Below are 285,997 nucleotides of genomic sequence, written 5' to 3'. Positions count from 1 at the left end.
TAGGATGGTTCGGGGTCATTACATGTGGCGCATGTTCAATCTGTGCCACCTGCTGCACTCCCGACTGCACTATATGTTGCACCGCTGCCATTACCATCTACTGCAACTTGGGACACTTAGGCTTGATGTGCCCAGGTTCCCTGCAATGATAGCATACACGAACCGCAACCGTTGGACACTTAGGCTTGATGTGCCCAGGTTCCTCTAGGGACAGCTAGCCACCTTGTGGCCCATACTACCACATCCAAAACATCCAACACCACTCGGCCTCAGCATAGCTTCCCATTTCCTCTTAGTTCCCTGCATTGGCTTGCCACGCTTGCTAGAACCTCCATGATCCTGAGCCTTCCTAGGCTGAATTGTTGGATTAACCGCCACTGATTGTGCCTGAATGTCCTCCTCAATCTCTGCTGCAGTCTCAACCAGCTCTGCACGCGTAGCATAGCTCCACCCTCTACAGTGAACCCTCAAATCCTCACAAAGGGCCCTCATAAACCTCCTGATTTGTGCCTCCTCAGACTCCATCGCCTTACCCCCATACATCATAATTCGAGTGAACTCCAAGTCCAGCTCCCGCATTGACTGAGTCCCTTGAGATAGCTGAAAGAACTGCACCTCCTTGACGAAGTCAGCCCAAGACATCTCCCTCTGCACTCTCCTAGCAGCCACTGATCTCCACCAAAATTGTCCATCACCAATCAGGTTGTGGACCCCTATGTCCACCCAAAACTCCTTAGAACATCTGAGAGACTGGAAGTTATGTTCCACTCTCATCCTCCACGCATCAGCAACACTAGGATCAGTACCACCTGAAAATTGTTCGGTACCATTGTAGTTCATCTCCCTCAGCATACTAATATAACGAGAATAAACTCCTACATCCGCAGCCACTGGTTGTTGCACCTCCGTCGCCACTGCCGGTGCTACCTGTGCCTGAGTCGGTACCAGTCCTGGTATCCGCTCTAACAGTTGTGTCAACAAGCCTGCAAAATCAATGCCACCTTCAGGGGCTCCAACTGCTCGGACTCCCGCACCCGAAACCCTAGCATCACTGGCCAACCCGGCACCAACACCGCCCACACCGACTCCCTCAGCGCCTACGGTCCTATCAATACCTCCGACCACACTCATGGACCCCTCCTGGAAGCCCTGCGACTCACCAACACCCTCTGTTGTCACACTCTGATCCACGGTATCACTAACCGCTGGGGTTCTGCCCCTACCACAACCACATCCGCGTCCACAACCACATCCACGTCCACTACCAGCAACCGCACCACATCTAACCATCTGCACTACCATGAATAGAAGGCTAAGCAAGCAAACTCAATAGAACACAAAACTAAAACTCACCGTGGAATCATACTGTAGGCTCGACGGGGATGTTCTAGGACTCCATGCCACACACAATTGACAAACTCACATAATCAACCAAAGCATGCAATCCACAACATCTACAACACAAAGCCTAGTGAACCCAAACCAAGAACCGTAAGAGCTCTGATACCAAACAGAAACGGCCCGACCCGTTTTTTTATAATAATAATTAATAAATAATAGTAATCTAAACTAGTGGTCTCATACCCACTAGCCACTTAACCACAAACAACCAACAGCAGAAATAACCAAATGATACCATTAAACCAAATATCAATAAATATACAATTAGTATCCAATAATTCAATCCAACTAACAGCGACGTAAAACATTAAACCAGCAACCTAGCAATGCTTTAATAACTCATCTCTAACAACCTAACAAAAGTTAGACCACAATCAACGAGACATTAGAACATCCTCCTCTTCATCGCCTTGATTCCACGATCACACTTTTCCTTTACCTGCACCACAACACATATGAGATGCGTGGGTATTTTATAAAAACTCAGTGAGGCAATCCTCCCATTTATTGGGCTATACACACAAGAAATTGAGATATCTTTAACCAACAAACAACAATCAATAACCAAACACAAACCAGACATCAACATCGACCAACACCAATTGGGGTCGCATCGCCCGACACAAGCTTGCATCGACCGATGCAAGGTTCACTTGCATCGACCGACACTCACACTGCATCGAGCGATGCATGCTCGACATTGCACAAAAACCCTAGTTACATCGACCGACACCTCCACACGGCATCGACCGATGTTCCTAGGTCAAACCGTGTCATCCTCGCATTGCAGGGTCACCTCCTTCTCTGGTTTTGGCAGCGGCGGAGGTAGATGAGGTGCCCTTGTTCTTGTAGGTTTTGATCTTGGGAGCCATAGATGAATCCTTGAAAAAAGAAAAGAACACTAAAACTCGAGATTAATAGGGTTAGTTCCCCAAAAATCTAAGAAAACTCGACCCTTAGAAAGAAAATAGAAACTTGGAAGCTAAAGAGTTTTAGGGTTGAGAGCTGACTTATCAATTTTGTGATGCAGGAGAGGAGAGGTTTGAATTCCTTTAAATAGAGGATCTAGCTGCTAGGGTTTCTCCAAGAGTGGGATAAGAGGTTTGGGGAATTCGGACTTCACTCGCCACTCGAGCATAAACACAATTAGGCGCCTCGAGTACGTATTCAGGTTCCACCTCGGGTTCTCCAAAACATATATATATTTTTTTAATATGAGAATATACTTAAACAAATATAAATTATTTTAAATCCGAAATAAAGCCAGAAAGATATTAAAATCAAATGGTAAAAATGTCTTAAACTTAAATAAAAAGAAATTAAAAGATACCTTTGATACTTCCTCCTAAGTGAGCTTGTTTAAAGTCACTTAGCTTGACTTTTCATTCTTTTCAAGCATTGTATTTGGAATAGATAGGTTTAAGGATCCTCTCCAATGCAACAGACATGTTCAGTGATTCTTTTCCTGGTTCTACAGCGAAGACAGCTCGTGCTCGTAGCACTTGAATGGAGAAGACCTCACCATTGATAGTTAGCCTTTCTTTATTTCTGCTTTTGGTGTTAAATTTCATCTTGAAGTGCTCTCCATGTTCAATGTTTATTTGTCCCTTTTTCACATCGATTATCGCACCAACTGTTGCCAAGAATGGCCTTCCAAGGTTCAGTGGATCTTCTGGTTCCTCATCCATGTCTAGGACTACGAAATCGGTGGGGATTTCCACTCTTCCAACCCTGAGAGGTAAATTCTCCAGAACCCCATACGGGTGCCTAATAGTTCTATTAGCTAGGACAAGGTAGAGGCTACTGAGTTTAAAACTACTGAAACCCATCTTTTTGGCAACTGAAATAGGCATGACACTAACTGAAGCTCCTAAATCACACAAGCAACTGGTGAAAATTCGAAGACCTAGTGAACATGGAAGTGTGAAAGAGCCAGGGTCCTCTAGTTTCTCTTGGATCTTCAGATCTGTATCTAAACATACTCAACTCTTTAGGATTGCATTCCCAATTTCCCTAACGGCTTCCTTTGCTGCTATCTCCCACTGAGCTGTCTCTTTGAAATTTTCCTCTCTAAGAGCATGTGGCGGCAAGAACTTAGGAGCGGGGGCTTCCCGGTTAGATATACGCTCTGCAAGTGGTTCTAATTGAATGTCAAGTGCTGCTCTGAATATTTTCTCCAATTCACCTTCCTCGGTTGCAGGAGGTTGTGATCGATCTGTCATATGAATGTTTGCTCGATGGTCTATCCGATCATGATCATCAGGTAAGGCTTCGGGCTCAGCGTCGAGTGATGCGTCAGTCAGTAATTCACGAGTTGGTAGTCGATCGTCAGCTCGATCGGGGTGATCGTGTGGCTTATCGATTTGATACTCGGATAAGCAGTATTGTTGCTCATAGATCTGACTGTGATCCATATCTTCCACATCATGATCGTCACTGTCCTTGGTGAAGTAGTCAGCTACATCATGAATCCAGATGGCATGTGCGGTTGCATAGTCCTTTAGGTTCTAAACAGATTTACCTGGTAGTTGGCCAGGCTTCAGAGCTGGTTGCATGACGGTTTGGCCTTACAGATACCTCAACTTTGTATTCACAGAGTCATACTTAGCATTGAGGTCGTTATACCCATAAACTATCTTGTTGCTCATCCCTGCAAACCGTTTGGCATTGTCGATGCCTGGCCTTGGATCAAACCTTGTAGGTCAGCCTCTTGAGGCGGGTTTGGTGGTCCCTGTTGTAAGGGAAAGCCATGTGGTGCCATTGGCTGGTGATAATCACCGGAGTAGTGTTGCTTTGGAGCATAACTTTGATTGTATTGTACAAAAAGCTTCGACGGGTCTTGGTTCCCTTGAACTACAGATGGGTAACATTCGGGTTACGGTAGGAGAAATTTTGGTTCGGTTTGTAGTTGTTGTATCCCTTGTTGTAACCTCCTTGGTTGTTGATGTAGTTTACATCCTCAAGCTGAATACTCTCCCCATCCTGTTTCGGAAACTATTATTCCTCGGAAACAGAGTTGACGTGTTGTTGTTGGCTTAGAAGGAGTTTGTCCAACTTGTCATTAAGGTCTTTCATGTCCCTCTTGTACTTCGCATCGTACTCACCGGAAGAGTGGATGGTGCGATCATAGTCTTCGTTATAATGCCCGTCAAATTGGGCCAAATTCTCCACGAGTGCCCAACCTTCGTCAACATCCTTATTGACTAAGCTCCCATTGTTGGCGGTGTCCAGCAACATCTGTATCTTAAAGACTACACCGCGGTAGAGGGTGCTTAGTAAAGAAGCATTGCTGAATCCATGATGCGAGCATCGACTGACATATCCCTTGAACTTAAGAATGCAACTCATCAACCCTTCTGTTAAAATAACTAGAACTACCGGGAAGAACCGCTAATCGGAACGATTCTCCTTCCCATTCTCTAACAATCCATTAAAAGAATCAATTCCCGTAGATAAAGGCAGCTTTCCCAAACCCAAACGTACATTCTCATTCTTCTCCAAATTACCCAATCCCAATCCCATCAAGACCGGTTTATCTGCTCTCTCCACCGGAAAAGGGACACCGGCTCTCCCGACACCACCATCATCAACCCTCAGTTGTTTCCGATTCACCGAAACTTCTGATTTCCCCCCCAATCGGGCTAAACACTAAACCACGAGTAGGCTGAGAAAATTTAGAAGAGTTGGGCTTCGGCCCGTTAATCGTTGAGGCCTTATGCTTAATAGGCCTTCGATGAGCATGTCCTTCATGACCACTATCATTCTTTACTTCCAACAAAGCACCAAACACCAACGGCTTCCCTTGGGCAGCACTCTTCCCTGAGATCCCTCGATTCTGAATATTATCACTTTCCTTATTCCCTACTCAATTTTGAATATTCTCACTTTCCTTACTCCCCACTATCGAATCCCCAACTTGCCTTACCGTATCAGTTACCAAATCCACCTCCAAATTTCCCAAACTATTTGAAACCTCAATTAATGCAGGATCTCCGATCATCGAAGTATCCCGGTTAGGATTACCTCCGGTATTTCTCACTGCTCCTGCCGCCAGAAAAGAAGGTTGAGCTAAAGAGTGTACTCTTCTTCCCATGTTTCTTACCACAGTGAAACCATCCTCCAATCCTGGAGACACTCGACCTGCAGTTAGAGTAGCAACCGTAGCTAGAACATACACAAGAGGGGCCTTCTCCCTAACGACTTGCAGGCAATTATGCACTAAATTTCTATACATGCCACAAGCAGAGCAAATGTTCGTTAAACCCTCATATGCTACAAAATAATGTTGCCCGTTGATCAACATTGACCTTTTGAGCGGCAGCTGCAGATTTACCTCAACACACACTCGAGCAAAATGTGCTCTCTCGAAGTGTAACGTGGTGAAATCCACCTTAAGTGGCTTCCCCAAACCCTTTAAAATTCCCAAATCGATTTCTGATAAAGGTGCACATGGAGGTTCACGAGATGGACCCACACCGGAATCGTAACAATCTCGTGCTTCAAAGGACCAAATTCCAGGGTCCAAGCTTGGACAATGAGGTAGTTACCAAACACTCTCCATGGATCCCCTGTAAGCGCTGCCAGATACTCCTCCTCCTTCTCAAACCATACACTTAAAGAATTGATGGGGGAGATCCATAACAAACATTGCTCCACTAGGTTTACACATCTCTCAAAGTTTTCGGTTCAGAACAGGGAGTGAGATGTGCCACCCTAACACCTTGACAAACATACATTTCTTCTATAACCCATACATCGTTGTCAAAATCTTGTCACCTATCGTAATGACTGGTTCCCCATCATCCCCATTCGAAAACTCCAACCGCAACCTCTCTGACACAAACACATCATCCATGACATCTTCCGGAATTGGCATCATCGTCCATTATTACCAACTACCTTCTGCACCCACGAACGAGGCACAACAGGTGGATCACCTAGCGGTCTAACCCTCCCCCCAATGTCCACCATCGTGGCGTCATGATCTTTCCCAACCAAAACCCTAGAATCGCCTTCAATCGCTGCCATAAACATGTACACTTCACCACCTAGTCAATAAAAGGGACAAAATTGAAATTAGTAATATAGTATTGAAATATGACTAATTGCCAACTAAGAGTCCAGTTAAGGTAGCCATTAATAGAAAAAGATCTAATATGTTCATTTAAACAAAATTATATCTAAACATGTGTCTTAATAAAATTTAGTTTTCATATCCTAATAATGTAAAGATATATAACAAGTACTACTTTCTCTCTTCTTTTTTTGTTTTTTTTTTTTTTTCTGTTTTTGTAAGTTATGGTGATAAACAAAACTTATATCATAGCGACCTCAAAAGTTTTTTTCTGCTTAACATCTTCGATTTCAGCGCTTTTCACCGGAATTGTGAGAGGGTTCATAGATTTCTCTCCCTTTAAGCCTTTCAGTTTAGACCTCTAGTGGTGCTTCCTCTCTTCCTTACCAATAGTAGCTAGCTATGGCTCCAGCACTGGTAACTTCCTTAATACGTTTGATAGGCTCTGTTTTGACGATCTCTCAGCTTCGACAGGGAGACTATTTGGCTCTATCTTTGATGAGTCCACCTATGTTTCTTTCGCTGTGATTCGTCCGACTTTTTCTCCGGTTTGATTTAGCTTTGTTTCTTCATTTTTGTTTCTTTCGATTTCAAAATTTTTTTTTCCTTTTCTTTTGATCTGATATTGTAATTTATCGAGCCTCCATGTTGTATTAGAGGAGGAAAGAGAAAATTACCTACATATTAAAATTTTGAAATTTCTATAATAAATACATAGTTAACAAATTATATGTTTGAAAAACGTTTACATTCCAAAATATCTCATAAAAATAAGAACCGCAAGCTCATTATTAGTCTGCTTCTTTTCTGGACCGACTCTAGCTACTAGTCTACTACCATGACAAACTAACATATTAGTTTTGGAATTAGCTCTGGAAGAAAATAAACATGATGTAGGGAAACATTTTCCTATCTCTGAAAAGCTTAATGCATCAAAAGACAATATTGTAAAGAAAATAAATAAATTTTAGTTGACATAAAATGATAAAAATACCAAAATTTTAATATTTCAAACTGAACAAAGACATGCGAGAATCAGAATAACATGTCTTTAATTTTGTTAAATAACTAGAAAAAAAAACAGAAGGAGGATGTAGAAAATAGCCACATCATACACTGCGACAACGTAGAATTGTGTCTCGTTTTTTAAACTAAGATGTCTGATTTAATTTTGAATGTCGTGAAGAAAATAATTGTGCGAATAAATTAGAAAAACATGGATAGAAGGTTATAAAACAAGAAAACAAAAAAAAATTGCAAACAGCTTTTAACTATAAATAAAGTGATGTTACCAAAAAAAAAAAAAATATCGAATTCTTACATGAAAAAATCCGTTGGTATAATATTACATGTTTCAAGAAAAATGGTGATCGTTAAACGTTGACGAATTATAAGAACGGAATTTTTTTTAGTTATTGAAAATATTTGGTATCCACAGGAGAAGCACTCTTTTAGGAATGTATGTCCTGTCCCGAAAAATCCTGACTTCTTTCAAAAACAAATTGGGTGAGAAAGAAAAACAAATCTTTTTTTTTTTTTTTCCGTTTTGTCTCTAAAAAATGAAACAAGCAAAAATTAAGCTTACAATTTCCTTAACGTTCGCTTTCTCCTTCAACATCTTTGGAATTAATGCAAAGGCGATAGAGAGTCTCTAATGGTCGTTGTGATGGATGCAGATGAAGAAGCCACAGGAGATACAGAGAACCTTGAGGAAGAAGTTACTGCTGAAGAAGAAGAAGAAGAAGAAGAAGAAGAAGAAGAAGAAGAAGAAGAAGAAGAAGAAGAAGAAGAAGAAGAAGAAGAAGCGATCAACGATGAGGTTGTGGATGCGGTGGTAGAGATTCATGAGGAAGAAGTTAAGGATGATGATGATTGCGATGGATTGGTGAGCGAGATCCTATCGGTTATCGAGTTTTTGGATCAGATTAAGGAGTATCGAAGAACACAACAGAAAGAATGTTTTAATCTCGTTAGACGATTGAAGATTCTTGTTCCGTTTTTGGAGGAGATTCGAGGTTTTGAATCGCCAAGTTGCATGCATTTTGTAAACCGCTTGAGGAAAGTGTTTCTTGTTGCTAAGAAATTATTAGAAACTTGCAACAATGGCAGCAAAATCTTTCTGGTAAGAATCTCATTTTTGTGATAATTTATATATGATTGAGTGTATCTTACGTAACCTTTAATTGTTTTTTTTGTGGTTATAATGATTACAGGCATTGGATGGCGAATCAGTGATGACACGATTTCATTCCACTTACGAAAAGCTGAATCGTGTTCTTGTTAAAACTCCTTTTAACGAATTGGTGATTTCTCATGAAGTGAAAGAGGAGGTAAAGTATATAATTTATTCTCTTTTCAGGGGAGATACGAGTCTCGGCCCAAAATTATTATACCTTGCGTAGTTTCTGAAATGTGTCATTTTTTTTTATTTTTTTGTTTGGGTAGATTGATTCATTGTGTAAACAACTGAAAAAAGCAAAAAGAAGAACAGATACACAAGACATAGAGCTAGCAGTAGACATGATGGTGGTATTCTCAAAAACCGATCCTCGAAATTCAGATAGCGCTATTATCGAGAGGCTTGCGAAGAAGCTTGAGCTACAAACGATAGATGATTTGAAGAAAGAAACCATAGCAATACAAAGCTTAATCCAAGAGAAAGGAGTGTTAAGTGTAGAGACAAAACAGCATATCATTGAGCTTCTTAACAAGTTTAAGAAGCTTCAAGGTCTTGAAGCTACCGACATTCTCTACCAACCAGTCATCCATAAATCATTCACTAAGTCGACGTCTCTAATATTACCTCACGAGTTTCTGTGTCCTATAACACTCGAAATAATGTTAGACCCGGTTATCATCGCCACTGGACAGGTACTAATTGATATGATATTTGGATGTGAATCATGTGATTCTTGGTAACGTAAGTGCATGCTTGAAACTAACATAACAATACATGTGTTCGTAGACATATGAAAAGGAGAGTATACAGAAGTGGTTTGACGCAGGGCATAAGAATTGTCCGAAAACTAGACAGGAGCTAGATCATCTCTCTCTTGCACCAAATTTTGCCTTGAAGAACTTGATAACGCAGTGGTGTGAGAAGAACAATTTCAAGATTCCAGAGAAAGAAACATCTCCACACTCAGAAAACGAGCAGAAAGATGAGGTGTCTTTGCTGGTGGAAGCATTATCGTCAAGCCATTTGGAAGAACAAAGAAGATCCGTAAAGCAGATGCGTTTGCTGGCCAGAGAAAACCCCGAGAACAGAGTTTTAATAGCCAATGCAGGAGCGATACCTCTGCTAGTTCAACTCCTTTCTTACCCTGACTCTGGAATCCAAGAAAACGCGGTAACAACGTTACTGAATCTATCAATAGATGAGATCAACAAGAAACTTATCTCAAACGAAGGAGCCATTCCAAACATTATTGAAATCCTTGAAAACGGAAACAGAGAGGCAAGAGAGAACTCTGCTGCAGCTTTGTTTAGTTTATCGATGCTTGACGAGAACAAAGTAACCATCGGATTATCAAATGGGATCCCGCCTTTGGTTGACTTACTACAGCATGGGACAGTAAGAGGGAAGAAAGATGCTCTCACTGCACTATTTAACTTGTCTCTTAATTCAGCTAATAAAGGGAGAGCCATTGATGCTGGTATTGTTCAACCTTTGCTCAACCTTTTGAAAGATAAAAACTTAGGGATGATTGATGAAGCGCTTTCGATTCTATTGCTTCTTGCATCACATCCCGAGGGACGTCAAGCCATTGGACAACTCTCATTCATCGAAACTCTTGTGGAATTCATCAGACAAGGCACCCCGAAGAACAAAGAGTGTGCGACCTCGGTACTGCTCGAGCTAGGCTCTAACAACTCATCTTTTATTCTCGCTGCGCTTCAGTTCGGCGTCTATGAATATCTTGTAGAGATTACAACCTCCGGAACAAATAGAGCTCAGAGGAAAGCAAATGCTCTTATACAACTCATAAGCAAATCTGAACAAATTTAGACTTGTTCTAAACTTTTCTATCTTGTACTCTAAGTCTGTAATTATAGGATACGTAAATTGCTCATTTCAAAATTGTTATTTGATTTTGTATCAATCCAATGTTTGTTGTATATCTGTATATGCTCTTGATTTTAGTATTATACTATTGATTTTTCTCTGTAAATTCTAACTCTTTCTCTTCAAAGGCTCCACAAAATTCTCCAAAAAAAAAAAAAAAAAAAATTGATTGTAATTGTTGGAAAGTTGTATAAGAAAGTCAAAACACCACTCTCTGATCCTCCATATCAACCTTTCCAAGCCTGAAAGACATCACAGTCTTTGGGAGCGCTTCTTGTACCTTTTTCTAGCGCTTAAGCTTACACGTTCTTAGACATGTCGAAATTATATTATTGAAGACAATGAATATTACAATAGCCTTTATCCCCTGTCTTGAGTAACAACGTTTAGACATGAAAGATACTAACATAACTCACTACTTGTACGACAAAGCAAGAGTGTTTTAGCTAATTCTATAAGATTCTGTTCCATTTCGACACAAACACAATCAATCTATAATGATGAGTAAAACCCAATTGAAAGCAAGCTATCCAAGTAAGATAACTCAAAAAGCATTCGATGATGAGAGTACAAAAAAAAAAAAAAAAAACATCTGTAGATAATAAAGCTTATCTGAATGTATCAGTAATCCAGAAAACAAAAAAAACATCCCCCCTAAAGAAAAAAATATCATTTTGGATCTAATCGAAATCCACAAAAGAAGAAACAACAACAACAACAACAACAAACACTGAGGCTTTCAGATTCTCCTACCCCTGCGAGTAGTAGTAACGACACTCTTAATTGCACTTACAGCGACATTAACCGGAAGCGGTGGCTTCCTATTCTCCTTAGTCATACTCCTCAACGAATACCTAGGCGTAGCACTAGTCTCACCCATAGAGACCACCACATTCTTCTTCTTAGCCGAGGTTCCTCTTCTCTTATTCGTCATCGGCTCATGATTCACACCAAGATGATAAGGAGTTCCTTCAACAACAGCTTCTTCTCCTTTCTTCTTCCTCCTCAATCGCTCGTTCCTCTTAGCTGAATACTCCTCGTAAAACCTCCCTCTCTCGAATACCGGAACCGAATTCGCAGCCAAGCTCTTCAGATTCGGCTTTTTGCGTTCCTCTTCTGCTTCCACAAACTCGTCCTTAACCATCTTGGCTAAAGCATGTATCTCTTTAGAGATTGATGAGTATTCGATTTGGGGTTTAGGTTTTAGATCTACATCACTCAATCGCCTTCCCTGCTTCTGCGAACCTAGAATTCGAAGGGGAAGAAGGAGTCGAATCAGTTCTAAAGTTCTCGGAGATTGAATCGAAAAATAGACCGGAGAAATTAATTATGGAATAATACATACCTGGTGTTTGGAGAGATGAGTGGAGGAAGACTTGACGTGATCGGAGACGGATCGGAGATTTTGGAAGCGGTGGTTTCAGGAGAGATCTCATCCTCGACATCGCTAAAAAAAACAAAAAAAAACCCTACCAGAGATTTTCAAAATTCTGAATATAGAGTAGAGAGAGAGAGAGAGAGAAACAGATCTTTGACAGCTTTTTTTATGAGATTTTTTTCTTTCTCAAGGTTTATGATGAGAGGAGGAGCGGCTCGTAGCTCTAACGGTTGTATTTTTTTTTAATCTAACGGCTAAGATTGGTTTAGATTCAAATGGAAGGATTTTTTTCCATATAAAACCGTTTTTCGAACATAATTCTTTATTCAGAAAAAAAAACATTTTTTTTTATTAAATAACTTACCTTGTTCGGACAAGACAAGCTAGTGCATTCGTGGATTTTTTTATAAAGGTTAACTGAAAATAACTTTTTGTTAATTTTTAGATATAAAACTTTTTTGAATTATGATTAGTCAATAGGAAAAAAACTACCATTTAAATAATTTTATTTTTTGCCAACACAGCTCGGATTCTTCACTGAAAATATTACTTTAAAAGTAAGTCAAATTAAAATTATGTTGATTTTGGTTGACTAATAATATCTTTGTATAATTTGATCTGTTTTCTTTTAAATTGAAAAAAATTCACTTACTAAATTTTGAACTGGTCAAATTTTTTAATTGGTCACATAGTCAAATTTTGATATTAAATGTGTAATTTGATACAAATTAATGACTATAAATGATATTTTTGAGAGATTCTAAATTGGAGATACTCAACCTGATAGGCTACTTTTGTTCATGGCAAACAACCCAAAGAAAAAAATATTACATTAACTATTATGTTATTTGGTTCTTTTTCAAAATCTATTTTGACCAACCAATAGAAAAATTAGCATGTATAGAGAGTCATCGTGACACAACCATTGCGGTCAATTACCACAATCTGATCCAATATAGTGTTTTTGATAATCACCCTAGTGGTTGAACTTTCACATGAATTCTTAACCATGTAAATATTAAATTAATTATGAGAAAAAAATCTCCTTAAAACATTTGAGGGCGAGTGTAAGAGATATACAAATAAGATTAGAGCTCCCTCCATCTTGAAGAGATGTGTAAGAGATATGTAAATTAAAGATTTAATTGTTATTAAATTAAACTTAGGTTCCCTTTTTAACCTCTATATATAATAAGATATTGTAATCTTTATATCTAATAAAGTAGTCTATTCTCTTATACAAGAAAACCTCTACAAATTAATATTGTCGAGACTATGTCATTTTATTAATTTATAGTGACATTAATTTATCTGCAAATTAATATTTATTATTCTATAATATAAATTAATAATTATTATTTATAGATATATATTTTAATTTTTTAAATTATTAAAAATTATGAATTGAGATAATTTTAGCAAAATAAGATTAGAGTTTGGATGTTATAAATTTTATAATTTTAGAATTGAATTAGTAATATTTAAAAAACATTATTGACAAATAAATTATAAATACTACAAACAAATTCACTTATATATATGTCATACAAAAATTCAAATTTATGAATAATAATATCAGTTGTCGTATTTTATAACTTATAAAACTATTAAATAAAAATGATGCATATATAGATTTTTTTTTAAAATTAGCTATTTTTATGATATGTTATAGAGTATTTTATATCATCTATTGAAAATAAAACATAACAATTGTTTTATAGATATAAGCTTTATAAAAAAAATCAAAATTTTAAATCATACATTATTATATTAACATATATATATATATATGTAATTTATTTAATTATTAATATATAATATTATTACGATCATATTTTACAGGATGATTTCAATAAAAAAAAAGTATTATGTTAGTTTCGAATATTTGTTATTTTTCTTATTTAGTTATAGTATTTATTAATTTGTTATTTTTTTATTAAGTTGCTTAGATCATTTTGATGATATAGCAAAGAAAAGTAGATAAAAAAATAAAGACAAAGACGGAAGATACAAGCCCGATCTGGCCAACCTCAGACTCAAAACTCCTTTAGATCTTTTTTTCTGTTGTCATAAAACTCCTTTAGATCTACTTCTCTGTTTCTTAGTGTTTTTGTTCGATTCCACTGAAGAAGAAGATATGAGATATGACATCAAACAAACCCTACGAAGCTTCAACAAATCTTAAAGAAGAGATACGTTTCTTCCCATCTCTCTCGTCCCTTCCTCTCTCTCAAAGCAGCGGCCATGCGTCGGCGGCTAATTCATTACGCGATCTTTCTCCCACCATTGTTGTTACTCGTTTTCGGCGAAACTAATCCTTCTGACTCGTCTTATGTTACTCCCATCAACTGGGATCTCTACCACTCCAGGTGAATTTTTGAAGTATTTTCGTCTCTCGATAGAGTTAGTTTTGCCTCTTCAACTATTAGTTACTAATTAGAATGAAAAGGGTCTTTGCCCATTTGGTAAAGTGAGAACCTTTTGGCTAAAGGAGAGTTTAGGAGATGATAAGTTTTGCCTCTATGTCCGACTTGCAGTGATGATTTGATGGAGCAGATAAATTCGTTGGTACATCGACATCCAGATAAGCTCTCGGTTAGTGCCATTGTCTTCTATTTTTACTCTCTGTTGTTTTTTCAGTACATTTTTTGAGTAAATATTTTGTTTCATAGATTGAGATGATTAAATCGGGGAACAAAGGCTACAATGCAGAGGTTAACGTGGTTACTTATTGTCGTGGTGGTAGAGATAGCGATGACAGGTCAAACTTTAGGATCCTTCTTGTAAGTTGCCTTTTTGTATCCCTGTCCAAGCTATTCAGTTAAGACTGTACTGTTACTTTTATGAAGTCAGTTGTTGGTTTAACATGAAAATACTTATTATATAGGTGAAGTTTCTTCATAATTTTTGGGTAATACATGTGTGTTTTTGACAGATGATTCCTTTTCTTCCAGACTTTTGGGCAGCATGGGAGAGAGCTTATCACCTCTGAACTTGCTTTTCGTATTTTGTCAATTTTGAGCGAAGAACAGTTCTTACCAAAGAAGAACGGAGCAGCCCTTAACAGCACCCTTGACAAGCTAGTCGTAAAGGTGAGTGTGTGTTAGATGATCCGTGCAGACTCATTTTCATCTTTGTGGTATTTGAGAAATTCACTTATACACAAGATGCTACTGTTTTTTTTTTTTTTTTGGGTCAGATGGTTCCTATAGAAAACCCGAATGGTCGCAAACGTGTTGAATCTGGAGATCTTTGTGAACGCAGAAATGGTTACTATCTTTTTGTCTCTCCAATACATGGTTAGTTATTAATGCGTTTTGTTTAGCATTTCATCTTTGATCATATCCGTAAATCACAGGAAGAGGAGTTGACCTGAACAGAAATTGGGGTGTTGACTGGGGCAAGAAAGAAAAGGTACTGATTCCTTTTAGTGCACATTTTTATCTCCTTGAAGATCCTTTGTTAATTTGTAACGGTACTTGGTCCTTTTTGTTTGTTTTTGGAATTTTCCAGGATTATGATCCATCTGAAGAGAATCCAGGAACTGGTCCGTTTAGTGAGCCTGAAGCTCAAATAATGCGGAAGCTAGCTATATCTTTTGATCCTCACATATGGATAAACGTGCATTCTGGAATGGAGGTGATGTTTCTCTTCTGCAATTTAGCTATACATTCCAACTTTTTTAGCATGGGAATAAAGGTCAAAACTTCCGTTGGAATTTATGAGTGAATGATGGATTGCTTGAATTTTCACATTCCGTAAATTGTATAACAAGATAATCTTGATCTGTTCGTTATTATGTATTTGTTGAGAAGTTTGGTTCTGATTCTCATGCTTTTGTTCACATTTTGTAAATTTTATAACAACCAAATCTTGTTCTGGTCTTTGTTATGTTTTGAGGCTCTCTTTGTAGCGGTTTTGATCTGATTCCATATGTTTTCAGGCTCTCTTTATGCCTTATGACCACAAAAACATAACCCCAGAAGGATTGCCGACGCAGAAGATGAGGACCTTACTTGAAAAATTGAATAAATTTCATTGTCAAAACCGCTGCATGATTGGGTCTGGTGGTGGCTCTGTAGGGTTTGTCTCTTTCCTCAAGACTTTTTATGAAATATTTTCAGAAACTTCAATGCTACATCGTTTACTCCTGAAAGTTAAACCTTAAGCACGCTATTTAAACTGTTTTCTGGACTTTAGGTACCTGGCACATGGTACAGCTACAGATTATATCTATGATGTTGTAAAGGCACCAATGGCATTCACCTTTGAGGTTTGTGCGACGGAAGCTATCTACGCTCTGACACTCTCATGAAAACATGTGTCGCATATTTTGATAATTATTTCTTTCACTGCCAGATCTATGGGGATAACCAGACCGCTTCAAGAGATTGCTTTAAAATGTTTAACCCGGTTGATCTACCCAATTTTAAGGTACTGTTTTGAATTGTATGATTATTCTCAGTATTGATCTATAGAGATCAATTTCTCAAGAAAACTCACAACTTTGCTTGCTGTTGTTACTCAGAGAGTTCTCAATGACTGGTCTGCTGCATTCTTCACAATATTCCAACTGGGACCGCTCCACTTAGACGGAAACAGTTCCAAGGCTGCAGATAAATGGGTGTCTATAGACGAGTATTTGGACGGCTACTTGGTGGAAAGGAAGAACAGATATGGGAAAAACATGGAAGTCATCGATGTCGGAATGCAGGAGATCAAAACATACTTCAGGCTCTTCATGTTGTCCTCGGTACTTCTGATATTCATGTTCTGTTCCAGGATTGCTAAAAGCAAGTATAGTAGAAACTCCATACCTGTCAATGTCATGCCATAAAACATTTGGAGGAAGCTCTCATTTAATTAACCCTTGTAAGTTAGTAATTTTTTTGGTTGCAAAACTTGTATTCCTCAGTTAGGAATGTTGTGTCTCATGAAAGACGAACATAATTCTTTGGATTTGAGATTGATTCTTAAGTAAAGAAGCTTTGGTTTAGAATTTCCAACGTATTACTTCCTACATGATCTTTGAAGTACAGACAGTAGCCGTATCCAAATATGGTCAACAACAGTTATATATTTGTACAGGTTGAATCTTTACATAGACAGAGAAATGTGAGGATTTGTATCAAAGACTTCCTCGTGTGATATGTGTGGTCTGTGTCGTTACATCTCTGTCCTCATCTCGTGAGATATGTTCAGAAGCTCGAGATAAATTGATCACTTGAGCTCAAGATAAAACCTTAGCATTGTTCCCTTATGTTTCTATGAGGCTTTTAACGTCTGCTTCATGTATCTTAGAGCTGACCGTAACATGGATCTAGCTTTTCTATCTGGTTTGCAGCCTGACATGATCATCTCTTCGTAAACACCCGGAACCTGTAAAATCATCAAATCTTGAAATGTCAAATCCTACTTATGGGTATATTCCCCTATCAACCAAAATCAAAGATTCACACCTTCTGGAACTTATCAACACGAATGAGAGCTTTCATGAGTGTTGTGTATGTGACCACGTCCGGTTTTACCCCCTGCAATTGTTTTGTGAGAGATAGGTTGGTCAGTAAGTAGTTCATTAAGATGGGTTCAAAAGGTTTTAGCCAAGAGAAGTTAGTTACGTTTTCTTTCATGTACTGCAACACGGCAAAGGCTTCAGCATCTCTTCTATCCTCACCGAAGGCATTGATGAGGGAATTGAGAGCCAATAAACTCGGCTTTAATCCATCTGATGTCATCACTCTAAATGCATTCACAGCTAGCTCCGATAAACCCTGGCACATAAAGAAATTATTAGGTATCAAAAGATGATCCTCTTACTGGATATCTCGTGGACACGAGTCTTAATACCCTTTGTGCATAGGCATTGATGAGGGCGTTGTACATGGTTGATGATGGTTTCAGCCCAACTGACTTCATCTCTTCCAAGCACTCTATCGCATCATTAAACCTCCCCGATTTGCCATAAACGTCAACGAGTGTTGTGTGTGTCACAACGTTAGGCAGTATCCCTTGGCTCTTCATCTTTCCCAACAATCTTTTCATGTCATCCCATCTTTCTTGATCTCCATAACTATTGATCATGATGTTATAAGTCGTAGCACAAGGAAAGCACCCTCGCCTCTCCATTGACTCAAACATCTCTTCTGCTACTATGTGCCTTCCATGCTTACAATGGCAATCGATAAGCGAGTTCCAAGTCACTCTATCGGGTTCAATCCCTTCACTTAACATTCTATCAAAAGTCGTCATTGCATGATCAAGACAGTTAAACTTCCCAAAGGTATCAATAACCACGTTGTAAAACTGTCTATCGGGTTTAACACCGATGCTCTTCATCTCCTTGAGAACTTGAAATGTCTTCTGCCACTCGCCTCTATCGCGGTAACCTGCTAAGAGTCTGCTGAAAACAAAAGAGTTAGGCTGTACATCACCAGCTTCCATCTCTTTCAATACAATTCTCGCGCTTTCCCATCTACCTGCATTCACATATGCATCAATGAGGAGACTATAGGTATGTTCATCAGGCGAAACACCTCTCTTCTCCATCTCCGAAACCATCGACTCTGCATCTTTCAAAGGACCTGTCTTCACATACCCTTTAAGCAACGCATTGTAAGCTTTGGTTCTTGGTTTTATCCCGCTCTGTCTCAGCTCCTCAAACAAAGCTTCAGCCTCCAGAGTCCTTCCGGAATTCGCCAACGCCGAAATAATCGAGACAAGAGTAGCAGTTTTGGCGCTCAACCCGGTGGCTTGAGCCATACCAAGAAGCTGCAAAGCCCGAGAAGGGTCACCAGATTTAGCAAAACCCATGATAATATCATTAACAAGCTGCACATCAAGCTCAAGCTTATCTCTTTCAATCTCTTTATACAACCTCTGCAACATAACTGAATCAATCTTGTTGCTGCGCGTCAAGGACTGAATCACTAAACTATAGTTGACAAAATCGGATTGGTAACCATCTTGACGCATCCTAGAGATCAAATTAAGAGCCTTTTCGATATCATTGTTCCGAGCACAAGCACCAATCAAGGCATTGTATGTCAGAGGTGTTAAGGTTTGTTTCTGAGAAAGAAGAAACGCCTCGTAAAGCTTGTCGGAACGGCCAAGCGCGTGGATGAGAATTGAGTAGAGAAGCTCATAGGAGAAACAGAGGTTATGTTTTTGTAGCCATGAGACGACTGCGTAAGCTAAACCGAGAGATGACGTCGATAAGGATAAAGATTTAATCAACGAGTGCCAGTATGGTGCTGGTACAGCTCTGTATGACTCGGCGAGCTCGAACTCCACCGGTTCGAGCGATTCTGGCGATGTTTCTGATTTGGATTCCGAATCCAAAACTAACTCGACTGGTCCGAATCTGGATAGGAATTTTAGAAGCGGAGAGAAGTCGTAGCGACGGTGAACCTCGGAGGTGAATTCGTCATCGGATTCTTCATTTGTATCTAAACCATTCCATGAAGAGAAGTAAGAAGAAGAAGAAGAAGAAGAAGAAGAAGAAGATGATGGTGAAGAAACAGAGGCGGTTGCAGAGAAGGCTGAGATTGGCGGTTGGGAGACGCGGTGATGGTGGTGGTGGTGGTGGTGGTGAGTGAGGAAGTGGAGAGGGTGAAATCGAGATGAGACCAGTGGAGGAGGTTGCAAGAGAAGCATAGTCTTCTTCTTCTTCTTCTTCCTCTTGTTCAATGGCGTGTCGTGAGCAGTGAAGAAGTTTTTCTTTTTTTTTGTTGTTGTTGGGTTTTATCGTTTTTTGTGGTTGCGAGTAAAGTGGATGTGTTGTGTTGTGTCCTATCGTATCATCTGCTACTGTCCATGTCTTTCTCCCGTCTCTAATTTTTCTTTTCCGTCATTCTCAAAATTTTTAATTTTTTCTCTTAACTTTTTTTTAGCCCGAAACATATTTTTTTGTAACTATCAAATTTCTTTTAAGTAGAGGCTTTTTTTTAATATGCTATTAGAAAATGGTTATTTTGTTGGCAAAAAAAAAATGGTTAATTTTTAAATTCTCTTAAAAACTCTTTTTTTCGAATGATTCATTTTAATGTTAAATCATTCAAGATAATCGAGTTTCTAATCATATTCAAAAACAAATATCTATACAATTAGATTAGTTCCATTTTCAATTTCTCAATTAAAAAAACATAGTTAATTAAGTTAATCCCTAATTTTCTATCAGTAATAAATTAATATATGTATTTATATCAGTAATAAATTTATATATATCAGTAATAAATTAGTATATGTGTTTTTCTGTCAAATAAAAAAAATTAAGTATTTTTTTGGGTTTTATTTTTTTATTATTAATTTTTTTATCGAAAAGAAATTCTATTAATGAATTTTGGTAATCCAGGTACAATTGTTTGTGAAGCCAAATAGGAGCACATGAAATGTCACAGTAAAAATTACAATGAAGGCAACCATGTTTTGCAAGGAGATGTGCAACTTCGTTACCACATCTTTTAGTAAAACTAAAAACAACATTATTGAAGCGTGTAGCCCATAATCTAATGTCCTGAATAATTACGTCAATTGAGATTTCAAGGTGTTGATTGTTGAGTATTTTGGAAAGTAATTGACAATCCTTTCAAAACAAATTGATGTGAAACCTTTGATCCATGAATATTGCATAGCAGACAAAAGAGCTTTTGCTTCCGCTTCGAGAGGAGCTGTTGTTGTTCCTAGCTTTATGGATCCCTATCCTTTTGATATACCATCTCCATTTCTTATGATCCAGCCTTTGATGACTTGGTTAGTATGTTGATCAAAAGCCGGATCATAGTTACATTTATACAGAGTTATCATTGGTCTTCTCCATTTGATTTAATCCTGGACTTGGTTTGTAGGAGGTGATGTGTTTGATGTATTGTGGAAAAGCCAGTCCTGAACATCATTTTGAGCTCGTTGAACTAATATCCTTGGTTGATCAGTGATACTATCAAAAATAAACTTGTTTCTTAACTTCCATAAATGTCATAGTAACCAAAGAGGTAGAAATTGAGTTTTTGCATTGACTTCATCTGTATAATCCATATCTAAAAATGCAGTGAGTATGGATTCGCAATCGTAATTCATGTCTAACAGAATCTCCATTGGAATATTTTCAAGTTCCCATGTTTGTCTTGCATGCGTACAATAGAAGAGAATGTGTTCTATTGTTTCATCAGATTGGAAACATCGGGGACACATAGGGTCAAGGTTTTTTCCGCGTGTATTAAACCTTGTTATTGTTGGTAATGCTTTTGATAACATCCGCCAAAAGAAATGTTTTATTTTTGGAAGAATTTTTAGTTTCCAAATTCTGTTTTTGAGAGTAACAGAACCATGAGGGATTGGTGGTTGTACCAAATGCATTTCCTGATTGTGCATACTTAACCAGTAACCAGATCGCACAGTATACTCTCCTCAACTAGAGTAATGCCAAACCACTCTATCTGGTTTGGGAACTATTGGTAGGTTCTGACACCCCGGTTTCAGAGACTTGCGGAGAGGTTTAAAAGAATTGATTTGGTACCTATGTCATCAAAGTGCACTTATCTTTTCGGTCAAGGGTCCTGAGAGAACTCTAGAGTTAAGCGTGCTTGTGCTAGAGTAGTCTCATGATGGGTGACATTCCGGGAAGTGATTATCGGAACTGTGCGAGTGAGGACAAAACACATGGAAAGATCATGTGGTAATTTGTAGGGATGGTAACAAGTCTTTAAAATCTACCGGACATAGCAAACCGACCGTCGGATATAGATGGGCTCACGGACGTAGTGAGAGGACGTGAGGCCCATTAAGGAAAGTGGGCCCATGGACTGGGACTGGACATGGGCCCACTAAGAAGTGGCAGTCAGGGCGATACAAGTGGTATCAGAGCGACTGTGGAGTCGAGTGTGCTCACACCGTCGGGGGTGACAGTCTTGGTGCGCACCGAGGACATTGTGATATGTTAGTGGGGGTGAATTGTGACACCCCAGTTTCAGAGACTTGCGAAGAGGTTTAAAAGAATTGATTTGGCCACCTATGTCATCAAAGTGTACTTATCTTTTGGGTCAAGAGTCTTGAGAGAACTCTAGAGTTAAACGTGCTTGAGCTGGAGTAGTCTGAGGATGGATGACCTTCCGGGAAGTGATTGTCGGAACTATGTGAGTGAGGACAAAACACAGGGAAAGTTCATGTGGTAATTTTTAGGGACGGTAACAATTCTTTAAAATCTTCCGGACGTAGCAAACCGACCGTCTAATATAGATGGACTCATGGGCCTAGTGAGAGGACATGAGGCCCATTAAAGAAAGTGGGCCCATGGACTGGGATTGGAGATGGGATCCACTAAGAGGTGGCAGTCGGGGCGTTACATAGGTACAAAGTCTTAATACGATCATGCTAATCATGTTGGATTTAAGTTGTCAGTTTGTCATCATTCCAAAAACGATGTGCTCCTGAGGTTGATATGAGATCTTTAACCAAGAAGTTTCCATCATTGGAGTTACTATGAATAGGCTGTGGTGGAGTGGTACGTAGGAATGACATTTTCTATGTTCACACGAATGGAGGCTCCATCAGCTATAAGGTATCTTGAGCCCTGTTTTATGATTTGGAGACCTTCTATTATTGACGCCCATCCATACGATTGGTTTGATCTTGTTTTGGCATCAAGAATATGATCATCTCGGTAATATATTGCTTTCATGATTCTTACAAAAAGAGAATCTGAAAATTGTATTAGTCTCCTAGCTTGTTTTGCTAGGAGGGCATCATTAAATTTTGACAAATTTTTAAAACCTAGTCCCCCTTCTATTCTTGAACATTGGAGTCATTGCCAAGCAATCCATAGAATTCCTCTTTCACTATTGTTTTTTTCCACCAGAATTTTTGGAGTACTGAGTCTATCTCTGATACAATACCAATCAGTAGTTTAAAGCATGACATAGAGTATACATGCATTGCTAAAGTAACCGATTTTAGCATTATTTCCTTGCCGGCTTGAGACAGTCTTTTAGTGCTCCAGGAAGATGCTTGTTGTCTCACTTTGTCTACTATATAGCTGAACATATCTGATTTTTTTCGACCAAATTGTTATGGTAACCCAATATATTTCCCTCCACCGCCTTGATTTGGGATATCTAGGATTTGTTTGAGGTGAGCCTGAGTCGAACCATGTATATGTGATCCAAAAGTTATCACTGACTTGCTTTTGTTAATCTTCTGGCCAAAGTAGTATTCATAGACATCGAAAGCCTCTTTTATTGCTTTGCATTTTCTAGCATTGGCTTGGCAAAAGAAAAGTCAATCATCTGCAAACTGCAGTTGGCTAATTGCAGGAACCACATTTCCAACTTTAAAGCCTTTGATGTCTCCACATTGAACTCTAGTTCGGATTAGGTGGCTCATTATATCTGCACAAAGTATAAAGAGATAAGGGGAGAGAGGGTCTCCCTGTCTTATTCCTCTTTCTAGAATGACCATACCATGAGGTGAGCCATTAACCAAGACAGAGTAGCTAACGAATCACACATAAGCCATTCTCCATGAGATCCAATTATCATTAAATCCAAACAAGCGCAATGAGACTTCCAAGAAATTTCATTATACTCGATCATAAGCCATGGTGACATCAGTTTTGATTGCCATGTAATTTTGTGATACTCTCTTTCGAAATTTTAAAGAGTGCATAACCTAATGTGCTATCAAGACATTATTTGTTATTAAACGACATGGTATAAAGGCTGCTTGTGTGTTGGAGACAATGGAGTCTTGATGATTTTTTTAGTCTGTTTACCAAACACTTGGATATTATTTTGTACAACACATTACATAGAGTTATTGGTCTATAATCAGTGAGGCTAACATGATATGTTATCTTTGGTATCATGCAAATATTTGTATGATTCAAACCTAATTTCATGTAGGATGTTTCAAAAAACTCCTTGACCTCTGTTACAATGTCTGCTCCAATGATATTCCAATAGTGTTTATAGAATCGAGCTGTTAGTCCGTCTGGTCCTGGTGCCATGTCGTCTCCTATTGAAGATAAAGATGCATAAATTTCCTCACTGGTGAAGTCTTTTGTCAATGCAGTATTTATCTCAGGATTTACTGTGGGTGGGAAATCTCTAAAATCAATTGGTGAGACCAGAATTTGGCTAGAAGCATATATTTTGGTGAAGTATCATTGGGCATGGCTGTAACGCCCCCGAACCGCCCTAGGCCCGAACAAGGACAAGGACAGCCACAGGATGTCACAGTTGGAACTGCACCCGGGTGGTCCGGCCGAGGGATGAAACCTGCAGCTTCCCGACCAGTCCTCCCTGGACGCGACTCCACCCGAGGCCAAGGTTTCGCTTAGGCTTTGCAACCCTCGCGGCGCCTGGCGGATTGTGTTGGGCCGGACAAGGCCAAGTATCATGTACAACTTGTCATATTTCCCCGAAACCCGATTATATTACTTATAGTAATTTATTACATTGAAATAAGTTACCAAAGTAATAGACATAAATAGTCGGATACTTCCATAGAATACATAGTCAGAAAATATAGGGTCTTACAAAAACACATAAAAAATCCCTATCAGCACCCTAATGTTTGCTCCAGCTCTAGACTCAACCTAGGCTTCCTGCAAGACAAATATTTATCATGAGTAATTTAAGATTACTCAGTGAGGTGGGTACCCCTTTCTCTTAGACATGCATTCTATTTTCCCCGCCCCGACTACCCCATCAAGCTAGGAAACAAGCAAAGCATCAAAGCTACGCAAGCCGAAACATAGCGGACGCAATAAACAAGCAAGCAAGCAAAGAAGGTTAGATCAATCAAGAATTGACTCGATAAACCTAGACACTTCAACCTACGCAAAAAACAAGACGCCGACTTGTCCCATGGGTATCCGCTTGAGATAAGGCCCACGAGACACTTTCTACACTTGGAACAGAAGATCGACCACTCTATTCTAGCTACGACTGGAGAAACAAAATTCAAGAGACTAGCTAAAAATAAGTACTACAAATTCAAAGGGTTATTAAAAACGCAAAGAATTTAGTACTACATTAAGCAATTCAAGCAAGAAAATCAAGCAAGGAATTCACGCAAAAATCAACAAGCAACAAGAATAAAAATTCAAGCAACTTAGATTGTTCTACATGCATGCAACCATACTATCCGATTTTTATGCAAGAAATATATTGCAGATAAAAATCTACCAAATTAATCTTGCATGCAAGTCTACGGTCCAAATTTTAAGCAAGCCAAAATTGCTAAAAAATGCATCAAGTAAACATAATTTCATCATGTAAACATGAGGTTCATTTATCTTCAATTCTCAACATGCATGGTGATCCTAGCATAAATTCTATGTGATAACATGAATCTAGCATGAATCCTACCAATTTAAGCATGCAACACTTAACTGATTCTACCATGAATCCTAGTTTAAATGCAGCAAGCAATAGGTACGTACATGAACCCTAGAGTTCATGCAGCACCCCAAGCAAAAGTACCACAGACTCACAGTGATTCAGCATATTGAATCGGACTTCACTACACTGCGGATCAGACAGCGCTCCCTTCGCGTCTGGACAACGTCCCCTTGGTGGTCAACAACGTCTGCTCAGTGTCCAGAGCTCCGGCGTCTTCCTCTTGAGAGAGCAACACTTAGATAATTTAGTGATTTTTATTTCTCTCTTCTTTCTCTCCTTTCTCTCCCTTTCTCTCCTCTTGGTGTAAAATGTGAAGGAGTGGGCGTCTATATATAGGGAGATGGGCGAGTTTGCATGCAGTTGCATGGAAGACAAATGTCTCCTCTTCTCTCTACTTGGGCGGACAAATGCCGTGAAGGAATCTTCATGCGCCACACTTGGCGAAATTGGCAACACTTGGCTGAGGGGCGTGCAAAACTTGGCGGGCGTTTGGCACCACACTTGGCAAATGAATCTTTTTCTGTCTCCACTTTATTCTTGCATGAATTTCTATTGGACATTCCTTAAGAAAAAGAATGATTATGTCTCCCTTCACTTTTTAACACTTGGCAGTCTTCTTCCTTTAAGCTGCATGAATTTTGATTAGTTGAATCAAGAGAGAGAATCTCTCTCGCGTCCGCTCACAAACGCCCAGAATTTCCGGATCGCTGTCTGGTCGAGTCAGCGGCACTGCGTATGTACCGCATCCGTCTTGCGTCCGTACAACATATGCCCCGCGTCTTTTCTGTCCGTACCGTCTTCTTCCCGCGTACGTCCGTCTTGTCCGTACCGTCTCCATCCCGCATACGTAATTTTTGCGTGGAAATGCCGGTTTTCGATCGGAACACAAAGTCTTGATCGTACCTTGGCTTATTTTTGATTTTTGACTTGGCCATTCTTCTTCTTCTTACTTTAGGACTCTTTATTGGTTTTAGCCTCTTGGACATTGGTCATTGGCCATTATCCGACTTGTTAATTTTTCCTTCGGACTTCTTCCGGTCGTTCTTCTTATTTTTCTCTTCTCCTTCTTTCTAAGTCTTTTCCGGGTCTTTATCTGCAAAATTTTACTTTGGATTTTTACCCTTAGTGAGGGTCATTACATTCTCCCCCCTTAAAAGAACTCGTCCTCGAATTCTAAGGTCTTCTCCTTCTCTTCATCTGGTGCTGATGCTCCTTGTCATCTTCGTCTTCATCCTACTACCACCGTTATTACCATTGTTTTATTATATCCGTTTTAATGCTCCTGGAAAATTTGATCCTATTCTCTTCTTCTCCTCTCCTTGGTCTTTATGAGTCTTCTTGACTTGCTGCCAACTTCCTTATTTTCTTCACCGTTAATGATCTTTTACCATCTTCCGGAATTTTGATCTACTCCTTCATGTGTTTGGTCCTCTCGCGCCATTGGATAGCGCTTTTGGAAGGCTTCTTCATCTCCAGCATCCATTTGGTTCACCATATTTCTCATTTCTTCGGGTACTAGGATTGCTCCTTACTGTATCGCGGCTTGTATACACCGTTAACTCTTGTCTCGATCCTCCTCATCCTTTAGCTTGTTCTAGACTCCTTGGGTTTTGTTGTATAATCCAGTTCACTCCGACTTCTCTCTTTTGTACCTTCATCCCGCGATTTATTTTGCGTTCTCCGACTCTTAGTTTTGTACTCCTATAGGTTTAACTTCTCTGGCTCCTTTAACTTCGCACTCCATATGACTTTAGCTTCTCCTTCCTTGTTCGATAAATTCTACTTCGGTTTGCTTGATCTCCCTCTTCTTATATTATAACCTTTATGTCCTTGATTGGTTTAATCATTGGAATTGATCAAATGATCTTAGTTCCTGCCAAAAACTTCTTTATCTTCATCGTTTGCCTCCATCCCCGAGCTCCTTGGTCGTCCTCCAAACTTTGTCTAACTTATTCGTTTGTTTACCAGGTTCGGTTTGATAGAACCTCTCTGGTTTTTGCCACTTTGCATAGAATTGCTTTATCTCCTTCACCATTCATTATTTTCTTGCACCCTCTTTTGATTGATTCGCGCTGCACTTTCTCTTGTTTTACTGAACTGACTCGCTTCTCCTTGGTTGAATTTCCTTGAAGTTCTTCAATTTGTCTAATTGCGCTTTGTTTGTGGTGTCTTATGTGAATCCTCAATCAATCATGCTAATCTATTGCAAGCTAATTATAAAAATTAACTATGCAAACCTATAAGAAACTCAAGCAATCAACGCAAGCAATTAAACAAGAAGAGATAAGCAAGCAACACACAAATAAATAACCGCGGCTAGGACTTTAACACAAGTACTTTACAAAACGAAAATAAATGAGTAGTCCACCTAGCCATACATCTACCTTCACAGGGTTTAGATCCACCTAGACAAGATACAACTTCAAGAGGTTAAGTCTAGAGGTTAAAACAAAAAGAAAAACCTATCCGACCCTTACACATAACCCAAAAGAAATACTTCCCTTTTTCCCAAACTATCTTACTGGGTTCGGCGCTCCCTAAACTCCTTACAAGGACACACACACATCCTAGGCGGCTCATCAGGTTGCGGTTCAGCGGGAGACTCGGTTGAGGGAGGGGCAGCATACGATGAAGTTCCATCTTGGTCCATAGGGTTCCCTTCAGCTCGCACATCTTGGTCCATCAGGTTCCTTTCGGTCTGCACAACTTGGTCCGGACAACTATGAGCAAAGTGTCCAGACGTCCCACACTCGGTACATATAACATGCTCCATGGTCAATGGACGTTGCAACAGTGTCTTCCAGCAATACTTGGATCGGTGTCCCACCGTTTCACACAACTTGCAAAATGGACGGTCTCTTAGGTGAACACGACTTGGGTAGGCACTCTCTTCCGGGCTGTGGCTCTAGTTCTCAGTCGGCCTCTCGGCTGCTGAGTCATGGACTGCTCTCCTTGGTCAAAGATCCTTGGTCTCTTGGCACTTCCTTCTCCTTCTTCGAAACTTACAAACTCCCTGTTGAGTTTCTTTACGTTGGCCAGTCAATCTATCATTTTCATCATTGGGTCCCTTGGTACTTCCTCTATCTCCCTCAAGCGGTTTAGCGATGTCTCATTGCTTAGTTCCGCCTCCAATATCATCGGATCCCACCTTCCATGTCTTGGAAATTCTCCGGCATTGGTTCTTGGCTGTGGTATAAATATCTGCTCTGGTACATTCTCCTCCGACACATCTTGAACTGGACTGCGTACTGGACTAGCATTCTCCCTTGGCTCCATACTCGCTTCAGCTTCTGGTACTGGGTTTTGCGGCACATTGTTCTGGCTACTCCTCACTTCAACCACTAAGGTCGGTATACCATCCTCATCATCTGACAACACTTCGATCACCTCCACATGTTCTTCCTCCGAAATCGTTGGCTAATAGGACTTAGAGTTCTCATCGCTTGAGTGTCTTTCATTCTCGGTCTCTGGTACCACTTTGTCTCCGTCAGCTTCGTTCGGCGGTTGTATCTCATGTAGTTCAGAATCTTTTCAAATACCTCCGGATGTTCCCTCATGTAGTTCTCAGCGTTGGTACCATCGGACTGGCGCTCCACAAGGTCTAGCAACAGGTGCTGTAACTTCTCCGCGACTTGAACATCTTCTTCTCCATAGTCTCTGACTGGGACAGTTTGAAACTTGCCTTGTGCATCCATGCTGACTTGGATACGACTTGGCTCACCAATCTCTAACACAACTGACTGATCGTCCTGACTCACCTCCATCTCTTCCGACCCTTCTAAGCATTCTGATCGTTTGGTCTCAACTAACAGGTTAGCGTCATCCTCATCAAGTAATCCTTCTAGGCTCCAAGTATCTGGATAAATGGGTGTGTTACTGCTCTCTGATTCGGTCGACAAGTAACCATTGTGATGCTCGGGTTCCCCATGTCTCGGCCACCCTCCTCTGGAACCATCCTCGCAACCTGAATGTCCTGAAGACATCTAAACCCACAAGAACAGGTAAGTTGCTAGTCAATTCTAAGGTTTACACTCAAAACTAGACAAGCAAACAACCAGAATCTAATTGTGTTTTTGCAATGCATTTACTCGATAAAACATATGAAAATCCCAAGTGTCTTCGGGTACTAAACCCACTCTGATACCACTGCTTGTAATGCCTCCGAACCGTCCTAGGCCTGGACAAGGACAAGTACAGCCACGGGAAGCCACAGTGGGAACCGCACTCGGGTGGTACGACCGAGGGATGGAAGCTGCAGCTTCCTGACCATTCCTCCCTGGACGCGACTCCGCCCGCGGCCGAGGTTTCGCTTAGGCTTTGCAACCCTCGCGGGGCCTGGCGCGTTGTGTTGGCCCGTACAAGGCCAAGTATCATGTACAACTTGTCATATTTCCCCGAAAACCGATTATATTACTTATAGTAAATTATTACATTGAAAATAAGTTACCAAAGTAATATACATAGGTAGTCGGATACTTCCATAGCATACATAGTCAGAAAATATAGGGTTTTACAAAAACACATAAAAAATCCCTATCCAGCACCCTAATGTTTGCTCCAGCTCTAGACTCATCCTTGGCCTGCTACAAGACAAATATTTATCATGAGTAATCTAAGATTACTCAGTGAGCTGGGTACTCCTTTCTCCTAGACATGCATTCTACTTTCCCCGCCCTGACTACCCCAACAAGCAAGGAAACAAGCAAAGTATCAAAGCTATGCAAGCAGAAACATAGCGGAATCAATAAAAAAGCAAGCAAGCAAAGAAGGTTAGATCAATCAAGAATTGACTCGATAAACCTAGACACTTCAACCTACACGACAAACAAGACGACTAGAATAAAACGAGGTAACTCGACTACTCTAGACTCTTTCACCTATGGGCCTTCGATAATCTGTTCCGTTCCTTACCACTTCCCATGCTGAAACCACAAAGGTAACCAGCATGAGCCATCAACTTGCTACATCGTCATGCAGCGGTCGGTCCGGTAGCAAGCCAGACGCCGACTTGTCCCATGGGTATCCGCTTGAGATAAAGCCCACGAGTCACTTTTTACACTTGGAGCAGAAGATCGACCACTCTATTCTAGCTACGACTCGAGAAACAAAATTCAAAGGGTTAGTAAAAACGCTAAGAATCTAATACTACAGCAAACAATTCAAGCAAGAAAATCAAGCAAGGAAATCATACAACAATCAAAAAGCAACAAGAATAAAAATTCAAGCAAATTAGATTGTTCTACATGCATGCAACCATCCTATCCGATTTTTATGCAAAAAATATATTGCAGATAAAAATCTATCAAATTAATCATGCATGCAAGTCTACGGTCCAAATTTTAAGCAAACCAAATTGCTAAAAAATGCATCAAGTAAACATAATTTCATCATGTAAACATGAGGTTCATTTCTCTTCAATTCTCAACATGCATGGTGATCCTAGCATAAATTCTATGTGATAACATGAATCTAGCATGAATCCTACCAATTTAAGCATGCAACACTTAACTGATTCTACAATGAATTCTAGTCTAAATGCAGCAAGCAATAGGTATGTACATGAACCCTAGAGTTCATGCAGAACCCCAAGCAAAACTACCACAGACTCACAGTGACTCAGCAGATTGATGATCGGACTTCACAGCACCGCGGATCAGACAACGCTCCTTTCGCATCTCAGCAGCATCCCCTCGGCGTTCAACAGCGTCTCCTCGGCGTCCAGAGCTCCGACGTCTTCCTCTTGAGAGAGCAACACTTAGAGAATTTAGTGATTTTTCTTTCTCTCTTCTTTCTCTTCTTTCTTTCTCTTTCTCTCTTCTTGGTGGAAAATGTGAAGGAGTGGGCGTCTATATATAGGGAGATGGGCGAGTTTGCATGCAGTTGCATGGAAGTCAAATGTCTCCTCTTCTCTCTACTTGGGCGAACAAATGGCGTGAAGGAATCTTCATGCGCCACACTTGGCGAAATTGGCAACACTTGACGTTTGGCGCCACACTTGGCAAAAGAATCTTTTTCTGTCTCCACTTTATTCTTGCATGAATTCTTATTGGGCATTCCTTAAAAAAATGAATGATTATGTCTCCCTTCACTTTTTAACACTTGGCAGTTTTATTCCTTTAAGCTGCATGAATTTTGATTGGTTGAATCAAAAGAGAGAAAATCTCTCTCGCGTCCGTAGACAAACGCCCAGAATTTCCGAATCGCTGTCTGGTCGAGCTTTTCCTTCTCCCAGTATCCTCCCCTGACACGCCTCAGCGAAACCCTAAATCTTTGGTGTTTGACCAACGACTGCCCTTAGGTTTTGTTTCTTCGGGTTCACAACACAAACAATTAACGAAAAACGATACTCATTAATTGCTTTGCCACACAACTCAGGCGGTAGGACGATTGGGACATCGGTGATAACCAAATCGAGATTATGTAGAGTCTTCCGTATGTAATCACTGATTTTGGGAGACAACGGTAGTGTTTGTGAAAGAAAGACAAGATTGATTGTTTGAAATGTGAAGACCAAGGATTGGATTCCCACACACACAGACACATATATATATATATGGTTAGCCATGACGGTTTTTTTTACCGTTATCCCTCCACAAAATTGGGGATAAGAAACTGCCAACAGTTAACTGTCGCAGACAATAACCGTCAAAATCCAAACAGAAAACACTCAGATTTGTCGGAAAACACTCCAATGCAGAAAAAGGAAGATTAAGATGACGGCGGTTGAGAAACCAGAAATCACCTTCAAGATTGGCTTTAGAGAGAAAAGATGCCATTATTAATCTTGCTTTAGTTATATTTTGAGTTTTATTTTTTGGGAAGTTACTCTGTCAAAAAGAGAAAAGGTAAAAATAAAATTAAAAAAAAAGGTGAAGAAGGTCGTCGAAACAATGAATTAGGGATGGGCAAAAAAACTGAAATCCGAAAAACCGAACCGAACCAAACCGAAATAAATGGTTTGGTTTGGTTATGGTTAAGTCTAAAAATTCGGTTGGTTTTTATTTTAATTAACCATTTGGTTTAGGTTTGGTCTGGTTAAAAACCGTAAAACCGAATGGTTTTTTTGGTTTTTTATAAAATTTTAGGATAATTAGATATAATTAGTTTTTCAACTTATAAATTTATATTGTATAACAATATCAATAATTTTTTTCTTTTTTAATAGGCTTTACTTATTAAAAGTTTAAATTTCAATTAAGTATTTGGGTTTACAAAACTATATTTGGATTCTATTTTTTTGAATTATGTTTAGGCTTTACTTTTATGCTTATTTTTTAGTTATGTATCAACTATCTATTTTTTAAAGTATGGAATAACCGTTAAAAACCGGGACCAAACCGAAACCAAACCAAACCGTTATACGTATGGTTTCTATATGGTTTCATTTTTGATAAAACCAAAAAAACTATAAACCAAACCGTTACCAAACCGAATTACATATGGTTTCTATATGGTTCAATTTTTATAAAACCAAAAAAATCGTAAACCGAAAAAACCGAACCAAAACCAAACCGAAAAACCGAACGCCATGAATATTATTTGTCTACGTTATATATCGCTCTCTCCCTGTGAATTCTCTTCTTCGACCGATGTAGTTGTCAAAGCAGTGAGATTTTGATTAAGCTAGTTCTCTTCGTTCCTCGTACCTGGATCTTGTCTTCTTGTTCAAATTGTTGCTTTGAGAGTTGAATTTTTCTAAACGTTAAAACCCTAATTTCGATGGGGACTCCGCAATTTCCAGATCTGGGGAAACACTGCGCCGTCGATGTTTGCAAGCAGATCGATTTCTTGCCGTTCACATATGATCGCTGCCTCCAGGTCTCTTTCTTTTTATTTTTTCCTTCGCTTTTTATTCCCAATGCCAGTTTCTACGTTTTGTTGCATGGTTTTTCTAAGTAGAGAGGAACAATGTGATTTCTAATCAATCAATATAGCCATATAGGGAGGAATAATATTATCTGACTTTTTGAAACTCTTTTTTTGTAGGTGCTTTGTCTAGATCATCGTAGCTATATGAAACACGATTCTCCAAAAGGAAACAGAGGAGATGTCACTGTGGTTATTTGTCCGTTTTGTTCTACAGCAGTTCGGTTAAACCCTGAAGAAGTTCCAAACGTGGCTTGGGAGGAACATGTTAATTCAATTTGTGATCACTCAAACGACGAAAAAGCTGTTAAGAAGAAGAAGATATGCCCTGTTCCAAGGTGCGGAGCAGTTTTGACATTCTCTTATACTATAAAATGTCGAGACTGCGACATAGATCATTGCTTGAAACATCGGTTTGGACCTGAACATAGTTGTTATGGACCGAAGAAGCCTTCAGATTCGAGTTTATCGAGTGAAAACACAAAAGTAGCTACAAGTGCTCCAGCATCATCAACGTCATCATCTTCAAGATCGTCTAGTCTTTTGGCTTCATTGGAAGCACGTATTAGAAAGAAAAGATTGAATACGACAAGGGTACGTGGAGATTCTAGATTGAATCGGACCAGGGTAGAAAGAAGAGAGATTAGTCAGGAAGAAGCAGCAGCAGCAAATTTGAAGGTATGCCATTCTTTGTGTTTATTTAGATTCCCACAGTAACATCTTGTGTCTTGTGTTTCGGTACTCTTAATACATTTGTTTATTTCGGTATCTCAAAGCTTACCACAACGCTCTAATGAAGCAGAATGTAAAGCTCAATAATCAACAAGAATCCTTTGGTATGAAGTCAAAACGTGAAGTGGAAGATGATGATGTTGAATGAGAAGAATAAGCTCCTGTTTCAGATCATTTTAAGTTTACTATTACTTGAAGTAATTTACTTCATTTCCAATTCAGCTCTAGATAGATGATCATATGAAACAACACATTTGTTAAAATAGACCTTTTTCGGTTTTTGAAGTATAAAACCGAAATAGAGCATTTTCTTAACAATTTTATTTAATAAAAAAAACAAAAAAAAATTCTAACAAATTTAATTTGATTCTTATTGTTTATATACATTAATAGTTTCAAACTAAATTTGTTCAGCCATATTCAAGTGATATTCACTTGCTAGCTATATCTGCATGTTCAAGTGAGAAACCCTAGTGATTAATTTAAGATGATGTAAGTTGTGAACATGATTTTTAAATCACTTAGAAATGTAAGTCGAGCGATACCATTATTTAAGATAATTATTAATAAGTTATGTACTGACATATATAAAACTTTTCATGATTATTGTTAAACAAATAAATTATGGTTTCCCCCGATCACAGAATGGTAACCGAACAAGCTGGTGCGTCGTGCTAGAATCGAGTCACATCAAATTATCACTACAAGAAAACAAGGTCATAACTGACGGCACTTCTGACGGGCAACTATCTATCGGTAATTACCGACGGTATACTGACCGATTTCTGACACCATAAAAATTTGTCAGTTTTCCGTCGGAAATTTACCGACAAACATTACCCGTCAGTAATCTGTCAACATTTCCGACGGATTACCGACCAGATATTACCGTCAGTATTTTCCGTCGGAATTTCATCGGTAAATCAACATTTCCGACGGATTACCGACCAGATACTACTGTCAGTATTTTCCATCGAAATTTCGTCGGTAAATATATCCGTTGTTGTTGTCGTTTGTATATTATTCAATTACCGACAGATTTCCGACGGGTATTAATTTACAGCCGTCGGAAATCCGTCCGTAAACTTATTATAGCTGTTTAAATAAATATTCGTCGGTAAATATATCCGTTAATGTAGCCGTTGTATAGCCGTTGAAAATTTCAAAAATTACTGACGGATTACTGACAGAGTACGGACATATACAAAATTTACTTTCTCTATAAAAACGAACCACTCCTTCTCATACTCTCACTCATTTTTTTAGAAAAAAAAATTGTCTTCTTCTTCTTATTTTAGAAAAAAAAAAATGTCGTCGGTAATCTGTCGGAAACGACGGACTTTCTCGAAATTCCGTCGTTAAATCGTCAGTTTTTCCGTTGGTTCGGCGGATATTTTCCGATATTGTTCTGTCAGTAATTTCGTCGAAAATATATTTCTGACGGATGTCTGACAGCAAATTACCGACGGATTACCGACAAAAACGTCTCCAACGGCTGTCCGACAGGCTGTTACTGACAGATTTACCGACAGTTTACCATTACTATTACTGTCGGTAATCTGTCGGTAAATGCTTGTCAGAATTCCGTCGGTAATTACTGACGAATTTCTGACAGATTTATTTTTCCGACAATCTAGAACCGACGGACGCCATCTGTCAGTAATTTGTTAGTAATAGGTGTTTCCGACGGCTTACTGACAGCTATTGATGTTCATATATTTTACCATGTTTTCCCTTAATATATTCACATCTTTTGCATCTTTTGCTATCCATTTTGACCATTATTGCATAGCTTTAGGACTGTTCTTGCATTAGAGTTTAGTTGCATTGCATTTGCATCTTTTCATGCATAAACAGGTGATTTTGGAGCTTAAGGAGCATGGAAGCAATGCTGAGGAGAAGTGAAGCAATCATGAAGAGAAAGCAAGAGAGCTAAGGCTGAAGAACCAAGGTCCGGAGTCCAACTCGACTGCCCACTCGACCAGACACTCGACCGTGTGCTGAGAGGGACTCGACCGAGTGGGAGGAGCACAAGAGGAGCCAACTCGACCGGTCACTCGACCGAGCACCAGGTCGAGTTGGTCGAGCCGCCTGACTATTTTGTCTTCTAGCGTTTTTAGGGCTTCCACTACATTTTCTATATAAAGGCTTGTACCTGCAGCCACCAAAAGAGTCCAGCTTTTTAGAGAGTCTAAAACCTAGTTTTTACCTTTTTTAGAATTATTCCTTTTGCACTTTTATTTTGATAGATCTTGTACTTCTTTTAAAAGGAGAAAACAAAGAATTCTTGGATTTTGTTGGTTCCATAACTTTCAAGATATTAAGAATTCGTGTTTGATTCCTTCTTCAATATCGTAGATCTTTGCTTTATCTATCTAATCATGCAAGTTTCATCATTTTCTGGGTTTATGACTTTGGTGTTCATCATGTGTTCTTGTGAGTAGTTGCTTAGGATCTTGAGGATGGGTTAGGCTGGGCTGTGTTTGTGGTTTGTTTGATTTGGTCAAGATTGATTGTTGTAGATCTCTTCTAGGCTAGATGTTCTTAATGCTGATCCTATATCTGAGAGGGTAGGATCTGATTTCAAGCCTCTTAGCATCATACCAATGTCTAAGGAGCATAGATAAGGCTAGATCTAGAGACTATCATTAGGCTTGCTAAGAGATTAGAAGTCTTGTTTGATTTTTGACATATTGCTTAATGTCTGCTTGTGTAGATTCTTTACTTTGTGAGAACAAGTCTAGAGATGCATGAGTTTGATATTTTCTTGCCATGAGAGTGGATTAAACATGTCTTAGAAATATATGTCTAGAGATTAGCTCAAGTTGTTTGAGATTTGTTGACCAAGTTAGATGACCTCAATTATTAGTCCAGCCCATGAATCCCTCCTCAAGACCTTCCTTGTTTATTGATTTCTTAGCTTAAATCCTGTTGTTTGATTCGTTTTGGTATTGCTCTGTTTTTCTTGTGTTGCTCTGTTTTGCGTATTTGTCCAGCTCGACCCTGCACTCGATCACCACTCGATCGAGTGCTTGCTAGAGTTCCAACCCAGAACTTGTGTTTATGATTTATGTTTGTCCTGTTTCATCCTAGTTGCATTTATGTTGCATTCATTTAGTATCCTGTTCATTACTTACCGTGCATTAGTTCAATATTTGCATTTCTATAGTTTCTATTTCTGTTTGTCATAATCACTCTGTTCCATTTGCATTTAGCTCCTAGTTCTTGTAGTTTTACTTTCTGCACTTTCCATTTCATCATAGGATTGTTAGTGACAAACAACCTTTACATCTGGCTTGACTTAGACTCATATGCACATCTTGATTGTTCACAAACACTCATATTGGATTGACACCTCTTATACTACAATTGCATAAGGGGAATTGAAACACCATGACATCCATTCATTCATAAGTCATCATTCCATACATCATTCATCACCACAAAAAATAGTCAGTTTCAATTTGGCGCTGTTGTCCATTTGAGTGTTTATTTGTGCCAATTAGGGTCATTATTAGTCTAAGATTAAGTTTTATTGCTACCTTGATCACTACTAATCTCAATTCTTCTTCTACTAATCTCAATTCTTCTTCTCCTTGCTTCCTCAGTCTGTGTTGAGTTTCAACTCGAGCTAGCACTCGACCGAGTGCTGATTGAGTACCTGATCGAGTCACAACCCGAATACATTTGTCTTCTCATCTCAGTCAGCCCGACCTTCAACTCGAGCCTGTGCTCGACCGAGTACCTGTTCGAGTCAGTAATGATGTACCACAACAGTATGTTCAATTACATACCCATGCAACATCAACCAGTATACCAGGCTGAATTGTATCCCTCTCCATGGTTCCAGACCTCACAAGCTCAAGAACCTGACTTAAGAGCTATGATGCAACAACTGTTGCTTGGGCAAGCCACTAAGCAGATTGAGGAAGCAAGGCAGTTTGCTGAGCTGCACCAAACATTGAATTCTTATTCTACTGGACTGAATAACCAGTTGGAGAGACTAAGCTCTACAATCACGAACATGGAAAGTTGCATGGCTTCTAATTCCTCTCCTACACCAAACCAACTTCAACACCCAAGGGAATGCACTGCTAAGGCCATTCATCTCAATGAGGCAATTGTCACTGAGGACAGTGAAGTTAAAACTAAGGAGGATTGGTCATTTCTTGAAGCTCAAAGTGAAGATTGTGCAAAACAAGCTGAAGTTGACAAAGAACTCGACCCCCCCCCCCACTCGAACACACACACGATCGAGTGACTGATCGAGTTTTCAGTCGAGTTGATGTCCCAGAAGCTGTTAAGCCTGCTAAGTACATTCCTCCTGCTTATAAACCACCTCTACCATTCCCAGGACGTTTCAAAGCACAAAAGCTGAATGAACTCAGAGAAATTATTGAGAAAAGGGAAAAGTTGGCTTTGCAACAAGAGAAAGAGTTAGCTTTACAACAAGGGGAAGTCATTGAGAAGGAAGAAGTCATGGCTTTGAAGGAAGAGGTTGTGATTGAAAAGAAGGAAGTGAGGGCCATTCAACAGGAGGTTGTCATTGAAGAGAAGGAAGAGGAGAGAGGACCAGCTTTGGAACAATATGCCCCATATCCTCTCTACAAAGGCATGTTACTTGACATATCCAAGTAGAAAGCTCAGAATCAAAATAGGAGAGATCAAGAAGAGATTGGGACAGCTATTGTACCAAGAAAACTTGAAGATCCAGGTCCATTCAATCTACCTTGCTCCATCAGCTACCTTCACTTCAACAAATGCTTGTGTGATCTTGGAGCATCTGTTAGTGTCATGCCCTACTCTATAGCAGAAAAGCTTAGACACACTGAATTCAAGCCAAGCAATCTCTCCATAAGTCTAGCTGATGGTTCACACAAAGATGTAGTTGGTAAATTGGAGAGCCTCCTAGTCAAGATAGGCAAGGCAAGAATTCCCACTGATTTCATCATAATAAAGATGGATAAGGAGGTAGAGGATCCAATCTTGCTTGGGAGACCATTCCTTGCCACAGCAGGAGCAGTCATTGATGTTAAGGAGGGGCTGATAAGGTTGAACATATCTGAAGGTTTGACCATGAACTTTGATATTACAAATCCATCTAACCTACCAACCATTGGAGGTCAACCATTTAAGATTGAAGATAAGGCTGATTTTGGGGTTTTGAGAGAAGAAGAGACTTCAACAGCTAAGGTCACATCTCATGAGGAATCAGTTCAACATCTTAAGGGTTCAGTTCAAGAGCTGACTGATCTGGTGAAGGATCTTCATGTTCAGCTCAACAAGAGGTCTTTGAAGAAGGCAAGACCAAGACTCAAGTTTAAGAAGAAGCAAAGCTCAAATGTTAAGGAGGTAGTGATCAAGAAACAGCACCAAGGTTATCAAATAGAACCAGGGGGATTTCATCACCTCCTTGGAATCTAAACCAAGCCTGAACAGGCATCAAAAGTCAAGCTTAGTGACTCTAAACAAACTCATTAGAGAGGAAGTCCCTAAGGTATTCATGTACATATTGTTTAAGGTTTTTGGTATTTTGATTTTTGTTTTGGTATTTTCATGATCAGGGAAGCAAGAGAGACCAGATAGAAGAGGAAAAGAAGACTCGACATCCAGCTCGACCCCCCCACTCGAGCACGTACTCGACCGAGTCCCGGTCGATTCCCATCGTCGAGCTGCCCAAATCTCCACCTCCAAGTCGTCAACAAGACCCCAACTACACTTTTGACAACATGCAAGAGGATGTGGACAGTTTCTTCTCCAATCCTTGAGGTACCACTATCACCTTCCCTTGTAAATACCATTGCATTTGATGTTGTGTTTTGTGTTTGATCTTCAATCCTCTTACAAATTTCTTTCACACAGAGGACTGTGTGATTTAAGTTTGGGGGAGGGTTTGAGATAGCATTTGATGTTGTGTTTTGTTTTCTTATTTCAAATGTTTAGCATCATCATGTTAATACTTGCATAACATCTAAGGCATAGAAAAACCCTAAAAATTTGAAATTTTTTGCACAATTCTTTATAAAAAAAATAGTGTTCATGTAGTTTGCATTGCATAGTAGCATCTTGTTTAGCATGTTTCATGTAGGATTGTATAATATTTGCATTAGGGATCTATGATGAGTTTTGCCTTGTTAGCTTGTTTAATTCACTAGACTAGGATCAATGCCCAAGTTAATAGTACTTTGATGCTAGTTGAGTGGTTAGAAGCATAAGATTGAACCAAGCCTTGAATTCCTGCATTGCATTTGGTCTAAATTGAAGCATGTTGTGATTTGATGCCATTTCCTACTTATAAGAACTTAATATTGACTGTTAAATATCAATGTGTGCATTGCTTTAAACTCATGGATACCATATACATATTTGGATCATCTTTCTCCTTTTTACTACTCTTGTTGATCCAAGTAGCTGATTGAATCATTAAAATCAGTTTCCAATACCCTTAACCAACCCTTCTTTCAAGCCATGCTTATTCTTGAGTGTGTGAGGCCTTTTTGGGATTGAGCTTGGTAGATAGTGTTAGGTTTGAACTGACAAGAATAATGCCTTGTGTAGTTCTAGTTTGCAATTTCCAAACTAGATAGGACTAGGTGATTTCATTGTTGGGTTTGGGATTTGGTTGTTTGAAAAAGAAAGAAAAGAAAAAAGGAGAAGAGAAAGAAAAGGTTAGAGTCTTTAGGAGGGGAATGTTTTTAAGTAAATTTAAAGTCTAGTGAAAGAATGGGAAGTATAAGGTTGTTTAAAGATGGTTCTAGTTAAAGAAAAGAAAGAAAGAAAAGAAAAGTCTAGCAAAATGCTTATATGTCTTAAGAATAAGAAGAAAAGAGAACCATAGCAAATAAGTAAGAATCCCCCATTCCACTAGAAGGATCAAATAAGAAACCTCTCCTAAGACTTTAAAATCAAAAGAGAAAAGGGTGAAAGAGAAGAGAAGAAGTTAAAGGGTAGCACTAGGATCAATTGGGTTTAGATTGATAGGATAAACACTTTGGGTGCCTTTGGGTAGACAAGGTTTTGTTCTTGTATGTGTCTAAGTATTCTTACCTTTAGCATTCTTCTAAAGCTCAATCCATTTTTTATGAGAGAACCTTGATATTGACAAACCCCACTCTAAAGAGAGACCATCATTGTCTCTAAACCTTTTACTGCCAAGCCAAATGAGTTTAAGCATTGCATATAATTGATTCATGTTCTTGATTAATGAATGTTAAGGGAAATGGTTGATTTGAATGCATGTGGACATCTAAGGCTCAAATCAGTAAAGGTTGTGATATGCATGTCTAAAATCTTTAAGTACAGCTCATTCAACTTGCATCATAGTACTAGTAACTTGGACATTGATTCTAGATGGTCTATTTGCAAGCTTTAGGAGCTGAGATCCCACTTTCAAACCTCACCTACCTTCTTATGTCTTGTTCATTTGCTTGAGGGCAAGCAAAGACTAAGTTTGGGGTGTTGATGTTCATATATTTTACCCTGTTTTCCCTTAATATATTCACATCTTTTGCATCTTTTGCTATCCATTTTGACCATTATTGCATAGCTTTAGGACTGTTCTTGCATTAGAGTTTAGTTGCATTGCATTTGCATCTTTTCATGCATAAACAGGTGATTTTGGAGCTTAAGGAGCATGGAAGCAATGCTGAGGAGAAGTGAAGCAATCATGAAGAGAAAGCAAGAGAGCTAAGGCTGAAGAACCAAGGTCCGGAGTCCAACTCGACTGCCCACTCGACCAGACACTCGACCGTGTGCTGAGAGGGACTCGACCGAGTGGGAGGAGCACAAGAGGAGCCAACTCGACCGGTCACTCGACCGAGCACCAGGTCGAGTTGGTCGAGCCGCCTGACTATTTTGTCTTCTAGCGTTTTTAGGGCTTCCACTACATTTTCTATATAAAGGCTTGTACCTGCAGCCACCAAAAGAGTCCAGCTTTTTAGAGAGTCTAAAACCTAGTTTTTACCTTTTTTAGAATTATTCCTTTTGCACTTTTATTTTGATAGATCTTGTACTTCTTTTAAAAGGAGAAAACAAAGAATTCTTGGATTTTGTTGGTTCCATAACTTTCAAGATATTAAGAATTCGTGTTTGATTCCTTCTCCAATATCGTAGATCTTTGCTTTATCTATCTAAACATGCAAGTTTCATCATTTTCTGGGTTTATGACTTTGGTGTTCATCATGTGTTCTTGTGAGTAGTTGCTTAGGAACTTGAGGATGGGTTAGGCTGGGCTGTGTTTGTGGTTTGTTTGATTTGGTCAAGATTGATTGTTGTAGATCTCTTCTAGGCTAGATGTTCTTAATGCTGATCCTATATCTGAGAGGGTAGGATCTGATTTCAAGCCTCTTAACATCATACCAATGTCTAAAGAGCATAGATAAGGCTAGATTTAGAGACTATCATTAGGCTTGCTAAGAGATTAGAAGTCTTGTTTGATTTTTGACATATTGCTTAATGCCTGCTTGTGTAGATTCTTTACTCTGTGAGAACAAGTCTAGAGATGCATGAGTTTGATTGTTTCTTGCCATGAGAGTGGATTAAACATGTCTTAGAAATATATGTCTAGAGATTAGCTCAAGTTGTTTGAGATTTGTTGACCAAGTTAGATGACCTCAATTATTAGTCCAGCCCATGAAACCCTCCTCAAGACCTTCCTTGTTTATTGATTTCTTAGCTTAAATCCTGTTGTTTGATTCGTTTTGGTATTGCTCTGTTTTTCTTGTGTTGCTCTGTTTTGCGTATTTGTCCAGCTCGACCCTGCACTCGATCACCACTCGATCGAGTGCTTGCTAGAGTTCCAACCCAGAACTTGTGTTTATGATTTATGTTTGTCCTGTTTCATCCTAGTTGCATTTATGTTGCATTCATTTAGTATCCTGTTCATTACTTACCGTGCATTAGTTCAATATTTGCATTTCTATAGTTTCTATTTCTGTTTGTCATAATCACCCTGTTCCATTTGCATTTAGCTCCTAGTTCTTGTAGTTTTACTTTCTGCACTTTCCATTTCATCATAGAATTGTTAGTGACAAACAACCTTTACATCTGGCTTGACTTAGACTCATATGCACATCTTGATTGTTCACAAACACTCATATTGGATTGACACCTCTTATACTACAATTGCATAAGGGGAATTGAAACACCCTGACATCCATTCATTCATAAGTCATAATTCCATACATCATTCATCACCACAAAAAATAGTCAGTTTCAGTTATGCTCGTCAGTTTTAAGCTGTTTTCTTGTAGTGTATCTATGTAAACATTTTTTCTAATAATTGACTCGTTTGAGCTGATCTTGTACTTTGTTGTAAAAAAATAAATAAATAAATTATGGTCACGTTATCCATTTTTTTTTTTTTGTAGGTTAATCCAATTTTCTTCTTACTTTAAATCAACTAACCTTGGTTATAAACCATGTATTCCTGGTTTAAGAGTTTTACGCTTTCATCTGACAAAGTTTTAGAGCTTGAGTGGACAGTACTTGTAAAACTGTTACAAATATGCAAACATAACTCCAAATATATCAATATTAAACCTTGTAGCTAATCTTAGTTGATGAACAAGTAAGTCAAAATTTATGTCTTATTTTTGTTTCATCTTAGTATTTTGGTGTAATGATTTCATTATGTAACTAATAAAAATTATGTCACTCTTAATCATGAATAACTTTTACTAATTTCATCAATTTCATCAACTTTTTTTATCAAAAATAAATCAGTATAATACTTCCTCTTACTTCATACTGTTTTCTAATGGATATATAGGTACTTGAAAGATGACTATGCCCAAAATTATATTAAGCAACAGATATAAATGTGTGGGTTAGTAACATGGTCTTACCCCCTGCTCAAAAACGCGGCCGCCGAAGACGCCTAAATCCACAAAATTATTCTCATTCCATTGGAAAGCCAAACAACTAAATTAAAAAATTCAAATTCAAACTTAACAATTTCCTCCAAAAAAGATTATGCACCGATTTTGTAACATTGTAAGCTAATAAAAGACATGTTTTGATCATACATAGCTATAACATCACTGATCTATATAATGGCATTGCCAAATTTCTTGTTATATAATAAATAAATATTATTCCAAAATCTATAAAACACAATATAAGTAATTTTTAAATTTTATATTTCGTTAATTTAATGAGGTAAAAACGTAAAAATAGATCCAAAAACTGTATAAAGGTTCTTCATTTTAACTCAAACTCCATTATGTGATATATGAGTAGGTAAATAGCAGAATACACAATGATTTATATTATTAATAAAAATAATATTATAAAAAGATGTGATTTCTAAGCGAAAATTATCGAACAAATAACTATAATATGTAGATGCCACTTTATAATATATCAGTTTTTTTTGTCAACCACTAGGCCACAACAGGCTGGCCCATTAGCCTAATCGCTATATTCATAGGGAGCGGGACTTGATCCCTAATGTGATGGTGTCTTGTGAATTAAGGACTTACCTTTGACCACTGCACTAAGGTCACTTCACTATAATATATCAGTTATAAATATAAAAATATATTAACACATACTGAAAATGTCATGCCGCTTCTATTAGGCGAAGATGAAGATGATCCCTCCCTACATCCCAAACCGACATATTTTCCCCAGATCTGAATTGGAACAACATCCTTAATATTCGGTGAGTTTAGACCTATCTCGTTTCCCCACTCATAATCTATTTTCTCCATCATTGATAAAACGTTTTTTGAGCAATCCCAAAAGAATTTTTGGTGGTTTTTCCCATTTTTTTATTTACCATTGCTTAATCGAAGAGAAAATAATCGGATGAATCACAAAAAATCAGATTGAAAATAGAGAAAAGAAAGAATCGGAGAGAAAAAAGAAAAAATTAGACATTTCGATTAGAAGAAGATGATGAAAAGAGACAACTGAGAGAAAAAAAGAAATAGATGAATCTTCTTTCTTTCAGTTCATTACAATTAATTTTAAAATACATACGTTTTTAAATTAAAATATTAACAGTTAAAAAATTAACAAATATATACAATATCTATATATATACATATATTTTACAAAGAGTTACGATAAATATACGACAAATGAAATTACATCTATAAATTTGATTAAATTCTATATCACTATAATTATTTTTAAAATTTTTAGGTAGTGTATCCAATAATCTTGAATATTGAAATTCATTATATTACAAAAACTATGTATCAAAGAACAATTGATTGGTGGTTATCTAAGAATAATTACAAATATTTTGAGTTCAAACGACATGAACATTATAATGAACAAAACTGTTTATAACTATCTGTTTATGATAGTGTTATTGCAAGCTCAATTTCTCTTGCAACAGTCATCAATGCTTGGTCAAGTCGAGTTCTCCTCGGTAGCAGAAGTTTGGTTGTTTTAGAGTGGTTGTAGAGATATATTTGTCGAGGCCAGTTGAATAGCTCTATTTGGAAGCCTACATTGCTGAATCCTAACTTAGAGTCTGATCCAACAGTTTGCTTGAATCCGCTGTTAGTACCCTCTGCTCCAACTTGTCAACTACTGCCACAAGGTCGAAAACTCGGATCTGATCTCAATTCTCAGGGCCAATCCGATTACAAGCTTTGTGTGGATTTCCTTAACCTCCATGTCCAATGGCTTCATGCGAGGGAGGACCCACCTGCTCTGTTACGACTTGTCACCCATCAAATGCGATTCCCAGTTTCATCTTCTTCAAACGCCATGAGCACTTGGAAACCATCTAAACCCTTAGCCTCCTCTATGGAGCACACTTTAAAAAGCTCCTATGCGTCTATCGTACAAGCGAAGTATGACCTCTTGTTGGTCAGGGATTTTCTGAAGCTCGTCTTCAAACTTGAATCCTACAAGACATCAAAAGATCTTCCATCCTTCGCAAGCTCCTCAAGGTTGTGCATTTTCTTGGAAGACTCATGTAGTTTTTATGTTTACTTGTAACCCTTTTGCTTTTAAGTTATAAGAACACCCTTCTTTTGAGGTTTTAAATTTAATGAAAGTTTTTTTGTCCAAAAAAATAAAAATAAATATTAGGAAAAATGTGTAAAATAATACAAACAAAAGATGATTAAAAACACAACTCTAAATGAATATAGACAACCTTATAAAAAGACATAACTTGTAAGCCTACACGTTCATATGATTTTGAGAAAGTAGCATTTGATATCTAAATTAGATATATATATAAATTTTTTGTTTGGGACAAATATCTAAATTAAATATAAGAGTAATTTTAATTGGAAAAAGAGAGCAATCTGAACACCATAGCTAGTTTTTTTTCTTCTTTTCCTAGGTAAAAACATAATTCAACTATGTTAAAAAAAAATGTAATTCTACAAAATATGATGCAAATTTTTGTTGTTAATAAATTTTTAATGTCACGAAATAAATAAATAAATAAATATGTAAAAGTAAAATATTGAACTTTCTTAATAACCCTCACAACGAATTTTCTCAATTTTTGATCAAAAATAAATAAATAATAAACCGACTTAAAAGATTGATCATGGGCGGCTTGACGGTACATATATTTTCCCTTTATTGTGCTTCAAGAAAAGGGCGGGCAGCCGAAAACAAGTAATGATCCAGAAAGGTGTCAGGATGGCGAATTAGCCGAACTTAAAAGCCAAATAAAGGATGTCACGAGCAAGATGCATCGGGCTACCAGCGCGGCACCAGATGACCATATGTTGGAGCAATCCCAAAAAACGGCGTTTACAGCTCGAATTCGCCAGGTAGTCTTGCAGGCATTTACAAAATGCGTTGCTAGGCAAATATCTTAACGGCGAAATCTCGGTACAGTTGCGGCAATACAAGAGCAACACCCAGCGAGGCCGAGGTAATGCACGCGGCCGCCTAGGGCAGCAAGGTCGTCCAAATAACCGACCCATGCCCAACCCCCAGGTTGAAGGAAATAATCAGGCAGGCGAAAAGCGAATAAGCAAGCAGACGCACCACCTCCCCCAACTCGTCGAAGGATTAACGTAATTATGGGAAGCATACTGTAAAGCCCCCGAAACCGTCCTATGGCCAACCTGCCTAGAACAGCCCAGGAACGCTAATTTGAAAACAATCACATCCGACCCGACCGAGGTTCTAAAACCCATTTATCGCCTTGGCCAGTTCATCGGTGATGTTTCCACCGCGTTAGACACCCCTTAGGCCTCCCAACTCTTGTGATGTCCAAGCGTTGAGCCAACCCGGACTAGGCCATTATCAGTCATTACTCGTAACCGAATATAAAACCGAATCTTTCATTTAATAAATATATTTCACAAAGTTTAACAAAAGATTTATTAAGTTTATTGCCAGGCCTATCACCAAAAAGATTTACATATTTATCTTAGTACATAAAACATACTTTTTCTTTACACAAAGGTACAAAAAACTACTTTCCGGGCTCCTATCGTCCAACAAGCCCTCTAACTTCCCCCTATTGGTTACCTGCAGGACAAAATATTATCATAATTAATCTAAGATTACTTAGTGAGTCTCATGGGTCCCTGCAGAAGATTAGATTCCCTCCCAAACCCCAAATCACAAGGAATCAATCAAACACCACACATCAATCAATCAGAGAAGCATGTAGAAGGTAATATGCCACAAAACCAAATGCAAGCTATCAAACAAATGTAAACTTGAATAAAAAGGAAAAATATTTTAGACAAGTTTACTAGGGCCCATACATGCTGCCTCTTGCCAATCCAGCCCACAATTACCACATTACAACCACAAAGGCATGCAACTGGTATTTTTCCCTTCTTAAACTACACATTCATGTAGAGCTCCGGCCATAGTAGCTAACCAAATCTCTCCGAGCATTCAACATGCAACACATCGGTTTTGTCTGGTGCATGTTGTAAATATCCAGGGCAAAGGCCAGACACATCCTTGTCTTAGTGTGCTTATGGCTGTTGGACCTCTTGTCTCAACACCACACACTAAGACCTTCCTTTTTGTGGTACTAAAGTTTATAACCCCTATAGAACTTATAAAACACTAAGTACCACCACTTATCCTCACATGGAATAGATCAAAATACAGATCAACGATCATGCACCTGATCTACCATGGAGCACATCCCACAGTTAGCAACCAACTAAAGGTGCATGCAAAATTCAAGAAAATCTAACAAGAAAATGCAACTATATGCACATGCAAACTGACACTAGATTGAGTCGTTGACAACAATCTAGCTCAGATCAATGCTCCATGAACTCACAGAATGTCGAAGAACACCAATGAAAACCGTTGGAGTCCCTTGTAGCTTCAACTCCACTTAACAGATGCAATAACTAATCGGCAAGACTTCTCAGACTTAGCGAAAATTCTTAGAAGCTTCGCTCTCTTTCTTCTATCTCTCACTCTTAGCAGCCTTTGGGCAACTTCTTCTTTTTCTCTCCTCTCCAAAGTGAAGAGAAGAGTTGTTTATAAAGAGGCTTGGGCGAAACACACTACTCTATATGCAAAGGGGTGAGGTGTCGGCTCTACATTCTTCAAACCTGTGGTGTTGACACCTCAGGAGGTGAGGTCTCACGTCCACATTCTCCCAAGTTGCATGGCATCAAACAATATTCTCCTCCACTCACTCTATTTCGATTAAATTAACACTTAGTGGAAAGTTTCACTTAGTGCTAATTTTTGTGATTATTTTAATCACTTAGTGGAAATTCCACTAACTTTTTTTTTATCATTTAAATATTCTTCTTAGTGGGGTTCCTTCCCACACTCGCTTCCCGTCCAGGACACGACCTTGTCCGTTCGGCGTTCGCCTGATACGTCCATCCGTCCCACATACGTCTGGTACGTACGTCCGTCTATACGGTCATTTGATCTGCCTAACGTCCGTTTAGTTTTTCTTCGGACATTTCTTTGGCAATTCCGCTCTACTTTGTCTCCTCTCCCTTTTCAACTCCTTTCCAGGTCATTTCCTTAGGGAAAATTTATTCTATAGTGAGGGTCACTACATTCTCGTCCGCTTATTAGAATTCGTCCCGAATTCCAAAAGGATCTGATGGTCCCGCTTTACCTTCCTCGTCAGCAAAGAACTGCAGGTACTTTGCTCGGAACTTTCCTTCATCCTCCCAGGTTGTGACCTTTCGGTTTTGTTTTCCCCAAAACACTTGAATTTTGGGGATCTCCCGCTTATTTAATTTCCGTACTTGACGCTCGCCAACACCCATTGGTCCTTCGGGGTATGTTAGGTTCGTCTTTAACTCTTTCACCGGCTCCTCTATGATGGCATTAGGGTCTGGTACATGATTCCTAAGTTGGGACACATGAAAGACCTTATGCATACACATCACTTCTGGCATAGTGAGGCGGTATGCTACTTCTCCAACCCTTCTCTCGATCTGGTAAGGCCCTATAAACCTTACCGCAAGTTTTCCAGCTTTCCCAAAGCGATCCTTTCCTTTTTGGACCGTGATCTTTAAATAAACCTAATATCCAACTTCAAACTCCATTTCTCGCCTTTTTCGATCGGCATACTTTTTCTGACGGTCTTGAGCCTTCTTCATATTCTCGCGAATATACTTAATTTTCTCCGTCGTTTCATCTATCAACTCATGGTTGAAACTCGTCCTCTCTCCCATCTCCGTCAAGAAAAAGGGCGTTCGACATGGTCTTCCATACATAGTCTCGAACGAAGACATGCCGATGCTCGAGTGATAACTGTTATTGTGAGAGAATTCAATCAATGGTAGATTACCTTCCCAATCCGTAGAACAATCCAGTGCGCATAATCGAATCAAGTCTTTGATAGTTTGGATAGTTCTTTCCGTCTGACCGTCCGTCTCTGGATGGAAAGAAGTGTTCATAAAGACGTCTGTCCCTAGTGCACGTTGTAGCTCTTGCCAAAATATTGATGCGAATCTTGGGTCGCGATCAGATACTATGTTGGCTGGCACTCCACGAAGTCGCAAAATCTCGTCAATGTATCTTTCCGCAAGATCAGCAGCTTGATCTGTGCACTTCACCGAAACCAAATGAGCAACTCTAGTTAATCGGTCCATCACTACCCAAACTGCATCATTAGCCCTTCTCGGCCTTTTGGGTAGCCCTGTGATGAAATCCATGGAAATTGACTTCCACTTCCATGTTGGTATTGGCAAATTGCGTAGTAACCCTGTGGGTACTTGATGCTCCACCGTAACTCTTTGGCATGAATCACATTGAATAACCCATTTCGCTACTGCTCTTTTCATTCCAGGCCAATGATAGTACCTTCGCACATCACGGTACATCTTGGTGCTCCCTGGGTGAATACTCAGGTCAGAAGTGTGTGCCGCTCTGAGAATCTCCTGGCGTAGTCCCCCTCTGTCGGGTACTGTAATCCTCCCATTAAGAAACAAGGTACCATCGTCCACCAAATGATAACCACTAGCATTTGGTCCATCCGATCCTCTCAACTCTTCCGCAATTTTCTTCAGGTTCTTATCCATTGGTTGCTCTTCTCGAATTCGTCGTAGTAGACTGGCTTGAGTAACGGCCTGTAGTCCTAGCGGCTCGCTAGACTCTCCTTCTAAGGCTAGTAACCGTATTTTTTTAAACTCTTCAGATAATGCTTCCACATCTTTCTCAAGGTCTAATTCGACCTTCCGACGGCTTAAGGCGTCTGCTACTAAATTAGCCTTCCACAGATGATATTGAATCTTCAAATCATAGTCCGCAATAAATTCCATCCACCTCTTTTGTCGCAAATTGAGGTCTGGTTGCGTGAACAAGTATTAAAGACTTTGGTGGTCGGTAAACACCTGAACCCCGTCCCCATACAGGTAGGATCTCCATATCATCAATGCAAACACACCAACAACCATTTCCAAATCGTGCGTAGGGTAGTTCTTCTCGTGCTTCTTAAGCGGTCTCGAGGCATACACAATCACTCTGTCTCCTTGCATCAAAACTCCTCCCACGCCAACTCTTGAGGCGTCTGTGTAGACCGAATAAGGTTAGTTTGGCTTTGGCAGGGCCAACACTGGTGCTGTGGTTAAAGCTTCCTTCAACTTCTCAAATGCTTCTTGCACCTCCTCATTCCAAATTAATTTAACTCCCTTACCCGTAAGTCGTGTCAAGGGCTTAGCTATCGATGAAAACCCCTTAACGAACTTCCGGTAATATCCTGCGAGTCCTAAGAAACTCCTTACTTCCATCACCGTTGTAGGTTTTGGCCATTCGTGAATTGTAGCAAACCTTTCTGGATCTGCTGATACCCCTTTCTCTGAAACTTGGTGAAATGATCCAACCCTTTTTTTTTAACAATAAAAATATATAAGTAATAATAATAAATAAACTACAACTAGTGGTCCCATACCCACTAGCCACCTAACCACAATCACAACCAATAGCGGAAATAAACAATACCAATAATAACCAATATTATTACATAATGCATATCCAATAACCAATCATCAGAAAACATGAAACCAGCAACCTAGAAATGTTTCTAATGACCCAACTCTAGCAACCTAGCAATGTCAGACAACATCCAGTCGAGTCCCTAGAACATCCTCCTCTTCATTGCCTTGATTCCACGATCACATTTTGCCTTTACCTACACCACAAACACAAATTGCAATGCATGAGTATTTTATAAACACTCAGTAAGGCAATCCTCCCATCTACTGGGCTATACACACAAGCAATAGAGACATCTCCAACCATCAACCAACAATCAACAAACCACAAATAACAAACCAGGACTCTGCATCGACCGACACAAACATGCATCGACCGACACCACATGGGGATGCATCGACCAACACAAGGAATGCATCGAACGATGCAAGTTACACATGTATCGACCGACACTCACACTGCATCGACCGACGCATGCTTGACATAACACGAAAACCCTAGGTTTTACGCGCCGTCCTCGCACTTGCATCGAACGATGCACAAAGTGCATCGACCGATGCAACATGCCGAGCATCGTGTTCCCCGAAACTTCTTGCCGGATCTTTGTTCCTATAACCACAAAACTCGATCTCAGGCCACAAGAAAGCTTCCTAACGTCCCAAATAACCATCTAACAAGCCTAACAACACACAAACAAGCATATCAGAGAAGCTTTAGCTTAGATAAGCCATGGTCATTCCCTTAACTTTGCCAAGACGAATCTGAACCTAAAACCAACAAGAAAACACTTCCTGGAAGCTCCTACAACAACCCCATCTACAGATCTCCAGAAATCACCAAGAACACTTAGGGAACTTTTCTCTCTTTCTTTTTCTCTCAAAAGCGGCCAAAACCCGACTAATGAAACAAAACTCGTGTTAAGGGTTTTCCCTAACTCGTCTGCAGAAAAATAAACCTGCATAGACCAATGCACTATATGCATCTACTGATGCAATCCCCTAAACCGGGATTCCGGTTCGCGGATGTTACAATTCTCCCCCACCAACATAGATTCGTCTTAGAATCTCAAACAACCATCAGCCAAGGACTCCTGTGCAACCGTCTCCACGGCCCGCACTCCTCCGACCGATCTACAAAAGGTCACCTCTAGGCGATAGACTCACGCTCCAGGCATTATTTGCTCTCGAATTTTGGACTTTCCTTTACTCAGAGGCCTAGACCTTGATTTTTTATTGGCTCGTCATCAGACCTAAGTCTGCATGCCATAATGTTGGCTCCTCATCGGGCCTAAGCCCGCATGCCATAATATATCAGGAAAAATCTAATACTCGTCTCTCGGGTTGCCTACAGCGCGCCCCCGAATCGTCATCCGAAGTCGATATACCAACCATACTCCCAAGCCACAAAGTATCAGAATATGGCAGTACTAGGAGAACCTAAGTTCCCCAAGAGTCGCGAGCAAACAATTCTGAACACGTCTGAGTCCTATCCCTATACATGTTTCCTTCCTCGCGTAAGATATCTCAATGTCCTACCAACTACATATCCCCTCATTGGGATACCTGATGACCACACATGGATCATCTCACTGTCACAAAGGCCGCCACAAAAGCCAAACAAATGTCCTAAACAGGACCGCACCAAGGCCAACCAAATGTCCTAAACAGGACCGCCACCAAGGCCAAACAAATGTCCTAAACATGACCGTCACAAAGGCCATTTGTCCCGAAGGACCGTCACAAAGACCATCTGTCCCGAAGGACCGTCACAAAGACCATCTGTCCTGAAGGACCGTCACAAAGACCATCTGTCCCGAAGGACCGTCACAAAGACCATCTGTCCCGAAGGACCGCCTAAACAGGCACTCTGGCTAAACAGCCCGCCACAAAGGCCACACATCTGGCTAAACAGCCCGCTACAAAGGCTACACAATTGGCTAAACAGCCCGCCACAAAAGCCACACACGGCTAAATAGCTGGCCACAAAGGCCACACAATGTCTCAAAAGACCGCCACACACGGGCACAATGACTCAAAAGTCCGCCACTAAGGCCACACAAGCCCCTCCAAGTCTCACAACCACTAAAATGGACAAATTCTAACTCACATAAAACTTTCCATTTTTAGCACTTTCCACTTTTCCACTTACGTCAGGCGAATTCCGATTCCTGAACCGTGTTGCAATGACACACCATCGACGTGTAAATACCAATTTTCGTGTGTAGAGGTAGGAGAAACGAAATGTTGTGGTAGTTCGACGATGAAGTCTGCCAGCACCTGAGATTTCATGCATGTTCGGCGAGGTATTCGATGTCGTCCTCACTAAGCTCGACCGCCCATTTTGCCATGCGGCCTAACTGACCTGGACTGTGAAGGATCTGCCTTAGAGGTTGATTTGTAAGGATCGCGACTGTATGCGACTGAAAATAGGGTGTGAGTTTACGAGCTGAGATGACCACGACATAAGCTATCTTTTCCAATGTTGGGTACTGTAGCTCGGCTCGGTCCAAAGTTTTGCTGACGTAAAAAATGGGATTTTGCTCTCCTCTATCGTACCTGACTAGTACTCCACTAACTGCCGACCCAGAGGCGGCAATGTATAGGTAAGTCTTGAGCTCAACAAAGGCCTGCTCGCACTCGGTCGTCCATTCGTATTCTTTATTTGTCGACCGCAACAATTGATAGAAGGTCAGGCTTTTATCAGGCGATCGCGAAATGAACCGGTTGAGGGCTGCAATTCAGCCGGTCAAGCACTGTCGAGGATAGCTTTAATTTTCTTTGGATTGGCCTCTATGCCTCTTTTGGTGACGATGTACCCCAGGAATTCGCCGGACGTCACGCCAAACGAACACTTGGCTGGATTTAACTTCATGTTATACTCGTTCAGAGTTTGGAAGCATTTTTGCAAATGTTCGACGTGGTCACTTGCGTTTGTGGACTTAACCAGCATGTCGTCAATATATACTTCCGTGGTTCTTCCTAGCGAACATTTTATTGACGAGGCGGTGGTAGGTGGCTCCGGCGTTTTTTAGACCAAATGGCATGAGCTTATAACAATAAGTACCCTGGTCGGTGATACAAGCAGTTTTCTCATGATCGTCGGTATGCATTAAAATTTGATTATATCCAGAGAAAGCGTCCTTGAAAGAGAGTAATGCATTTCCAGTCGTGGCTTCGACAAGTCTTTCAATGTGTGGCAGCGGATAACTATCTTTGGGGCAGACCTTACGGTGAAGTCGATGCATACTCTATTCTTCCCGTTTTTCTTTTTTACCACCACGAGGTTAGCTAGACATTCGGTGTATTTGACTTCCATGATTGACCCGACCGCAAGTAATGTCTTGACCTTGTCGTTTGCTGCTTTAGACCGTTCAGGAGCGAGCTTCCGCCGCTTCTGCTTCACTGGTTTGTAGGTTGGGTCGACATTAAGCTCATGGCTGGTGACGTCCATACTGATTCCAACCATGTCATTGAAGGACCAAGCAAAGGTGGAAGCATTATCTTTCAAGAACTGGATCAATCTAATCCTTATTTTCGGGTCGAGGTCCGTAGTGCTGCTGACACACCGTGTTGGATCGCTTTCGTCGATATTAATTTGGTCGATCAGATAGTGCCTTGGGATCTCCTCTCAGCTGGGGGTTGGTGCTTCCTCCAACACTTTCTGTGATTGCTATAAATCGACGGCCTTCCTCAATTTGAATTCGATGACGAACCAGCTTCCGGCATCTGCCTGGTTTCCCTTGATCGTATGTACTTGGCCGGATAGAGGGAATTTGACGCACAAATGATATGTCAACGGGACGGCCTGCATGTCATGGATCCAGGGGAACCCATAATAATGTTGTAGACTGCCGGCTTATTGACACCGACAAATTTGTGCTAGGATGCTGCGCCGGATATGTAAATTGGTAGCTTTATTCTGCCGGATGACATCATGTAGTTTCAATCAAAACCCGTCAATGACCTGATCGACGGCTTAATTTATCTGTTACTGACTTCCATTTTATCGAGGACATCACGAAAAATGACATTCGCCCATTTGTTCTGCCTTGGGATCTGTTGTAGACTGCCGGAACTTCCGGTAGCGACAGCCTCCCGCAGTAAGGTAGGAGGAGGAGTAAGGTAGGAGGACGACCATGATCTTCGTCACTTCGCTTTCACCAATGTGAAGTTCGATAACGAGTGGGTCATTATGTGGGAATTTGACCCCTATCAGATCTTCTGAAGTGAACGTGATTGGCAGAACAAATGGGCGATGTGGCACCGTTCTCATTCGAATTAGGCAAAATTCTAACCTCATGCCCAACAATTGGTGCCAAATCACTCGTTCAACAGCAACGCAATGGCCGCCTCGTCACCATATTGATATGATCATGGTCGGCTTGATGGCCTGCAGAGATTCCGTAAGTTGCATCCGTGATTACGTCAAGGATGACACGGCTGCGATATGGCCGGTTAAGATACCACCATTCGTTCCGCCCACAAGTGGTCGTTGATCAATTCTAACCTCTCTTCCATCTAGATTATGTCACTGGTTCTCCTTCTAAAGGTTACACTTGTCACGATTTTTATTAGTTACCCTATTTTACTAATAAAAATTATGTCACTCTTAATCATGAATAACTTTTACTAATTTCATCAATTTTTTTTATCAAAAATAAATCAGTATAATACTTCCTCGTAGTTCATAATATTTTCTAATGGATATATAGGTACTTCAAAAATGACTATGCCCAAAATTATATTAAGCAACAAATATAAATGTGTGGGTTAGTAACATGGTCTTACCCCTGCTCAAAAACGCAGCCGCCAAAGCCGCCTAAATCCACAAAATTATTCTCATTCCATTGGAAAAGCCAAATAACTATATTAAAATGGAACAAAAAGTATTAATTTTTGAAAAATAAATTCAAATTCAAACTTAACATTTCTCTCCAAAAAAGATTATGTACTGATTTTGTAACATTGTAAGCTAATAAAAGACATGTTTTGATCATACATACTATATCACCAATCTATATAATGGCATTGCCAAATTTCTTGTTATATAATAAATAAATATTATTCCTAGATTTATAAAACATAATATAAATAACTTTTAAATTTTATATTTCGTTAATTTAATGAATATGATCTGTAAACACCTGCACCTTTGCACCATAAAGATAAGATCTTCAAATCTTTAGGGCAAAAACTACAGCACCCATCTCCAAATCATGAGTAGGATAGTTGCCCTCATGCTACCGCAACTGCCGCGAAGCATAGGCAATCACCTTCCCATGCTGCATCAACACACACCCCAAACCAACTCTGGATGCATCTGCATAAACCACATAGGTTTCTCCCTGCTCAGGCAAAGCCAACACTGGCGAAGTAGTCAACATCTCCCCCTCCTCGCACTCCTGTGACCAAACAAAAGGAACATCCTTCCTTGTCAACTTAGTCATAGGACGTGCTCTGCTCGCAAATCCCTGCACAAATCTCCGGTAGTAACCTGCCAAACCCAGAAAAATCTCTGTGGCATTCTGTAGTGTAGGCCAATCTCTGATAGCCTGAATCTTCTCCGGATCCACAGAAACTCCATCTGCATACACGATATGACCCAGAAAACCCATCTCACGCTGCCAAAAACTGCACATGCTCAACTTAGCAAACAACTTCTGCTCCCGTAGCTTCTCCAAAACTGCCCTCAAATGCACTGCATGCTCCTCAGGACTCTTAGAATAAACCAGGATATCGTCGATGAAAATGATGACACATACATCCAGGAACTCCTGAAACACACTGTTCATCGATCTCATAAACGTTGCTGGTGCGTTAGTCAACCCGAAAGGCATTACCACAAACTCATAATGCCCATACCTCGTCCTGAATGCAGTCTTCCTCACATCTGCCTCATCTATCGGTATATGATGATAACCCGACGCCAGATCTACCTTGGAGAACCAAGTAGCACCCCTCAACTGATCCAACAACTCATCGATCCTTGGAAGAGGTACTTGTTCTTCACAGTGACCCGGTTCAAACCCCTGTAATCAATACACAACCAGAAACTCCCATCTTTGTTCTTGACAAACAACACCGGTGCTCCCCACGGTGATACACTAGGACAGATGAATCCCTTACTCAACAAATCCTCTAGCTGCTTCTACAGCTCTGCCATCTCTGCTGGAGCCATTCTGTAAGGAGCCTTGGATAACGGCATCGTCCCTGGTTCCAGTTCAATCGTAAAAGGATCATAACGAGATGGTGCTAATCCCTGTAATGACTGGAACACATCCTCAAACTCCTCTACAACCGGAATACCGCTAACCGTAGACTTCCCCACTGACTCTGGCATATATATGGTAACCAAATAAGCCTCACGTCACTTCTCGATCATCTTCCTAGCCTGAATGGCCGAGATCACGAGACTCCCCGAAGTCGATCTAATACCCTGAAAAACCAACTTCCCTCCTGGACGCTGAAACTCCACTCTACCCCAATAGCAATCCAAATGCACCATATATTGATGCAACCAATCCATACCGAGAATAACATCATACAACTCCACTGGACTGATAAGCAAATCCGCTGGCCACGACTCTCCTGCGATCTGAATATCAATTCCTCTGCCTCGTCCAATGACCATGAGGAACTTGCCTCCTACAACTCTGACAACTCCTGAACGCTCCCCGGGATCCCCTCTGATTCCCGCGCTCTCTACACACTCTGGAGTAATGAAGCTATGAGAAGCTTCAAAATCAAACATAATGTGGGACTTAAATCCTCCCACCAACAAGGTCCCTAGACAAACCTCATGTGTTGAGAACCTAACATTTTATCACAGACAAAAATAAAATCTGAACTTACTAAGAATTCACAAAGTTAAAGTACCAGAAATTATACCTGTGATCGCCCCGGCACTGGTTCCACCAGTCTCTGCAATCGTGTAAACCCGTGCTTCCCTCCTGGCTGCACCTGCTGCAACGCTGCCATTGCCACCGGCTGCAACTTGGGACACAAGGGCCTGATATACCCTGGCTCCCTACAATGATAGCATACACGAGCCGCTGTCGTCGGAGCACTCCTCTTGGGACATCTAGCAATCTTGTCATCCTTGCTTCCACACCGGAAGCAACTCGCACCACTCGACGTCTGCATAGCCTCCCGCCTTCTCTTGGTTCCCTGCGCAGGCTTACCGCCCCTGCTAGAACCACCCTGCTGCTTAGCCCTACTAGGCTGAACTGCTGGACTAACCACCACTGACTGTGCCCGGATATCCTCCTCAATCCCTGCTGCAGTCTCAACCATCTCTGCACGCGTAGCATAACTCCGCCCTCTACAGTGAACCCTCAAATCATCACGTAGGGCCCTCAAAAACCTCCTGATCTGAGCCTCCTCATACTCCATAGCCCGACCCCCATAACATAGAAGTCGACTGAACTCCAAGTCCAGCTCTCGCACTGACCGCGTCCCCTGAGACAACTGAAGGAACTGCACCTCCAACCGGTCCAATGCCTCTCGGAAAGTACTTGCGGTTATCCCCCACGAAGTCAACCCAAGTCATCTCCCGCTGCACTCTCCTAGCAGCCACTGATCTCCACCAGAACTCAGCATCACCAATCAAATGGTGGACCCCTATGTCCACCCAGAACTCCTCAGGACATCTCAGAGTATGGAAGTTACGTTCCACACTCGTCCTCCACGCATCTGCAGCAGTAGGATCTGTACCACCCGAAAACTGCGCAGTCACGGGACCCTTCATCTCCTTGAGCATGGACAAATAACGTCCATGTGCTCCTACATCTGCAGCCACTGGCTCCCGCTCCTCCGCCACCACTGGTGGCACAACTTGAGCCTGAGCCGATACCACAGCTGGCAACCGCTCCAACAACTGTGCTAGCAAAGCCGTAAAGTCAGCACCAGGGACTCCACCCGCTGGGACTCCCACACCCGGGACCCTAGCATCAACACTCCCCTCTCCGGCCACACTCATGGAATCCTCCTGGACACCCTGCGACTCGCCAACACCCTCAGCTGTCACACTCTGGTCCTCGATCTCACTAACCACTGGGACTCTGCCCCTACCACGACCACGTCCGCGACCACGACCACATCCGTGTCCACGACCACGACCACGACCAGAAACAGCATCACCTCTAGCCATTTGCACTACCATGAACAGAAGACTAAGTACACAATTATCATAACACAAAAACATAAACTCACTGTGGAATCACACTGTAGGCTCAAAGAAGATGTTCTAGGAATCCATGCCACACACAATTGACTAACTCACATAAGCAATCAAGACATGCAATCCCAAACATCATAACAGAAACCTAGTGAACCCAAAGCAATAATGAAATGAAACAGGAACAGGAATTATAGTAAACAAGGAATGAAATAGGAAGATGCAAAACATAAAACAAGAACTCTGGAAGGAGCTCGAGCAAGCACTCGATCGGATGCTCGATCGAGTGGATGGTCGAGTTGATGAGCGAATGCCAGAAACAGAGCAAATATTGAAACAGAGTAAACAACAATCAATTAACAATACTTAAAAAGGAAATCAATAAACAAAGAAGGTCCTAAGGATGGATTAATGGGCTGGATTCAAGCTATGATTATCTAAAACTGGTCAACAAACCTCAATCAGACATGAGCCATCTCTAGACAATGATCTCCTAATACAAGTTAATCCAATCTCTTGGCAATAACAATCAAGCTAAGATATTTGATGTTCATATATTTTACCTTGTTTTCCCTTAGTTTATCCACAACTTTTGCATCTTTTGCTATCTATTTAGGCCATTATTGTGTAGCTTTAGGACTAATCATGCATTAGAGTATAGTTGCATTGCATTTGCATCTTTTCATGCATAAACAGGTGATTTTGGAGCTTAAGGAGCATGGAAGCAATGCTGAGGAGAAGTGAAGCAATCCTGAGGAGAAAACAAGAGAGTTAAGGCTGAAGAATCAAGGTCCGGAGTCCAACTCGACCGCACACTCGACCAGACACTCGACCGTGTGCGGAGAAGGACTCGGCCGAGTGGAGAATGCACGAGAGAAGCCAGCTCGACCAGCCACTCGACCGAGCACTGGTCGAGTTGACCGAGCCGTTGACTGCTTTGACTTTTTGTATTTTTAGGGCTTCCACCTCACCTCCTATATAATGCCCTTGTACTTGCAGCCACCAAAGAGTCCAGCTTTTTAGAGAGTCTAAAACCTAGTTTTTACCTTTTTTAGATTTTATTCCTTTTGCACTTTCTTTTATTTTTTAGATTTTGTACTTGTTTAAGAAAGAAAGACTAGATTCTTGTATTTTGTTGGTTTAATAACTTTCAAGATATTAAGATTTCGAGTTTTATTTCTTCATCAATATTGTAGATCTCTGTTTCATCTTTCTAATGATGCAAGTTTCAATATTTTCTGGGTTTTTGACTTATTTCACCATGTGTTCTTGTGAGTAGTTTGCTTAGGACCTTGAGGATGGGTTAGGCTGGGTTGATCTTGTGGTTTATTTGATTTGGTCAAGCTTGATTGTTGTAGATCTCTTCTAGGCTAGATGTTCTTAATGCTGATCCTATATCTGAGAAGGTAGGGTTTGATTTCAAACATCTTAGCATCACACCAATGTTTAAGGAGCATAGATAAGGCTAGATCTAGAGCTTACCATTAGGCTTGCTAAGAGATTAGAAGTCTTGTTTGGTTTGAGATGTATTGCTTAATGCCTGCTTGTGTAGATTCTTTACTTTGTGAGAACAAGTCTAGAAATGCATAGGTTTGATTGTTTCTTGCCATGAGAGTGGATTAAACATGTCTTAGAATAGTATGTCTAGAGATCAGCTCAAAGTTTGCTTGAGATTTGTTGACCAAGTTAGATAACCACAATGATTAGCTCAGCCCATGAATCCCTCCTCAAGGCCTTTTTTGTTTATTAATATCTTAGTCTAAATATCATTGCTTGATTAGTTTTTGCATTGCTCTGTTTTTCTTGTGTTGCTCTGTTTTCACGTTTAGTCTAGCTCGACCCTGTACTCGACCTACACTCGGTCGAGTGCTGCTCGAGTTCGTCTCCAGAATTTGTGTTCATGCTTTGTAGTTGTCCTGTCTTATCTCTTGTTTCATTCCTGTTTCATTTCTATTGCATTCACTTAGTTTTCTGTTCATTACTTGTCTTGCATTAGTTCATTAGCATAGTGTCTATTTCTGTTCTTGCTATTATAATCATTCTGTTTCATTTGCATTTAGTATCTTGTTCTAGTTGTTTTTACTTTCTGCATTTCATATCTCATTATAGGATTGTTAGTGACAAACAATCTTTACATTTGGCTTGACTTAGACTCATATGCATATCTTGATTGTTCACAAACACTCAGATAGGATTGACACCTCTTATACTGCAACTGCATAAGGGGAATTGAAACACCCTGACATCCATTCATTCATAAATCATCATTCCGTACATCATTCATTCACCACACCACACAAATAGTCAGTTTCAATTTGGCGCTGTTGCCCATTTGAGTTTGTTTTGTGACATTTAGGATCATTATTAGTCTAAGATTAAGTTCGTTTAAACACTTGTGAAGTTACTGAACTCGAATCTTCCTTTGCTTGGCTGTTTTGAGTTTCAGGTACCCACTCGACCACCTACTCGACCACCACTCGACCGAGCTGGGATCGAGCACTTGATCGAGCCATAAGCCGGATCCAAATAGCCATTACTTCCCAGTCGACTCGACCACCCACTCGAGCTTGCGCTCGACCGTGTACCTGTTCGAGTCTGTAGTAGAGTTTGTTGATGCACACAAGGTCAAAAGGCAAAGACAGTCTTCAACAGCCTATTGACAACATCCACAAGCTACAAAAGGGTTTGAGACATAAGCAAGGGAGAGTAGTTCAACAACAACAAGGTCAAGACATCATGGAGCAACCCGCTATCCATGAGCAGAGACCAAGGCACATTGGTGCAGGAGATGCACCCAATACCCACAACCAAAGGGCTGGAATTGTGCCACCTTCAGTAGCAAACAATAACTTTGAAATCAAGAGTGGATTGATCTCAATGATACAAGCCAACAAATTTCATGGGTTGCCAATGGAGGATCCACTAGATCACCTTGATGAGTTTGACAGAATATGTGGACTCACAAAGATCAATGGAGTGAGTGAAGATGGATTCAAATTAAGGCTCTTCCCATTTTCTCTTGGAGACAAAGCTCACCTTTGGGAAAAGACTCTTCCTACTGGAGCTATCACCACATGGGATGCATGCAAGAAAGCTTTTCTGGCCAAGTTCTTCTCCAATGCAAGGACTGCTAGGTTGAGGAATGAAATTTCAGGGTTTGCTCAAAGGAATAATGAGAGCTTTTGTGAAGCTTGGGAGAGGTTTAAAGGATTCCAGACTCAGTGTCCTCACCATGGCTTCAGCAATGAGTCACTTCTAAGCTCTTTGTATAGAGGAGTACTTCCCAAGATCAGGATGCTTCTTGATAGAACCTCTAATGGAAACTTCCTCAACAAGAATGTGGAAGAAGGATGGGAATTAGTTGAGAATCTTGCTCAATCTGATGGCAATTATAATGAGGATTATGATAGGACCATAAGGGGCTCTTCAACTGATCAAGATGACAAGTATAAGAAGGATTTGAAGATGGTCAATGAGAAGCTTGACAAGATACTCCTAAGCCAGTCCAAGTCCATTCACTTCATTGGTGAAGAAGAAGCTCCAGTTCAAGAGGGGGAGCCTGAATTTGTTGAGTTGTGCTACATGCAAAACCAGGGAGGATTCAAAGGCTACAACCAAGGAGGTTTCAAAAACAACAATCTCTCTTATAGGAGCACCAATGTGGCCAACCCTCAAGACCAAGTCTATCCACCTCCCCAGCCTCAACAACAGCAACAAAACTACATCCCCAAGCAACAACATCAGATGTTCCAGCCCCAATTGTGTCCCCCACCAAGGTTTCAGACTAACCAAGGCCAGGAACAGGACTTAAGAGCAATGATGCAACAGTTGTTGATTGGACAAACACAAGGCAAGATTGAGGAAGCCAAACAGTTTGCTGAATTGAATCAAAGGCTCACATCAAAGTACAATGATCTGAACATGAAGTTTGAAGGTCTCAACACCAGAGTAAAGTATATGGAGAGTAACATTGCCTCTACTTCAGCTCCTAAACCCAACCAACTCCCTGGAAAAGTTGTTCAAAATCCAAGGGAGTTCACTGCAAAAGTCATTCATATCTCTGATGAGGAAGTCACTGAGGACAGTGAAGTCCAAGTTTGGGGGAATTCATTAGTTACTGAAGCCCCAAGTGGCGTTTGTGCAAAGCAACTAGAGTCCGCCATTGCACTCGACCAGGTACTCGAACAGCCACTCGACCGAGTGCATGCTCGAGTGGTCGATCGAGTTGCAGAATCAGAAGCTGCCAAGCCTGCTAAGTATATTCCTCCTGCTTACAAGCCACCTCTTCCATTCCCAGGACGTTTCAAAGCACAAAAGATTAATGAGCTTAGGGAAATCATTGAGAGAAAGGAGATGATGGCTAAGCAACAAGAGGAAGAGAAGGCTTTGAAGGAAGTGGTTATGATTGAGAAAGAAGAAGAAGTGATGGCCATACAAGAGATCACCATTGCTTACCAAGAAGAAGAGAGAGGACCTGCCTTGGAACAGTATGATCCATATCCTCTCTACAAAGATTTTTTGCTTGATTTGTCAAAGAAGAAGGCTGAAGCTCAAGATGAGAAGGATCTTGAGGACCTTGGAGGAGTTATCATTCCAATCAAGCTTAAGGATCCAGGTCCATTCTATCTGCCTTGCACACTTAGTTATCTTCACTACAACCAATGCCTTTGTGATTTGGGAGCTTCAACAAGTGTGATGCCATACTCCATAGCACAAAAGCTTGGGAGAACTGATTTCAAATCCACCAACCTTCATATATGTCTAGCTGATGGGTCAAATAAGGAGATAGTTGGAAGGTTAGAGAATGTCCCAGTCAAGATAGGGAAGGCAAGGGTTCACACTGATTTTGTGGTGTTGGAGATGGACAAGGAACCTGAAGATCCAATCATTCTTGGAAGGCCATTCTTAGCCACTGTTGGAGAAGTTATTGATGTCAAAGAGGGTCTTATGACCTTGAACATTGCTGAAGATATAGCCATGAAGTTTAACATCTATAACCCAACAAACCTTCCTACCATTGATGATCAACCTTTTACTATCAAGGACAAAGGAGGTCAAGAAGGCTTAAGTGGTGAAGCAATTCCAAAGGCTAAGCTCTCCTTTCAAGATGATTCTGTGGAAAAGCTTAAGAGGTCAGTTCAAGAGTTGACTAGTATGGTTGAGGATCTCCAAGTTAAGCTGAACAAGAGGTCTTTAAGGAAAGCAAGACCAAGGCTCAAAATCAAGAAGAAATATGGTTTGTGTGTTAAGGGTGAGGAGATCAAGGATCAACTTCACAGTGATCAAGAGGTTCCAGGGAGGATTTCATCATCTCCTTGGTATCTAAACAAAGCCTAAGAAGGCAGCCAAAGTCAAGCTTAGTCACTTTAAACAAGCTCACTAGGGAGGAAGTCCCTAAGGTATCCTTTGTAAATATGGTTTATTTTCCTTGTAGTTTTGATGTGTTTTCTTTTATGTTTGTGTTGGACAGGCCTTTAGGTGAAAATGTAGTTGGATAAGGAGAGATTTAAACTTGGAGAAGGAGACTCGCAGGCCCACTCGACCTGCCCACGAGAGGTACTCGACCGAGCTAGAAAGGAATTAAGGCCCATTTGATTTTCAAATCGCTAGAACGATCAAGTGGAGGGAAGAACAAGAAGAAAAATTTTGAAATTTCAAAATTTGGTCAAGGTGCTCGACCGTGCACAGTCGAGTTTGGGGTCGAGTGGCAGCAAAAAGCAGGTCAAAGATTCCCATTTCAAATTTGAATGGTATGGACGCTCCACCCTTGTCTCTTTGTCCCTTTAGCTTCTTTATATAGACCTAGCATGAGATTATACCTCTCACATTCTCTCATTTGCTCAAAACAATTAAATTCAAGTTTTAAAGTCTCTCTCATAGCTTATCTTTTGCTCAAGCTTAGTTCTCTCAAGTTTTTGGGTCACTAACCTATTAACTTTGAGCTTTGAGTCTATTCCCTTCAGTTCTTTTTGAAAAATGTCTTCAAGAATCACTAGGAAGTCTCAACAAACCGCTGCAACCTCCATGGAACGTCATGATGCTAGCCTTGAATCAAGAGGAGAAGCTGGAAGAGCCACTCGACGCCCCACTCGATCATGCACTCGACCGAGTGACCGTTCGAGCAGCCGGTCGAGCCAGATGTCGTGTCCAAGGAGAGAGTTAGTTGAGGAAGATCCTGAGAGGACTGAAAATGAAGAAGAAAGGGAGCCAACTCTTAGTGATTTCATGAGGAGAAACAAGGCCAAAGGGAAGAGGCCAGCAGTTGAGATTGAACAAGAGGAGGTTGAGAGTGAGAGTGAAGAAGAAAGTGAAGAAGAAGAGGGAGAGGATGATGGAGAAGCAGAATCTTGTGGATTGACAAAGAGGCAACTTTATGAAGCCTTCATGAGAATGGAGTTCCTGGGAACCATGTATCCACACAAGGAGACCATGGAGAAGCTAGCCATTGACAAAGATGTGGAGTACCTTTTTGAGAAGAGCAGCCTAACCAAGTTCATGGGGCTTTGCATGGAGGGCTACAAAGAAGAGAGTTGTGAGTTTCTAGCCACAGTCAAGCTGCACACATATGCAAGGAAGGATACTGAGTTAGGAGCTGGTCACATTGCTTTCACAATCAAGGGGAAGAAGTATGATCTTTCAATGAAGAAGATATCCAATGTGTTTGGTTTTGAGGTTGGGAGCAATAGGAGTCTGATGATTCCAAGAGAAGAGCTCTATGCTGTGTGGGAAACCATTGGGGACAATAAATTCTATTCATCCTCCAATTCCAAGAGCTCAAGGATAAGGAGCCCAGTCCTAAGGTACTTCCACAAAGCTCTTGCCAACACCTTCTTTGCTAGGAAGGAAACTGGGAACATTAATGAGGGGGAGCTAAAGATGATTGATTTGGTTCTCAATGGAATCATCTTTCAAGCAAGAAATGGTACCATCATTCTTGGGAGCACTGTGGAGACTGACCTAGCAATGGTGCTCATTGATCACATGATTCAATTGAGATGTTGGGTAGGCAAGTTGGAAAACAAAGGATCAAGAGGAGCACTAACCATTGGAGGCATCATTACTCCAATCCTACAAGCTGCTAAGGTTCCACTTAGAGGAGAAAGGGTTTCACCAAGATGGATTGACTCTAGCTACCTCACCTCTACTCTCATCCTAGCCAAGGAGATGCATCAAGGGAATCACATTTTCAACTTTGAGCTTCCAACACTTGGGAAAAAGCAACTGATTTTGCCTAACCAAGAGCTCACCACCATTCAAGAAGGAGCCAATATTGACTTTTGGCCAGCTGAGGAGCATTTGTTTGATGGTATAGTTCAACCTAGAGTTGATGAAGCTGGAGATGTGCAAATGGCTGATGGGGAGGAGAAATTTTACTTTGAGGATTATGAGCTCAACCCAAGAGATAGTAGAGGAGTGAGGGAGGCTACCAAGAGGTTAACTCTTTTGCAAAAATGGAACAAATGGCATGGGAAGAGGTTTGATAAGCTGAAGAAGAAGGTGACCAACATGGCTAAGTCTATCAAGGGCTTAAAGAAGGAGATTGCTGAGTTGAAGAGTGGAAATTCTTCACCTACACCATCAAGCCCTTTGAGGAGGAGTAGCTCAACTAGAGCACTTTCTAGAGTTGCGAAACCTGTGGAACCAGCTAGAGCTTCAATGTATGAGCCAAATCAGAGGAAGAGGAGCTCAAGTACCCGAGAATAACCATTTTCAAGGTACTCGACCGGGTCACTCGAGCACCCACTCGACCGAGCACCTCCAATGCACTCGGCCGAGTTCCAGCCCAGATCACCCTATGGCTTCCCACCTCCAGCTGCTTATCCAGGATATCCAGGTTACCCTCCCATCCCACCCAGTACTTCATGGATCCAGTACTCTACCAGCAGTTATACCAGCAGCAAGGTCAGAATTTTGACACTCGTGGTCTAGCTCGACCCCCCCACTCGAGCACGTACTCGACCGAGTCCCGGTCGATTCCCATCGTCGAGCTGCCCCAATCTCCACCTCCAAGTCACCAGCAAGACCCCAACTACTCCTATGACAGCATGCAGATGGATGTGGACAACTACTTCCACAATCCCTAAGGTACCACTATCACCTTCACTTGTACATATATTGCATTTCATGTTGTGTTTTGTTTTTTGTTTTTCATCTTGAATCCTGACTCAAATTTCTTTCACACAGGGACTGTGTGATTTAAGTTTGGGGGAGGGTTTGAGATAGAATTTGACATTGTGTTTTGTGATTCTTATTTCAAATTTTTAGCATCATCATGTTAATACTTGCATAGCATCTAAGGCATAGAAAAACCCTAAAAATTTGAAATTTTTTTGCAAAATTCTTTATAAAAAAGAGTGTTCATGTAGTTTGCACTGCACATTAGGATCTTGTTTAGCATGTTTCATGTAGGATTGTATAGTATTTGCATTAGGGATCTATGATGAGTATTCCCTTGTTAGCTTGTTTATTCACTAGACTAGGATCAATGCCCAAGTTAATAGCACTTTGATGCTAGTTGAGTGGTTAGAAGCATAAGATTGAACCAAGCCTTGAATTCCTACATTGCATTTGGTCTAAATTGAAGCATGTTGAGATTTGAAACCATTTCCTATTTATAAGAACCTAATATTGACTTTCAATTATCAATGTGTGCATTGCTTTAAACTCATGGATACCATATACATATTTGGATCATCTTCTTCCTTTTTACCACTCTTGTTGATCCAAGTAGCTGATTTCCTCATTAAGAATCAGTTCCCCTACCCCTAAACCAAACCTTCTTTCCAACCATGTTTATTCTTGTGAGTGTGAGGCCTATTTTTGGGATTGAGCTTGGTAGAAAGTGTTAGGTTTGTACTGACAAGAGTAAAGCCTTGTGTAGTTCTAGTTTGCATTTTTCAAACTAGATAGGACTAGGTGGTTCACTTGTTGGGTTTGGGACTTGGCTGTTAAGAAAAGAAAAGAGGAAAAAGAGAAAGAAAAGAGGGTAGAGTCTTTAAGAGGAGAATGTGTTTAAGTAAAAGTCTAGTGAAAGGATGGGAAGTAAAAAAAGGTTGAGAATGGTTCTAATTAAAGAAAAGAAAAGAAAGAAAAGGAAAGTCTAGCAAAATGCTTATATGTCTTAAGAATAAGAAGAAAAGAGAACCATAGAAAATAAGTAAGAATTCCCCATCCCACTAGAAAGATCAAATAAGAAACATCTCCTAAGACTTGAAAACCAAAAGAGAAAAGGGTGAAAAAGAAAAGAAGAAGTTAAAGGGTAGAACTAGGATCATTTGGGTTTAGATTGCTAGGATAAAACACTTTGGAAGCCTTTGGATAGACAAAGTTTTATTCTTGTACGTGTCTAGGTGTTCTTACCTTTAGCATTCTTCTAAAGCTCAATCCATTTTCATGAGAGAACCTTGATTTTGATAAGCCCTACTCTAAAAAAAGACCATCATTGTCTCAAAACCTTTATTTCCAAGCCAAATGAGTTTAAGCATTGCATAGAATTGATTCATGTTCTTGATTAATGAATGTTAAAGGAAATGGTTGATTTGAATGCATGTGGATGTCTAAGGCTCAAATCAATAAAGGTTGTGATATGCTTGTCTAAAGTCTTTAAGTATAGCTCATTCAACTTGCATCATAGTACTAGTAACTTGGAAATTGATTCTAGATAGTCTATTTGCAAGCTTTAGGAGCTCAGATCCCACTTTCAAACCTCACCTACCTTCTTTTGTCTTGATTATTTGCTTGAGGGCAAGCAAAGACTAAGTTTGGGGGTGTTGATGTTCATATATTTTACCTTGTTTTCCCTTAGTTTATCCACAACTTTTGCATCTTTTGCTATCCATTTAGGCCATTATTGTGTAGCTTTAGGACTAATCATGCATTAGAGTATAGTTGCATTGCATTTGCATCTTTTCATGCATAAACAGGTGATTTTGGAGCTTAAGGAGCATGGAAGCAATGCTGAGGAGAAGTGAAGCAATCCTGAGGAGAAAACAAGAGAGTTAAGGCTGAAGAATCAAGGTCCGGAGTCCAACTCGACCGCACACTCGACCAGACACTCGACCGTGTGCGGAGAAGGACTCGGCCGAGTGGAGAATGCACGAGAGAAGCCAGCTCGACCAGCCACTCGACCGAGCACTGGTCGAGTTGACCGAGCCGTTGACTGCTTTGACTTTTTGTATTTTTAGGGCTTCCACCTCACCTCCTATATAATGCCCTTGTACTTGCAGCCACCAAAGAGTCCAGCTTTTTAGAGAGTCTAAAACCTAGTTTTTACCTTTTTTAGATTTTATTCCTTTTGCACTTTCTTTTATTTTTTAGATTTTGTACTTGTTTAAGAAAGAAAGACTAGATTCTTGTATTTTGTTGGTTTCATAACTTTCAAGATATTAAGATTTCGAGTTTTATTTCTTCATCAATATTGTAGATCTCTGTTTCATCTTTCTAATGATGCAAGTTTCAATATTTTCTGGGTTTTTGACTTATTTCACCATGTGTTCTTGTGAGTAGTTTGCTTAGGACCTTGAGGATGGGTTAGGCTGGGTTGATCTTGTGGTTTATTTGATTTGGTCAAGCTTGATTGTTGTAGATCTCTTCTAGGCTAGATGTTCTTAATGCTGATCCTATATCTGAGAAGGTAGGGTTTGATTTCAAACATCTTAGCATCACACCAATGTTTAAGGAGCATAGATAAGGCTAGATCTAGAGCTTACCATTAGGCTTGCTAAGAGATTAGAAGTCTTGTTTGGTTTGAGATGTATTGCTTAATGCCTGCTTGTGTAGATTCTTTACTTTGTGAGAACAAGTCTAGAAATGCATAGGTTTGATTGTTTCTTGCCATGAGAGTGGATTAAACATGTCTTAGAATAGTATGTCTAGAGATCAGCTCAAAGTTTGCTTGAGATTTGTTGACCAAGTTAGATAACCACAATGATTAGCTCAACCCATGAATCCCTCCTCAAGGCCTTCTTTGTTTATTAATATCTTAGTCTAAATATCATTGCTTGATTAGTTTTTGCATTGCTCTGTTTTTCTTGTGTTGCTCTGTTTTCACGTTTAGTCTAGCTCGACCCTGTACTCGACCTACACTCGGTCGAGTGCTGCTCGAGTTCGTCTCCAGAATTTGTGTTCATGCTTTGTAGTTGTCCTGTCTTATCTCTTGTTTCATTCCTGTTTCATTTCTATTGCATTCACTTAGTTTTCTGTTCATTACTTGTCTTGCATTAGTTCATTAGCATAGTGTCTATTTCTGTTCTTGCTATTATAATCATTCTGTTTCATTTGCATTTAGTATCTTGTTCTAGTTGTTTTTACTTTCTGCATTTCATATCTCATTATAGGATTGTTAGTGACAAACAATCTTTACATTTGGCTTGACTTAGACTCATATGCACATCTTGATTGTTCACAAACACTCAGATAGGATTGACACCTCTTATACTGCAACTGCATAAGGGGAATTGAAACACCCTGACATCCATTCATTCATAAATCATCATTCCATACATCATTCATTCACCACACCACATCATTCCATACATCATTCATTCACCACTTTGAAAGTTATGAAACCAACAAGTATCAAAGATTTCTTTAAAAAATAAACAAAAGTGGCTAAAGATCTAAGCAATAAAAAGCAAAAAGGAATAATTCTCAAAAAGGGTAAATATTAGGTCTACAATTGTACTCTCTAAAAAGTCTCTTTTTTTGTGGCTGCAGAGTACAAGGCCTTTTATAGGAAAAGGAAGGGAAGCCCTAAAAATGCTAAAAGACAATATAAGTGGGCGGCTCGGTCAACTCGACCAGGTGCTCAGTCGAGTGCTGGTCGAGTGGCTTCTTCTTTTGCTTCTCCCATCCGGTTGAGTCCTTCTTTGCACACGGCCGAGTGCTTCGTCGAGTGGACTTCCGGACCTTGATTCTTCAGCTCCAAATCCCTTGTTTCCTTCTCTTGACAGCTCCAATCTGCTTCAGCATCACTTTCATGCTCCTTAGGATCCAAAATCACCTGTTTATGCAAGAAACTATGCAAATGCAATGCAAATCTACTCTAATGCATAAACAGTTCTAAAACTATGCAATAATGGACAAATGAGATAGAAAATCATGCAAAAGATGTGAATATACTAAGGAAAACATGGCAAAATATATGAACATCAACACCCCCAAACTTAGTCTTTGCTTGCCCTCAAGCAAATGAAAGACATAAGAAGGTAGGTGAGGTTTGAAAGTGGGATCTCGGCTCCTAAAGCTTGCTAACAAACTAGCTAGAATCAATATCCAAGTTACTAGTACTATGATGCAAGTTGAATGAGCTGTACTTAAAGATTTTAGACAAATCTCACAACCTGTACTGATTTGAGCCTTAGATATCCACATGCATTCAAATCAACCATTTCCTTTAACATTTATTAAGCAAGAACATGAATCAACTTATGCAATGCTTAAACTCATTTGCTTGGTAATAACGGTTTAGAGACAATGATGGTCTCTCTTTAGAGTGGGGCTTATCAATATAGTGGTTCTCTCATTAAAAAAAAATGGATTGAGCTTTAGAAGAATGCTAAAGATAAGAACACTTAGACACATACAAGAACAAAACCTTGTCTACCCAAAAGTAACCAAAGTGTTTGATCCTATCATTCTAAACCCAAATAATCCTAGTTCTACCCTTTGTCTTCTTCTCTTCTCAAGTACCCTTTTTCTCTTTTTGTTTTTAAGCCTTAGGAGAGGTATCTTATTTGAATCAACTAGTGAAATGAGGCTTCTTTCTTATTTGCTATATTCTTGTCAGCTCAATCCCAAAAAAGGCCTCACACACATAAGAATAAACATGGCTTGAAAGAAGGGTAGGTTAAGGGTAGGGGAAACTGATTTTAATGGTGCAATCAACTACTTGGATCAACAAGAGTGGTAGAAAAGAAAAAGATTATCTAAATATGTATATGGTATCCATGAGTTTAAAACAATGAACAAATTGATAATTAAAAGTCAATATTAGGTTCTTATAAATAGGAAATGGTATCAAATCACAACATTCTTCAATTTAGACCAAATGCAATGCAGGAATTCAAGAGTTGGTTCAACCTTATGCTTCTAACCACTCAACTAGCATCAAAGTACTATTAACTTGGGCATTGATCCTAGTTTAGTAAATTTAAACAAGCTAACAAGACAAAACTCATCATAGATCCCTAATGCAGTTATGAAACAGTCCTATATGAAACAAGCTAAACAAGATGCTAATATGCAATGCAAACTACATGAACACTCTGTTTTTGTAAAGATTTTTGCAAAATTTTTTAAATTTTTAGGGTTTTTCTATGCCATAGATGAAATGCAAGTACTAACATGATTATGCTAAAAATTTGAAATAAGAAAACAAAACACAACATCAAATACTATCTCAAACCCTCCCCCAAACTTAAATTACACAGTCCCTTGTGTAATAGAAATTTGAGAGAAGATTCAAGACTCAAAATAAAATAAAACTAGAGATGCAATTGTATGTACAAGGTAAAGGTGATGTTGTTACCTCATGGATTGTGGAAGAAGCTGTCCACATCCTCATTCATGCTTTCATATGTGTACTTGGAGTCTTGTGGTTGACTTGGAGGTGGAGAAGGAGGCAACTCGACTATGGCCATCGACTGGTACTCGGTCGAGTGTCCGGTCGAGTGCACAGGTTGAGTTGGTTGCCGAATGGGTGGTGGTGGAAAAAATTGTTGACCTTGCTGCTGGTAGTACTGCTGCAAGAGAGCTGGATCCATGAAGTATTGGTGAGGGATGGGAGGGTAAGCTTGGCCATAGGGATAGCCTGCTGGAGCTAGGAAGCTATAAGGAGGTCTGGGCAAGTGCTCGGCCGAGTGCATTGGAGGTGCTCGGTCGAGTGGTTGCTCGAGTGAGCTGGTCGAGTGCCTTGCCGATTGATGTTCTGGGCGACTTGACCTTCTCCTCCTCTGAATTGGTTCATGCATTGAAGCTCTTGCCGGTTCCACTGCTAGTTCAGCTCTAGAAAATGTTCTTGTTGAGCTACTCCTCCTCAAAGGGCTAGATGGTGCTGGTGAAGAGTTCCCACTCTTTAATTCAGCAATCTCCTTCTTTAAAACCTTGATGGACTTAGTCATCCTTCCCATCTTCTTCTTCAGCTTGTCAAAGTTCTTTCCTTGCCACTTGTTCCACTTTTGTAGGAGTGTCAACCTCTTACTAGTCTCTCTCACTCCTCTACTATCTCTTGGGCTTGGCTCATAGTCTTCAAAGTAAAATTGCTCTTCCCCATCAGCCATCTCTACATCTCCAGCTTCATCCACTCTCACTTGGGCTGTCCCATCAAACAAGAATTCAGCAGCTGGCCAAAAATCAATGTTCACCCTTTCACTTATGGTTGTAAGCTCCTTGCTGGGTAAAACAAGTTGAGTCTTCCCTAGTGTTGGGAGCTCAAAGTTGAAAAGGTGCTTCCCATTGTGCATCTCTTTGGCTAGAATGAGAGTAGAGATGAGGTAGTTGGTGTCAATCCATCTTGGATTTGCTTGCTCTCCTCTAAGTGGTACTTTTGCAGCCACTAGCATTGGAGTGATGATGTCTCCAATGGTTAGAACTCCAGTTGAGCCCCTCATGTGCAACTTGCTCACCCAACTTCTATAGTATATCATTTGGTCAATAAGGAGCATGGCAAGATCAGTCTCCACACTACTCCCAAGGATGATGGTGCCATTTCTTGCTTGGAGGATGATACCATTGAGTGCTGCATCAATCATCTTGAGTTCTCCCTCATTCACATTTCCAGTCTCTTTTCTAGCAAAGAAAGTGTTTGCTAGTGCCTTGTGGAAGTACCTTAGGACTGGGCTCCTTATCTTTGAGCTCTTGGACTTGGAGGATGAGTAGGTGTAGTTGTCTCCAATGGTTTCCCAAACAGAGAAGAGCTCTTCCCTTGGAATCATCATATTCCTTTGACTACCAACTTCAAAACCAAAGATATTGGCTATCTTCTTAAATGAAAGCTCATATTTCTTCCCCTTGATGGTGAAATCACAACAACCAGGTCCAGATTCCTTGTCCATTGTTGAGTAGAAGTGAAACTTGATGGTGGCTAAGAACTCACAGCTCTCTTCTCTATACCCCTCCATGCACAAATTCATGAACTTGCTTAGGTTGCACTTCTCAAAAAGAAACTCCACATCTTCAACAATTCCCAGCTTCTCCATAGTCTCCTTGTGTGGATATCTTGTTCCTTGGAAGCTCATCCTCATGAAGGCTTCATAGAGCTGTTTTTTAGTTAGTCCACATGATTGTTCTTCTTCTCCCATTTCTCCTTCTTGTTCTTCTTCACTCTCACTCTCAACTTCTTCCTCTTGTTGTTGATCTTTAGTTGGCCTCTTTCCTTTTGCTTTATTCCTCCTCATGTGTTCTTGAAGAGTGAACTGCATCTCTTCCTCACTTTCAGTTTGCTCAGGATCCTCCTCAACTGGCTGATGTCTTCTTCTCGGCACTCCACTCAACCGCCTACTCGAACCAGCACTCGGTCGAGAGGCTGCTCGAGTTGGTGGTCGAGTACCTCCAACAGCTTGCCTTCTTGATGTTAATTGTGCATCACGTCGATTCAAAGAGCGTTCGGCAGCTTGTTGAGATGATCTTGTGGTTCTTGAAGACATTTTGAAAGAAAAATTGAAAGGAATAGACTCAAAGCTCAAAGTTAATAGGTTAGTGACCCAAAAACCAAAAGAACTAAGCTTGAGCAAGAAGATGAACTTGAGAGAGATTTTAAACTAGATTTTTAATGTTTTAAGCAAATGTGAGAGTATGAGAAGCATAGGATCGAGTTTATCTCTTTATAAAGAGGCTAGGGGGACAAAGAGACAAGGGTGGAGCGTCCATACCATTCAAATTCGAATTGGGAATCTTTGACTCATTTTTGTTGCCATTCGACCCCACTACTCGATTGCACGTGGTCGAGTACTTGACCAAAATTCAAATTTCTAACTTCTCTTCTCCCTCCACTCGATCGAGTACCTCTTGTGGGCTGATCGAGTGGGCTTGCGAATCCATTTTTCCAAGTCCAATTCTCTCCAAACCCATCTACACTTTCTTAAAAAAGTCTGTCCAACACAAACATAAAAGAAACGAAATCAAAACTACAAGGAAATTTAAACATATTTACAAGGATACCTTAGGGACTTCCTCCCTAGTGAGCTTGTTTAAAGTCACTAAGCTTGACTTTGATTGCCTTTTCAGGCTTGGTTTAGAGTCCAAGGAGGTGATGAGATCCTCCCTGGTACCACTTGATCAATGTGAAGCTGCTCCTTGATCACTTCACTCTTAACACATGAACCTTGTTTCTTCTTAATTTTGAGCCTTGGTCTTGCCTTCTTCAAAGACCTCTTGTTGAGCTGACCTTGAAGATCCACCACTAAGTCAGTTAGCCTTTGAACTGAATCTTTGAGCCCTTCAACAGTCTTGGTTTGTGCTGAACTTTTAATCCTAAGATCCTCTCCATCCTCAAAAGCTTCACAATTAGCTTTTTTCTCTACCATAAAGTGCTGACCTTCAATAGTAGGTTGATGTGCTGAGTTCTTGATGTCAAACTTCATAGTGAAGTCTTTAGCAAGGTGGAGCTTGATGGTTCCAATCTTAACATCAATTATAGCCCCAACTGTGGCTAAGAATTGTCTCCCCAAGATGAGAGGATCTTCTGGCTCTTGATCCATATTCATGATCACAAAATCAGTTGGAATCCTAGCCTCCCCTATCTTGACTGGAAAATTTTCAATTACTCCAACCACATCCCTCTTTGATCCATCTACTAGGCCAATATAGAGGTTGATGGGCTTAAAATGTTCATACCCCAACTTCTCAGCAATTGAGTATGGCATTAAACTCACTGAAGCTCCCAAGTCACATAGACACTTGTTGAAGTGCATATAGCTGATGGAACAAGGTAGGTTAAATGACCCTGGATCTTCAAGCTTTGTTGGGATAATAGCTTTCCCAATCTCTTTCAAATCCTTGGTATCTTGTTCTTGAGCTTTTTGCTTGGATAATTCAAGAAGCATTTCCTTGAGGAAAGGATGTTGAGCATATTTTTCCAAAGGGGGTCCTCTATCTTCCTCTTTCTTCTCAATGATAACCTCTTGTTGAATGGCCATCACCTCTTTCTTCTCAATTACTTCCTTTTCTTGTAAAGTCATGGCTTCCTTCTTCTCAATGATTTCCCTTAGTTCTTTCAGCTTTTGTGCCTTGAAACGTCCTAGGAAAGGCAGAGGTGGTTTATAAGCATGAGGAATATACTTAGTAGGTTTAACAGTTTCAGGGGAAGCAACTCGACTGGTCACTCGATCATTCACTCGATCGTGTGTGTGGTCGAGCACTAGGTCGAGTGCTTTTCCGGATTCAGTTTGCTGTGTGAAACTTTTACTCTAGGGTTCAATAAATGATGAATCCTCCCCATCTTGAACTTCACTGTCCTCAGTGACAGCTTCCTCAAACAGATGAACAGCTTTAGCAATAAACTCCAAGGCTTCCTCAAACAGATGAACAGCTTTAGCAATAAACTCCCTTGGGTTTTGAATAGCTTTTCCAGGAAGTTGATTAGGCTTTGTAGCTGAAGTAGAGGCAATGTTGCTTTCCATGTACTTCACTCTAGAGTTCAGACTTTCAAACTTGATGTTGAGATCATTATACTGAGAGGTTATCTTTTGGTTCAGCTCAACAAACTTCTTTGCATCCTCAATCTGCCCATTTGCTTGCCCAAGCAACATTTATTGCATCATAGCTCTCAAATCTGGTTTTTGGCCTTGGTTAGTCTGAAACCCTGGTGGGGGACACAATTAAGGCTGGAACCCTTGATGTTGTTGTTTGGGGGCATAGTTGTTTTGCTGTTGGGGTTGTTGAGGTGGGTAGACTTGATCTTGAGGATTGGCCACATTGTTGCTTCTATAGGAGAGTTTTTTGTTCTTGAATCCTCCTCATTGATTGTAACCTTTGAATCCTCCTTGATTTTGCATGTAGCAAATTTCTGCAAATTCATTCTCCCCATCTTGAACTGGAGCTTGTTCTTCAGCAAGGAAATGAATGTTCTTTTGTTGGCTTAGTAGAATCTTGTCCAACTTCTCATGAACAACCTTCAAGTCCTTCTTGTACTTATTATCTTGATCATTGGAGGCAAACCTTACTGTTCTGTCATAGTCCTCATTGTAGTTCCCATCAGATAGTGCTAGATTTTCTACTAGCTCCCATCCTTCTTCTACATTCTTGTTGAGAAAATTTCCATTTGAAGCTGTGTCCAAAAGCATCCTTATCTTAGGTAGAACTCCTCTATATAAGGTGCTGAGCAAAGACTCATTCCTGAATCCATGGTGGGGACACTCTGTTTGGAAACCTTTAAATCTCTCCCATGCCTCAGAAAAGCTTTCATTATTTCTCTGTGCAAAACTTGAGATCTAATTCCTCAATCTAGCAGTCCTTGCATTTGAGAAAAACTTAGCTAAGAAGGCTTTCTTGCAGCCATCCCAGGTTGTGATAGCTCTTGTTGGTAAGGTCTTTTCCCACAAGTGTGCTTTATCTCCAAGGGAAAAAGGGAACAGTCTTAGTTTGAATCCATCCTCACTTACACCATTTATCCTTGTGAGGCTACAAATCCTGTCAAACTCATCAAGATGGTCTAGGGGGTCTTCCATTGGCAAACCATGGAACTTTTTTGCTTGAATCATAGAGATCAATCCACTTTTGATCTCATAATTATTATTAGCAACTGTTGGAAGCACAATACAGCTCTTTGGTTATGTGTGTTTGGTGCATCTCCAGCACCAATGTTTCTTGGTCTTGGATCTTGATTGTTTTGTTGCTCCATTAGCAACTGATTCTCCTGTTCTTGTTGGATTCTTGTTCTCTGCTGTCTCAAGTCTCTTGGTAGTCTGTTGATGTGATCAAGGTACCTCTGAAGATTCTGATTACCCTTGGATCTTGTTTGCATCAACGGACTCGATCAGGTACTCGAACAGCACTTGGTCGAGCACAGGCTCGAATGAAGGTCGAACTGACTGAGACGAGATGACTAATTGTATCCGGGTTGTGACTCGATCAGGTACTCGAACAGCACTCGGTCGAGTGGCAGCTCGAGTTGTATGTCGAGTTGGTACCTGAGACCCAAAACAACCAAGCAGATGAAGAATTTGAATCAGTAATGGTTAAAGGAGCAATAGAGCTTAATCTTAGACTTGTATGAATCCTAAATGTCACAAATAAACACTCAAACAAGCAATGGCGCCAAATTGAAACTCTACTATTTGTATGGTGGTGAATGATATGATGAAAGAGATGGAAGGTGTTTCAATTACCCCTATGCAGTTGTCGTATAAGAGATGTCAAACAATAATGAGTGTGATGCAAGCAATCAGGATGTGAATACTCATCTAAGTCAAGCCAAATATGAAGGATGTTTGTCACTAACAACCTAATGATGATTATGAAATGCAGAATGTAAACCTACTAAAACAGGATACTAAATGCAAAGTAAACAGAATGATCAAAGCAATAATGAAATGAAACAGGAACAAGAATTATAGTAAACAAACTAAGTAATGCCACATGATTAAACAAAAACTAAATGAATGCAACAGGAAAATGCAACTAGAATGAAACAGGAAGATGCAGAACATAAAACAGGAAATCTGGAAGGAGCTCGAGCAAGCACTCGATCGGATGCTCGATCGAGTGGATGGTCGAGTTGATGAGCGAATGCCAGAAACAGAGCAAATATTGAAACAGACTAAACAACAATCAATTAACAATACTTAAAAAGGAAATCAATAAACAAAGAAGGTCCTAAGGATGGATTCATGGGCTGGATTCAAGCTATGATTATCTAAAACTGGTCAACAAACCTCAATCAACAATGAGCTATCTCTAGACAATGATCTTCTAATACATGTTAATCCATTCTCATGACAATAACAATCAAGCTAAGATATTTCCAGTCTAGCTCTCACTAGCAAAGATCATATAAAAGCAGGCATTAAACAACAGATCATTAAAGTCAAAAATCAACAAAACATCTAATCTCTTAGCATGCCATGATAATCTCTAGATCTAGCCTTATCTAACAACTTAGACATTGGTGTGATGCTAAGAATCTTAAGATCTAACCTTACCCTCTCAGATATAAGATTAGCATAGAGCATATCTAGCCTAATCCATCCTTAAGATCCTAAACCACTACTCACAATCACAAAACATGATGAACAAAGTCATAAACCCAGAAATCAATGAAACTTGCATGTTTAGAAAGATGAGATGAAGATCTACAATATTGAAGAAGAAGTCAAACTCAAATTCTTAATACTTTGAAAGTTATGAAACCAACAAGTATCAAAGATTTCTTAGAAAAATAAACAAAAGTGGCTAAAGATCTAAGCAATAAAAAGCAAAAAGGAATAATTCCCAAAAACGGTAAATATTAGGTCTAGAATTGTACTCTCTAAAAATTCTCTTTTTTTTTGTGGCTGCAGAGTACAAGGCCTTTTATAGGAAAAGGAAGGGACGCCCTAAAAATGCTAAAAGATAAAATAAGTGGGTGGCTCGGTCAACTCGATCAGGTGCTCGGTCGAGTGCTGGTCGAGTGGCTTCTTCTTTTGCTTCTCCCATCCGGTCGAGTCCTTTTCTGCACACGGCCGAGTGCTTGGTCGAGTGGGTGGTTGAGTGGACTTTCGGACCTTGATTCTTCAGCTCTAAATCCCTTGTTTCCTTCTCTTGACAGCTCCAATCTGCTTCAGCATCACTTCCATGCTCCTTAGGATCCAAAATCACATGTTTATGCAAGAAACTATGCAAATGCAATGCAAATCTACTCTAATGCATAATCAGTTCTAAAACTATGCAATAATGGACAAATGAGATAGAAAATCATGCAAAAGATGTGAATATACTAAGGGAAAACAGGGCAAAATATATGAACATCAATGAGTATTTGATAAACACTCAGTGAGGCAATCCTCCCATCTACTGGGCTATACACACAAGCAACAATGATTCCAATGTTCAAAACAAACAACAACCGAAACATACAAACCAGGAAAACAAACATCGTCTGGCTGGAAGGGAGGTGTGGACCGACACCAGCCAAGTGTCGACCGACACTGACATTGGTGTCGACCAATACTACCCCACAGTGTCGATCAATGCCATTTTGCTGGTGTCGATCGACACTCCACCTGCAACTGCGATCCGCTGCGAAGTCGCGTGTCAAATCTCGCTCCCAAACTCCACCAACTCGTCCAATACTCAAAACCCAAGCCGGAAACATCCTTAGAAACCTGTAGCAACCAATCCCCAGCAAGAAAACACACAAGCAAGAACAAGGAAATCAAAGGCTTAGATTAGCCATGGTCATGCACTTACCTCTTTGCAGGAAGTTTCTGAACCACAACAACAAATCCAACCCTCCTAGCAAGCCTCTAACTCCTTCCTAGCCTTAGATCTCTCAAGAAACAGCAAGGAATCTCACAAATCTCTCTCAAAAGCACAAGAACAAAGTTTTCTCCCTTTGTCTCTCAAAAATGTTAAACGGCGACAAAGACAAACCAAAAACCCTTCCTTTATTCGACAAACACTTAAGTAACTCGGTTCAATGGTTTCCCAAAATCAAACCGAACCAAATCGAAGATTATAACATTCTGGTTGAACCAAAAAACCTTGGTGTCGACCGACACCACCATGGGTGTCGATCGACACCCAGGTTCGCGGGCGTTACATTAATAATCGCTTATGTCTGGTTGTATAATGTTTAAACCCCGAACATCAGAAACCAATTGGCAGGAAAGGTGCTCTTCCAAAAGTTTGGAAACTACAAGGACGAGTAACAAGTAGGATAAACGATGATGGTACAGTCCAATTCTTTTTCATGGCAGAGCATCACTTACTGACGGTTATTGAGAATGGTCCATGGCACTATAATCTTTGGATGGTAGCAATTGATCGTTGGACAAGACGTAATTTACCAACTTTCTTAACTGAAATCTCGTTTTGGGTAAAAATTCTAAATATACCAGAAGATATCAGATCCAAAGCGGTTGTTCGTGAAGTAGGAGAGGAGATTTAGGTCATATTGATGAAGTCAGATTCAACAAACCTACTGAGGAATCTGATGGGGGAGGTGTGGGCTCATGTAAGCATGAATATCAATACTAGGCTGATCTTTTTCAGATATATTGAGTTCGATCCTTTTCAAGCACCAATAATGATCTTATTCTTCTTCCCCAAGCTTAGAAAATTTTGCTTTCGATGAGAATCACTAAGGCATGATGAAACAGTCTATGATTATGTGGCGCAATTTCCGCAACTAGATGATCAAGCGATTCGAAATTTCCTTGAACCTATGCAAAAGGAAATTCAAGGTGATGATGAAAATATGACTGACAATGCTGATTCCTCAACTCTAATTGTTGGAACAATAAGAACCATGATTCCACCAAGATTGCGTGACATTGACGATATGTCTATTACTCCTGATTTTATTCCTACCACTCTAAAGGAGTATGGGGCTACATCCAAGGTGGATACTAGTGGGAAGCAGAAGGACTTAGCCATAGATCCTGAAGATGAAACCTCTGCAAATATCTTGCAGGAAACTCCTATGTGTACCCAACCAATACCACAAGGTGACCCTATTATCCAAGATCAATCAGAAGGGTTAGGAGAATACATTCATCAAGACATCCCACAAGAAAAAGAGGTTGGTGAAGAACCCACAAAGGTACTGGATAGAGGTCAGAAAAGGAAGGGAGAGGAGATTCCAGCTAAAAATCAAGCTTCAACTTCAAAGCAAAGATTCCAAGACAATTATGAGATACAGGGGAGGGTGGAAACCCTGAAACCACCCCTCCCAAAATTAGGATAATGCTTTGGAATTGTCAGGGGCTTAAGAGGAATCCCTGACAATTCCATATCTTAAAGATATCAGGAAGTCTTACAAACCTGATATCTTATTCCTCATAGAAACTAAAAATGGTTATAAGTATGTGAATAAAATAGGGCAGGATTTAGGCTTTCCTTATAGCTATATACTCCCTTCTGATGGTCTTAAAGGAGGAATGGCTATATTTTGGGGTGATAAAGTGCAAATTGACTTTTTGGACTCACCTTCTTTGAACTATACAAATATGTATGTATAAGAATCGGGTTCACCAACTTTTTGTCTTACGTACGTATATGGGGATCCGGATCAGAAGCAACGCAATAATATGTGGGATAAGATGTCTTTTTGGGCTGATCTGTAAAACCGAGGTTGGTTTTGGGTGATTTTAATGATATCAAGAGTAATGAGGAGAAGTTAGGAGGTCCTCAAAGACCTGTGATAACTCTCTAATTTACATGTTTTAGACACCCATTTTTGTCCATATTTTGCATTATATATACCCTAACCTTAGCATTTTTAGGTCCTTTACTGTAGGAATTTGTATTTAGGCCATTTAGGGTGCTGCATTGTTGTATTTGTGCATTTTGGATGAAAACAGGTGCTTAAGAGCCTAAAATGGGGAAAAACAAGGTCAAACCCGAGCATACACCCGAAGGAGCAATTATGCAAGAAGAACAGTCTGAACCTCAACCCGATCAAGGAGGATCTAAGAGCAGGAAGAACAACCCGAAGACCTACCCGAGGAGTTACCCGACTTGAACCTCGTCCACCCCCTCGAGCAGACCCTCGGGCAGGACCGAGCAGCTAGGTTAAAAGGATTTCCATATATAAACCCCCCCTCTTCTTCCTCTCGCCCTAGCACGCCGCAGACACCGAGACCAGAGAGCAAGAGCTTCTGAGAGAGATCTTGAGCGACTCAAATACTTTTTCCATTTTGCTAGGATTTGTTTTAATTTCTTTTGCTATTCTTTCTATTTTTCGATTCTATACTCTTCTACTTTTACTCTATTTTTAATATAATGCAATTTTCGTTTATTTGTGTTTTTATGTTTTCTGCAATGAAATTTGAGTAGTGAAACAAAGTTTCTAGGGATAGGATAGACAAATATGTGTTCTTGATTGGTTAAGATGTCTTAGCTTGAATGTTTGTTTTATATAAATTTCCTTCTAGATTGATGTTCTTAATGATATTTTCAGACCGAGAGGTTGAGACTACATCTAGGGTGTTTTGCCATCGAGAGATGTTGTTGAAATGCTTGAATCAATCAATGCTAGAGATTTACTCACTTAGCCTAAGTGATTAGATTTATTGACAATAATGAATCGGTTTGTAATGTCTGCTTGGTCATGTTTCTCCAACGAGAGTTGGGTAGGGGAGTGAACAAGGTTGATTGTTTCTATCACGAGAGTGTTTTAGCAAGATTTAAGAGATTCATTGTCTAGGAAATATTTGCTTGAGGCATGTAGGACATCCCAAATTGGTCAGGAACACTTATGAGTCAATTACCCCATCCTTAGGAGCTTTCTTATCTTGATTGTTTACGTTTTTATCAATAACTCGATCCCTTACCCGAACTGGTACTCGATCACCAGCTTCGTGTACACCTTTGACCTGTTCATCCTTGACTTCTTGATCCGATCACTCCACCTGATCCTGTACTCGAATGCTTGCATCGAGTGCTTAAGTCGTGTGGTTCTTGCTTGTTTATTTTCTTTTTGATTATTTTAGGATTCTTAGATTAAACCCCCAGCTATTGCTTGGCTTGAATTGCTTGCTTCTGATCATATCTTATCTGCTAGCATAACAATTGATAACCCTTTGTACTACAACTACATAGGCAATTGATATCCTGGGTGAAAATCCTGTTATCAATTTGGCGTCGTTGCCGTTTGGTTGAATTTTATTTGCTACATTTAAGATTTCAGCACTTGCAAGATCAAGTTCTATTCCACACTTTGCTTCGGAACTAACTTGTTTACTTTCGTGTTTGTTTGTTTTGAATTTCAGGTAAAACCCGAGTACCCACCCGACCCGTCAATCCATCACCTGGATCGGGTAGACCTTCGTGTACTGTGACAACCCGTCCCGCAGACCCCACTAGCCCACCGCTAGCCGCCCTAACGGATCCCAAGCTGGCTCTGCAGGGCATCGATCCTAACCCCTCACTGTGGACATCCAAATCTACCAGTAGGTTATTGGTGCGCCAAGCGTTCATCGAATCCTGGTCCCCACCCTTTAACAACCTTCCCACAGGACAAGCTGTCACCAATTGATCTGGATTTGGATGAATAGTTCTTATCCATAGTGAGGGGTTAGGATCGATGCCCTGTAGGGCCAGCTTGGGGTCCGTTGGGGCGTCTAGCAGGTAGGCTAGTGGGGTCCGCGGGACCGGTTGTCATATGTACTCACTCAGTTAACTGATTGCGCATGCAAACACGATCCAAGGGTAGCCAACACTTGAGTCCTTTCATCGACAACATCGACAGACCAAGGTTAATCCGTCAACAACAAGTCCAGCAACCACAACCAACCACAATTGAGAAGGTCATGAATAATCAGAATGGTCCACCAGCTCCTCAAGAGAGGACCAACATAGGAGCAGGAGATGCTCAATCTACTCACACTCAAAGACATGGCATTGTGCCACCTGCTGTTCAAAACAACAACTTTGAGATCAAGAGTAGTCTCATCCAGATGATATAGAGCAACAAGTTTAATGGACTGCCAATGGAGGACCCATTGGACCATCTGGATGAGTTTGATAGGCTCTTTACCCTAACCAAGATAAATGGAATTAGTGAAGATGGGTTCAAACTCTGGCTTTTCCCATTTTCTTTGGGAGACAAAGCACACATCTGGGAGAAATAGCTTCCCAAGGAGTCCATCACCACTTGTGAAGCATGCAAGAAGGCATTCCTTGCCAAATTCTTCTCCAACTCCAGAACCCCAAGGCTGCGTAATGACATCTCATGCTTTGTTCAGAAAAGCAATGAGACGTTCAGTGAAGCTTGGGAACGTTTCAAGGGATACACAAGCAGATGCCCTCATCATGGCTTCAGCAATGCTTCATTGCTGAGTACACTATACCGAGGTGTAGTCCCTAAGACACGGATTTTGCTGGACACCACTAGTAACGGTAATTTCCTCAACAAGGATGTTTATGAAGGCTGGGATCTAGTAGAAAACTTGGCTCAATCTAATGGGCATTACAATGAGGAGTATGATCGCACTATACGATCTTCTGACGAGGATGATGCTAAGTACAAGAGAGCAGGAAAGCCCTCAATGACAAATAGGACAAACTCCTAAACCAGCAGCAGCATGGCCATGTCATCTCAGAGGAAGACCAGTGGCCGTAACAAGATGGGGAGAGTGCTCAGCTAGAGGATGTGAACTACATCAACAATCAAGGAGGTTGCAACAAAGGGTACAACAACTACAAACCGAACCCAAATTTTTCATAACTTAACCCGAATGTTGCAAATCCTCAAGACCAAATCTACCCATCCGTAGTCCAAGGGAACAAAGGCTAGAAAAAGCCTTTTGTCCAATACAATCAAGGCTATGCTCCTAAGCAGCAGTATTCTGGTAATTACCAGCAACCAATTGCACCACCTGGATTCCTACCACAGCAAGGTCCGCAAAACCAATCTCAAGAAGTTGACCTATGCGGCCTAATTGAGCAGATGATACAAAATCAAGCATCAACCGCTATGGACAATGCAAAATAGTTTGCGGAGATGAGCAATAAGATCGATTCTGGGTACAACGACCTGAATGCCAAGTATGATTCTCTCAACACTAAGTTGAGATACCTAGAAGGCCACCACAACACCCAACCACCTCCAAAAATCAACCAGCTTCCAGGTAAAGCTGTTCAAAACCCAAAAGATTACGCAACGGCACATGCCATCTTTCTTGATGATGATTTTGAGGACTACCTGAAGACAGCGATGTTCAAGATGGGGAGGATATGGATCACTATGGGATGTATGAGCACCAGTACTACATATCCGAGTATGAACCCGATCCCTCACCCAAGGAGAGTGATCGAGATGATAACCGAGGACAGGTTCAAGAATCGGAAACCAATGCACCACCCGAGGCTGAACCCGATGACATACCTGATGAAGGTGATCAGATGATACATTGGGTGAATGTTCAGATGACAGATCAACCTCAACTGCCTCAAGCTGAGGAAGGGGAATTAGAGGAAAGGTTCACAGCTGCTCTTGACATCCAACTAGAGGTGCTTGCAGAGCGTATGTCCAAACAAAAAACTCCACCTCCTAAGCTCTTGCCACCACATGAACTTCGAGAGGAAATCATCAAGGACACAGCTCAGCTCGAGATTAAGGTAAAGGAAGCTGTCAAAGAGATTGGGAATGCGATTCTGAGGAGTGGAATGTGTTTAGATCATGAACTACAAATTGAGGAGAAATTGGAGGATCCCGGATCTTTTACTTTGCCATGTTCAATAGGCCTTCAGATTTTCAATAACTGCTTGTGCGATTTGGGAGCTTCAGTCAGCATCATGCCACTATCAATTGCCAACAAGATGGGTTTCAGCAATGTTCTAGCTGACGAACAATCAGACACCCCATTGGTATCCTGGAAAACTTACCTCTCAGGATTGGAAGAGTGGAAGTTCCTACTGATTTCATGATCCTTGATATGGATAAGGAACCAGATGATCCACTGATCCTAAGAAGACCCTTCTTGAAAACGGTAGGAGCAGTAATAAATGTGAAAAAGGGAAGATCAGCATAGAGCATGGAGAGCATTTCAAAATGGAATTTGACATCAAGGAAGGAATTAAAAAGCCAAACATTGATGGTCAAGCTTTCTCCATCCAGGCCAAACCAAGAGGAATCAAGCATCAAGCTAATATTACATTTGCTGTGGAACCGGGACAAGACCAGAAAAATCGGTTGAACCAGTCTGTTTCAGTGGAGAGGATTCCAGAACCTCTCCCTCCTAACAACCATGCTTGAAGAGCATGAAGAGTCAAACTAAGTGACTTATAACAAGCTCACTTGGGAGGAAATCCCAAAGGTATCCTTTAATTTCTTTTCATTTCATTTTATTTATTTTGTCTTATTTTAGATTTTTACAATAATTTATTTCTATAAGTTTACATATATATATATATATATATATATATATATATATATATATATATATATATATTTATTTATTAAAAAAATGGAAAAACGAAATTTTGGGGAACCCGAGGTTCTACCCGAATTCGTACCCGACGCGCCTGACCGTGTTCCCACTCGGGTTGCGAATGGAGTCCGAATTCCACAAAACCCTAGCCCACTCTCGGTGAAACCCTAGCGGCAACACCTTCTAATTGAAGAGGACCAACCCCTTCTTCCTCGAGACTAAATCGATAAGTGATCAAAACTCTTTAACTTCCATCTTTTTATTTTTCCTTTCTCTCAAACTCGAGTGCTTTAAGATTTTAGGGAACTAACCCTATTAATCTCGAGTTTAGATTCTTCTCTTTTCAAGGATTCAACAATGGATCCCAAGATGAGGACTTACCAAAAGAAGGAGACAAGATCAACCTCTGCCACTGCTAGAACCAGAGGTGACGGCGTGGATGCTCGTGATTCATAGGGAGGAGGAGACGGTTCGCGTTCCCAACCGCCGAGTGGACGATTCCAATCCCCAACCCGATGCTCAACCCGATCCGTCACCCGAGCAGGTACTCGAGCAACCAATCGTGTAAACACCCGAGTTCGATCTCATAGCCCAGTAGCGGTTGCAATCCGCCGATCTCCTCGACCTAGGGACCTGTCTACGTCCGAGAGAAACATCTCTGACCCAATGGAGGAGAACCAAACCTCACGGTTGAGGAGCAGAGTCGCGGTTACAAGAGGGAAGAGACCAGCCTCTAAAAAAGCTGAGGAAGTAGCTGAGAGAGCAGCAGAAGAAGAAGATCGAGACACAGAGGGTGAGAGTCACGACCGCGAAGAGAAGCAGAGAGAACGCACACGGTTGGCGTCGAGGCGACTGACGCAAAGAGAGGTGGAGACTCCGGCCAAGCTTTTCAAGGTCCTCTACAAGATGAGCTTTGTTGTTACCCGCTACCTGATATACAGGGTATCAATCCTTTATGCAGTTGTAGTACAAAGAGTTATCAATCCAAATGGTTGTGTATTGCTAGCAGGAAGGATATGATCAGAACAATGCAAGTCAAGCCAAGCAATTAGGATTTTGGTTTTAATGATTCCTAAAATAAACAAAGTAAAAGAAAAATAAACAAGAAAACCACACGACCTAACCACTCGATGCAAGCAATCGAGTACAGGATCGAGTGGGGTGATCGAGTATGCAAGTGAGATATGAACAGCTCGAGGTATTACTCGATACAGGTTATCATGTACCTGATCGGGTAAGTAGTCGAGTAAGTGAAAGAAATGCAAATAAATAAAATACGAAAGTTCCTAAGGATGGGGGTAATCGAATCCTAAGTGTTCTAGACCAGTACAGATGCCTTACATGCTTCAAGCAATTATTTCCTAGACAATGAACCTCTAAGACCTTGTCACCACACTTTCGCACTAGCAACAATCAACCTTGAACACATTACCACACTGTCGCACCAGCAATATGAACAAGCAGGCATTAAGAACGATTCATTATTGTTAGTAGACTTAAACTCATCTAATTTTGTTACTCAGAGTTAAGTAAACCTCTAGCATTGGGTAAATCAAGCATTTTATCTACTCCTTTCGGCATGTAGCATTTGTAAAAGCCCTAGATCTAATCTCAACTTTTCGGTCTGTTGACAGCGTTAAGAGCACCAATCTAGAAGGAAATCTATCAATCATTTACAATCAACTAAAGCATCCTAACCGATCAAGAACAGAAAATCATCTATCCCATCCCTAGAAACTTTACTACACTACTCGGACATAGAAGCGAATAACAAAGCAATCAAAATGAATGAAAATGATATTGTATTAAAAGATAGAGTAGAGTAGAGAAAGTAAAGGATAGAAATCTAAGAAAACTACAAAATAAAAATGCAAAACAAGAAGAAAAATGTTGAGTCGCTCAGTTCTCTCACAAAAGCTCTCGCTCTCTGGTTTGAGGGTCTGTGGCGTGCTCCTTTGCAAGCTAGGGGAAGAGGGGTTTATATATGGAAACCCATTTGACCTAGCTTCCCAGACCTGCCTGATGATCTACTCGATGGGGTACACGAGGGTGAAGTCGGGTTACTCCTCGGGTGGATCTTCGGGTTGCTTTCTATGCTCTTGGATCCTCCTCGATCGTGTTGGGGTTCGGACTTGTTCTTGCAGCTCGATGGCTCTCTCGGGTACATGCTCGAGTTGTCCTTGTTTTTCCCCATTTTTGGCTCTTTAGCACCTGTTTTCATCCAAAATATGCAAATGCAGAAATGCAACACCCTAAATGCTCTAAAAGTGAATTCCTACAGTAAATGACCTAAAAATGCTAAGTTAGAGGTATGAACAATGCAAAATATGGACAAAAAATGATGCTAAAAACATGTAAATTAGAGAGTTATCAGACCCCCAAACTTAAATCTTGCTAGTCCTCTAGCAAGGAAGTAAGAGGGTACGGTTTGAAAGTGGGGGCTCATAACCTTAAGATGCTAACCGAAAGATTCAAGCTATAGTCCTTAAAGATAGTTTAATGGTGCTAAGATCAATCAACATACTTACAAATATTTTTCTATGCTTATTACCATGCATCGATCTAGCTCAACCTCCAACTAAAGATAAGGAACATCTCTTTCACATTCAATTAAGTGTTTGGCGAATTCTTGCAAATGGAAGGTGAATCAAGCTCAATCGGTTTCAAGGGTAAGGCTTTTTTGTAAGGTGGTTTCAAACAAATTCTTTGGGTGGTTTTCTCTCAAAAGATGGAATGCTAGACAGTTGTGAAAACTATCTAAGACTGAGAACAATTTGGGCATACAAAGCTTAACTCTTGATGATCTACCATTTTCTCATTCACTCTCATTTTCCTTTTTTTTTATTTATTAAAACCCCCTAGAATTTAAACTACCCACATCCTTAATTTTAATTCTCTTTTTTTACTCTCTAAGGTTTAGACTTTTAAACTTTAAACTTATAGCTCTCTCTCTCTTTTTTTGTTTTTTCTTTTCTTTGCTAAACTCCTAATGTAAATATATTCTTCTCTTTCTTTCTAGGAGACTATAGCAAGAATTCTTCTTTCTTTTTTTTTGTTTACTTAGAGACTTAGAGCTAATTGATTCTAACCTTAGGGACTTTTTCTTCTTCCTTTTATTTATTCCACAACCCAACCCCAAATAAACATTCTAACCACCTAACCTTCAAAACTAAATCTATTAGCTAGTTCAAATTCTAACTTAGCTAAATCAAGAGGCAGTTCTTTGTCGTTCTCAATACTCTCAAGGTTTCACAACCTATAGCATAATGAAAGAGGCCTCACTCAACAATTCACAACAAGGATTGAAAGAAAGGTTTGGGTTTATGCGTAGGACAAACGAATCGGGTTAAACGAAAAGATTGGTAAAAAGTGGAGTGCTAACCCGAGTTTGGAGTTACCATGAGCAAGTATTCAAATTCCATAAGCAAGACAATTAAAGTTCAAATTAAATCCAATAATATAGAGATGTTCTAATGTTCAAGCAAGTGGAGGAAGCATTCAATCGACAGAAAGGGTCTAAGCAAAGATTTTTCATTTTTTTCCAAAGACTGATCTAGCAACAATGAACTGTGACTAAGGGCTATAGCTTCAATCCTAAGGTTTGATTTTAAACAAGGTGGTTTTAATCATTGTCCCCTAGGATGCATATGCGACAATTCTATATGAAACAAACTAGACTCAATCCTAATATGCAAATGCAACTACATGAATACTCTTTTCTTTTCTTTTTCTTAAAATTTTTCAATTTTTTTTTTTTTTTTTTTGGGTTTTTAATGCACATAGATGCAATGTAGACTCAAATGAATAAAACTAGCATGCAAAAATTTGAAATAATAAAAATAAGAAAATAAAACACAATGTTAAATACATTCTAGGACCCTCCCCCAAACTTAAATTACACAGTCCCTGTGTAAATAAAAGTTTGAAAAAGAATCCAAGAATCACACAAAATGAATTAAACTAAATGTAATGTTATATACAAAGATCGGATGAAAGTGGTACCTCATGGGTTGGTGAAGAAGGAGGTTGCAACAGCCTCCATACTCACCAACGTGTAGCCTGGGTCGTCTCCGGCATCAGCAGGTGCCGGTATTTGCTCGTCAGAGAGCTCAGAAATGCGCACTGACGACCTACTCAGACCAGCATCCGAGGTGTTGATCGAGGGTGGGATCGCGTAGTTCATCAGGTAGGGCATCAGGTAGTACGACGGAAATGGCGGAAAAGGTCCAGAATGATCACCCGTGTAACCACTCGCAGGGTGCATCGTGTATGGCGTCGTGAATGGCATCTGGTAAGGTGGAGGAAAGATCCCTGTGTACTCACCCGATTGGGTGCTCGATGGGTGCATCGAATAGTTCATCGTGTATCCCATCGGGTTGGGCGTCGGGTAAGCATCAGAATGGCTTCTCTGCGATGCCTCAGGTCGGGTGATGTTCTCCTCGGCTTGGGGCTCGTATGACGATGCTCTGTAAGGTTCTGGAGGTGGCAGTCCTCGAGTTCCTCCTAGCGGTCCGCTTCTCCCCATCCAAGTTGGTGCTTGTCCCGAGGTAGGAGCTGAGGCACAGCTTGCCTTATCCTTGATTTGACCTCCCATTGTCTTCACCGAACCGGTAAGTCTTTTACTTTCTTCGCCAAGAACTTGTTCATCCTCTTCAGCCAGCCGATCCTCTTGTGAGCTTCCCTCACTCCAACCGGTTGCTTTTGAGAGCATACATACTCCTCAAAATCGAACTCCTCTGAGCTGTCTCTTTGTCTCTGCCCGGTCTCCTCTCTCTTCTCAGCTTCGGACTCCTTCTCGGGGTTGTACAGCTCCTCCAACGGTGGTGCAAAGTCAATGTTGTCGCCCAGCCGAACCTTGGTGCATATGACATTAGGTAGAACCATTTGAGCAGCTCCGGCGGTTGGATGGACAAACTTGAACAGCGTCATGTCATTAGGCCTCTCATGGGCCAAAAATCTCGCCAGCACGAGGTAGTCCGCATCCAGCCATCTTGGTTCATGAACAATTCCCTTTAAGGGCACATCGCATGCCACTAGGATCGGTGTGACTAGTCCCCCAATGGAGATCTCTCCGCCTCCTTCTCTTCTTTTCACGGCCCACGATTTCAGGTTGAGGAATTGATCGAGTAACACAAACAACATGCTTGTATCCGCAACATCTCCAACTAGTGGTGTACCATCCCTAGTATTGTCCAAAACTCCACACAATGCAATATCTAACAGCTGGAGCTCATGGTCATTCACATTCCCAGTCTCTTTTCTAGCAAAAAGAGTGCATGCAAGGGACTTGTGAAAATACCTCAAGACAGGGCTCCTTATTTGAGCGGATTTGGAGCTTGTGGACTTGTAGGGGTTAATTGTCAGCCATAGGGACCTCATTTCTTCTTTTCCTACCTCCATACCTTCCCCACTACCAGATTTGGAGCTATACAGCTTCTCCATCTCTTTGAAACTGAGTCGGTAGTCCTTGTTCCTCACGGAAAAGGTGATGAACCTGATCCCCCCATCGGTTAGTAGGGCCGGGTGGTCCTCGAAATAGTGCAGCTTCAAGGTTGAAAGGAAGTGGACCGTCTCCTCCTCATATGCTTCAAGGTGGGCTCGCATCAATTGGCCCAGGTGGCACATCTCGAACAGGTACTCGACGTCTCTAGCGATGCCCAATTGCTTCATTGTTTCTCGGTGAGGGTAGCGGGTACCAACAAAGCTCATCTTCCAGAATAACTTGAAGAGTCTTGCCGGAGTATCCACCTCCTTCTGCTTTAGCCTCCGAGAGGCTTGGCGGGCCCTCTCTCTCTGCTCTTCTTCTCTCTCTCGGTCCTCCTCCTCAGCGTGTTGATCCTCTTCCTCAACTGCTCTCTCAACCACCTTCTCAGCCTTCTCTGAAGCCGTTCTCTTCCCCCTTGCAACCGCAGCTCAGCTCCTTGATCGAGAGGTGTGGATCTCCCCTTGCTTTTCTCCTCTGGCATCAGAATCGACCTCCATAGGGTCATTAAGGGTCTTTTCGGACGTAGACATGTCCCTACGTCGAGGAGAATGGTGGACAGCACTCGCCATTGGACTCAGTGAGCGAACTCGGGGGCCTACTCGATCGGTTACTCGAGAATCAGGTCGGGTTGTGCATCGGGTTGGGGAGGCTAAACGTCCACCCAACGATTGGGAATGTGGAACGTTTCCTCTTCCTTGAGACTCTCGAACTTCGACGGCATCACCTCCGGTTGTAGCAGCGGCGGAGGTTGATCTTCTTCCCTTCCTTTGGTAGATTTTAGCGATTGGCTCCATGTTTGATTCCTTGAGAAGAAAAAGGCTAAGTCTCGAGGTTAATACAGTTAGTCCCAAAGAAATCGAATAAAGCTCGAGTTTGAGAGAGAATAGAATAGAAACTTTGGAAAGCAAAAACTCTAGGGTTGAGAGATACTTATCGGTGATGGAAGGGGAGAGAATGTCGAAACCCCTTAAATAGGCTAGGGTTTGGTTGGTGGGCTTCACTGAGAGTGGGCTTCCTTGTGGGATTCGGACTCCACTCGCCACCCAAGCAGGGACACGATCATGCGCGTCGAGTACGGTGTCGGGTTGACCCTCGGGTTCCTCAATTTTCCTCTTCTTAATTTTCCATTTTTTTTTTTTTTATAAAATTGCAAAAAGAGAAAAAGTAAATAAAAGTAAGTAAAACAAATAAGCTAAAATTAAAAGATACCTTTGGGACTTCCTCCCAAGTGAGCTTGTTTAAAGTCACTAAGCTTGACTCTTCATGCTCCTTAAGCATGGGGTCCATGCGGAAGAGGTTCTGGAATCCTCTCCACTGCAGTAGGCTGGTTCAACAGATTTTCCAGGTCTTGTCCAGGTTCTAAGGCAAATGTGGTGTTGACCTCTTCAAGATGTTGCACCTTCCTTTGTTTGGTCTTTGTAAAGAAAGCTTGACCATCAATGGTTGGCCTCTTAATCCCCTTCTTCACATCAAACTCCATCTTGAAATGCTCACCATGTTCTATTCTGATCTTGCCTTGCTTCACCTCGATCACAGCACCAACTGTTGCCAAGAATGGTCTTCCTAGAATCAGCGGATCATCCGGTTCCTTGTCCATATCGAGGATCATGAAGTCGGCAAGCACTTCCAATCTTCCAATCCTGAGAGGCAAGTTCTCCAGGATACCAATCGGATGCCTCACTGTTCTGTCGGCCAGAACCAAATACAATTTACTTTGTTTAAAATCAGTGAATCCTAGCTTATTGGCAACTGAAATCGGCATAATGCTAACTGAAGCTCCAAGGTCTCACAAACAGTTCTTGAAGATCTGAAGTCCTATCGAACACGGCAAGGTGAAAGAGCCAGGATCTTCAAGTTTTTCCTCAATTCGCAGCTCAGGATCCAAGCAAACTCCACTTCTCAGAATTTCAAAACCGATCTCTTTGACAGCTTCCTTGACCTCATCCTCCAATGGAGCTGCTTCCTTGGCAGCTTCCTGCTGAAGCTCATGTGGGAGCAAAAACATAGGTGGTGGAGCTTTACGCTTAGCCATTCGCTTTGCAAGCGCCTCCAGCTGGATGTCAAGTGCAGCATTGAACCTTTCCTCTAACTCCCCTTCTACTAGTGCAGGTGGTTGAGGCTGATCTATCTTTTCAACATCTACTCGATGCATCATCCGATCAACACCATCGTGTAGGTCATCGGGTTCCACTTCGGGTCGTTCTTCGGTTTCCGATTCTCGAACCAGTGCTCGATCATCAACTCGATCAGTCTCTTCAGGTGAAGACTCGGGTTCATACTCGGATATGTAGTACTTGGCCTCATTTCGAATTGGGTGTTCCACCTCCTCCCCATCTTGATCATCATTGTCCCCAATGAGGTAGTCCTCATAGTCATCATCAAGGAAGATGGCTTGAGCAGTTGCATAATCCTTGGGGTTTTGAACAGCTTTACCTGGGAGTTCCTGAATACTGCTGCTTAGGTGCATAACCTTGGTTGTATTGGACAAAAGGCTTCTGTTGGATCTGGTTCCCTTGAACTGCAGATGGGTAAGTTTGGTCCTGAGGATTCGCAACATTCGGGTTCCGATAAGACAGATTCGGATTCGGCTTGAAGTTGTTGTACCCTCCTTGGTTGTTGATGTAGTTAACATCCTCTATTTGCATAGTCTCCCCATCTTGTTGTTGAAACTGCTCTTCCTCTGATATAGCATAAACATGCTTCTGCTGGTTGAGGAGCTGATCGAGCTTGTCATTGAGGGATTTCATGACCCTCTTGTACTTGGCATCTTCCTCTCCTGTAGATCACACAAAGCGATCATATTCCTCATTGTAGTTGCCATCAGATTGAGCCAAGTTCTCAACTAGGTCCCAACCTTCATCAACATCTGTGTTGAGGAAGTTACCATGGCTTGCGGTGTCCAGCAACATCCGTATCTTGGGGACCACGCCTCGGCAAAGTGTCCTCAACAATGAAGCATTACTCAAGCCGTGATGGGGACATCGAGTAGTGTATCCCTTGAAACGTTACCAAGCTTCACTGACTGTTTCGTTGTTCCTCTGAACAAAGCCGGAAATGTCATTTCGCAGCCTTGCGGTTCTGGAGTTGGAGAAGAATTTGTCCAGGAATGCCTTCTTGCACACTTCCCAAGTGGTGATGGACTCCTTAGGGAGCGATTTCTCCCAGATTTGTGCTTTGTCTCCCAAAGAGAATGGGAAAAGCCGGAGCTTGAATCCATCTTCACTGACTCCATTGATCTTAGTGAGTCTACAAAGCCTATCAAATTCATCCAGATGATCCAATGGGTCCTCCATTGGCAATCCATGAAACTTATTGCTCTGTATCAACTGGATGAGACTACTCTTGATCTCAAAATTATTGTTCTGCACAGCTGGTAGCACAATGCCTTCCTTTGAGTGTGAATAGATGGAGCATCTCCTGCTCCTATATTGGTCCTTGCTTGAGGAGCTGGTGGACCGTTCTGATTATTCATCGTCTCCTCAATGATTGATGGTTATTGTTGAACTTGTTGTTGTATGAGTAGCCGAGGTCTGTCAATGTTGTCGATGAAAGGACTTAGGTTCGGGTTACCTCTGGATCGTGTTTGCATGCACAAGTATGTGTCCGAGTGTGTACACGAGGATCAACTCGATCTAGGTGATCGAGTGAAGGGTCGGGTGGGTGCTCGGGTTGTACCTGAGATTCAAAACAAACAATGCGAAAGCAAACAAGTCAGTATCCAAACCAAATATAAACAAACGAACTTGATCTAGCAAGCGCTGAAATTTGAAACGTAGCAAAAGTAAAACAACCAAATGGCAACAGCGCCAAATTGATAGAGAGGTTTTCACCCAGGGTATCAATCCCCTATGCAGTTGTAGTACAAAGGGTTATCAATCCAAATGGTTGTGTATTGCTCGCAGGAAGGATATGATCAGAACAATGCAAGTCAACCCAAGCAATTAGGGTTTTGGTTCTAACGATTCCTAAAATAAACAAAGTAAAAGAATATAAACAAGTAAACCACACGACCTAAGCACTCGATGCAAGCAATCGAGTACAGGATTGAGTGGGGTGATCGAGTATGCAAGTGAGATATGAACAGCTCAAGGTATTACTCGATACAGGTTATCGTGTACCTGATCGGGTAAGTAGTCGAGTAAGTAAAAGAAATGCAAATAAATAAAATACGAAAGTTCCTAAGGATAGGGGTAATCGAATCCTAAGTGTTCTAGACCAGTACGTACGCCTTACATGCCTCAAGCAATTATTTCCTAGACAATGAACCTCTAAGACCTTGTCACCACACTTTCGCACTAGCAACAATCAACCTTGAACACATTACCACACTGTCGCACTAGCAATATGAACAAGCAGGCATTAAGAACGATTCATTATTGTCAGTAGACTTAAACTCATCTAATTTTGTTACTCAGAGTTAAGTAAACCTCTAGCATTGGCTAAATCAAGCATTTTATCTACTCCTTTCGGCCTGTAACATTTGTAAACGCCCTAGATCTAATCTCAACCTTTCGGTCTGTTGACAGCGTTAAGAGCACCAATCTAGAAGGAAATCTATCAATCATTTACAATCAACTAAGGCATCCTAACCGATCAAGAACACAAAATCATCTATCCCATCCCTAGAAACTTTACTACACTACTCGGACATAGAAGCGAATAACAAAGCAATCAAAATGAATGAAAATGACATTGTATTAAAAGATAGAGTAGAGTAGAGAAAGTAAAGGATAGAAATCTAAGAAAACTACAAAATAAAAATTCAAAACAAGAAGAAAAATGTTGAGTCGCTCAGTTCTCTCACAGAAGCTCTCGCTATCTGGTTTGAGGGTCTGCGGCGTGCTGCTTTGCAAGCTAGGGGAAGAGGGGGTTTATATATGGAAACCCATTTGACCTAGCTTCCCAGACCTGCCCGATGATCTACTCGATGGGGTACACGAGGGTGAAGTCGGGTTACTCCTCGGGTGGATCTTCGGGTTGCTCTTCATGCTCTTGGATCCTCCTCGATCGTGTTGGGGTTTGGACTTGTTCTTGCAGCTCGATGGCTCCTTCGGCTACATGCTCGAGTTGTCCTTGTTTTCCCCCATTTTTGGCTCTTTAGCACCGGTTTTCATCCAACATATGCTACAGTAAATGACCTAAATGCTCTAAAAGTGAATTCCTACAGTAAATGACCTAAATGCTCTAAAAGTGAATTCCTACAGTAAATGACCTAAAAATGCTAAGTTAGAGGTATGAACAATGCAAAATAGGGACAAAAAAAGGATGCTAAAAACATGTAAATTAGAGAGTTATCACACGGTCAAATCTGGATACCATCTTCAGTGTAAGCTCTCTCATGATGCTTCCCTCATGGTAAATTTTGTTCAAAATCACATAGCTTCCAACACGTTTTCAAAGATATGTAACCAAAAAGTTCCACAAAAAATAAAACACTTTTGGTGGAAATGTCTTCACAATGCTTTACCAACTGTAGAAAACCTTAAGAAGAAAAGAATACTCAGCGATGATAACTGTCAAAGATGTGGTGAAGCTATGGAAAGTACTAACCACCTACATTTCCAGTGTAGAGTAAGGAATGAAGATGCAAGGTTTGAGCAAAGTGGTTAAGCTACTTCAGAAGGACAGAACATTTGTACAAAGAGCAGAGCATCAAAATGAGGAAAATGTTTATGTCGACATATAACGAGGAAGGATCCAGAAGCAAGAGACTTCACGGAGGCTTGGAAGGCACGTGGTGAAAAGGACTTCATGTTTACAATAGGAATGTAAACATGAAGTAAGAGGAAAATTTCCTGATCCAAAAAGAAAAAGGAAGTTTTCCAATTCCTATTAGAAATACAATAGGTAGGCCTAGTTCTATAAATAGGGTGTGAAGGCTTATTGGAAGCTTTAGCACAAACAAGAGAAAAGTTTCCTAACCATTAAGTTTTTAGCTTTGAGAAAAAGAAGAGCTAAGAACTTAAGAGAGGGTTGTGAGTTTCTTTAGAGTTCTAAGATTTGAGAAGGATCTTAGACAGAGAGCTTTGAGAGATTAGAAAATTGTTTAGAACAAACTTGTAAACAGATTTTCTATTAATCAAAGGAGAGTTCAAAGAAATATTTATCTTATTGTTTTGATCGTTCATAATCCATTAGTTCTCACACTTTCAATTGGTATCAGACCGGCGCTTGTTCAGAATACTACAAGTGAGATTCTATGGACAAGATGGAGAGCTACGGAGATCTGATCAACAACAATAAGGTTGTTTTGGATGATGGAAACTATAGTTTCTGGAAATCACGGATCAAATATATAATAGGAGGAATTGATCGTCTTGCCTGGAAAACTATCTTAGAGTAGTGGGAAGAACCAACGATTAAAGATGAAACAGGGAAGCGGATACCAAAACCTGAGGCAGACTGGACTGATGAAGAGCAGAAGAGATCAATGGTAAGCATTGAGAATGAATCAGAAGATGATAGTAGTAGCGAAGAGGATCTCATAAATCTAGTAGCCATGGTAGGGATTACAGAGTTCGAGAATGGAGAAGAAATAACCGACTCAGAATCAAAAGGTGAAGATGAACTTGATAGCATTCAAAGCTACAAGGAGGTACGCAATACACTTGTATCAATGGGAAAAGAAAATCAAGAATTACTAAAAGAAAAAACTCGATTAGAAGCTCTAGTTATAACACTTCAGGTTGAGTTAGAGAACAAGAGAAAGATTGCTAAAGACTCGCTGGATTTAATGAAAGAAAAACTGATATTATCCGCAAAAGCAGACAAACTCGAAGAAGAACTTGATGAAGAAAAGAAAAGATCTGCTGGATTGCAAACAGAGTTAGATCAACAACACAGAAAAATTCATATGTTTGCAGGGACAAAGCAGCTTGACAAAATTTTGAGCTATGGAAGAATTGAGAAAACTTATAGAGGCTTAGGTTTCACCGAAAGCAGCCAGACCAAGTTAGGAACAACAAATTTTGTGTCTGCTGGAGTATGTCAACTAGAGATAGAATCACAAAAGATCACAACTTCTAGATCAGTGAGCTGTTACTTCTGTGGAAAAATAGGACACTTCAAACGATACTGTTACAAGTTCTAGCAGAAGATTCATAATTTAAAACGTCAAGGAAAATATTACTGGAATGGTTACAGGAATCAATTCTGGATTAAGAAAGCTGATTTGTATCCATCAAAGGTAAAAGTCGATTCTGGACGAGGATTTAGATGTAACATGGCATTAATCACAGAAGAACAAGATGATTCAGAGCATTGGTTCTTTGATAGCGGATGCTCAAGACATATGACAGGTACCAAAAGTAACTTGCAAGATGTTAAGAAACTAAAGGGAGGAAAAGTTACATTCGGCGATGGTAGTCAAGGGATTATCCAAGGGAAAGGAACAACCCATGATCCAGAACTGCCAAAACTTGTTAATGTTTATCTGGTCCAAGGGTTGAAGGCTAATCTGATAAGTATAAGTCAACTATGTGATGAGGGATTGTTTGTATTGTTCACAAAGATTGACTGCAAAGCCTTAGATGATTCAGGAAAAGTCAAGTTATACGGAGTAAGATCGAGAAATAATTGTTACATGTGTGAGAAGCAGCCACTTAAATGTTACAGTGCTCAAGGCAATATGAATTTATGGCACCAAAGACTTGGACATATGAATGTAAGAAATCTGTCTACTCTGGTCAATAAAGAGATAGTACGAGGAGTTTCCCATCTCAAAGGAGAAGATGGTATGGTGTGTGGCCCATGCAATCAAGTGAAGCAAGTTAAGGTTCAACACAAGAAGGTTCCAGACATTCAGTCAAAATCAGTGTTAGAATTGGTTCACATGGATTTGATGGGACCAATGCAGGTTGAAAGCATGGCTGGAAAGAAGTATGTGTTTGTTCTGGTTGATGATTTTTCGAGGTACACATGAGTGCGTTTCATCCGTGAAAAATCTGATAAGGTTGACAGTTTCAGAATCTTAGCACTTCAGCTAATAAAAGCGTGGGGGAATAAAGAAAATTCGAAGTGATCATGGTGGAGAGTTTCAAAATGAGTCAATGAAAGATTTTTGTGAACAACATGGGATTATACATCAATTCTCAGCACCTAGAACTCCTCAACAGAATGGTGTGGTAGAAAGGAAAAACAGAACTTTGCAAGAGATGGCAAGAGCAATGATTCATGGAAATCAAGTGCCTAAGAAATTTTGGGCAGAAGCCTTGAATACTGCTTGTTACATTGTCAATAGGTTTATGTTCGAAGAGATACATCCAAAACACCATATGAATTATGGAAAGGAAAAACTCCAAATCTTAGCTATTTTCATGTTTTTTGGTGTAAGTTCTATATCCTGAACGACAAAGATTATTTTGGTAAGTTTGATTCAAGGAGTGATGAAGGAATGTTTCTTGGCTATTCTGAAAGTAGTACAGCTTTTAGAATTTATAATAAACGCACAAGTCTGATAATGGAGTCAGTAAATGTGGTGTTTGATGATCATTCAGTGGTTAACGACCTTAAAGGAGAATCAGATAGTGATACAGAGTCAGAACAGTTAACTAGGGAAGAAGTGAATGATTATGAACCAGACATATCTAGCATGAAGCAGAAGGAGACACAGCAAGTACACAAAAATCATTCTGCATCAAATGTTATTGGAAGCATAAATGAAAGAATGAAGACTCGGGGAGTTCAGATTGATTTCAAAAAGATGACAAGTCACTTTGCATCTCTAGAAACTGTCTTTTATGAGTGCTTTAATTTGTGTCAATGATTGAACCAAAGAATCACATAGAAGCTATTCAAGATGACTTTTGGATAATTGCCATGGATGAAAAATTAGAACAGTTTGAACGGAATGATGTTTGGGAGCTGGTTCGTAGATCAATAGATGTGAATATCATTGGGACTAAATGGATTTCAAAAATAAGATTGATGAGAGTGTAGTTGTGGTTCGCAACAAAGCAAGATTGGTTGCACAAGGGTATACGCAGATTGAAGGAGTAGACTTTGAAGAGACATGTGCTCCAGTAGCAAGACTTGAATCGATTAGACTGTTTCTGGGAATGGTGTGCATTCTGAATTTCAATGTGTACCAGATGGATGTCAAAGGTGCTTTTCTAAATGGGATCTTGCAAGAGGAAGTATATGCTAAACAACCCAAAGGTTTTGAAGATCCAGTTAAGCCTGATTATGTGTACAAGTTAAAGAAAGCTCTTTATGGATTGAAGCAAGCTCCAAGAGCTTGGTATGAAAGGTTAACTAGTTTTCTTATGGAGAAGGGTTACAACAGAGGAAGTGTGGACAAAACTTTGTTCATTTTAGAACAAGAAGGTGACATCATGATGGTTCAGATTTATGTTGATGATATTATCTTTGGGAGTACTTCAAAGAAGTTGGTGGACAACTTTGTGGACTGTATGACGCAAGAATTTGAGATGAGCTTGGTTGGTGAGATTAAATATTTTCTTGGGTTGCATATTAATCAGTCTGATCAAGGAATCTTTATTTCGCAAAGTACTTATGCATGACAACTTCTTAAGAAGTTTCAGATGGATAAATGTAAAGAGGCCAAGATACCTATGAGTACTTCATTAAAACTATCAAAACATGTTGATGGTAAGGATGTAGATGTCAAGCAGTACAGAGGAATGATCGGTAGTTTGTTATATCTCACTGCTAGTAGGCCTGATTTGTGTTTTAGTGTCGGTATGTGTGCTAGGTATGAGTCAAAATCCTAAACAATCACATCTAGAAGCTGTCAAACGAATTATTAAGTATGTGAAAGGGATTGTTGATCTTGGAATTTGGTACTCTAAAGGATCAAATAGAGGCTTGGTAGGATATTGTGATGCAGATTATGTAGGGAGTGTAACAGATCGAAAAAGCACAAGTGGAGGATGTTTTTTCCTAGGCAACAATCTAATAGCCTGGTTGAGTAAGAAACAAAATTCAGTATCTTTATCTACAGCTGAATCAGAATATATTGCAATGGGGAGTTGTTGTACTCAATTATTGTTGATGAAGCAGATGTCAGCAGATTATGGTATGGATTCTGGAGTTCTGCAAGTATATTGTGATAACAAGAGTGCAATAGATATTTCAAAAAATCCAGTTCAACACTCAAGAACCAAGCATATTGATGTAAGACATCACTTCATCAGAGAGCTAGTTAAAAGAAAGCAAGTGTTAGTTGAGCATATTGATAATGAAGAACAGTTAGCTGACATATTTACAAAAGCTTTGGACTTTAATCGGTTTTCAACTTTAAGAAACTCAATCGAGGTTTGTGAGATGTGAGTCATACTCAAGATGACTCAAGAGCTGATACAGAAGGATGTTGTAATGATATGTTGGTTCAGCTTAATTTCGAGATAGCTTAATTGGTGTGTGGTTTTTTAATTGTGGTTAAGGAGAAAACTGATATCATGGATTCAGTTTTTTTTAAAGGGAATTGTTCGAGATATGATGGAAAAGAAGAGAGATATTGAGGTTATTAAAATATTCTTTTCAAAGCATCGAGTGTATCGAAACTTTTCTTTTAAGAAAAAAAAACGGTGAGGAGGATGGTGAAAACAAATCGGAGTGGATTGGTGCGAGGAAGAAGAAATCCTCATGTGTCTCGGATTAATGGTGATATAAATCAACCTCAACTAATTGATGAAGCAAGTGATGATGAAGATCAGTCTCGAATCATGTCTTTTGGATCTAATCGAGAATCCGATAAGGAAAATTCTAATGATGAGGAAATGGAGTTTCATGGAAAAGAAAAAGGCAAAGAAGTGGTCTCTGATTCTGACGAGTTTGGATTTGAAGAGGTTTCTGTACAAGAGCAACTCGAGCGTAACACGGAGATACAAAGAAAGAAGAAACAGTTTGTTGGTGTGTCTGTCAAAAGGAAGGGGTCTACTTCCAAGGCTAAACGATTGAGAGCTGATGAACCTAGCAGTAGGAATGTTCGTGCTAAGACCAGGTTTCGGTCTGATCTGTTTGTGTCAAATGCTGCTCAAGCAAGGTATTCCAAATTTTTCTCTAGAAAAATTACGGCTGAGAGACAACTGGATTTTTCTCAACCTGATGAATTTGGGTTTATTAGTAAGATTATGGATTTAGGATTGCATGGTTCAGTACAAGATCTTTATGTGTATGTCAAAGAAGTGGTGTGCGAGTTTTATGCTAATTTGCCGAATGAAAAAGCTAGGGATGGTATTCAGGTTTTTGTGAGAGGACGTTGGTATGAGTTTTCTACTAGGATTATTAATGAAGCGTTTAATCTTGAATCATTGACTCAAGCTGAGAAGGAAGCAGCTTGAGTCACAGGAATCATCCTTTAGTTAAACGTGCTCAACTTGTGTATAAGATTGTTCAGGGTATCCGGTTTGATCTAGGACAACTGATTTATGATCAAATTATGAATATGAGTTGGAACGATGCTACCCGCTGTGTGGTTTTTCCAAAAACAATTTTTGAGACACTTAAGTGTCAGGAGGGTTCGCTTGAATGGACAGATGGTGAAGAAGAACCTCCGGTCCGTTCCCGGGTTGGGTTAGGGGAACATCTGAGCGGCTTTCTTGATTGCCTCCACATCGGGCAAATTCGGTGTTATACTAAAGATATCAGAACTGGACATGCTTATGCAGTCAAGCATAACTTGTTTCCAGTGAGTGAGGAACCGGTACTAACTTCTCCGTCTAGAATGCAAGCAGGTGAAGGATCTTCTTCTACGGCTAATGTGATTCAACTAGGTAGCATTTGTGTGCCGCAGATTGGTCAAGAAAACGAGGAGGTTTCATATGGAGCATTGGTGGATACTGCTCAGGCACTTCAGAGACTAACTGATGTAGTTCACAGGCTGATACAGAACCATCCTTTGTCAAAACTGCTTTGAGATTGTTTTTAACTTTTGTGCTCTCAAGCAGGGGGAGACGGTTTGTCAATGATGTCAAGGCTGGGGGAGCAACAATTCTGAGAGAGCTATGATTCTGGGGGAGTAATAGCATCTTTATTTCGATTCTGGATGATTCCTTCACCTGCTTGCATTCTAGACGGAGAAGTTAGTACCGGTTCCTCACTCACTGGAAACAAGTTATGCTTGACTGCATAAGCATGTCCAATTCTGACATCTTTAGTATAATACTCAGCCAACCCTTCTTCTTCACCATCTGTCCATTCAAGCGAACCCTCCTGACACTTAAGTGTCTAAAAAATTGTTCTTGGAAAAACCACACAGCGGGTAGCATCGTTCCAACTCATATTCATAATTTGATCATAAATCAGTTGTCTTAGATCAAACCGGATACCCTAAACAATCTTATACACAACTTGAGCACGTTTAGCTGAAGGATGATTCCTGTGAACAGAAGGAACCCAATCTGGAACCATTCCCTTGGATCTTATCTCTCAGGTACATCTCCTTTTTCAAACTCAGTCCATCAGAACGTAAATTTCTTGCTAAGTTTTAATAACAACCAAAGAAAGGATGCAAGCGTTTTCCCTTTCATTGGCTTGCATATATGGAAAGCAAGAAACAATCTTCTGTTCAACAATAAAAACAATCAATTCCAGACATTATCAATAAAGCTTTTATGGATTTACAACAGTGGAAAGATAGCTTATTATACAATCAAGAAAATGCAGAGACTGAAAAATCCCAAAAGACAGAAAAACAGATTTTAACAAAATCTTAAGCAAAGGAGAGCTTAATTTGCATGCCAATGAGTATTATTGCTTTGTCGATAGATCATGGATCTCTCCTTCTGAAATTGCAGGAATTGGCAGGGTTCTTTATAACACAAATAATCAAATTATTTTTCAAGGCACGGCATCCATCAACCCAAGTTATCCAACGAATACATCTCTTAAAGTTGAAGCTGAAGCATTAATGTCAGCTGTTTGTCATGTTAAAAGGCTTGGGTACAACAACGTGATGTTTTGTGGAGATGCATCCACCTTATTTCAAAAGCTTAGTCATATCATGGAAAAAGAGCAAAAGTACCAGGATGAACACTCTTTTCTTACCACTTATCTGTAGGACATTATGAATCTTAGTCGAACCTATACTAGCATTTCTTTTGTTAAGATTCCCCGTAATGTAAACACAAACGCTAATAAGTTAACTAAGGAAGCTAGAATAAGTAAGTCAACTTATGTAATATCATGATGTAAATTACTGTTTTATCAAATAAAAACTTGCTGCCGACAAAAAATAAATAAATATATAAAAGTAAAAAGTAAAATATTGAATTTTCTTAATAACCCTCACAGCGAATTTTTACAATTTTTGATCAAAAACTAGATTTTAACCCGCAGTACACCGCGGGATAATTTTTGTACTACAAAATTATAATTTTAACTTTAATTTGTTTGTTATATTTGGTTTGTTTTGTCTAGTGTTTATGATTCTATTTGGATTGTTAATTATTAGAAAAAAAATAATTAATATAAATAAATAATAAGTAATTTATACGCTATTATTTGATTAAGTCACAATATTGCTAATGAGTAACTATTTTACACAATATTAGTTAAATCAACTTGATTTGATATATCAAATATTTTAATATTCGTAGTATTGACCAAAATATAAAATGAAGATTTAACCTGGATTTTAGTACTGAGTTAATAATATTTTTAAATGTCTATTAATATCATTTCAAACCGTCTTCTTTGAAACCCGTCCTGTCATATACCACATTCTATAGTATTTTGAATGATTTTATAAATTTACATATTCATAATATTTTAAAGTTCTTATTAAGTTGATATCAATAATAATATTTAAAAATGTAAATGTTTAAAATTTTAAATTATAATTTTGTAAGATTTTGCACGTTTTTTAGTTTTAGTACGATATACAATTATACTAAGTTTAATTTTTTTAATCAAACCCATTAAAACAAAACCCAATCATGAACCATAATACTACAAGAAAAGCCCAATTAACCTTTGTCATCTCTTTCCAACCTTTTGACGCCTCTGCACCTTCATCGCTGATCCATCCCAAAAAAAGTACCTAATGGTGTTTGATTGTCTCTGCAACAGATGAGGTAGTGCATGTGTCCTTCGGTGAGTAATCGACGGAATTGGTGCGAGATCAGTAATTTTTTGATGACGATGGAGGATTTCTAATGGCGGTGAAGACAAAACTGTGTGTGATTTGAAAAAATGTTTTCATCGATTAAGAGCTCAAGCTTAATTCAATCTTTTTCCTCTGTTCGTATTTGTGAGATGCAAGACTATGATAAGTTTCCCATTTTTCTACCTTGCTTTGACTCTTTTTCCGTGGGAATTGCGTGAGGTCTTTAATCACTTTCGAAATGGAAAGTGTATGTTTTTGGCTCATCTTGTACTCTATAAAGCTAATAATCTTATGTACTACTTTGTAAATAATTGCATGTTGATGAATATGGACTTCACTGTATAATTCTTTTAACCATTTAAAGGTAATCAACTACTTTACTCCACTAAATCCAACCATCATATTTACTTGTATATTAAATCCAGCTTATTCGTCCTTATGGGTCTTCTTGATAGTCTTTTGCTTTGGAGACTGCAAATTAAAATCAAGAGACCAATTATTATAGTTTAATTGGAGTTGCAATAAGTCATACCCTTTAGTCATTGCTTTGACATGAGGCAGACATGACCCTGGTTTATTTCCAATTATAGAAAAATTGTTCTAACTAAGAGGCTACTTCAAAACCAAAATGTCCATATATCATCACATAATGGTCAAAATTTGGTCTTACATAAAACTCTTACGGAAATTCAGGAGGAACATATGCAGCCTTTCGGACAAAAGTGCACACCTTATCCATCTGCATAAGTCACAAATTTATAGACATGAGCTTAATATCCACAATCTAAAAAAAAAAGACCTTAAGCTCAAGAATATAGGAAAAATATCATAGATCTCATATTACCGGCCGAAGCTGCATTAGGAAGTACTGTGATTTGGCTTGTTATAGACTAATGGTATGACTTATTTCAAAAGTCTCCCTCTTTGCTTTTTTACAGTGAATACATGAATTTTACTTGAACGCACCATATGGCTATGTAAGGTTTCAATAATGAAACAACCATCTCTCTAACAATGTTTTTAGTATGTGTTTGTCGCTTTAGGTGATGGTGTGTTTAACTTTGTTTAGACGTATATATGTAGATGTCGTCGGGTTTAGATATGCTTGGTGATCAAGTAGGTTAAATGATTAGTTTTGATCATATTTCCAAAAACATTATGATTTATTTGTTTTGATTAGGATTTTTGATAACGATTGTATGTAAAAGGTAAATGTGTTTAATGTATAATATTTTCAATTAATAATAATAAACGACAAAAAGAAGCAAAGATATTCTAGTTTCTATTTTTTGTGTAAAATAGTTAAATTATAATTTTTTTAAAAAGGTATAATTTCGTAGAGATAATTGTGGAAAAAATGTTATTAAGATTTTGGCTATATTTCCTTAACAAATCGACATTTAAGTCCAATTTTTTATTCATTAACAATTTTAATAGATTTGGTCGACGACTTACCATATTTTTATTATTGAGTTTTGTGCAAATTTATAATAATTAACTTTGTAAACAATTTTTGTAAATAAATATAATTTAAAGGTAGAACCAAAATATACTTCAAAAATGTGTATATAGATTTTAAATTTAAGAGATCATACAATCTTAAAAATCTAATAAAATAGATATGTAAATTATTTATAGAATTAAAAAATAAATGGGTAGAATTGTTTTTGGAAAACTTCAAATGTATAGATATTGTCAAGCTTTTTATGGCAATAAATATAACAAAATTAGGTCGATTTAAATAGTTCGATTAATTGAGCTTCTATGAAATATTATTATAGAAAAATTTGTAAAGGTTAATGTTGCAAATAAACAAATTAAATAAGATAAACTTCAACATATAAATTAAAATATACTTAAAAATGTTAATATAGATAAATAAATAATAAACCGACTTAAAAGAAGTCTATATAAATAAAAGTCTCGAGTCCCGGACGACCCATAACCATTAGAAAGCTCAAATCGCTTTACTTTTTGAGAGGATTCGAAATTTGGGGGCTAGGGTTTTTGTACTTGTAGAAAGAGCGAAGAAGATGATCGAGGTGGTTCTCAACGATCGTTTGGGGAAGAAAGTGAGGGTGAAGTGCAACGAAGATGACACGATCGGTGATCTGAAGAAGCTTGTGGCGGCGCAGACCGGAACACGAGCGGAGAAGATTCGAATTCAGAAGTGGTACAACATCTACAAGGATCATATCACTCTCAAGGACTATGAGATCCATGACGGCATGGGTCTTGAGCTTTACTACAACTAGGTTTTGCTCTCTCTCTCTTTCGATTCTTTTGTTTGCGATGATTAATTCGATTTAAAAAAGACCTCTTTGTGTTGGCTTTTGGCTTTTGATTTGAGTTTTTCGGAGAATTTAGCGAAATTGAGATGTGAATTGCAGAATTTGGATATTTGATTTCAATTGTGGAACCTGTGAAAAGCCATTGTTATTAAAAAACCTGAGAAGCTTCTTAGGGTTTGATTTTTGTTGTGATTAAAACCTATGATTTGGTTTGCGTAATTTTACAAAATTCAGAGATTGTAGTTAGTTATAGACCTGTGAATGGTTTAGTCTGCACCGACAAAAGCCATTGCTATAAGAACCTGAAAAGCTACTTGAGGGTTTTGATTTTGTTCCACAGTATCCAAAGCATAGATAGATATGGTTTGGCTTCTTTAAAGAAAATAGTTTGGACATCGCAAATTAGATTTATAGAAAAAGGGTCAGACCAGGTCGAGTTTCGTATTCTATTACTCTTCCCATTCACTTGCTTTTTGTGTCATAGAATTTAATCGACTCTGTTTTGCTGTTTGGTACTAAATTTAGAGTAGCCTATGTGTTAGCTTCAAGTTATGATTTTCCAGAAATTTTGGCAAAATTCAGAGGTTGTAGTTAGTAACGGAGCAGCGTACAAAATTTTTATTGGAAGTTTTTATTGATATTGTTTCCGAACATCCAAAGCACAGATAGATATGGTTAGGCTCCCATAGTACAAAGAAAAAGTTGGTCCTCTAAAACTAGCAAACTTTTTTGCTCGGAATGAATTAGAATGATTGAAACGATTCTCTATGATCATTCTTTTTCCACTGAAATGTCTTTTCTAATTGTTTGTGTAATTGGAAGGTCTTAAAGAGTGACAGGAACCTCTTTTCCCTCTTATTCATACACTACCCAGTCTCTCTACTGGAACATGATTGATGATAGCTGAAATAAGTTTCTAATATTCTTTCCATAAGCTTCTTGATCATTTTGAGACTTTTTGTTTGTCTCAGTCCATAGTAGTTTGCTATTTGAAACATTAATGTATAGCTGTCACACATTCCATTCAATTGTTTTTATATCCCATTCTGGTAACTTGAGGTTGTCAATAGTCAGTTTGTCCAATGAACATCATCTAAGAAGTCTATTTTCAACGCTCGTTACAGCATTGTTGTAATGATTTTTATTCTGTTACTTTTACCGGTATAGGGGGCTAAATCATTATTTGCTTGTTTCATCTGGTTCAGGCTGATTGAAGAAGCTTAGCTGAAGGATTTGGGCACCTACATAAAAAGTCATCTGCACCATGTGGTATCTAAAAAAGACATATAAGTATGTTGTAAAACGTGATAACTTCACATGTTTGGTAATAATGACATTGACTGCCAATGGTTTTAAAACCCTCACAACCTGTCTGATTAGTTCCTGGCAATAATTTGCAGCTTGTACAACTTTTGTCTATCTCGTCGGTGCTATAGATGTTTATTGGTCGTATTCCATATTCTCCTTCTCCAAATGTTTTATCATCTTTGGGATATACCTAGTACTAGTATCGGTTTAGCTTATATGTGAATCACATGGTACATAACTTAGAATGTGCTTCGTACCAGCTTCGGCAAACGTTGCGTTGGCCTTTAACCATGAAATACAAACGTAAGAAGAACATAGTTTCTTGCTTGCAATTCTCACACTACATTCTCTTTTTACTTGTTTGCTCTACAGGCAAGCACCATGTTTGTTCGTTCATACTGTTTTAGACAAAAAGAAAAGAACAAAACAAAAACCTTGCTTGCTTGTAGACATGTGACATGTCAAGTAAAAGACCATGAAAGAAACTAATTAGACATTACAACACAAAAAAAAAAAGCACTACCTCACTGAATGTAAGACTGGCCAGTGATGTCAATGTCTCTATCGCCGGAAGAAGCTGGTTGCTTGTGTTTCGGCGTCAGCGACTTTACCTCATCAGGACCATCTGCGCTCTGTGTCTCACTGGCCGGTGGTTTATGTTGCATAGGCTCTTTCTCTACATCTTTTCCCTCTTTCTCATCGTCCTTACCGTAGAGGCCACCTCCGTAAGCTTCGTACGTCACCGGTTGCATCTGCGAGATATACGGTGGTTGATGCTCATGTGGCTCGTACTTATCTTTTCCTTCCTCTTTCTTGTGTTTTTCTTCTTCCATTATCACTTTGTCTTGATGTCGACACCGTGGTTGGTCTATGTCTATTAGTATGAAAGTGGGTTTCCAGACACGTTTACATACCTCAACACGTGCCATGATCAGAAGACGAACACGCAAAATAGGCAAATGTTTATAATATTTGGAAGTGGATCTTGAGATGTGGGGAAAACTCGTGGTTCCAAAGATCAACAACCATGTGTACTTGGCTTCACCAATCGATAATTAGCGTGTATTCTAGCGTTTATAAGTAGCGGTCGTATTGTTTAACAAAAGTGATGAGTATGGCAACTACGAGAAAGAAACGTATCTGACCATGTCATTGTATATTAACATACAGTATGTATAGAATGAGGCTAACTGTATTATTATTACAATCCAATTTTGTTGGCTTAAGAAACATACAACTCAGCTTGACCATCAATGAAAAGGCTCATGAACTCTTCTCCATCCACAGTTTCTTTCTCCATCAGGAGCTGAGCGAGCTTGTGTAGGATATCAATCTGTGTGGTTACGATCTCTGTCGCCCTTGCGTATGCCTTCTCCACCAACTCTCTCACTTCCGCATCCACAACGTCGGCTGTTGCCATTGAGTAATCCTTTTGCGATGACATCTGCAAAACAAATAAAACAATGTCTCGAGAGCTGGAAACATCATGCTGTGTGTGAGTACAGTACCGAGTTTAGATATATACACTTTGACCCAAGAAAGGGTTTCCTCCTGCTCCACCAACTGCAACTTGTCCAATCTTTTTGCTGAACCCGAATCTCTCAACCATTTGGCGAGCCACCCGCGACACTTGCATGAAATCATTTGATGCTCCGGTTGTAACATTCTCTGTTCCAAAGATCACCTCCTCTGCAACTCTACCATAGCCGAAACATAATAAAGATTGTTTAAACACTTGTGGAGTCTATTCTTGTAAATTCGAAAACCAGCAAAGTTTCAGCTGTAAACTAACCTTCCACCAAGTGCAACAGCCATTTGGTTCTCAAGGTAACTTCTGCTATATAATCCAGACTCAAGTCTCTCTTCGCTAGGTGCAAAAAAGGTGAGCCCACCAGCTTGGCCACGGGGAATAATCGATATCTTGGCCACTGGATCATACTCCGGCATAAGTGCACCAACTAAAGCATGCCCAGCCTCTGCAAATTCCAATTTTGTTAAAAAAGTAAGTAGTCAACACACATAAAAAAACAACCAGAATAAGAAAACGCTTGGAGAAGTAATATCTAACCATGGTAAGCAACAAGTCTTTTCTTCTCCTCCGAGACAACGGCGTTCTTCTTCTCAGGGCCAGCAATGATCCTCTCAAGAGCATCGGATATTTCATCCTTGCTTATCTCCTTTAGCTCACGTCTAGCGGCAAGAATCGCAGCCTCATTCATCAGGTTCTGCAAATCCGCTCCAGTAAAACCCGGAGTTCTCCTTGCAACCTTTTCGTAATCAACATCCTTTCCAATAGCCTTCCCTCTAGAATGCACCTGCAATAAACGGAACAACGTTATTTATCACATTGTCTCCATTGTTTCACTCAACCAAACACGAGAAACAAGGAAGTAACCTGAAGGATCTTGACTCTTCCGGCTACATCAGGCCTATCCACTGTGACTTGCCGGTCAAATCTACCTGGTCTCAGCAGTGCGGAGTCAAGAACATCAGGTCTGTTGGTTGCAGCCAACACAATGACACCGGAATTACCAGAAAATCCATCCATCTCAGTCAAAAGCTGATTAATCGTCTGTTCTCTCTCATCATTTCCACCTCCCATCCCAGCTCCTCGTTGCCTACCAACAGCATCAATCTCATCAATAAACACAATGCAGGGAGCTTTCGATTTCGCCTTCTCAAACAAATCCCTAACTCTAGACGCACCCACACCAACAAAAAGCTCAACAAACTCCGAAGCAGCACAGGAAAAGAAGGGCACTCCTGCTTCTCCAGCTACAGCTCTAGCCAAAAGCGTCTTCCCCGTACCCGGTGGACCAACCAACAAACACCCTTTAGGGATCTTAGCACCTAAAGCTGTGTACTTATCAGGATTCTTCAAGAAGTCAACCACTTCTTGCAACTCAAGCTTAGCTTGATCAGCTCCAGCAACATCTCCAAATGTTACCCCAGTTTCTGGCACTTCCTGAAACTTGGACTTCGACCTTCCGAAATCCATAGGACCTCCTAAACCTCCAGGACCACCAGCACCTCCCTGACCTCCCCTGAAGAGATAAAACAATCCTCCAAAAGCCAACAAAGGAAAAAGCAAATTTCCAATGAAATCAAACAATCCATTTCCAGATTCTCCTGAAACCGATATGTCGACTCCATTCATGGCCAAGATATCAATCAAATCCGGATCGTTAGGAACAATGACAGAAGCACGTCTGTTATCAACAGCTGTAAGCTGAAGAACAGAACCATCTTTGCTAAATTTCACTCTCTCAACTTTACCTTTCTTCACCGCGTTTAGAAACTCACTGTATCGCCACTGCGTTCCATCAGGAAGATCCGATGATTGAGCTTGTTGTGGGTTCGGTGCTGTCATTAAAACGTTCTGACCAAACGAGAGATTCGGGTTTGTCGCCTGAGCTTCAACAGCAATGGTCGGAGCAGGTGCTGGTGGCTGAACTGGCTCGTTAACTGCTAAAGCTTGTAAAGACGAAGACGAGAACAACACAGCCGCTAACGCAGCTTGTGATGGCAACGATTTCATCAGCTTTTCCGATTGAGAAATTTGGCATCTTCTACGAGAGATGACTGAGAAAGGAACAGACTTTGTGGTGGTTTTAGGGGTTGGAGCTGAGATTATGATTCGGGAACCGAGGAAATTTGAAGAAAGAAGTAATGGGTTTGAAGATGTGGTCGCCATTGACGCTCTCTGAAAGAAACTTGGATGATTTTGGAGAATAAAAGTTCGATTTTTCGAAACTCGATTATGAAGAAAAAGTAAGGACCTTTGAATCGAAGGAAGAAGTTTTGTTTCTTCTCTTCAATTTGGGATTTTTATTTGGAGAGGAGAATCAAAGAGAAGTCATATAAAGCTTCGAGTGATGATGATTGCTTGAGGTTCGTCTACGTGTGCTATCACATATCCAATCCAGTCGTGATACTAGCGGATACGCAAGAGTCCCAAAATTCAAAGGGGACTCCTTATTTGGCTCAATGAAAGCCTAATATATTTGTAAATGGGCTTAAACTGGATTGTAGACATGGAAACTAGACAGCTGACGAATGGAAAAATGATTAATGAACATGGAAAGGGAGGACGAAAAAGAGATGAAAAACAAATAGAGACAATATTGGTGTGAAGGAATTGATAAGAATGTTTTAGTTGCGAGTCCACAAAACAAAATAGATTCCACACACTCACAACTAAAACATTCAAACAAGTATGTTCAAACAATATAAGCCAAAATTTTTGTTTATTCAAACAAGTCACAATTACATGTTAGGATTCTATGCTTTTATATAGGCTAGCTAACATAAAGGGAGACACAAAACCCTAACATGTGGTCAAAGCTAAGATACACACATGGCCTCTAGATAAAGAAAAGCTAATTGTCACTAGAAAGCTGAAAAGAAAAAAAAAATAAAAGGATAGGATCACCACGTCATTTAAAAGGACGTGGTGATGTATTAGAGCTTGTTGTCTCATTAAAATCTCTTTCGGTTAACCCATTGGAAAAAATCTGAAGTAGAAAAAAGAGTACAACTCCTTCTAATGACTTTAGTGACTTTGCCATTGGGTAATGGTGAAGACCGTTCAAGTGGCTTCAGACGCTATTCGTGGATTCCTTAGACATTGGTCTTGAACATGAAGCTCACACTCTCGGACAATCATTTGATCATGCAGCTCATGCTCTCGGACAACCCTTTTGGCCCTCAGATTACACTTCTTAATAAGAGGCTTGACTCCATCCAGCAAGTAATACTCCTTGGTCCCTATACTTTAAACATCTTTAAACACCATGAGTGGTACATTACAAGAAGAATCACTAAGAGACTTTTTAATATCACTAGAATTAATTAAGAAGTTTATTTTAGTGCTAGTGTCCTTAGACAACTTGGCTTGCATTTCATTCACCTGAGTGGGTGATATAATTCAAGCTAAGGTGTTTATTATCATGAACAAAGGAGTATTGGTTGGTGTGGACACAATGTGAAGTTCCCTTGTCAAACTGCCAAGGACTCCCCGATAAGAGGTGGCCAGCTTGCATTGGAACCACACTAAACGGAACCGTGACTTGCTCATGACTTGGATCAAGGTCTTGTCAACCATTTAAGCTTATAAGGATTGAGGTGGTTTGTGGTGTTAAAAGAAAGTTTCTTGACCATATAAGAGCTTGCTACATTAGTGGAAGAGCCCCCATCTATGATCAAACCAAAAACCTTCTCGCTTACCATGCATCAGATGTGGAAGATGTTGTCCCGTTGGTTTGTATCGTCCAGAGCTTGATTGGTTCTGAGGATTCGTTGTATCATGAGCAGTTCCCCAATGTACGGTTCAACAATGGCTTCTTCAAGGTACATCCCTTCTTCCTTCTTGACCGGTTAAGTCTCATCTTTTACAACTTCTCCGGATGCGGTAATGATCCCGGTCCGCTGGTTCGGATAGTCTCTTGTATAATGGTCCCTTCCATGATATTTGAAACACTCAATGTCTCAACTCCTTAGGTCATTGAATTGATTTGCCCCCTTGGATCTTGGCGGTCGTCCCTTGTTTGCTCCTTTGGTTTGAACCAAGTCTCCACAATAGCTTGCTTAATTATTTCTTGGCCTCGATTAGAATTGTGGAATTGTGATGCATTAGGTACCGGTTACGACAAACACTTGCAACCTTCCTCTTGATTTGTTGTTCGATTTTCATAGTGAGGTGCAATAGTTCTTCGAAACCTGCATACTGTTGCCTCTAAACCTTACTAGTGATCTGATCTTGTAGCCTATCCACGAATTGAGCCATAAGAGCTTCTTCCGATTCGTCCAATTGAAATTGGTTCCGTAAATGTTTGAACTCCTCATAGTACTCTTCCACGCTCTTGGTTCCTTAAGATAGCCTCCAACTTTTTTTTGCAGCTCGCGGTGGTACATGAGTGGAACATAATGTCTCCTCACGATAGCCTTCATAGCGTTCCAAGTTGGAATGGGTTCCGCTCGGTTCCTTCTTCGACTAAGTCACGGTCCCACCATGTAAGAGCATAATCCGTGAGTTGAGCTGCAATATAAGCAACCTTCTGTTTCTCTTTGTAGTGATAGCACAAGAAGACATGGTCCATGTGACTCTGCCAATTAAGGTATGCTTTCCGATCTTCCTTCCCAGCATATGTAGGTGTCGTGAGCTTATGTCCTGGTTCAGGTGGTCGCGGAGCTTGACGATCATAATAACGTTCATCAAACCTATATCTCGGTCTTGCTCTCCTTTTGGGTGGTTCATAAGCTTTGTCAGATAGATCATTCATCTTCGGATCATGATATAGCTGACGGTTGATAAGTGGTACGGGAGCGTCGGGTTGACATTGGCTAATCTTAAGTCATGTCAACCTTTCTACAATCTAACCCATGTTGTTACGAAGGGCCATCAAAGTACCCACAATATCCGGTATTGGCATTGGGACCTCCATAGATGGACAAGGATTGTCCATTAATGGACCTATAGTATGGTTACTGGAAAACTGGCCAGAAAAGCGGCTTCAGCGGTGGTCGTTGTCGGAACTAGTGATCAGAAGTATCGTCGTTTGTTCAGAAGATGGTATGGTGGCTAACTTGGATGCCACGATGGAAGGGACAAAAAGTTAACATTGGTGGTACGATGGGATGTCATAGACGGTTAAGGTTGGTGGCACGGTGGGTGACACATACAGTTAACATTGGTGGCACAGTGGGTAACTGTGACAACCCGTCCCGTGGACCCCACTAGCCCCCGTTAGCTGCCCCAACGGACCGTCCGTGGACCCTTGTAGCCCCCCCGCTAGCCGTCCCAATGGACCCAAGCTGGCCCTGCAGGGCATCGATCCTAACCCCTCAACGTGGAAATAGAACTAATCATCCAAATCCACCAGTAGGTTATTAGTGCGCCAGGCGTTCCTCGAACCCTGGTCCCCACCCTTTAACAACCTTCCCACAGGACAAACTGTCACCAATTAATCTGCAGGTCAATTGGTGACAGCTTGTCCTGTGGGAAGGTTGTTAAAGGGTGAGGACCAGGGTTCGAGGAACGCCTGGGTCACCAATAACCTACTGGTGGATTTGGATATCCACAGTGATGGGTTAGGATCGATGTCCTGCAGGGCCAGCTTGGGGTCCGTTGGGACGGCTAGCGGGGGGCTAGCAGAGTCCACAAACGGTCCGTTGGGGCACCTAGCGAACGGTTAATGGGGTCCACGGGATGAGTTGTCTCAGAACATAGACGGTTAACGTTGGTGGCATGATCGGATGACACGGATGGTTAACTCATGTTGTACGACAAGGTGTTACGGACGTTCAACATTGGCTAGCACAACTGGATGACTCGGACGGTTAACTTTGGATGACACGATAAGGTGGTACGGTTGGTCAACGTTGGCTAGCACGAGTGGATGAATTAGACGGTCAACGGTTGATAGCACGATGAAGTGGTGCAGATGGTCAACATTGGCTGGTACGAACGGATGTTGTAGTCGGCTAACGGTAGCTGGCATGTGTGGTGTACACTGGCGGTATGGTCGATGACCGACGATGGTACCTAACAAACAATCACTCGTTGGATTTAGTGACGTGTTTGAATTTAGGATAAGGTTGTATATAACAACTTTAAAATTCAAACGACAATAGCTAATTAATTGCAAAAAGCAAAATACAACCTTGGACCAAATTAAAAGTAGCCTCACACGCCTAACACTAAAGAACAAACACGTGGTTTTCAAGGCCACAATACAACAAACGACTTAAAGTAAACGACTTTATCGAATCAAAAACTCAACACAAATAAAAAATCAACAAGAACACGATGAACAAGATTAAGAACACGAAGAACAACGATGAATAAACCCCATATTTCTTTGTTTTTTATTTTTTAAATAGATTTAAAACATGAGAACAAGGATAGATACAATCATAGACTGAAGAACCTTTTGGAACAATGATACGACGGACAAACAGATGGAACAGACGGACGGACCGATGGCTTCAGATCACGAACTGCGGAAACATGGACAATAAGGAAACGGTTGCGGTTTCGTTTGGCGGATAAGGGTTTAAGTTAACGATAGATGACCCTCTCGGTGATCTATCTCGCTGGCTTGAGATGTAAGCGATGGTTGCTAGCTTAAGGAAAGACGACTTTTTCGGTGATCTACTCCGGTGGCTAGCGACAGAATGATGTAGCGACACACTAGCTATGGAAGGACTCGTGATACGGCTGTTAGAAGAGACGAATCCATAATTCAAAGTCTTCTAGAGTTTTTAAATTCTCTTGCTAATCGCTATCGGAGAAATGAAGAGTGAGACAAGATGAAGGAAAATCTTTCGTTTATTCAAGCAAGTCTTAATTACTTGTGAGGATTCTATGAGTTTATATAAGCTAGCTTATATAAAGGGAGACACAAAACCCTAACATGTTGGTAAAGCTAAGGCACACATATAACCTTTAGAAAAAGCAAAGACAACGTTCACTAGAAAGTTCAAAAGAAAGGATATGATCCCACGTCATTTGGAAGGACATGGTGATGCATTAGAGCTTGGTGTCTCATTAAAACAACCCATTGGGAAAAACCGGAAGTAGGAAACAGAGTATAACTCCTTTTAATGACTTTGGTGTCTTCACCCTCGGGTAATGGTGAAGACCGCTCGGATTGCTTTTGACGATATCGGTGGATTCCTTGGACACTGGTCTTGATCATGCAACTCACACTCTCGGACAATCCTTTGATTATTTAGCTCATGCTCTCGGACAATCCTTTGGGCCAACATGTTACACTTAATCTGGAGGGTCCTTGATGCGTTGTTGCTCTGTGTCTTGGCTCCCGGTACTAGTCTTGGAGTTTGGCTCAATCCATTAGCCGCGTCCATGTCTTTGGTCATGTTCAGATCCGGGACGGTCATCCAGGTTGCATCACAATCACTTAGAAATTGGTATCCAATGCAGTTGCTAGTCCAATGCGGTTGCTAGTTGCTGGCTTCACTAGTTTCATTGCAGAAAAACACCTTTTGACACTTCTAGTAGCAACATGTAAAGTTAATGCTAACTTTAAAATCTGATAAAGCAAAGAATGCGCAAGATGCTTTTGTGTTTCCAAATTTTTTAAGATTATGGAACTTTTTATCTTCTCTGAAATTGTCAATGTAGATTCCAAGTTGATGCTCAAGAGATAAAAACTCCTTAATTAAAGCTAAAATCTAATTGATATAGTTTGGCCAATCTCACTAATTTTTCCTTGTCAAACTCACGAAATGAACCTATTGGACTTAGTGAAGCCATGCAAATTCGTAGATAAATTTTTACCTCAGTGAAACGATCATTAAACTCTTATAATTGCAAATCCAAAAGGGTATAAAAACAATTAACCTTATAATGATGTGGATTGGTTATGTGGGTCTTTTTCTTGGTCATTTTGAATCAACAAAATCTTCCTCCATATTGAGTATGTTAGCATACAATCAAATGTGTAAAAGTACTTGAGAAGACCATATGCTTGGCGTCTTTTTGAGTCATCAAGTTATTCGTTTTGAATATACTCAAGTACTTCAACGATATAAGGAAAAAAATCAACCATGCGTAATAATGTTAGATAGTGAGAACCCCAACAAGTATTACCAAGTCTTTGAAGAGAAAGCTCTTGATTAATCAAATCTTTGTTTTGCAAGAATCTCCAACAACATTCAACAACATAGATATCATATCAAAAAAATAACCTGTATCAAAGTGCTTCTTTGCAAGTGCCACTATCACCAACTGAAGTTGATGGACAAAACAATGAATATAATAAACTGAATAATTTTCTTTGACAATCAATGATCTCAACTAGGCCTGCGACTTTGGTTTCTTCAGGTATTTCGGTTATTCGATTTTCGGTTTTTTAAAATTGAAAGTCTTTCTGAATTGAACCGACTAAGATTTTGGTTCGATTTAGTTTGGCTTGGTTTGAAGACAATTATTTTTGTTTTTGTCATTCGGTTATTTTGATTAAATAGCCCACTTTTTGATTGTTGGGCTTGCATAAAAAGGTCGATTGACACACAAAAAGAGAAAAAAAAACTGAGATTTGTAGAAGGAGAACTCCACAAGTGGAGCGTGCTGGCAACAACGGTGGGATCTCAAAGCCGAAGCTTGCGGTATAGAAGTAAAAGAAGGAGGAATATAAGAAGAAAAAGAAGATGAATCATGAAGAAGAATAGTAAACACATGAAACGACCCAACCCGGTTTTTTTATAATAATAAATAATAAATTTATAAATATAATATAATAATAAATAACTAAGCTAGTGGTCCCATACCCACTAGCCACCTAACCACAATCACATCAAACAACAGAAATAATAAAACAAATAAATAAACAATAAACCAATAACCAATATCAAATAAACCTTAATAATTATAAAATCATAAACTAAAGATTCAATCAACATAAACCAGAGAACCGGCAATCCTAAACATCATTCTAAGACTCAACTCTAGAAACCTAACAAAAGCCCGACAACAATCAAGCGAGCCACTAGAACATCCTCCTCTTCATTGCCATGATCCACGGTCACACTTTGCCTCTACCTGCACCACAAACACAATGAGATGCGTGAGTATTACCAGAAATACCCAGTGAGGCGATTCTCCCATCTACGAGCTATACACACAAGCAAATCAAGAGTACAAATCCAAATAAAATATAACAAACCAACCATTAAACTGAACTACCAATAACACTTTCATCACACCTACACATCATCACACAAAATAAGTCATACAACCCAATCGCTTAAATAAGCTCATGGTCACACACTCACCTTAACAAGTGATTCACGAAAATATCAACAACCAAAAGAGAGGCTCTCCAATATCCAAGAACAACCAAACTCGCTCCTACAACCGATCACAACAAATAACAAACATTGAAAACAAACTGCCAAAAAAATCAGAAAAGAACAACCTCACAAGTGAAACCACGAAAAAATCAAAATGAACCGTTAACTTTCTAATCCCTCTGGTGACAAGCAAGGTCTATACGTCTCGAATCTTTCCATAAAGTTTCAGCACGATCAGATCTCAGATGAAACTGCAATCGATCCCGAAACACCCGCTGGTCTCAATCCGCGACTGAAATGAAACGCCCCACGAAACTGCCTATATCTCCTAGAATATTAACTCAAATTCACTTCTGTAAAACGGAGAGTGTACGAAAATCTCTTAGCTACAACCCTACCAAATATCACTACCTTTCGAAACATTTTGAGTAATCGGATCTTCCTTCTCCCAAACTCTGGCAGTTCTGTTTCTCTCATTACTATAAAGAAAAAGTTTCATCTCCTTCTCTTCCTCCCTTACACTAAACAACTAATAGTTCTCTCCCTTTCTCTCTCGTAACAATGTCGACAATAGAAAAAACAGGAGAGGTGGCGTGATGTTGAGATAGATATTAAGAATTTTTGGTTTAATTATATTAAACCAGGATTTAATTAAACCAAAATTAACTAAAATCCACTCTTCTAGTTTACTCAACATATCTCAAATTCTATTCCCAGAACGCGGATGTTACAATTCTCCCCCACCAACATAGATTCGTCCTCGAATCTCGAACAACAATCAGCCAAGGACTCCCGTGCAACCGTCTCCACGGTCCGCACTCCTCTAACCGATCTACGAAAGGTCACCTCTAGGCGATAGAATCACGTTCCAGACATTATTTGCTCTCGACTTTTGGACTTTCCTTTTTTTCATAGGCTTAAACCTTGAGTTTTTATTGGCTCCTCATCAGGCCGAAGCCTGCATGCCATAATATTGGCTCCTCATCGGGCTTAAGCCCGCATGGCATAATATATAAGAAAGTCCAATTCTCGTTTCTCGGGTTGCCACCCAACAGCGCGCCCCCGGATCGTCATCAGAAGTCGATATACCAATCGTACTCTCGAGCCACAAAGTCTCAGAATATGACGGTACTAGGAGAACCTAAGTCCCCCAAGAGTCGCGAGCAAACAATTCTGAACACGTCTGAGTCCTAACCCTAACCAGGTTTCCTTCCCGAGGCTCGCGTAAGACAACACAATGTCCTACCAACCACATATTCCCTCACTGGAATACCTGATGACCACACAAGGATCATCTCACCGCCCCACGGGCCGCCACAAAGGTCAAACAAATTTCCTAAACGGGACCGCCATCAAGGCCAACAATTGTCCTAAACAGGACTGCCACCAATGCCACTCGTCCCGAAGAACCGTCACAAAGACCACTTGTCCCGAAGGACCGCCTAAACAGGCAACTCTGGCTAAACAGCCCGCCACAAAGGCCACACTCTAGCTAAACAGCCCGCCACAAAGGCCACACTCTGGCTAAACAGCCCGCCACAAAGGCCACAAAACGGCTAAACAGCCCGCCACAAAGGCCACACAACGGCTAAACATCCCGCCAAAAAGGCAAAACAATGGCTAAACAGCCCGCCACAAAGGCCACACACGGCTAAACAGCCCGCCATAAATGCCACAGACGTCTCGCAAGACCGCTGCACACGACACACAATGACCCCATGGTCCGCCACTAAGGCCATACTAGCCTCTCCAAGGCTCACAACCATTAAAAATGGACAAATTCTAACTCACACAAAACTTTCCATTTTTAGAACTTTCCACTTCTGGAAACTTTCCTCTTTTAGCAACTACTAATCAGGAAACCTTTCCCCTTTAAACAACAGGCTCGCGGAAATTTGTATCCCGAACACCACCTCATCTTGTTACTTAGTCGCAGTCAATGACCTGTTTGGACCCCGCAACATGGCCATCTTGAGATACACTCTATCTCCAACCTGAAACTCAAGATCTCTCCTCCTCTTGTCTGCATAACTCCTCTGTCGATCCTGAGCTTCCTTCATGTTCAGCTTGAGAACTCGAATCTTCTCTTAGGTCTCCTGCACAAATTCTGCCCCGTACATGCTCCTCTCCCCCACCTGAGTCCATCATAACGGTGTACAACACGACCTCCCACACAAAACCTCATAAGGAGCCATCCCAATACTCGCTTGGTAACTATTGTGGTAAGCAAACTCTACCAAGCTCAAGTGATCTTCCCAATAACCACCCTAATCCAGTACACACATCCTCAACAAATCCTCCAACGTCTGGATCGTTATCTCGGACTGCCAGTCTGTCTGGGGATGATAAGATGTACTCATATGCACCTTAGTGCCCATCTCTGCCTGAAATGCCCTCCATAACACCGAAGTGAATTTGGAATCCCTATCAGACATAATGCTCGCTGGCACCCCATGCAATCTGACAATCTCCTTCACATATTTCTTAGCCAAGACCGTTGCTCCATCGGTCTTCTTAATGGTCAGAAAATGTGCCGACTTAGTCAACTGGTCCACAATGACCCAACTCGCATCAAACGTCCTGGACACTGGTAAACCTACCACGAAGTCCATAGTAATCATATCCCACTTCCACTTTGGAATGGGAAGACTCTTCAGCAATCCACCTGGTACCTGATGCTCAGCCTTCTCTAGTTGACACACATCACACCTCGCGATCCAGCTAGCCACATCCTTCTTCATCCCAACCCAATGATAGTACCTCTTGAGGTCACAATACATCTTAGTCGCTCCTGGATGAATAGAGAACATGCTCGCATGAGCCTCTCTCAGGATCTCCTGCCCCAACTCCTCATCCTTAGGCACACAAATCCGCCCATGTACCAAAATAGTACCATTAGCTGAGACCTGATACTCAGAATTAACAGCCTTCGAGGCATTCACCAGCCCCAAATCATTTTCCTGAGCCAACTGCACCCTGCTCAGAAGATCTGCTCTATCAGCCGCCTCCAAACCCACCGGCTCCTGAGACACCACACACAAACTCAACGCACTGATCTCTCCAACCAGAGAATCCATGTCCTGCTCCTGAGCCAAAGCTGCCCTCTTTTGACTCAGAGCATCTGCAACCAAGTTAGCCTTACCAGGGTGATAGGCTTTCTCCAAATCATAATCCGCCACCAGCTCCATCCACCGCCTCTACCTCAAATTTAGCTCGGGCTGAGTGAATATATACTTCAGGCTCTTATGATCTGTAAACACCTGTACCTTTGCACCATAAAGATAAGATCTCCAAATCATGAGTAGGATAGTTGTCCTCATGCTTCCGCAACTGCCGCGAAGCATAGGCAATCACCTTCCCATGTTGCATCAACACACACCCCAAACCACTCTTGATGCATCTGTATAAACCACATAAGGTTCTCCCTGTTTATGGAAAGCCAACACTGGAGTAGTAGTCAACATCTCCTTGAGGCTTGCAAAACCTTCCTCACACTCTTGTTACCAAACAAAAGGAACATCCTTCCCTGTCAACTTAGTCAACGGACGTGCTCTGCTTGCAAACCCTTGCACAAACCTCATGTAGTAACTTGTCAGACCAAGGAAACTCCTAATCTTTGTGGCACTCTACGGTCTAGGCCAATCCCTGATAGCCTGAATCTTCTCCGGATCTACAGAAACCCCATCTGCAGACACAATATGACCCAGAAAACCCATCTCATGCGGCCAAAAACTGCACTTGCTCAACTTAGCAAACAACTTTTGTTCCCGCACCTTCTCGTGAACTGCCCTCAAATGCACTACATGCTTTTTAGGACTCTTAGAATAAACCAGGATATCGTCGATAAAAATGATGACAAACACGTCCAGAAAACTCCTGAAACACGCTGTTCATCAATCTCATAAACGATGCTGGCACGTTAGTCAACCTGAAAGGCATCGCCACAAACTCATAAACCCATACCTCGTCCTTCTACTTGACAGACAACACCGACGCTCCCCACGAAGAAGTGATAAGACGAATGAATCCCCTATTTACTTCCTCAGCTATACTAGACTAATAATCAAGTATGCCGACATCAACTCACCACCACCCGAATATCAACCCCTCTTGCCTATCCAAGAGGCTCTTGTAACTTGTCTCTTAGAGAAACTTCCACAAGATAGCTTATTCCAAAAATAGCGATCCACTTGGCAATTCTCCACAGCAAATCATCAATACGAGCGTAATAAAACAAACTAGTACCATACGTTCGCATATTCTGATTCACCGCATCAAATGCTTTGCAGGCCGCTAACTCAAACCACTTCACTTATTCCCTCCAACAAGCTTACCAAAACCTTTAATCTAGCAACCCTGTCCATCTCCAATGAACTTCATCCAACATCGTCGCAATAATTAGTTTATCCTGCAATGAAGGTTTCTCGTGAACTTATGTACCTAGCAACCTTGCCCCTGCCGGATCATACCTGCTGCAGCTCCCCTTCCTGGGACTCCAGTGCCACCGAACATATAATCATGGCACAACAGCCACACATTCATGACCGCTCCGGTCATAAAACCCTGACCCACTGGTCAACACATCCAAAGCCTGAGATTAAACCACCATCACTCTCTCGAGGTCTACATTCAGTCGTTATGTTTATACTCACGTACTAGGCATTGATTGCTCCCAACTTTTCCACCCTTAGGTCGCAACCTTCGAGCCATACCGATCTCACTCTCAGACCACCGTCTTTGAGTTATACCGTCTCACTCTTGGACCATAATCCTCAAGATCTCGGTATAAGAGGAAATAATCATCCCCTATGCCACTCTCGGAGCCCACAGCCCCTCGAGCAATCAGTATTCAGGGGAATCACCACCCCCTCATGAGCAACAATCCTTCACGACTATAAACAACTCCCGACCAAAAGTACCTCCTGTGGTCCGAGTATAACATTGCAATGTTACACCTGCCCACTCAACTTCTCATATCAACCTAGATTACCCACCAACCAGAGAAGTATCTGATGGAACTGCATATGACCACCTATTTGCCCCTCTAGACTTGATACCTCTCGAGAAGAACCTCGTACCGGTCATCTACAATTGCTCCATCCTGCTAACAAAATATGGACAGTCATAAACATCCGCAGCCCTCGGCTGCACCCCGCCACATGCGGTACAACTGGAGCCTGCACTGGTACCCCCTCGGTAACCGCTCCCACAACACGCCAATAGATCCGCCAAGCGATCATCTCGACCCTGGGCTCCACCTGCTGCAACCCCACACTTGGTTTCCCAGCACCCCCGGCACGCTCACCGGCTAACCCCCTTTGGTCCCTCCTGATACGCTTGCGATCCTACGACGTACCTCCTTGTGGAATTCTGGACCACACACTCGCTGGCCTCGGAAACCTGCCCGACCACAACCACGACAACGCCCATGTCCATGACCAACAACTCAAACACCTTTAACCACTGCACTTCCAAGAACAAAGGCTAACAAGCAATCTTAACATAACACAAAAACACAAAAACATAAACTCACCGTGGAATCACACAGTAGGCTCGAAGAAGATGTTCTAGGACTCCATGCCACACACAATTGACTAACTCACATAATCAATCAAATCATACAATCCCAACATCAACAACAGAAACCTAGTGAACCCAAACCTAGAACCGTAAGGGCTCTAATACCAAACTGAAACGACCCGACCCGTTTTTTTTTGATAATAAATAATAAATATATAAATATAATATAATAATAAACAACTAAGCTAGTGGTCCCATACCTACTAGCCACCTAACCACAATCACATCAAACAGCGAAAATAATAAAACCAATAAATAAATAACAATCCAATAACCAATATCAAATAAACCGTAATAATTCTAAAATCATAAACTAAAGATTCAATCAACATAAACCAGAGAACCAGCGATCCTAAACAACATTCTAGGACTCAACTCTAGCAACCTAACAAAAGCCCGCCAACAACCAAGCGAGCCACCAGAACATCCTCCTCTTCATTGCCATGATCCCACGGTCACACTTTGCCTCTACCTGCACCACAAACACAATGAGATGCGTGAGTATTACCAGAAATACCCAGTGAGGCGATCCTCCCATCTACGAGCTATACACACAAGCAAATCAAGAGTACAACTCCAAATAAAATATAACAAATCAACCATTAAACTGAACTACCAATAACACTTTCATCACACCTACACATCATCACACAAAATAAGTCATACAACCCAATCGCTTAGATAAGCTCATGGTCACGCACTCACCTTAACAACTGATTCACGAAAATAGAAACAACCAAAAGAGAGGCTCTCCAATATCCAAAAACAACCAAATTCGCTCCTACAACCGATCACAACAAATAACAAACATTGAAAACAAACTGCCAGAAAAATCAGAAAAGAACAACCTCACAAGTGAAACCCGAAATCAAAACGAACCGTTAACTTTCTAATCCCTCCGGTGAAAATCAAGGTCTATACGTCCCGAATCTTCCCAGAAAATTTCAGCACGATCAAATCTCAGATGAAACCGCAATCGATCCCGAAACATCCGCTGGTCTCAATCCACGACTGAAACGAAACGCCCCACGAAACTGTCAATATCTCCTAGAATATTAACTCAAATTCACTTCTGTAAAACGGAGAGTGTATGAAAATCTATTAGCTACAACCCTACCAAATATCACTATCTTTCGAAACGTTTTGAGTAGTCGGATCTTCCTTCTCCCAAACTCTGACAGTTCTGTTTCTTTCATTACTCTAAAGAAAAAGCTTCATCTCCTTCTCTTCCTCCTTTACACTAAACAACTAAAAGTTCTCTCCCTTTCTCTCCCTTTCTCTCTCATAACAATGTCGACAATAGCAAAAACAGGAGAAGAGACGTGACTTTGAGAAAGAGATTAGGAGTTTTTGGTTTAATTAGATTAAACCAAAATTTAATTAAACCAAAATTAATTAAAATCCACTCTTTTGGTTTACTCAACATATCTCAAATTCTATTTTCGGAACATAGATGTTATAACACATAAGAAGAGAAGATGAAGATAATGATATATGGAAGAAGAAGATCGTAACCGAGAAAATGATTGTGATTATGATGAATCAAATATGATAAAGATGGTGAATTGAAGAAAAAGAAGAAGAATTGAAGAAATATCAAAGAGTAACTGATGAAAGAGGCAACAACAACTAATTAGGAAAATTAGATTAGTTTTTTTTTTCGGGTTAACTATTTCGTTCAAGCAAACTAAAAATCTTGGTTAACCGAGTCTAGATTAAAATCTTTCTGATCGGTCTATTGAACTAATAGAAACTGAACCGATTTTCCTAAATCTTGGTTCGGTTTGGTTTGATTCGGACAAATCGGTCTGGTTCAGATTCCCAGACCTAATCTCAACCTATTAAACTCACCGTTCATATTACTTAGTTCATCATAACCATGTTCCATCACCCTTTTCAAGCACAATCCATATTTTGCAAACAAAGAGTCAATGGCAAACTTCAAAGATAAAGAAGACGTTTCTTTTTTATGGATGACTCAAATGAATCTTTATTTGACGGGTCCACTCTTATCAACAAATAAAAAAACAACAGTTATTTGTTCTTTGTCATACACATCAGCAGACTCGTAAACCAACACACCAAACATACCTTGATCAATTTCTTCTATGATGATAACACTACTTCCTCAGCAAAAGAATTTACAATATCTTTCTAAATCATCGGAGAAATCATCTGGTTATTTTTTGGAGGATTCTCCAAAATAATCTTACTTATTGCATCATTGTGTTTTTCCTGTGTACTTCACGAGTTCTAAAACTTTTTCCTCTATTAGCAGACTTTTTCGATTCTTCATGACCCCTGAAAGATAACCCTTGTCGCAACAAGTACCTAATAGCATCAATCGAAGCATTCAACCGAATGTGATACTCTTTTTTCAATGTATTACTCTATTTATTCAAAGCATACATGATAGATTAACTTTGATTCCTCGGATCATCACACTTTTTAACAGCAATATTATGAATACTATTTGGCGTTTTACCACCTTGTTCACTCAAAAAAAAAAAAAAGAAGAAGCCAAAGATACTACAATAAAAAGTCGTCGTTAACTCTGGTCAAGTCTATCACTTTGTTCTTTCACTGTGAACTCAAATAAAAAAATGTACTCATATCGATGGACTGAAGCAATTATTACCTTATTTAGTTATTTCGACTCCAATGTGCTTTGATTATTTTTCTTCTCTCACGTCTCTCTCGGTTTTAGCCATAAACCCTATATCCCATAATCGATTTGGAAATTTTGTCTTTATGAAATTATTTTAATTTTTGTTTTTCTAATAAAAATTATTTTGTTTAATTGATAATTTTCCTATTTTTAGTTCCACAGCTCACGTGATGTAAAAAAAAAACAAATAAAATGGAGTTACTGTTGTTAATTATTCTTTTAATGGATTAACGAAGTCCGTTAAATATTGTGGGCCTACGAAAACGGAAGCCATCGCCCGGTATTATATTGGCAATGTCACCTTAGGGGAGGTATTGGTTTAGGATTTAGAAAGAATTTTAATGACTTTATGTTCTCGCTGATTGTTAGAATCATAGAAAATTGAAAGTTAAAAATGAAGAATTCTAAGAGATTGTTTAGGAAGTTTTTTAAAATCTTGATGATTTGTTTTTTCTAATCTTGTAAAATCTTTCTATTTGATGAAAGAATTTTCATGACTTTTGTTATGAAGGAAATGATATAAAATCCTAAACCAATAACATAAAATTTGAATTCATTAACAATCCAAGATTCTTTTGTTTTACTTGAATAACATAAAACTTTTAATGACTTTATAAAACTCTTAATCTAATAACACTAGATTTATCAAGATTTTAGATAACTTTTTACAAATCCACAACCAATAACACCAAATTTTTAAAGAGTTTTTAAAAGTTTTGATTGAATAACAACATATTTTACCTAACTTTTAAAGTCATTAAAATTTTTTCTAAATCCTAAACCAATACCTCCCCCTTAATGTATAAAAGTGGAAGTGAAAAACGTTCAAGGTTTAAACTGGGAGTAGGTGTTATTTTATGGTTTATTTTGGGATTTTCCCCAAATTTTTATGTCTATTGGGTTTAAAACTTAGAAAACTAAAATTTATTAAGGTGCAGAAATAGATACGTCGGGTGCAACTTTACACTTAAATGTGGTGCATACTATAAAAATCATATAATTTACATATAATTTTCAAAATCCTTGTGATGCACTAGCCTGGGCATATGGGTATCTGATCGGATTAAATCTTCGGGTTTTCAGATTTTCGGATGTAGAGATATAAAACCCGATCAGGTATTTTATAATATCGGGTCGGGTTCGGGTAATTTGGCTTCGGGTTCGGGTAATTTCGGGTATACCCAAATTCATTAAAAAAAAAATTTCGTTTGTTGTGAAAAAAAATAAAAAATTATTTTCTACCTCCTTCTTCTTGTCTCCTTCTTCTTCATCTCTCTTTTCTTCAGCCAAAAACCCTAATTTTGTGAAATAGATACGTCGGGTGCAACTTTACACTTAAATGTGGTGCATACTATAAAAATCATATAATCTACATATAATTTTCAAAATCCTTGTGATGCACTAGCCCTGGGCATATGGGTATCTGATCGGATTCGGGTTAAGATCTTCGGGTTTTCAGATTTTCGGATGTAGAGATATAAAATCCAATCAGGTATTTTATAATATCGGGTCGGGTTCGGGTAATTTGGCTTCGGATTCGGGTAATTTCGGGTATACCCGAATTCATTAAAAAAAAATTTCGTTTGTTGTGAAAAAAAAAATAAAAAATTATTTTCTACCTCCTTCTTCTTGTCTCCTTCTTCTTCATCTCTCTTTTCTTCAGCCAAAAACCCTAATTTTGTTTATCCATGGCCACCACTTTAAGAATCAAATCTTTCAAATTCTCTACCAAATCTAATAATATCTATAGCAAGTTATATGATATGAGTCATATTTATCTTCCAACCTCACTCACTCTTCAAACCACACAAAGTATCACTTTTTTTTTTTTTTTTGTAGATTTGCTTGTGATGTTTCCAGTAAAATTGATCTGGGTATTGGAAAAAATAAAACAATTATGGATTCTGTTGATTGAGAAAGAAAAATAATAAGTCAATCTTAGAATACATATATATATATATATAAAAATACTTAATGTTTTTATATTATGACAAAATAATCAAGGTGGCAAAATGGTTTCTGATACATCAATTATTGTCTAAGGTTCTGTGTTCAAACCCACTTAGATGCCTTTTTGTATTTATTTCGGGTTGATTCGGATCTACTTCGGATATCGGGTAATACCTGAACCCAATCGGGTATCCGAATTTCAAAGAAACTAAATCGGATCGGGTATTTTATACCACTCGAATCCGAACCGAACTGCCTATTTCAGATAGGTTTGGATTCAGGTTTCGGATTCGGTTAAAATACCCATGACCATGATGCACCTTCACAATCCTTGAATTTGGAGGGCCCACCCCTACTTTCCAGCTACAATAAAAGTATAGATGAACATTTTTTTTTTTTTTGAACAACCAAAGTAAATATCTAAAAGAGAAAAATTAATATTCTGGTGAAAGACCAAGAGAAAACCTCCATATATGTTATTGCTGCTTCCTTTTCATTTTAAATCAACATTGATATAATCAATCAATACAATAAAACTTGTTTTTCTGATTGTATTGACACATCAGTTTTATTATTCAAGCAGAAAGTGACACATAGTTAAAATTATTAACTTATCAAAGTAAAAATTAATAAATATCAGCTTTTTTTCCCTAGATTGACACATAATTTATTCTTTTCATTGCTCGATTATCAATTATAATATTCTCAAGTCCAAAAAGAAAACCACGATATCTTCTTCTTCTTCTTTTTCCCATTTGTTCTAACAAATTGAAGACAAAGATTGGGGTTTCTATCTCTTACAATGGCTTCTAGATTCTTGAACAACTGCCACTAGCACCAAATCTTCTATTTCGTCTTTCAAATCTTCTCCTCTTCTCCGATTCTCTACCTCCAAATCTTTTTATAAATCAATCGGGGTAATTCATATGATTTGTGTCAATATCATTTATATATATATATGCTCCCCTTTCATCATTTCTATAAACTTTCTTGACAAAGGAACGAGACAAAATTGTCTTCTCTGCTACATCTTCTTCTCCAATTTGAAATGTTTCCTTATAAAAAATGTTTCCTTATAAAAAATGTTTTTGGGTCCTCCTGGGTTTGCCAAATAAAAATAAATAATAAATGTTGTTTGTAAAGAAAAATAGTGCAACAAATAGTGACAAGAAAACAAAAAATTAAATTAAAATTGAATTGAACACTATCAAAAAGTTTATTAATTACTATGATAGTTGATTCTAAACAACAATAAAAATTTACTTCAAACATACAAAACAACATTTAAAATTTTTAAAAACAACTGCACGGTGTAGCGCCGGTATTACCCTAATTTAATTGTAACAATTGATTTTTGCTTTTGTACAAAATAATTCTATTTATGGCTTGTTCTCTACTACTCCTTTTGCCTTAAATATAGTATATTTGGTCATAAAATATGTTACAAAATACAATACCATAAAATGAATAAAAACATTGTTTGTTCTTTGCTTATTTTCAGTACAACACATTGAGTTTTTGTTTTTATTTTGTTTGCTCTTTGGCATTTGGTTGTTTTGATTTCAAAGTTCAAACCAATAATAATAGTTGCACATGAATCATATATATGACATGTATGTAAAATATTGAAAGATAAAATAAACCAATTCACTTAGCCCATCCACAAGACACACCTGATGCATTTCCCTTCAACGAGTAGCTGGAACGCGTCATTGATGTCCTCAAATTTCATCTCATGTGTCACAAACTTATCCAATTCAAGCTCATTGTTCAAATAGCGTTTCAGAAGAAGCGGAATGTGTGTTTTAGCCTTCAAACCTCCAAACAACGAACCCATCAAAATCTTCCCTTGGTGAAGAACATCAGACGAGTTTAAACATATCTGTGAACCCGGCTTGTCCACACCTAAAGTTATTGTCTTTCCCCATCCCTAAATGTTGATTGTACCATGCAAGAAGTTAAATCCTCTAACCTTCTTCGACTTATTTGATGTATTTCTAAATCTAGTTCTACGTTGGTTTTAGGTAGAGATCAATGCCACAATACCTTTCTACAGCAAGCATAAGCTTCTTCAACCAAATAACTACTTCCGACACACTCAAAGCAATAGTCCGCTCCCCCACCAGTCATCTCATTGATCACCTAAACACAAAAAAAGTTAAGTTATATGTTTTATCAATTTATGTCCATTGATGATTGATCTAATATACTATGTGTCATTACCTCGCTAACACGCTTGTTTTCACATGTCAAAGAGTTTACAAAATCGGTAACTCCAAATTTTTGCCCTGCAAAAACATGATTTTCAAAGCTATTACAATAATATTTATTTTAAAATATATAGAGGATTTAAGTAATAGTTGTTCAAAAACAGAAGATAAAAAAGAAAGAAAAAGAATTTAGCAATATATATAACTATTGAGTAAAGAAAATTACTAACCAACTTGGAATTTGGAAGGGTTTATATCCACACCAACGATTCTAGAGGCACCACAAAGTCTTGCACCCTCTGCAACCTGGAAAATCCACACATTAATCCATTTTAGCAACTCATAATCAAGAAAGACTTATAACTACATGATTTAGTCTTAATAGTAATTTTACCGCTAGTCCGATAGAACCAAGTCCAAAAATCACAACTGTTGATCCTTGTTCAACTTTGGCAAATTCCAAATTCCAACACCTAAAGAATAATCAATCTAACTCCATCAAATTAAATCAAAGACTACCATATTTTAGATATATATATAATATTTCCAATATTAGTGATGTACCAGTGGAAACTCCGCAGCTGAGGAGACAAGCACGACTAGGAGGAACCGAAGAATCGATCTTAACAACGTTAGCAACATCAAGAACAGTATATTCGCTGAAGCTGGAGACGTTCAAGAAATGAAAGAGAGTTTGGCCATTGAGGTCAGTGAATCTGCTCGAATTTTCGTATCTTGGCATCCATGGCGATACTTTGAAGGGAAATTTGCTGCATAAGTTGCTTTTGTGAGATTTGCAGTCAACACATTCACCACAGTCATGCATGAACGTTGGTAGTACAGTGTCTCCTTCGACCACTTCCTTTACGTTTTCACCAACACTTTCCACTATTCTGCATTATCAAATGTCACTAACATCAATATTTCTAATTGTTTAAAAAACGCTTTGAAGTGTGTAACTTTGGATTTTTCTTCGGTTTCCTATGCATTTTTCTTATTGGTTAATGCAAAATGTTCAATAAGAAAATTACTTAGATTAATGATTTCTTAGTTGTGAATTATAATGTGTATTAGTGGGTGTGGGTGAATTATTATTTTTTTTTAATACAAATTCACACATTTTTTTGGTGAGAGTTACTATTTTTCTTTATCCAACCATATCTTACTATAGTTTCTTTCTCTCCTTACCTCATTTTTACGCCTACTATCTTTTGTCTTCTACTTATAGGACCACATAATTGTGAACATTCTGTATTACCGTTAAGTTTCGATCTAATTATTTTTTTAAGCTAGATTTTGGTTCATCAGTTTTTGGTTTGCTTCGTTGTGATGTTCTTAGGTTTTTGGTTTGTCAGTTTTATAAAAACTGAAGCCATATATAAAGGATTAATTATAGAATTGGATATTTCTTTTCAGAATTTTATAGATTTAGGACTTATTGTCCGACATAAAGAAGTATTTTTATTTAATAAATATTACTAAATTTTCCATTCTCAATTAATGCTCAACTCTTTTTCTTCCTCTCTCTTTCTCTCTCTCTCTTCTTGTCGTGAGCCTGTTTTTTTTTCTTTTTCTGATCTTTATTTGATACAGGAAAGAGATGAGAAGAGGGGCATGTGTGGCACGTGAGAAAGTAACAAGTTGCTGGACATGTGGGAGAAGTTTTTTGGCTGAAATTTTTTGTTAGAGAGACAAATCGGGAGCTGAAGCTAATAAGGGGGAAGCGAAGAACATTTGCAGAACTAACCAGAAAATATTGAAAGTGTAATCTTCTTCTTCTTCTTTAATTCTCTCTATAACTCTTAGGGTTTGTTGTTTCATTGTTGATTAAAGCTGATTCTACTTCTAAGCTCTATAACAAGGAATTTGGATTCTCGTTTCATGAACAACGAGTCAATTTGGTGTTTTTGATTTAGATTTTCAATTGAGTTGCAGTTTCTCTGTAACACTGGTATCAGAGCTAGCCGACCTCGGAATCCATGGCGGAGATCAAAGCTGTTCGTACTAATCCATCGTCAAATCGCATGATGAAGATCCGTTAGAGCTTATTGATGGAAGAGATTGAAGAGAGATGGTTGAAGGGATTGTGTGTGTTCTGCCGAGAGCCAAAAACTCCCCATCACCACTTGAAGAACAAGAAATTAGGGATTCTCATGGTTGGTGGTGATGATGATCAATTCCCTAAAGATAAAATTTAATTCGAATCTGAAGCCGGTGAAACAGATTCGTTGAAATCATGGAGAATTGATCGAGCATGGGGAATTAATAGGTGGTGATAAAGATCAAACACCTAATGATAAAGAATTGGTTGAAACTGAAGTTTCAACAGAATTGACTGAAGTTGAGGATCGACCGGTGCAAGACGAAGAAAACGCAAAAGCTATTTTGACAAATGTGAAGAAAGAATTGATTTCACAAATCCAGGCATCTATCTCTAAAATGGAACATGGCCTTCGATTCTGCAGTAGCTCTTTATGTGGTGGTGAGGATATCTTATCCGCATATGCAATGGTGGGAATATATCAACTTCACTCCGGTTTTGAATGTGTAAAAGGCAAAAACAGTGCATACCATGTATTCGGAAAAATACTTCTTAGAAAATGCAGATTACAAGAAAGGAGGAAACTGAGTTTGTCTATCAAGTCCTCGAAGTTTAAGTACAAAGAAATGAAGCTGCTGCGATTTCTACCTGTAACATCCGTGAACCAAATTGTGGATTTTGGGGATGGGTGTCGATCGACACCAAAGGTAGTGTCAATCGCCACCAGCAATTTCTGGTTCGACCTGATTGTTTTATCATTGAATTCGAGCGGTTTGGTTTAAGTGGAATCCCAAACCCCAGGTATTTATGTGAGAAGTTGACCTAAGGGTTTTGGGAAAGCCACTTTTAGTCGTTCCAGAGGGAAAATAGAGAGAAAAGAGAGAAGAAAGTGTGTTCTTGGAGATCCTGGACCAGCTATTCAAAACCCAAGGGAGTTTACAGCTAAAGCTATTAATCTCTATGAAGAAGCTGTCACTGAGGACAGTGCGGTTTTAGATGGGGAGGATTCGTCACTAATTGAATCCCAAAGTGAAGGTTTTACTCAGCAGACTGAAGCAGAGAAACCACTCGACCAGGTGCTCGACCACACACATGATCGAGTACATGATCGAGTGACCGATCGAGTTGAAGACATAGAAGCTGTTAAGCCTGCTAGATACATTCCTCCTGCTTACAAACCATCTCTACCATTCCCAGGACGTTTCAAGGCACAAAAGCTGAAGGAACTAAGGGAAATTATTGAGAAAAGAGAAATGATGGCTTTGCAACAAGAGGAAGTGATTGAGAAGAAAGAAGAAGTGATGGCTTTGAAGGAAGAAGTTGTCATAGCATTCAAGGAAAAAGAGAGAGGACCTGCCTTGGAACAGTATGCTCCATATCCTCTCTATCAAGATATGTTGCTTGAGATGTCAAAGTAGAAAGCTCAGAATCAAGACAAGAAGGATCTTGAAGATATTGAGGGAGTTATCATCCCAACTAAACTTGAAGATCCAGGTCCATTCAATCTGCCTTGCTCCTTCAGCTATCTTCACTTCAACAAATGTTTATGTGACTTGGGAGCATCTATCAGTGTGATGCCTTATTCCATAGCACAAAAGCTTGGGCACACCGAATTCAAGTCCACCAACCTTCACATAAGTCTAGCAGATGGATCAAACAAGGATGTGGTTGGTAAACTGGAGAGCTTACTTGTCAAGATAGGCAAGGCTAGGATCCCTACAGATTTTGTGGTGATAGAAATGGACAAGGAGCTTGAGGATCCTATTATCTTGGGAAGACCTTTCTTAGCTACTGCTGGGGCTGTCATTGATGTCAAGGAAGGGCTTATAACTTTGAATATTGTTGAGGATGTGATCATGAGGTTTGATATCAACAAACCAACTAACTTACCCTCCATCAAAGGCCAACCTTTTACTATCAAGAACAAGGATGGTTATGAGGTTTCAAGTCAAGTGGAAACTCCAAAAGCTAAGCTCTCTTCTCATGAGGAATCGGTGGAAAAGCTCAAGGGTTCAGTTCAAGAATTGACTGGGTTGGTGAAGGAACTTCAAGTGTAACTCAACAAGAGGAATTTGAAGAAGGCAAGACCAAAACTCAAGTTTAAGAAGAAACAAAGTTCAAGTGTTAAGGAGGTAGTGATCAAGAAACAACACCAAGGCGATCAAGTAGAACCAGGAGGGATTTCAGCACCTCCTTGGTCTCCAAACCAAGCTTGAAGAGCTAGAAGAAGTCAAGCTTAGTGACTTAAACAAGCTCACTAGGGAGGAAGTCTCTAAGGTATCTCTGTACATATTGTTTAGGGTTTTGGTATTTTGATCTTTGTTTTGGTATTTTCATGATCAGGGAAGCAAGGGAGTCTAATCAGAAAAAGAAAAGAAGATTCGGCAACCAACTCGACCACGCCACTCGACCGAGTACCAGTAGATTGCCATCGTCGAGTTGCCTCCTTCCCCGCCTCCAAGTCAACAGCAAGACCCCAACTACACTTATGAAAGCATGAATGAGTATGTGGAAAACTTCTTCCACAACCCATGAGGTATCAACTTCACCTTTTCATTGTACATATCATTTCATATCTAGTTTTGTTTTGTTTTAAGTCTTGAATCTTCTCTCAAATTTCTCTTACACAAGGGACTGTGTAATTTAAGTTTGGGGGAGGGTTTGAGATAGTATTTGATGTTGTGTTTTGTTTTCTTATTTCAAATTTTTAGCATAATCATGTTAGTACTTGCATTTCATCTATGACATAGAAAAACCCTAAAAATTTGATTTCTTTTGCAAAATTCTTTACAAAAACAGAGTGTTCATGTAGTTTGCATTGCATATTAGCATCTTGTTTAGCTTGTTTCACATAGGACTGTTTCATAACTGCATTAGGGATCTATGATGAGTTTGCCTTGTTAGCTTGCTTAAATTTACTAAACTAGGATCAATGCCCAAGTTAATAGTACTTTGATTCCAGTTGAGTGGTTAGAAGCATAAGGTTGAACCAACTCTTGAATTCCTGCATTGCATTTGGTCTAAATTGAAGCATGTTGTGATTTGATACCATTTCCTATTTATAAGAACCTAATATTGACTTGTAATTATCAATTTGTGCATTGCTTTAAACTCATGGATACCATAGACATATTTGGACCATCTTTTTCCTTTCTACCACTCTTGTTGATCCAAGTAGCTGAGTGCACCATTAAAATCAGTTTCCCCTACCCTTAACCTACCCTTCTTTCAAGCCAGGTTTATTCTTGTGTGTGTGAGGCCTTTTTGGGATTGAGTTTGGTAGAAAGTGTTAGGTTTGAACTACAAGAATATTACCTTGTGTAGTTCTAGTTTGCAATTTTCAAACTAGATAGGACTAGGTGCTTTAATTGTTGGGTTTGGGACTTGGTTGTTTTGAAAAAGAAAAGAAAAGAGAAAAGGAAAAAAAAGAAAAGAAAAGGTTATAGTCTTTAGGAGGGGAATGTGTTTTAAAAAAAATGTAAACACTAGTGAAAGAATGGGAAGTATGAGATTGTTAAAGATGGTTCTGGTCAAGGAAAAGAAAGAAAGAAAAGAAGAGTATAAAGAAAGGCTTTTATGTCTTAAGAAGTAAGAAGAAAAGGGAACCATAGCAATAAGAAAGAAGTCCCCATTCCACTAGTTGATTCAAATAAGAAACCTCTCCTAAGGTTTAATAACAAAAAGAGAAAAAGGGTACTTGAGAAGAGAAGAAGACAAAGGGTAGAACTAGGATCATTTGGGTTTAGAATGATAGGATCAAACACTTTGGTTACTTTTGGGTAGACAAGGTTTTCTTCTTGTATGTGTTTAAGTGTTCTTACCTTTAGCATTCTTCTAAAGCTCAATCCATTTTTTTATGAGAGAACCACTATATTGATAAGCCCCACTCTAAAGAGAGACCATCATTGTCTTTAAACCTTTATTACCAAGCCAAATGAGTTTAAGCATTGCATAAGTTGATTCACGTTCTTGCTTAATAAATGTTAAAGGAAATGGTTGATTTGAATGCATGTGGATATCTAAGGCTCAAATCAGTAAAGGTTGTGATAGGCTTGTCTAAAATCTTTAAGTACAGCTCATTCAACTTGCATCATAGTACTAGTAACTTGGACATTGATTCTAGCTAGTTTGTTAGCAAGCTTTAGGAGCTGAGATCCCACTTTCAAACCTCACCTACCTTCTTGTGTCTTTCATTTGCTTGAGGGCAAGCAAAGACTAAGTTTGGAGGTGTTGATGTTCATATATTTTGCCCTGTTTTCCCTTAGTATATTCACATATTTTGCATGATTTTCTATCTCATTTGTCCATTATTGCATAGTTTTAGAACTGTTTATGCATTAGAGTAGATTTGCATTGCATTTGCATAGTTTCTTGCATAAACAGGTGATTTTGGATCCTAAGGAGCATGGAAGTGATGCTGAAGCAGATTGGAGCTGTCAAGAGAAGGAAACAAGGGATTTGGAGCTGAAGAATCAAGGTCCGGAAGTCCACTCGACCACCCACTCGACCAAGCACTCGGCCGTGTGCGGAGAAGGACTCGACCGGATGGGAGAAGCAAAAGAAGAAGCCACTCGACCAGCACTCGACCGAGCACCTGGTCGAGTTGATCGAGCCGCCCACTTATTTTGTCTTTTAGCATTTTTAGGGCTTCCCTTCCTTTTCCTATAAAAGGTCTTGTACTCTGCAGCCACAAAAAGAGAGACTTTTTAGAGTACAATTCTATACCTAGTATTTACCCTTTTGGGGAATTATTCCTTTTTGCTTTTTATTGCTTAGATCTTTAGCCACTTTTGTTTATTTTCTAAGAAATCTTTGATACTTGTTGGTTTCATAACTTTCAAAGTATTAAGAATTTGAGTTTGATTTCTTCTTCAATATTGTAGATCTTCATCTCATCTTTCTAAACATGCAAATTTCATTGATTTCTGGGTTTATGACTTTGTTCATCATGTTTTGTAATTGTGAGTAGTGGTTTAGGATCTTAATGATGGGTTAGGCTGGATGATGGTTGTGGTTGTTTAGATTGGCCAAGCTTGTTTGTTATAGATCTCTTCTAGGCTAGATATGCTCTATGCTAATCTTATATCTAAGAGGGTAAGGTTAGGTCTTAAGCTTCTTAGCATCACACCAATGTCTAAGTTGTTAGATAAGGCTAGATCTAGAGATTATCATGAAACATGCTAAGAGATTAGATGTTTTGTTGGTTTTTGGCTTTAATGATCTGTTGTTTAATGCTTGCTTTTATATGATCTTTGCTAGTGAGAGCTAGACTGGGAATATCTTAGCTTGCTTGTTATTGTCATGAGAATGGATTAACATGTATTAGAAGATCATTGTCTAGAGATAGCTCATTGTTGATTGAGGTTTGTTGACCAATTTAGATAGTCATAGCTTGAGTCCATCCCATGAATCCATCCTTAAGACCTTTCTTTGTTTATTGATTTCCTTTTTAAGTACTGTTAATTGATTGTTGCTTGCTATGTTTCAATATTTGCTCTATTTGTGGCATTCACTCATCAACTCGACCATCCACTCGATCGAGCATCCGATCGAGTGCTTGCTCGAGCTCCTTCCAGAGTTCCTGTTTTATGTTCTGCATCTTCCTGTTTCATTCTAGTTGCATTGTCCTTTTGCATTTCATTTAGTTTTTGTTTAATCATGTGTCATTGCTTAGTTTGCTTACTATAATTCTTGTTCTTGCTTCATTTCATTATTGCTTTGATCATTCTGTTTACTTTGCATTTAGTATCCTATTTTAGTATGATTACATTATGCATTTCATAATCATCATTAGGTTGTTAGTGACAAACATCCTTCATATTTCGCTTAACTTAAATGAGTATTCATATCCTGATTGCTTGCATCACACTCATTATGGTTTGACATCCTTTATGCTACAACTACATAAGGGTAATTGAAACACCTTGCATCCATCTCTATATTCATCATCATATCATATCATCCATCATCATCACCCATAGAAATCAAGTTTCAACTTTTATCTTTTATGGTTCGGTGACAATGTTCCTCATCGTCATGCTGGAGCTTCTCTCTTGAGACTTTTGTAGATGAGAAGTTGATGTTGCGTTTTTTTTAATGTTATATCAAATTTTATTGATTGTGTGTTTTGATTTGAGTTCTCTGTTTTCCGTTATCATAATTCTCTTATTATTCTTCTGTTTTCATTTTTTCTGATTCTTAAATTTCTCCGAGATGGTGTTGTGGTGGAATAATACAAACCAATGATGGTTTGTGAATATGGTTATGAGGAGAGATATGGTGAATGAGATGATGGCAATAAGGAGATTGGTTACCTAATTTGGTGTAAATTTTGATGATAAGACTGGAATGATTAAATTAATTAATGTTTGTGAATGAATAAGTCTTTGGGTTCTCTAGATAGTATTTCCTTAGTGTTTAGCTTCCTTCATCCAAAACAAAATAGATTAAGTCCATTGAAATTATCTGATTGGAGAGTGTGTTGGTAGTAAAGGGTTTTGTGTTTCAGAGGCCAAGGATTGATGTTAAAAGTGATATAGATGGTGTTGATGGAGCACAATTATGAGAAGTCATGGTTTTTTTCATCGGGAGAATAAAGAAGAAGATAGAGATATAAGTGTCTTTTACCCTTTTGACAAAAAAAAAAGTGACTTTTACCCTAAATAAAAGATACCTAAAACTGAAAGGATGAACAATAGTACCTAATTTAAAAGATTTAGCCTAATAAAAACCTTAATCAGTAAATATCCTCATATAGTTTTTTTTAATTAACTTTTTAAAAACCTTCATTCTACTATTTCTCAATAACATTTACATGGACATCTATAGCTAAATTAGTTAGTGAACAAAAAGATCCCAATAAAATTTCATGAATGTTTACGTCGACTGACCAACGATAATGGATGTCTCTATACATTTAATCTTATGAAAGTCACGTTAGACCACTAAAAAAATGTCCAACAAAGCTCTTTTCCACTTGAGGTTTGGAATGAATGGAGAAATTAGCACCAAAAAGCGGAAAATTATTTTTTCATTGTGTAAAAAATCTGTTTATTTGTCAGGCAGGCTAACGCTAAAGACATTATCTATTTATTATTTAAGCAAAATATTTAATAGAATAATTAAGAAGAAAAGGTTAAGAGGATGCGAAAAATTGAATAGACGTAGTAGCTATAGACTTACCCTATTGCCTCGTGGCCTAGAATCCTCGGAAAGCAGGCTGGAGGAACCTGCGGAAACATGACAAAAATTTGTAAATCTGACTGTTACGTTTAGTATTAACGACCACAAATCCCTACCAAAAAAAAGTATTAACGACCACAAATTACTAAATATGTAAATCAGGTGTCGTATAATTAAAATATCTATCTTGGTTCAGTCAGTAGTTCAAAAACAAAAAGAAAAAACAAAACATGACTAGCATTAATATTGGACACTGGATTTTTTTTTTCCACCATACTAGAAATCAGATTTTATGTACTGTGATTTTAAAGAGATTTTTTTCCTACCGAAGAAGATGTTGAATCTTGGCCACAAAAGAAAGAACTCTCTACGGGACACTACCCTTTTGGTGTCTTTTGTTTCTTTTACTAAAAACATTGATATATACATTTTTGCTATATAAAATATTTGAATTCGAGAACTTTGTGTAGGAAAAAAGAACAAGTCACAAGTTAACATTTGTTAAGTTTTTTTCTGGGTCAACCCGTGAACTAATTGGGTCAATCTTTGTGTCAAGTTAAGATATAATAATGTTGGATCTATCTAAAATCGTCGGCTATTGAAACCAGTTTTGTAAAGTGTAAATGCTTATACCAAACTTTTTTATATAAATCTCCGAGTGTTCAGTATCAACGACCACAAATATAAAAAAATATCTAAATCCGATATGACATAGCGTATTGGCAAAAATACAAAAAACCTGCCTGGCAATATTGGACATTGGAGTCTGTTTCGTTTCTTTTACCAAGAACAATGGACTATATTATAAATATATTTTCAACATTTTGAATCCACGTAGAAAATAAATAATAAGTACGTTTTTGGGTAATCCCCAGAATAGTATTGAGTCAATACTTGTGTCTTTGATAAAGAAATTAATAATGTTGGATCTATCTAATAAATATCATATACGATAGATTTTTACGTAAAATATTGAAACCAGTTTAATTTGTAAATGCCTAAAGCGATGAAGAGAAGAAGAGAAGAAGAGGAGAAGAGTACACTACTTGGAGTTTCCAGAAAGTGACGTCACTGTGACATAGCGTGGTGCAGATGATTCGGATCCGAACTTCGTAAGCCTGCGGCGGCGCAACCATTATCTCTTCCATCACCAACGGCTCTCCGGCCTTCCTACAAACCGCAGCTGCCATTAGAAAACATGAAGTCAACGTCGTTTGTACCATCCACCGGTCAACGAATAAAACATATTTTGAGAACCTTTCATTTTCACTAACCTTTGCATCGGATCCGTTTTGGTGAAGACTTGTTGTCTCCGGAGGAGCTTCCGTTTTCCATCTCAAGTTCTTGTGTTTTTTGTTTTTTTTTGTTTTTTTTGGTGTGTGTGTTTTGATTATGAGAGTCACAGATTTGTTCTTATCTCTGTATTAATGTATTTCTCTCACTATATATATGTCTAATTTAGATTACTACTGTAGTATTTTTGTCATTTTTACTATTATAAACTATATATCTGTATTTGTGTAATTGTACATTCGGTGTATTTGAAACTTTCTTTATACAAACACACCACCAACCTTGAGATGTGTCACTTAGTTTTAGGCTATCATATTTTTCTTATAATATAAGTTTTCTTATTAATGATATAATTTTGCATAATATATAGTTGGAAATATATTAAAAATTAGTTTTACGATTAATTTTAAGATTGTCTTCTGTTCGCAAATTTTTGATGGTTTTGTAATTTGGGAACATATTATGGCTTCAGTTCACGTACCAGCTCTTAGAAATGCTCCACTCCGCCACGGTCTCAGCTAAGCTAGGCTCATTGTTCTTCAAATATGAGATAAGCAACTCCAATTTTGAGATTCGAGAAAGGGTAAGCGTGTTCCTCTTTTGTTCAGCGAGCTTACAAAGAACTGAAGAAGTTACTCATTCATCTCAGCCTTCCGCAAAGTAAGTAATCCGGAATTTTGTGTACATGAAACAGTATGAGAGAAAGATTTTTTTTAACGGATATTTGAAATTTTTAGATACATATACATATAACTAGGTAATAATGTGTGCTGTTACACGGGATCAAATTTTTGTTTGAGATTTTATATTTGTAAATATATTTATTTAGTGTAACATTTATAATACAAACTTATATTGGTCTTTTTTTTTTTTTGACAACAACTTTTATTTGTTTAAATTCATCAAGTTAATGAAAGTTTAAAATATTAATCTTTTCACCATAAATTTTAGATTGACATGATGGCAGATCAGGATTGAATGTGAACCGAAATTAGTGATCAGTTAGATTTTTATCAAATTCTTGAACTATCAAATCAGATAAAAACCACAAAAACTAAAATTTTATGAACCAAATGATTTAAATAAAATTGTTAACCCGATCAAACCCGTCCTCTAAGGCATCACGCAACAGGTTTGAATATTTGAGCCGCAAAATGTCTTTGCATCTGTCCCGCTTGAGTTCGTGAGATCCGCGGGTAATCCACATGCATTTCAATAAATCATATTTTATAATATATAAAATATATTTAACCTTAAACTTAATTTATATTAATAAAGTTATGTGATAAATTTTTTAAGAATAACACATTTGTTTATTTTTTTGTTAAAAACACAATGGTATATAGCTGTAAATAATAAATCAAAATGAGGCTAAATTAATAAATCTAAAATATTATGTAATAAATAAATTGAATAGCAGTGGCAATTGACAAAAAAAAAATAGCAGTGGCAATTTTATGTAATATTATGGAATATTAAGGGCAAATAATAAATTAGGGACAAAACTCTCTCGCGACGACACATCCACTTTTTTTTAGAGAATGCTTCTCTTTTAATATATAGGAGATATTTACGAATAAAATCGATGCGGATATTCCAAAAAAATTGATATCAGCTCAGTTAATAACAAATGTACTATAAATTAAATTTTTATTTGATTCATTTGGTAAGATTTGGGGATTTCCAAAAACTGAAAACCAAAATTAATCGAAATGTTTAACCCGAATAAACAGAATGCGCAAGACTAGGCGTAACTATATATATATATATATATATATATATATATATATGCAAGCGTGTGAAACTATTTTTTTTTTCATTTAACTGATGTCGGAAAAAATATAGAGTCATTCAAAATACCCTATATAATAAAACGGAAGTACACAACTTTTTTTTGTAAACTATATAATTTTTATAAGTTGGTTACAAAATAGGTTATACATTAAATATAGGTTGGTTATAAAAAAACGTTATAGATTAATTGGTCAATCCATGGGCTATATGAATACACTTAAGAATATCCTAAAGAATCTTCTTCAAGAGAATATTCCAATGATTTATATAATTTCCTAAATAAAATCTTTAGTATTCCATGTATCGTTACAAAATATATACTGTTAGGGATAAAAATATATTCTTAGGCGTAAAAAGGAATAAAATCTTGGCAATTTATCACACTTAATCGTGATTTCCGAGATCTTATTGTGCAACTGAAAATAAAATCTTACCTAAGCACATGTCATATTAAAAAACTTTCACCAAATATGTTCAAAAATTAAAATAAAAACAAACAACAAACATAATCATTTCTCATACATAAAATTACAAAATTAACAATATAAAACTTACAAAATAGATATATTTTTCAAATAATTATATTTAGCATATGATTTTATTGCATAATGTTTTATCCAAAAAAACTTTTTAAATTAATCATATAAATTATATTTTATTCTAAAACTATAATATAAATAAAATGAATTTCAACCCGTGCTCTAGCACGGGTCTTAATCTAGTATACTTTGAAGGCCATGAAAAAATGCAAAAGAAAGGACAAGGAAAACTGCTGAAAAGACTTCAAAGTATATCTTTAAATATTTAGAAAATACATCTTTAAAGGTATTATTTTGGTCAATAGTATCTAATAATTAAATGGAAAAAGAGTAGTTAAATCTTTGATAAAATACTGCTAAAGATAGTATGAGATCTTTTTTAAAATTAATTTTGAGATATTTAGATTTCATGGAAAGATAAGCATATGGGTGACTAGCTCTCTCTTTCATAACTTTTTTTTAACAAATATATAGATTTTGTAACTGAAAGAACTTTTTTTTTGTCAACAACTTTAATTGATTGACTCAAAATAACCAATTTTGAGGAACATTGTTATGAGAAGAAAATTACTAACACAATGAACTTTATTGGCCATAACAAGCAAAATTTTATGTACATGAAACAATTCATGATTTACTTATTAATGGGCAGATAGTTATTATCCTCATGTTCAACTTTTAATTATTATTTTTATCTAATAGAGTGTCTTTAGCTTGCTTATATATAGATTTAACTAATTACCCCAAGAACATACAATTCTCATAGAAAGAAAAGTTTAGAAGAAAACTAGAAAAGGTGAAAGTATGGAGAGGACAACCTCACTTGTATTTCTTGTTAGCTTACTTATCATATTTGCCTCAGGTATTATATATCTTCCAGAGTTTTTTTTTCAAAATTTTCCGAATTTTAATTTTCATTTATGAAATGCGTATTTTTTTTCTTTCTACATAACAAGCTATTTTGTTATGTGTACAACTAGTTTATCAAAATGGATGCTCTATATATCAAAACAAAAAATTTCAAATCCTAAACTGTAATCTAAATTTAATAAATTAGATGTCCATAGAAAATAACATAGTTACGGAAAACAATCACATATTTCCTCACAATTTAAATAGTATATATGTTTCATTATTATTTTCTTAGTTTACTTGTTCTTTCTATATGGACTATGGTACAAATACTTTTTTTTTAATGTTAAGTTTACTAAAGCATATAATGTTTCAGCTTTGAATCAAATAAGAGCTCATACATGCGACGAAAGATGCAAGGCCAAACACGGGCCATTGAGCGTAAGCAAATGTAACGGTGGGGATGGGATGTGCATGTGCACCTACGAATGTGCGCCACTTTTACAAGCCAAAGTGTGCGTCGGCGCGATTGATATGTGCACTGACACTTGTCCTCTGCGTTGCTGTGATAGACTATGCGCAATAAAGTACAAAAATGGAGGTGGGGGTTGTGTCGACTATGTTGGTTATAGGATGTGCATATGCGAGTACTCTTGCTAAAACATATTGACATAATTTTGTAAAACAAATAATATGGTGATAAAATTATTGATATTACTATTCTTGGTTCGGGTAATACATTATGAAACGTTGTCATCACAAATTAATTATCATTATCAAGAGACTAAGTTATGTTCCTAATAATGAAATGAAAATTAAGATAACTAAAACAAATGCACTTGAAGATCTAACCAAACCACAACAGAAGCCCTTGTGTGTTTTCTATATCTCTCTACTCAATCTAAGGCCTGAGAAAGATGAATTAAATACAAACTACAGTGTCTTACAAAAGATATCTCTGGTCTTTCATTCATCTGTAGAAGAATGTGTTTGGTTGGGCAATCTCCGGCCACTCACAAAGCTACTGAAGAAATGCAGAGCTCGTGAGGGCTGCGCGTAAGGCACCATATGAGCCGCTCCTCTCACTGTAGCAAAAGTCAGTAGCTTTCCATACTCGATGGCCCAGCCTCCAACCTAGTTACATTGAAAAGTTTGCAGTCAGTTTGAGAACTTTTTGCAGGGAGCAAACTTGGCTTTTGCTAACTTTAAAATTGTTTCACCGTCTCAGAACCTACTTGTCTTTTGTGAAACCAGGCTCCATATGGAACTGTGGTCGCGAAGTTGAGATCTTGAGCAAGTTCTCTTACGAGAGTTCTTGAACCCAGGAATGGAACTACGGAATCTTGATCTCCACTGCAATTTCGACAAGCTGGGTGTTAAGCTGCAAAAGACAGGAGAAGAAGGAGATAAAAGAGGTTTTTAATGGAATTATTTACCTGAAGATCCAAACAGGAATTTTGTTCAGTATAATTCTCTTCAGAACCGGAAGCATGTCAATGTTCCCATCGATGCCAGAGTAGTTTAACACACTGTGACAGGCAAAGTAAAAAAGCCAATAACTTTAGTTATAAACAGCTTATTTAATTTTGTGATCAATGAAACTAGGAGAGGGTATGCTAATTTACCTGCTGCACATTGACCATTCATAAGGCAGGTGAGTGCGGTTCGCATGAAGGGCTATCTGTACCTCTGGAAGGTTAAAATAGAACCGTCTTTCGTATGTCATACAAACATCCACTCCCAGGCTCATCTTAGTTGCCTGAAACCATTTTAAAAAATTAACAGACAATTCAACAATTAAAAGTTTTGTTGGTAGGACCAAAAGGTGAAAAAGGGCTGACCATTTTCTTGAGCCTCAGCTCTTGTTGGACGATAGACGGATAGCATACGTCAAGGAGAACATCATAGTTGTTGACGTACTCAGTGATGATGTTTTCGGTTTCACCGAGAGCCTCATTGCAGGCCGTGCTTACGTTATGAGGGCTGGCAAATGTGTAATCTTCAAAGTCACATTGGCTCGTGATTGTGAGTTTGAGTTCATCAGAGATCATCCCATGAGACCAGAAGAACTCGTACATAGCTGGACTGTCCCTGTCAAGCTTCAGAAGTGGATTGCCAATCTGATCAAACAGCAAAAGAAAAAAAAAACAGAAGGATTCAGAAGAGAACCAAAAGAGCTGATGGAACGTCAAGAAGGGTTCTTTTGCTTACTGCAATGCCTTTGATGTTGAACTTGAAACCACTTGACCGTGAATTGTAGCTGAGAATCGCATCAGCCAGTTGAGGTATGTAATGTCCTGCAAAATATATAGATATGAGAATATTGATGTTTTTAAGGTCAACAACATTCAATATATTTCATCGATTATCAAAGACACACACCTGCATAACTTTCGCCAGTGAGAAAGAGGTCGCGAGACTTCAACTTTGGGAACTTGTCCAACCATCTCAACAAGAACACGAGCATATCGCTAGCTGTTCAAACATATAACACATTTAAAGAAGCAACAATCTACTAATCTAGTTTGAAGAGTGGAATTTAGATTGTACCAGTAGATCTGTCTCCAGCGTTGTAATCAGAGCTTCGGTTGGAGTAAGACCATCCTACTCCAGCCGGTGACTCCACAAATAGCAAGTTCGAGGCTACACGTATTACAACAAGAGACAATAACATCAAATGTAGAACCAGAGAGTTGTGTGCTCTCTTGCATAAAACTGTAAAAAACAAACCTTTGTTCCAAGACATGGAGTTAACGCGGAGGCCACGGCCATCGCCTGTGGGGTAAAATGGACCTAACTCAGTGAAAGCTCCTCCACCAATCGAAGAACAACCTGGACCTGCAATACAAACCTCAAACATGAAATTTTAATTCAAAAATTCTTTAAACATATGAACTATGTAGAAAAAAACTGAGCAGGGAAACACGGACCTCCATTGAGCCAAAGGGTTAATGGTTTTGTATCTGGTTGTTTCACAGCCTCCACGTAGTAATAGAAGAGACTCCGACCAGCTTTCACGTCGACATCGACATAACCTGCGTATTGTTTGAACGCAACTGTTGGTTGACCTGGTAGCCTCACCACCAAATCTTCTTCCGGGTACCCTTGTGCAAACCACTGCACTGACAGCAGCAACAGCACTATTGCCACAGCCATGGCTTGCCACGACAAACTGCCCGTTGATATGTCAAATGAATCCACCACATTAATAAACCCAATTCAAACAAACAAGAAAGATATACACTATGAAAGATGAAAGAATAATCAAATCAAGAGAAATCTACATAACACCCATACAAAAAAAAAACATATCATTTAACTGAAACTATGAAACAAGAACAATTTTTAAAATTAGGAACTAAAAGGCTAAAAGATCTTGTTAAAAGTTTCGGAATCTCGAATCACAATTTTGATTTGGCAACGAAAAGACTACATTGTTCGAATTAGTGGGACAAGGGGGCAAAACATATGTGATCTATACCAAAAAAAAAGTAGAGATTCTTGATGTGTCTAGCAGTAAGATCTAAGTTACTAAAACACTTCAAAAATCAGCTAATTGGGTGGGGGGTATAAGATCACAAACCCAGTAGAGATACAAACAGTGAAATGATTCTGGAAAGAAAATTCACAAGTAAAGCATGAATCTTTGAGATACCCATTAGACAAAATCCACTTTCGTATACGTTGCAAACAACAACAGCGATTTTACCAAAAAAAAAAAAAAAAACAGCGAGCAAAAACAAATTACCCGGTTTGCTGAATTAAGACAAAGAAGAAGAGAAAAAAATACCTAAAACAGCAAACTACAACGAAAATTTAGATGAGGATTCTGGTCTTATCTTCTTGAATTGGACATTGGGAGTGACAACAAACTGAAAGATGTTTGAAAAGTTTGGACGAGTAATTTTATCAAAAACCAAAAAATCCGAATAAATCTATTTTCATATTGGGTTAACTCCGGTTTAGTGCATTTTTTTGGTAGGACTCCGGTTTAGTGCAATGGTTAATGGTAAACTGCACTAAGGTCACCCGTACATATGTTTTTACCAAATTAATAATACTTTCATTAACTTTAAGATGATTTTTTCTTATACTTAAAACAGATTCTATATATTTATTTAATGTTTTGCAAAAAAAAAAGGAAAAAAAATCGGAATAACTATATTTTCATCTTGGTTAACTCCGGTTCGGTTCACTTGTGTGTTTTTACTAATTTTTCTTTTGTGGTATGTTTTTTACCAAATTAATAATACTTTCATTAACTTTGAGAATTATTTTTTATATATTTGAAACATATTTTAAATATATATATATATATATATATATATATATTTAATATTTTGCAAAAAAAAAACAAAAAAATCGGAATTACTCTATTTTCTTTTTGGATCACTTGTCACTTGTCTAATATTTTTTACCTTTTTCTTATGTGATATGTTTATACCAAATTAACAATAATTTCATTAACTTTAAGAATTATAAGAATTATATTTATAATTAAAACAGATCATCATTTATATTTATTTTATATTTTCCAAAAAAAAAAATCTCTCGAGTTTATAAAAAACTAGGTAGTTGTCTACACGATGCCTGGGTAGGTTACGTATATACTTGAATATAACATTTGATTTTTTAAAGTTGTCTATGCTGTGATTTTAAATGTGCTTCGTGTTATGGCAAGGAGATAAGACTGTTGTTAAGCGAAAGTTAAATCTTAATTTATTAATATTAGCTGTTTTTATGGGACAAAGTCGTACTAGGATTGGTGACCTCCCGCGAAGTTTTTCTGTTGCATCCTTCTCTCTTTCTTTTTTTTTTTTTTTTCGCAAGCCTCGATAGTACAAACAGATGGTCGTAACTTTGACACCGTGAAAAACCACGCAAGCCATAATACCTTTCTTGAAAGCTCCAAGAGAGTTTCCAGCAAGACAATGGGTCTACGTCCCATTGAACCATTTTGGAGGACAAATTTTGACGTTTAAAGGCATTTCAGATGTTTTTTTTGTGATCCCGACATTATTTGTTGCGTATACAAAACTATGTTTGGATATGGTTATTGCTTGTTTTTCGAAGGTGGAAGCACGTCCAAGGTGACTAAACCGCTCCACATATCAAGTGGGACCTACATTGAATGATCTCTTGAGGTTTCGAAAAAAGATATATGCGATTACAAGGGACATATTAACAGATGCGATCATACCAGCACTAATGCACCAGATCCCAACAGAACTCCGCAGTTAAGCGTGTGTGGGTGAGAGTAGTACTAGGATGGGTGACCTCCCGGGAAGTCCTCGTGTTGCATCCCTCCCTCTTTTTTTTTCTTCGCAAGACTCGATAGTTTAAACAGAACGTCGTAACTTTGACACCGTGAAGAACCACGCGAGCCATACCTTTCTGGAAAGCCCTGAGAGAGTTTTGAGCAAGGCAATGGGTCTTTGTTCCATTGGACCATTTTGGAGGACAAATTTTGACGTTTAAAGGCATTTTGGATGTTTTTTGTGATCCCGACATAATTTGTTGCGTATACAACACTATGTCTGGACATGGTTATCGCTTGTTATTCGAAGTTGGAAGCACGTCCAAGGTGACTAAACCGGTCCACATATCAAGTGGGTCTACATTGAATGATCCCTTGAGTTTTCGAAAAAGGATATATACGACTGCATGGTATATACTAACGAATGCGATCATACCAGCACTAATGCACCGGATCCCATCAGAACTCCGCAGTTAAGCGTGCGTGGGCGAGAGTGGTACTAGGATGGGTGACCTCCCAGGAAGTCCTCGTGTTGCATCCCTCCTTTTTTTTTTTTTCGCAAGCCTCGATAGTACAAACAGAACGTCGTAACTTTGACACCGTGAAGAACCACGCGAGCCATAATACCTTTCTGGAAAGCCCTGAGAGAGTTTCGAGCAAGGCAATGGGTCTTTGTTCCATTGGACCATTTTGGAGGACAAATTTTGACGTTTAAAGGCATTTTGGATGTTTTTTGTGATCCCGACATAATTTGTTGCGTATACAAAACTATGTTTGGACATGGTTATCGCTTGTTTTTCAAAGTTGGAAGCACGTCCAAGGTGACTAAACCGGTCCACATATCAAGTGGGGCCTACATTGAATGATCCCTTGAGTTTTCGAAAAAGGATATATGCGATTGCAAGGGATATACTAACGGATGCGATCATACCAGCACTAATGCACCGGATCCCATCAGAAATCCGCAGTTAAGCGTGCGTGGGCGAGAGTGGTACTAGGATGGGTGACCTCCCGGGAAGTCCTCGTGTTGCATCCCTCCCTCTTTTTTTTTTCGCAAGCCTCGATAGTACAAATAGAACGTCGTAACTTTGACACCGTGAAGAACCACGCGAGCCATAATAGCTTTTTGGAAAGCCCCGAGAGAGTTTAGGGCAAGGCAATGGGTCTTCGTTCCATTGGACCATTTTGGAGGACAAATTTTGACGTTTAAAGGCATTTTGGATGTTTTGTGATCCTGACATAATTTGTTTCGTATACAAAACTATGTTTGGACATAGTTATCGCTTGTTTTTCGAACTTCGAAGCACGTCCAAGGTGACTAAACCGGTCCACATATCAAGTGGGACCTACATTGAATGATCCCTTGAGTTTTCGAAAAGGATATATGCGATTGCAAGGGATATACTAACGGCTGTGATCATAGTAGCACTAATGCACCGGAGTTTTTGAAAAGGATATATGCGAATACAAGGGATATACTAAAGGCTGTGATCATAGTAGCACTAATGCACCGGATTCTATAAGAACTCCGCAGTTAAGCGTGCATTGGCGAGAGTAGTACTAGGATGGGTGACTTCCCGGGAAGTCTTTGTGTTGCATCTCTCCCTCTTTTTTTTCTTTTTTTTTTCGCAAGCCTCGATAGTACAAACAGAACGTCGTAACTTTGACACCGTGAAGAACCACGCGAGCCATTATACATTTTTGGAAAGCCCCGAGAGAGTTTCGTGCAAGGCAATGGGTCTTCGTTCCTGTAACGCCCGTGTTCCAAAAATTAATATATAAATGATTTGAGTTTATTTCGGGAACTGAAGTTGAATCGATTTAGTCTGGTTGGTTTATGAGGAGTTGTTAATTAAACCAAGCTCAATTATATATGTGATCATATGGTTTAATTGAGTTTTGTTTATTAAACCGAAACTAGATCAGCCTAAACCAAAAGCCCTAAGTTTCTCTTTTAAAAGAGAGGGACGAGTTTGTTGGCCCTCACGTACGAGGGAGAGGAAACCCTAATGGACGTCGAAAGAGAAAGTGGTGAAGGTGGAGAGAGTGGGAGGTGGTCAACGTATTGTTGTGGTTCCGTGTAGAGTTGGGGTGTCGTTTTTGTGTGTACGTGTGCGACTTCGGATCTGGGACAAGGAGAGAGAGCGAGGGGGTACGGTTAAGATGTGTTCGTGTTGTCTTCCGACGCATGAGGAGGAGAAGCAACCAGAGTATTAGAGCCAGCGTGCTTGTGCTGTTATCAGGAAAGAGAGAGACGGTGAGAGAAGAGAAAGCCGTGAGGAGAGAGAGAACGGGTCGTGGGGAGGAGAGAGAGAACGAGACGCGACGGAGGTGGAGAAGTCTCTCGTGGGTCTGGTTAGTCATGTCGTGGCTTTGGAAGCTTTGTTAGTGGTGGGAGAACAGAGCTGGAGTGAACAGAGGTGAAGAGGAGAAAGAAAGTAAAAGAAGGTTAGAGATAAAGGTAGTGTGGAGGAGTCGACTTTGGATGCTCGCCAGGGCCATATCTGATATTGTTACGGGAATCTAATGATAGTGGCGTAATTTCCATCAAGCCAATAGTCGACAGAAGCTGAGATAGCATCATTTGGAATTAATATCAAAGAGTTATGTGCGTTGCTTCTTGGCCAAGTAATTGCTGCAAACTGTGGAATCTGGGTTAAGTATAAACCCTAGAAAACAGTTCCGAGATGGTTCTTTGTAGGCATCGTTTGGAGGACAAAAACTAGTCTGATCGAGACGAAATTGGTGGAGAGATTCGTGATAGTACTGGCTCCATATCCAACGGTGGAGTTGCGATTTGAACGGTTAGTTTGTGTTTTATTCGAGTATTGTTTTGGAGGTTTTGTATGGTCTGAATTGTGGTAAATTGTATCGTTGGTTGTGCCAACAAGTTCGGTTTGTGCTGGAACCTTGAAGGGGCTTCCATGGCTTATGGTGTTAGGTCTTGGTTGTTAGAGAACTAAGGTGGAGCTCAAGAGTGTAGGAATAAAGTTAAGTCGGTGAATTAGAGGGTTTATCGGAGAAGTGTTTCTGTGGCTGGACGGAATAAAGTATTCCAGCCCACCTCTCTTATTACTCGGTCGCTAGGGATGGTTGGTTTTGCGATTCAGTAACAAGATGAGGTGGTGTTTGGTGTAATTGTGAGAGTTTTTGTAAGGAGCGATTTCTACGCCGGTTGTCTCGTCGGAATTATGGGGTTCCAATGAGATCTTTTCCTGTAAATCCTGTGTGAGGATTGAGAATCCGGGTCCGGTCGTTTCAGTTTGGTATCAGAGCCCTTATGGTTCTAGGGCGGTCAAGTAGATTGGTTTAGAGTGGTTTAGGAATTTAATTAGTTTACTTATTTTCTTGTTGGGTGATGTGTGATGTTGGGTGATGTGTGATGTTGTGTGATGGAATTGATTATGAGTAGTTAGTCAATTTGCATGTGGTTTGGAGTCCTAGTATCATCCTCTTCGAGCATTCAATGAGATTCCACGGTAAGTTGTTTTCCATGTTGTAGTTGTGTAGAGTTTTTAGCTTCTGTACGGGAGGTGCAATTGGCTATTAAAAAGTTGTTGGAAAGTGGTGGATCATGCCAGTATCGGCAAATACCGTTGGCGGTGGTTTGTGAAAGTGGATATGTTCGAAATGGATTTCCGAGAAGTTAAGTTGGAGACTTACTTCGTCCAGGGTGGCTAGAGTGCCACTGTTTAGCAAGATAGTAGTTCACATGATGGTCAAGAGGGGGGGGTCTGAGGTTGTGGCCAATGTGCTTACTGGTGTTGCTGGAGGTCCAGTGGGTGTTGTGAGTGTGGTAACAGGTTTTGCTCAGATCGTGATGATCGTATTGCGGATTTACTGACATTGTTGTTGGTGAAGATTTAATAAGATGAGTAGTTCTAATGAAATCTTGATGTGGAATGGGTTAAGGGATTATGTGATTCTAGAAATGGAAAGTTTCCATAAATAAAAAGTTTCTAAACATGGAAAGTTCTATGAATAGTTAGGACTTGTCTTTTTTGGAAAGGAGATGTGAAATGCCGGAGTGGCGGGAATGTTTAATGGATGACCTGAAGAGTGGTCGGAGATGAGATGATCAGTTCTCATGGATTTTTGATTGGTGATTTCACGGTGTTACGAGATATGCGGGTTCTAAAATGGGAAGTTTTATGAATAGTTAAAGTTTGTCTATTTATGGAAAGTGCGGTTGCAGAAAATTGAAAGCTCTATGAATAGTTAAAACTTGTCTAATTTTGGAAAGGGCATGAGTAAACACCCGAATGGTTGAGACATTTAGGGTTGGTCTGAAGAGTGGTCATAAGGGTGGTGATATTGAGGAAATATGGTGGTGGGTAGGATATTGCGATGTTTTATGCGAACCACGAGAGGTGGTTCCGGTCAAGAGATGATTATAGACGTTAGGACTTGTTTGCTCATGAGGAGATGAATAGTTCTCATGGGGAGATGATTAGTTCTCCGGAGGAGATGATTAGTTCTCCTGGGGAGATGATTAGTTCTCCTGGTGCACCGCAGGCTTGACGGGTTGCGACCCTGAGAGCGGCAGAGGAGATGATTAGTTCTCCTAGGGGATGATTAGTTTCCCGGAGGGGATGAGTATTTCCCTTGGTACCGAGATCTCAAGGTTGACGATCCGAGAGTAAGACGGCATGGCTCGAGGACGACGGTTTGAGAGTGCAAGCAGTGCAGTTCGAAGGTTGCGACCTAAGAATGTATGAGTGAGGGAGCAAACAATGTCTAGGACGTGGATATGAGCATAGTGACTGGATGTAGACCTCAAAGGTCGGGAGTGATGTCGGGTTTTGGGTTATGGTGACCAGTGGGGTCAGGGGTTATGTGGACCGTTGGTTCACGTTGATGTGCGGGCTGTTGCAGCAGTGGCACGCAAAGTTTTGGTTGACGGTGTTCAGTCCGGTCGGAGGATGTGCGGGCTATGGTAATGATTGCACACAGGTCCTTGGCGGATGCACGATGTTGCGGGATTCGAGGACGAATCTTTATTGGTGGGGAGAATTGTAACGCCCGTATCCCAAAAATTAATATATAAATGATTTGAGTTTATTTCGGGAACTGAAGTTGAATCGGTTTAGTCTGGTTGGTTTAGGAGGAGTTGTTAATTAAACCAAGGTCAATTATATATGTGATCATATGGTTTAATTGAGTTTTGTTTATTAAAACGAAACTAGACCAGCCTAAACCAAAAGCCCTAAGTTTCTCTTTTAAAAGAGAGGGACGAGTTTGTTGGCCGTCACGTACGAGGGAGAGGAAACCCTAATGGACGTCGAAAGAGAAAGAGGTGAAGGTGGAGAGAGTGAGAGGTGGTCAACGTATTGTTGTGGTTCCGTGTAGAGTTGGGGTGTCGTTTCTGTCTGTACGTGTGCGACTTCGGATCTGGGACAAGGAGAGAGAGCGAGGGGGTTAAGATGTGTTCGTGTTGTCTTCCGACGCATGAAGAGGAGAAGCAACCAGAGTCTTAGAGCCAGCGTGCTTGTGCTGTTATCAGGAAAGAGAGAGACGGTGAGAGGAGAGAAAGCCGTGAGGAGAGAGAGAACGGGTCGTGGGGAGGAGAGTGAGAACGAGACGCGACGGAGGTGGAGAAGTCTCTCGTGGGTCTGGTTAGTCATGTCGTGGCTTTGGAAGCTTTGTTAGTGGTGGGAGAACAGAGCTGGAGTGAACAGAGGTGAAGAGGAGAAAGAAAGTAAAAGAAGGTTAGAGATAAAGGTAGTGTGGAGGAGTCGACTTTGGAGGCTCGCGAGGGCCATATCTGATATTGTTACGGGAATCTAATGATAATGGCGTAATCTCCATCAAGCCAATTGTCGACAGAAGCTGAGATAGCTTCTTGGCCAAGTAATTGCTGCAAACTGTGGAATCTGGGTTAAGTATAAACCCTAGAAAACAGTTCCGAGATGGTTATTTGTAGGCATCGTTTGGAGGACAAAAACTAGTCTGATCGAGACGAAATTTGGTGGAGAGATTTTTGATAGTACTGGCTCCATATCCAACGGTGGAGTTGCGATTTGAACGGTTAGTTTGTGTTTTATTCGAGTATTGTTTTGGAGGTTTTGTATGGTCTGAATTGTGGTAAATTGTATCGTTGGTTGTGCCAACAAGTTCGGTTTGTGCTGGAACCTAGAAGGGGCTTCCATGGCTTATGGAGTTAGGTCTTGGTTGTTAGAGAACTAAGGTGGAGCTCAAGAGTGTAGGAATAAAGTTAAGTCGGTGAATTAGAGGGTTTATCGGAGAAGTGTTTCCGTGGCTGGACGGAATAAAGTATTCCAGCCCACCTCTCTTATTACTCGGTCGCTAGGGGTGGTTGGTTTTGCGATTCAGTAACAAGATGAGGTGGTGTTTGGTGTAATTGTGAGAGTTTTTGTAAGGAGCGATTTCTACGCCGGTTGTCTCGTCGGAATTATGGGGTTCCAATGAGATAGTTTCCTGTGGATCCTGTGTGAGGATTGGGAATTCGGGTGCGATCGTTTCAGTTTGGTATCAGAGCCCTTATGGTTCTAGGGCGGTCAAGTGGATTGGTTTAGAGTGGTTTAGGAATTTAATTGGTTGAACTATTTTCCTGTTGGGTGATGTGTGATGTTGTGTGATGAAATTGATTATGATTAGTTAGTCAATTTGCATGTGGTCTGGAGTGTCACTGTTTAGCAAGATAGTAGTTCACATGCTGGTCAGGTGGGGGGTCTGAGGTTGTGGCCGATGTTCTTATTGGTGTTCTAGAGGTCCAATGGGTGTTGTGAGTGTGGTAACAGGTTTTGCTCATACCGTGATGATTGTATTGCGGATTTATTGTCATTGTTGTTGGTGAAGATTTAATAAGATGAGTAGTTCTAATGAAATCTTGATGTGGAATGGGTTAAGGGATTATGTGATTCTAGAAATGGAAAGTTTTCATAAATAAAAAGTTTCGAAAAATGGAAAGTTCTAAGAATAGTTAGGACTTGTCGTTTTTGGAAAAGAGATGTGAAATGCTGGAGTGGCGGGAATGTTTAATGAATGATTTGAAGAGTGGTCACAGATGAGATGATCAGTTCTCATGGATTTTTGATTGGTGATTTCACGGTGTTACGAGATATGCGAGTTTTAAAATTGGAAGTGTTATGAATAGTTAAAGTTTGTCTATTTATGGAAAGTGCGGTTGCATAAAAATAGAAAGATCTATGAATAGTTAGAACTTGTCTAATTTTGGAAAGGGCGTGAGTAAACACCCGAATGGTTGAGACATTTAGGGTTGGCCTGAAGAGTGGTCATGAGGGTGGTGATATTGAGGAAATATGGTGGTTGGTAGGACATTGCGATGTTTTATGTGAACCACGAGAGGTGGCTCCAGTTAAGAGATGATTATAGACGTTAGGACTTGTTTGCTCATGAGGAGATGATTAGTTCTCATGGAGAGATGATTAGTTCTCCTAGGGAGATGATTAGTTCTCCTGGTGCACCGCGGGCTTGACGGGTTGCGACCCAGAGAGCGGCAGAGGAGATGATTAGTTCTCCTAGGGGATGATTAGTTCTCCGGAGGGGATGAGTATTTCCCCTGGTACCGAGATCTCAAGGTTGACGATCCAAGAGTAAGACGGTATGGCTCGAGGACGACGGTCTGAGAGTGCAAGCAGTGCAGGTCGAAGGTTGCGACCTGAGAATGTATGCATGATTTAAAACAAAATTACAAAATTCTCCATTTAAACAAAATATTTTTACTTGTATTAAATTTCTCATTATAATATCAAAAACAATAATTGAAAAGAAAAATTTAAACGCTCATAGTGTATTTACTTACCAAGAAAATAAACTCTTTCTCATTAATTATTTTAGTTTTGTAATATGTTATGATAGTTATGTTGGGTTTACAATTACATATAAATAACTTATGTAGCTTTGTGTCTATAATATCAAATACAAAACACACTTCATTACATTCTTTTATATTAGAAATAATAGTCGGTAAATTTCACGTATAAGCACATATGGCTAAATTTACCTCTCAGATTGCTATGCTATTCATTGTTGTAGCCTTGGTTTGCGCCTTTGTTCCTGTATTTTCAGTCGACGAATCTGAGGAAAAATCGTTATGGGATACTTGTCTTGTTAAAATCTCTCCTCACTGTGCCTTGAATATAATCGCCGTTGTTTTTGGAAATGCAACCATCAATGATTCTTGCTGCCACGATCTTTTTCAAGAAGAAAAAGTGTGTCACAATACTCTTATTAAATATATTGCTGACAGACCAGCCCTAATTGCCCGTGAAACATTATACTTGAAAAAGAGGGACGACATGTGGAATCATTGCGTTGCAATCTCGAAAACTGCTTAAATTATTTTGATTAAAAACTTTTTAGTTTTGTTGTAACTTTTGTTTTTATCCAAAATATCCGTTTCAATACTTTTACAAAAAAATAAAGCAAAGTAAATCTCTTTGATGATAAATAACACAACTTTGTATTTCTAACAAAAAAAAAATTATCCCATATGATTTTTAATCCAAAATTCAAATATTAATAGGACATATATTTTTGTTTACTGAATTCAATTTTTAATATATATATATAAATATATTAAATTACAACAGCTGTATAATCCTACCAAGTTTCCTACTTTTTTATCTAAATAATAACATATTATTTGGGTCAATTTCCAGAGACAGGTAAATATAAAATTTTTATCTTTATGCATAAGCTCCAATTCCTCAAATAAAAATATTATAAAAATAAAAAATATTTATTAGAAAAGCGTAAAAAAAAATATTTTAAATTCTTAACAAAAACAGGAACTTAAAGAGGTTTGGAACATTCGAATAAACTGTATATTGAATCATGTAAGAACGGTATTTGTATATTAGTATTTTAACCATATATTAGTTGGGCTAAAATTTGATTAGAGTCCTTAACCACAAGTGGATTATGTTGAGAATGAAAATAATGTCCACATAACCATTAACCTCACTCTAATTTAATTTGTTTCTCTTTATGGCATGATTTTATTCTATATATCTATGTTTATTAATTTCTTGATTTGGTTTACAAATTTTGTTTCTATTTTCTTTAATAAGGGATCCTTTAAACATTTTTTTACATCTGTTTTAAGGAAATATTTTCTCTAGTTTACAAAAAATCCTTCTTTGTAATTATTAGTTATCGACCTACAATATAATCATTTTTTACAAACTTATCAATAAAGTTTCAACATTTTTATTGATGTTAGAAAAAAATAATGGTGCACATTTTATATATACAGCTTTAGTAAATCTCAGATTATTTTTTTGAAAATTTTTATATTGAAATATTGTAATAGAAACATACTAGTTGCATTTCTTTGTCATTTAGATAAGAACTTTATTAGTTTGACTTACAGTTTTTATACATTAAAATTAAAATATATTTATATGTCAAACTACTAAAAATAGTTTAATATATTTAAAACGCTATATATTTCAGTTAGTATATAACCTCATATACAAAAAGTTGGTTTAGAAGGTTGCATGATTTAAAACAAAATTACAAAATTCTCCATTTAAACTTTTTTACTTGTATTAAATTTCTCATTATATTTTCAAAAACAATAACTGAAAAGAAAAATTTAAACGCTCATAGTGTATTTATTTACCAAGAAAATAAACTATTTCTCATTAATTATTTTAGTTTTGTAATATGTTATGTTGGGTTTACAATTACATATAAATAGCTTATGTAGCTTTGTGTCTATAATATCAAATACAAAACACACCTCATTACATTCTTTTATATAAGAAATAATAGTCGGTAAATTTCACGTATAAGCACATATGGCTAAATTTACCTCTCAGATTGCTATGCTATTCATTGTTGTAGCCTTGGTTTGCGCCTTTGTTCCTGTATTTTCAGTCGACGAATCTGAAGCAAAATCGTTATGGGATACTTGTCTTGTTAAAATCTCTCCTCACTGTGCCTTGAATATAATCGCCGTTGTTTTTGGAAATGCAACCATCAATGATTCTTGCTGCCACGATCTTGTTCAAGAAGGAAAAGTGTGTCACAATACTCTCATTAAATATATTGCTGACAGACCAGCCCTAATTGCCCGTGAAACACTATACTTGAAGAAGAGGGACGACATGTGGAATCATTGCGTTGCAATCTCGAAAACTGCTTAAATTATTTTGATTAAAACCTTTGTAGTTTTGTTGTAACTTTTGTTTTTATCCAAAATATCCGTTTCAATACTTTTACAAAAAAATAAAGCAAAGTAAATCTCTTTGATGATAAATAACACAACTTTGTATTTCTAACAAAAAAAAAATTATCTCATATGATTTTTAATCCAAAATTCAAATATTAATAGGACATATATTTTTGTTTACTGAATTCAATTTTTAATATATATATATATATATAAATATATTAAATTTACAACAGCTGTATAATCCTACCAAGTTTCCTACTTTTTTATCTAAATAATAACATATTTTTTGGGTCAATTTCCAGAGACAGGTAAATATAAATTTTTTATCTTTATGCATAAGCTCCAATTCCTCAAATAAAAATATTATAAAAATAACAAATATTTATTAGAAAAGCGTAAAAAAAAATTATTTTAAATTCTAAACAAAAACAGGAACTTAAAGATGTTTGGAACATTCGAATAAACTGTATACTGAATCATGTAAGAACGGTATTTGTATATTATTATTTTAACCATATATTAGTTGGGCTAAAATTTGATTAGAGTCCTTAACCACAAGTGGATTACGTTGACAATGAAAATAAAGTCCACATAACCATTAACCTCACTCTAATTTAATTTGTTTCTCTTTATGGCATGATTTTATTCTATATATCTATGTTTATTAATTTCTTGATTTGGTTTACAAATTTTGTTTCTATTTTCTTTAATAAGGGATCCTTTAAACATTTTTTTACATCTGTTTTAAGGAAATATTTTCTCTAGTTTACAAAAAATTCTTCTTTGTAATTATTAGTTATCGACCTACAATATAATCATTTTTTACAAACTTATCAATAAAGTTTCAACATTTTTATTGATGTTAGAAAAAAATAATGGTGCACATTTTATATATACAGCTTTAGTAAATCTCAGATTATTTTTTTGAAAATTTTTATATTGAAATATTGTAATAGAAACATACTAGTTGCATTTCTTTGTCATTTAGATAAGAACTTTATTAGTTTGACTTACAGTTTTTATACATTAAAATTAAAATATATTTATATGTCAAACTACTAAAAATAGTTTAATATATTTAAAACGCTATATATTTCAGTTAGTATATAACCTCATATACAAAAAGTTGGTTTAGAAGGTTGCATGATTTAAAAAAAAATTACAAAATTCTCCATTTAAACATTTTTACTTTTATTAAATTTCTCATTATATTTTCAAAAACAATAATTGAAAAGAAAAATTTAAACGCTCATAGTGTATTTATTTACCAAGAAAATAAACTCTTTCTCATTAATTATTTTAGATTTGTAATATGTTATGTTGGGTTTACAATTACATATAAATAGCTTATGTAGCTTTGTGTCTATAATATCAAATACAAAACACACTTCATTACATTCTTTTATATAAGAAATAATAGTCGGTAAATTTCACGTATAAGCACATATGGCTAAATTTACCTCTCAGATTGCTATGCTATTCATTGTTGTAGCCTTGGTTTGCGCCTTTGTTCCTGTATTTTCAGTCGACGAATCTGAAGCAAAATCGTTATGGGATACTTGTCTTGTTAAAGTCTCTCCTCACTGTGCCTTGAATATAATCGCCGTTGTTTTTCGAAATGCAACCATCAATGATTCTTGCTGCCACGATCTTGTTCAAGAAGGAAAAGTGTGTCACAATACTCTCATTAAATATATTGCTGACAGACCAGCCCTAATTGCCCGTGAAACACTATACTTGAAGAAGAGGGACGACATGTGGAATCATTGCGTTGCAATCTTGAAAACTGCTTAAATTATTTTGATTAAAACCTTTGTAGTTTTGTTGTAACTTTTGTTTTTATCCAAAATATCCGTTTCAATACTTTTACAAAAAAATAAAGCAAAGTAAATCTCTTTGATGATAAATAACACAACTTTGTATTTCTAACAAAAAAAAATTATCTCATATGATTTTTAATCCAAAATTCAAATATTAATAGGACATATATTTTTGTTTACTGAATTCAATTTTTAATATATATATATATATATAAATATATTAAATTTACAACAGCTGTATAATCCTACCAAGTTTCCTACTTTTTTATCTAAATAATAACATATTTTTTGGGTCAATTTCCAGAGACAGGTAAATATAAATTTTTTATCTTTATGCATAAGCTCCAATTCCTCAAATAAAAATATTATAAAAATAACAAATATTTATTAGAAAAGCGTAAAAAAAAATTATTTTAAATTCTAAACAAAAACAGGAACTTAAAGATGTTTGGAACATTCGAATAAACTGTATACTGAATCATGTAAGAACGGTATTTGTATATTATTATTTTAACCATATATTAGTTGGGCTAAAATTTGATTAGAGTCCTTAACCACAAGTGGATTACGTTGACAATGAAAATAAAGTCCACATAACCATTAACCTCACTCTAATTTAATTTGTTTCTCTTTATGGCATGATTTTATTCTATATATCTATGTTTATTAATTTCTTAATTTGGTTTACATACTTTGTTTCTATTTTCTTTAATAAGGGATCCTTTAAACATTTTTTTACATCTATTTTAAGGAAATATTTTCTCTAGGTTACAAAAAATTCTTCTTTGTAATTATTAGTTATCGACCTACAATATATTCATTTTTTACAAACTTATCAATAAAGTTTCAACATTTTTATTGATGTTAGAAAAAAATAATGTTGCACATCTTATATATACAGCTTTAGTAAATCTCAGATTATTTTATTGAAAATTTTTATATTGAAATATTGTAATAGAAACATACTAGTTGCATTTCTTTGTCATTTAGATAAGAACTTTATTAGTTTGACTTACAGTTTTTATACATTAAAATTAAAATATATTTATATGTCAAACTACTAAAAATAGTTTAATATATTTAAAACGCTATATATTTCAGTTAGTATATAACCTCATATCCAAAAGTTGGCTTAGAAGTTTGCATGATTTAAAACAAAATTACAAAATTCTCCATTTAAACATTTTTACTTGTATTAAATTTCTCATTATATTTTCAAAAACAATAATTGAAAAGAAAAATTTAAACGCTCATAGTGTATTTACTTACCAAGAAAATAAACTCTTTCTCATTAATTATTTTAGTTTTGTAATATGTTATGTTGGGTTTACAATTACATATAAATAGCTTATGTAGCTTTGTGTCTATAATATCAAATACAAAACACACTTCATTACATTCTTTTATATAAGAATAATAGTCGGTAAATTTCACGTATAAGCACATATGGCTAAATTTACCTCTCAGATTGCTATGCTATTCATTGTTGTAGCCTTGGTTTGCGCCTTTGTTCCTGTATTTTCAGTCGACGAATCTGAAGCAAAATCGTTATGGGATACTTGTCTTGTTAAAATCTCTCCTCACTGTGCCTTGAATATAATCGCCGTTGTTTTTGGAAATGCAACCATCAATGATTCTTGCTGCCACGATCTTGTTCAAGAAGGAAAAGTGTGTCACAATACTCTCATTAAATATATTGCTGACAGACCAGCCCTAATTGCCCGTGAAACACTATACTTGAAGAAGAGGGACGACATGTGGAATCATTGCGTTGCAATCTCGAAAACTGCTTAAATTATTTTGATTAAAACCTTTGTAGTTTTGTTGTAACTTTTGTTTTTATCCAAAATATCCGTTTCAATACTTTTACAAAAAAATAAAGCAAAGTAAATCTCTTTGATGATAAATAACACAACTTTGTATTTCTAACAAAAAAAAAATTATCTCATATGATTTTTAATCCAAAATTCAAATATTAATAGGACATATATTTTTGTTTACTGAATTCAATTTTTAATATATATATATATATATATATATATAAATATATTAAATTTACAACAGCTGTATAATCCTACCAAGTTTCCTACTTTTTTATCTAAATAATAACATATTTTTTGGGTCAATTTCCAGAGACAGGTAAATATAAATTTTTTATCTTTATGCATAAGCTCCAATTCCTCAAATAAAAATATTATAAAAATAACAAATATTTATTAGAAAAGCGTAAAAAAAATTTTTTTTTTAAATTCTAAACAAAAACAGGAACTTAAAGATGTTTGGAACATTCGAATAAACTGTATACTGAATCATGTAAGAACGGTATTTGTATATTATTATTTTAACCATATATTAGTTGGGCTAAAATTTGATTAGAGTCATTAACCACAAGTGGATTACGTTGACAATGAAAATAAAGTCCACATAACCATTAACCTCACTCTAATTTAATTTGTTTTCTCTTTATGGCATGATTTTATTCTATATATCTATGTTTATTAATTTCTTGATTTGGTTTACAAATTTTGTTTCTATTTTCTTTAATAAGGGATCCTTTAAACATTTTTTTACATCTGTTTTAAGGAAATATTTTCTCTAGTTTACAAAAAATCCTTCTTTGTAATTATTAGTTATCGACCTACAATATAATCATTTTTTACAAACTTATCAATAAAGTTTCAACATTTTTATTGATGTTAGAAAAAAATAATGGTGCACATTTTATATATACAGCTTTAGTAAATCTCAGATTATTTTTTTGAAAATTTTTATATTGAAATATTGTAATAGAAACATACTAGTTGCATTTCTTTGTCATTTAGATAAGAACTTTATTAGTTTGACTTACAGTTTTTATACATTAAAATTAAAATATATTTATATGTCAAACTACTAAAAATAGTTTAATATATTTAAAACGCTATATATTTCAGTTAGTATATAACCTCATATCCAAAAGTTGGCTTAGAAGTTTGCATGATTTAAAACAAAATTACAAAATTCTCCATTTAAACATTTTTACTTGTATTAAATTTCTCATTATATTTTCAAAAACAATAATTGAAAAGAAAAATTTAAACGCTCATAGTGTATTTACTTACCAAGAAAATAAACTCTTTCTCATTAATTATTTTAGTTTTGTAATATGTTATGATAGTTATGTTGGGTTTACAATTACATATAAATAGCTTATGTAGCTTTGTGTCTATAATATCAAATACAAAACACACTTCATTACATTCTTTTATATAAGAAATAATAGTCGGTAAATTTCACGTATAAGCACATATGGCTAAATTTACCTCTCAGATTGCTATGCTATTCATTGTTGTAGCCTTGGTTTGCGCCTTTGTTCCTGTATTTTCAGTCGACGAATCTGAGGCAAAATCGTTATGGGATACTTGTCTTGTTAAAATCTCTCCTCACTGTGCCTTGAATATAATCGCCGTTGTTTTTCGAAATGCAACCATCAATGATTCTTGCTGCCACGATCTTGTTCAAGAAGGAAAAGTGTGTCACAATACTCTCATTAAATATATTGCTGACAGACCAGCCCTAATTGCCCGTGAAACACTATACTTGAAGAAGAGGGACGACATGTGGAATCATTGCGTTGCAATCTCGAAAACTGCTTAAATTATTTTGATTAAAAACTTTATAGTTTTGTTGTAACTTTTGTTTTTACCCAAAATATCCGTTTCAATACTTTTACAAAAAAATAAAGCAAAGTAAATCTCTTTGATGATAAATAACACAACTTTGTATTTCCAAAAAAAAAAAAAATCATCTCATATGATTTTTAATCCAAAATTCAAACATTAATAGGACATATATTTTTGTTTACTGAATTCAATTTTTAATATATATATATATATTAAATTTACAACAGCTGTATAATCCTACCAAGTTTCCTACTTTTTTATCTAAATAATAACATATTATTTGGGTCAATTTCCAGAGACAGGTAAATATAAATTTTTTATCATTATGTATAAGCTCCAATTCCTCAAATAAAAATATTATAAAAATAACAAATATTTATTAGAAAATCGTAAAAAAATATATTTTAAATTCTAAACAAAAACAGGAACTTAAAGAGGTTTGGAACATTCGAATAAACTGTATATTGAATCATGTAAGAACGGTATTTGTATACTAGTATTTTAACCATATATTAGTTGGGCAAAAATTTGATTAGAGTCCTTACCCACAAGTGGATTACATTGACAATGAAAATAAAGTCCACATAACCATTAACCTCACTCTAATTTAATTTGTTTCTCTTTATGGCATGATTTTATTCTATATATCTATGTTTATTAATTTCTTAATTTGTGAAACTAGTATCTTTCTTGTGTGTGTGTGAAATGGAATGTGAATGAATGATATGATGATGAACAATGGTGAAAGCAAGGTGTTTCAATTCCCCTTATGCAATTGTAGTATAAGAGGTATCAATCCTAAATGAGTGAATGCAAGCAATCAGGGTGTGCAATACTTGTCTAAGTTAAGCCAATTATAGAGGGTGTTTGTCACTAACAACCTATTGCAGAATGTAATAGCTGAATGGACAAGATACTAAATGTAATGGAACAGAATGATTATGGCAGTAATGAAACTAGAACAGATATCAAACTACAGTAATGCAGGTAATGAACTAATGCAAGGAAAGTAATGAACAGGAAACTAAATGAATGCAACAGAAATGCAACTAGAATGAAACAAGAAACAAGACAGGACAGACACAAATCATAAACAAGAGTTCTGGGAATGAACTCGAGCAATCACTCGATCGAGTGTAGATCGAGTGCAGGGTCGAGCTGGACAAAAACGTAAAACAGAGCAATGCAGACAAAACAGAGCAAGACAAAAGTAAATCAAACAACGATCAAACAACATGATTTATACTAAGAAATCAATAGACAAGGAAGGTCTTAGGGATGGATTCATGGGCTGAACTTAGATTGTAGTTATCTAACTTGATCAACAAACCTCAATCAACATGAGCTAATCTCTAGACATTAATCTCTAAGAACATGTTAATCCACTCTCATGGCAAAAACAATCAAGCTCATATATTTCTAGACTTGTTCTCACAAAGTAAAGAATCTATACAAGGAAGCATTAAGCAATATGTCAAGAATCAAACAAGACTTCTAATCTCTTAGCAAGCCTGATGATAATCTCTAGATCTAGCCTTATCTATGCACCTTAGACATTGGTGTGATGCTAAGAAGCTTGAGATCAAACCCTACCCTCTCAGTTATAGGATTAGCATTAAGAACATCTAGCCTAGAAGAGATTTACAACAATCAAGCTTGACCAAATCAAATAACCACAACATCCATCCAGCCTAAACCATCCCTAAGAGCTAAGGAAACTACTCACAATCACACATGATGAACAGTAAAGTCATAAACCCAGAAAAACACGAAACTTGCATGATTATAAAGATAAAACAAAGATCTACAATATTGGAGAAGGAATCAAACTCGAATTCTTGATACTTTGAAAGTTATGAAACAAACAAGTATGAAGAATCTTGTGTTTTCTCGTTCAAAAGAGGTACAAGATCTAAGAAAATAAAAGTGCAAAAAGCATAAATCCCAAAAAGGGAAAATACTAGGTTTGAGAATATCTCAAAAAACTCTCTTCTTTTGTGGCTGCAGGGTACAAGGTCCTTAAATAGGAAAAAGGAGGGGAAGCCCTAAAAATGCTAAAAGACAAATTAGCCAGGCGGCTCGGCCAACTCGACCCGATGCTCGGTCGAGTGACCGGTCGAGTTGAGTTTTCTTGTGCTCCTTCCACTCGGTCGAGTCACTCTCAGCACACGGTCGAGTGTCTGGTCGAGTGGGCAGTCGAGTTGGACTCCGGACCTTGGTTCTCCAGCCTTAACTCCTTTGCTTTCTCCTCATGATTGCTTCACTTCTCCTCAGCATTGCTTCCATGCTCCTTAGGCTCCAAAATCACCTATTTATGCAAGAAAATATGCAAATGCAATGCAACTACACTATAATGCAAGAACAATCCTAAAACTATGCAATAATGGTCAAAAAGGATAGCAAATGATGCAAAAGATGTGAATATATTAAGGGAAAACAGGGTAAAATATGTGAACATCAACACCCCCAAACTTAGTCTTTGCTTGCCCTCAAGCAAATAAACAAGACATAAGAAGGTACATGAGGGTTGAAAGTGGGATCTCAACTCCTAAAGCTTGCAAATAAACCAGCTAGAATCAATGTCCAAGTTACTAGTACTATGATGCAAGTTGAATGAGCTGTACTTAAAGACTTTAGACAAACCTATCACAACCTTTACTGATTTGAGCCTTAGATGTCCACATGCATTCAAATCAAACATTTCCTTTAACATTAATTTAATCAAGAACATGGATCAATCTTATGCAATGTTTTAAACTCATTTGGCTTGGAAATAAAGGTTTAGAGATAATGATGGTCTCTGTTTAGAGTGGGGCTTATCAATATCAAGGTTCTCTCATAAAAAATGGATTGAGCTTTAGAAGAATGCTAAAGGTAAGAACACTTAGACACATACAAGAACAAAATCTTGTCTACCCAAAAGTAACCCAAGTGTTTGATCCTATCATTCTAAGCCCAAATGATCCTAGTTCTACCCTTTATCTTCTTCTCTTCTCAAATACCCTTTTCTCTTTTGTTTTCAAGCCTTAGGAGAGGTTTCTTATTTGATCTTTCTAGTGGAATGGGAGATTCTTACTTATTTGCTATGGTTCTCTTTTCTTCTTATTCTTAAGACATAAAAGCATTTTGCTATACTCTTCTTTTTCTTTCTTTCTTATTTTTTTTTTGAATGAAACCATCTTTAAACAATGTCATACTTCCCATTCTTTCACTAGACTTTGATTTTACTTAAACACATTCCCCTCCTAAAGACTCTAACCTTTTCTTTCTATTTTCCTCTTTTCTTTTCTTTCTTTTTCAAACAACCAAATCCCAAACCCAACAATGAAATCACCTAGTCCTATCTAGTTTGGAAAATGCAAACTAGAACTACACAAGGCATTATTCTTGTCAGTTCAAACCTAACACTTTCTACCAAGCTCAATCCCAAAATAGGCCTTACACACTCAAGAATAAACATGGCTTGAAAGAAGGGTTGGTTAAGGGTATTGGAAACTGATTTTAATGATTCAATCAGCTACTTGGATCAACAAGAGTGGTAAAAAGGAGAAAGATGATCCAAATATGTATATGGTATCCATGAGTTTAAAGCAATGCACAAACTGATAATTACAAGTCAATATTAGATTCATATAAATAGGAAATGGCATCAAATCACAACATGCTTCAATTTAGACCAAATGCAATGCAGGAATTCAAGGCTTGGTTCAATCTTATGCTTCTAACTACTCAACTAGCATCAAAGTACTATTAACTTGGGCATTGATCCTTGTTTAGTGAATTAAACAAGCTAATCAAGGCAAAACTCATCATAGATCCCTAATGCAAATAATTAACAGTCCTACATGAAACATGCTAAACAAGATGCTATTATGAAATGCAAACTACATGAACACTCTTTTTTTATAAAGATTTTTGCAAAAATTTTCAAATTTTTAGGGGTTTTCTATGCCTTAGATGCTATGCAAATACTAACATGATGATGCTAAAAATTTGAAATAAGAAAACAAAACACAACATCAAATGCTATCTCAAACCCTCCCCCAAACTTAAATCACACAGTCCTCTGTGTGAAAGAAATTTGTAAGAGGATTCAAGACAGAAAACAAAACACAACATCAAATGCTATGATATTTACAAGTGAAGGTGATAGTGGTACCTCAAGGATTGGAGAAGAAGATGTCCACATCCTCATTCATGCTGTCAAATGTGTAGTTGGGGTCTGGTTGGTGACTTGGAGAAGGTGATTGGGGCAGCTCGATGATGGCAACCGACTGGGACTCGGTCGAGTACGTGCTCGAGTGGGGGGGGGGGTCGAGCTGTACTGCGAGTGCCAAAACTTTGACCTTGCTGCTGGTAGAACTGGTGCAAGAGTGCTGGATCTATGAAGTACTGGGATGGGAAGGGAGGGTAACCTGGATAGTTTGGATAAGCAGCTGGAGCTGGGAAGCCATAAGGTGTTCTGGGCTGGAACTCGGCCGAGTGCATTTGGGGTGCTCGGTCGAGTGGGTGCTCGAGTGACCCGGTCGAGTGCCTTGAAAATTGTTGTTCTCAGCTACTTGAACTCCTCTTCCTCTTAATTGACTCGTACATGGAGGCTCTAGCTGGTTCCACAGGGTTTTCAACTCTTGAAAGGGCTCTAGTTGAGCTACTCCTCCTCAAAGGGCTAGATGGTGTTGGTGAAGAATTTCCACTTTTCAACTCAGAAATCTCCTTCTTTAGGCTCTTGATGGACTTAGCCATATTGCCCACCTTCTTCTTTAGCTTATAAAACTTCTTCCCATGCCACTTGTTCCACCTTTGTAGGAGTGTCAACCTCTTGCTAGTCTCCCTCACTCCTCTACTATCTCTTGGGTTGGGCTCATAATCCTCAAAGTAAAACTGCTCCTCCCCATCAGCCATTTGCACATCTCCGGCTTCATCAACTCTAAATTGAACTATCCCATCAAACAAGAACTCATCAGCTGGCCAAAAGTCAATGTTTGCTCCTTCTTGAATGGTGGTGAGCTCTTGGTTAGGTAAGATCAACTGTTTTTTCCCAAATGTTGGAAGCTCCAAGTTGAAAATGTGATTTCCTTGATGCATTTCCTTGGCCAATATGAGAGTAGAGGTGAGGTAGCTTGAGTCAATCCATCTTGGCAAAACCTTCTCTCCTCTAAGTGGGACCTTGGCAGCTTGTAGTATTGGAGTGATGATGCCTCCAATGGCTAAGGCTCCTCCTGACCCTTTGTTTTGTAGCTTGCCTACCCAACTTCTCAAATATATCATGTGGTCAATGAGCACCATTGCAAGGTCAGTCTCCACAGTGGTCCCAAGAATGATGGTTCCACCTCTTCCCTTAAGGATGATTCCATTGAGAGCCATATCAATCATCTTGAGCTCACCCTCATTGAGATTTCCAGTTTCTTTCCTAGCAAAGAAGGTGTTTGCTAAGGTCTTGTGGAAGTACCTTAGGACTGGGGTTCTTATCTTTGAACTCTTGGTCTTGGAGGATGAGTAAGTGATGTTGTCTCCAATGGTTTCCCAAACAGCAAAAAGCTCTTCTCTTGGTATCATTAAGCTCCTATTACTCCCAACTTCAAAGCCAAAGATATTGGCTATCTTCTTCATTGGAAGCTCATACTTCTTCCCCTTGATAGTAAAGGCAATATGACCAGCTCCCAACTCATCATCCTTCCTTGCATGTGTGTGCAGCTTGACTGTGGCTAGAAACTCACAACTTTCTTCCTTGTAACCCTCCATGCAAAGCCCCATGAACTTGGTTAAGTTGCTCTTTTCAAAAAGATACTCCACATCTCCATCAATGGCTAGCTTCTCCATGGTTTCCTTGTGTGGATATCTAGTCCCCAGGAACTCCATTCTCATGAAGGCTTCATAAAGTTGCCTCTTTGTCAAACCACAAGATTCTGCTTCTCCATCATCCTCTCCCTCTTCTTCTTCATCTTCTTCTTCACTCTCACTCTCAACCTCCTCTTGTTCAATCTCAACTGCTGGCCTCTTCCCTTTGGTCTTTTTTCTCCTCATGAATTCCATAAGAGTTGGCTCTCTTTGTTATTCACTTTCAGTCCTCTCAGGATCTTCCTCAGCTGACTAGTTCCTTGAACTCGGCATCTGACTCGACCTACCACTCGGACAACCACTCGGTCGAGCGCTTGCTCGAGTGGGTTGTCGAGTGGTTCTTCCAGTTTCTCCTCTTGATTCAAGACTAGCATCACGACGATCCATGTAGCTTTCAGCCGCTTGTTGAGACTTCCTAGTAATCCTTGAAGACATTTTCGAATAGAACTGAGAGGAATAGACTCAAAGCTTAAAGTTAATAGGTTAGTGACCCAAAAACTAAAAGAGCTAAGCTTGAGCAAAAAGATGAACTTTGAGAGAGATTTTAAACTTGAATTTAATTGTTTTGAGCAAAGGAGAGAGTGTGAGAGATACATGATCGAATCAAGCTCTTTTTAAAGAAGCTAAGGGGACAAGGAGACAAGAGTGGAGCGTCCATACCATTCAAAATTTGAAATGGGAATCTTTGACCTGCTTTTTGCTGCCACTCGACCCCACACTCGACCAGCACGTGGTCGAGCTCTTTGACCAAAGTTTGAAAATTCAAATTTTTCTTCTTTTTCTTCCCTCCACTCGATCATTCTAGAGAAATGGGAATCGAGTGGGCCTTAGTTCTTTGCCAACTCGGTCGAGTACCTCTCGTGGGCTGGTCGAGTGGGCCTGCGAGTCTACTTCCCCAAGTCCAAATCTCTCCATACCCATCTACACTTTCATTGAAAGGCCTGTCCAACACAAACATAAAAGAAAACACATCAAAACTACAAGGAAAATAAAGCTTATTTACAAAGGATGGCTTAGGGACTTCCTCCCTAGTGAGCTTGTTTAGAGTCACTAAGCTTGACTTTGGTTGCCTTCTTAGGCTTTGTTTAGATACCAAGGAGGTGATGAAATCCTCCCTAGCACTTCTTGATCACTGTGAGTCTGATCCTTGATCACCTCACCCATAACACACAAACCATATTTCTTCTTGATTTTGAGCTTTGGTCTTGCTTTCCTCAAAGACCTATTGTTTAGCTTGACTTGGAGATCCTTAACCATACCAGTCAACTCTTGAACTGACCTCTTAAGCTTTTCCACAGAATCTTCTTGAAGAGAGAGATTGTCCTTTGGAGTTGCCACTTCACTTAAACCTTCATGACCACCTTTTTCCTTGATAGTAAAAGGTTGATCATAAATGGTAGGAAGTTTGGTTGGTTTATAGATGTTAAACTTCATAGCTATACCCTCAGCAATGTTCAAGGTCACAAGACCTTCCTTAACATCAATAACAGCTCCAATTGTGGCTACGAATGACCTCCCAAGAATGATAGGATCTTCAGGTTCCTTGTCCATCTCCAATACCACAAAATCTGTATGAACCCTTACTCTTCCTATCTTGACTGAAATATTCTCCAACTTGCCAACCACATCTCTGTTTGAACCATCAGCTAGGCATATATGAAGGTTGGTGGACTTGAAGTCAGTGTGCCCAAGCTTTTGTGCTATAGAATAGGACATCACACTGATAGATGCTCCCAAGTCACATAAGCATTGGTTGTAGTGAAGATAGCTAAGTGTGCAAGGCAAATAGAATGGACGTGGATCCTTAAGCTTAATTGGGATGATAACTCCTCCAAGGTCTTCAAGATCCTTCTCATCTTGAGCTTGAGCCTTCTTCTTTGACAAATCAAGCAAAAAATCCTTATAGAGAGGATATGGATCATATTGTTCCAAGGCAGGTCCTCTCTCTCCTTCTTGGTAAGCAATGATAACCTCTTTTATGGCCATCACTTCCTTTTTCTCAATCACAACTTCTTCCTTCAAAGCTTGCACTTCCTCTTATTGCAAAGCCATCATTTCTTTTTTCTCAATGATCTCCCTTAGTTCATTAAGCTTCTGTGCCTTGAAACGCCCTGGGAATGGTAGTGGAGGCTTGTAAGCAGGAGGGATGTACTTAGCAGGCTTGACAGCTTCTGACTCTTCAGCTCGATCGACCACTCGAACACTCACTCGGTCGAGTGCTTGCTCGAGCACCTGGTCGAGTGCAATACCGGATTCAGTCTGCTTTGCACAAACTTCACTCTGAGCTTCAAGAAATGACCAATCCTCCCCAACTTGAACTTCACTGTCCTCAGTGACTTCTTCTTCAAATATATGAATGGCTTTGGCAGTAAACTCCCTTGGGTTTTGAACTGCTTTTCCAGGGAGTTGGTTGGGCTTAGGAGCTGAAGTAGAGGCAAGGTTGCTCTCCATAAACTTCACTCTAAAGTTCAAACCTTCAAACTTCATGTTCAGATCATTGTACTGGGATGTGAGCCTTTGGTTCAACTCAGCAAACTGTTTGGCTTCCTCAATCTTTCCATTGGTTTGCCCAATCAACAGCTGTTATATCATTGCTCTTAGGTCTTGTTCCTGGCCTTGGTTAGTCTGAAACCCTGGTTAGTCTGGACACAATTGGGGCTGGAACACCTGTTGTTGCTGCTTGGGTATATAGTTTTGTTGTTGTTGAGGTTGTTGAGGTTGTTGAGGGGGGTAGAATTGACCTTGTGGGTTAGCCACATTGTTACTCCTATAAGAGAGATTGTTATTCTTGAATCCTCCTTGGTTGTAACTTTTGAATCCTCCCTGGTTTTGCATGTAGCACAACTCAGGAAACTCCCTATCTCCTTCTTGGACTGGAGCTTCTTCTTCACCAATGAAGTGAATGGTTTTTGATTGGCTTAGGAGAATCTTGTCAAGCTTCACATTGACCATCTTTAAATCCTGCTTGTATTTGTCCTCTTGATCAGTGGAGGTGATCCTTATGGTTCTATCATAATCTTCATTATAATCACCATCTGATTGAGCAAGATTCTCTACCAACTCCCAGCCTTCTTCCATATTCTTGTTGATAAAGTTTCCATTGGAGGTTGTATCAAGTAGCATTCTAATCTTGGGTAGAACTCCTCTATACAAAGTGCTGAGCAAAGACTCATTGCTGAGGTGGGGACACTGAGTTTGGAATCCTTTAAATCTCTCCCATGCCTCACAAAAACTTTCATTATTTCTCTGTGCAAAACCTGAGATTTCATTCCTCAACCTAGCAGTCCTTGCATTAGAGAAGAACTTGGCCAGAAAAGCTTTCTTCACCAATGAAGTGAATGGTTTTTGATTGGCTTAGGAGAATCTTGTCAAGCTTCACATTGACCATCTTTAAATCCTGCTTGTATTTGTCCTCTTGATCAGTGGAGGTGATCCTTATGGTTCTATCATAATCTTCATTATAATTACCATCTGATTGAGCAAGATTCTCTACCAACTCCCAGCCTTCTTCCATATTCTTGTTGATAAAGTTTCCATTGGAGGTTGTATCAAGTAGCATTCTAATCTTGGGTAGAACTCCTCTGTACAAAGTGCTGAGCAAAGACTCATTGCTGAGGTGGGGACACTGAGTTTGGAATCCTTTAAATCTCTCCCATGCCTCACAAAAACTTTCATTATTTCTCTGTGCAAAACCTGAGATTTCATTCCTCAACCTAGCAATCCTTGCATTAGAGAAGAACTTGGCCAGAAAAGCTTTCTTGCATGCATCCCATGTGGTTATCGCTCCAGTAGGAAGAGTCTTCTGCCAGAGATGAGCTTTGTCTCCAAGGGAAAATGGGAATAGCCTTAACTTGAAGCCATCTTCACTCACTCCATTGATTTTTGTGAGTCCACATATCCTGTCAAACTCATCAAGGTGATCTAGAGGATCCTCCATTGGCAACCCATGAAATTTGTTCTCTTGTATCATGGAGATCAATCCACTCTTGATTTCATAATTATTATTGGCAACTGCAGGAGGCACAATACCAGCTCTTTGGTTGTGTGTGTTAGCTGCATCCCCAACACCAATGTTCCTTGCCCTTGGAGCTTGTTGATCTTGTTGCTCCATTAACACTTGTTGTTCTTGTTCCTGATTGATTCTTGTTCTCTGCTGTCTCAGGTCCCTTGGTGGTCGGTTGATGTGATCAAGGAGTCTCTGAAGATTGTGATGACCCTTGGATCTCTGAAAATATGTTATGATAATTATGTTGGGTTTACAATTACATATAAATAGCTTATGTAGCTTTGTGTCTATAATATCAAATACAAAACACACTTCATTACATTCTTTTATATAAGAAATAATAGTCGGTAAATTTCACGTATAAGCACATATGGCTAAATTTACCTCTCAGATTGCTATGCTATTCATTGTTCTAGCCTTGGTTTGCGCCTTTGTTCCTGTATTTTCAGTCGACGAATCTGAAGCAAAATCGTTATGGGATACTTGTCTTGTTAAAATCTCTCCTCACTGTGCCTTGAATATAATCGTAGTTGTTTTTGGAAATGCAACCATCAATGATTCTTGCTGCCACAATCTTGTTCAAGAAGGAAAAGTGTGTCACAATACTCTCATTAAATATATTGCTGACAGACCAGCCCTAATTGCCCGTGAAACACTATACTTGAAGAAGAGGGACGACATGTGGAATCATTGCGTTGCAATCTCAAAAACTGCTTAAATTATTTTGATTAAAAACTTTATAGTTTTGTTGTAACTTTTGTTTTTATCCAAAATATCCGTTTCAATACTTTTACAAAAAAATAAAGCGAAGTAAATCTCTTTGATGATAAAAAACACAACTTTGTATTTCTAACAAAAAAAAATCATCTCATATGATTTTTAATCCAAAATTCAAATATTAATAGGACATATATTTTTGTTTACTGAATTCAATTTTTAATATATATATATATATAGAAATATATTAAATTTACAACAGCTGTATAATCCTACCAAGTTTCCTACTTTTTTATCTAAATAATAACATATTATTTGGGTCAATTTCCAGAGACAGGTAAATAAAAAAATTTTATCTTAATGATAAGCTCCAATTCCTCAAATAAAATTATTATAAAAATTACAAATATTTATTAGAAAATCGTAAAAAAAAAATATTTTAAATTCTAAACAAAAACAGGAACTTAAAGAGGTTTGGAACATTAGAATAAACTGTATATCGAATCATGTAAGAACGGTATTTGTATAGTAGTATTTTAACCATATATTAGTTGGGCAAAAATTTGATTAGAGTCCTTACCCACAAGTGGATTACGTTGACAATGAAAATAAAGTCCACATAACCATTAACCTCACTCTAATTTAATTTGTTTCTCTTTATGGCATGATTTTATTCTATATATCTATGTTTATTAATTTCTTAATTTGTGAAACTAGTATCTTTCTTGTGTGTGTGTGAAATGGAATGTGAATGAATGATATGATGATGAACAATGGTGAAAGCAAGGTGTTTCAATTCCCCTTATGCAATTGTAGTATAAGAGGTATCAATCCTAAATGAGTGAATGCAAGCAATCAGGGTGTGCAATACTTGTCTAAGTTAAGCCAATTATAGAGGGTGTTTGTCACTAACAACCTATTGCAGAATGTAAAATGCAGAATGTAATAGCTGAATGGACAAGATACTAAATGTAATGGAACAGAATGATTATGGCAGTAATGAAACTAGAACAGATATCAAACTATAGTAATGCAGGTAATGAACTAATGCAAGGAAAGTAATGAACAGGAAACTAAATGAATGCAACAAAAATACAACTAGAATGAAACAAGAAACAAGACAGGACAGACACAAATCATAAACAAGAGTTCTGGGAATGAACTCGAGCAAGCACTCGATCGAGTGTAGATCGAGTGCAGGGTCGAGCGGGACAAAACGTAAAACAGAGCAATGCAAACAAAACAGAGCAAGACAAAAGTAAATCAAACAACGATCAAACAACAGGTTTTATACTAAGAAATCAATAGAAAAGGAAGGTCTTAGGGATGGATTCATGGGCTGAACTTAGATTGTGGTTATCTAACTTGATCAACAAACCTCAATCAACATGAGCTAATCTCTAGACATTAATCTCTAAGAACATGTTAATCCACTCTCATGGCAAAAACAATCAAGCTCATATATTTCTAGACTTGTTCTCACAAAGTAAAGAATCTATACAAGGAAGCATTAAGCAATATGTCAAGAATCAAACAAGACTTCTAATCTCTTAGCAAGCCTAATGATAATCTCTAGATCTAGCCTTATCTATGCACCTTAGACATTGGTGTGATGCTAAGAAGCTTGAGATCAAACCCTACCCTCTCAGTTATAGGATCAGCATTAAGAACATCTAGCCTAGAAGAGATCTACAACAATCAAGCTTGACCAAATCAAATAACCACAACATCCATCCAGCCTAAACCATCTCTAAGAGCTAAGGAAACTACTCACAATCACATATGATGAACAGCCAATTCATAAACCCAGAAAAACACGAAACTTGCATGATTAGAAAGATAAAACAAAGATCTACAATATTGGAGAAGGAATCAAACTCGAATTCTTGATACTTTGAAAGTTATGAAACAAACAAGTATGAAGAATCTTGTGTTTTCTCCTTCAAAAGAGGTACAAGATCTAAGAAAATAAAAGTGCAAAAAGCATAAATCCCAAAAGGGGTAAAATACTAGGTTTGAGAATATCTCAAAAAACTCTCTCCTTTTGTGGCTGCAGGGTACAAGGTCCTTAAATAGGAAAAAGGAGGGGAAGCCCTAAAAATGCTAAAAGACAAAATAGCCAGGCGGCTCGACCAACTCGACCCGGTGCTCGGTCGAGTTGGGTTTTCATGTGCTCCTTCCACTCGGTCGAGTCACTCTCAGCACACGGTCGAGTGTCTGGTCGAGTGGGCAGTCGAGTTGGACTCCGGACCTTGGTTCTCCAGACTTAACTCCTTTGCTTTCTCCTCATGATTGTTTCACTTCTCCTCATGATTGCTTCACTTCTCCTCAGCATTGCTTCCATGCTCCTTAGGCTCCAAAATCACCTGTTTATGCAAGAAAAGATGTAAATGCAATGCAACTACACTCTAATGCAATAACAATCCTAAAACTATGCAATAATGGTCAAAAAGGATAGCAAAGGATGCAAAAGATGTGAATATATTAAGGGAAAACAGGGTAAAATATGTGAACATCAATTTGGTTTACAAATTTTGTTTCTATTTTCTTTAATAAGGGATCCTTTAAACATTGTTTTACATCTATTTTAAGGAAATATTTTCTCTAGTTTACAAAAAATTCTTCTTTGTAATTATTAGTTATCGACCTATAATATATTCATTTTTTACAAACTTATCAATAAGGTTTCAACATTTTTATTGATGTTAGAAAAAAAGAATGGTGCACATTTTATATATACAGCTTTAGTAAATCTCAGATTAGTTTTTTGAAAATTTTTATATTGAAATGTTGTAATAGAAACATACTAGTTGCATTTCTTTGTCATTTAGATAAGAACTTTATTAGTTTGACTTAGAGTTTTTATACATTAAAATTAAAATATATTTATATGTCAAACTACTAAAAATAGTTTAATATATTTAAAACAGTTTAATATATTTAAAACGCTATATATTTCAGTTAGTATATAACCTCATATACAATAATTTGGCTTAGAAGTTTGCATGATTTAAAACAAAATTACAAAATTCTCCATTTAAACATTTTTACTTGTATTAAATTTCTCATTATAATTTCAAAAACAATAATTGAAAAGAGAAATTTAAACGCTCATAGTGTATTTATTTACCAAGAAAATAAACTCTTTCTTATTAATTATATATAATTACATATAAATAGCTTATGTAGCCTTGTGTCTATAATATCAAATACAAAACACACTTCATTACATTCTTTTATATAAGAAATAATACTCGGTAAATTTCACGTATAAGCACATTAGGCTAAATTTACCTCTCAAATTGCTATACTATTCCTTGTTGTAGCCTTGGTTTGCGCCTTTGTTCCTGTATTTTCAGTCGACGAATCTGAGGCAAGTGGCCGAAGGAAGTGTTGGCGGCGCAGAGAGATGAGAAGGCCATGGCGTACAGTGGATAAGACGAATTGTAGGTTATGGTGGTTTCTGATCTGGATAACGAATCTGGAGCTGAGTTATCCATGGCGAAATGTGTGCTCTGAATTCGATTCGATGATGGTGAGAGAAAGTTTGACTGTCAGTGTCGGTCAGATTTTTTTTTTTTGAAGAGACGGAGAACAAATTAATGGAGACGAGAGAGGCGATACAGGAGAAGAGTCAAAGATGTTATTTCTCCGTTGACCGCCACCTTTAAACCACTCCGGATGTCCTTGAAACCGGCATTTCACAAATAGATTCCCTCTTTGTATTGGGAAAAAAAATTAGGGTTATATTGCCATGTGTACAATATGTGTGCGTTCACACTTAGTGTTCACATATAGTTGTACCAAGTATATTAGTTGCACCAAACTTGCAAATAGTTGTGTTTTTGGGTTTTTTCATTTAATTAGTTTTACCAAACCTTAAAATTATTTTTTTAAGTTTTACAATTGATTAAACTTAATTAACCTATAATTACAAGTGTTTTATGCATTCATATGTTAAAAAATTTAGTTCTATAACTTTGTCATTCTAACTTGGTTATTATTTACAAAGTGACCATAAAAGTAAAAGGAAACACTTGTTTAGTGTAACGCCTCAACCGCGATCTCTTAGTGGGCCCCATGTCCAATCCCAGTCCATGGGCCCACCTTCTTTAATGGGCCTCACATCCTCTCACTAGGCCTTTGAGCTCATCTCTATCAGATAGCCGGTTTGCTACGTCTGGGAGATTTTTAAAGACTTGTTATCGTCCCTACAAATCACCACATGATCTTTCCATTTGCTTTGTCCTCAATCGCACAGTTCCAACAGTCACCTCCCGAAAGGTCACCCATCCTAAGACTACTCCAGCATAAGCACACTTAACTGTGAAGTTCTCTCAGGACCTTTGATCGAAAAGATAAGTGCATTTTGGTGACATAGGTGGCCAAATCAATTATTTTAAACCTCTCTGCAAGTCTCTGAAACCGTTGTGTCACAGTTTAGGTTCTTTCATAACAATTCAAAATTGATATATTTAAAAATCTTATTCATTTATAGTATAGAACATTTAAGCATTATGTAATATTAACACTGTTTTTTGGTTTTATTAATTCATTCTTAATTTTATTATTTTCTACTTTTTATATTGTAGTACCAGTTTTACCAGTTTTATCTTAGTTATGCCAGTTTTACTCTCTTATATACACATCTGGTGAGAAAAAAAACATTAATAGACTTCACATTAAGTTTCAAGATAGAGTTATGCCATAAATATGTAGTACTACATTAACCAAACATAATTCATACATTAATCAAACATGAAAATCAAAAGAATCTCCAAATAACAGCCATTGGAGTGCTTGTCTCCACAGCTTCTGAGTTGTAGGTCAAGTTTTTGGTCGCTTTTTCCTAGTAAATGCAAACATTTTTACGCTCTTTCTTCCCCTCTTTGTTTTCCGATTCGGCGGAGCACATCTTTAACGTCATTCGGGACATCCCACCGAGACCTATCTGGTATTAAATAATTGTCCTGTAATATGCAATTTTCCCACAGCTATGTCCAATAATACTTTGAACACAACTCATGTAACTGGATATCCTTACCTCCATAACTTTGGAATATGAAAGCTGTTAGTGCATGCACAAAAAGATACTTTTGAACATCAAAAAACCTGCAACTGCAACTACTCAATCGCAAATTCACCAAATAAGGCTTTCCGTCACTGTTAATGACATTGTATTCAAGTTTGAAACCATTTAGCTCGGTCACCTTTAGTTTCTCAGCAATTTCCCATAAATCGGGTAAGTAGTTATCCACTAAAGGCACCAATTTATTTGCTACTAATCCAAAAACGGCATCTTTCTGATGTTCATTAAACCAATTAGAGATTTTTAAGTATCGCATCAAGCATGGGTGTTGAGGAGTACCTCCTTGCGTCTTTAAATATGTTGTTCATCGATTCTACACAGTTGCTTGTGTCTATGTTGTATCTTTCTCCTGTAAAACCACATCTTGCCTATTTTTATTTCTTGGTAGATTCTTCAAGATACTTGGCAGCAGAAGGATATCTCTTCCGAAAAGAAGGATAAGCAACGTCGAACTCAGCCAGTGTATAAAACCTACTACAAGACATGAATCTCAATGCAACAACATCTTTGTTGACGTTAGAATCATAACCTTTCACATTTTGGGATAAATGTCATATAAAATACCCATGATGATCCCGATGATACACATTAGTTATGGCTTTGATGAGACTTGAATTTCTATCAGTCATAAATACTATTTCAGAAGAGTATCCAACAACGGTTTTCAACATCTCCAAAAACCAATTCCAAATTGCATCATTCTCACCATCAAAAATACCAAACACCAAGGGATAATGGTGATGATTAGGATCTTGAGCCGAGGAAAAAACAAGAACACTTGGATATCCATTCTTTAGAAAAGTTGCATCATAGTTATAAATTTCATCATGACTTAAAACCCTTCAACGCTAGCTCCCAAAGCTATGAACAAGTACATTTATTCTCATTGCAATGCACATATGTTCTCGTACCATGGTTAACCTTCTCTAACATTTGCAGATAACATGATAGTATCTTGTAGTTTTTTTCTGGACTACCTTTCAAATCACTAACAGCTTGAATTTTTCTTCTCAATGCCGTGGAATATGATATATTAACACCTAATTTCGTCTTGACAAGATTCATGATAATTTTAGGAGGTGGAGTTTCCATTTGCCCTGGATAATCATCATGCAAAAGAGATGCAACTAATTGTGGAGCGCCTTGTCTCTTACTTTTGCTTGAACTTTTACTAGCTTAAGAGCGTGTATGAATCCTTTTGCGTCTTCTAATCGAGAAAATTTCTGTCTCTGAATCCTAGCAGCTCGTAAACTCCAAATATATCCTTCTTAAGGACATTTTAGCACATAACGCACCTTGTCCGACTTTGCTATTGCAAAACTAACATAGTTACCAAATGAAGCTCTATCCACCACATCTTGCAATGCCTTCTTGTTTGGAAATTCTTGAAGTTTACTCAGACCCAAACCATCATCCTATGGGTTAATAAACTTACACTTTTCTACAACAGGTTATGGCTCAGTATATTAATCACCTTCATCATATGATACAATTTCACCCTCTATAGCCTTTTCTTGTTCTTTGTCTATGTAGACAACAATGGCATTAGGTGTGATTTCATCATCCTTCGAATGTTGCTTTTCAAAGTTCATACTAACAGAACTCTGGTCCACTATGGGTATTGTGGGCACTATGAGCATTGTGGACACTATGGGCACTTGCTGAAACAACCCATCCCATTTTTTCCATAAATCTCTAGTGTTCCTATACCCACTAACAACCTAGCATCACTCAATATCAGCAGATAACATAAGCAATACCAATCCAACAAATAAATCTATCATTCAATTCATCCATAACCAACAAAGTTAAGAAGCAAATACCAACATCTTACAATGTTCTAATGACTCGACTCTAGCAACCTAACAATAGCTATACCACAATCAATATAGCCTTTAGAACATCCTCCTCTTCACTGCCTTTATTCCACGATCACACTTTGCCTTTACCTGCGCCACAACACAAAAGAGAGGGGTAACTATTACCAGAAATACTGTAAATACATACTTACTCAGACAATACTCCCATCAACTGAACAATACACACAAGCAATAAGAACTTCAAACATAAACAACCGAACCACAAGCATCGTCAATTGGTAACTGCTACCGACACACGCCTTGTGTCAACCGATGCACACCTTGCATCGATCGATGCACACCTTGCAACGAGTGATCCAATTCTCCAAATACCTAGATGCGTCGACCGATGCACTCCTTGCATCGATCGATGCAGTTGCCCTAGCGTTGCTTCCCGACGCCATCTTCGACCCGAAATCGTCCTCATAACACCGTGAATCAACCAAGAACATCACAAAGGCCAAAATAAGTCACAGGAACCACGAATAACGCAATAAATAAGGATTCAACTCACCAAATCACAGAGAAAACTCATAAACTCAGAAATCTCATGCTCAGATAAGCCATAGTCATGCACTCACCTTGAAAATGAAGAATCTGATTAAGAACAACGAGAAACAAGCTTTCCCACGACCCCTACTCGACACCCACGCTCCGATCTCCTTCCCCACGCTCCCAGAACACCAAAAACTAACTCATAAAACCCCAAAACTCACAGAACCTCTCAGAAACTTTTCTAACTCTTAGGAAGGACAAGAACCGCCAAACCTTCACCCAAGTCGACTTCTCACCCTTTTATACTCGAATATTGGGTTTCCAAAAACCACAACGCAATAAAATGAGCATTTAACTTAATTGTTCTGCGCCAAACCAAAGCTTGCATCGATCGATGCAAAGCCGGCATCGATCAATGCATTCCCTAAACTGGGATTCTAGTTTACGGGCGTTACAATTCGCCCACACCGACAAGGATTCGTCCTTGAATCTTGCAGTATCGTCCATCCACCAAGGATCTATGTGCAACTGTCACCATGGCCCACATATCCTCTGACCGGACTGATCACCGTCAGCTTCCTCCGTCCGCGGTTGCAACCAATGAATCATGCCGGCTCGCTATCAGGCCATCCGCCTTCAGCTACGGCATCTAGGAAGTCACTCACACCCACTCCCCCGCTCTTAGGTCGTAACCTTCAAGATATTCCGGCTCACTGCCGAGCCACGGCCCACAGTTATGGTATCAGGGAGTATCAAAATGCCGCTTTTGGGTGACGACCCAAGAGCGCAAACTCGGATCGTCATCCAAAGCTAACAATTCATCCCCACTCTCTGGTCACAAAGTCCATCGAGCTATCGGTATCACATGAGTTGGACACACACGACCTTGAGCAAACAAGTCTGATGCCATCGAGTATCTCCCGACTAGATCTACCTCAACACTATCCATTTTTGGAAACTTACATTTTTAGATACTTCTATTTTTATAAACTTTCCACTTTTAGCAGTTCACTTCACGGAATCACGTATCCCGAACACCACCTTATCTTGGTACTTAGTCGAACCAACCACCCCTAAGCGACCAAGTATCAAGAGAGATGGGCTGGAATACTCCATTTCGCTCCAGCCACGGACTTTACCGCACCAACAACTACAACCGCAATTGGGACCAGGCTAGCCAAGTTCAAGCTGCGACCTACTTCTCGAACCACTTCTTGAACCTTGCCTTCATCATCGCCTTTGGCTCCCAAGTCTACTCCTCTACACCATAACAGCCCCACAGGACTCTCATCAAAGGAACCTTTGTCCACCAAAGTTCCTTAACTCTCCTCTCGAGAACCCTCACTGGCCTCGCCTCCAAAGTATTGTTAGGCTGAAGATCCTTAGGAATCTTAGCCAACAACTGATCATTCTTGTGAAGACACTTCCTCAGCATCGACACATAGAACAGCTTGTAGAACGTGCACATAACATCAGACAACTCCAACCTATATGCAACAGGTCCCACCTGCTCAACCACTCTGAACAGACCCATAAACCTTAGACTCAGTTTAGTCTCTGACAATGACATGTTCGTACCCCGCAACATGGTCATCTTGAGGTATACTCTATCACCCACCTGAAACTCAAGATCCTTCCTCCTCCTATTAGCATAACTCCTATACCGATCCAGAGCCTTCTTCATGTTCAGCTTCAAAACCTGGATCTTCTCTGAGGTCTCCTGAACAAAGTCGGCACCATATATGCTCCTCTCCCCCACCTGAGTCCAACATAATGGTGTACGACATGGCCTCCCGTACAACGCCTCAAAGGGAGCTATCCAATACTCGCCTCGTAACTGTTGTTGTAGAAAAATTCCACCAAGCTCAAGTGATCTGCCCAATGGCCACTCCAATTCAGCACGCACATCCTCAGTAATTCCTCTAAAGTCTGGATTATCCTCTTTGACTAACCGTCCACCAGAGGGTGATAGATTGTACTCATATGCACCTTCGTCCCCATCTCGGCATGAAACATCCTCCAGAACACCAAAGTGAACTTGAGATCTCTGTCAGACACGATACTCCCAGGCACACCATGCAATCTGATTATCTCCCTCATATACTTCCTAGCCAACACCGCTGCTCCATCGGTTTTCTTGATGGCCAGAAAGTGTGCAGACTTAGTCAACCGGTCCACTATGACCCAAATCGCATCAAACGTCCGTGTCACTGGCAATCCTACCACGAAGCCCGTCGTGATCATATCCCACATCCACTATGGAATGGGTAAACTATGGAACAATCCACCTAAAACATGATGCTCAGCCTGCACTAGCTGGCAAATGTCGCACTTCGCAACCCAATCGGCTACATCCTTCTTCATCACGACCTAATGATAATACCTTTTGAGGTCACGGTACATCTTCGTCGCTCCTGGATGAATATAGAACTTGCTCGAATGAGCCTCTCTCAGTATCTGCAGCCTCAAACTCTCATCCCTGGGTACGCAAATCCGACCATGCACAAGGATAGTCCCATTAGCAGAGACCTGATACTCCGAATCCTCAACCTTCAAGGCTTTCACCAGCCCCACGTCACTCTCCTGAGCTAACGGGACCCTGCTCAACAAGTCTGCTCGGTCACCCGCCTCCAAGTCCCAAGGCTCCTGTGACATAACACACAGCCTCAATGCACTAATTTCACCAGTAACGCCTCCATGTCATGCTCCTAAGCTGAAGCCGCCCGCTTCCGACTCAAAGAATCTGCAACCATGTTAGTTTTACTAGGGTGGTAAGCTATCTCCATATCATAATCTTATACCAACTCCATCCAACGCCTCTGCCTCAAATTCAGCTCGAGATGAGTGAAGATGTACTTCAAGCTCTTATGATCTTTAAATGCATGAATCTTTCCGCCATAAAGATAGGATCTCCAAATCTTCAAGGTGAAAACCACCGCCGCCATATCCAAATCATGGTAAGGGTAATTTGCCTCATGCTTCTGCAACTGCATTAAAGCGTAAGAAATAACCTTTCCCTGCTACATCAGCACACATCCCAAACCAACTCCGGAAGCATTTGTATACACAACATAAGGCTCATTTTTCTCTGGCAGTGCCAACACCGACGTGCTAGTCAACATCTGCTTAAGGCTTGCACAACTCGCCTCACACTCTGGTGACCACAAAAATGGAAACTCCTTCCCTGTGAGCTTGGTCATCGGCTGTGCTATACTCGCAAAACCCGGAATGAATCTCCTATAGTATCCCGCCAACCCCAGGAAACTCATGATCTCAGTGGCGCTCTACAGTCTTGGCCACTCCCTGATGGCCTAAATCTTCTCTGGATCCACTAAAACTCCCTCTGTAGAAACAATATGACCTAAGAATTCCATCTCCCACTGCCATAAACTGCACTTACTTAGCTTAGCAAACAACTTCTGCTCCCGCAGCTTCTCGAGAACTGCTCTCAAATGCACTGCATGCTCCTCAGGACTCTTGTAGTGTACCAGGATATCATCGATGAAAATGATGATAGACATGTCCAAAAACTTTTGAAACACATTGTTCATCAATCTCATAAACGTTTTTGGCGCGTTCGTCAAACCTAACGGCATCACCACAATACTCGTAATGCCCATACCTTATCTTGAAGGTTGTCTTCCTCACATCTGCCTCATGTATCGGGATCTGATGGTAACTCGACGCCAAGTCGATCACGGAGAACCAAGTAGCACCCCTCAACTGATCCAACAGCTCATGAGTCCTCGAAAGAGGGTATTTGTTCTTCATAGTGACCCGGTTCAGACTCCGATAGTTAATACACAGGCGGAAACTTCCGTCCTTCTTCTTAACAAACAACAGTGGCTCTCCCCAAGGTGAACAACTAGGACGAATGAAACTCTTGCTCAAACAATCCTCCAACTGCTTCTTCAGCTCTGCCATATCTGCTAGAGCCATCCTTTAAGACGCCTTGGACAACGACGTTGTCCCTGGTTTCAGTTCAACCGTGAATGGATCAGACCGAGATGGTGGTAACCCTTGCAACGACTGAAACACATCCTCAAACTCCTCTACCACGCGGATGCCTCCCACCGTAGACAGCCCCACTGTCTCCATCATCGAAATGGTAACCAGATAGGCTTTGCGCCTCTTCTTGATCATCTTCTCGGCCTGCACGGCCGAGATCACGAGACTTCCCGAAGTCGGTCTCACTCCCTCAAAAATCCAAGTTCCCTTCTAGACGCTCAAAGATATCTCTATCCCGATAACAATCCAGATGTATCTTGTGAAGATGCAACCAATCCATCCCCAAGATATCCACGAGACTGATAATCAAATCTGCTGGCCTTGAATTCCCCACGATCTGAATATCCACAACCCTCTCCCGACCAAAGACTCTCAGAAGCTTACCTCCCACTACTCTGACAACCCCCACTCGCTCACCGAGATCTCCTCTGATACTGGCGCTCTCGGCACACTCCGGGGTAATGAAGCAATAAGTTGCTCCATAATCAAACAAGAAGTGGGATGTAAACCCACTCACCAATAAGATCCCTACACAAACTTCATGTGTTGGGAACCTAACAGTCAATTACGGGGAAAAACATAAAATCTGAACTACTGAATTTACCAAGTCTGAGTCTCAGAAGTTATACTTGTGATCGCTCATGCACTGGTTCTAAACTCTTAGAACTATACCTGAAAATGAATTAATTAGAGGATAAAAGTTACATTTCTAAAATAAATCTATAATTTATAGTGTGTTTGAATAAAAATGAATGAAAAAATACTTAATTCAAAATTTATGTAATTTCAGTTACAATTTAGTAGTAAAATGTTGATTTAAAATATAGATTAATGTACATTATTACATTTTTATTTCATTAAAAATAAATATTTTTTTTAGAAATTAAATGCTAAATGGACTAATAAGAAGAGGGTGAAACCTTATAAAATCATATGAAATACAATAAAAAATTTCAAGATTAATTTTATTTTTAATCTCTTTTATATTCACCTTAATTTAAGCTATATTGCTAGATTTAATTCTAATGATTTCCTCTTTGAAGTAAAATTTTGTGAAATGGAATATCAAATTGTTTTTTTACATAGAAAATTATTTAATTACAAAATTTTGAATTAAATAGACATTATAATGATCTTTATATAATTATATTTTAGTTCACAATAACTAAATTTAATAATGAGTATACAAAAAAATGTATTACAAATTTTTTAGAGGTAAGAGAGAGTTAAAAATTTTGATTGAATAAGTCTATTATAATAGTTTATTTTGTTTAAACATTCTATAATTTTAAAAATAAAATAAATATACATGAATGATGATGATTTATTTAGCTTGATTCCCTCATTGGGCTTTAATTGAAATTAATATTGTTGAATCTGCATCGATAATTGTTTTTTACAGTCACCAAAATTTTATTATACATATTTAATTGAATATTAAAAATAATAAGAAGATAAAGAAGGAATACATTAAAAAATATTGAACAAAATATGAGATAAATCTAACAAAATATATAATCACATGGTTATTTATAGGATTTGAAGGGATGGAAGTTACATTTCTAAAATATTTTATTATACATATATAATTGAAAATTAAAATTAATAAGAAGACAAAGAATGAAGGAAGAAATACATAAAAATAAAGAAATAAAATTGAACAAAATATAAGATTAATCATAAAAACAAAGAAATAAAAATGAACAAAATATAAGATTAATTTAACAAAATATATAATCACACTCTTACCATGAGTTTTGATCCCATGCAAGAACATAAATAAAACAAAGAAAATATTTAGAATTTGAGATATAGTGGTTGATGATGTGAGAATGTTTATTTATACGATTTCAAGGGATGGAAGTTATATTTCTAAAACAAATTAATTAAAGGAGTTATAATTATAATTTATAGTGTGTTTGAATGAAACTGAATGAAAAAATAGTCAATTCATTATTTATGTAATTGCAGTGACAATTTAGTAGTAAAGTGTGGATTTAAAGTATAGATTAATGTACATTATTATATTTTCATTAATTAAAATAAATATTATTTTAAAAATAAAAATAAATGCTAAATGGACCAATAAGGAAAGGGTGGAACCTTACTTTTATGTATATGATTCGAAAAAAATTGTAAATGCCATAAACAAATATGGTAGGAGAATCATAATTTAAAATCTTAACAAAATCTTCCAAATATAATTATTAAAATAGTAATTTGGATACTTAGATATGAAATCTTACTTTTTAAAATTCTCATTGGTTTACAATTTTTTAAAATTATTTAGTAATTTTCGTTCATAATTAATTAGAGGGAGAAATTTTTTTTTTTGAAAATTAATAATTATTTAAAATATTTTATTAGTCTAATATTAAAAATTATATTTTTATCCTTATTGAAAAATTAACCATGTACCTTAATAGTACTGGCATGAAAAAAATGTAAATTTTTACACTTTATAACTTTAGTTTCATATTTGTACTTCTCAATTAATATAGTAAGATATATATATACATATATATATATATATATACTATAGTTATAATTTTTTTTTGCATATTCAGTTTGACCAAAACATATGTAATACATTTCAAGTTTAATATTAAAATACTCTTGTTATATTTAATCAAGAGATGTCAAAATGATTAACTCAACTCAGTTAAACTCATTACCCAATGAATTTAGAACAAATGAGTTCATAGGTTGACCCAACTCATTTAATCTAATGAGTTAAATGGTTAAATGATTAACTCATGTTAGTGAGTTTATACATTAAAATTAAATTGGAAGTACATTATATATGTCATATGCTTGGTTCTTTATACACTCACACACAAAACAAAACAAGAAAGATTGACTATGATCATAGTAGACTTTTAGATTGTGATGTATCTGCTGAAGTGTGCCCACCACTCCCATCATGAGTATATGCATCTTCACTGTCCATTGATCTAGAAAAATAGACAAAACAAATAAGACTCTTTTTAAAATGAATATGAAAAAGTGTTCTAGTCCTAGAGGTTCTAAACAAAAGATACACAAAATCAAGAGAACAAGCCACATATATACTTTAACCGAGAATCAGATTATAATAAATCAGATTATAATCTAAGTTATTCACATCCCCAAATCAGTCACTATTAATCTTTTGTTTAACGACCCAAATCACGTAGATACACAAACACCTAGAATCGCAAATAAATACACAAGTCACTTAAGTTAACTTGTTTTTTTTTTTTTGTCAAAAACTTAAGTTAACTTGTTTCTAAGATATCAAATACAATTGTAACGCTCCGACCGCCACCTTTTAGTGGGCTCCATGTCCAATCCTAGTCCATGGGCCCACCTTCCTTAATGGGCCTCACGTCCTCTCATTAGGCCCGTGAGCCCATCAATATCTGACGGCTGGATTGCTACGTCCGGGAGGCTTTAAAGACGGATTACCGTTCCTATAAATCACCACATGATATTTCCTTGTGTTTTGTTCTCACTCGCACAGTTCCGTCAATCACTTCCCGGAAGGTCACCCATCCTAAGACTACTCCAGCTCAAGCACGCTTAACTCTGGAGTTCTCTCAAGATCCTTGACCGAAAAGATAAGTACACTTTGGTGACATAGGTGGCCAAATCAATTCTTTTAAACCTCTCTGCAAGTCTTTGAAACCGGGGTGTCACAATTCACTCCCACTAACAAATCGCAACGTCCTCGTTGTGCACCAAGATCGTCACCCCCTGACGGTGTGAGTCCACTCGACTCCACACTCGTCTGGGTTCGGCTCTGATACCACTTGTAACGCCCCGATCGCCACCTTTTAGTGGGCTCCATATCCAATCCCAGTCCATGGGCCCACCTTCCTTAATGGGCCTCATGTCCTCTTACTAGGCCCATGAGCCCATCAATATATGACGACCGGATTGCTACGTCCGGGAGGCTTTAAAGACTTGTTATCGTCCTTACAAATCACCACATGATCTTTCCCTGTGTTTTGTCCTCACTCGCACAGTTCCGTCAATCACTTCCCGGAAGGTCACCCATCCTGAAACTACTCCAGCTCAAACACGCTTAACTCTGGAGTTCTCGCAGGACCCTTGACCGAAAAGATAAGTGCACTTTAGTGACATAGGTGGCTAAAACAATTCTTTTAAACCTCTCCGCAAGTTTTTGAAACCGGGGTGTCACGACAACCCACAAAAAAATCAAAACCCAAAAAAATCAAAACCCAGAAAATCAAAATCCAAAAAATATCAAACCCATGAGATAGAACCATATGAGATAGAGAGACCGAGAGAGACACAAAGAGACACAACGAGAGAGAGAGAGAGAGAGAGAGAGAGAGAGAGAGAGAGAGAGAGAGAGAGAGAGAGAGAGAGAGAGAGAGAGATAGAGAGAGAAGAAACAAACCTGAACTCCGGCGAAGATGAGAGGAGCGAGCCAGCTGCTTGGTTCACTCCGGCGAAGACCATGAAGCATTAATCGGTTTATACATTTGATTGGTTTACAGATTTTTTGTTATATTAAACCAGTTTGGTTGCCAAAAAAAAAAATCAACCAGTTTAAACATTTTGAGTTAATTTGACTCACTCAAAGTACAATTGATGAATTAAATGGTTAAATCATTTCCCATTGCAACTCAATTCATTTGATTCACTAAACCAATTGACCCACTAACTCATTTTATCCATGAACTCATTAGGGTAAATTTTTTTAAATCGTTAGAGTTCATGGGTTGATTTGAGTTGAGTTGATCCATTAAATTTGACCTATTTTGACACCCCTAATTTAATCCCAAACAACACAATTTAAAAAGAAAAATACAAATTGTTTTTCTTCTTTTTAAATTAAGTCTGTACTGATCAATAACTTTTAATATATATATATATATATATAACATTTAAGCTTATAAGATTTCTTTCATGTATAGTATATTAATATACTTTTCTTTTTGTGTCCAAATGTATATATTAATATACTATGTACTAGATTAAGATTCGTGCTAGAGCACGGGTTGAAATTCATTTTAATTACATTGTAATTTTTTTATTAAATATAATTTATTTGATTATTTTTAAATTTTTTTTGGATAAAATATTATGTAATAAAATCATATGCTAAAATATGATGATTTTTTCTTATTTTGTAAGTTTTATATTGTTAATGATTCTAGATAAGTACATGTGTTATAACACTGGTTAAATTTTATTTTATACAAAATCTTGTATATTTTCTATTTTAAATTAAATTTTAATATGTTGTATTAGTTTAGGTACGTGAAGTTATTTCAATAATGTATATTATACTTCATGACTTGAATGTCATTATAAGACATAATTTTGTGAATTTGGTTTTTAAAATGTCAGTTATTATATTATGAGTAATTTAATATATTGTTATACTTTTGTTTTAATATACTTGATTTTTTTTAAATTCTTTCATATTATAGTGACATATTATTGACATTGCTATAACAAACCAATTTAGAGTGTTTATAGTTTCTAACTTTAATATCAAGTTTTAATATTTTAAAAATATTTCAAAATAAATTATTTAAAGTTTATTATATTATATAAAATTACAAAATTCAACAAAAAGTATGAAATTGAATTTAAATATTCAAATTTTGACCCGTTACTCAGTAAATTTTTTAATTCAATAGATATTATTTTAAAAGAATAATATTAATAAAATTGAATATTTTATAGATTGGATCATTTATATTTGTTTTTTAAATTCAACTTATGGTATATCCGGAAATAAAACTATTTTTTAATTATAATATATAATATGAAAATTTATTTGTTTCACAAAATAGACTCATATATAAAAAAATAAAAATGAGAGGTAAAGTATAATAATAATTAACAAAATAATATGTTAGGTTAGATATCAAAGGATTTTATTTGATGAATAATTTAAAAAAAAATATGGTAAATTAGATGATATCAAATAATTTTTTAGAATATTCTCTTTAAGATTTTTAGAAACAATAAATCCAGACTATACAAATAATATAAAAATTAATATATAATCTATTTGTAACTAAATTATTAAAATTATATAGTTTATAAAACAATGTTGTGAATACAAGAGATATTTTTAGGTTGTACCTTTTTTATCCAATTACAGTAGTAATCACTAATCCATAAAACTCAAGGTTATTTGTTTACGTTTGTGATTATATTTCTTAACATAGAAACTGATTTTTAAGATAAGGATGATGAGTTGGAGCGCAGACAGCGAATGTCCCCAACAGTTTTATTACATAATCATGCAACAAATGTATATGTGTATTTTAATACCAAAAAAGAAATAATAATTATACTAAAAAATAACCCAAAAATTTTTAAATTGATACTCCCACTTTTGAAAAACAGTAATAATAATTATACATTATATATCTTACCCTACATCATTCCTACCCAATCCATTTGACTCTTTTTTTCTTCTCTCTCTTTCTTTAGTGTCACTTGTTTCATTGCTAGAGAGAGAGATTGTAAAAAAAATAAAAAAATCTGAGATAATTTTTTTTGTTATTGAGGTTGCTGGAATCTAGATCACCTGTTTTGAATCAGTCTTACCCAAAAACCCTAACTCTCTCTCTCTCTCTCTCTCCAATTTAATTCTTAATTGAATTTTTCAAAGAGCTTGAAAAGCTTCGATTTGCTATTTTTTTTTTTTTCTGTGTGAGCTAAAAAAAACTCTGTACAATCGAATGAGATGCACTGTGTTTGATTGGATCGGGGATTTGTTGGAGATTTGATGGAAGTGAAGCTTTATTTTCTGGGAATTTCATGGAGGTTGTTGTAGTTCAGTATTGCTCTTTTTGTTCTAGGTTCTTTGTTAATCTCCAGTTTCGATTCTTCATTTCCTGGGTAAGTTTCTTTTAAGTAGCTTAGCTTTTAGATTTTTATCGATTTGGTTTTTTTTTTTTTTTTTTTTTGGGTATTCTGAAATGTTGAGCTACAAAGTCAGTAGAGCTTAGGTTGTAAATGTTAAACTTTCCCTTTTCAGCAAAATTGCTCCCTTTCGTTTGTTTTTTAGCTTCAAAGTCATTTTTATGTTTGTTTCAGGTTTTGTTGATTCTATTGTGGTGTGGAGCTGCTGATGGGAAAGCCAGGCATCATCATCATCATCATCATCATCATCGTCGAGTGCCTTTGCAAGGTGTGGAAAGTGGAGTTGATGGAGTCTCTTCTCATTCGTGTATCCATGATCAGATTATAGAGCAGAGAAAGAGACCGGGTAGGAAAGTATATTCAGTTACTCCTCAGGTTTATCATGAGCCAACAAGTGCTGCAAAAGCTCATAATGGGAGAGTATTGCTTAGTGTTTCTGAGGAGGAGGAGAAGGATGTGAAACAACCTATTAGGATTTACTTAAATTATGATGCTGTTGGTCACTCACTTGACCGAGATTGCCAAAGAGTTGGTGATATTGTGAAGGTGGGGCAATTCTTGCTAGCTTTCAGTAGTGTGAAATACAGATAGGGATTTCTTTTTGCTTTTTTGGAAGTAAGTGAACTAAATTGTTTTTACTGAACTCAGTTGGGTGAGCCTCCTTCAAGTACTTTCCGTGCTGTTCCTGCGTGTAATCCTAATGCAAAACCTCCAGTGTCTGGGGATTGCTGGTATAACTGCACTTTAGATGACATATCTGGGGAGGACAAAAAGCATCGCCTACGCAAGGTTTACTTCATCTTTTGTTTCTTAGATAAGTGAGTGTCACTTGTCACACAGTTAGACTGATAAATATATATATATATATATATATATATATATATTGCACATGTAGGCTTTAGAGGAGACTGCAGATTGGTTCAGAAGAGCGTTAGCTGTTGAACCTGTGAAAGGAAATTTACGTTTAAGTGGATACTCTGCTTGTGGACAAGATGGTGGTGTGCAGCTTCCTCGTGAATATGTAGAGGGTAATTGCATTACTGTTTTGCTTCTGATTGGCAGTTTCTTGTCCATTTAAATTTGTCCTGCTAGATTTATTTTGGTCTAATCAGTTTCATTTAAATCAAGCAGAGGGTATTGCTAATACTGATTTAGTCCTATTGGTAACCACAAGACCCACTACTGGTAATACCCTTGCGTGGGCTGTAGCTTGCGAACGTGATCAATGGGGACGTGCGATTGCTGGTATTTGGCCATTTCCTCCAGTTACATTTTGAAATCCCTGACATTGCTTTGAGTTTTGAACTAAAGCCAAGGGTTGTGGTCTTTTTCAGGGCATGTCAATGTTGCTCCCCGCCATTTGACTTCAGAATCTGGGACGTTGCTTTCAGCAACTCTCATTCATGAGGTTATGCATGTCCTTGGCTTCGATCCACATGCCTTTGCTCATTTTAGAGATGAAAGGAAAAGAAGACGCACTGAGGTATGCGATGAGTTATTAATGTCCGCCTAATCAAGAGAAAAAGTTAGCTGTGATTTACATTCCTCGCTTTTTCTTCTTTGTGTTTCGTGCTTCTTCACATGGATTAGAATGAAACTTTCTATACGAGCCACCTTGGAATAAGCCGTTCTTTTCATGTTTTAGGTCACTGAGCAACAAATGGATGAAAAGCTTGGCCGGTTAGTGACACGCGTAGTGCTTCCACGGGTTGTCATGCATTCGCGGCATCACTACGGAGTAAGTTTCAATGCTTTTAATTATTTTGAAAGGTAATTCCTGTGACCTTAGTTTTATGTCCTTTTGTCATAAATAATGTCAATATTTCAACAGGCATTTTCTCAAAACTTCTCGGGTCTAGAACTTGAGGATGGAGGCGGACGTGGCACATCGGGTTCCCACTGGGAAAAAAGACTACTTATGAATGAGATAATGACTGGATCAGTGGACACACGATCAGTCGTTTCAAAAATGACTCTAGCGCTATTAGAGGATAGTGGCTGGTATAAGGCTAATTATAGCATGGCAGACCGTCTTGATTGGGGTCGGAACCAGGGGACCCAGTTTGTCACATCTCCATGTAACATGTGGAAAGGTGCTTACCATTGTAACACATCCCAACTATCTGGCTGTACATACAACAGAGAGGCCGAAGGTTACTGCCCAATTCTAAGCTATAATGGAGACTTGCCTCAGTGGGCTCGTTACTTTCCACAGCCTAACAGAGGTACATCCTGTTGACTAACTGGAACATGCTGATACGAAAAATCTTAATCTTCCAGTTTTATTTATATATATATACTTAGGTTGTTACCTGCTTCAACCTGTTGATTTGATTCGCAAAATATAACTTTTCTTGTCTTGGTTGTAATGTCTGGATTGGGAAAAAAAGTATGCTATCCTGTAATCTAGTCCGGTATTTGTTTCTTGTTTGGTAAAGACTAATGAATCTCATACACACCATATTTCAGGAGGCCAGTCTTCCTTAGCAGATTATTGTACATATTTTGTTGCCTATTCAGATGGGTCTTGTACGGATATAAATAGTGCACGTGCGCCTGATAGAATGTTGGGTGAAGTGAGAGGGAGTGAATCCAGGTTATTGCTGGTTAACTGTCTCGCTGAATTTTTGTAAATATCCACATGGAATATTGCTCATGAAAGAGTTTTGCATATATATAGGTGTATGGCCTCATCTTTAGTGCGTACTGGGTTTGTTCGTGGCTCCATGACACAGGGGAATGGTTGTTATCAGCATAGATGTAGAAATAATTTGTTGGAGGTATGCCTTCTTCATCTTCTTCTTCGTCGTCCAAGGGTTTCAATTTTTTGTTACTTTTGGGCATAAGCTGTTATAGTTGAACAGCAGTCAGAAACAACACAAGTCATAAGTCATCGGTTCTGTTTCAACTTGTTTCTACTTTGATCCTTGCTTTTACGGTTATTAATGTCTTCACATGTTTTCCTGGTTGAATTCTAGGTTGCTGTGGAAGGAGTATGGAAGTACTGTCCTCAAGATGGTGGACCAATTCGATTTCCCGGTTTTAATGGTAAATATTGCTCTTATCTTCCTGAAAGAATAATAACATATCGTTAACAAATCTTTTGAACCATGAATGTTTTGGTTTGTAGGTGAATTAATTTGTCCGGCTTACCATGAACTCTGCAGTACATCTGTAGTTTCTGTGCTTGGCCAATGTCCTAGCTCTTGTAACTTTAATGGAGATTGTGTTGATGGGAAGTGTCGTTGTCTCCTTGGTTATCACGGTCATGACTGTAGAAACCGTAAGTATACTGTATCTTCCACACCAAATTGTCGTACTTGTCAAGTCTCTGTCTTTCCGTAAGATCTGAACGTACAAGTTTTGCTTTTCACCATGCAGGTTCATGCCCTAATAATTGCAATGGACATGGAAAATGCACTACGCAGGGTGTTTGCATATGTGAAAATGGATTTACTGGAATCGACTGTTCCACTGGTAAATGTCCATATATATACTGTCAAGAATACATTTATCAATTATATCTGACAAGAGACTTCTTTTAAACTATACAGCTGTTTGTGACGAACAATGCAGCCTACATGGAGGAGTCTGTGATAATGGGGTTTGTGAGTTCCGTTGCTCTGATTATGCTGGCTACACATGTCAGAACAGCTCTAAACTAGTTACGAGTTTATTGGTGTGCAAAGATGTGTTGGAAAGAGACATATCAGGGCAACATTGTGCTCCAAGAGAGCCTAGCATTCTTCAACAGCTTGAGGAAGTCGTGGTCATGCCCAACTACAATCGGCTCTTTCCGGGTGGGGCTCGAAAGTTATTTAATATTTTCGGTAACAGCTACTGTGATGAGGCAGCTAAAAGACTAGCCTGTTGGGTGAGCTGCAATCTTTTGTTATTTGTTTCCTCATGGTTATAGGTGAGACAGTAGCATTCTCTGACAGTTGACATTTGTTCTTTATGACCTCTGTAATCAGATATCGATCCAGAAGTGTGATGTCGACGGAGACGACAGACTACGGGTATGCCATTCAGCATGTCAGTCCTACAATATGGCGTGTGGGGCTTCTTTAGACTGCTCTGATCAAACCCTTTTCAGCACCGCAGAAGAAGGGGATGCTGAATGTACGGGGTCTGGCGAAATAATATCGCCATGGTTTAGCCGTTTGTGGAGTAGATTTGTAGCAAGTTAACTAGGAACAATTCGTGGATGAGAAAGAAAGATTTGTGTGTACAAGGTAGATAGTGAGGCAGAGTATTATTTTCCAAGCTGTAATTTTTTTCTAGGGTTTATGAGGGGAAAGATCCGTGTTTAAGTTAGGGGTCTTGCCTTAGCCCACCCTCATAGGTGAATTAGATTGTCTTTGTCTGTCTTTCGAGTGAAAATGCAATATGTATTCGAATATATATTATAGATAAAAAGGGATATATAGGCCGAAGGCCTTCCATGAGAAAAAAAAAAAAAGTAAATTTATTTGATTGTCATCTTTGTAACTCTTTCTGTGTGTCTCCAGTTCATTTTTCTTTTGTTTCGACCCTAGAAGTTCAAAAGGTGCACTTTGGAGTCGATTCCCCAACGACAATCATTAGATTAAGCTGCCCCGATCATCATATGAGGCTACTTGTTTACATTCTCTTGTGATGTTGTGTGCATTAGAGTGTGGATCTGTGTCGATCTTCTCCTAATGTGTAGAAAAGGTATAATGAATTTTGGATATATTTATTGTAGAAAAGGTGTTAGTTTACTAATATATAATTGCAGAAACGGATTTGCTTGGATGTATTGCAAGCATGTTAGCATTGCCGGGTAAACATAACTATTAGTTAGTTGGTAATAATGATACTATGTTTGACAACCTGCAGAAATATACATGTGTTGATCATACTTGATACATAATCGAAACTTGATTTGATTCACACGATTAAAAGAAATTGAGGTTAAAGTTTATGTGGGTTTAAAACACTACAGTCAGGTAAAAAAACATAGACACGAAAATAAAAAGATGAAAAGGATAAAATTGTAATCTTTAATATATTGCTAATCTTTATTTTGTGATCTTCAACGGATGCCAAGTATAGATCGATATCAGCTGCTATGTGTGAGTTGAAGTTGGTGATCTTCGCGTGGTATACACACTAGACGATTTCTCTACAATGGATAGCCAACTTACTGCAGATCAGGATAATTAAGCACGATTGTCTTAAACATATTGAGGTTGATTAATACATGGTTCACAAAGCTAAAACTATTCAAGAATGAATACTATCACGACACATGTACAAAACAACCAAGAATATAATATCGCAAAAATTCTAATTGAGGCACTTGGTCGGCAAAATTTTGAATATTTGCAGTCTATGTTGCGCATTTAAAACTTGTGTGGGCCAACTTTAGCGGATTTTTGTGATCTATATTAATTACTAGTATTCACCCGGTGCTATGCACCGAAAATATTTTATTATATCTTAATTGCATTCCAAATTTTACAATTACACCGAATCTAGGAAAAAGAATTATTAATTTAACAGAACAACAAAATTGAATAAAACTCTTAACATGTGCAATCTCTCTTGGTAGACATTAATACATGATTGAATAATTAGCCATTCAAATTCATTTATAGATTCTAAGTCAGAAGTCTGTACCTTGTTAGACGGTATGAATTTGGAGAACACAAGAAGAAGGTTCAAAGGCATAACAGACTTTATCAAACAAAATTCTAAGCTTAAATACCAATCCTTCAATCAAATATCTTTTTCGCTTCCTTAAAAAGCCTCCTTTGTACCACTTTGTAGAGAACACGTAAGATTCCAGAAAGAATCAAGACTTGCGTGTGGTCATGTACTGGCTGAACCGCTGAAGTAAGCTTCTATGGTCATTGATTAATTTAGTTGATTTCCCATCGTTTCGAACCGTACTTTACCACCTTTGACTTGTACACTTGCTCATGATTCCATATTTTCATATAGGCTTGTGAAGATTGACAACTCTAACATCCAAGCAGAGTAGTGTATTATCATGACTCTAATTGCCTTTCATCAAAAAAAAAAAAAAAAAACCACATATGACTAAGTTAATAATGTAAAAATCAAGAGCCAAAACAAAGAAATTAGGGCTACCTTTAAATTTATATGCTTTATTTAGATTGAGTAGTTTATTTGTTTTAATGTCATATTATCTACTTTTTGATCAACCTGAGTAATTTTTGTTAAGCAGACCGTGTAAAATAATAATTCAAAAGAGTAAACAAATGAGAGGTAAGTAGGCAGTACATATTGGTGCTAGGTATGTGGTAAGAAGATTTACAACACCTTCAAAAGAAAGAAGTAGAACTGTGTAACAATGTCTTCACGGCCATATCTTGCAACTTCTACATAAAAAATCAGATAAGTATATATCAACTTTATATTAAATAAGACTTAATATGAAATCAAATACGTGAGAAGTTTTAGTAATCTGATCAACAGATTCCCAGCTACTTAATGGGAAAGAATCTTCAACTTTGTTGGTCAAATCAGGTGTCATGAGTTGAGAAACTCTAAAAACATTATCTGAGTTCCTATTGTCCAGCCTGCAATGTTTTGTTGAAAATAAAGGAAGATATTGTCAAGATTATTCCTTTTAACAATGAATTTGCTTATAAAATTTAAAAGAAAAAAGACTTACTGCATTTTAAATTCAGCAACCTTAGATAGGTCTCCATCAAGAAACAAATTTGTAGAAAATCTAGAATTTTGAACAGATACTTTACCTATATATAAAAAAAATGTTTTGTTAAAAGGTCGCATAGAGAAGAGTTAATATTATAAATTAGTAATAAGATTGAATTTGTTACCATTGAATTTTTTGATCCTCATAATACTCCCAAGTAATATTATAGGACCTGCAGATTTTTTGGTAACATAAGAATGTACATCTTCAGCGTGATTCTCCCATAAAGTACATTCATGATAGTGTCACTGCAAGAGTCATCGAATAGTTTAACTTTTAGTTATTCGATTGTATTTTGAAAAGACTATAATGTAAAGGGAAATTTATAAAATTAAGCACACTAACTTTTGCATCCACGAAAATTGATTCAATACCTAGAATAACTCCAGGTTTGTCTTTTGGATAAAAATTTCATGTCCTGGCTATTAGAACTCTGATATTCCATTCTTTTTTTAAAGAATTTAGATTTGAGAGAGAAGTAAAATCGAGAGGCATCTTCAAGGTGAAACAATAGAAATCATAGATAATATGCATTGAAGAAAAAAGTAATAGATATGAACAAAAGCTAAAGAACTTACCTGCAAAGATAATTGTTTTTTCAAAGGGATTTAGCTTTCTGAAGTTGAAAGAGGTTTTCGTGTTTGATCTGGTGGTGCATTGGTAATTGAAAATAGGAGAGGTATTTTTTTTTTTTGGTAACAAAATAGAAGAGGTCTTGAGGTGCGTTTTTTTTGTGGTTAGAGAAAGTTAAAAGAACATTTATTGAAACGACCTGACCCGTTTTTTTAATTAATAAGTAATAAATATATAAATATATAATATAGTAATAAACATCTAAGCTAGTGGTCACATACCCACTAGCCACCTAACCACGATCACACCAAAAGCGGAAATAATAAAACCAATAAATAACCAATAAACCAATAACCAATATCAAATAAACCGTAATAATTCCAAAACCATAAACTAAAGATCCAATCAACATAAACCAGAAAACCAGCAATCCTAAACAACATTCTAGGACTTAACTCTAGCAATCAAACAAAAGCCAGACAACAACCAAGCGAGCCACTAGAACATCCTCCTCTTCATTGTCATGATCCCACGGTCATACTTTGCCTCTACTTGCACCACAAACACAATGAGATGCGTGAGTATTACTAGAAATACCCAGTGAGGCGATCCTCCCATCTAAGAGCTATACACACAAGCAAATCAAGAGTACAAATCCAAATAAATTATAACAAATCAACCATTAAACAGAACAACCAGTAACACTTTCACCACACCTACACATCATCACACAAAACAAGTCATACAACCCAATCGCTTAGAAAAGCTCATGGTCACGCACTCACCTTAACAAGTGATTCACGAAAATAACAACAACTAAATGAGAGGCTCTCCAATATCCAAGAACAACCAAACTTGCTCCGATAACTTTCTAATCCCTTCAGTGAAAAGCAAGGTCTACACGTCCAGAAGCTTCCCACAAAATTTCGGAACGATCAGATCTCAGGTGAAACCGCAATCGATCCTGAAACACCTGCTGGTATCAATCCGCGACTGAGACGAAACGTCCCACTAAACTGCTGATAACTCCGTTCGAAACGTTTTGAGTAATCGGATCTTCCTTCTCCCAAACTCTGACAGTTCTGTTTCTCTCATTACTCTAAAGAAAAAGCTTCATCTCCTTCTCTTCCTCCTTTACACTAAACAACTAAGAGTTCTCTCCCTTTCTCTCCCTCTCTCTCTCATAATAATGTCGACAATAGCAAAAAGAGGAGAGGCGGCGTGACTTTGAGAAAAAGATTAGAGGTTTTTGGTTTAATTAGATTAAATCAAGATTTCATTAAACCAAAATTAATTAAATTTGATTTACTCAACATAACTCAAATTCTATTCCCGGAACATGGATGTTACATTTATATAGATGAGAATTGTTGTAACCACCATGAACGTGGATCTGTTAGTGGAGTTGTGCTTCTCGTCAAGCAGAGGAGAGGAATATGAAAAGGTGAACACACGTGTTTTGATGCTTAGGGTTATTTATTGGTATGTTTGTGGGCTTCATATATTGTGCATAAGCCAAAAACCCACTTATAAGTTCACAAAAAATTGGGCTTATGAGCTTGTACTTGGGTTAAATATACACATACAGAAAATCAAAACCCTATTTAATAGTCCAGAAATTTGCTACAGTTTCGTAAAAAAGTTTCTTATTTTTTTGACACGATCTGGTGTACATTTTTTTTTCTAAATTAAAAAGAAAACAAAATCCGATGTGGCTTTATTCCATTGTTAGTTTGAATTTTATTTTATTTTTTTAACAAATTAAATTGAAAAAAAATCTGATTTGGCACAATTTTATTGGACATGTGACTTGTGCTTTATAGGATAAAGGATATATAACTTTTTTATAATAACAAAATGGCATTACAAACATTGTTTTGTAAACTATATATTTTTAATAAATTGGTTACAAATAAGTTAGTAGTAATTAATAGATTAATTGGTTACAAGTTAAATAGTGAGTGCAATCTTAATTTAAAGAGAATATTCTAAATTAAGATTTTATTATTAGAACACGTTGTTTCCAAAAAACTTAAAGAGAATATTCTAAAGAATCATTTGATATCATCTAACTTACCATATTAATTTCCTTTATTAAATTATTCATCAAATAAAATATTTTGATGTCTAACTTAACATATTAATTTGTTAATTATCATTATATTTCACCTCTCATTTTTATATGAGTCTATTTTGTGAAACAAATAAATTATCATATTATTTATTATAATTAAAAAAGAGTTTTATTTCCAGATTGTGACACCCCGGTTTCAGAGACTTGCGGAGAGGTTTAAAAGAATTGATTTGGTCACCTATGTCACCAAAGTGCACTTATCTTTTTGGTCAAGAGTCCTGAGAGAACTCCAGAGTTAAGCGTGCTTGAGCTGGAGTAGTCTTAGGATGGGTGACCTTCCGGGAAGTGACTGTCGGAACTATGCGAGTGAGGATAAAACACAGGGAAATATCATATGGTGATTTGTAGGGACGGTACTAAGTCTTTAAAGCCTCCCAGACGTAGCAAACCGACCGTCAGATATTGATGGGCTCACGGGCCTAGTGAGAGGACGTGAGACCCATTAATAAAAGTGGATCCATGGACTGGGATTGGACATGAGGCCCACTGAGAGGTGACGGTCGGGGCGTTACATGAATATACCATAAGCTGAATTTTTAAAAACAAATATAAATTGTTCAATCTATAACATATTCAAGTAATATTATTTTTTTAAATAATATCTATTGAAATAAAAAAATTTACGGAGTAACGGGTCAAAATTTGAATATTTAACAGATGATGAGTCTGAAGTAAGGAGAAAGAGTAGCTCTATGTACATATTTAACAGATATTTAACAGATGATGAGTCTGAAGTAAGGAGAAAGACATGCACATGACATACCGAATAATTTCTGTGAGTGATTGATGATGTTTACTTGCTGACTTGAAAGCATGTTATTTGGTTTGTATGTTGTTTTGGGATGTTATTGAATTATGTAGGCAGAATGATGGTTGTCACCGAATAACTTGTTGCTCATGGCTCTTTTCAGAGATCCAGGTGAAGAAGATTAGATGCGAAACTAGTGGTGTTCGGAGATGTAGTTTTATGAGTTTTTAGTTCATTTCAATTTTTGTTTAAGACTTGTTTCTCTTTAAATTATGTTTTGAGGTGGATTTCAGAATTTTCAGTTATAAGTTTCTAAGACGCATTTACTGGATAAGATGTTGGAATCTGCCACCTTGTTGGATACAAAAAAATGTTCGACAATTTTGGTAACAGAGCAAGATTAGGGCACTCCGATAGTGTTCCACGGGTCTAAACAATCTCTAAATGGTTTTAATTTTGAAAGGGTTTTTGAAATTGCTTGACATGAAAATTTTCCTTTATATTGTTTGTGTATACAATATTTTGCAACGGTTTCGAAATGAAAGTTCTCCTTTAGATGTTTTTGTTGTTCTATTCATTTTCCACGGAGAGTATAAATAAACTACTATTGCTATACAATTTAAACAACTAATTCATGCAAATACTAACAAGATATCAAATGTACAAATGATAAGCATATCAACAAGTTAATATATATATATATACTAGATTAAGATCCGTGCTAGAGCACGGGTTGAAATTTATTTTATTTATATTGTAATTTTTATATAAAATATAATTTAAGCGATTGTTTTTTTCAAAAAATTTAATAAAATATTATGCAATTAAATCATATGCTAAATATTATGGCTTGAAAAAGACATTTTAAGTGTCACTTTAAATAACACACGTTCTCGCGGCCTCACCATTCCACATAATCATTCGAGCACCTGCTGAAAGACGGTCCTGGATAGCGAGCCACACACAAAAGGAGAATTTGGGTGTACAATGTGTAAACCAAACCCCCTTATGCCATGCTACCGTACTTGTTGTGGTTTGAATATGGTTCCACATATCTTTTGTGGAAAACTTTGATCTAAAAACATCATTCTTCCCCCGCCATAGAGCTTTATCCCTGACCGCCAATCATGCATCCCTCATTGAGTACAAAACATGTTCTACCTAATAAGAGAGCAATTTGGAAGAAATAGAGGCACATGACAAAAGCTAAAGAGAAGAAATTAGAGTATAAATAGAATTAGAGTAGGATTATGAACAGGATCGTGCGTGATCATTGTGTAAATGTGTGTAACAAACCTGCGTGTTTGTTAGGATTCAGAGCTGCGTTTCTGTTCAGAGGATAAGAGAGTGAGAACTGTAACTCATAATCTTATCAAATGGTGCGCTTGTGATCTACGATCGAATCGAACGCTGAAGAAAGTTAGGTTTTCAAGCAATTTGGGGATTTTGCAATTTGGGGATTTTGATTGCAATGTATCTTGAGGGATTTCTCATCTTCGATGGTGTTGCCGATGAACTACGACATTGGATTTCATGGCTGGAGGATTTCTTTGTTCAAGAGAATTTCACGGCGGATGAGAAACTGAATCTTGCACATAGTCTCAAAGGTGAAGCAGACGCTCATGTTCAATGGCGACAATTGTTTATGCCTTTATAAAGCTGGGAAGATTTGAAAGATGTTTTGGTGCTAGGTTTTGGAAAAAGAGACGATCCTAAAAAATGAGGATGATGCTTGAGAACGAACGAAGGATACAACAGCTCATCAAGAAGCAAAGAGACGATCCAGAGGCTAACGGGAGTGGTGAACCAGAATTTGTGGTGGCTGATATGATTCACAGTGACGAAGCCTCGCGTCAGGAGAAGAAAGCCATTCAAGAAACATTTGTTTCGTCTGTTTCCAATGAATGTGTATCAATAGCAACATCTTCTGCAGAAAAGGTTACGATTCACAGTGAAGAAGCAATTCTTAACAAATAATCGTTGGTCCATAATCAATTCAACCAGCAACATCAGGTATTGATCTCTGACTTGGAACCTAGCCGTAGAGTTGATCAGTTAGGATTTTTTTGGAATGGATTCGATTGTGGCAAATGGGAAACTTGGGGAGAATCATGTTGAGAATCCAATCTTTGAAGGTCTAAATGAAGGTTCACATAAGGAGAAGGACTCCTCTAAAGAGAAGCAATTGCTTCTGACTGAGGACTTTGTGGGAGTGGAGACATTATGTGAGCATGAAGAAGTGATTTGTGAAGCAGAATCCACTTTAACCTTGTCAATAATTGATTCTCGTCTCCAAATGGTATCACAAGAATCAGTAACTTCAAACTTGGCAACAGATGGAGTTCAGATGGAAGTGGAATCTGTTGGAGTGAAGGAATTTGTTCAACAACAAGAATCAATACGTGAATAAGAATTGATTGCGATAACAAAGAGGACTGTGTCGATTACACAATCAAAGTTATGTGAAACAATGTCTGCAGTTCCAAAGACAGTGTTCGTTCAACCACAAGAACCATTTCCACATCAGAAGGAGCAATTAGCTTTTTCATAAATGGCTAAATGTGTTGAGAAGTCAAGTGATCAGCTTTTGGAAGGAGAGATTGCAAAGCTGTGGATATCAACTTGTGGTACACTACAATCTCATAGGCATCATGTGCAAAGACTCATTACAAGACATAAACTTCAAACTAAGAGAAAGCTTAGTTTCTTCCTTAAATCATGGATGTTTAAGTACAAGCGGAACCATAGACTGCTTGTTCGATTTGGGGAATCTACTGCAATAAGGCATGGAAACAGAGTGCTTTCTCACTCTATACGAAAATCACTTTTACCAAATTCAGCCACAGATGCTATCAAGATCAAGACCAGATCATGGACTAGAGCATACATGTATGCCTGTTTGAGAGAAAGTGAATGGCCAGTGTCAGTTCCATGGATTTTATGGTTAAGGTTGGTAACTATAGTGTTTTGTCCTATTGGGTTCGAGTTGCAGCATACACTACAGATGCATCTCCGATTTAAGAAGCCAAAATTTATCAAATCTTGGCGTTTCAAGTACAAAACTAAGGGTGCTTGCAGAGAAACGGAAGTGACTATGCAACATACGTTCACACTCTCAAGTTTGGATGCATTGAAGATTTGCTACATGACATCGCAAAAGATGAAGTACAAGCTGTGTTTGAGCAGATTAGAAGAACGTGTTCAATTACATTCTGCAGGTGAAAGTTCCATCAGATGGAACATTTCAAGTAGTGCCTTGTCTGCAGCAGGCTGCATTTAGTTTGTCAATGAGAAGACACAGCTTGAGGACAAGCTATTTTAAAACGGGGGAGTATTGATAAGAGAGCAATTTGGGAGAAATATAGGCACATGACAGAAGCTAAAGAGAAAAAATTAGAGTATAAATAGAATTAGAGTCGGATTGTGAACATGATCGTTTGTGATCATTGTGTAAATGTGTGTAACAAACCTGCGTGTTTGTTAGGGTTCAGAGCTGCATCTCTGTTCAGAGGATAAGAGAGTGAGAACTGTATCTCACAATCTTATCACTACCGCATTAAGCTGGTCCCCCGGTGTCTCCGTCTGCAACGGTGATCCCACGCTTCAGCCAAAGAACTCTGCCTACATATCCCCAGATCAATAATCCCTCTTTCGCCTACAACCTAATACTTGTTCTTTTACACCACACCAAGAAAGAGAGAACAGTTATTTCACCATTGAGAAAGAAAGTATTATTTTCTTTGTTATTATCTTGAAGCCTACCAAACTCAGTTCACACAAATCCCCGTTACATTCAGCCGTGTCAAAGCCTCTTTCTGCGATAATCGTAGAAATTTAGCAAACAATATGGTGCCACCACGATCCTCTTTCTTGTGCTTAAAGAATCAATCCTCTACGGTATTCTACAATGTTACGGATGGGTTATGGGCCAATGATGAGGCCTGGACCTATCAAGCTGAGCCGGCATAAATAAAAATTCTTTGAAATGAAAACGAAGTTTCAAACTTATTTGTAGAAAAATTAGATGAAAGAAATTTTGAAAGTCTTAGCTGCTAGATTGAAATAGCTAAATACTTTAGGGAGTGAATATTAATGTTAACCCTACTTGTTCATTATCGGATCTAGATGATATAACATTTAAATTGAAATAATGTCATTGATTACATAATTTTAATTAGGTGACGTATCTTGGTGTGTATAGAGTTTCACATGTCTAATTTTTATGGTTAGGGTTATTTATGTTTGCTATAGTGAAATCCACTTTTTGTTTGTTGTCGCCTAGAAATATATTATCTTTTTGATTTCCGTTCATCATCGAAAAGTAAGACACCTTTTCTAATGAAAACTAGAGAATTCAAAACTCAAATTTCAAGATGTTATAAAACAAAATGATTTTATGCTGCCAACTAGATATTTAATTTCACCTTTTAATTATTTTAAACATTATGATTACTCCAAGGTATTTGATGAGCACAAGCGTCCATGGGGAACGAAACCCGAAGTTCTGAAGGAAGAAGTCAAGGTCGCTGTTGGCCTTACGTAACAAAGCTAACGATCAAGACCAAAGATCATATCTTATTTTTCTATATTTTAAAAAAGAAATAAGCATTTCAATGAGCATGATACCAACTTCTACCACACATCTTGCAATATATTTTTATTGACCCATTATTCAATCTCACCAAATGATTTACTTAAAACTATAGATTTTATGTTTATAGAAAAAAGTAAAAACACAATTGACTATGTTACAAAAAATCTCTCCATATATACCAAAGTGGGAGCAGTGGTGCATACCAAAAGAGGAAAGAGGCAGTATAAACTTTTTAGTTACCAGAGAATCTTTTCCAGTTTATATTAAAGTGTGATAATTGAAGATTGAGATGTTTTTTTTTTTGAAGATTGCAACAACAAAATTATCTCTACTTGACTTGAACTTGTATTCCCTTCTCATCTAGTACAACAATACCATAGCTACTACTTAATCTGATTCTCTTGTTTATACATCCCAAAAAAAATCATAGAACATTATAACTGGAAGAGGATCATATGTGACGATAATGGTTCTTCCAAAGTCCATATGATCTAACAAGTTAAATTATGTTAAAACTGGCAATCTAAGCTGACTTATTTGTTGTAGTTCTTCACGTTAAACAGTTAGCACTTGAGAAAGGTTAGATCGTTGGAGGGTTCCGCATAGTCCATCCCCCAACTCGGCCGCCCCAATGTGAATTCCAAATTGAGATAAACGTTTGTCGCCTCTTTCTCCTTGTTTTCCTATTTTTAAAAGATTACACTTTTTAGGAACATAAGGTTATATATATGTATATATATATATATATATGTGTGTGTGTGTGTGTGTGTGTGTGTGTGAAAGTGTACCATTTTTACCATTGTGGTTCCCGGTTCTAGTGACTACACAATCAATACACGAGATGAGGACGAAGGAATGTACCTTAGTGTGATGAGTTGTTCCCAAGTGAGGCTCTGCATGCTTAGATATGCTCATAGATACTCCGTTTGTGGATGACCAAGAAGCCCTGTCCAAATTTTAATTTTAACATAAAAAATACATTTGACAAATCTATTTATATAACTCGTATTATATTGCTGGACCCTATTAGTTATCTCTTCTTGTTATATCACTAATATCAAACATATTCAAAATGTTTTTCTTTTGATCTCAAATTAAATTCTATACAATCGTCAATAAATATATATGCAGTTTGCCTAAGAAAATCAATATTAAGACCTTAAAGATCAGGAGAAGGCCAAGTAACTCTACATAAAGCCCTAGGAGAGGGTCATATTCATCAACATTCACGCAGAACTACGGCAAAAAGAGGTTAAATGCAAAGTTTTGTAGAAAAAAATAAAAGAAATAATATAGGTAACCTTTGGGTCTTTTGCACAGATGATGAGTTTGTCGAATTTGTGTCAGTTCCTTCATCAGCTTCTTCATTATTATTATTGTCCTCTATCCTCTGCTCTGCCTCTTTCTCTACCTTTCCTTGTCCTGTTTATTCCCAAGAATAAAAAGACAAATTTTATACAAAAAAAAAATAAAGAAATTCTATTAACATTTATATCTAACGGGAATACAAAAATCAGTGAAACTAGTTTGAATGCAATACCTGATGATCCTTTATCAGTGCATTTCACTGTTCTATACATCTGCATCAACAAACACACATTCGTGAAAAATAAAATAAAAATAAAAGGAAGACAAGAATAAAAGAAATGGTTGGTTAAGTTTATTTCAACTGTGCAATCATATGTTAGCTAGTGGCCCAACTATATACATTTTCATAAATATTTACATATACTTATATTGCATTCGTATGAGATTCCATTAAGATTAATATAAAATACAAAACATAAGAAAAAAAAGAAACGGACCTGCAAGTGACTCTTGACATGAGCTAGGGTTAGATCCTTCACATTCATCAGCTCCAACACTGATTTAGGCGTTGCTCCTAAGACCAAAAAAAAAGAAATACGAAACAAATCTTAATACTTTGGTTTCAAAACGTTTTACTAAAGTAACAGTCTAAGACAAAAGCATAAACTTGATTAGTTATGTCTCTCTTTATTTTATTTTTGTTTAAACAAGGAAAATGTAAAAAAAAACAATACTTTCATGGCCGCCAAGAAGTTGAACAGCATGGACAAAGTGAGCATGAAGAGTGGAAGTCCATCTCATTCTTGGAGCTCGAATGCTTCGTTTAAGACCAACCATTGATGATGAGCTTCTCTTGAAATCTCTGCCGTAGATTTGGGGTTGGAACATGTTTGAGTGCCTTTGATGATGATGTTGGTGATGATGGTGATCAAAGCCTAAGCTCAAGAGAGGTTTGTTGAAGAAGTTGTTCTCATGGCTCAACTCACTGAGGCTGCTTCCGGAGTCACTGCTTGTGGAGCTCCGGTCCCCGCCGTGAAGAGGTTTCCTGGCGTGAGAGTTAGGAAGAAGGCTGATCTGAAGGGACAGATCTGGAACTGAGTTTGAAGCTCTCATGATACTGTTTCTTGACTCTAACATTATCATATCGCTACTTTCTTTATAGAACTTCTCTACTTAAATAGTGGAGATCAAGAATGTGCGGAGAGAGAAAGAGGGAGAGAGAGCTGCAAAAAACAACACTTACGGAGGGAGAAAAATAAGAAAAAGAGAAAAAGTGGGTATTTCTCAATCCCTGTCACTATGTCATTAAACAAAATTATATTCTTTATTTATTTATTAAGTGTTTATTATATTAGTTGTTAAAAAAAAAGTGTTTATTATATTTCACAAACAATTTTGTACAACATATTAACTATAAAATGTATTTTGAAAATTCTTGTTACACCTCTTTTATCGTAGTTCTACCAAATGTTAGTCCCCACGTCCACAAAACATTATGAGTAAAAATATGAATGAAGAGTTATAAGATCGAATGATCGATAGTGGTTTCTATTTTTTTTTATTTTTTTTTTCGGAAGCGTGGATCTTTGGACTTAATGTTTAAATATTAAATAGCAACTATTTTGACTTTACAAGTTTTGTAAAGTTTTCTTTGGACGTAATAATAATGTTTTTTTTTTCTTCGTTATAAGTGGAGTAACATACTAAAGCTTCATTGTTCTTGATCAGAGTTTGTGTAATGAAGTCTATAAATGGTTGTTCATATACAATTTGTTATGTAGGAATTCTTCATACCAAACATTAGCTTTTTCGGAATTTTTTTGTTTCAACTCAATTAGTAGGGAGTCGAATTTTCAACTCTCATCAAACACCAAGAAAGCATCTAAAAAAAGAACGTAAAAGGAGTGGTTATATTTCTATATAGTTGGAATTGTGAAAGCATCTAAAAGAAGTAGCAGAAATACTATCACAATTGCTAGACACAAAAGTGATATGAAGTTCACTTGAAGAAACAACTAATAATAATATATATTACCTCAACAATAATTATTTAAGAGAAACAACAAAGAATTGGAAGACTCATTATAACAACGTATATTTTGATTAGTGGTTAAAAAGGTGAAAACCAGGAGAGAGAGAAAGAGAGACTGATGTGAGATTATTAGATAATGAGTACCCTATGATTAATATTTTTAATAAATAAATAACAAAAACTTTAAATTTCCAATGCAATAGGCTTTTAAAAGGTCTGCCTCTTTAGGGTTTTGATAGAGAATACAACAGAGGTTGTATTTAATATTTCTACTGCAAAACCTACAGATTTGAAAAGTTGACTGAGAAAGCAACTGCGGTTTTGTCATGAGGATTCTTGTTTGAACCACAAAGTCGCTCCAAATAGAAAAATTTGTTTTATCTTTTGAGAGTTGAAGAGAGAGACAGAGACAACTAATTAGTATTTACTCCCAATCGAATTAATTGCATTCTATTTATTTACCTCTATATCTATTAAAATTTCATGCTATGTTTCTTGGGTCGTGGCCATTAAAAAAAGAATCGTACAGTCGGAATTGTTTTGGTTCCATTCCGCCAATAATTCTGGTTTACAACTTTACAAAAGCATGCATCTTATTCTTATTATTATGTATGTGTGTGTGTGTTTTTTTGTTTACTAAAGTCTTATTTTTCATGTTTTGCAAGCCAAAAAATGTCCTATTTCTCTCATTGAAGTTTGGTATACCTAAAATTTCTTATGAAAATTTAATATTTTCTTTTACCAATAACCAACGAGTTATTTTTCGCATACATCCAATATTATACCACGATACCGAAAAACAGAGTTTATATGTAAATTCAATATTCAGCCAAAAAAAAAAAAAAAAAAAAACTTCATTACTATCACTAAAAAGAAAAGGAAAAGAACTCAGTCATTTAATCACATTTTGGGTATTGAACTTATATAATAGTATCACTATTTAGCACATTTATAGCTAGTATATACATATAACATATTACATGTCTCAAGACGCGAGATTAATGGTTTGGCATCGAAAATGCCGAAGTGGTAATATACGATGGAATATTTGGAAAGATAATTTGCTTTGTTATTGATTGATGGGGACACCTTTTTAAAAATTTAGTAGTATCTTGTTTCATTTTTTAAATCATATAATTTCTATCTGCTTCCTTTTGTTTGTTTGTTCTCTCTTCTTTTGTTGACACTCTCAAGGCTCCTTTTTAGGTAAAATTACTGGAAACTCTCAAGGCTCTTGCTGCTCTTTGCTTTACTATTCAAAAACAATAAGATATTTTACTTAATTATTGAATAAATGAATGGTAATTTGTTATTATCTAATTTTGGTTTTGAGAACTAGACTTTATTTGAAGGGGAGTATGATATATTTCTTATTATACTCATAGTAGACAAATAATAAAGAAAACGAATTTCAACATTCAACAAGCTAAGATTGGTAGCAATGTGACACTGATTACTGTTGACTATATGGGTATATATGTAACATGTTCGAAGATGATTTTAATCAGTAAACATATAAAAGTAGGCATTAAAATGCACAAAATGGTAGTATTATAACTCTTGAGAATTTCACCTATTCTTTATTTTTAAAGGGTTTAAGATGATAATCATGAGCTGTGAATGTGTATCCTAACTCCATATCATATCTTATTCCTTATTTCATTTATTATTTTTGTATTATGTTCAATTTATAATTCGACGGGTTAGATCATAGTCATATAGATGAATAAGATATGTATTGATGAATGTGTATCCTAACTCCAACTGTTGTTTAAGCATTGCAAGGACGAGATGCAAGTATACGGAATATATTGACAGACTAAATCAAAATAATCATACATATATATCAAGATTTACCATGGAGAGAAACATGCACTAATATTTTAAATGTGTGTACCCATGTGGTGTGTGATATAGTCAAATGTCCCTTTTGTATTTTATCTTGTTTCTTCTCGCATTTTATTTATAAATAAACCATGTATTGGAGAATGCAAAATATTCCATTTTTTAGAAAGATTTGTATCATTCCCACGTACGTCATCGAGCTCATACATCGCTTTTGCATAACCCCACGGACCCTCATCACTTATAGAAAACCATTTAACATTCGGAAAAAAATACATTTTTTTTGTTTCGTATCTATCATAATTCTAGCTAGTAGTTATCATTCTAATGGTCAGTTTCCAATCTCTCACCTATATATATTAGCATTTTCTACAACTTACATTCAATGTTATTTTCAACATTGAAATTTAAAGTATAAAAATGTCCAAAAAAAAATGTAACTAATCTCACTAATAACCATATGAAACCTAAAACTACCTTTATCGCTCGCGACCTAACATCCGAGGACTAATTTTCTGTTAAATACGAAAGATAACGCGAAAGATTAATGGATAGACTAATAACTTATTGATTTAGAAAAACACAAAACACTACTTATAATCTTGTCATGGAATGGAAATCAAAATAAAAGTTTCTACACGTCCTGTATTATAGCTGGGCGCACGTACGTAGCAAATATGGACCAACTTGTACACGTGCTTGGACCCATCGAATTTTGATTTGTCTTAAATATATAATAACTGTGGTCAATACAACTTGCATGTATTGTGATTACAGAAGGGTTAAGAAAATGAGAGGCAAGAAAGAAGAGTTGTTATTAGTAGTATACTAATTATGGGTAACTAAGAGTGGAAGAATTTTTAGAGTCGCTGGTCTTACCCACATGCATGCACTTCCTTCTCCCATTTTTTATTCACCCGCTAGTTTCACACACACACACTTCACAATTAACTTAGAAAAATACGTTAAAATACACGTAAAGAAATTTTATATACATAATTATAGCACATACTATACTCCACAAACTTTCAAATTAACACTAATTGACATAAGTACAATATTTTAAATTTTACACTTCACAACATCCAAAATTTAATTTCAAACTAAAATTTATCGTGTTAATATAATTAATTAGAGAAATAAGTTGAAATATCCATATATGATCTAAATACATGTAACTTAAGTTAGGAATGTATAAAGAATTTTGTTGAAAAAAAATATTTTAGTACATTGTAATAGCAATAACCAATAATAGTAAATAAAACTACAATATACATAGTAGTAAATATAAATAGGGAAATTCTTACAAAATATAATATATATATAATATATATATATATATAGGGAAATCATTAATTACAAAATGTTGATAGAGAGGAGAGGGCAGGGGAAGGCATTGGCGTTCTATTCAACGGGTAGCATTTTGTCGTGGCACGTAGATGCTGCATGAGAGCCCCATTATTCCCTCCACATTAATTTTCTATTCATTAATTTTCTTATATATATTTACTAAAATTTAAAAAATGCATTGTTACATCTATAACCTATGGTATTAATGTTACCATATTAATGTGTTTGACGTTTTATATTTTGTTCGGAGGAAGCTGTCGAGCCCCACATTCCTCGGCGCCAACATGGCATCCCCTCTCACGTGACATTTGTTTATAATTCTTGGTTGCTTAGTTAATTTCATTTTCCGACATCTACATATGCTTCTTGTGTATCCCACACGCACTCTATATAGATTAACATTGTAATTGCCGGATCCTTCTTTCAAACATATGCTCCGATACTTTTTCAAAAGATATATTGTCCAATAAGTCGTTGATCGAATACATCAACTTTAGCTATTCTCTTTAGCAGTCTAACTATAGCATTTCCATACCACAACAACTCATTTAAAAAAATACATATATATATATATATAAAATACTAACTTGATATCAAATCGGCTTAACAAATGTATCGTAGTCTAGTCAGTTTAGCTGCCACATTTGAATTCTTAAATTATATTATATATAGTCTATTTTGTATATGATATCTTAGAAAATACGAGGATATATTATTTTAGCTGATCAACGGATATATCTTAACAAAAGCCAATAATTTTAGTAAGAAATATCGTAGGATTTCGTGATGTTTTCTTGTTGGATCCAACGTTACAACAAAATACGGTTTATTAAGGAAAGTATATTTATAAGAAAATGATACAAAGCCTCTTATCTATCTCTTATACGATGCATTTGCATTATTGGTTCTGTAAATGAAAAATCAAAGGAAACTTGGTTTTACTAGACATAAGACTGATATGAAAAGATCTAAAAGAAAAGGAAAAAGCCTAACTCTGTTTTAGCTATTAAGAGTCATATTATTAATTTAGATTAAGAAGCAAGGGTCAGCGCCTAATGCGCTCTAGATTCTTTGGGAAATGTGACAAGTTCTAACTTCTTATATATAAAAATCGAAATAGCAAATACGAGGGACAATAAATTATAATTAACAATTGAAATTGGTACTAATCGAATAATTCCTTTTTGATCTACTTGGATGTATCGAAAAGGTTGTGTGTAATATCCGGTCAACATATCTCTCTCCTCTATCGCGTTTGTTCTTTATTCCATATTCCATGTGTTTGTCTTGTCACAGCTAGCTCGAGCTCCTCTTAATTGCAATTTATTTTTTTTTGTTTCTTTTGCAATTTTTATAAGAAATTGTTTTAATTAGTGCATTGGAGAAATGTACGGGCACATTGTCTACAATACGTAACTGGAATGATTTGTCTTTAACCTTTTTTCTAAAATACTTCCTTTGTTTTGCCAATTTGTGTAGGTTATATGTTTACTTAATCATTTGTTAAATATTTTTATTTATTTTAAGTGAGCTAAATATCACATTCAAAATTACTATTCGTTCATATGTGCTATGCATCTTAATTCTTTTTTACACTATAGAGCTTGTAGAATAGATTACTTTTGAATCTTAAACTCGTCTCAAATGTTATTTGGAATAATATGGTAATAATCCAGCATTTACTCGATGACTTTGCAAATTGATTTTGTCTCAAGGATCTTGGAGCACTGTGCCACTTTCTAAGGATTGAGGTAACTCGGACACTGGCCTACATCTGATGCAACATAAATATGTATGGATTTGTTCATTCACACGTATGCTTGAGATGAGGTAAAACTAATGACCACGAAACGGTTGTGACTAGAATCTCACCTATGTAGTTAATTATTGCTTATCTCTAAGTTTATGCATTATGCATGAGCATAGGTGCAACTAGTAGAGGGGGCAACTGTATATATAGTAGCAGAACAAAGTACCAAACTCACGGTGATTTTATTTATTCTGGACTTAGCGAGAACCTTTTTAAAAGAATTTATGAATTCTCATGTTATAACTTCTCAGACCGAAACCTCTTGAGTTAACTGGCTAGCACAAACAAGGCTAATTCCCTAACGTCATATGAGATTATGTTTTCGGTTCTAGTCTAAATTACGTTTATAATTAGTATGAGTCATTTTCTCGCTCTTCGAAGCATATTACAATCTTATTTTGAGGTAGCCTAAGTTATATGCATGTTAGGTACGTAGTTTATTTTTCATGTTTTTTGACTATTTTTTTTTCCTCTTTAATTAATTTGAGGATTTTTTTTTTGTTTTTTTTTTAGTAAATATAACTATGGAAGAACTTGAGTGGACATATAGTCATTGGTAGTGGAATCGAGAGACTCTATTATATCTTGTCGGAGGCAAAACATGGTGATATGATCTAGTATATTTCCATATAATTGAGTACTTCGGATTGTTTTCATGCAAATTCATCTTATTACAACATGAATTAATTTGATCTGTTACAATCTCTATCGTATTCAATTTATTGCAACACTAGCTATACACATCAGTACACATTCTGACATTAGCCTGCGATTTGGTTAGATGTCGCTATAAAAAACATTGAGTTAAAAACATAAGATATTCAATAAACACATGTCAAAAGTACCAAAAACTTATGTCATCAATAAGAAACTCAAAAAAATCTTAATTATGAGATGGAAACATCACAAAGCGAAGACATTTGTATCTTTTACCCGAATTTTACTAGCTTTGTAAGTTTTAGAAATGTAGCAAAAAGATTTTACGTTCTCAAATAATTAAGACAAATTTATTTTTTGCTGTTGTGCCTTGTTTGTAAATTACCACAACAACAACATGGTACCCCATACTTAACAACATTGTACCCCATAGACCATAGTGATAAGGTCACCATCAGTTAACTACTCATAAATGCCTCTGAATAAAACTGTTTCTTACCAATTAATATATGGGTTAAAGTGTTCAACGTTATTTGTAATAAATATAACGAAGAAACAAAGAATGGACCACAAAGCGCAAGGTACAACAACAGTTTCATGAAAATGGAAAAGATAAACTAAAATGCTTCTGTCTTAACATTCCTTGTTTTTTGACTCTTTCATTCTAAAACTACCTTTTCTGGTCCTTTTATTGTCAGCTCCTACACAAGAATAAACAATATTCCATTTACTCATTTTCTTGTAAAATACTGATTAATGCTCTCTCTTACTAGAAACATGTCTTTATCTCAAAGTCGTAATTACACATCTCATTTTCATTATCGAATCCAACAGAAAATTACATTATCATCATTACGGTTGGTTTTGGTTTGTGACGTTTGTTGTATCTTGTTTAATTCTGTGGTCGTCTACCAGTTTCAGAGGCATCTTTGTTATGCGACGTCACGATAATGATGCATTGAAAGACTTTCAAACATTGCAATTATTATTATTTTATTAATTTTTGAATTTTGATGGTCTTTGGGTCTACGTTCACTACGTAAGCAATTGAAATGTGTCGGACAACTTTTGTGTGGATCTTATACAAAAAAAAGTATTTTGGTGGACAATTTTGGAGTAAAATGTTATTTCTTTTTGGCAGAGAAAAATGGTTTTTAAGCAATATTGTTTTTAAAACCGATTTGGGCTGCAACTCCGATTATCTTCCGGGTCACCGGATCACCGGATCAACTTAGATCAAATCGCTCATTAGTTATATATATAGAATTTAATTTTATACATCATTATCTATATATTATAAATATAAAATACATAATTTAAATCTAGATGATGTGCAATAAATCTTTAAAGAAAAAAAAAAACACTAAGATGTAAATCGCTAATGATGAAATAAATTAATAGAGCATCATATTAACCAATCTTGTTTTTTTTCTGTCACCATTCCGTTTTCTTTTTTTGTGAGCAACATGGTGAAATACTAATCAAAATATAAGGACTCATCTTGTTTTATTTGGTAGCTGGTTGACAAGTTCATACTGATATGAGATTAGAGGTGGACCAGGTGGTATACACAAGGTCTGTTCTGGTTGTAGCGTCCTCACTGAGTCAAAGTCCTTGTTTTTGCAGGATTGGCAACAGTCTTTTACATGATTTTCTCATCTCGATGTTCCAAGGCAACTGTCTGATCTTATCTCTTTTCAAGTCACATGCAAGGGAAGAGTTACTAGCTTTTGAATTCGGAGTTCCAATAGGAGTACTTAAATAATTTTATAAAGATGTAGTGTCTAGTTCTCTCAAGGGTAGTTTATATTTTGGTGTGAGTTGGAGGATTACATGGCCTAAATCATGTTCATAGAGTAATAAAAAAGCCGGTTCAAAATATTGTGGTTGTGTAACCAGTCAATCTCTAGGGCAACTAATGCCTAATGATGTGCTTTACATTACCAAGTTGTAAGGGCTAAAGTGTTAGGAGGCCCATGAGATCAAGTTCATCTAAAACTCTGTTTTACATGGAAAACAACACATCACCATCGACTACTACTTCTTTCGAAAGAAAATGTTAATGTGGGTTTCTAATAGCACATGCGTCTGTTAGAATTTAGAGTTTGAATCCAACCCTCTAAAAATTCTTTAACCCAAGAAAGAAAATGCACACAAATAATCTATAGGATGATCATCATTGTGCTTTCCGGTCATAGTTACCTTGTGGATCCGAAATATTTAGACTTGAAATAGTAAAACTAAAGTCAATGACATATAACTCCAACGTTGGTTAATATCAAAGCAAATAGATAAGATAAATTGTGAAAACCATGAATAATAACTAATAAGCCTGTCACAATACTCCACAACTCAAAATTCTGCACGAAATATCAACTTGCAAATTTCCCACTCAATCGCGAGTTAATGTTTCCATGAATTTTGAGTTCTTTCCCCGTTCATCTTGAAAGGACATGTTTCTTCTATCTAAAAGACGACATTCCTTTCATCTAAAAGACGACATTTTTAATCGCAGGATATGTCTCTACACATCAGAGTCAAAAAAAAATTTCTTGCCTCACCAACAAGAGATTAATACATAGAACATGCACGTTGCACAATTATTTTAACGTTTGGTTAACTTTTATTTATTTATTTACTTACTCTGTTATTGTATAATTATAGTGAAGAAGTGATATATAGAGAATCAATCTGAAAGGCTTTGACATCATTTCCACACTTTGTTCGGATTCTGATTTATAGACACATCCTTAATTCCTTAAGATATAAGAGTTTTAGTTTTTCGTTCTGCTTTATCCCTGGAGAGCATAATTGGTATGCCGATACTCTAGCTAAAAACGTTCTTTCTCTCTCTTGTATGTGAAACGTCGTTTTTTGAAATATAAGAGTTTGGTTGATCAAAAAAGACACATCCTTATGATCTATTATTTAAGCCTTCTCCTAATCTCTTTGTATCATACTGTCTGTATTTGTTATTAACGGAAGGTAATTTTGAGATGCTAATTTTGAGAGAATATGTAGCTAGATTTGGAGACGCATGCATTATTAAGCTCCGGCCTCCCGCAACGCTTCTTCTCCTCTCTTGCCAACTCATATCAGGTGATGAATGTCTTTTTTGGCATGATGACGGGACCTCTCTAGGTCCTCTGCTTATCTGTTAGTTATCACTACTTCTAACGAAAGTCTATAGTACTCTAGTCTTATAAGTTAAGATTTATTGTGAAACACATGTACTTATAAGTAGATTTTGATAAGTAAATATAATTGGAGTAGAATCACTCTACACATGTGGACTTGTTCATCTTCAACAGACTGTCCACTTCAGAAAAGAGTTGTCGCCGATGGGCATTGTATGCGTTTTCAACTTGCTTGGCTCCTCTCTACATATTCTCGTGTATCTGTGGCGCGTCCAGTCGGTCAATGTGGTTGACCGATGGGTTATTTCTTTTAACAAGTCAAGAGGTGAAAACTGTTAACATAAAGAAATATTTAACTTTTCATGCTAAAGTTTTTAAATAAAAGTAATACATGTTGCATCAACCTAACTCTATTTTAATCTATACTAGGTGATACCCCATGCTACACCACAGAATTACACATGTTATAATTAATTTATGTATATTAATAATGCATAAAATGTTCTTGATTTATGTATGTTTTTATAATTTTGAAATTTTAAATAGTGTTGAGTTGTATATTTGGTTTATTTACATGATAAATATTAAAACATATTTAGACAAGTACGTTGTTTAGATATCGTTAATCTTTTGCACGGCAACAAATATACAACGATCGTTTTGACTCCAAATATCAGATTTTTATTTAGTTTTAGTTTGGACTATTGCACGTGTATAACCTACGCATAACTATTGTAGAATGACAAAAACATCTCGTCCCATCCCGTCTTGTCCTGTCCCGTTTTGTCCTGTCTCGTCTTGTTTCATCTCGTCCCTACCCGTAAATTTTTTATGTCTCATAACTATTCTCTTTTAATTAATTAACTATTAGATAATTTTTATCGTCCAAAAATTTTTGGTAAAAACACAACTAAAATTTGTGCCTTTCTCACATTTTTAACATATAATTTATTTCTTTCTGCAATAGAAAATTTGTTCATAGTAAATAAATTAAAAAGCTACTTATTAATATTCAATTTTGCATAAATATATAGTAATACAATATAGTCAACTAATTGTAATTATTGAATTTTAGAGTTTTAAATACTTATTTTAGGATAATTACTATTTAGAAATACAAATATAAATTGAAATTTCTTTGCTTTTTTTTTTGTTTTTTTAAAAATATATATATATATATATATATATATATATATATATTTATTTTATGTTATGAGTTCTATTGAAAAATCGCTCCCAGACACAAACCCCAATGCGAACCAAAGAAGTATGAGGCTTCCTATTAACAGGATCTCACCAACTCTCCTTTACTAAAGAAGGTAAGTTTCCAGTGGTCCAAAAGAAGCATGCCTCTACCCACCGAACCGATCTTTGTTACCAGTGTCCTCACGTCGCATCTCCCTCCAGCAACCTCCGCTCAAACCTAATCCCGCCACCCTCATCCTCCTATCCACCAGAGAAACCTTGGTATCATCTTTTGCTAACCTATCCAGCTGCACGAATTTCCTCTCTAAGCGTGTGTTTTTTTTTTAAACCTTGTCAACCCTCTAACCCTTGTTTACACCAAAGTCTAAGCAAACCATCGTCTCCCCAGTCAAAGTCGTGTTAGACATAATCGCTTTGTAGCATGGATCGAAAACCTTCTTACCTGGAAAAAGGAAAAGCGATAGTCAGAGACTTCTCCCCACCACCAAGAAAAAGAATCTGAGCCCCAGAAATGGATACCTCTGACCTCATCGCAGAAAACTCGCCTACCATCAAGGGTAGACTCACTAATCCTGTGTTTCAACGACCTTGGACTCTTTTCCCTTTTCTTTTCTTGCTAACAGATGGACCCTTAGAGGCAAAGCGATAGGAGTAGATCTTGGCAGAGGTTGCTTCCAGCTCAAGTTTGACTTTAAAGAAGACCTCCAAAAAGTCTTAGACAACCGCCCATACCACTTTGACCAGTGGATGGTTATTCTTTAGAGATGGGAACCTGTAATATCAGAGACTTTTCCGTCAAAGATACCCTTTTGGATTGAAATCCAATAGCTACCTAAGCACTTTTGGAAACAGGAGATGCTCCAGCGTATAGGGGAGGAACTCGGAGAAGTTATGGATCTCGAGATATCAAGCACCGCTGCCAAAGTTAAAGTTCTTGTTGATGGACTCCAACCTCTAATAAAAGACACGGTGGTAGAGTTCGCAAATGGCGAAGAGGCTCTCGTGAACCTCGAATACATTAATCTGAAGAATCATTGCTACTATTGCCACTGACTGACGCATGATGAGAAAGCATGCCCAGGTTTTCAAAGCAAGAACCCCATACCTCCCGCTCCAATACCACTATCAGGAGATACCCGGGCTGACCAACCACGGAACTACTATACCCCTCAGGATAACTTTAGAGCTCCGGTGAGATCTACTTCACACCAAATACGGGAGAGGTCGCTTCCCCAGGAACCTAATCGTAGCAAGGGTTTCATAGACTACGGGGACAAACCATATTCAGCTTCCCAACCCAGACCAAGAAGTATCTACTCCCATGAACCTAAATTCTCTGGGAAAAGAAAAAGGGATAAAAGGGACCATTTAAAATCTTTGCCGCCTATCCCTAGAAGCCATAGTTCCAGATCTGACGACCCTAGGAACACAGGAGCGAGATCTTCAAGATACCAAAGGAGAGACTATTCCAGATATGACAACAGGAACCACGAGGTATCCTACTCAAGAACCCTACAATGGAAAGAAAAGTCTACTCCACGAGAGCTACTATGGTCGGAATCCTCTAAAACACCGAGATATAGACGACCACCGCTGGAAAGAACACATGAGCCAAACCCCCTACCTGCCAATGATATCCCAGTCCCGTCCATGGAAGAGGTAATGGGAGAGCTCAGGGAGGTAACAATGCAATACACTTCGTGTGATGACCCTACAGAAAGTTTAGCTCGAAAACAGCGAGTTCTTCAGGGTGAAGCCCGTGGATTAACGGTTGAAACGGCTTTAGGTATCATTGCTTCAGCTTCAGGTGAAACAACCTCTACCCACATCCGTTCTGCAAGCGCAGTGATATCTCATACCGCTATTCCTAGTCGACACCTGGATCAATCTAAAATCCCAATCAGTAATATCATTGCCACAAAAAAGAAACGAGGACGACCTATTCTCACCAAACCAAACAATAGAAGTCCTTTGAACTTAAGAGGAGCAAAATCTAGCAAGAGGAATAAAACGCTAATACAGGGCTCACCTAACCGGCGAGCAACCTCGACTGGACCACAACAGCAGAGGAGTGGTGAAGCTGCGACCAGGAATAGGAACCAGCCAAACCCAACTGGAGAAAATTAAGCGGGACCCTCTCAACCCAACGATCCTCCTCCTGTTACTCTGATCCCACCAATTGTAAGGAACAAGAGGGATTTTCACAATCCCCCACCACATCTTCCTTAAAATTGTTAGCTGGAACTGTTGTGGGTTGGGGAATCCCACTACAGTCCGGCGACTAAAGGAGATGACCGCCAGACATCTCCAGACATCCTATTCCTCATGGAAACAAAAAACCAAGATGATATTGTGTTAAACTCCACAGAGGACCTCAAATTCACCAAGAGAAAATTGATCTCACCTCAAAGTTTTGGTGGAGGAGGCTTAGCTTTATTCTCGGGTACCAAGATTGATCTCCTTATCCTAGCAGACTGCCAAAATTTCCTTGACACAAGAATAGTAGCTGAAGGCAAAACCTTCTATGTCACCTTCGTGTATGGAGAACCTGATAAAGCAAAGAGAAAACAAATCTGGGACCAAATATCTGCAGTGGGCCAAAACAGATCAGAACTGTGGCTTCGTACGGGCGAATTCAATGATATTATCGATGCATCTGAAAAATCTGGAGGGCCACCACGTCCCAAAGGTTTCTTTATCGACCTTTGAACCTTTATGTCGGAGAATGACCTATATGATCTACGCCATTCTGGAAATCCTCTATCCTGGAGAGGTAAAAGATATGAACATTTGGTGTTATGTAGGTTGGACAGAGCTATGTCAAATAGTGAATATCTGCGATTTGAAGGATCCAACTTACCCCACTGGAAGGTGTGAATATCTGTGATTTGAAGGATCCGACCATAGACCTTTTAGTCACCTACTTTAACTTGAAAAGAAGTAGACAAAAAGGGCTTTTCCGATATGATAGAAGGATTAAGGATAATGAGGAGGTCACCCAGCTGCTATCCGAGCACTGGAACCCTGCGTGTTTTGAAAAAGTGGACATAAAGATTAGTAGGGTTAGAGCAGCTATAATAAGATGGAGTAAGGAAAAGCATCGTAACAGCCAAAAAAAGATTGAATAATGGCAGACTAAACTTGAGGGAGCCATGTCCACCCTCGACTCCATAGCAGAATCTATCACACTGATAAATGCAGAGCTCTTAGCTGCATATAGGGATGAAGAAAACTTCTAGAAACAACGTAGCCGGCAATTGTGGCTAACCCTAGGTGAACAAAACACATGCTACTTTCATGCAATCACAAAGGGGAGAAAAGCAATAAAAAAATTTTCTGTGATTGAAAACAACCTGGGGGAAACAGTCTTCGAGGAAGGAAAGATCCTGGAAGTGATCATTGACTACTACCAGAAGATTTTCACCTCAGAAGGCGGATCGGATGAGGATATCGTTACTGAAGCTATCAAACCTTGCATCTCGGAGGAAACCAATAAAAAACTTATTGCCATTCCAACATCCATTGAGATTAAAAGAGCATGCTTCTCCATACATGCGGACAAGGCACCGAGACCCGATGGCTTCTCGACAATTTTTTTCCAATCCAACTGGGCAACGATTGGAAAACAAATCATACTGGAGATTCAAAACTTCTTCTCCTCGGGAGTTCTGCCACGAAACATGAATGCCACTCACGTTAGACTCATTCCAAAGATCCAAAGCCCTCAAGCAATGAAGGACTATAGACCTATAGCTCTATGTTCGGTGTACTATAAAATCATAGCAAAAGTCCTTACCAAACGACTCCAACCGGTCCTACCAGGCCTGATCTTGGAGAACCAATCGGAGTTTTTTCCCATAGCGACCTATATCGGATAATGTATTAATCACCCACGAAGCACTTCAGTATCTGCATACATCCAAAGCTAAAAAGTCAGTGTTTATGGCTGTAAAAACTGATATGAGCAAAGCTTATGATAGGGTTGAATGAGAATTTATTAGACAGGTCATACAGAGAATGGGCTTCCATCATAAATAGATCAACTGGATCATGCAATGTATAATTACAGTTACTTACTCTTACCTGTTGAATGGCTCAGCTCAAGGACTCGTGATGCCCCAGAGAGGACAAGGTGACCCCGTTTCACCCTTTGTGTTTATCCTCTGTAGCGAAGTACTCTCTGGCCTCTGTCTTAAAGCTCAAGATGAAGGAAGCTTGATGGGTATCAGAGTAGGGAAGAAGATCCCTAGACTAAACCATCTACTTTTTGCGGATGATACAATGTTTTTCTGTAAATCCGATCCTGAAACCTGTGCTTGTCTGCTCCAAATCCTGCAAATGTATAAGAAGGTATCATGACAATGTATTAACCCGCAAAAGTCTACCATAACTTTCTCATCCAAGACTTCGGAACCAGCAAAAGTCAGAATAAAAAACAAACTGGGCATCCAAAAAGAAGGAGGTTGTGGAAAGTACTTTGGCCTCCCTGAACTCTTTGAAAGGAAAAAGAAATATCTTTTCACTAGCATTGTGGACAGAATACGCCAAAGAGCCCGCAGCTGGACCTCAAAGTTCTTATCTTCAGCTGGAAAATTGATCATGTTGAATTCGGTTCTTGTAGCAATGCCAACCTAAGCCATGTCTTGCTTCAAGCTACCACAATCCCCCTGTAAACGTATCCAGTCAGTACTTACAAGATTTTGGTGGGATGGTACTGATGAGAAAAGGAAAATAGCATGGATATCTTGGAAAAGTCTTACTAAGTCAAAGGGAGCCGGAGGACTTGGTTTTAGAGATCTCCAATGCTTCAATGATGCTTTACTAGCAAAATTAGAATGGCGTATCCTCACAAATCCCACTAGCCTACTAGCACGAATTTTGCTGGGCAAGTACTGCCAAACATCATCCTTTCTTAACAATCAACCACCTTCGAACTCATCCCATGGATGGAGAATTATCTATGTAGGCAGGGACCTTCTGAAGAAGCAACTCGACAATGCCATTGGTGATGGAACCACGACATCAATCTGGTACGATCCTTTGTTGTCTGTAGATGGTCCTCTCCTCCCTACAGGCCCACCAAAAGAAACAAATCAATATCTCAAGGTCTACACCCGAGACTGGGATAAAGAGGCTATCCAACGAATTTTACCAGGATATGAGAAATAAATACTTGCTATCCGACCAAGTAACCATGGTGCATCTGATTCCATCATCTGGCTCCCCTCAAAAACAGGAATCTACACTGTCAAGCTATTACGAGAGCCTCAAGGGACCCCCAAGAGACAGCTTGAATAGCCATACACCAAAGGAACCTAACTGGAAGTCAGACGTGTGGAATGTGAAAACATCCCCCAAAACTAATATTTTCCTTTGGAAGGTGTTGAGAGGTGCAATACCACTAGGAGACCAGCTGAGAACGAGGAAGATAAATCCTGATGCTAAATGCCCCTTCTGTGGAGAAGAAGAGACGGTGATCCACTTGTTCTTCCATTGTCGCTTCGCAGCCAAAGTATGGTCAATGCTTCCCGTCCATACCCCAATTAACCCAGATAACATGGACTCAATCCAAATCCTCCTGGAAAGGGCAAAATTCTTACTCCTCTTGCCACCATGCGGCAAAGGAGACATACCTGTTTTCCCGTGGCTTATCTGGGGAATCTGGATTGCTCGAAATAGACTGATCTTCAAGGAACGCACTCTAAACCCATCAGATACGCTTACCCAAGCTCTTGTAGCAGGTCGTGAATGGAACACCACCCACACTTTAAACAAATCAACACCTGGAGCCACAGAAGTAGCAAGACAGATTAGATCTGATGCCTCGGAGACTACCTGCAATACAGATGCTGCCTGGCGGGCAGAGTCGAGGTGTGCGGGACTAGGCTGGATCTTCAATAAGGACAAGCTGGATTATCGAATTGAAGGCCAAGCTCAACCGCAAGAGATCAGATCCCCGCTCCTCGCTGAAGTTTTTGCGATTTACCTCGCTCTGAGTAATGCTGCTACCCGAGGGTTGTAACCCTTCATATCGCTTCAGATTCCAAACAGGCAATCGAAGCTATCAACTCGGAGATTTTACAGAAGGAATCCACGGGATTCTCCATGATATCCTCGATCTAGCAACTAGTTTCCACAAAATTCACTTTTCGTTTGTATCATGTAAAGTAAACAAAGAAGCCGATCCTTTAGCAAAGCAGGCCCTTAAAAACTTTGTACCGAACCCGGTTTAGTTGGTTAAATGAAGTTTGATTAGCACATTTTATAATTTTTTTTAAACAACAAATGCTATCCATTAAATAGTTTATTTTCATAAATATATATTATTTTTATTTATGATTACATCATATATTAGTTACATAAGATCTTTTTAAAGATATTTCTTGCATATCTTGTGTTTTAGAGAGTATTTACAAATAAGTTGATTTTAGATGTATTTTATATATCCATTAAAATAAATTTGAATTGATTTTTATTAATTTCACATATCTTATATATTAATTAACTTTATATTATTAAGGCTATAATGAATACTTTACTATTTTAAAATACCTTTTAAATTAATTTTATTTTTATTTTAAATTGTTTTCAAAATTAAACTGGATTTATTTATTTGTTCCTAAAACTGTGGGGGAAAATATGCACAAATATTAACTGTAAATTTTTTTCTTATTATTTTTCTTCGTTTTTCCTAAAATATTTATAAAGAATCAGAAATTTAGATTTGATTTATTATGTATTTAAACGTTTTCCTTATTTAATTCTGATGTATATATTTTCCTTAATTAAATATTTTAAATGATTAAGATTTAAGCAAGATTATGGTTGATTTAATACATAATAAATATATTATTAGTGAAAATTGGGTCATTAACTGGGTATTAAATAACCCGTGGGTATCCCATTTAATTTGAAAGGTTAGAGAATTATATATCAATGATATACTAATGTATATATAATTATTGATTACTAACCATTTTATTTAAAAACTACCAAAACAAAGTCATGGTCCAAAAGTTGGTCCATGAGTACTCCTGCTTTATAGATATATATATTTGGAGACATTTATGAAACAAATCATAAAGTTCAAACCTATTTACACGCATGCCATTGAGATTAATTATTAATTTGTTTTTCATTTGATTAATTAATATTGAGTTTTGATTTTTGAAAACAAGATTTCCTATCCTAATAAAATTTCCAAAACAATCGGTTTCACTGTCTTTAAATTTAAGTATTAAGTTTATAATTAATTTAATTAATATTAAGTTTTAATTTTTCAAAACAATATTTTCTCCGTATAGACATTTCCTAAACAATCGGCCTAATCAATAAATGAATTGATTTTCAATCTTGGAGGAGGATTCGTGGCCAAGATTTTCGATCTCAACGCATTGATATCTAATTATATTCCCCTAATCTATATGTTCAAAACAAATAAAATTTAAATGCTAAGATATATCATATCCCAAGAATATTCCAAAAATAAAACAGATTACACCTCATTTCTCCCGAATAAGTTGCTTAATTGAATATTTTTTGCGTGCACAGGTTTGTTTAGTAGACCTAAATGGTCAGTATATAAATACTCTACACCTAAATCCTGATTGTACATCAGCAATCACAATTACACAAAGCTTACCAGAAAACTTAAACACTCTTTCGTGTTCTATATATGCCAAAAATCGAAACTTAATAATGATGTCTCCTATTTTCTCATCAGAAAACTGAAGCACTCTTTCGTAGATGAATTATGACAAATAAAGATGATGAAATCAATTGACTAAATATCAAGATGGGCAGAGATGTCACAATGGACGGGATAAAACAAAGACCAAGAAGATGATATAATTATTTTGTCAGATAAAAACAATAACAATTGTGTCGGTCTAGACAAAAAAAAAATATTAGTTTATTTTAAAACAAAAGTCAATTACGTAATATATATATCTGTAAGTAATTAGTATACTGAATTATTATTTTTGTTCAAATAGCTATTTTCCCATTTCTAACAAATTATATATACACATCTTGGGTCCATTTTAATAACCAAAGATTATTAAAAGAAAAACAAAGCGGAATTCATGTCAAACAAATAACTGTAAACAACTTTTATTTGCATTTCACCACAAACCTATATATACTAAAGTTAACTGATTCTTTATATATAAAACTGTAACAACCCGTCCCGTGGACCCCACTAGCCTTACTGCTAGCCGTCCCAACGGACCCCAAGCTGGCCCTGCAGGGCATCGATCCTAACCCATCACTGTGGATATCCAAATCCACAGTAGGTTATTGGTGCGCCAGGCGTTCCTCGAACCCTGATCAATTGGTAACAACCTTCCCACAGGACAAGCTGTCACCAATTGATCAGGGTTCGAGGAACGCCTGGCGCACCAATAACCTACTGGTGGATTTGGATGAGTAGTTCCATTTGCAATGGTGAGGGGTTAGGATCGATGCCCTACAGGGCCAGCTTGGGGTCCGTTGGGACGGCTAGCGGGGGGCTAGCAGGGTCCACGGACGGTCCGTTGGGGCAGCTAGCAGAAGACTAGTGGGGTCCACGGGACGAGTTGTTACAAAAACATACAAAACTACAATACAAAATTTTCCTGTACATATATTTAAAAAAATTTAAATAATAAAAATACTAGTATCTGTAAATAAATAAAAAACAAACAGTATATTTCTTCTATAAATCATTACTTATTTAATTGTATGTTATACTATAATATAAAACAATAAACCTCAAACAAAATACTTTCTAATTTCCATACAAACTAATATATCTATATTTGTGAGGTTGTACGGTTTAAAAAATACAAATTAAACATTAGTTAAATATATAGTTAATCCATAAAACAAATTACATTTTTTATAAAAAATGGCCTCGCGGTGTACCGCAGGTGAATATCTAGTTCACATAATACATCTCAATACTTCTCCCAACTTGAATCTTCTTTTAATGGCCAAAATTTTTATATAGCATCCACTTGCAATAGGAAAGCAAGCAAAAAAATACGGGTTTTAAGTGGTCGTGACTTACTCAAAAAAAAATGCAAACCGTAGCACAAAAGAAGTATGTGTTATTCTTGTATTCATAACTTGTTGTTGATAAAAATTTCAATGGGCTGAACTAATTTTGAATAAATAATCTTTTTATGGTTTTTAATAATTTATTTGATGTATTTTTCTATTTTTCAAGAGTACAAATTCATCACAATTTTTTTTTGAATACTTTGACGTTAGTTTATAATTACTTTCAAAAAAGAAAATTTATCTTTACCTGGACAGAGAAAACTAATGTTAATTTTTATTTTACATTTACTTAAGAATAAACCAAAATTTTAACTAAAATACTGACGTTGTTCGTTTATGTGGCAAACGATGGTACCTTTGATAGTTTTGTTGCCGCAGGTACCTGCAGCATGATTGTCCGACGAACGCTACATTCTGCGACTAAAAATTTTGAACGCCATTAGATTCAGCGATTAAAAACGTTCTGTTTGCTGATGTCAGCCACATGTGCCGAAGAAATGAACATGTCACTAATCCTATATTTAGTGATGAAAAGATGAAATCATTCTAATAATACAATATTTAATTTTTATTATTTATGAAATTTATTATTGGATATAAATTTAGGGTTTTAGTTTTAATTATGCTTTTACACAATTCAATTTGATTAAAAATTTCTTGATTAAAATAACATAATTAAATTTGATTGACTTAATTTATATATGCAATGTTTAAGGGGATACATGTCAATTTTTCATATAAGAAATGAAGAGTTAATGCATTTGCTTGTTTTTTTTAATTATATTAAAATGAAATTAAATTTAAGGCATGTGGCATGTTGAAGTTTCAAACTCTGGATAAACAATTTAACTATAACTTATAAGATTATTAACTATATCTTTTTTCACATGCTTAAAATAAATTTAATTAAAAAATATTCCTCAATAATGTTGTAACGCCCCGACCGCCACCTCTTAGTGAGCCCCATATCGAATCTCATTCCATGGACCCACCTTCCTTAATGGGTCTCACGTCCTCTCACTAGACCCGTGAGCTCATCTCTATTCGACGACCGGTTTTCTACGTACGAGAGATTTTGAAGATTTCTTACCGTCCCTACAAATCATCACATGATCTTTCCCGGTGTTTTGTCCTCACTGGCACAGTTCCGACAATCACTTCCCAGAAAGTCACCCATCCTTAGACTACTCCAGCTCAAGCACACTTAACTCTGTAGTTCTCTCAGGACCATTGACCTAAAAGATAAGTGCACTTTGGTGACATAGGTGGCCAAATTTTTTTTTTAAACCTCTCTGCATGTCCCTGAAACCGGGGTGTCACAATTCACCCACACTAACAGATCGCAACGTTCTCGTTTGGCACCAAGACTGTCACCCCCGACGGTGTGAGTACACTCGACTCCACACTCGTTTGGGTTTGGTTCTGATACCACTTGTAATGCCCCGACTGTCACCTCTTAGTGGGCCCCATGTCAAATCCCAGTCCATGGGCCCACCTTCCTTAATGGGCTTCATGTCCTCTCACTAGGCCCGTGAGTCCATTTATATCTGACGGTCGGTTTGCTACGTCCGGGAGGCTTTAAAGACTTGCTATTGTCCCTACAAATCACCATATGATCTTTCACTACAAGAAATACTGGCTATAGCACAAAATATTTTGTAACTATGTCTCATATGTCGTGGCTATTTGGTCTATATCCTCGAAAAGCCACAAAAGAATTTTGTGGCTATAGGGTTGTAGCTATTTTGTTTCGTGTCTATTTGCGGAAATATAGCCACAAAATTGCAACAACAGGGTTTTATGGAAAACAGATTACCAGAAACAGTTTTCAGATATATTACAAAAATAGACACCCAATCTGTCGCTTGGTGTCGGTCGACACCAAGGAGGGTGTCGGTCGACACCACTAATTTTCGGTTTGACCATATTGTTTTAATTGTCGTTTTGGTTCGGTTTGGTTTTAAGGGAAACCATAAAACTGAGTTATATAAGAGGAAAAATCGACGTGGTCATGGAGTTTTAGAGTTTGTCGTTCCCGAGAGTTTGAGAAAAAGGAGAAAAGTTTGAGAGAGTGCTCTTGAGAGTTTTTAGGCTTTTCTTAGCTGTTTTGGTGAGATCTGTGCATGTGCGAGTGAGGACAAAACACTGGGAAAGATCATGTGGTGATTTGTAGGGACGGTAACAAACTGACCGTTGGATGTAGATGGGCTCACGGGCCTAGTGAGAGAACGTGAGGCCCATTATGGAAGATGGGCCCATGAGATTAGACATAGGGTCCACTATGAGATGGCGGTCGGAGCGTTACAAATGTAAAGAAAATCATAATTTTTATATTTTGGTACTTTTAAATAATTGATAAGTTATTTAGAAATACATATTTTTGAAATGGTAATATATTATTATTATTCTCTCATTACTTTTTCAAAAATAATTAAATTCAATTTAACACTAGAATATCAAAAAATAATAATATTACCATATTTTTTTTGAAGGAATATCTCAATATTTACTATTTAGTCAATAATTTATTAATTATGTTTATTTATGTTTCCACTATATTGACATATGGATTCTCCCATTATATATATGCATGTATCTAAATTTGTTATATATATTACCACTACTCTCATTGTTTTATACATTGAAAACTCAGTATATCATTAAAAATGGCTAAATGCACCATTTTTGCTGTCTTCATCATCCTCTTCCTAGGTTTGTTTAATATTAACCATTCTTTAAATATATTTTCAAATTATATATTTTTTTTGCATTTTGTTTTCTATAATCAGGAAACTGATATTTATGTCTTGAAATACTGTTGTATAGGGATGATGTTGAAAGAGATTGAAGGTAAACCAATATGATATTGTAACACTGAACTGGTTGGAGTAGATTGTGCTACTAGTAATTGTTCCGAAGCGTGCAAACAAAAATATAATGATGAAACCTTAAAAACCAAAATGAAGAAGAAGAAGAAAAAGCCAACCTTGAAATGCCTATGCAGTCATCCTTGTGCTTTCTATTTTTTTTTCTTTCCTATTACATAAGATAATCAATACTAATTATAATAAAATAAGATATTTTTTTCGAATCGATTTCTATTTTTAAGAGAATGTGAACTTTAATTCAGACATGTTTTCAAAGCTGGCTGAGGTGGTGAATTTGAATCGAAATGTACAAACTCGTAATTGAAAAACAGTATAGACAAAGGGAAAAATATAGTTGAAAATATTTTAAAGAAAAAATGATAGTCAGCTACGTCAAGTATAGGCCAACACATCGGCACACATACAAACAATATAAATGCGGCACACATACAAACAATATAAATGTTTGATTACGTACACAAACTATTGTCATTACATAAAGACATGTATTAACAAATATGAGTTATGTGTACAATACCATAATCATCTAATTCTGATATTTTCTTGGCCGGAATCCGGTGTTTGACTAGTATTAACTAGTGTTGACCGATGTTGACTGGCGATGACCAATTTTTTTTTCATAAACAACAAAAATTAGCAAAATAATTACATAACTTTACTAAAAGGTTATATAATAAAAATTTACTACGTATAACCGATATGCATTTTCCTTTTGTAGATTCAAAATTTAGTTTTTAATTTTATACCATATCATTTGTATACCATATTATATTTATTATATACAAAAGGGAAATGTATATTTGTTATATACCATATTATATTTTATTAAATACAAAAGGGAAATGTATTTGTGTTATAATATTCTGTAGTAAAATTTTATTATACAAATTTTTTCCTTTTTTATATAAAAATATAATATGGTATATAACAATTAATGAGACATATGATATTTTCTTAAAATATTTTGGCTTAAAAATGTTCATAAACTGTTTATAATTGAGTCTAATTTGTTATATTGTTTTTTTGGTCAAAGTATAGAGCACCTTGCTATATATTTAAATTTTCATTTACAATTATTTGTTATATATTTGTTATATAAAATATTTAATAGCATGCTATATAATAAAATATAATATGGTATACAAATGATATGGTATAATATTCAAAACCAATTTTTGAATGTATAAAAGGAAAATATATATTTGTTGTATTATTTTGTAGTAAAAATTTATTAGATAATCTTTTAGTAAAGTTATATATTTTTTTTGAACTTTTGCTGTTTATAAAAAATAATTAAAATTTTTATTTTTTTTGGTTAACACCGGTTACCATCAGTCAACGCCGTTCAATACCGGTCAACACCGGATTCCGGCAAACAAATAATTGGAATTAGATGGTTATGGTGTTGTATACATAACTCAAGTTTGTTTATTCATGTCCTTATATAATGACAATAGTTTGTGTAGCTAACAAAACATTTGTATTGTCTGTATGTTGCCTATAGTTGAAACGACCCGACCCGTTTATTTTTTTAATTAATAAATAATAAATATAAATATAATATAACTACAACTAGTGGTTCCATACCCACTAGCCACCTATCTACATGTGACAACCCGTCCCACTGACCCCATTAGCCCCTCGCTAGCTGCCCCAACGGACCGTCCGTGGACCCTGCTAACCCCCCGCTAGCCTGCCCAACAGACTCCAAGCTGGCCCTGCATGGCATCGATCCTAACCCATCACTGTGGATATCCAAATCCACCAGTAGGTTATTGGTGCGCTAGACGTTCCTCGAACCCTGGTCCCCACCCTTTAACAACCTTCCCACATGACAAGCTGTCACCAATTGATCTACATATCAATTCTTCTGACTCATCCAATAACCCTCAGGAACTTGCCTCCCGCAACTCTGACAACTCCTGTACGCTCCCCGGGATCCCCTCTGATTCCCGCGCTCTCTGCACACTCTGGAGTAATGAAGCTATGAGAAGCTCCAGAATCAAACATAACATGAGACTTAAACCCGCCCACCAACAAGGTCCCTACACAAACCTCAAGTGTTGAGAACCTAACACTTTATCACAGGAAAGCATAAACTCTGAACTTACTAAGAGATTACCAGAAATTATACATGTGATCGCCCCGACACTAGTCCCACTAGTCTCTGCAGTCGTGTAAACCCGTGGCGTCTGCTCAATCCGTGCCACCTGCTGCAACGCTGCCACTGCCACCGGCTGCAACTTGGGACACATGGGCCTGATATGCCCCGACTCCCTGCAATGATAGCATACACGAACCCCTGCCGTCGGAGCACTCCTCTTGGGACAACTAGCAATCCTGTGATCCTTGCTCCCACAACCGAAGCAACTCGCACCACTCGGCCTCTGCGCAGCCTCCCACCTCCTCTTGGTTCCCTGCGCAGGCCTACCGCCCCTGCTAGAACCACCCTGCTGCTGAGCCCTACTAGGCTGAACTGCTGGACTAACCGCCACTGACTGTACGCGGATGTCCTCCTCAATCCCTGCTGCAGTCTCAACCAGCTCTGCACGCGTAGCATAACTCCGCCCTTTACAGTGAACCCTCAAATCATCACGTAGAGCCCTCAAAAATCTCCTGATCTGAGCCTCCTCAGACTCCATAGCCCGACCCCCATACATAGAAGTCGACTGAACTCCAAGTCCAGCTCCCGCACCGACCGCGTCCCCTGAGACAACTGAAGGAACTGCACCTCCAACCGATCCAATGCCTCTCTCGGAAAGTACTTACGGTTGAACTCCCCCATGAAGTCAGCTCAAGTCATCTCCCGCTGCACTCTCCTAGCAGCCACTGATCTCCACCATAACTCAGCATCACCAGTCAAATGGTGAACCCCTATGTCCACCCAAAACTCCTCAGAACATCTCAGAGTATGGAAGTTACGTTCCACACTCATCCTCCACGCATCTGCAGCAGTAGGATTTGTACCACCCGAAAACTGTGCGGTCACGAGACCCTTCATCTCCTTGAGCATGGACAAATAACGTCCATGTGCTCCTGCATCCGCAGCCACTGGCTGCCGCTCCTCTGCCACCACTGGTGGCACAACATGAGCCTGAGCCGGTACCACTGCTGGCAACCGCTCCAACAACTGTGCTAGCAAGCCGTAAAGTCAGCACCAGGGACTCCACCCGCTGGGACTCCCACACCCGGGGCCCTAACATCACCGGCCACTGGAGCATCAACACCGCCCCCTCCGGCCACACTCATGAAATCCTCCTGGACACCCTGCGACTCACCAACACCCTCAGCTGTCACACTCTGGTCCTCGGTCTCACTAACCTCTGGGACTCTGCCTCTACCACGACCACTTCCGCGTCCACGACCACGACCAGCAACAGCACCACCTCTAACCATCTGCACTACCATGAACAGAAGGCGAAACACACAATTATACATATCACAGAAACATAAACTCACCGTGGAATCACACAGTAGGCTCGAAGAGGATGTTCTAAGACTTCATGCCACACACACAATTGACTAACTCACATAATCAATCAAAGCATGAAATTCCCAAACATCTACAACACAAAGCCTAGTGAACCCAAACCTAGAACCGTAAGGGCTCTGATACCAAACTAAAACGACCCAGCCCGTTTTTTTTTTAATTAATAAATAATAAATATAAATATAATAAAACTACAACTAGTGGTCCCATACCCACTAGCCACCTATCCACAACCACAGACAACAGCGGAAATAACAATATCAATAAATATCCAATAATAATATAACCAATAAATATCCATAACAACAATCCAATAATCAAACATTAGGAAACATGAAACCGGCAACCTAACAATGTTCCTAAAAACCCAACTCTAGCAACCTAGCAATGCCAGACAACATACAATCGAGTCCCTATAACATCCTCCTCTTCATCGCCTTGATTCCACGATCACACTTTGCCTTTACCTCTCTACAGGAAGATTCTGACCAACAAAGAACGAAACCACACTCCCAGAAAGCTTCCCACACGTTCCTAGCCTTGAATCCTCGCTCCCACAGCAAGATCTCACCCACAAAGCCTTGAAATCTCACAAAACTCACAAAAACTCAAGAACAAACTTTTCTCTCCTTTGTTTCTCTCAAAAATGGTGTGAGACAAAACAAAACACGACCTAGGTCGTTTTCTCCCTTTAATATCTCGGTTCAATGGTTTTCTCTAAACCAAACCGATCTAAATCGATAATTAAATCGAACTGGTCGAACTAGAGAATATTTGTGTCGACCGACACCACCATGATGTCGATCGACACCCATCCTAAAAAACCAATAATTGGTTCGTGGATATTACAATAATAAAGATCTAATCATTGGAATTAGATGGTCATTTGTTGGCCTATACTTTGGCGTAGCTGGCAATAATTTTTTCTATTTTAAACCACATAACATAACACTAACGCTTTCTTCTAGCATGGTATAGAAAATTATCAACAAAAATATATTAGACCTCGTTTCACAACAACACACCTAGCTGATGTTGATATGGTAGAGTTAAGACCAATAATTGGTGGTTTCCTATATTGGCTAAATGTACACAAAATTTAGAGAAAAAAAACAATCAAAGAAAAGAGTTCATGTTTGTTGTATTCTTAATCAAAATGTGATATTTTTTAGAAAATATTTTAATATCTCAGATTAACAAATAAATAAGAAAATATATAGATGAACTATGAAATAGTGGAATCAATTTTGATTATGCTATTTTGTGTATTATATGAAATATATATTACAATTTTTCCTTTTACACACACAAACTTTCCTCTTTCCCATTCTTCGTTGGAGTATATTTTTAGTGTTGAGTGTTTGGTTTTGGAATTCATTTCGATTGTGATTAGTCGTTAGTGTGATGCATGAATAGTTTGGTTAATTAAAAATTGTATGTGTACTTTTACAGGAAAAAGACGTATAAGAACAATTGTAACTGTTGCATACACAAAAAAAAAAGAACAATTGTAACTTTTTTTTGTTTTTAATGTAATTTTGAAAACTTATATTTGTACAACGTTTCATTGATAACTAAAGCTGAAAAATCAGAAATTTGTGAACGTCTATCCCCGATGGCTCGTATCGATGACAGCCAGTTACAAACTTGCTTATCAATCTTTTTGATTAAATGAGATGCTGCGTGTGGATTCTTCCTATGCTTGAACAATTGTAATTTTACACTAGCTAGCAAACCTTTGTATGAAGTTGAATTTAGTTGTTGTAAAATCTAAAATCCGATGCTAGCTACAATCTCATACTTCTCTTTTGGTTTCCCAACAAACCACTTCTTGTAGTCCCATTCAAAGCCTCGACAGATATAGCTGCATCATCTGGATTTACGAAATTAACATATCCGAACCTCTTCGACTTTCGTTGATCATTTATTTTGATATCATAACTCATCGTCGGTCCAAACTTTTGAAAACTTGTGTTCAGTTCTGTTTCAATCATATTTTTGGGGATTTTTTGACAACAACATTGACGAAGATTTCTTTAACGCTTTGAGAATTACTCTGGAGAAAAGATTGGACGAATACTTTTGTATTGTTAAGAAGCATTCCATTCATATGTCTTATGGCCTTGAGAGCTGATTCGACAGTATTGTACTGAACAAAACCAAAACCCTTTGATTGACCAGATGCTGCCGTAGCTACTTTGCTTCTTACAATGAGTCCAGATTCGGAAAAAATATTATGGAGTGCTTCGTGATCAATAGAGTTGTCAAAATTCTAGACACATAACAAATCTTAAACAGCATCAAATAGGGTTATACCAAACAGAAGAAAGAAGAGCCAAATTATTTGTACCTTGATGAATATATTACCAACTCCATTGAGACTTATAGTTTGGCCGTAATACATAATTCTAATGGACTTTCCATTAAAATTAACCAAGTTTAGCTTTACTAGTGCTTTTCCAGCTGTCACCGACCAGGACCAGAAGCAAAAACATATCTTATGAGCTTCGAAGTAAGGATGTTTTTTGCAAAAAATAAGAACAAAGAAGAGAGAGTAATATTGGTAATTATCATCATAGTTATTAGCAAAGAAAACGCAGCCATATCCAAAAGAAACAAAGGTCACATGATCCCTACTGATATGAGCACGGACAACATGAGTCGGAAAACAAATCGGAGAGATCTTCATCCCTCATGTTCCTTTCAAATTCCCAACATATAGTGAATTTAACCACATATCTTTCCATCTTTCGAACATATAATCCCAACCCCAATATCCCATCATTTTTCTTGGTGGTTTATGGAAATCCTAAATCTTTTGTTTTTTTGTGCTTTATCCTCTTAGGGTTATATATTAAAATCCTAAGTCAACAATCGTTATCTGTGTGTTGACCTTCTCAAACAACGCACATATATAGACGTTGGTGACTAGGTATAAATGACAAGGTCAAGGTTTCAACTTTCATAAATTACTAGGATGAAACCCACTTTGAAGCGGCTGAGTATTTTTGTAAGGTTTTTTAGTTTCATAAAAAGATGATTTAGTGAAAATTAAAAAGTTAAATAATTTGATTGGTTAGTTATATTTATATTTTAGTAGTTTTAACAATATTAAAGAAAGAAAACACAGAATTATGATTCACTAATATATAACATTTTTCTCCTTGTCACAAACATCGAGGCGATCGAGGCGCTGCTTCCAAAATTCTCCTATGATGGTGGGGTTCCTGCTCATCGGCATCGGGCTATCTCGACCTCTGCTCCCCTCTATAGTTTCATTTACTATGTTAAATCGAATTTTCAATCTTTTTCTTCCTTTTGCAACGTCCCCAGGCCTTACCGAAGCACCCAGATCTAGGCGAAGGCTTTTTCATCATTGTTTACAGAAGGAGGTGGAGTCTGGCAGCTCCATCCTCTGCTACATTGGCTCAGCTTTTCTGTCGTCGATTCCAAAGTCCTTTTATTCCTTCATTTCTTGATCTGGAATGCGTTTCACCTTTGCAGAACCCTCTCCTTCATCGTCACCTGAGCCTTGTGAGGCGGAGACGGTGTCGATGGCTAGCGACGAATCCTTCAGAGATGCGACTTTTCTATGTTATTAGTCTCCTGTCTCAAATACATGTAACCCTCTGAGCTTGAAAGAAGCGGATATGCTTCCACCGGAGAAGTTGAAGCTTATTGCACTCTCTCCGGTCAGCCGCTGTGCGAATCAACCCCCGGGTCATTCACAACATCTTTGTGGATAAGCCTTAGATCTGATTTCGGCCTACTAGCATCCTAAGTGCTCCTTCCCAACTTTCAAAATCCCAAGTGTACTCTATCTATCCTTTTGTTATCTTGTAGACATTGTCTAGGTTCATTGGTTGATCTCGTTGTTCGAATACTGCATATGAGACTCCGTTTGCCTAGATTGTTTTGTATTTACATAGTTTATGCTTAAACCCTAGCTATTTCTCAACTTGTGACATTGTCTGTTGTGTCTCAAAACTAGAAGAATCAAGGCTTATTTAACCTCATACCATCTAGCGATTCCAGTTCTCAACCAAAATTCACCAACCGAACCCTGTTTGTGTTACCAACAACCCAAAAGACCAAGCTTGTTTCATATCTATCATAGGCAAACCGACAATATGTTTTATGTGGATTTCTAATCTCCTTGGCCAAGGACACCATACGAGAGATAACCCACGTACATTGTTACGGTTTGCCATTTATCATTGGTATTTTCTAGTTTTTACTCCCCTTGTCTGGTTGATTGTAAAGATTTGCAGCTCTATTATCTATTGCCCTGGACTCCAATGTGCTCACCCGACGAAGCTAAGCAACCATCCTTTAGCATGTTGCATGAACTTAACTCTATTTTAATACACATAATACATCTCAATACTTCTTGCAACTTGAATCTTCTTTTAATGGAAAGCGAGCACAAAAATACGTGGTTTAAGTGGTTGTGACTTACTCAAAAAAAAAAATGCAAGCCGTAGCACAAAAGAAGTATACGTGTTATTCTTGTATTCATAACTTGTTGTTGATAACAATTTAAATGGACTGAACTAATTTTAATAAAATAATCCTTTTATGGATTTTAATAATTTATTTGATGTATTTGTCTATTTGTCAAGAGTAAAAATTCATCCTTTTTTTTATTGAATAATTTGACATTAGTTTATAATTACTTTTCGAAAAAAAAGATTTATCTTTAATTGGACAGAGGAAACTAATGTTAATTTTTGTTTTATATTTACCTTAGAATAAACCAAAAATTTAACTAAAATACTGACGTTGTTAGTTTATGTGGCAAATGCTGGTACCTTTGATAGTTTGGTTGCCGCATGTACCTGCAGCATGACTATGCGGCGAACGCTACGTTCTGCGGCTAAAAATTTTGAACACAATTAGATTCAGCAGTTAAAAACGTTGAGTTTGCTGATGTCGCAGCCACATGTGGCGACGAAACGAACATGTCACTAATCCTATATATAGTTGATGAAAAAATGAAATCATTCCAATAATACAATATTTAATTTTTATTATTTATGAAATTTATTATTAAATATAAATTTAGGGGTTTTATTATTATTTATGCTTTTATACAATAGAAAATGATTAAATTTTTTTTGATAAAAATAACAGAATTAAATTTGATTGACATAATTTGCATATGCAATGTTTATGGGGACACATGTCAAATTTTCATATAAAAAATGAAGAGTTAATGCATTAGCTTGTTTTTTTTATTATATTAAAATGAAATTAAATTTAAGGCATGTGGCATGTTGAAGTGTCAAACTCTGGAGAAACTATTTAACTATAATATATAAGATTATTAACTATATATTTTTTTTACATGCAAAATTAGACCCCTAACTTGAGTCAATTGCAAGACTAGACTCCTCTTTTTCTCTCTCAAACATTTGCCACTTTCTGCCTACTAAATCCTCTGCCATTCATTGTATTCACAGAAATGCCATTATTTCTAATTTATTTGAATTTCTTGCGAAAATGTTTATTACATCCATATCCTCATCTTCTTGTCTTATTTACGGTTGTACCACCGCCATCAATTTTCCAACAACCATGAACAACTAAATTTGAAGCTCTTAATGCTTCAACAACCCGATTTGTGAACTTAAATAACACCCAATGCTATGAGAACTTCATTTTCTTCCATCTCCTCTCCATTTTAATCGAAAAAATTGAAAGTTCGTTAATCTTGTTATATCTCGTGAACAAGGAAAATTGACGCTGTGTTTCTTCAGTGGTGACTAAATACGACGTCCTCGGTGCTTGACATTGCGAAACCACCACCGATAAGGTTATTTTCCGGTAGATTTCGTGATTTTCTTTGTTTTTTTGTCGAACTTAAACTTCATTTGTTAGTCCAACCGTCATAATATCATGTAAAGTCTACTATGTGGTCAATTTTGCAATTTAAAATTTATCGACTTTCGAGTCCATAGACTAAAATTTCAGTCTCCTTAATTTCATTTGAAAACAAAAAAAATATGATTCAGACTGCATTATAATCTTTCCGTCAGATACTTCGTTTGCAGTCTAGTAAGGTGTATTTTTGCAATTGACCAAATTCTTGACTTTTTAGTGATGACTGCTGGCCTAAGTCTTCTTATGATAATAAACTAGTAGACTTCAATAGTGACTATTTTTGGAATTGACCAAAATATTTAAGCATTGACCGTAATATTATTATATTAAAATAATTATTTGACTGCAAATGAAGTCTACTAATTAAAAATTTTAAATGTTGGTCAACTCCAAAAATGACCACGTCAGACTGCAAACGAAGTCATCATTACTATTGACTTCGTACGTAGTCTACTTGGAAAAAGTCAAACTTGGTCAATTGCAATACTAACCACGACGAAGTTTACATTTTCTTGTTGACGGATAGATGAAGTCTACTTGTTAGACAGAAGTCTACTGTAAAGTCAATGGGTTGGTCAATTGCAAAAATAACCAGAGTAAACTATAATTGAAGTTAACAGGTGGAACTTTCCATTGAAGTCTACCTATTTTTATCTATTTAATTGCAAAACTGACCAAAAAATTAACAAAAGATGACCACAAAAGAAGTCAACCGGTTCTAGTAGACTTTGTCCGCTGTCTGCTTTGTTAAATTGTAATTGTAAAAATAGACTTCATTTGAAGTTATCTTCGTATAGTCTAGTTTATATCTACCCGTTGAAGTCAACATGAAGTCAGCAGATTTTGAAAACAAAATTATTGCAAATTGGTGAATAATTTTTAAGATTTTCTTGTTGTATTCTTTGATATATGTTATTTACTTGCCTCTGTATGTTTTTGACATGAATCCATATTATACATATGGAGAAATCAAGTTTTTGGTTTTCGTAGGCAGTTAGGTCATTAAAGTCGACTAATTTACGAAGTCAAACCGTTGGAGTTATCTGTGAAGTCTGTATATTTGAAATAGTGTTTAATTGAAATTTATAAATTTTTCTTTTTGATTTTGTAGTTCAAAATGTTTTGTATCGGTTATGTACTTGCCTCTGTCTATTATTGTCATGATAATATATTATACTTCTGGATCAATCATGTTTTTGGTTTTGTTAGGCATCTAGGTTATTGATTTAAGACTTCTACGGATAGTCAGCTATGTAATGAGTAATTGACTTGCTGCTTACTTTTTCAGGTAGATGGCGCAAATACATGTTGTTTACGGAGTATGGGCGACGAGAAATGGGTCCTGGCATTTTGATATGGATGGACGCAAAGGTGGGAGAATGTTTTTTTTCGACACGGTTGTACATACGCTGAGTTTCTTGAAATGGCTGTAGAAGATTATCTGATTGACAAAGAAATAGAGATGGTTCAGTTATCGTATCCCTTAACAGAGATGATGCTTCAGCAATTGCCCCAAGATACCCCTCCTGTCTATGTCACAAATGATAGATCAGTTCAGAACTTGATAGATTTTAGTAGTAGGAATGTTGTTCGCCTTTGCATCTCTACGCAATGCATGGATGGACAGTCGGTTAAGGGATGTGTTAATGATATAAATAACTCTTGTTCTATTGCCGATGGGGAGCCAACGGATGAATTTGGTGACGATGTAGATCCAAGTGCCGATGAAGGTGTAGAAGAATGTGAAGAAGCTCTCCATGACACTACATATGAGAAGCCAAAAGATGTTGATGACATGGATTTCGATTACAGTGAGTACGGGAAATTTGAAGATGAAGATGACGATGAAGATGGAGATGCTGAAGAAGAGAAACCGTCTGTTGGTGGTATTCATGGACAGTTAAATAATCCATGGACAGACCAACTGAAAGTAGGTCAATGCTTTCCATGCAAACATGATGTCATAACAGAGGTGCGTTTGACCGCTATCATGCTAAAATTCTCTTTCAAAATTAAGAAGTCCACAAAGTCTCGGTTGGTGGCAATATGCTCTGTGCCAGGATGCACGTGGAGGGTCGTGCCGACTGTGAAGAATGATCCAACCACTTTTTGGGTCACCAAATATCTGAACGTGCATACATGTTCTATTGTGGACCGCATAGCTCACCGTAAGCGTTGCACCTCCAAATATATTGGGATGCTTTTTGTAGACCGGGTAGGAATAGTAGATGGTGTTGTCCCACAACATATCCAAGATTCAATGAGGACAATGTTCGGCATGACATTGGATTACACAACTTCGTACAGCTCTTTACAATATGCCTTGGAATATGTGAGAGGAAACGCCGAATCTGGATATGCGAAGTTGCCTTATTGTCTTAGAAAAATAGAGCAGTTAACCTTGTTGTTGATGACGAGCATAGGTTTAAGTATCTTTTCCTATCTTTCTATGCTTCAATCCGTGGTTTCAATTACGTGAGGCGAGTTATTGTGGTTGATAGGACCCATCTCACCGGAAAGTATGAAGGTGTATTTCTAGTCGCTTTCGCACAGGATGGTAACTTTCAGATATTTCCGTTGGCTTTTGGAATTGTCGACTCGGAGTGTGATGCTTCATGGATTGGTTTTTCACCAAATTAAGTGAGTGTATCTCGGATGAATATCCACTGGTAGTAGTTTTGGATAGGTGCAGTTCAATAGCTAAAGCATGTCGCAATGTTATGCCATGGGCAACACGAGGGATATGTTACTACCATATCCAACAAAACATAATTTCTAATTTCCGTGGGAAGCAACTGATGTACTTGGTGAAAGGGGCACCATATGCGCATACGTATGATGATTACAACCGCTACATGGCTTCCCTTACTAACATAAATCTGGCCCTTGCAGCGTACTTGAATGAGGCAGATCCAACTTTATGGTCTCGGGTTTACTGTCCAGGAGATAGATACAACATCAAGACTAGCAACATTGCAGAATCTATCAAATCCGTGCTAAAGAAAGCCAAAGGTTATCCCATCACATATCTCATTGAGTTTATTACGAAAAAGTTAGGTAGGTGGTATTGGAAAAGACGAGAGGATGCACTTAGTCTGACAACCACTTTTAGCCGGGGTGTTGAGTTCTTATTGGCCGAAAGGGAGCATTACGCAGACATGATGACGGTAGTATGCATTGATGGCTGGCGTTTCTACGTTAGGGTGGGCAATGTGACTGTTTGGTTGACTTGGAAGCAAAATCTTGTTCATGTGGGGTGTTTGATGTTGAGAAAATGCCATGTTTACATGCAATTAAGGCTGTCAAGTCAAGCAGATGGAATATGTCTACCGTAGTCGAAGCTTACTATAGAAAAGATTATGTCTATGCATCGTACGCAGCTACCATCATGCCCAATGTCGAGCACGATCCAATTGGGCCAGATATCCGATGTATACCTCCCATACCGAAGCGGAAGCCTGGAAGGCAAAAGAAGTCTCGTTATCTAACATGGCTAGAACTGTCACGTAAAAATGGGAGCAAGCCGAGGAAGTCTCATAAGCAATATGCTTGTTCATAATACAGACAGCCTGGACGTACTCGACCTCATGTAAGTAACAATCCCACTTGATATATTTTTAACGTTTTGTATATGATCGTCGGTTACACTAACAATTATTTGTATAGGTTGCTGAACACGGCGAGTAGAACTTAACTTCATCGTGAAGTCATCTAGAGTTTCCCTAGCTATAATTTGTCTCTGTAATTTTCCGGAATTATCCCACGTGTTCAAGTCGACATTATTAAAGACTAGTACGTAACTATCATTTACTCGTAAGACCATTTTATGATACTCCTCTTCTTGAACAATCACAATCAGCTAGAGAATGATGAGCCAAATTTCGGGGTCAGTTTCTGATACAAATTCGCATATACAAACAACTGGTCCAATCTGCAACTACTGCGGTAGATCAACGATTATTGTGAAATCAAGGACAGATACAAATCCGGGAAGAAATTTCTTCAGATGCACTGTTCATGGGTTTTCCCATTGGTCAGACGCAGAACCATCACGTGGTTGGCAAAGGCGGAGCTTATTGGATGCGAGGGATGAGATCCGTCGGCATAGAGAAGAAATCAAGGTACTTAAAGCATCTGTAAGAGAAATGAAAGAACAAGTTGTTAACGGTTTGGTGAACTCTGGGGTGGTTAACACATATGAGGAAGACAAGAAGAAGTTTGAATGTGACTTACTGGCAGCGAATGAAAGGGAAAAAATGCTTCGACAATTTATGGTTCTCTCTTGGATAGGTTTCATTGTTGTCATCGCAATGTGTCTTGGGATGTGTACCAAGTCTCTAAGTTAACTTCAATCTGATGTCTACTAAGCTTTCGATGTATGATGCGTTTCTCTCTACTTTCAATGTACCATTTCGATATCTCTGCATTCATTGTAACCTTTCACTATCTCTACATTCGTTGTACCCTTTGATATCTTTACATTCGTTTTACCCTTTCGATTTCTCTACATTCAGTGTATCGTTGCCGTCTCAATTTCACCTATAAATATCCTCTCAATTTCCACTCAATCTATTGCATCTCCTTCTTCGATAACAAGAGAATAAGTTGGTTATGAGCTATGGCCGGAGAGAGTTCCACTAAGCGTAAGCGAAGCAGTTCCGATTTCGAGTGGGAAGAGGAAGTAATAGATGCCATGACAGATGCTTTTGAGAGGACGAGAGTCGTGGTTGAAGAAGAGACGAAGGACCGCTTTAAAGCCATTCTTCGTATGATGAGAGATCACATGAAGAAGAAGGAAGAGGCTACCGCCCTTGTGCATCAAGTGGATCTGATCGACGCTCAACTATCCCAACTGAATCAAATATTGGGTCAACAACTTGTCGATTTCCAGGCAGAGCACAAGAGGTTAGAGGAGATGAGAGAGGTTGCGGAAGCTGATGTCAAACAGTGTGTGGTTCCTCCTCCTATTGATTGGGGCAAACTTCATGTCCGTCTCGACGATTAGTTGCATCATCCAAACTCCTATTTGTATTTTATTTTTGAACTTAATGTATGCATTCTGAATATCTATTTCTCTATTTCTATCGGTCAACTCTACATGTCTATTGAACAACAATATCCATTCGAAGTCTCCAAGTTAACTTCTGAAATATGTCTACTAGGCTTTCGCTGTACGCGATTGTTTAGAGAGACTACAAGTAATTAATATTTTAATAACTAACTAATGAGGAACAGACAAGTGTAAAAATAAACAGAGTCGACAAAAAAAAAAGAAAAAAAAACATCGGTTCTCTCTTCTCTCTCTCTTTTCTGTATTATTTTATTAATATTTTAATAAAAATTTATATTAACACATTCCCCGATAAAGTTTATAACTCTGTCACATTTTATATTATTTTATGTTGCTTATCTGGTTCTGACAGCAAGAGTAGAGTATCAGCGGGAGAGCAGATAAAAAAGCATTTTGTTGGGTTTTATTGATACTCTGTAGATGGATTGGCATTAGGTCGGACATCAAAAGGATGAACCACTGTTTTAGTATTGAGATGTTAGGTGAGAGGATTCCACAAAAATATATGGATAGCAGCCTATCATCATAGTTAAACAAAAAATTTAACTACGAGAACAAAAGTTCTACATGTCTATTGAACAACAATATCCATTCGAAGTCTCCAAGTTAACTTCAGAAATATGTCTACTAGGCTTTCGCTGTACGCTATTGTTTAGAGAGACGACAAAGAATTAATATTTTAATAAGTAACTAATGAGGAACATACAAGTGTACGCTATATCTTACGAAAAACTGACCAAAAATACCAATATCCCACGTATAACTAGTAGACAACAAGAACAATCATCCTTACACATTAGAGTTTAAAAGGAGGATCACACAAAAAATATCAAGATCCCGTCCATCATCAGAGTTTAATCAGTAGGATCCCACCCACAAAATATAAAGATCCCCCAAACAGAAACAAAACATCAACCCTACATCATCCTAATGAGTCATACATACTTAAAACAAGAGTTTAAATCTTTCAAACAAAGTTTATAGTTAGTCCCGGATTGGGGGAGGATCATAGAGCCCAAAGTCTTCTATGTAGTTCTCCTCATTTGGTCCACGACAATCAATCTCGTGAAATAAGTCACAAGCCATCTTTTCCCTTATCCGTGTGATGTTTGCGTCGCACAAAGTAGTAGGAAAGGCTAACCAAAGAGCATGACATTTTATGTACTTCAAAGTATACACACCACAGTCACCTGGCTTCTTGTTCGGAGGCACTCCCTTTTTGACCCGCTCATGAGTGAACTTCTCGTACGAATACATATGCTTGTGGTCAGGGCTGGCTAACTCCTGCAACACGTTGGGAACCAAGACGGCAATAGGCTCGATGGCAGATGCAAGCTCTTCGTCGTTGGTGACACTCGGGATGCTATCCCAGACGATGATGTGTCTCTTGGGAATCGAGATCCACATAGGTACCCAGTGCGTCGACTTCACGCTTAAAGGCGCATATAAGTCGTCAACTTCCAGACCCCATTGCTTGTTAGTCTGAGCATACGGTGGATACTTCCCTGCATGGTAGCTGAAGGCACCGGCCAGCAACAGTTTCCCAGATCCATTAGCATGTGCCTCAGAATTGACAAAGTCAAGGTACTTCGTTGTCCACAGATGAGTGAACATAGCGTCTAGGAAAGCCAATCTACTCGTTCTAAAGATCTGACGTGTCCATGTCTCAATAGATTCAACCCCGCATCCATGTGCTGGATAACAACATGGATTTAAAACATAGTTATATAATATTGAAGATCGACTCGAAGTTTTCTAGTATACTTGGAGACGAAGTTTTCTAGTAGACTTACCGAATATCGTAGCCAGACTGTTTTTGTCTGCAGTTCGTACCACCAAAGACAGCATCAGGATTTCTCTGGGACCTTGTTCTTGTACGTCCTGCGGGTGATGAATGGTTTGGATACATATAAGTTACTAGAGTTTCGACAAATAGAATTTTTGAAACATAACATAAAAGTTAGTAGACTTACGGATCTTTCTTTAAGAAATCAAGGAAAACCTTCTTTAACTTCATGTCTGCTTTATCAAAAGGATTGTACGCTGAGGTGGCTGATTTATCACCCATGATAGTCTTGGCTGTGTTATCACCAATGAAAGGGGAATGTTGACTTGACGCCAACCTCTTAACCCTTTCAGCCTTGCCATGTGCCGTAATCCTAGCCGCTTCTTTCCTTGGTTCTTGTTTCTTGGCTCTAGCAGTCAAGTCGGCAGCTGTTGGGATTTCCGTGCGAATAAATACAGGTGGGTCTGACTTAGTGTCAGATGATTCAGAGCTGATTCAGAGCTGACTCAGTGTACGTATCCGTACGAGTAACAGATGGAGATGGTTTCAGGGTCTCAGATTGTCCTGGCTTGTTCTGCAAATTCCGGTTTAAAAGTTACGTGGTCATTTATGGAAACAGATAATATTAAAGTCGCCTCATATGTTTAATTTGTCTCAAATAAAACAAACAAAGAAAACACGGATATAGAAGTCTACTTCACATAAGGAAGTCTACTTCACATAAGGAAGACAGTTGTTTTTATGTCTTCGAAGTTGACAACTTCTGGAAGTCTATTTTTTTCTCGCCTTGTACCTGGTATTGTGATTGTGAGGGATCTTAGTAGGAAATTGCAAGTGTTCAGAACTAACCATTTTCGTCTGAGAGTCCTTTTGTTCATTTGATACTGCCTCTTTCGTACCAGTAGCTGCCTGAGAGTCCTTCTGTTCCTTTGATAAAGGATTAGCCTCTTTCGTACCATTCACATCTCCCTTCATTTTGGTAAGATCCGAAGCCAGGCTTTCAATCTTCCCATTCAACATGTTCAAACCTTCCTTCATCTGATCAAGCAGAGATGCTCCCCACATGTCTTGCTCTTCTTTAATAGAATCCAAGATATTGAACTCCAAGGCAGTTGAAGTACCTGGACAGTGCCTCTTCCCACTTGGCTCATCAAATGTACCAGCTCTCTTCTTTTCACTCTTTTCCTCCACCTTCACCTTCGCATTGTTGGATTCATAAATACCATCCGTCTGCCACAAACCTCTCCCCCACCTCCATGGACCAAAATCCCCATTGAATGCTCTCAAAATGTTATCAATCTTCTCATCTGCTTCATCGTCTTCCCAAACAGGACTAATCATGTCACCAATGGTTTTGAAGTGTCTGAAGTTTGTCTACAATTGATATAAAACAGTGTACTAGTTCAAATCTAACACAATAATGGTTACTGAGTCATCTAATATCATAGATAAATTATAGACGAATCACAGAGGTGCGTACCTGTTTTAGAATGCCCTATTTGACATTTTTTCTACCGCGAGAACCGCGGTAAGCAAGCAATGGTGGACTTGGATTATTTGCCAACGGTTCCCCAATTGATTTGCCAAAATCAGGCATAGATTCGTACACCCACATCTGCAGAGCTTCCACAAATCCGTCTATGGTGTAACTCTGCTTGTTTAAGTCCTTCTCCTTAATAGACAGAATCAGGTTCTTGAAAGCAACTCTTCCCCAGGGATAATCAAGAAATGCATCTAAATCCATGACTAGCCTAGTCATATTTAAACGGGTGGGCGTTGATGGTTTCCTAGCTTCTATAAACCCAGCGTAGATAGCTAAATAACCCAACCTAATACGATCTATTCTATCCCAATCGTTTGAGTTCTTACATGCTGCAACCAGTTGCTCATTACTCGGACCGCTGCTAAATTGACTCCAAGCTTCTCCCAAAACTCTTCCATCTCGTCTGAAACCTCAACTTGTGGCTACTCCAACGACTCGACATCGTCACAGTTAAGTCCAGTGATGGCTTCAAATTCATTCAAAGAAACCGGTTCCCGCTTATCGGTAAATTAAACATATAAATATTACCGCCAACTAACATCAAATCAATTTATACCTTGTAATGATTATGTTGACGACTTCTCTGGCAGAATTCTCCACGGGAAACTGGACCGTCTGCAAATCCATCAAATCAAATTAATTTTTGTACTATTATGCTGAAGACTTATCAAGTAGACTTCTTCCTGGGGAAACTAAAACATACTTTAAACTGCAAATCCATCAAATCAAATTAATTTTTGTACTATTATGCTGAAGACTTATCAAGTAGACTTCTTTCTGGGGAAACTAAAACATACTTTAAACTGTAAATCCATCAAATCAAATTAATTTTTGTACTAGTATGCTGAAGACTTATCAAGTAGACTTCTTTCTGGGGAAACTAAAACATACTTTAAACTGCAAATCCATCAAATCAAAATAATTAATACATCGTTAACGACGATGAACGAGTTTCTATGGTACATGGACAAAAGTTGCGTGTATATAGAATTCTACACTTTTAAGTATAAAGTGATATGATATAGAAACTTTCTAAGAGTTACACATACGTGAATGATAGATGATTATACACTTATATGATGAAGTGAAGTGATATAGAGAAAGTTTCAATTATCCAACCGTGATCAGTCTCCAATTAAGCGTGGATGATTTATATTGACCGATACAAGAATATTGACCAATCACCAATTTTCCGTCGTGAAGATGAACTACCTACTATTTTTTTTAAAAGAGAAAAGAAATGATTTATAGATAACTTTTTTGGTTGCAGTTTTAAAATAATCAAAAGGCCCGTGCTGGTTTATATATACGAGACGAAACGGTTACAATGAACAGTTACATAATTAATAAAGCAAATGGTCGTGTCGTAAATCATTAACGAGTAGACTTCGTCTACTGACTTGTTAATGTAAACGGGGGAAGTCTACTAAATAGGTCATCTAATGAAGTCAACGATATCGTCCAAATATTATAGAAACTGGAGCAAGTTCACAGATTACAGACATAAATACGCCATTCAAACAAACGGCCACGATAAAGAGAGGTTCACAGATTTTAATTGAAAGATCTACAAAGCAAAAGAGATTAATACAACAATAAAGATTATACCCAAGACACGACGGACTGACAGACGTAATTCCTTCATCTGATCTTTCACCTTGTCTAGCTCCTGCTGAACCCATAGCATTTCATCATTTTCCTGGATGGCTGTAATAGAATCCCTTCAGCAAGTCCACCTCTCATTGCTTGGAAGTCTTGCATAATAGCCTCATCCCACAATTTCATAATATGGTCCTCTCCATCCTATACCGTACCATAGAAATAAATATACCATAAGAATATTATCTATACTCAAATAATTATTATACCAAACGAATAAACCATCATACAATCTAACAACCTCATGATTATTGCATCCAAAGAAAATCCTTCCAGGATTGTCGGCTGTGGTGGAACATTTCATAACGGTTTCCCTTCCGCAGAAACATTTGTCAGGAATTCCAACTGTCAGGCCAAGAAAGTTTACTTCGGGTGGACCTTCACTCCATACTTGCAAAGAACTAGAAGATGGCTGAGTGTAGCTGTGTAACCCCATATCTGAGTGCAAAATGAACAAAAACTATGAGAACATATCTATTTTCGAAGAAAATTAGCTAAAGCGTTACAAAAGAAAATAGCCGACGATAAATGATGAGAATACTTATCTGAGATGTCCTTGAGTTTCGAAGACGATAAATGATGAGGATAGAATCTGAATTTTCGAGAACAATAATATCGGAATTTTAGAGAGAGAAATTGTGGAGAGAGAGAAAGCACATACAAACTAGGGTTGACTTACAAAAAGAAGTATTTATATGGTTACTGAATCCGGGTAGGTTAAAATCAAGAAATCGGTAAGCATTCAGTTAGGTTCAGCTATCGGTTTGGTTAAATTATCTGTGAAATTAAAATAATAATATTAATAGTTGATGACATTACAAAGTCAACCACTAATAGTCTACAGAGAAGTCTACTTAATCAAACCCTAAATAAAATAATTTTAACCTAATTAGCCTTTCCTCCCTTAATTTGACTAGTTTATATGTAAATTTATTTTATTTCAATGCAGGAAGTCTATGTGGTTATTATTTGGTCAATAGGTTTACCAAATTATTTTTTATAATTTTTAAAAATTAAAATTTAAACTATAATTAACGAGTAGACATATCTTTATGTCTACTCATTGACGTCAATTGGAGTCTCCCTTAAATGTATCTACTGCTGACTTCTTCCGGGTTACATCTGTCCTTTCGGCTTCTGTTTTTTGTTTGGTCGTAAGGGAGTCAACTGTAGTTTTAGCACCCTTAGTGGTTATGTTTCTCGAAAATCGAATATAGAGTCTACGATTTCATTCAAATGCAAATAAAGGTACAAAAAATGCAATTGTCCCTAAAATAAATTTAATTTAAAAATATTCCTCAATAATGTAAAGAAAATTATGATTTTTATATTTTGGTACTTTTATATATTTCATAAGTTATTTAGAAAAACATATTTTTGAAATGGCAATATATATTACTATTATTGAAGGGCTCAAAAGATTCAGTTCAAAGGCTAACGGACTTAGTGGAGGATCTTCAAGTTCAGCTCAACAAGAGGTCTTTGAAGAAGGCAAGACCAAGGTTCAAAATTAAGAAGAAACAAGGTTCATGTGTTAAGGGTGAAGTGATCAAGGAACAGCTTCATATTGATCAAGTGGTACCAGGGAGGATCTCATCACCCCCTTGGACTCTAAACCAAGCCTGAAAAGGCAATCAAAGTCAAGCTTAGTGACTTTAAACATGTATCATTGTAAATATGTTTAGGGGGAGGTATTGGTTTAGGATTTAGAAAGAATTTTAATGAATTTTAATGAATTTTCCTTGTAGTTTTGATTTCTTTTCTTTTATGTTTATGTTGGGCAGACCATTTTATGAGAGTGTAGATGGATTTAACAAGATTTGGACTTGTAGAAGTGAATTCGCAAGCCCACTCGACCAGCCCATGAGAGGTACTCGATCGAGTGGACTAGAAGATCAAGCCCAATCGATTCAAATTTCTCTTGCACGATCGAGTGGAGGGAGAAAGGAGTTCAAATTTCAAATTTTGTCAAGCACTCGACCACGTGGGGTCGAGTGGTGGGGTCGAGCTGCAGCAAAAAGTGAGTCAAAGATTCCCAATTCAAATTTCAATGGTATGGACGCTCCATCCTTGTCTCATTGTCCCCTTAGCTTCTTTATAAAGAGCTAAACTCGATCCTAGACTTCTCACACTCTCTCATTTGCTTAAAACATTAAAAATCTAGCTTAAAATCTCTCTCAAGTTCATCTTCTTGCTAAAGCTTAGTTCTTTTGGTTTTTGGGTTACTAACCTATTAACTTTGAGCTTTGAGACTATTCCTTTCAAGTTTTCTTTCAAAATGTCTTCAAGGATCACAAGATCATCTCAACAAGTTGTCGAACGCTCCTTGGATCGACATGATGCACAATTTGCAACAAGAAGGCAAGCTGGTGGAAGTACTCGACCACCAACTCGAGCAGCCAAACGACCGAGTACTGGTTCGAGTAGGCGGTTGAGTGGCGAGCCGAGAAGAAGACATCAGCCAGTTGAGGAGGATCCTGAGCAAACTGAAAGTGAGGAAGAGATGCAGTTCACTCTTCAAGAGCACATGAGGAGGAACAAAGTAAAAGGAAAGAGGCCAGCTGAGGAACAACAAGAAGAAGAGGTTGAAAGTGAGAGTGAAGAAGAAGAAGAAAAAATGGGAGAAGAAGAACAATCATGTGGTCTAACTACAAAACAGCTTTATGAAGCCTTCATGAGGATGAGCTTCCAAGGAACAAGATATCCACACAAGGAGACCATGGAGAAGCTGGGTATTGTTGAAGATGTGGAGTTTCTTTTTGAGAAATGCAACCTAAGCAAGTTCATGAGTTTGTGCATGGAGGGGTATAAAGAAGAGAGCTGTGAGTTCTTAGCTACCATCAAGTTTCACTTCTACTCAACAATGGACAAGGAATCTGGAGCTGGTTGTTGTGATTTCACCGTCAAAGGGAAGAGATATGAGCTTTCATTTAAGAAGATAGCCAATATCTTTGGCTTTGAAGTTGGTAGTCAAAGGAATATGATGATTCAAAGGGAAGAGCTCTTCTCTATTTGGGAAACCATTGGAGACAACAACATCTACTCATCCTCCAAGTCCAAGAGCTCAAAGATAAGGAGCCCAGTCCTAAGGTACTTCCACAAAGCACTAGCAAACACTTTCTTTGCTAGAAAAGAGACTGGAAATGTGAATGAGGGAGAACTCAAGATGATTGATGCAACACTCAATGGTATCATCCTCCAAGCAAGAAATGACACCATCATCCTTGGGAGTAGTGTGGAGACTGATCTTGCCATGCTCCTTATTGACCAAATGATATACTATAGAAGCTGGGTGAGCAAGTTGCACAAGAGGGGCTCAACTGGAGTTCTAACCATTGGAGGCATCATTAATCCAATGCTAGTGGCTGCAAAAGTACCACTTAGAGGAGAGCAAGCCAAGCCAAGATGGATTGACACCAACTACCTCACCTCTACTCTCATTCTAGCCAAGGAGATGCACAATGGGAAGCACCTCTTCAACTTTGAGCTTCCAACACTAGAGAAAACTCAACTTGTTCTATCCAACAAGGAGCTTACAACCATAAATGAAGGGGTGAACATTGATTTTTGGCTAGCTGCTGAATTCTTGTTTGATGGGACAGCCCAAGTGAGAGTGGATGAAGCCAGAGATGTAGAGATGGCTGATGAGGAAGAGCAATTTTACTTTGAAGACTATGAGCCAAGCCAAGAGATACTAGAGGAGTGAGAGAGACTAGCAAGAGGTTGACACTCCTACAAAAGTGGAACAAGTGGCATGGGAAGAATTTGGACAAACTAAAGAAGAAGATGGGAAGAATGACTAAGTCCATCAAGGGTTTAAAGAAGGAGATTGCTGAATTAAAGAGTGGGAACTCTTCACCATCACCATCTAGCCCTTTGAGGAGGAGTAGCTCAACAAGAGCATTATCTAGAGCTGAACTAGCAGTGGAACCGGCAAGAGCCTCAATGCATGAGCCAATTCAGAGAAGGAGAAGGTTAAGTCGCCCAGAACAACAATCGGAAGGCACTCGACCGGCTCACTCGAGCAACCACTCGACCGAGCACCTCCAATGCACTCGGCCGAGTACCTGCCCAGACCTCCTTATGGTTTCCCAGCTCCAGCAGGCTATCCCTATGGCCAAGCTTACCCTCCCATCCCTCCCCAATACTTCATGGATCCAGCTCTCTTACAACATTACTATCAGCAGCAAGGACAACAATTTTTCCCACCACCACCCATTCGTCAACCAACTCGACCACCATACTCGACCGGGCACTCGACCGAGTACCAGTCGATGGTCATAGTCGAGTTGCCTCCCTCCCCACCTCCAAGTTAACCACAAGACTCCCACTACATATATGAAAGCATGAATGAGGATGTTGACAGCTTCTTCCACAATCGATAAGGTAACAACATCACATTTACCTTGTACATACCATAGAATCTCTAGTTTTATTTTATTTTGAGTCTTGAATCTTCTTCCAAATTTCCCCTACCCATAACCTACCCTTATTTCATGCCATGTTTTTTCTTGAGTGTGTGAGGCCTTTTTGGGATTGAGCTTGGTAGAAAGTGTTAGGTTTGAGCTGACAAAAATATTGCCTTGTGTAGTTCTAGTTTGCAATTTTCAAACTAGATAGGACTAGGTGGTTTAATTGTTGGGTTTGGGACTTGGTTGTTTTGAAAAAGAAAAGAAAAGAGAAAAAAAAGAAAAGTTTATAGTCTTTAGGAGGGGGATGTGTTTTAGAAAATGTAAACTCTAGTGAAAGAATGGGAAGTATGAGATTGTTAAAAATGGTTCTAATCAAAGAAAAGAAAGAAAGAAAAGAAGAGTATAGAGAAAACCTTTTATGTCTTAAGAAGTAAGAAGAAAAGGGAACATAGCAATAAGAAAGAAGTCTCCATTCCACTAGTTGATTCAAATAAGAAACCTCTCTTAAGGCTTAAAAAAAAGAGAAAAAGGGTATTTGAGAAGAGAAGAAGACAAAAGGTAGAACTAGGATCATTTGGGTTTAGAATGATAGGATCAAACACTTTGGTTACTTTTGGGTAGATAAGGTTTTGTTCTTGTATGTGTCTAAGTGTTCTTACTTTTAGCATTCTTCTAAAGCTCAATCCATTTTTCATGAGAGAACCTTGATATTGATAATCCCCACTCTAAAGAGAGACCGTCATTGTCTCTAAACCTTTGTTACCAAGCCAAATGAGTTTAAGCATTGCATAACCTTTGTTAGCAAACTTTAGGAGCTGAGATCCCACTTTCAAACCTCACCTACCTTCTTATGTCTTTCATTTGCTTAAGGGCAAGCAAAGACTAAGTTTGGGGGTGTTAATGTTCATATATTTTGCCCTGTTTTCCCTTAGTATATTCACATCTTTTGCATGATTTTCTATCTCATTTGTCCATTATTGCATAGTTTTAGAACTGTTTATGCATTAGAGCAGATTTGCATTGCATTTGCATAGTTTCTTGCATAAACAAGTGATTTTGGATCCTAAGGAGCATGGAAGTGATGCTGAAGAAGATTGGAGCTGTCAAGAGAAGGAAACAAGGGATTTGGAGCTGAAGAATCAAGGTCCAGAAGTCCCCTCGACCACCCACCCGACCCAGCACTCGACCGTGTGCGGAGAAGGACTCGACCGGATGGGAGAAGCAGAAGAAGAGGCCACTCGACCGGCACTCGACCGAGCACCTGGTCGAGTTGACCGAGCCGCCCACTTATTTTGTCTTTTAGCATTTTTAGGGCTTCCCTTCCTTTTCCTATAAAAGGCCTTGTACCCTGCAGCCACAAAAGGGAGACTTTTTAGAGTACAATCCTAGACCTAGTATTTACCCTTTTGGGGAATTATTCCTTTTTGCTTTTATTGCTTAGATCTTTTAGCCACTTTTGCTTATTTTTAAGAAATCTTTGATACTTGTTGGTTCCATAACTTTCAAAGTATTAAGAATTTGAGTTTGATTTCTTCTTCAATATTGTAGATCTTCATCTCATCTTTCTAATCATGCAAGTTTCATTGATTTATGGGTTTATGACTTTGTTCATCATGTTTTGTGTTTGTGAGTAGTGGCTTAGGATCTTGAGGATGGATTAGGGTGGATAAAGGTTATGGTTGTTTGGATTGGTCAAGATTGATTGCTTAATATCCCTTCTGGGTTAGATATGCTCTATCATATTCTTATACTGAGAGGGTAAGGGTAGATCTTAAGCTTCTTAGCATCATACCAATGTCTAAGTTGTTAGATAAAGCTAATAATAGAGATTATCATGAAGCATGCTAAGAGATTAGATGTTTTGTTGATTTTTGACATTAATGATCTGGTTGTTTAATGCCTGCTTTGTTATGTAATAACTATTGAGAGCTAGGTCTAAGAAGTATCTTGGCTTGATTGTTATTGTCATGAGAATGGATTAACATGTACTAGAAGATCATTGTCTAGAGATAGCTCATTGTTGATTGAGGTTTGTTGACCAATTTAGATAGCCATAGCTTGAGTCCATCCCATGAATCCATCCTTAGGACCTTTCTTTGTTTATTGATTTCTTGTTTAAATATTGTATATTGATTGCTGCTTGCTCTATTTCAATATTTGCTCTATTTCTGACGTTCGCTCATCAACTCGACCATCCACTCGATCGAGCATCCGATCGAGTGCCTGCTCGAGCTCCTTCCAGAGTTCCTGTTTTATGTTCTGCATCTTTATGTTTCATTTCCCGTTTCATTCTATTTGCATTATCCTGTTGCATTTCATTTAGTTTATGTTTAATCATGTGTCATTGCTTAGTTTGTTTACTATAATTCATGTTCCTGTTTCATTTCATTATTGCTTTAATCATTATGTTTATTTTGCATTTAGTATCCTGTTTTAGTAGGTTTTCATTTTGCATTTCATAATCTTCATTAGGTTGTTAGTGACAAACATCCTTTATATTTGGCTTGACTTAGAAGAGTATTCACATCCTGATTGCTTGCATCACACTCATTATGGTTTGACATCCTTTATGCTACAACTACATAAGGGTAATTGAAACACCTTGCATCCATCTCTATATTCATCATCATATCATATCATCCATCATCATCACACTACAAACCAAAGTTTCACTTGGTTATGTTTATTAATGTTGGAACCTGGTTTAGTAGCATGTTATGTTGTTGGTTAGAATGGTTAGGAATGTTCCTGTTGTTGGTATGTTTCCGCTGTGCATATTGATTGATTGTTGTTGGTTTGATGATGGTTTGTGGTTTGATGGTTTAATTAAGTATTATGGGATGCTTAATTATGATATATATATAAAGAAAAAAAACGGGTCGGGTTGTTTCAGTTTGGTATTAGAGCCCTTACGGTTGTATGATGGCTAAGGAAATAGTTTAGAGCGGTTAGAGAATTTAATTGGTTGAATTATTTTCCTGTTATGGGATGCATGTTGTTGTGTGATGGAATTGTTTATGAGTAGTTAGTCAATTTGTTTGTGGTATGGAGTCCTAGTATCATCCTCTTCGAGCCTTCAATGAGATTCCATAGTATGTTATGTTTCTTTGTGTAGTTTTGGTTTGTTTCTATGCTTGTTAGCCTCTATTCTTGGAAGAGCAGTGGTTAAAGGTGGTTGAGTTGTTGTTCGTGGACGTGGGCGTTGTCGTGGTCGTGGTCGGGCGGGTTCCCGATGCTAGCAAGTGTGTGGTCCAGAGTTCCACAAGGAGGTATGTCAGAGGGTCGCAAGCATATCAGGAGGGACCAGAGGGGGTTAGCCTGTGAGATGTGCTGGGAACCCACGTGTGAGGTTGCAGCAGGTGAAGCCCAGGGTCAAGATGATCGCTAGGTGGATCTTTTGACGTGTTGTTGGAGCGGTTACCGAGAGGGGTACCAGTGCAGGCTCCAGTTGTGCCGAGGGCTGCGGATGTTGAGGAGTTTCCATCTTATCTTAGGAGGATGAAGCAGTTCTAGATGACCGGTACGAGCTTCTTCTCGGGAAGTATCGAGCCTAGAGAGGCGGATAGGGAGACATATGCAGTTGGAGCAGATATTTCTCTGTTTGGTGGGTAATCCAGTTGGGTATTAGAAGTTGAGTGGGCAGGTGTAACATTGAAATGTTATACCCAGACCACAAGAATTACTTTTGTTTGGGAGATGTTTATAGTCGTTAAGGATTGTTGCTCCTGAGGAGGTGGTGATTCCCCCAAATATTGATAGCTCGAGGGGTTGTGGGCTCCGAGAGTGGCAGAGGGGATGATGTTCCCCTGAGGAGATGATTAGTTCCTTTAATACCAAGATCTTGAGGATTATGGTCCAAGAGTGAGATGGTCTAACTCGAAGACGGTGGTCTGAGAGTGAGATTGGTATGGCTCGAAGGTTGTGACCTAAGGGTGGAAGAGTTGGGCGCAAGCAATGCCTAGGACGTGAGTATAAACATAATGACTGAATGTAGACCTCGAGAGATTGATGGTGGTTTAAACTCGGGTTTTGGCTGTGTTGACCAGTGGGTCAGGGTTTCATGACCGGAGCGGTCATGAATGTGTGGCTGTTGCGCCAGGATTGTGCGGCTGGTGGTGCTAGAGTCCCGAGAAGGGGAGTTGCAGTAGGTATAAGCCGGGAAAGGCATGTTTGCCAGATACATAAGTTCACGAGAAGCCTCCATGGCAGGATAAACTAATCATTGCGACGATGTTGGATGAAGTTTATTGGAGATGGACATGGTTGCTAGATTCAAGGTTTTGGTAAGCTTGCTGGAGGAAATAGGTCAAGTGGTTTGAGTTGGCGGCTTGCAAAGCATTTGATGCGGTGATCAGAATATGCAAACATATGGTACTTGTTTGTTTTATTACACTCGTTTTGATGATTTGCTGTGGAGAATTGCCAAGCGGAAAAGCTATTTTTGGAATAAGCTATCTTGTGGAAGTTTCCCTAAGAGACAAGTTACTAGAGGCTCTTGGACAGGCAAGAGGGGTTGATATTCGGGTGGTGGTTAGTTGATGTCGGCGTACTTGATTATTAGTCTAGTAGAGTTGAGGAAGTAAATAGGGGATTCATTCGTCTTATCACTTCACCTTGGGGAGCATCGGTGTTGTTCGTCAAGTAGAAGGAAGAGGTATGGGTTTATGAGTTCGTGGCGATGCCTTTTGGGTTGACTAACGTGCCAACAGCGTTTATGAGATTGATGAGCAGGGTGTTTCAGGAGTTTTCTGGACTTGGTTGTCATCATTTTCATAGATGATATTCTGGTTTATTCCAATAGTCTGGGGGAGCATGTAGTGCATTTAATAGCAGTTCTGGAAAAGCTGTGGGAGCAGAAGTTGTTTGCTAAGTTGAGCAAGTGTAGTTTCTGGCAGCGAGAGATGGGTTTTCTAGGACACATTGTGACTACAGAGGGAGTTTCTGTAGATCCGGAGAAGTTTTAGGCTATCCGAGTTTGGTCTAGACCGCAAAATGCCGCAGAGATCAGGAGTTTTCTTGGGTTGGCAGGTTATTACAGGAGATTTGTGCAGGGCTTTGCACGCAAAGCACGACCGATGACTAAATTGATAGGGAAGGAGGTTCTTTTTGTTCGGTCCCAAGAGTGTGAAGAGGGTTTCGCAAGCCTGAAGGGGATACTTACTACTACGCTAGGGAGAGCCCTATGTGGTTTATACAAATGTATCAAGAGTTGGTTTGGGGTGTGTGTTGATGTAGCATGGGAAGGTGATTGCCTACGTTTCGCGGCAGTGGCGGAAGCATGAGGACAACTATCCTACTCATGACTTGGAGATGGCTACTGTAGTTTTTGCCCTGAAGATTTGGAGATCTTATCTTTATGGTGCAAAGGTACAGGTGTTTACAGAGCATAAGAGCCTGAAGTATGTATTCACTCAGCCCGAGATGAACTTGAGGCAGAGGGCAGAGGCGGTGGATGGAGCTGGTGGCGGATTATGATTGGAGATAGCCTATCACCCTGGTAAGGCTAACTTGGTTGCAGATGCCTTGAGTTGGAAGCGGGCGGCTTCGGCTCATGAGCAGGGTATGGAGTCTCTGGTAGGAGAGATCGGTGCGTTGAGTATGTGCGCTGTTTCACAGCAGCCGTTGGGTTTGGTGGCAGCTGATAGAGCAGATCTATTGAGCAGGGTGCGGTTGGCTCAGGAGAAGGATTTGGGGCTGGTGAATGCCTCAAAGGATGTTGATTTAGAGTATCAGGTTTCAGCTAATGATACTATTTTCGTTCTTGGGCGGATTTGTGTGCCTAAGGATGAGGAGTTGACGCAGGAGATATTGAGAGATGCTCATGCGAGCATGTTCTCTATTCATCCAGGGGCGACTAAGATGTACCGTGATCTCAAGAGATACTATCACTGGGTCGGGATGAAGAAGGATGTGGCTAGTTGGGTCGCGAGGTGCGATGTGTGTCAGATGGTGAAGGCTGAGCATCAGGTCCCAGGAGGGTTACTAAAGAGTCTTCCCATTCCAAAGTGGAAGTGGGATATGATTACAATGGACTTTGTGGTAGGTTTGCCAGTGTCCAGGACGTTTGTTACTATTTGGGTCATTGTGGACCGGTTGACTAAGTCGGCACATTTTCTGGCCATTAAGAAGACTGATGGGGCAGCGGTCGTGGCTAAGAATTATGTGAAGGAGACAGTCAGGTTGCATGGGGTGCCATCGAGCATTGTGTCTTATAGGGATTCCAAGTTCACTTTGGTGTTCTAGAGAGCATTTCAGGCAGAGATGGGCACTAAGGTGCATATGAGTACAGCTTATCATCCCTAGAAAGATGGACAGTCAGAGAGGACGATCCAGACGTTGGAGGATTTGCTGAGGATGTGTTTGCTGGATTGGGGTGGCCATTGGGAAGATCACCTGAGCTTGGTAGAGTTTGCTTACAACAATAGTTACTAGGCGAGTATTGGGATGGCTCCTTATGAGGCTTTGTATGGGAGGCCGTGTCGTACGCCGTTATGTTGGACTCGAGTGGGGGAGAGGAGCATGTACGGGGCAGATTTTGTTTAGGAGACCTCAGAGAACATTCGGGTTCTCAAGCTGAACATGAAGGAAGGTCAGGATAGGCAGAGGAGTTATGCCGACAAGAGGAGGAGAGATCTTGAGTTTCACGTGGGAGAGAGAGTGTACCTCAAGATGGCCATGTTGCAGGGTCCAAACAGGTTATTGACAGAGACTAAGTTGAGTCCAAGGTATATGGGTCCGTTCATAGTGATTGAGCGGGTGGGACCAGTAGCATATAGGCTAGAGTTGCCTGAGGTTATGCATGCGTTCCACAAGGTTTTCTCATGTGTTGATGTTGCGGAAGTGTCTCTGTGAGGATGATCGGTTGTTGGCTAAGATTCCTGAGGATCTTCAGCCTAACATGACTTTGGAGGTGAGATCGGTGAGGGTTCTCGAGAGGAGGATCAAGGACATTCGGAAGAAGAAAATTCCTTTGATGAGAGTGCTATGGGACTGTGATGGTGTTGAGGAGCATAATTGGGAGCCAGAGACGAGTACGAAGGCAAGGTTTAAGAAGTGGTTCGAGAAGCAGGTCGCGACTTGAACTTGTCTAGCCTGGTCCCAGTTGTAGTCCGTGGCTGGAGTGGAATGGAGTGTTTCAGCCCATCTCTCTAGTTTACTTTGTCGCTTTCGGGTGGTTGGTTGTGCGACTAAGTAACCAGATAAGGTGGTTGATATCTTATGTTTTTGTTGGGTTTTAAGCCTTATTTTTGCATAGTTTTGTTGCATAATTGATGACTCTCTAATTTACATGTTTTTAGCATCCTTTTTTGTCCATATTTTGCATTGTTCATACCTCTAACTTAACATTTTTAGGTCATTTACTGTAGGAATTCACTTTTAGAGCATTTAGGGTGTTGCATTTCTGCATTTGCATATTTTGGATGAAAAGAGGTGCTAAAGAGCCAAAAATGGGGAAAAACAAGGACAACTCGAGCATGTACCCGAAGGAGCCATCGAGCTGCAAGAACAAGTCCCCCAACACGATCGAGGAGGATCCAAGAGCATGAAGAGCAACCCGAAGATCCACTCGAGGAGTAACCTGACTTCACCCTCGTGTACCCCATCGAGTAGATCATCGGGCAGGTCTGGGAAGCTAGGTCAAATGGGTTTCCATATATAAACCCCCTCTTCCCCTAGCTTGCAAAGGAGCACGCCGCAGACCCTCAAACCAGAGAGCGAGAGCTTCTGTGAGAGAACTGAGCGACTCAACATTTTTCTTCTTGTTTTGCATTTTTATTTTGTAGTTTTCTTAGATTTCTATCCTTTACTTTGTCTACTCTACTCTATCTTTTAATACAATGTCATTTTCATTCATTTTGATTGCTTTGTTATTCGCTTTTATGTCCGAGTAGTGTAGTAAAGTTTCTAGGGATGGGATAGATGATTTTGTGTTCTTGATCGGTTAGGATGCTTTATTTGATTGTAAATGATTGATAGATTTCCTTCTAGATTGGTGCTCTTAATGCTGTCAACAGACCGAAAGGTTGAGATTAGATCTAGGGCGTTTACAAATGCTACAGGCCAAAAGGAGTAGATAAAATGCTTGATTTAGCTAATGCTAGAGGTTTACTTAACTCTGAGTAACAAAATTAGATGAGTTTAAGTCTACTGGCAATAATGAATCGTTCTTAATGCCTGCTTGTTCATATTGCTAGTGCGACAGTGTGGTAATGTGTTCAAGGTTGATTGTTGCTAGTGCGAAAGTGTGGTGACAAGGTCTTAGAGGTTCATTGTCTAGGAAATAATTGCTTGAGGCATGTAAGGCATCCGTACTGGTCTAGAACACTTAGGATTCGATTACCCCATCCTTAGGAACTTTCGTATTTTATTTATTTGCATTTCTTTCACTTACTCGACTACTTACCCGATCAGGTACACGATAACCTTTATCGAGTAATACCTCGAGCTGTTCATATCTCACTTGCATACTCGATCACCCCACTCGATCCTGTACTCGATTGCTTGCATCGAGTGCTTAGGTCGTGTGGTTTCCTTGTTTGGCTTGACTTGCATTGTTCTGATCATATCCTTCCTGCTAGCAATACACAACCATTTGGATTGATAACCCTTTGTACTACAACTTCATAGGGGATTGATACCCTGGGTGAAAACCTGTCTATCAATAATCTTGACTTTCTAGGTTGTTTTAGGAGAATTTTCATCTAATGTGTTATCTCAAAGGTCCTTGGAGTAACCTTATAAAATTTGGAGCATTTGGACTTGTTTTGGAGCAAAGAAGCAAAGAAGAGTGAAGTTAGAGAAGTGACAAGGAATCAAGAGGCATCATCGGCCAGACCAACCATCCAAACCATGGCCGTGTGACCTCAAGCGGTCCCCATCAACGGCCAAGTGACAACCGATGGAAGTGGAGACGCACAAGATTAGGGACCATCAGCGGCCACCACCATTGGCCAAAGTGTGCCCGGCTGTCCCAATCGGCCATCCACCATCGGCCAGAAGCTGCCCGGTTCACTCGATCAGACGAAAAGTCAGGAGCCATCATCGGCCAAGCCAATCGGCCAAAGCTTGACTGGTTGACACCATCGTCCACACTTGTTTTAGCCTTAATCCGGGTTTGACCCGGTTTGAACTGGATTGACCCGGCTCCCTTTTATTTTCCTATAAATACAATAACCCTATTAAGGGGAGAATCATCCTTTATCTTTTTTCTTTGGTTTACCTTTTGTTTAGCAGCTTTTTAGGGTTCTTAAGTTTGTTTATCAATGTTTGTTGGATCCTTTGTTTATGAATAGTGATCTCTCTTTTATATCTTCTATTCTACAATCTCTAATTATGATTTCAAAAAGATTAAACCTCTACCTTTGTGTGATCATAACTATGAGTGAGTAGTCTTATAGAGTCTTTGGGTTTTGGTAGATTAGGATGATTTAGGAGTTGGGTTATGGAGTTTATGGTTATATTGCTTTATATCCTTGCTTATTGGTTTCTAAAAAAGCTAGATCAGCCTTGATCATGTTGATTCTAGACTTTAGGAATTTCATGCCCATAAGGTGTTTGATGAAATTCCTGAACCAAAACTTTTTAAGTGCTTTGCATTCCTTACCTTTAGAAATTGTTGACTAGGGTGCTAAGTGGCTAGATATACTTGATTGTAATGCTTATTGATCATTTAATTGCCTTTGGAAGAAGTTGATGATTGATTGATTAGTAAAGGGATTAATTTCATGGAAATGTGTTAGTCTTGGTTAGTGTTTTATGGCCTAAGGATCTTGCTTAGTTTAAGTTGTTTGATACTCCATAATCCATCTCTTATCTCACTCCTAATCAATTACCTTAACCCTTAGATTCTCTTTTAGTTATTGTTGAGTTGATTTTCTATTTCTTCCTTGGTTTATTTGTTAAGCTTTTTACAATTTGTTTTCCTTGCTTAGTTAAGTTTGTTACATAAATCAAATCTTTGTTTAAGTTTAGATTAAGCAGCTTTGTGCATTTCTAGTGAGTTGATTAATGCAAATTGTGGATTGATAATTGAATTGAAGTAAAAACACTACATCAATTTGGCGTCGTTGCCCGTTTGCATTATATTTGACCATTAGGATTTCAACTTTGCTTGAGCCTAAACATTTTCTTTACATTGTTACTTACTTGGGTATGCTTTGGTGTTTTGAATTCTCTTTTGCAAGGTGCAATCACAAGGGAGATAGGAGATTTTTTCCTACATGAAAGGTTCAAGAGTTGTTGAGACAACACATTTGGAGTCTATCAACACCAAGCCAACACAATGGATTGAGGAAAAAGAAGAAGAATCCACCCCTATTTGCGAATTCAAGACAAAAGAGGTACTTCCGAATGATATTGGCAGAATTTTTGAGGAGAATTCTCAAATCAAGGATGCATTCCTCCAACAAGCCGAAGAGTCTTTAAAAGAATTTGAATTACTTCTTGGATACACGGTTGATGAGAAGCTTGTGGTAAGATATGAAGAACAAGTTGAACCCATGGAAATCATAATGAGCTATTCAACCAAGAGGAATGAAGATATAATTGGTGTTGTTGGGAAAATATTTGAGGATCATTGCGCATGTGATTTGGTTGTTGAATATATGGTCAACAAACATCTTAGTATACTCTCCACCAAAGATGTGAGCTTTGATGAACCGAGGAAGATACTCTTTGAGGAGATTAGGATGAGAGAGTTTAAGGGTTGGTTCTACGATGAATATGATACAGGTGATACATGGATTCATCTCAGTCATCTCCATAAACTCTTCATGCCCCCTTCATTACTACGGGTACCACTCCATCCTTATACATATCATTTCGTTTTTTTTTTCTTTATTTTCGTTAGTCTTTCTCTTGGACTTTTCTCACACCGAGACGGTGTGAATTAAGTTTGGGGGAGGGACTAACCATCTAACATTGTGTTTTGTTTTGATTTTCATATTTTATGTGATGCATTGTTAATAGCTATATTCTGAGAAAAATCAAAAAAAAAAAAATGCATGTAGCTTTGCATATTCATTTTTGTGTTTAGGATTGAGTCTAGAAGCATTTAGTATGCATTTGCATTTTTGGAATGATGATGAAGCTACCTTGTTAGAAGTAGAATCTTAGGATTTAACCCACAACCCTTCTTTATATTTCATTGGTGCTTGTTTAATCTTTGGGAAAAAATGAAGAGTCTAAGCTTAAAGCATTGTGTCACTTGAAAGCATTTTATTCTAGTGTAAAGCTTGCTTGATCATTGTTGCATCTCTATATTATTTGGACTTTAATTTGATCTTTAAATTATCTTGCTTATGGACTATGAATGCTACCTCATGGAACTTTCATTTGGGTTAACTATCTCTATTTGCCACTCTATTTTGTTTGGTTAAAAAAAAAAGAAAAGACAAGATCTATCTCTAAGGTTAAGTTTGGTTAAAAGCTCTAAGTCTCTTAAGAAGAAAAAGAGAAAGAAAAGTCTAGTTGATGTCTCCTAGAAAAGTCTCATAAAAAAAAAGAGAATTCTAAAGCATAGTTTAATAAGAATGGGAGTTCATCAAAAGAAGTTTCAAAGAAGTAAAAAAAAGAGCTTACGTTTAAAGTGAAGCCTTAGAGAGATTCAAAAGTTTAAGACCATAAGTAAAGGGGTTTAAGTTTATTCAAGTGAAGGGTAGAAATGCTTCTAAGTGGGTAGAACATCAAGAGCTAAGCTTTGTATGCCCAAATTATTCTCAGTCTTAGATTGGTTTCACAACTGTCTAGCATTCCTTTTTGTTTGAGAGTGAACCACCCAACCACCTTTTTATAAGAAAGCATTGCCCTTAAACCAATTGAGCTTGATTTATTTTCCATTTGCAAGATCACACCAAACACTTTAATGAATGTGAAAGAGATGTTCAATAGGATTGCAAGTCTTTACCAATAGATAGAAGATGAACTAGAGTGGTGCATTGTGATAATCATAGAAAAAATATTTGTAAGGACTTTGATTGATCTTAGCACCATTGAATTACATTTCATGACTGTGGTTTGAATCCTTTGTTGATACTTTTGGTTCTGAATCCCTTTTTCAAACCTCTCTCTCTCACTTTTTGTTTGGTTCTTGCTTGAGCACTAGCAAGAGATAAGTTTGGGGGAGTTGATATCTTGTGTTATTGTTGGGTTTTAAGCCTTGTTTTTGCATAGTTTTGTTGCATAATCTTGTCTTTCTAAGTTTTTTTAGGAGCATTTGCATCTAGTGTGTTATCTCTCAGGTTCTTGGAGTAACCTCATCACATTTAGAGCATTTGGACTTGTTTTGGAGCCAAGAATCAAAGAAGAGTGAAGTTAGAGAAGTGATAAGGAATCAGGAGGCATCATCGGCCAGACCAACCGGCCAAACCATGGCCATGTGACCTCAAGCGGTTCCCATCATCGGCCAAGTGACAACCGAAGGAAGTGGAGACACACAAGATCAGGGACCATCAGCGGCCACCACCATCGGCCAAAGTGTGCCCGGCTGTCCCAATCGGCCATCCACCATCGGCCAGAAGCTGCCCGATTCACTCGATCAGACGAAAAGTAAGGAGCCATCATCGGCCAAGCCAATTGGCCAAAGCTTGACCGGTTGACACCATCAGCCACCTCAATCAGCCAAAGCTTGCCCGATTGCCGCCTAAGTCCACACTTGTTTTAGCCTTAATCCGGGTTTGACCCAGTTTGAACTGGGTTGACCAAGCTCCCTTTTATTTTCCTATATATACAATAACCCTATTAAGGGGAGAATCATCCTTTATCTTATCTTTGTTTTATCTCTTGTTATAGCAATTTTTAGAGTTCTTAAACTTGTTTACTCTTGGTTTGTTGAATGATTTAGTACTTTTAAGTTCTTAATAGCAATTTCTTCTTCAAATCTCTTAATCTATAATCTCTTATTATGATTTTACAAAGATCAAACTCTTTCCTTTGTGTGATCATGATGATGAGTGAGTAGATCATTAGAACTTTGGGCTAGGTAAATTAGGGAGATGGATGATTGATCTTTGATGTCTAAGACTTTATTTATGTGTTTCCTATCTTGACTAGTGTTAATATTGCTAGATAGCCTTGATCAAGCTTGAATCTAGACAATAGGATTTCCATGCCCAGCAGGTGTTTGATGAAATTCCTAAACCAAATTATTCAAGAGCTTTGCATTTCTAGCCAATGAAAATTGATGATTAGGGTGCGTAGTGGTACTTAGACTTGTTTATAATGCATGCTTGCCTTGTGATTGCCTTTGGAAATTGTTGATTATCACTTGATTAGCATAGAATCTTTATCATGGAAATGGATTGATTTGCATAAGTGTTCTTAGCCATAGGATTGTTCTTGATTGTTTCTTAGACATCTAGGATTGGTTAGCTATCTCCCAAGTCAATTACCTTGTCCAAGGTTCACTTGTTTAATCCTGATTTAAAATATGTCCTTAGTTGTGTCCTGTTTCATTGAGTTTGCATTGCTTTGAGTTGTCTAGTTTTCTCTCTTTAAATCAGTTTATTAGTTAAGATTGTTACAAAAGAACCTACATCTGTTTAAGTTTAGATTAAGCATCTTTGTGCATTCTTAGTGAGTTGATTAATACAAATTGTGGATTGATAATTTTATTGAAGTAAAAGTACTACATCAGTGGTGTTCAGGATAAGAGTTTCTGCGAAGCTGGTATCAGACAAGGAAAGTTTACTGAAAGGGAAATTTCCAGAAATGGAAAGTTTTCAAAAGTGGAAAGTTCTAAAAATTAAAAGTTTTAGGTGAGTTAGAATTTGTCCATTTTTAGGGGTTGTGAGCCTTGGAGGGGTTTGTATGGCCATCGTGGCGGACTGTTGAGTCATTGTGTGCCCGTGTGTGGCGGTCTTTTGAGACATTGTGTAGCCTTTGTGGCGGGCTGTTTAGCCAATTGTTTAGCCAGAAGATCCTCTCATCTTGGGGAGACCATTCTTAGCCACATATGGGGCTGTAATTGATGTTAAGATGGGAACCAACAAGCTCCACCTTGCTAAAGACTTCACTATGAAGTTTGACATCAAGAACTCAGCACATCAACCTACTATTGAAGGTCAGCACTTTGTGGTAATAGAGAAAAAAAGCTAATTGTGAAGCTTTTGAGGATGGAGAGGACCTTAGGATTAAAAGTTCAGCACAAACCAAGATTGTTGAAGGGCTCAAAGATTCAGTTCAAAGGCTAACTGACTTAGTGGAGGATCTTCAAGTTCAGCTCAACAAGAGGTCTTTGAAGAAGGCAAGACCAAGGCTCAAAATTAAGAAGAAACAAGGTTCATGTGTTAAGAGTGAAGTGATCAAGGAGCAGCTTCACATTGATCAAGTGGTACCAGGGAGGATCTCATCACCTCCTTGGACTCTAAACCAAGCCTGAAAAGGCAATCAAAGTCAAGCTTAGTGACTTTAAACAAGCTCACTAGGGAGGAAGTCCCTAAGGTATCATTGTAAATATGTTTAATTTTCCTTGTAGTTTTGATTTCTTTTCTTTTATGATTATGTTGGGCAGGCCATTTTATGAGAGTGTAGATGGATTTAAGAAGATTTTGACTTGTATAAGTGAATTTGCAAGCCCACTCGACCAGCCCATGAGAGGTACACGATCGAGTGGAGGGAGAAAGGAGTTCAAATTTTAAAATTTGGTCAAGCACTCGACCACGTGGGGTCGAGTGGTGGGGTCGAGTTGCAAAAAAAGAGAGTCAAAGATTCCCAATTCAAATTTGAATGGTATGGACGCTCCACCCTTATCTCATTGTCCCATAAGCTTCTTTATAAAGAGCTAAACTCGATCCTAGACTTCTCACACTCTCTCATTTGCTTAAACCATTAAAAATCTAGCTTAAAATCTCTCTCAAGTTCATCTTCTTGCTCAAGCTTAGTTCTTTTGGTTTTTGGGTCACTAACCTATTAACTTTGAGCTTTGAGTCTATTCCTTTCAAGTTTTCTTTCAAAATGTTTTCAATGACCACAGGATCATCTCAACAAGCCACCGAACGCTCCTTGAATCGACGTGATGCACAATTAACATCAAGAAGGCAAGCTGGTGGAGGTACTCGACCACCAACTCGAGCAGCTACTCGACCGAGTGCTGGTTCGAGTAGGCGGTCGAGTGGAGTGCCGAGAAGAAGACATCAGCTAGTTGAGGAGGATCCTGAGCAAACTGAAAGTGAGGAAGAGATGCAGTTCACTCTTCAAGAACACATGAGGAGGAACAAAGCAAAAGGAAAGAGGCCAGCTGAAGATCAACAACAAGAGGAAGAAGTTGAGAGTGAGAGTGAAGAAGAAGAAGAAGGAGAAATGGGAGAAGAAGAACAATCATGTGAACTAACTACAAAACAGCTCTATGAAGCCTTCATGAGGATGAGCTTCCAAGGAACAAGATATCCACACAAGGAGACCATGGAGAAGCTGGGAATTGCTGAAGATGTGGAGTTTCTTTTTGAAAAGTGCAACCTAAGCAAGTTCATGAGTTTGTGCATGGAGGGGTATAGAGAAGAGAGATGTGAGTTCTTAGCCACCATCAAGTTTCACTTCTACTCAACAATGGACAAGGAATCTGGACCTGGTTGTTGTGATTTCACCATCAAGGGGAAGAAATATGAGCTTTCATTTAAGAAGATAGCCAATATCTTTGGTTTTGAAGTTGGTAGTCAAAGGAATATGATGATTCCAAGGGAAGAGCTTTTCTCTGTTTGGGAAACCATTGGAGACAACTACACCTACTCATCCTCCAAGTCCAAGAGCTCAAAGATAAGGAGCCCAGTCCTAAAGTTTTTCCACAAGGCACTAGCAAACACTTTCTTTGCTAGAAAAGATACTGGAAATATGAATGAGGGAGAACTCAAGATGATTGATGCATCACTCAATGGTATCATCCTCCAAGCAAGAAATGGCACCATCATCCTTGGGAGTAGTGTGGAGACTGATCTTGCCATGCTCCTTATTGACCAAATGATATACTATAGAAGTTGGGTGAGCAAGTTTCACAAGAGGGGCTCAACTGGAGTTCTAACCATTGGAGGCATCATCACTCCAATCCTAGTGGCTGCAAAAGTACCACTTAGAGGAGAGCAAGCAAAGCCAAGATGGATTGACACCAACTACCTCACCTCTACTCTCATTCTAGCCAAAGAGATGCACAATGGGAAGCACCTTTTCAACTTTGAGCTTCCAACACTAGGGAAGACTCAACTTCTTCTACCCAACAAGGAGCTTACCACCATAAGTGAAGGGGTGAACATTGATTTTTTTGGCCAGCTACTGAGTTCTTGTTTGATGGGACAGCCCAAGTGAGAGTGGATGAAGCTAGAGATGTAGAGATGGCTGATGGGGAAGAGCAATTTTACTTTGAAGACTATAAGCCAAGCCCAAGAGATAGTAGAGGAGTGAGAGAGACTAGTTAGAGGTTGACACTCCTACAAAATTGGAACAAGTGGCAAGGAAAGAAATTTGACAAGCTGAAGAAGAATATGGGAAGGATGACTAAGTCCATCAAGGGTTTAAAGAAGGAGATTGCTGAATTAAAGAGTGGGAACTCTTCACCAGCACCATCTAGCCCTTTGAGGAGGAGTAGCTAACAAGAACATTTTCTAGAGCTGAACTAGCAATGGAACCGGCAAGAGCTTCAATGCATGAGCCAATTCAGAGGAGGAGAAGGTCAAGTCGCCCAGAACAACAATCGGCAAGGCACTTGACCAGCTCACTCGAGCAACCACTCGACTGAGCACCTCCAATGCACTTGGTCGAGCACTTGCCCAGACCTCCTTGTGGTTTCCCAGCTCCAGCAGGCTATCCCTTTGGCCAAGCTTACCCTCCCATCCCTCCCCAATACTTCATGGATCTAGCTCTCTTGTCGCAGTACTACCAGCAGTAAGGCCAACAATTTTTCCCACCACCACCCATTCGGCAACCAACTCGACCTATGCACTCGACCGGGCACTCGACCGAGTACCAATCAATTGCCATAGTCGAGTTGCCTCCTTCTCCACCTCCAAGTCAACCACAAGACTCCCACTACACCTATGAAAGCATGAATGAGGATGTGGACAGCTTCTTCCACAATCCATGAGGTAACAACATCACCTTTACCTTGTATATAAACTATTAGGCATAAACTTCTTTGATCATTCATACTTATGTTTGTTTGTTTGATTGCATCATTCATTCATTCATAAGTAGATACTTGAAAAAGTTCTTGTTTTAATTGGCGACGTTGTCATTAGGGTGTTTATATGTTCCAGTCGAGATTTCATTGTTTCAAGATTAAGCTATTTTACTTTTGATTCTATTACTCACCTCTTTGTTGTTCTGGTGTTCTGTTTTGATTCTCAGGTAACACTCGACTAGGCACTCGGTTGAGTACCTCAAAGCAAACGGTCGAGTGCTTGTTCGAGCACCTTTTCAGAGTCTCAAAAAAACAGAAGAAGAGGTGGAAATGGAACTTCCACAGAATCTGCATGAACCTCAAAGGAGAAGGAAGATTGGTGATAGTGATGCTCCCACTACTCATACTCAGAGATATGGGATAGTGCCTCCTGCTGTCCATAAGACAACCTTCACAATCAAGACTAGTTTGATCTCCATGGTTCAGAGCAGCAGATTTAATGGCCTACCTACTGAAGACCCCTTGCACATCTTGATGAGTTTGACAGGCTCTGTAGCCTCACCAATATAAATGGAGTTAGTGAGGATGCCTTGAAGCTAAGATTGTTTCCTTTTTCTCTAGGAGATAAAGCCCATCAGTGGGAGAAGACTCTACCTCCTGGAAGAATCACCTCTTGGGTTGATTGTAAGAAGGTCTTCCTTGCAAAATACTTCACTAGTTCAAGGACTGCACATTTGAGGAATGAAATTTCAGGATTTCTCCAACATAATGGTGAATCTTTTAGTGAAGCATGGGAGCGCTTCAAAGGCTACCAGAGACAATGCCCACATCATGGATTCAACAATGAATATTTGTTGTGTACTTTGTATAGAGGTGTTCTTCCCAAGATCAGGATGCTCCTAGACACAGCCTCCAATGGAAGCTTCATGAATAAAGATGTAGATGAAGGTTGGGACTTAGTAGAGAACTTTGCTCAGTCCAATGGCAATTACAGTGAGGAATATGATAGAAGCTTAAGAGAAGGTGTTGCTTATGAGGAAGGGCATATAAAGGAACTACAAGCCTTAGATGAGAAGCTTGAGAAGCTAGATAAACTACTTCTAACCCAACAAAAGCAAGTACCTGTTGTTTGTGAAGATGAGAAGTTTATGGTTCAAGTCTATCCTCCACAACAACTCCAACAAGCTCCTGCTCTAGATCAAGAGATGAAAAGTATGCTTCAGCAAGTCATACAAGGCCAAGCTAATGGAGATATGGAAACAAGTAAGAAGCTCACAGAGATGAAAAACAAGATAGACTCCACATATGGTGCCCTTAATATCAAGATTGAATCTTTAACTTGCAGAATCCTTCACCTTGAGAGCAAGAGTGAATCTTCTTCTTCTAGACAACTCAATGGGACATCAATTGACAATCTAAAGAATTTTGCCACTGCCCAAGCTATCTCTCTTAAAGAACTACCTACAAAGCTCACTGAGGACAGTTACAACCAAGATAGGGAAGATTTTCTTCAACCAGAGGTGCAGAATGAGAAGAGAACTGAGCTTGAGACACCACTCGACCATACACTCGACCATGCACACGGTCGAGTGCCTGATCGAGTCATTGCTCAAGAATCTAGCAAGCTGGTTCGGTTCATTCCTCCTCCCTATCAGCCACCTTTGCCATTTCCAGGACGGTTTAAATAGCAAATGCTGAAAAAGTACAAGGCTTCTATTGATAAGCAGGCATTGATGGTCTTGAGTCATGAACCTTTGTTACAAGATGTTTAAATGAAAGAGAAGCCACAAGTTAAAGAGCTTGAGCAGAAGAAGCCAACTATTGATGGGCAAACCTTCAGGATTGAAGAGAAAGGTCATGAAACTGAGTCTGAAATCTTTCAGGGTGTGAATGGGGTAGAAACAGAGATTTTAGGACACTCGGCCTTCCACTCGACCTACCACTCGACCGAGCACCTTAATTCACTCGACCGAGTGGTACCAAGTCACCCAAAATGCCCAGACTTCATCCCCAAGCTTCACCAACAACAAGAGCCAAGAAATCCTTACTCAGATGGTTTGTCTGAGCTTCAAACTGTCAACATCCTACATGATTCATTGAGGGAGTTAAAAAATAAGGATGAGGAGATAAGTGGGCAAATCAAGAAGCTCCATGGTAAAGTCAGAAGTTCCTCTCCAAAGAAAGTAAGGCAAGGTCTGAGCATTATTAGCAGACACAGCTCTTTTAGCATTGACCCAGGAATAAGAGGAGCAATGCAATGTTTAAGAACAGAGAGGACTTCATCACCTCTCTATAACCCTTCCAAAGCATAAGAAGTATGCAAAGTCAAGCTTAGAGACTTTAAACAAGCTCACTTGGGAGGAAGTCCCAAAGGTATCCTTGTACATATTGGTTTAAGTTTCTTGTTATTTTGATCTTGTTTTCTTTAGTGTTATGGTTGGTCAGGTAGCATGGAGGTCCTTTAAGCACTTGGTGGATATCAAATGAATCCCACCCTTAGCCCATCCCAAGTAATACTCCAACTCTATATTTGTATATAACATTTCATTTTTTGTTTTTGTGTTGTTTCTTGATTCTCTTACAAATTTCCAAGTAATCCTCCTTCAAATTTCTCTTACACAAGGGACTGTGTAATTTAAGTTTGGGGGCGGGTTTGAGATGACATTTGATGTTGTGTTTTGTTTTCTTATTTCAAATTTTTAGCATAATCATGTTAGTACTTGCATTTCATCTATGGCATAGAAAAACCTAAAAATTAGAAAATTTTTGCAAAAATCTTTACAAAACAAAAAAAAAAAAAAAAAAAAAAAAGAGTGTTCATGTAGTTTGCATTGCATATTAGGATCTTGTTAGTATGTTTCATGTAGGATTGTTTCATATTTGCATTAGGGATCTATGATGAGTTCAGCCTTGTTAACTTGTTTAAATTAGCTAGACTAGAATCAATGCCCAAGTTAATAGTACTTTGATGCTAGTTGAGTGAGCTAGAAACATAAGATTGAACCAAGCCTTGAATTACTATATTGCATTCTGGTCTAAATTGAAGCATGTTGTGATTTGATGTCATTTCCTACTTATAAGAACCTAATATTGACTTGTAATTATCTGTTTGTGCATTGCTTTAAACTCATGGATACCATATACATATTTGGATCATCTTTCTCCTTTTTACCACTCTTGTTGATCCAAGTAGTTGATTTCACTTTTAAATCAGTTTCTCCTACCCTTAACCAACCCTTCTTTCAACCCTTGTTTATTCTTGAGTGTGTAAGGCCTTTTTGGGATTGAGCTTGGTAGAAAGTGTTAGGTTTGAGCTGACAAGAGTAAAGTCTTGTGTAGTTCTAGTTTGCAATTTTCAAACTAGATAGGACTAGGTGGTTTAATTCTTGGGTTTGGGACTTGGTTGTTTTGAAAAAGAAAGAAAAAGAAAAGAGAAAAAGAGAAAGAAAAGGTTAGAGTCTTTAGGAGGGGAATGTGTTTAAGTAAATTTAAGCTCTAGTGAAAGAATGGGAAGTATGAGATTGTTAAAGATGGTTCTAATTAAAGAAAAATAAAGAAAGAAAAGAAAAGTCTAGCAAAAAGCTTTTATGTCTTAAGAAATGAGAAGAAAAAGGAACCATAGCAAATAAGAAAGAATCCCCATTCCACTAGTTGATTCAAATAAGATACCTCTCGTAAGGCTTAAAAACAAAAGAGAAAAAGGGTATTTGAGAAGAGATGAAGTTACAGGGTAGAACTAGGACAATTTGGGATTAGAATGATAGGATAAACACTTTGGGTACCTTTTGGTAGACAAGGTTTTGTTCTTGTATGTGTCTAAGTGTTCTTACCTTTAGTCTTCTTCTAAAGCTCAATCCATTTTTTTATGAGAGAACCTTGACTTAATGAACCCCACTCTAAAGAGACACCATCCTTGTCTCTAAACCTTTATCTCCAAGCCAAATGAGTTTAAACATTAAACATTGCACAATCTGATTCATGTTCTTGCTTAATGAATGTTAAAAGAAATGATTGATCTGAATGCATGTGGATATTTAAGGCTTGAATCAGTAGAGGTTGTGATAGGTCTATCTAAAGTTTTTAAGTACAGCTCATTCACCTTGCATCATAGTACTAGTAACTTGGACATTGATTCTAGGTAGCTCATTAGTAAGTTGTTAGGTTCTAAGATCCCACTTTCAAACCTCACCTTCCTACTTATGTCTTGTTTATTTGCTTGAGGGCAAGCAAAGACTAAGTTTGGGGGTGTTGATGTCACTATATTTTACCATATTTTAGGCCTTGTTTAGTTCATGTTTTGCATCATATAAAAGTGATTCCTTAGTTTTTATCACCATTTCTGTCCAAATATGCACTTAGGATGTTTAGAAGCATGCATTGCATACATTTGTGCATTTGGAGTATTATTAGGTATTATAGAGCTCTAAAAGGGTAAGGAAGGACTTGCTGTTATTTCTGGAGCTAAACAAGAGGATAGGGAGTATCAGGAAGGTTCTGAAGTCCACTCGACCACAGCACTCGAGCATGCACACGGTCGAGTACTCGGTCGGATGCATATCGAGCTCCTCAAAGATCGATCCGAATGAAGATCTTCCGTTGCGACTCAGCTTCCGCATCCTTCATGAGAGTTGTAGGAAATTGAATTACGTTTCTAATGCCGGTGGTTTCAAGTCAATCGGAGGTGAAGTGACAGAGTTATACGGATTTTAATGAACAGATATCATTCCAGATCGAAGACTGAAGCTACTTGACGGACCAACCACTCGACCATGCACTCGACCGAGCACATGGTCGAGCTGACCGCCGCCTCTCTGGTTTCTTCTCTAGCTAACTAGGGTTTTTCTCTCTTTACTATATATATGTGATGGCACTTGTGGCCGAAGAAGTCAGACCCTAGAGACCATGTAGACACCTCATAACCTAGTTTTTGCCATTTTTAGCTACTTTTACTTTATTGCATCATCTCTTATCTTTTCTAGGATTTTCATAGATTTGTAACCTTCATAACTTTAAATCTATTTAGTATTTGCTTTCACTTCTTTGTTCAATATTGTTCATCTTTATCTCATCTTTCTAATCATGGTAGTTTCATTAATTTTTGGGTTTGTGTTCTTCATGATGATTTTTAGATCTGATTAGTGTCTTAGGATCTTGAGGATGGATTAGGCTGGATAAGGGTTATGGTTGTTTAGATTGATCAAGCTTTATTGTTATACATCTCTTCTAGATTAGATATGCTCTATGATATTCTTATACTGAGAGGGTAAGGATAGATCTTAAGCTTCTTAGCATCACACCAATGTCTAAGTTGTTAGATAAGGCTAATGCTAGAGATTATCATGAAGCATGCTAAGAGATTAGATGTTTAAAGTGATTTTTTAGATTGATGATCTGGTTGTTAATGCCTGCTTTTATATGTAATAGCTAGTGAGAACTAGGTCTAAGAGTATCTAAGCTTGATTGTTATTGTCATGAGAATGGATTAGCAAGTATTAGAAGATCATTTTCTAGAGATAGCTCATTGTTGATTGAGGTTTGTTGATCAGTTTAGATAACCATAGCTTAAGCCCAGCCCATGAATCCATCCTTAGGACCTTTCTTTATTTTATTGATTTCCCTGTTTAAGTATTGTTAATTGCTTGTTGTTTGCTCTGTTTTCATTATTTGCTATGTTTCTGTTCATTCGCTTGTCAACTCGACCCCCCACTCGACCATGCACTCGACCGAGTGCTAGGTCGAGCTCCATTTTACTTTCTTGCTTATGCATTGTTCTGTTCCTGTTTTCTTCTGCTTATTAGTTAATTCTACTTAGTCTTGTTTATTGCACTTGTTCTATAGTTTAATTCAGCATCAGTATTGTCTTAAGTTGCCTTAGTTCATTGCATTTCATTATTTTCAATAGGTTTTTAGAAATAAATCAACTTGATATTTGGTTTAACTTGAATGCATTGATCACATCTTGACTGCTTACATATCACACTCTTTATGGATTGACATCCTTTATGCTACAACATCATAAGGGTATTGAAACACCTTGCATACATTTTGATCATCTTAGCCTAAGTTTGTTTGTTTACATGTCATCATTCATTCATTCATAGGTTAAGATAGAAAAATCCATGTTTCAATTGGCGCCGTTGAAGAGGTTATCTTTTGGTTCAGTAATTGGGATGAGTTTCAATTTGGCGTCGTTGCCTGTTTGAGTGTTTATTTGTGACATTTAGGATTTATACAAGTCTAAGATTAATTTTTATTGCTTCTTTAACCATTACTGATTCAGATTCTTCATCTGCTTGGTTGTTTTGGGTCTCAGGTACCAACTCGACATACAACTCGAGCTACCACTCGACAGAGTGCTGTTCGAGTACCTGATCGAGTCACAACCCGGATACAATTAGTCGTCTCGTCTCAGTCAGTTCGACCTTCACTCGAGCATGTGCTCGACCGAGTGTTGTTCGAGTACCTGATCGAGTCCGTTGATGCAAATAAGATCCAAGGGTAATCAGAATCTTCAGAGGTACCTTGATCACATCAACAGACTACCAAGATATTTGAGACAGCAGAGAACAAGAATCCAACAAGAACAAGAGAATCAGTTGCTAATGGAGCAACAAAACAATCAAGATCCAAGACCAAGAAACATTGGTGTTGGAGATGCACCAAACACACATAACCAAAGAGCTAGTATTGTGCCTCCAACAGTTGCTAATAATAATTATGAGATCAAAAGTGGACTGATCTCTATGATACAAGCAAATAAGTTCCATGGTTTGCCAATGGAAGACCCCCTAGACCATCTTGATGAGTTTGACAGGATTTGTAGCCTCACAAGGATAAATGGTGTAAGTGAGGATGGATTCAAACTAAGACTGTTCCCTTTTTCCCTTAGAGATAAATCACACTTGTGGGAAAAGACCTTACCAACAGGAGCTATCACAACCTGGGATGGCTGCAAGAAAGCCTTCTTAGCTAAGTTGATCTCCAATGCAAGGACTGCTAGATTGAGGAATGAGATCTCAAGTTTTGCACAGAGAAATAATGAAAGCTTTTGTGAGGCATGGGAGAGATTTAAAGGTTTCCAAACTCAGTGTCCCCACCATGGATTCAGCAATGAGTCTTTGCTCAGCACCTTATATAGAGGAGTTCTACCTAAGATAAGGATGCTTTTGGACACAGCTTCAAATGGAAATTTCCTCAACAAGAATGTAGAAGAAGGATGGGAGCTAGTAGAGAATCTAGCACAATCTGATGGGAACTACAATGAGGACTATGACAGAACAGTAAGGTTTGCCTCCAATGATCAAGATGAGAAGTTCAAGAGGACTTGAAGGTTGTTCATGAGAAGTTGGACAAGATTCTACTAAGCCAACAACAGAACATTCATTTCCTTGCTGAAGAACAAGATCCAGTTCAAGATGGGGAGAATGAATTTGCAGAAATTTGCTACATGCAAAATCAAGGAGGATTCAAAGGTTACAATCAAGGAGGAGGATTCAAGAACAACAACCTCTCCTATAGAAGCAACAATGTGGTCAATCCTCAAGATCAAGTCTACCCACCTCAACAACCCCAACAGCAAAACAACTATGCCCCCAAAC

The 285,997-nt window shown here is 38.1% G+C and overlaps 22 protein-coding genes, 4 long non-coding RNA genes, 8 other non-coding genes and 5 pseudogenes across 41 annotated transcripts; 23 read left to right on the top strand and 16 right to left on the bottom strand.

Annotated features, from left to right (window-relative positions):
* Positions 1–4,987: 4,987 nt before the first annotated feature.
* Positions 4,988–6,280, bottom strand: LOC147934943 (uncharacterized). Its single transcript, XM_087472852.1, has 4 exons — positions 6,156–6,280; positions 5,878–6,013; positions 5,327–5,812; positions 4,988–5,236 (listed from the first exon to the last, which is right to left on the bottom strand). Exons 1-4 carry the CDS (start codon positions 6,278–6,280, stop codon positions 4,988–4,990), a joined length of 996 nt encoding a protein of 331 aa, XP_087328978.1.
* A 1,635-nt stretch (positions 6,281–7,915) lies between these two features.
* On the top strand, positions 7,916–10,647 carry LOC104725233 (U-box domain-containing protein 15). 3 transcript variants are annotated; one of them, XM_087471248.1, is made up of 5 exons: positions 7,916–7,981; positions 8,152–8,597; positions 8,689–8,805; positions 8,921–9,346; positions 9,441–10,647. In XM_087471248.1, the coding sequence occupies exons 1-5, from the start codon at positions 7,933–7,935 to the stop codon at positions 10,482–10,484; spliced, it is 2,082 nt and encodes a 693-aa protein (XP_087327374.1). In that variant the 5' UTR covers positions 7,916–7,932; the 3' UTR covers positions 10,485–10,647. The 3 variants fall into 3 exon arrangements, with proteins under 3 accessions (XP_087327374.1, XP_019087949.1, XP_087327375.1); XM_087471249.1 differs by lacking the exon at positions 7,916–7,981 and adding an exon at positions 7,997–8,072; XM_019232404.2 differs by lacking the exon at positions 7,916–7,981 and having other exon boundaries at positions 7,990–8,597.
* Positions 10,648–11,011: 364 nt separating this feature from the next.
* LOC104725230 (uncharacterized) lies at positions 11,012–12,186 on the bottom strand. The gene is made up of 2 exons (XM_010443856.3): positions 11,887–12,186; positions 11,012–11,786 (listed from the first exon to the last, which is right to left on the bottom strand). The coding sequence occupies exons 1-2, from the start codon at positions 11,984–11,986 to the stop codon at positions 11,281–11,283; spliced, it is 606 nt and encodes a 201-aa protein (XP_010442158.1). The 5' UTR covers positions 11,987–12,186; the 3' UTR covers positions 11,012–11,280.
* A 1,676-nt stretch (positions 12,187–13,862) lies between these two features.
* Positions 13,863–16,918, top strand: LOC104725228 (uncharacterized). 2 transcript variants are annotated; one of them, XM_010443853.3, is made up of 11 exons: positions 13,863–14,288; positions 14,457–14,514; positions 14,592–14,702; positions 14,874–15,011; positions 15,119–15,188; positions 15,278–15,333; positions 15,433–15,558; positions 15,863–16,002; positions 16,120–16,192; positions 16,279–16,353; positions 16,448–16,918. In XM_010443853.3, the coding sequence occupies exons 1-11, from the start codon at positions 14,164–14,166 to the stop codon at positions 16,754–16,756; spliced, it is 1,281 nt and encodes a 426-aa protein (XP_010442155.1). In that variant the 5' UTR covers positions 13,863–14,163; the 3' UTR covers positions 16,757–16,918. The 2 variants fall into 2 exon arrangements, with proteins under 2 accessions (XP_010442155.1, XP_087330153.1); XM_087474027.1 differs by having other exon boundaries at positions 13,910–14,288; positions 14,855–15,011.
* On the bottom strand, positions 16,893–19,767 carry LOC104725229 (uncharacterized). 2 transcript variants are annotated; one of them, XR_015571820.1, is made up of 5 exons: positions 18,396–19,703; positions 17,767–18,316; positions 17,538–17,690; positions 17,379–17,450; positions 16,893–17,298 (listed from the first exon to the last, which is right to left on the bottom strand). XR_015571820.1 is itself a non-coding variant. In XM_010443855.3 (4 exons), exons 1-4 carry the CDS (start codon positions 19,570–19,572, stop codon positions 17,185–17,187), a joined length of 2,145 nt encoding a protein of 714 aa, XP_010442157.1. In that variant the 5' UTR covers positions 19,573–19,767; the 3' UTR covers positions 16,893–17,184. The 2 variants fall into 2 exon arrangements, 1 of the variants encoding a protein (XP_010442157.1); XM_010443855.3 differs by having other exon boundaries at positions 17,767–19,767.
* Positions 19,768–20,313: 546 nt separating this feature from the next.
* LOC147934942 (uncharacterized) lies at positions 20,314–31,136 on the bottom strand. The gene is made up of 3 exons (XR_015570981.1): positions 30,924–31,136; positions 25,406–29,296; positions 20,314–24,514 (listed from the first exon to the last, which is right to left on the bottom strand). It is a non-coding gene; the product is annotated as an uncharacterized LOC147934942 (long non-coding RNA).
* A 1,765-nt stretch (positions 31,137–32,901) lies between these two features.
* On the top strand, positions 32,902–34,258 carry LOC104725227 (zinc finger AN1 and C2H2 domain-containing stress-associated protein 13). Its single transcript, XM_087476422.1, has 2 exons — positions 32,902–33,131; positions 33,300–34,258. Exons 1-2 carry the CDS (start codon positions 33,033–33,035, stop codon positions 33,894–33,896), a joined length of 696 nt encoding a protein of 231 aa, XP_087332548.1. The 5' UTR covers positions 32,902–33,032; the 3' UTR covers positions 33,897–34,258.
* A 28,333-nt stretch (positions 34,259–62,591) lies between these two features.
* On the bottom strand, positions 62,592–62,698 carry LOC147934941 (small nucleolar RNA R71). Its single transcript, XR_015573349.1, has one exon. It is a non-coding gene; the product is annotated as a small nucleolar RNA R71 (small nucleolar RNA).
* Positions 62,699–77,795: 15,097 nt separating this feature from the next.
* Positions 77,796–77,902, top strand: LOC147934940 (small nucleolar RNA R71). Its single transcript, XR_015573361.1, has one exon. It is a non-coding gene; the product is annotated as a small nucleolar RNA R71 (small nucleolar RNA).
* Positions 77,903–85,309: 7,407 nt separating this feature from the next.
* Positions 85,310–85,416, bottom strand: LOC147934939 (small nucleolar RNA R71). Its single transcript, XR_015573308.1, has one exon. It is a non-coding gene; the product is annotated as a small nucleolar RNA R71 (small nucleolar RNA).
* A 10,562-nt stretch (positions 85,417–95,978) lies between these two features.
* Positions 95,979–96,085, top strand: LOC147934938 (small nucleolar RNA R71). The gene has a single exon (XR_015573399.1). It is a non-coding gene; the product is annotated as a small nucleolar RNA R71 (small nucleolar RNA).
* A 12,925-nt stretch (positions 96,086–109,010) lies between these two features.
* On the top strand, positions 109,011–110,625 carry LOC109127631 (ubiquitin-like protein 5). Its single transcript, XM_019232655.2, has 2 exons — positions 109,011–109,337; positions 110,579–110,625. The coding sequence occupies exon 1, from the start codon at positions 109,116–109,118 to the stop codon at positions 109,335–109,337; it is 222 nt and encodes a 73-aa protein (XP_019088200.1). The 5' UTR covers positions 109,011–109,115; the 3' UTR covers positions 110,579–110,625.
* Positions 110,626–110,985: 360 nt separating this feature from the next.
* Positions 110,986–111,641, bottom strand: LOC104725226 (uncharacterized). The gene has a single exon (XM_010443851.3). The coding sequence runs from the start codon at positions 111,608–111,610 to the stop codon at positions 111,206–111,208; it is 405 nt and encodes a 134-aa protein (XP_010442153.3). The 5' UTR covers positions 111,611–111,641; the 3' UTR covers positions 110,986–111,205.
* A 162-nt stretch (positions 111,642–111,803) lies between these two features.
* On the bottom strand, positions 111,804–119,144 carry LOC104725225 (ATP-dependent zinc metalloprotease FTSH 5, chloroplastic). 2 transcript variants are annotated; one of them, XM_087476311.1, is made up of 7 exons: positions 118,610–119,144; positions 117,982–118,224; positions 113,077–117,416; positions 112,750–112,996; positions 112,474–112,657; positions 112,207–112,378; positions 111,804–112,125 (listed from the first exon to the last, which is right to left on the bottom strand). In XM_087476311.1, exons 3-7 carry the CDS (start codon positions 114,373–114,375, stop codon positions 111,904–111,906), a joined length of 2,124 nt encoding a protein of 707 aa, XP_087332437.1. In that variant the 5' UTR covers positions 114,376–117,416; positions 117,982–118,224; positions 118,610–119,144; the 3' UTR covers positions 111,804–111,903. The 2 variants fall into 2 exon arrangements, with proteins under 2 accessions (XP_087332437.1, XP_087332438.1); XM_087476312.1 differs by lacking the exons at positions 117,982–118,224; positions 118,610–119,144 and having other exon boundaries at positions 113,077–114,830; positions 114,900–114,945.
* Positions 119,145–133,133: 13,989 nt separating this feature from the next.
* LOC104725223 (alcohol dehydrogenase-like 7) lies at positions 133,134–144,714 on the bottom strand. Of its 2 annotated transcripts, none has more exons than XR_015573030.1 (9): positions 144,402–144,714; positions 144,174–144,310; positions 143,128–143,174; positions 134,469–134,797; positions 134,299–134,377; positions 134,135–134,210; positions 133,918–133,982; positions 133,741–133,836; positions 133,134–133,624 (listed from the first exon to the last, which is right to left on the bottom strand). XR_015573030.1 is itself a non-coding variant. In XM_010443849.3 (9 exons), exons 1-9 carry the CDS (start codon positions 144,460–144,462, stop codon positions 133,346–133,348), a joined length of 1,179 nt encoding a protein of 392 aa, XP_010442151.1. In that variant the 5' UTR covers positions 144,463–144,548; the 3' UTR covers positions 133,134–133,345. The 2 variants fall into 2 exon arrangements, 1 of the variants encoding a protein (XP_010442151.1); XM_010443849.3 differs by having other exon boundaries at positions 134,299–134,375; positions 134,457–134,797; positions 144,402–144,548.
* On the top strand, positions 135,389–140,820 carry LOC147934937 (uncharacterized). Its single transcript, XM_087476310.1, has 2 exons — positions 135,389–135,668; positions 135,840–140,820. The coding sequence occupies exon 2, from the start codon at positions 137,520–137,522 to the stop codon at positions 138,000–138,002; it is 483 nt and encodes a 160-aa protein (XP_087332436.1). The 5' UTR covers positions 135,389–135,668; positions 135,840–137,519; the 3' UTR covers positions 138,003–140,820.
* Positions 144,715–147,458: 2,744 nt separating the features above from the next.
* LOC104725222 (putative defensin-like protein 179) lies at positions 147,459–148,327 on the top strand. Its single transcript, XM_010443848.3, has 2 exons — positions 147,459–147,615; positions 147,982–148,327. The coding sequence occupies exons 1-2, from the start codon at positions 147,558–147,560 to the stop codon at positions 148,263–148,265; spliced, it is 342 nt and encodes a 113-aa protein (XP_010442150.2). The 5' UTR covers positions 147,459–147,557; the 3' UTR covers positions 148,266–148,327.
* LOC104725221 (serine carboxypeptidase-like 42) lies at positions 148,300–151,542 on the bottom strand. 2 transcript variants are annotated; one of them, XM_010443845.3, is made up of 11 exons: positions 151,396–151,542; positions 150,536–150,777; positions 150,336–150,443; positions 150,156–150,248; positions 149,988–150,080; positions 149,817–149,902; positions 149,447–149,725; positions 149,231–149,364; positions 149,042–149,134; positions 148,841–148,958; positions 148,300–148,739 (listed from the first exon to the last, which is right to left on the bottom strand). In XM_010443845.3, the coding sequence occupies exons 2-11, from the start codon at positions 150,759–150,761 to the stop codon at positions 148,572–148,574; spliced, it is 1,398 nt and encodes a 465-aa protein (XP_010442147.1). In that variant the 5' UTR covers positions 150,762–150,777; positions 151,396–151,542; the 3' UTR covers positions 148,300–148,571. The 2 variants fall into 2 exon arrangements, with proteins under 2 accessions (XP_010442147.1, XP_010442149.1); XM_010443847.3 differs by having other exon boundaries at positions 151,354–151,507.
* Positions 151,543–152,791: 1,249 nt separating this feature from the next.
* LOC147934936 (5S ribosomal RNA) lies at positions 152,792–152,910 on the top strand (annotated as a pseudogene).
* Positions 152,911–153,284: 374 nt separating this feature from the next.
* LOC147934935 (5S ribosomal RNA) lies at positions 153,285–153,403 on the top strand. Its single transcript, XR_015573285.1, has one exon. It is a non-coding gene; the product is annotated as a 5S ribosomal RNA (ribosomal RNA).
* Positions 153,404–153,779: 376 nt separating this feature from the next.
* On the top strand, positions 153,780–153,898 carry LOC147934934 (5S ribosomal RNA). Its single transcript, XR_015573274.1, has one exon. It is a non-coding gene; the product is annotated as a 5S ribosomal RNA (ribosomal RNA).
* A 447-nt stretch (positions 153,899–154,345) lies between these two features.
* On the top strand, positions 154,346–154,464 carry LOC147934933 (5S ribosomal RNA; annotated as a pseudogene).
* Positions 154,465–160,782: 6,318 nt separating this feature from the next.
* Positions 160,783–161,197, top strand: LOC147934932 (uncharacterized). Its single transcript, XM_087476286.1, has one exon. The coding sequence runs from the start codon at positions 160,836–160,838 to the stop codon at positions 161,181–161,183; it is 348 nt and encodes a 115-aa protein (XP_087332412.1). The 5' UTR covers positions 160,783–160,835; the 3' UTR covers positions 161,184–161,197.
* A 1,400-nt stretch (positions 161,198–162,597) lies between these two features.
* On the top strand, positions 162,598–163,111 carry LOC147934931 (uncharacterized). The gene has a single exon (XM_087475875.1). The coding sequence runs from the start codon at positions 162,651–162,653 to the stop codon at positions 162,996–162,998; it is 348 nt and encodes a 115-aa protein (XP_087332001.1). The 5' UTR covers positions 162,598–162,650; the 3' UTR covers positions 162,999–163,111.
* A 1,299-nt stretch (positions 163,112–164,410) lies between these two features.
* LOC147934930 (uncharacterized) lies at positions 164,411–164,821 on the top strand. Its single transcript, XM_087475905.1, has one exon. It carries the CDS (start codon positions 164,474–164,476, stop codon positions 164,819–164,821), a length of 348 nt encoding a protein of 115 aa, XP_087332031.1. The 5' UTR covers positions 164,411–164,473.
* Positions 164,822–166,241: 1,420 nt separating this feature from the next.
* LOC147934929 (uncharacterized) lies at positions 166,242–166,831 on the top strand. The gene has a single exon (XM_087475847.1). The coding sequence runs from the start codon at positions 166,294–166,296 to the stop codon at positions 166,639–166,641; it is 348 nt and encodes a 115-aa protein (XP_087331973.1). The 5' UTR covers positions 166,242–166,293; the 3' UTR covers positions 166,642–166,831.
* A 1,241-nt stretch (positions 166,832–168,072) lies between these two features.
* LOC147934928 (uncharacterized) lies at positions 168,073–168,591 on the top strand. The gene has a single exon (XM_087475878.1). It carries the CDS (start codon positions 168,136–168,138, stop codon positions 168,481–168,483), a length of 348 nt encoding a protein of 115 aa, XP_087332004.1. The 5' UTR covers positions 168,073–168,135; the 3' UTR covers positions 168,484–168,591.
* An 8,934-nt stretch (positions 168,592–177,525) lies between these two features.
* On the top strand, positions 177,526–177,626 carry LOC147934927 (small nucleolar RNA R71; annotated as a pseudogene).
* Positions 177,627–177,961: 335 nt separating this feature from the next.
* On the top strand, positions 177,962–178,062 carry LOC147934926 (small nucleolar RNA R71; annotated as a pseudogene).
* Positions 178,063–178,723: 661 nt separating this feature from the next.
* LOC104725220 (uncharacterized) lies at positions 178,724–179,071 on the top strand. Its single transcript, XM_010443844.2, has one exon. It carries the CDS (start codon positions 178,724–178,726, stop codon positions 179,069–179,071), a length of 348 nt encoding a protein of 115 aa, XP_010442146.2.
* Positions 179,072–196,807: 17,736 nt separating this feature from the next.
* Positions 196,808–201,837, top strand: LOC104725219 (uncharacterized). The gene is made up of 15 exons (XM_087473455.1): positions 196,808–197,394; positions 197,593–197,964; positions 198,067–198,207; positions 198,314–198,446; positions 198,550–198,663; positions 198,753–198,901; positions 199,064–199,156; positions 199,250–199,643; positions 199,888–200,014; positions 200,099–200,198; positions 200,397–200,466; positions 200,549–200,701; positions 200,800–200,895; positions 200,973–201,292; positions 201,393–201,837. Exons 1-15 carry the CDS (start codon positions 197,314–197,316, stop codon positions 201,606–201,608), a joined length of 2,559 nt encoding a protein of 852 aa, XP_087329581.1. The 5' UTR covers positions 196,808–197,313; the 3' UTR covers positions 201,609–201,837.
* Positions 201,838–203,012: 1,175 nt separating this feature from the next.
* On the bottom strand, positions 203,013–203,839 carry LOC147934925 (uncharacterized). The gene is made up of 2 exons (XR_015571592.1): positions 203,689–203,839; positions 203,013–203,448 (listed from the first exon to the last, which is right to left on the bottom strand). It is a non-coding gene; the product is annotated as an uncharacterized LOC147934925 (long non-coding RNA).
* Positions 203,840–212,498: 8,659 nt separating this feature from the next.
* LOC104725218 (putative transcription factor KAN4) lies at positions 212,499–214,763 on the bottom strand. The gene is made up of 6 exons (XM_010443840.3): positions 214,219–214,763; positions 213,982–214,058; positions 213,717–213,756; positions 213,478–213,598; positions 213,038–213,122; positions 212,499–212,859 (listed from the first exon to the last, which is right to left on the bottom strand). The coding sequence occupies exons 1-6, from the start codon at positions 214,625–214,627 to the stop codon at positions 212,740–212,742; spliced, it is 852 nt and encodes a 283-aa protein (XP_010442142.2). The 5' UTR covers positions 214,628–214,763; the 3' UTR covers positions 212,499–212,739.
* A 10,751-nt stretch (positions 214,764–225,514) lies between these two features.
* Positions 225,515–231,694, bottom strand: LOC147934924 (uncharacterized). Its single transcript, XR_015571231.1, has 11 exons — positions 230,674–231,694; positions 230,282–230,589; positions 229,998–230,188; positions 229,605–229,853; positions 229,318–229,430; positions 228,875–229,189; positions 228,382–228,545; positions 227,926–228,286; positions 227,551–227,837; positions 226,041–227,409; positions 225,515–225,963 (listed from the first exon to the last, which is right to left on the bottom strand). It is a non-coding gene; the product is annotated as an uncharacterized LOC147934924 (long non-coding RNA).
* Positions 231,695–237,152: 5,458 nt separating this feature from the next.
* LOC147934923 (uncharacterized) lies at positions 237,153–237,654 on the top strand. Its single transcript, XR_015570424.1, has 2 exons — positions 237,153–237,275; positions 237,390–237,654. It is a non-coding gene; the product is annotated as an uncharacterized LOC147934923 (long non-coding RNA).
* Positions 237,655–248,247: 10,593 nt separating this feature from the next.
* LOC147934922 (uncharacterized) lies at positions 248,248–250,383 on the top strand (annotated as a pseudogene).
* Positions 250,384–252,879: 2,496 nt separating this feature from the next.
* On the bottom strand, positions 252,880–255,425 carry LOC147934921 (uncharacterized). Its single transcript, XM_087472850.1, has 5 exons — positions 255,243–255,425; positions 254,475–255,055; positions 253,898–254,171; positions 253,689–253,776; positions 252,880–253,589 (listed from the first exon to the last, which is right to left on the bottom strand). Exons 1-5 carry the CDS (start codon positions 255,423–255,425, stop codon positions 252,880–252,882), a joined length of 1,836 nt encoding a protein of 611 aa, XP_087328976.1.
* Positions 255,426–279,131: 23,706 nt separating this feature from the next.
* LOC147934920 (small nucleolar RNA R71) lies at positions 279,132–279,237 on the bottom strand. The gene has a single exon (XR_015573337.1). It is a non-coding gene; the product is annotated as a small nucleolar RNA R71 (small nucleolar RNA).
* A 6,160-nt stretch (positions 279,238–285,397) lies between these two features.
* Positions 285,398–285,504, bottom strand: LOC147934919 (small nucleolar RNA R71). Its single transcript, XR_015573300.1, has one exon. It is a non-coding gene; the product is annotated as a small nucleolar RNA R71 (small nucleolar RNA).
* Positions 285,505–285,997: the final 493 nt, after the last annotated feature.

The sequence above is a fragment of the Camelina sativa genome, chromosome 11 (assembly GCF_030686135.1).
Source record: "Camelina sativa cultivar CO46 ecotype springtype chromosome 11, ASM3068613v1".
Classification (NCBI taxonomy): domain Eukaryota; kingdom Viridiplantae; phylum Streptophyta; class Magnoliopsida; order Brassicales; family Brassicaceae; genus Camelina; species Camelina sativa.
Note: the sequence above shows the minus strand (reverse complement) of the source record. Positions and strands in the feature narration are given on the sequence as shown.

Excerpts from the sequence above, each read along its gene's own strand:
- LOC104725233 (XM_087471248.1), top strand. The coding sequence starts at position 7,933 with ATGTATGTCCTGTCCCGAAAAATCCTGACTTCTTTCAAAAACAAATTG. Across the intron at positions 7,982-8,151 it reads TTCTTTCAAAAACAAATTGG|ATGAAGAAGCCACAGGAGAT; the intron begins GTGAGAAAGAAA and ends TGATGGATGCAG. Across the intron at positions 8,806-8,920 it reads CTCATGAAGTGAAAGAGGAG|ATTGATTCATTGTGTAAACA; the intron begins GTAAAGTATATA and ends TTGTTTGGGTAG.
- LOC104725222 (XM_010443848.3), top strand. The coding sequence starts at position 147,558 with ATGGAGAGGACAACCTCACTTGTATTTCTTGTTAGCTTACTTATCATA. Across the intron at positions 147,616-147,981 it reads ACTTATCATATTTGCCTCAG|CTTTGAATCAAATAAGAGCT; the intron begins GTATTATATATC and ends ATAATGTTTCAG.
- LOC147934932 (XM_087476286.1), top strand. The coding sequence starts at position 160,836 with ATGGCTAAATTTACCTCTCAGATTGCTATGCTATTCATTGTTGTAGCC.
- LOC104725229 (XM_010443855.3), bottom strand. The coding sequence starts at position 19,572 with ATGCTTCTCTTGCAACCTCCTCCACTGGTCTCATCTCGATTTCACCCT. Across the intron at positions 17,691-17,766 it reads TCAATGCCTATGCACAAAGG|GGTTTATCGGAGCTAGCTGT; the intron begins GTATTAAGACTC and ends TTTATGTGCCAG. Across the intron at positions 17,299-17,378 it reads GTGTTGATAAGTTCCAGAAG|GTTCCGGGTGTTTACGAAGA; the intron begins GTGTGAATCTTT and ends ATGATTTTACAG.
- LOC147934943 (XM_087472852.1), bottom strand. The coding sequence starts at position 6,280 with ATGATGCCAATTCCGGAAGATGTCATGGATGATGTGTTTGTGTCAGAG. Across the intron at positions 6,014-6,155 it reads GACAAGATTTTGACAACGAT|TGTATGGTTTGAGAAGGAGG; the intron begins GTATGGGTTATA and ends CAATTCTTTAAG. Across the intron at positions 5,813-5,877 it reads ACGAGATTGTTACGATTCCG|GGTTTGGGGAAGCCACTTAA; the intron begins GTGTGGGTCCAT and ends GGAATTTTAAAG.
- LOC147934928 (XM_087475878.1), top strand. The coding sequence starts at position 168,136 with ATGGCTAAATTTACCTCTCAGATTGCTATGCTATTCATTGTTGTAGCC.
- LOC104725226 (XM_010443851.3), bottom strand. The coding sequence starts at position 111,610 with ATGGCACGTGTTGAGGTATGTAAACGTGTCTGGAAACCCACTTTCATA.
- LOC109127631 (XM_019232655.2), top strand. The coding sequence starts at position 109,116 with ATGATCGAGGTGGTTCTCAACGATCGTTTGGGGAAGAAAGTGAGGGTG.
- LOC104725230 (XM_010443856.3), bottom strand. The coding sequence starts at position 11,986 with ATGTCGAGGATGAGATCTCTCCTGAAACCACCGCTTCCAAAATCTCCG. Across the intron at positions 11,787-11,886 it reads CTCATCTCTCCAAACACCAG|GTTCGCAGAAGCAGGGAAGG; the intron begins GTATGTATTATT and ends TTCGAATTCTAG.
- LOC104725218 (XM_010443840.3), bottom strand. The coding sequence starts at position 214,627 with ATGATAATGTTAGAGTCAAGAAACAGTATCATGAGAGCTTCAAACTCA. Across the intron at positions 213,757-213,981 it reads ATGTCAAGAGTCACTTGCAG|ATGTATAGAACAGTGAAATG; the intron begins GTCCGTTTCTTT and ends TTGTTGATGCAG. Across the intron at positions 213,123-213,477 it reads TCTGTGCAAAAGACCCAAAG|GGCTTCTTGGTCATCCACAA; the intron begins GTTACCTATATT and ends AAATTTGGACAG.
- LOC104725228 (XM_010443853.3), top strand. The coding sequence starts at position 14,164 with ATGCGTCGGCGGCTAATTCATTACGCGATCTTTCTCCCACCATTGTTG. Across the intron at positions 15,189-15,277 it reads TCTTTGTGAACGCAGAAATG|GAAGAGGAGTTGACCTGAAC; the intron begins GTTACTATCTTT and ends CGTAAATCACAG. Across the intron at positions 15,334-15,432 it reads ACTGGGGCAAGAAAGAAAAG|GATTATGATCCATCTGAAGA; the intron begins GTACTGATTCCT and ends GGAATTTTCCAG.
- LOC147934929 (XM_087475847.1), top strand. The coding sequence starts at position 166,294 with ATGGCTAAATTTACCTCTCAGATTGCTATGCTATTCATTGTTGTAGCC.
- LOC104725225 (XM_087476311.1), bottom strand. The coding sequence starts at position 114,375 with ATGGCGACCACATCTTCAAACCCATTACTTCTTTCTTCAAATTTCCTC. Across the intron at positions 112,658-112,749 it reads AAGACTTGTTGCTTACCATG|AGGCTGGGCATGCTTTAGTT; the intron begins GTTAGATATTAC and ends TGGAATTTGCAG. Across the intron at positions 112,379-112,473 it reads GCTGTTGCACTTGGTGGAAG|AGTTGCAGAGGAGGTGATCT; the intron begins GTTAGTTTACAG and ends CGGCTATGGTAG.
- LOC147934921 (XM_087472850.1), bottom strand. The coding sequence starts at position 255,425 with ATGGATTTAGATGCATTTCTTGATTATCCCTGGGGAAGAGTTGCTTTC. Across the intron at positions 254,172-254,474 it reads CCTCACAATCACAATACCAG|CTCTGAATCATCTGACACTA; the intron begins GTACAAGGCGAG and ends GCTCTGAATCAG. Across the intron at positions 253,590-253,688 it reads CAGTCTGGCTACGATATTCG|CACATGGATGCGGGGTTGAA; the intron begins GTAAGTCTACTA and ends GTTGTTATCCAG.
- LOC147934931 (XM_087475875.1), top strand. The coding sequence starts at position 162,651 with ATGGCTAAATTTACCTCTCAGATTGCTATGCTATTCATTGTTGTAGCC.
- LOC104725220 (XM_010443844.2), top strand. The coding sequence starts at position 178,724 with ATGGCTAAATTTACCTCTCAGATTGCTATGCTATTCATTGTTCTAGCC.
- LOC147934930 (XM_087475905.1), top strand. The coding sequence starts at position 164,474 with ATGGCTAAATTTACCTCTCAGATTGCTATGCTATTCATTGTTGTAGCC.
- LOC104725219 (XM_087473455.1), top strand. The coding sequence starts at position 197,314 with ATGGAGGTTGTTGTAGTTCAGTATTGCTCTTTTTGTTCTAGGTTCTTT. Across the intron at positions 197,965-198,066 it reads GAGTTGGTGATATTGTGAAG|TTGGGTGAGCCTCCTTCAAG; the intron begins GTGGGGCAATTC and ends TACTGAACTCAG. Across the intron at positions 199,644-199,887 it reads CTTTCCACAGCCTAACAGAG|GAGGCCAGTCTTCCTTAGCA; the intron begins GTACATCCTGTT and ends ACCATATTTCAG.
- LOC147934937 (XM_087476310.1), top strand. The coding sequence starts at position 137,520 with ATGCCTTATTCCATAGCACAAAAGCTTGGGCACACCGAATTCAAGTCC.
- LOC104725223 (XM_010443849.3), bottom strand. The coding sequence starts at position 144,462 with ATGGAAAACGGAAGCTCCTCCGGAGACAACAAGTCTTCACCAAAACGG. Across the intron at positions 134,798-143,127 it reads CTAGGCCACGAGGCAATAGG|AATAGTGGAAAGTGTTGGTG; the intron begins GTAAGTCTATAG and ends TTGATAATGCAG. Across the intron at positions 133,625-133,740 it reads CTTATGCTTGCTGTAGAAAG|GGATGGGGAAAGACAATAAC; the intron begins GTATTGTGGCAT and ends ATCAACATTTAG.
- LOC104725221 (XM_010443845.3), bottom strand. The coding sequence starts at position 150,761 with ATGGCTGTGGCAATAGTGCTGTTGCTGCTGTCAGTGCAGTGGTTTGCA. Across the intron at positions 149,726-149,816 it reads TCAACATCAAAGGCATTGCA|ATTGGCAATCCACTTCTGAA; the intron begins GTAAGCAAAAGA and ends CTGTTTGATCAG. Across the intron at positions 149,365-149,446 it reads AGCTGAGGCTCAAGAAAATG|GCAACTAAGATGAGCCTGGG; the intron begins GTCAGCCCTTTT and ends AAATGGTTTCAG.
- LOC104725227 (XM_087476422.1), top strand. The coding sequence starts at position 33,033 with ATGGGGACTCCGCAATTTCCAGATCTGGGGAAACACTGCGCCGTCGAT. Across the intron at positions 33,132-33,299 it reads CATATGATCGCTGCCTCCAG|GTGCTTTGTCTAGATCATCG; the intron begins GTCTCTTTCTTT and ends CTTTTTTTGTAG.